General features: G+C 43.6%; 9 protein-coding genes across 11 annotated transcripts; 6 read left to right on the top strand and 3 right to left on the bottom strand.

The window, feature by feature from the left end:
* The first annotated feature begins 6,043 nt into the window (after nt 1–6,043).
* On the top strand, nt 6,044–20,385 carry LOC135884328 (acyl-coenzyme A synthetase ACSM4, mitochondrial-like). Its single transcript, XM_065411632.1, has 13 exons — nt 6,044–6,244; nt 7,021–7,231; nt 8,526–8,733; nt 10,445–10,588; nt 12,020–12,176; nt 12,958–13,037; nt 14,258–14,381; nt 15,219–15,299; nt 15,444–15,545; nt 16,979–17,106; nt 17,232–17,331; nt 19,603–19,722; nt 20,299–20,385. The coding sequence occupies exons 1-13, from the start codon at nt 6,044–6,046 to the stop codon at nt 20,383–20,385; spliced, it is 1,743 nt and encodes a 580-aa protein (XP_065267704.1).
* An 11,389-nt stretch (nt 20,386–31,774) lies between these two features.
* LOC135884567 (acyl-coenzyme A synthetase ACSM4, mitochondrial-like) lies at nt 31,775–46,451 on the top strand. The gene is made up of 13 exons (XM_065411991.1): nt 31,775–31,975; nt 36,206–36,416; nt 36,659–36,866; nt 37,896–38,039; nt 38,800–38,956; nt 40,773–40,852; nt 41,766–41,889; nt 42,411–42,491; nt 42,567–42,668; nt 43,529–43,656; nt 44,115–44,214; nt 45,270–45,389; nt 46,347–46,451. The coding sequence occupies exons 1-13, from the start codon at nt 31,775–31,777 to the stop codon at nt 46,449–46,451; spliced, it is 1,761 nt and encodes a 586-aa protein (XP_065268063.1).
* Nucleotides 46,452–86,437: 39,986 nt separating this feature from the next.
* LOC135884329 (acyl-coenzyme A synthetase ACSM3, mitochondrial-like) lies at nt 86,438–109,458 on the top strand. Its single transcript, XM_065411633.1, has 13 exons — nt 86,438–86,635; nt 91,305–91,518; nt 98,012–98,219; nt 98,847–98,990; nt 99,994–100,150; nt 102,754–102,833; nt 103,086–103,209; nt 104,952–105,032; nt 105,179–105,280; nt 106,903–107,030; nt 107,117–107,216; nt 108,148–108,267; nt 109,372–109,458. Exons 1-13 carry the CDS (start codon nt 86,438–86,440, stop codon nt 109,456–109,458), a joined length of 1,743 nt encoding a protein of 580 aa, XP_065267705.1.
* A 22,593-nt stretch (nt 109,459–132,051) lies between these two features.
* THUMPD1 (THUMP domain containing 1) lies at nt 132,052–144,805 on the bottom strand. The gene is made up of 5 exons (XM_065411989.1): nt 144,777–144,805; nt 137,386–137,755; nt 135,888–136,062; nt 134,980–135,228; nt 132,052–133,685 (listed from the first exon to the last, which is right to left on the bottom strand). Exons 1-5 carry the CDS (start codon nt 144,803–144,805, stop codon nt 133,366–133,368), a joined length of 1,143 nt encoding a protein of 380 aa, XP_065268061.1. The 3' UTR covers nt 132,052–133,365.
* LOC135884300 (acyl-coenzyme A synthetase ACSM3, mitochondrial-like) lies at nt 142,597–164,379 on the top strand. The gene is made up of 14 exons (XM_065411585.1): nt 142,597–142,667; nt 145,386–145,661; nt 147,528–147,738; nt 149,995–150,202; nt 151,643–151,786; nt 152,676–152,832; nt 155,135–155,214; nt 156,663–156,786; nt 157,333–157,413; nt 158,525–158,626; nt 159,914–160,041; nt 160,180–160,279; nt 160,852–160,971; nt 164,293–164,379. The coding sequence occupies exons 2-14, from the start codon at nt 145,440–145,442 to the stop codon at nt 164,377–164,379; spliced, it is 1,764 nt and encodes a 587-aa protein (XP_065267657.1). The 5' UTR covers nt 142,597–142,667; nt 145,386–145,439.
* Nucleotides 164,380–166,246: 1,867 nt separating this feature from the next.
* Nucleotides 166,247–173,464, bottom strand: ERI2 (ERI1 exoribonuclease family member 2). Its single transcript, XM_065412529.1, has 9 exons — nt 173,442–173,464; nt 172,398–172,468; nt 172,228–172,311; nt 171,486–171,613; nt 171,130–171,286; nt 169,510–169,610; nt 168,629–168,710; nt 167,917–168,005; nt 166,247–167,703 (listed from the first exon to the last, which is right to left on the bottom strand). The coding sequence occupies exons 1-9, from the start codon at nt 173,462–173,464 to the stop codon at nt 166,342–166,344; spliced, it is 2,097 nt and encodes a 698-aa protein (XP_065268601.1). The 3' UTR covers nt 166,247–166,341.
* A 213-nt stretch (nt 173,465–173,677) lies between these two features.
* REXO5 (RNA exonuclease 5) lies at nt 173,678–202,910 on the top strand. The gene is made up of 21 exons (XM_065412575.1): nt 173,678–173,742; nt 175,542–175,648; nt 180,555–180,720; nt 184,077–184,198; nt 184,632–184,758; nt 186,659–186,746; nt 188,504–188,653; nt 188,860–188,948; nt 190,057–190,172; nt 190,821–190,959; nt 191,743–191,837; nt 193,441–193,543; nt 194,207–194,343; nt 194,737–194,845; nt 195,243–195,353; nt 195,465–195,602; nt 196,124–196,216; nt 197,494–197,713; nt 198,373–198,575; nt 199,387–199,496; nt 202,841–202,910. Exons 3-21 carry the CDS (start codon nt 180,574–180,576, stop codon nt 202,908–202,910), a joined length of 2,367 nt encoding a protein of 788 aa, XP_065268647.1. The 5' UTR covers nt 173,678–173,742; nt 175,542–175,648; nt 180,555–180,573.
* A 9,792-nt stretch (nt 202,911–212,702) lies between these two features.
* DCUN1D3 (defective in cullin neddylation 1 domain containing 3) lies at nt 212,703–240,167 on the bottom strand. Its single transcript, XM_065412504.1, has 4 exons — nt 240,110–240,167; nt 223,375–223,447; nt 216,999–217,531; nt 212,703–213,587 (listed from the first exon to the last, which is right to left on the bottom strand). Exons 3-4 carry the CDS (start codon nt 217,427–217,429, stop codon nt 213,104–213,106), a joined length of 915 nt encoding a protein of 304 aa, XP_065268576.1. The 5' UTR covers nt 217,430–217,531; nt 223,375–223,447; nt 240,110–240,167; the 3' UTR covers nt 212,703–213,103.
* A 52-nt stretch (nt 240,168–240,219) lies between these two features.
* LYRM1 (LYR motif containing 1) lies at nt 240,220–256,464 on the top strand. Of its 3 annotated transcripts, none has more exons than XM_065412376.1 (4): nt 240,220–240,279; nt 250,479–250,637; nt 253,175–253,267; nt 256,125–256,464. In XM_065412376.1, the coding sequence occupies exons 2-4, from the start codon at nt 250,479–250,481 to the stop codon at nt 256,239–256,241; spliced, it is 369 nt and encodes a 122-aa protein (XP_065268448.1). In that variant the 5' UTR covers nt 240,220–240,279; the 3' UTR covers nt 256,242–256,464. The 3 variants fall into 3 exon arrangements, with proteins under 3 accessions (XP_065268448.1, XP_065268449.1, XP_065268450.1); XM_065412377.1 differs by having other exon boundaries at nt 240,226–240,369; XM_065412378.1 differs by lacking the exon at nt 240,220–240,279 and adding an exon at nt 241,225–241,297.
* Nucleotides 256,465–257,242: the final 778 nt, after the last annotated feature.

Below are 257,242 nucleotides of genomic sequence, written 5' to 3'. Positions count from 1 at the left end.
TTCTCATCTCTCCCACCTATTTTAATCTTGTTTCTAAATTGTGTGCAGTATAGACTAAGCTTAAGTTGTCTCCCTAGTTGTATTTTGGAAACATTGTAACTCTGCGCTGACATTTTCTAAACAATTTAAAAAAAAATTGTTTGCATTAATACAGTATTAAAATACCATTGACGTGATAGCAAGTAGTTCACAGCCACAGAAATGAAAGGCATGGACAGTCAAAGAAAAATTGGAAGCTTTGGACAGACTGAAATCAGGAATGAGCCAAGCGAAGGTCTCAAAAAAACTAGGAGTGGGGGAAATCAACATTAAGAGGGTGGATCAAAGATGAGGAAAAATTATGATCAGTGCTAGTTGAACTGGATGCAAGTGAAGGCCTGGAAAGGAAGTGCCTAAAAACTGCCCAGGATAACCAACTAAATAGAGCAGTATTTACGTGGTTTACCCAAGAACGCTCCGAAGGCATGCCAATTTCCGGTGACATTATAAGGAAACAAGCGGAGAAATTGAAGAAGGATCTCGATTTTAGACACTCGGGCGAGGACACTTCTGCACATCAAGGTAACGAATTTAAAGCTAGCAGTGGATGGCTTAATCGTTTTTAAAAATGTCATGGCATTCGGCAAGTTACAATTTCAGGAGAGATGCGCTCCGCAGATATAAAAGCTTGCGACGAATACCCGCTAAAGTTATAAGAGATCATCATCGAGGGTGGCTATGCTCCGGAGCAAATCTATAATGCTGATGAAACCGGCTTATGTTACCGTATGCTGACGAATAGAACACTTGCTTCTAGGACTGAAGAACAAAAGGCCGAAGGTTTTAAGGTGATAAAAGAGAGAGTGACAATACTTTTCTGCGTGAATAAAACCGGTTCACATAAACTTAAACCTCTGTGCATAGGCAAATCCAGGTCACCTAGGGCTTTCCACCATAAGAACATGGATTCGCAGACAAAACCTAGAGCCAAAGGCCTTGCTCCTACTTGACAACTGTCCCACCCACCCCCCAGTTGAGACCTTCACCAGCAAAGACGGGAAGATAAAGATGAGCTACCTTCTTAAGAACACGACGTCCAAAATACAGCCCCTCGATCAAGGCATTATAGCCACATTTTAAATGTGGCTATCGTAAAGCCTTAGTAAAGAAAATTGTTGAGGACAACTGTAGCATAACGGATGTAATCAAGAAATTGAATTTGCTGGATGTATTTAACTTAGGCGAGACAGCCTGGCTAGGAATCACTCCATCAGTGATAGAGAAATGTTGGCATCGTGGTCTCAAAAGTGCTTTTGTCATTGAAAGCAACGACAACCAAGATGAGGAAGAAGACAAAAATGAGAACAACTTTGAAGGTTTTACAGAAGAAGAGGCCATGGAGGCAGAATGAGTCTACAGGGAACTTATGGCTCAAAGTGGGATAGCTGATGTTCAAGAGTGGATGGAGATAGATGCTATGTGTCCAACCTATGAACGACTTACAGATGTAGATATAATTCATAATGTTGCCCCTCAACCACCTGGTGCCTCAGAAAATGTGTCTAACCCTGAGGATAGTGACAAAGAACCCTCGCAGCCACTGCCCAAAGCTGCTGATGTGGTAGTAGGGTTAGAGATTGGTCTTAAGTGGCTAGAAAGCCAGGATGTGGATAGACTGCAAATACTTTAAATAAATTAAAAATAAATAAATTAAATTAATGGAGATATCCTATCTCCTAGAGCTGGAAGGGACCTTGAAAGGTCATTGAGTCCAGCCCCCTGCCTTCACTATCAGGACCAAGTACTGATTTTGCCCCAGATCCCTAAGTGGCCCCCTCAAGGATTGAACTCACAACCCTGGGTTTAGCTGGCCAATGCTCAAACCACTGAGCTATCCCTCCCCCCCCAATTAAATTTTTAAATTAAAAAAATTTTAAATTTTCCTAAGCATTACACACAGACCAAATAATTGATGTATGATGAAACCTAGCTCACATGATTGCATTTAGCAGTGTTTAGTACCTGTGTTGTTAATATACTGTATCTTTTAAGTAAGCTTATAAAATAATTGTTGTAATTAAAGAAAGGAGATACAATTTAACCACTGTAGAATTTATTTACTGCATACACCGTGTTAGTTCTAACAAAAATGATTTGCTGACTATTAATAATGGAAATGCTCCAGGCCAAGCAAGTTCGATATAACGCGGTTTCACCTATAACGCGGTAAGATTTTTTGGCTCCCGAGGACAACGTTATATTGGGGTAGAAGTGTATGTATATTTATGCCTGTATCTGTAATTTTCACTCCATGCATCTGAAGAAGGGTGGTTTTTTTTACCCACGAAAGCTTATGCTCAAATAAATCTGTTAGTCTTTAAGGTGCTACAGGACTTCTCGTTGTTTTTGTGGCTACAGACTAACACGGCTACCCCTCTGATACTTGACACCTGGAGATATAGGGATGAAAAACACTGTATAAAGGGGTGTTACTTGTTCAAAGCACAAACCAAAACTGTTAATTACAAGCTATTAATTACCAGTTGTCATAAATATACACAGGGCAGCTGTACTGAATTGCCTAACCTGTAAGGGGTTAATCAGTTCAGTTAACCTAGTTGGCACCTGACCAGAAGGACCAATGGGGAAAGAAGATACTTTAAAATCTGGTTGGGGAGGTTTTTGTTTGGGCTCTCTTTGTTTGTTTTCCCTCCGACAGAGAGAGAGAGACCAGGGCAGGAAAAAACATCTGCTAAAATCATACCTGAAATGAGCATCTAAGATTACAAAAATTGTAAGTAAAGCAAAGAAATGCATTAGATTATCTTTTGTTTTAGCTTGTGAATTTTCCCTATGCTAAAAGGTAATTTTATTCCTGTTTTGTAACTAGGAAGCAGAGTCAGAGTGGAATCCTCTGTGTTTTAAATCTTTTTATTTACCCTGTAAAGTTACCTTCCATCCTGATTTTGCAGGTGTGATTCTTTTACTTTTTTTAAAATAAAATTCTTCTTTTAAAAACCTGATTGATTTTCAGTGTCCTAAAAACTAGGGGTTTGGTCTGTGCTCACATTGTAACCAATTGTTAGTATATTATTCTCAAGCCTCCCCAGAAAAGGAGGCTTGGGGGGATATTTTGGGGGGACAGGGCTCCAAGTGGCCCCTCCCTGAATGTTTTTTTAAAACACTTGGTGGTGGCAGCAATACCGTCCAAGGACAAGGAAAGGAATTTGTGCGTTGGGGAAGTTTTTAACCTAAGCAGGTGGAATGTAAGCTTAGGGGGTCTTTCATGTGGCTGCCCACATCTGTACCCCAGAGTTCAGAGTGGGGAGGGAACCCTGATACCTGTCTACAAAGAAAGGTGATAGTGTGCCTGTAAATGGTGATACAGATGTTAGTAACTTATTCAGATCAATAACAATATAAAATAAAAGTTCTTGAGGAACTAGTTCGAATTTTTTTAAATCCTGCCTGAGATTATATCCGCCATTTTAGCAAATGATAAAATAGAAATGATAGATTATGCTGTAGCTGTATTTTCTCTTTCAGGCATTGTTGTAGTAGGGCCTGATTCTAAGCCACTGAAGTCTGTGGAGAGATTCCATTGACTTCAGTGGGCTTTGGATCAGGCTCATAATGCGGCTGGAACCATATTCTCTTATCATGCACATAGGACTCGTAATGAAGTAACTGGGAGCTGTGTACATAACTTGAGGGCAAGATATGACCCTATATAAACACTGTTGCTAAATCAACAAATGCAAAAGGATTTTGTAAGAACAACTGACAAAAACTAAAAAGAGATTGATTTGACTTTGGTTGTATTTTTTCCATAATCCACTCTTTTCAAAGTTCTTTTATAAGTGACATCCAGGGAATGAAAAAGTATCTAAGAATGTGAAGCGGCCTGCATGGGCTATCTCAGATGAACATCCTTTCAGTAGTTATCTCAGAACACAGCCTAAGCCTCCTAAGTAATAAACCTACAATGACAAGGGCATTTGTTCAAGTGGTTACTTTTCACTGTCTGCCACTGAAACAAGTAATAAGTAACCTAAATCCTTCATGAAGACCCCTTATCAGTGAATACCCAGTATATTGGGAAAGGTTGTTGACCTCAAAGTGATGGAAAGAGGTTAGAGGGAAGCAGGGTAGTTTAGGAAGCAGGCCTGCTGGGGCCAGTTGGCAGTGGGGAAGAGAATCTGTTTGCTGAATTGTGCAGAAAATTGAAAATTCAAGGGTGTAAAAATCATTCACAACAAAATAGCAAAAATGGTCAGTACTTTTGCACAGCCCTGGTTATAGGAAATAGTGCTTTATGTCTTTAGAGAGCTGTGGAAATAGTAAATGCTGCAGAACTGGAATGTTAGCTGACAATTAATGTTATATGCAGTGTTGTAGCCATGTCAGTTGGGTGAGGTAAAATAAAAAGTTAATGTTATATACATATACTTCTTGGTAAGCGTTCTTTTTAAATGGCCGTTCACATTAAAATGTGATACCCTTATTGGGATATGAGTCAAATGCAACATGCAGACATTTGGGCCCCATCTGTATCCACCTGCCTCCATTGCCCCATATATTTTGATATTTTAAAAATTCCTTTGAAACCAAATTCAAATAAAGAGGTTTTAAAGTGATTTAATGTATTTTATTATTATTACTCTTATTGATACTTTTGGTAAACACTTTGCCCTGAGTTATCACCTTCCATCTAAGGCTTGCAACACACGTACAAACATCAGTTTATTTAGCCTCACGGTAGTTTTGTGAGGTAGATAAATATTATTACCCATTTTATCAAGTCCAACTCCATTAAAATCAATGGGAAGGTTCCCACTGACTTCAATGGAGTTGAGTCAGTCCCTAAGCGATTTGCCCACGTTCAGAAAGGAAGTCTGTGGCAAAGCCATGACTAGAACCTGGGTGTCTTGACATCTGAAGCTGAGTTTTAATAACCTCATCATCATTCTCTCTGTACTATATGTTCTTATGCATTATTCAGATCAGAGGACAGGGAGGGTGATGTAGAGTTAAAAATTGTTTTGTTTAAATATAAAATACACCTTACAACTTGTATCTCTGCAAAGTTATCCTCCCAATCTGAACTCAAAGGAGTGCAGATGTCTTTAAAATCCCATCTTCAGCCTCCTTCTGTTACTTCAGCAGAGATGGGTACAGCATGGATTCATTGTGTCTCTTAACTGTGAAAAATAAAGACATCTGAAGAAGTTGTTCAAAGAAATAATGGGCAAACTTTAAAAGAGCAATATAAAACCTTTTAAAATGTGTCATGCAGTCCTCTCTAAAATGGAAAGATGTATTAACTTCCCACCCTCTACAGAAAATAGACCTGGAAAGAAAGTACAATATACAAATATAAAAAGGTTTGTCAGCATGGTGTTCAGTGTGGCGAATCGCCATCTAGTGTATGTTGGGGGGAATAACAAAGTCATATAGGCTACTTTTAGTGTGATGGTGTAATTAGAATGTAGAGCTATGGTAAGGACTTGTGGCTCCCACAATGTCACTGTCCAAGTGCTATGAGCTCAACACACTTTCCAACTGATGGCACTGTACAGTTTTGTTAGCACTTTTCCATAAGCAGCTAAATCTCATCCAAGATTGACAAGATTAGGTCTGTTTTGCCTCTTTCACCAGTGTAAATCAGGAGTCACTCCACTGAAGTCAATGGAATTCCACTGGTATAAAACTGATGTGAATGCAGAATCAGGCCAGAAAAAATGGACTAGAAAGTGAAGTGTTTGTTGTACTCCCCCACTTGATAATGCTGATGATAAATATGCTAATGAAAAATGTTACTGTAATTATTTACAAGCTCACAATAATAATTAAGGTAGAAAATTTCAGTTTAAAATAACAAAGTCCAGTGTGGGCACAGATTATCCACAGTTTGTATTCTGTTTGCATTAACTTATCCAACTGTGCTTATTAGACAGCTTTCAGGATGTGGCTGTTGGTTTTTGTTATTTGTTTTTCCATTGCAGGTGAATGATCCACCACGAATATTCATTGACTTTTTCACATAGTTGGATAAGTCAGCATCATGAAGACTTTATTTAAATTACGAATTCTCCAGTCCGTGTGGACTCCCCAGTCACCTTCTAGATTATTCCACAAAGATAACAAGCGTCTTGTGTCTCAGATGGTTTCACACTATGAATCTATAAACCGGTGTGAACAGGAACTGCCAGAACACTTCAACTTTGCAAGTGATGTCCTAGACAAATGGTCTCAGCTGGAAAAGGTAGCAGTTCTTTTACATCACAGATATTGGGCCAGATCTTCAGGTGGTGTAAATCAACTATAGAAGAGATATGCTGATTTACACCTGCTGAAGAACTGATCCTTTATTTTCTTTTCTGTCTAAGAAATCTTTGTATCTTTAAGGCATCAGCTACAAAAGATAATTCACCTTTTAATGTTAGATACACCGTGATCTCGCTATCTCTCTGTAACAATAAGGGATCAGCCCACTAGTTATGTGTGGTCCTTGTTCTTGTGCTTTCTTAGTGTCAGACTAAATAATCCTAATGGTCCCTTCTGGCCTTAAAATGGATGAATCTATGTAGGGTGACACTAGGGGCCAGACGCTGGGTCTGGCTGAAATGCACAAAGTACAGGCTGGGGTGGGTACAAAGGTGGTGTAAAGCTCATCCTTAGATTCTCCTGATTTTTGTGCCATTCTGGGCAGCTCTGGTCTCCTGCTCTGAGTCAGAACAGCACAAGTGAATGCAGACTGGCTGCCTGATGCCACTGGTGTTGTCTAGCAGTTGTACCTTCCATTGGCTATTACATGAGTATGGAAGCAAACCCATCTGAGACTAAAATGATGCCATATTAGTTATAAAGATTATGGAACAGAAAACTGTGTGTGACATATACACGAGGGGTTAGACTGGATCTCCATAGTGAACTCCCAGATATACATGAAATGATCAGAATTGAACCTTTGGGTTATAACATTACATTAAACCATTTCATATTTCGTTGCTTATTTTAACTTCTTGAGTTTTCTGCTAGGATGGGAAAAGACCTGCGACTGCAGCTTTCTGGTGGATAAATGATAAGGGAGATGAGGTGAAGTGGAGCTTTGAGGAGCTGGGATTTCTGTCCAGAAAAGCAGCCAATGTGCTCTCTGACCCATGTGGATTGCAAAGAGGAGACCGAGTAATAGTGATTCTACCTCGGATACCAGAGTGGTGGATACTGAATGTGGCTTGTATGCGAACAGGTTAGTAAAAATATTTGGATATTACTGAATGTGGTGGAGAATCTGAAAATCACCAAGTTAATTTGAAGTGTATGTAAATTAATGAATTGCTAAGCCAATGTGCCTAATTAGTAGTAGTAGTATTGTTCCTTTGTACTGCAGTAGTGCCTCAGAACCTCAGCCATAGACCAAGACCCCACTGTGATAGAAGCTGTACAAATATGGAGCCCTCTGTTACAACCATGCCACCCCCAGTGGCTTCAATTAAAGGCCAGGTTTGGCCAATCGTATTATAACTGAAAGCAGAATATATTAATTTGATATAACCAAACAGTTAAACAATTTGGGCTAACACGTTGCTGTTATAATTTTGCAAATTTTTTGTCATCTGCAAATTTTATAAGCATGCTGTCCACTCCATCATCCAATTCATTAATGAATGTATTGAATGGTACCAGTCTGTCCTGGGTCCAGTACTCGTCAATAGTTTCATTAATGATTTGGATAATGGAGTGGACAGTATGCTTATCAAATTTGTGGATGACACCAAGCTGAGAGGGGTTGCAAGCACTTTGGACGACAAGATTAGAATTCAAAAGGACTTTGATAAATTGAGAATGGGTTTGAATCAACAAGATGAAATTCAGAAAAGACAAGAGCAAAGGTAGGGAAAAACCAAATGCATAAATACAAAATGGGGAATCACTGGCTAGGCAGTAGTACTGCTGAAAAAGATCTGGGCATTATGGTGGATCACAAATGAGTCAACAATGTGATTCAGTTGAACAAAGGCTGATATAATTCTGGAGTGTATGAACAGGACTGTTGTATGTAATACAGAGGAGGTAATCTTTTAAATCTTTGCCAGAAGCTGGGAATGAGTAACAGGGAATAGATCACTTGCTGATTACCTAGTCATTCCCTCTGGGGCACCTGGCATTGGCCACTGTCGGAAGACAGGATACTGGGCTAGATGGACCTTTGGTCTGACCCAGTATGGCCGTTCTTATGTTCTTAAATGGGCTGCATCAAACCCCAGCTCTAATCATTTTCAACTTTGGTGTATTCAAGATCTTGACTGAGAGTTGGTAACTTGGGCCATCTCTACTCATGATCTAAAATAATTGCTTGTTCATTCTTAACGTGGACTTTGCCATCATATAATAAATATGACCTTCATGTGTGTTCTTTACGGGGTGGGCTCTTTATAAGTGACTCCATTTCTCTGCGGCTGGTGTGCCTACTGTCACCTCACTAAAAACATTTTAAAAATTCATCCCCAATTTAGAAAAATAACATTGTTGCTCTTTTCTAGGAATTGTCTTTATTCCAGGAACATCCCAATTAAGGGCCAAAGACATTTTCTATAGACTCCAGGCTTCGAAGGCCAAGTGCATCATTACCAATGACACACTGGCACCTGCAGTGGATTCTGTCTTGCCTGACTGCCAGTTTCTGAAAAGCAAGCTAGTTGTTTCTGAAGGCAGCAAGGATGGGTGGCTGAACTTCCAAGAGCTACTCAAGTAGGTATCAGCTGTTTTAGCAATGTCACTTTGAGATTAAACAAAAGCAAGGTGTATCAGTTAGATACTGATGAGGAATCCATTTCTAGCATAGACTCATAGACTTTAAGGTCAGAAGGGACTATCATGATCATCTAGTCCAGCAGTTCTCGAACTGTGGGTCGGGACCCAAAGTGGGTCCCGACCCCATTTTAATGGGGTCACCAGGGCCAGCATTAGGCTTGCTGGGACGCAGAAGCTGAAGCCCAAGCTCCACCCTCACCCAGGGCAGCGGAGCTTGGGCTGCAGCCTCCTCTTCCTCCCCCACACACCCCGGGGCAGCAGGGCTCAGGCTCCGCCGGGCCCCCCCCCTCCCCCCGGTCATGTAGTCATTTTATTGTCAGAAGTGGGTTGTGGTGCAATGAAGTTTGAGAACCCCTGATCTAGTCTGACCTCCTGCACATTGCAGGCCACAGAACCTCACCCACCCCCTCCCGTAATAGACCCCTAACCTCTGGCTGAATTACTGAAGTCCTCAAATCATGATTTAAAGACTTCAAGATACAGAGAATCCACCATTTACCACTAGTTTAAACCCGCAAATGACCCATGCGCCATGCTGCAGAGGAAGGTGAAAAACCTCCAGGGTCTCAGCCAATCTGACCCCGGGGGAAAATTTCCTCCCAACCCCAAATATGGTGATCAGTTAGACCCCGAGCATGTGGGCAAGCCCCACCAGCCAACACCTGGGAAAGAATTCTCTGTAGTAACTCGGAGCCCTCCCCATCTAGCATCCCATCACCAGCCATTGGAGATATTGCTTCTAGCAGTCACAGATCAGCTACATGCCATTGTAGGCAGTCTCATCAGACCATCCCCTCCATAAACTTACCAAGCTCAGTCTTGAGTTAGGTTTTTTGCCCCCGCTGCTCCCCTTGGAAGATTTGAATGAAAAGCTTTGCCATCCCTCCACTCACTCACTCTAGTTACTGTATTAACTTTAATTTCTCCTCCTTGCCCTCAGGGCCCTGAAGAGCTCTCTCCTGGCCTGTGCCTTAGAGCTTCTGTCTTTGCATTTTCCCCCAGGCTCCATTCTGTCAATACCACCAGCCACAAAGCCCCAATCATTTCCCTCTCCCATTCCACACCTTTGTCCCGGTTGCCTCATGTGTGTGCAGCAACTTACCCACCTTCTTGTCAGACCATCGCCTTCTCACAGCTTGCTACTGTTTCTACAATGCCCACAGAAGAGCAATTTACAACCCCGAAGCCTCCCTTTGCAACTTATCTTTTCTGTGCCTGTCTTTTAGAGCCCAATCCAAAGCCCACTGAAGTCAGTGGAAAAATCCCCTTGACTTCACTGGACTTTGGACTTCACTGTGAGTTCTGTGGGGCTGTGACTGTTTTTCCTTGTGAGTTCTGTTCAGCTTTGAGCCCCTGGACCTCTCTGAGTAAGTAATTATAGAAAAAGCCACTAGAATATGCCGTTGGTTCTCATATCTTAGATTGCATGAGCTCACACATGGAAGCACGGTGTCTGTGAATAGCAGAATCCCTGGAGTTAGTCTGTATTGCTGTATTCTACAGAGTCATACCTGGTGCAGCTGGTTATTTTGTAAGACTAGTAACCGAGCCCAGCATTGCTCTGTTACTGTCTGAACTGTAGCAGATATTGTGAGCTCTTGTAGAAAAGAGTGCATATAGTCACTGTTAGGAATTATGTGTTCCACAGGGTGGCACCGGCTGACCATAACTGCGTCAAGACAAAGAGTCGAGACCCAATGCTCATCTATTTTACCAGTGGAAGCACAGGACCTCCAAAAATGGTTGAACATTCCCACAGTAGTTACGGCATAGGATTTACAGTCAGTGGCAGGTATAACCCCTAACTGCTCCCAAGAGTCTGACTTAGTGACAAGATCCCTTGTTGAAGGGAAAGGAGGCAGTGACAGTAAAAGCCTTATAAAATTAGATATTTCAGTAGCAAAGAAACTTGCTTTCCCCTCCCCCTTAAAACCACAATGAAAAGCTTTTTGCAGCAAAATATTGCAATTCAGATCATCAGCAATAATCATTTGTCACCCAAGGGAGAGGGTAAGTGGGCTATTCCACTTGCAGAAAAACAGGATAAAGCTCAATTTTTTAATAGCACATGAGCATTTCCTTAAAACTAAAGTTTCCTGGGCCAGATCCTCAACTGGTATAAATCGTCATAGCTTGGTTGAAACCAATGGCTCTGTGCCGATTTACACCAACTAAGGATCTTGCCTCTTGATTTTTGCTTCCTGGGGAGGGTGAAATTTCATGAAAATTTTAAAAAATCTCTCAAATCGCAGGCAAAATGTCACCCCAAATTATCCACCTCTTGAGTGAAGAAGAGATATTGGCCCGTTTCTTTCTTTCTTCTGTTTATATCTGTATTACCTTTATTTCTAGCTATTGTGCATTATTGGAATATTCTTTTAATTGAAATAAGAAGTGACACACATGTCAGACAATACAAGAAGAAAACATGGTCCTGTGCAGAGGTCTTCAAAAGTGTGGAGTGCTCAGGTCCTAATGATGTCATTGAGAGCACCTCTGGAAATCAGGCTATATCTGTTACCCAAAAGAACGTTGGTGCTGAACGTCAAGTATGGGGAATACTAGAGTCACTGTGCAAAACACTGGGGTTGAGTCTCAAATACACTTGGGATCAGCCATGTTTGGAGTGTAACCTGTACTTGAGAAGCTTGAATGAAAACTTCTTATGTGCTCTGGTCCTGATCCAAAGGTGAAACACTCCTATGAACTTCAGTGAGCTTTGAAGCAGCCCTGCCTGGTTATCTATCATTCTGAGGCTTCCCATTGTATTTTGAGTTTCAACCTTATTGATAACCATGTGACTGAGAGAGTCATTAGAAGCCATTTCCTTCAGGTTCGTAGAGAAAGAGCCTGTGGTTTAGCTGCTCTCTCTGATCTGAGGGCGGGGGGAATCTCCAAATGGAGCTGGATGCAGGCTTTGTGGCTCGAGCCCACTGCTGTAAATAACACATTCTAGAAGAAAACAGTAAATCTGAAACATGAAAAGAGAGATAGAAAGAAAAGAGGAGGGAGCCCAAGAGAGGAGGGGGGAAGGATCTTTACGATCACATTTCATTTCTTATGAACTTTGTGCTGTTCGGTGAACATGGCTTGCTGACACCACATCTTCTAAATGAGGCCTCCAGCCCCTTTTCCTTATTATCTTGTAACCTGTATTCCACTCTCTCGTGCTGCACGCAACAGCCTCTGACAGTAGATAAATTCTTTCCTTCTGCATTATCAGGTACTGGCTGAATCTGACTCCCTCAGATATATTCTGGAACACGTCAGACACAGGCTGGGTCAAGTCAGTCTGGAGCAGCGTTTTTTCTCCCTGGAGTAGCGGATCATGTGTCTTTATACACAACATGCCACAGTTTGAACCAGCAACTGTCGCGAATGTAAGAATAACAGTTCACACTGCGGATTTTATTTCTATTTTGCATAAGTGAAGCAGACCCAGATAATTCAGAATCAAGTACACACTGACCCTCATAAATACCACTCTCCCCCTCCTCCCCCCAACAGCACCAGGCTCCCTTATTTTTAGTGCCTTCTGAGGAAAGGGGCAGGCAATGTCCTATATGTACTCTCTCTCACCCTGGATTTTCAAACAGTGGCTGATGGGCCCACTTCTCCCTGTTGTGTGTCAAGGAGCCAGCCACAGAGCCCACTCCCCTCCACATCAGCATCTTCTGTACACTAGACAGCCTGTTTTGCCAAGTACATGGCTGGGAAAGGCTCATCCAGTGATCAGGGCTTTTCCTTGAATCTGGAACATAGTAGTCCTGGGTAGTAGTTAGCAGCCCTGACATTAGAAACACCAGCTATTCAGTGTGATCATTAACCTCCTCGTGACTGTCTGAGGGTGAATACTTTTAACTGCTACAGCAACAGGACTGAATGATACAGACCCTGAGACATCACTGGCTTTCCTTACTGAAGTTGAGGGCCAAATTCTTCCCCACTGTGAATTTGGCCACTACATTTAGAATTTTAGGCACTCCAGTTCCACAGTGGTAGGTGCGGTATAGGAACCTGAATGGAACAGAATAAATCAGAATAGGATGGTGTTTTCTAGGACACTCATAGCCCCATTAGCCACTCACATATTTGCAGGATCAGGCCCCAATCCATCCTTTCTGTTCAGTATGGTAACTTTCCAATTTTTAATTTTTCCAGACTCTCTCAAGGTATCCCATAACCACTTTCTGCACAGCACCAACTGCCTACTGCATGCTTGTGCAGCATGGGCTTACCAGGTACCATACATCTGCTTACTGGTAATGGTAAATAGAAAGAGACACATTTTTAGTGATAGGACAGGGCTCGTTGTTTGGTTCACTACATTGTTTTTGTTTTATTTTCTGCTTTAAATGGCACCTTGTTATGGGGTCATTCTAACAAGAGAAAATGTTGTGCTGGAATCCTAGAGCCAATAAAAACCCTATGAATTCAGTTCCTGTGCAATATGGGAGCAAATCTTTGGAAAGACAATAAGGATGAACCAAGCCAGTTTGGGCAAGTGCAGCTACCTTCAAACATGAGATTGTTTTAAGGCCCAGAGGTAGCTTGAGGCAAGATATGGCCAACTTTTAGGCAAGACTGGATGAGAGTTATACCTGTGTATGGCAGAATTTGTCCCATACATTTGAAAGTAAAATGAGCAGTTAAATTGGCCACTCACAAATTGATATTTATTTGGAAGTTGTATCCAGTGATATGCTATTCTCTAGAAATATTCAGCTCAAATGGATGTGGTACATACGTGTTCCTAGCAGTTGTTACACACTGGATAATATATGCAGTTTGTTCAGAGATGATCCTGGCCTTCTGGGGTCTTGTAGCCAGAAGAGCAGGACTTGCATATATGTTTTAGTCCTGCCACAGTTGACTCTTGTCTTGCAAGTGAATCGAAGTTCTGCGCTGCCAACAGCAGTCTCTTCAAACTTCCCTTTGTTTTTAGGAAATCAATATTGTTGGCACTTCTTTGGCCACCAGCATGTAGAACAAACCACACAATGGTGTGAGAGATCTTGGTACCAGCAGGTTACTTTTCTGAACACAGCCATACAAACCCTCTGCTCTTCTCCACTGTCGTAGTATGCTTGTTCAGTGGCATAAGTTAGCTGAGATCTCCTGTGTTTTCTTGAATTAGCTCTTCCAAGAAACAGCTGCTCTTTCTTTTCTGTTGACCTCCATAAACGTTTCATTTGCAAGGGTTCCCCATCCTGGTACCATTGAAGCAAATGGAAGCTTTGCATTGACTTCATTGGAAACTGGATCAGGACCTAAGATGATCTAAGAGTCAAAGTACAACCTTCTACGGCATGATAATTATTTAAATTTTCCACAATGGCACTTGAGGTTGGAGGCATGTGTCAACAGTTTAAAGTTGAGGGAGGTTGGCCAGCTAAAACCATTTGCAGTGCTTTGAAAACTGTAGGGTTATTGATTCTTATTGTTTTCTGTTCCTCTCGAGTTACAAATTCATGAGTCTGCGTTACTGTGTGACTGGAGGGGAGCCGCTCAATCCAGAAGTGATGAAGCAATGGAAAACCCAAACAGGTCTGGATATCTATGAAGGCTATGGCCAGACGGAAACAGTACGTCTGCACTAATTATCACATGGTAACCTCTAACAATGTAACTTTACGTGGGCACAATGCATCTGGAAAGGGCAGGAATTTACTTAGTTCAAGGTTGTTAAGGAAGCTATAGGTGAATTAGGTATTGAGTTTTATATAATCAACATAACAATTAGACTTATAGATTTTAAAGCCTGAATGATCCATTATGATTATCACATCTGACCCCTTGCATAACACAGGCCACAGAATTTCACCTAATGAACAGGAGCAACACTTTGAGAAAGAGAAACTAGAAGTAATTAGCTACAAAAATTCACATGCCATGTTTTGAATTGCAATAGAAAACAGAAAACCAACTTCATAGCAAGATTTGTGTATATAGAAATTTAGTGTCTGAACATAACAAAAATACCTAGGGCCAAATTCAGCCCTTCTTTAATTTTATCTTCAAAGTTGACACACAGTAATGCTGCAAGACCAGGGTCCCTTTACATCCCTTTTCTGGAAAGTTGAGGTGTGTCCACAGAACCACCCACACAGCTAGCCAGGTACACAAGCAATCTCAGCAGGGGAGATGCATAGTGGAGGTGGGAAACATGCACTGAAATGTGTGGACGATGCCTCTTGACAGCGACACTGCGCCATCAACTGGTTTCTCTTGCTGGGAGTGGGTTTGTGGAAACAGAAAAGTTGTGTGCCACTTGGCAATTTTGTCTTCTCCTCATACAAATACTCAGAAGCGGTGACATGGAGTTGGCCCTCAAAAGTTATCACATGTGAACATTGTCGGCTAGATTAAAATCACTAAGAACCCTACTATGTTGCACAAATAAAAAACCATGTATTATACAGGTAACAATATGTGCCAACGTGAAAGGAATGAAAATTAAACCAGGCTCTATGGGAAAGGCATCTCCACCTTACGATGTTCAGGTATGTTGATACATTTTCCTGGCTGAACTCTATCTAAAATATGAGAGGAAAATAGTTCTCATCCTTGTCTCCCCCTATTATAGTTGTGGATTGTAAAGAAATTACATTGGGCCGGTCAAAACAATCATGTTTTTCTTCCTGCAGGTTGTAGATGACCAGGGTGATATTTTGCCTCGAGGAGAAGAAGGAAACATTGCCATCCGAATCAAACCTACAAGGCCATTTTGTCTTTTCTCTCAGTATTTAGTAAGGAGACTTTTTATTGTATTCAGAAAAGTTTCATGCCACTTGCCAGACATATTGAGAAGTCGATAGGTAAAATCTTGGCTCTATTGAAATCAATGGCAAAATTTCCTTTGACTTGAATGGGGCCAGGATTTCACCCCAAAAGTTCACAAGGTTTCTTAGGGTATGTCTATGCTGCAATTAAACACCCACAGCTGGCCCTTGTCAGCTGACTCAGGTTCCCTGAGCCCAGGGAACAGGGCTGTTTAATTGTGGTGTAGATGCCTAGGCTCTGGGACCCTGCAAGGGGGAAGGGTCCCAGAGCCCAGGCTCCAACCTGACCCCAAACATCTACACTGTAATTTTATAGCCCCATAGTCTGAGCCCTACATGACATGAGCCAGTTGCAGGTGTTTTATTGCAGTGTAGACATACCCCAAGAGTCCCAGTCTGCCTCAGTTTCCTCCTTGCTATGAGGTGGGGCAGGCAGTACGCTATTCTAGATCTCTGTCTAGCACAGCATACATCCCCTGACACCCCAACATAGCTTTGTTGGTCTGTATGCTCAGTGCTCCACCAATTCCCACTCCTTCCATTCGCCTGCAGGGGTGGAGAATGATGTAGCAGCCCTGCAGAAGCTGCTCTGCCTCCCACACAGCTACCCAGGGACATTAAGAGATGTCATATTCCCCTGCACCTATGCAAGCCATCCAAGATTTTGGCCCTTTGAGTCTACGTTCTGCTGAAGAATATAGCGCACATGTTCCGGCTATATCCTGCATGTGTGGTCTTTTTGTCCTGCTCTCTGTTGGAGACATCATCACACCTGATGAAGCGTGTGTGATCTTAGCTAAATATTAGTATACAAACCACAGTACTGAAATCTCAAAGCGTGGGTGATCATTTTGTTTTTTAAATAGTGATGGCATATACACCCTAACATGACTACACAAATGGAAATGTTTCATAGGTTAGTGCTAGTGTAACAGGCTTGTAAAGTGTGTGTCCTGTTGTCTTCCTCAGTGGATAGTCCTCATGGATGGTAACTACTCCTGTAGCTGGTGGACGTACTCCTTGAGATAAAGTGGTAGAGAGGTGTGTTTTGCTACTGAAACTCTAAGCTCAAAACCTCCCCATACCCCTTGCTGGGGGTCATTGCACTAGTAAATAATAATTTCTCTCTTGAGAAGGAAGGTTGTATATTTGAATAATTCGTTCTGCTGAGGGGAATTTCTGACGGAACACATCTTTCCCTTCTCCCTCTAATGCACAGTGCTAATCAGTGTGGCTATATTTTTAAATTCAGATCATAATATTATGTGGAATACTCTGGACTTGGAAATATATGATACTGTCCTGAGCATGTTTTATTTTTGTGCACTGTAGCAAGATGGATGGATTACACTGCACTAAAGATAGTTAAGGTGTGTGAAATGTTGTTTGATTGTTGTCAGGATAACCCAGAAAAAACTGCCTCCACAGAGCATGGGAATTTTTATATCACTGGGGACAGAGGGATTATGGATGAAGAAGGATACTTTTGGTTTGTTGGAAGGTCTGACGATATCATTAATTCTTCAGGGTAGGTCCATTACTATTGGGTTTGCAGGTTTCTCTTACAATGTTGCTTCGTAGTATCACAAAATACAATTAAAAAAACCTTTTTCATGAAAAGATCAATAGTTTCATGCCAATGCTCTCTCTTAGATATCGTATCGGACCATTTGAAGTAGAAAGTGCCTTGATACAGCACCCAGCAGTCGCAGAATCAGCTGTTGCCAGCAGCCCAGATCCTATCAGAGGAGAGGTAAAAGGGCTGATATAGAAAGACGTACTCTTTCAGTGAAATGTAGAGTTCCTGCTGTACACTGTATACTTGCTTGGAATGAGTTGCAGATGCTGGAAAAAAACCCTTGGAATATAGTTTTAGGTGTCATTATTAGAAAAGATCAAACAATTTTATGAAGAAATTTGGAATTTCAACTTTGTTTCCATATTGCAGAATTTGACATGGAACAATATTTTGTTTGGTCAAAAAAAATGTGAAATATTTTTTTCAACAAAATTGATTTTTTAAATTGTCTGTTTATCCTTTTCTCCCTTTTTTGTCACAGAGAGCAGTAAAATTAATTAAATCCAATGGCTTTCTTTTTTTTCTGCTTCCTGCTCTGTAACTTTTCAAAATGTTCCCATCTTTAGGAAAGTGTCAGAGTTACAGTTTCTTTTTGCAACTGTCACTTTTCAAAACTTCCTCCACTTTGGAAAAGTTAGAGTGGGGGAAAAAAAGAAAGAAAAAGTAAAATAAAGAACCATCCTGGACATGATTAATTCTGTTGCATTCAGTGGCAAACAGGAAAAGCGAGGGAGAAAAAGGAAAAATAAAATTCTAAATTTTGAAATTCTCCATTTTGATTAAACACTGGATTTTAAAAAAACTGAAATTTTTCCGTTTAAAAATATATCACTTTTCATTTTAAAGTTTCAGATGAAAATTTTTGACTGGCTCTAGACGTTATCTAGTTTTCTTTTTTTAAGTGAATGAGCATGTGAAAAAGTATTGTAGAAATAGTGCCTCTCACAATGTAGTATATAGAGAGACAAGGTGGGTGAGGTAATATCTTTAATTGGACGAGCCTCTGTTGATGAAAGAGACAAGCTTTTGAGCTACATAGAGCTCTTCTTCAGGTCTGTGTAGCTTGAAAGCATGGCTTTTTCACCAACAGAAATTGGTCCAATAAAAGGTATTATCTCCCCCTCCTTGTCTCTCTAATATCCTGGGACCAACAACGCTGTAAACAAAATATAACGTATAGACTAATAAAGAGATACTATAGGTAAGGATCAGAGCCTTAGCTGTTGCAAAGTGGCATAGCACTCCTGAAGTCATAATCTATTGATTTCAATGTAGCTATACTACTTTATCTCAAATCAAGATCTGGCCCAGGGATTTTAGCGTCTCAGTATGATTGCTAAATTGCACCAGGCTTTTTTAGTCTTATGGAACTAGATTATCTGACATTTGAAAGGCCCCAAAAGGCCTCAAAGGAAGTGAAATGTGGTTGTATTGGTATTGTACAATATGGTTGTATTGTCCAGTAGAGATTCTGACAGGCCATGGAGAGTTGCACTGCACTCTCTGCAGCATTAGAAGGGGCAGCGTGGGTGCGGGATGGGAGCTAGGCAGGCCATTCATCCAGTTTTAACCAGACAGGCAGGCTTTTCTGAGGTTCGTCCCCCATCCAGTACTGAGAGAAAACTGGACATGGTTTTGTCCAGTATCGGATGGGGGACACCATTTTGAAGTGTGTGCCGCTCCACCCCTGCTGCCGTGACCTCGCACGCACAGTGCATATAAGGTCCCACTAGCAGGGACAGGGTCATGCAGTGTGGGGGTGGACCCACACCGTTCTCAGAAGTACCGGAAGATCCAGTGTTCCAAGAATGCATGAGTGGCCACTCTAGGGGAAGCATGGCCAGTACGTCCATTCCTATGTGGATCCATAGGCCCAACCACGCAAAGCAGGTGCGCAGTGGGCTATAATCACTGCTGCAGCCCAGAAGCTGCCATTGTAGCTATGCAGGCAATCCACACTTTGCCCTTTGGCTAAGAACGGGGAGGATTTTATCCCTGCACCTCTCTGCCACATAGATCTGCTTAAATCATGCTTATTTTTATGATGCTCCAGTCAGCTACATAGCTGTCATCCTCCACCCCAGAAGTGGCTGCACTTCACGCTGGGGTGCTGTTTGTAAAGCATTTTTGGATACTTTGGAATGAAAGACACTATGTAAAAGTAAGATTATTATTCCACCAACTGATATTCAAACTCACACCTTAGGCAAAGATTTTCAAAATTGGGTACTCAAAATCTGAATTAATCGAAACCACTGGCAACACTGAACCTTAGAAAATCAGGGCACTTATTTAAGTGCTATAGTATGGAATAAGGTGTCTAATTTCATACCCAAATTACAGTCTTTTGGATTTGGGCTTTTTCATGCTCGCATTTTTCAGCCTTGATTGTTTGTTGAAGACTAAACACACCCATTTATTTTCATTGTAACTGTTATTGCACAGGTGGTAAAAGCTTTTGTTGTCCTGGCTCCTGCTTTTCTATCACATGACCCAGAAAAATTAGCTCTGGAGCTGCAGGAGCATGTGAAAAAGGTTACTGCTCCCTACAAATATCCCAGAAAGGCAAGTACCCACCCCCTGCTAAATAAAAGGGGTATATTCGAAGCACAGCTTTTCTAAGTGTTTCAGAAATCAAGCCATGTTTATGACAAAGTACACCGATTCCTTTACAGTCTATTAAAAGCATTGTCTGTATCGTGCTCTGAACGCAATTCATTATGATGGAGTCACTCAACAGAAGCGGTGTGCACACACACGCTCACTCACACCCTGAATAAAACTCAAGTAAACTGGGCAATGCTGCAAGGATTGAGAAGAAATGGAACCCATCCCTCACTACAAAAACATGATCTCGTAACTCCCTCCCACAGCTTTAGCCCACTAAACACCAACCTGTTCAGGATTGTAGTAAAAACCCCTTCTGCACTGCCCTGTGCACAAGTGTGAGTAAGGGGTTCACAGTCAAGCTCAAAGCTGTACCAACAGTACTGACTCCCAGTCTCCTGTCCTAACCACTGGGCAGCAGTTTATTTTGCACATTTATTTGGGGGTTCTTTGTTCTTCCCGAGGGCTCACAAGGAACTACATCCCCAAATCAGAAAGGACCTGCCCTAAATGTGCTATTTTTTCCCCACACAGGTGGAGTTTGTTCAAGAGCTGCCAAAAACAGTTGCTGGGAAAATCCAAAGGAAGGTATTAAGGAACAAAGAGTGGGGAAGAGCATAGCGTCGTGTGGACAGTCGAGAACAAAGCGTCTTTCACTTCCACAATCATATGTCTCATGTTTTCACTTTTCTCTATTGGTCCGGTGGTCTAATATTGTGAACAAAGAGCATTAGCAGCATGGATGGGACTATTAACTACAAAAAGAAGAGGAGATAAACTTTCTTATAGAGTGCATAATCGTTCCCACAAGATTTTAAAATAGAGATCATTTATTTAGGGCCAGGAGCTCTCATTGTTTTAAAAGGCTTTGAATCAGGCCATTTAGGAAAAGAGTGGATATGACTAACAAAAGAGAAGGAGGATGCCGGAATGCAAAAGGAAGATATGAGAATTTGGGAATCTATAGGGGAGGATGGGATGGGAAACAACTTTCTTATCCCTGGAAAATTTTCAAGATTTCAAAAATATTTCCCATCCCACATCAGGACAAAAAGTCAAAATATCAAAAAATTTCACAGACAATCCAAAAAATTTTTGTCTGGGTCAGTGGAAACATTTTGTTTCAACATTTTCTAAATGTTTCATTTTGATTTTGCCTTTTTTTTACAATAATTAATTTAAATTTCAAAATGAAAAGTCATTTAGAACCAAAAAATTGAATTTTTCATTTCAAAAATGTCCCATTTTGACAATTTCAAAATGTCTTTTTCCCAATATTTTTTTTTCTAAACAAGAAATTTGTCAAAACTGATGCTAACAGTTTTGGTTTTAATGAATTAGCATTTTCCAATGGAAAAATGTTTAGTCAAAATATTCACAACTAGCACTACTTGTGGATGTATTATCAGCTGGAAGAATTAGATTTTGGAAGCTTTCTAGCCCTGCTATTTTATTTGTCTTGTTGAGTTCATTAGATAGTTAACTCTTTAAAATGGGGAAAGAAGGGAAGAGACAAAGTGCTCTGGGTTAAGGGACAAATCAGATATACTTTACAGCAATGTCTAGATATAGGCAATTCATTTCTTGTCCCTTCTCCAGAATAACACAAAATACACCTGCAGAGTGCCGACTAGAACCTGCTTCCCACAGCTCCAACACACACAAACTGTTATAAAAACCTGTGTTGGTGGGAGCTGTTGGGTACTCAGCAGCTTTGAAAATCAGGTGACTTAAGTGACTTTACAGCAATGTAAATGATTACAAGATAACTATCACTGCACAGGAGATAAACATCAAATTGCCTGCTCTGTTATACATTATGCACTGTTTGCATCTCTTCAGTAAATGAGAACTGTAAAAATAAAGATGGCATCAGACTAAACACTGTTGATTAAGAGGGTTTGTGTCCTGGGTATGTGTATCCAAATAAAAACTAATATCTACAGTGCCTCTTCTGGAGAGGGACACATACCCTGACAGCTGAAAGAACCAGTGGAGAAGGTTTACCTCGTTCAGCTTTCTTAGTGTTCCCGTGTCCAGCCTGTCACTTTACCACATCGAACAGGTCAGTAGAATGTGTTGGTTTGCCTGTGTCTTCAACTTCACTAGATTTATACAACTCTTCAAAGGACCCAACACTATTGGGTGAGATTTTTCTTTTCCCTTATTTAATTTCTTGAATTCATTTTCTGCTGTAACTGAACTGGAGAAAGTGTCAGAATCTGCTGTAATTTCTTTTATGGAGAAAGATTTTTGCTCATCTGGAAAATCCCAATTTGGAAAAGTTTTCCCTTAACGTTTTGACATATAATTTTAAAAGAATAAGGCAAATGCTTCTTAGCATCTTCTGTTCTCTTTAGTAGTTTGCTTGTAATTTTCACCATTACAACACACTGTTGAAGAAATTTTAAAAATCAATTTATGGAAAGGAGTTGCTACCATACAGCCAGAGCCAGTCAAAAAACAGAAAAATAATTGGGAAAACATTCAAAATTTTGAAATTGGTTCTGTTTTTCAGGGGTAAAAATGAACCCATTTTTCACCTTTTGTGGAATTTTCCATGATATTTTTGATTGAAATCATCACTGACACTGTTGAAGAAATTTTTCATTTACTCAAAACCGTCAATTTTTTACTACAAACTGCGTCTTCAATAAATTACTTTTTTTTAAATGAAAATAATGTCCATTTTGGGTGGGAAAATTTTTTTTGGGGACGGGGGACGGGGGACGGACGGATTAAGTTCATTTTTCACCAATAAAACTTAATTTGAAAAATTTCAACCAGATCTCTGGATAAGGGATACTTACAATTGCAAATGTCAGGTTCAATTTAAATCCTTCATTTTATAACGTATAAATCCAAATTCTGGAGTGGACTGGAGTGATTTCTGATCGCTCTGCATTCTCCTGTCCCCTACAAAGCAGGCCCGGCTGCAATCTGAATTGATATCTTGTGGTTCAGTAATTTCTGAGCAAGACCATCCTTATCAATAGTTGCTAAGGGGCCTAACCCTCTTTCTCAAAGGGTATGTCTACACTACGAGAGTAGTTCGATTTTAGTTAAATCGAATATGTGGAATCGATATTACAAAGTCGAACGTGTGTGTCCACACTAAGGACAGTAATTCGACTTTGTCAGTCCACACTAACGGGGCAAGCGTCGACATTGGAAGCGGTGCACTGTGGGCAGCTATCCCACAGTTCCCGCAGTCCCCGCTGCCCATTGGAATTCTGGGTCGAGCCGCCATTGCCTTCTGGGTAAAAAAATTTGTCGAGGGTGCTTCTGGGTAACTGTCCTCATCCGTCCGTCACTACCGCCCTCCCTCCCTCCCTGAAAGCGCCGGCGGGAAATCAGTTCGCGCACTTTTCTGGTCAGTGACAGCGCGGACGCCACAGCACTGCAAGCATGGATCCCGCTGCGACCATCGCTGCAGTTGTGGCCGTTGTCAACGCATCGCAGCTCATCATCGACCTTTCACTGAGGCAGATAGAGAGAAATCAGGCGAGGAGGCTACGGCAGCGGGGTGAGGACCTGAACTCCGAGAGTAGCACACGCCTGTCTGAAACCACGACACCCAGTGTCGAGGACATCACGGTGGCAATGGGGCATATGGATGTTGTTGAACGGCGATTCTGGGCCCGTGAAACAAGCACGGACTGGTGGGACCGCATAGTGCTTCAGGTCTGGGATGAATCCCAGTGGCTGCGAAACTTTCGCATGCGGAAGGGGACTTTCCTCGAACTTTGTGAGTTGCTGTCCCCTGCCCTGAAGCGCAAGGACACCCGGATGCGAGCAGCCCTGACTGTCCAGAAGCGAGTGGCCATAGCCCTCTGGAAGCTTGCAACGCCGGACAGCTACCGGTCAGTCGCGAACCAGTTTGGCGTGGGCAAATCTACCGTGGGGGTTGTTGTCATGCAAGAAGCCAAGGCAATCATGAAGGTACTGCTGTCAAAGGTAGTGACCCTGGGAAACGCGCAGGCCATCGTAGATGGCTTCGCCGCGATGGGATTCCCAAACTGCGGTGGGGCTATAGATGGGACTCACATCCCTATCCTGGGACCGGACCACCAGGCCAGCCAGTACATCAAGCGAAAGGGCTACTTTTCAATGGTGCTGCAAGCACTGGTGGACCATAAGGGACGTTTTACTAACATCAACGTTGGATAGCCGGGCAAGGTTCATGACGCTCGCGTGTTCAGGAACTCTGGTCTGTTTAGATGGCTGCAGGAAGGTATTTACTTCCCGGACCACAAAATAACTCTTGGGGATGTGGAGATGCCTACAGTGATCCTCGGGGACCCAGCATACCCGCTAATGCCCTGGCTCATGAAGCCCTATACTGGCGCCCTGGACACAGAAAAAGAACTGTTCAACTACCGGCTGAGCAAGTGCAGAATGGTGGTGGAGTGTGCTTTTGGCCGTCTCAAGGGGAGATGGAGAAGCTTACTGACTCGCTGTGATCTCAGCGAAACCAATATCCCCATTGTTATAGCAGCTTGCTGTGTGCTCCACAATCTCTGTGAGAGCAAGGGGGAGACCTTTATGGCGGGGTGGGAGGTTGAGGCAAATCGCCTGGCTGCTGATTACTCCCAGCCAGACAGCCGGGAGATTAGAAGAGCCCAGCGGGACGCACTGTGCATCCGGGAGGCTTTGAAAGACAGTTTCCAGACTGAGCAGGGTCACCAGTGATTTTTAAGTTTGTGGACACAGAAGCTGAACTTGCCACCGTTTCTTTACCCAGTTACCGTTGACTATCCTCTCCAGTTACATACCCCCTTCACCCCCTTCCCAAAAAATAAAATCTGTTCTGTTTTGTTAATGAACACCGTTGTCTTTATTACTGTTTTCGCGGGAATGTTTTAAACCTGGGACGCAGACTGTGGCGGGGTGCGGGTTTAGTGTTGTGATGCAAATGATGCTTCTAAACTCCAGGAATGACAGGCTCCGCAGTGGTGGACTGGTTGTTTCAACAGAGCCTGCCAGCCCTCCTGGGCGGGACAGCGTGTATGTGTCGGCTATGTGACTGTCTGGCAGGGGGAGGAGGGTTACAGCTCCCCTGCTGCACGGCTCTGTGATGCATTAGATCTGTAACTGCCCTCCCCCGCCACAAAGTCACAGAGCAACCCCCCCCCCCCAGAACATGAAAACCACCTCCCAGATTGACCAGGATCACTAGTCACTGCACTGGGTATGTGTCCTGATGCTGGACCTGACCCCGCCTCTGTACCCTGCTAAAGGTGACTGTCCTGTCCAATTACCAAGCCCCTTCCCCTCCTTCAGACAGACTCTCCTCCAAAAGAAAATCATGGAAACAGTAATTAACAGAAACGAATATTTTATTATGAACCACACATGAAACGTGGGGGTTGAAACTTGCACGGGGGCTTCTGTGAGGTGTGTAGGAAAGGACTTTTAAAATTTTGGGGAATGAGAGCCTTCTAGTGCTAGAGCAGTCTGCAGGGGTTGACTGAAAGTTTTAACGGCCCTTGCCGCCCCTCCTTCTTTGTACTTTGGGTGAGGGGGGTGTGGGACTTGGTGGCGGGGGAGGGCGGTTAGAGAGAGACTGCAGCGGGGCTCTGTCCTCCTGCCTCCGGTCTTGCAGAACATCCACAAGGCGCCGGAGCGTGTCCGTTTGCTCCCTCATTAGTCCAAGCAGCTTTTCAGTAGCCTGCTGGTCCTCCTGACGCCACCTCTCCTCCCGTTCCATGACTGCTCGGTGCATTTGTGACAAGTTCTCCCTCCACTGTGTCTGCTGGGCTGCCTGGGCTCGGGAGCAGCTCATTAGTTCTGAGAACATGTCCTCCCGCGTCTTCTTCTTCCTCCGCCTAATCTGCGCTAGCCTCTGGGAGTGTGCTGACAGGCTGGGTTGGGAGACAGTCGCAGATGTGTCTGTGTGAATGGGAAAAATGGAGTGAATTCCTGAGACAGATAAATGAAGTTGTGTACAAAGAACCTAGTCTTTCTCTGTGAACAAGACCATGCACTGCACCTCTCACATGCGCACTCAGGACAAGGTCGAATTTTTGGCCCTCGCCTTCAGTGCCTGGGGTCTTGCAGTGGTCTTGCAGTTATCTGAGAAGCGTGGCAGGACACCTGAACTTCTGTAGCGTGCAATCATGGTAAGCCGTAGACTTCTGGCTGCTTAAAACTGTACTAGTAGCACTGGCCTCCTTTCACATTGAAAGCAATGCCAGTCTCTGCTGCCAGCAATCAGGACAGCATGAACTATGCCCCTGTCCCACCCCCTCGCGGCTGTCCCAGGGAAAGATCCCTGTATGCTGCCCCTCTCCCTCCACCGCGTGGCTGTAAAGCAGTCCCAATACTAACATTCCCCTCCCTAATTCAAAGCAGGGCGTCATGAGCGACATCACCCTGCTGAGGATCTCGGAGTCCCAGAGGGAAAGGATGCTTCGAGAAAGCCTTCAGAAACCAGGGCCGTTTGCCGCCATGCTCTGCAGGGCAATGATACCAGAGTACCTGATGGTGTCGTGGCGCGGAAACGTGTCCTACCACGGAGGGCCCAATAAGATCGCCCTACCCAGGAACCTGATGAACAGGCTGGAAATGTACCTTCATGAGACCTACGAGGAGTTCTCCTATGAGGATTTCGCCTCTATCCCCGGCCATATTGACCGGATTTTCGCGTAGGTGCACTGGGACTAAAGAGTGGAGCGTCTTGGGCAGCAGAATCATGACTTACCGGACATTGTAAAAAAAAATTTAAATACTTGGGACTAAATTGTGAAGAGCCTAAGGCAGACAAATCATGAAAAACCCTTTGTTACTATTGTAAATATTCCAGTTTTTTTGCAGATAATTGTTTACATGTTTAAGCACTTTAGGAAAAAGCCATTGTTAATATTATAAATATTTCAGTTCTTGTAAAAATAAATGTTTAGATATTTAAAGCACTTACTGCTTGATCCTTCCCCTGATTCTGTCTCCGGGGTAAGGGATGGGGACGGTTGGTAGGGGATCTCGGTAAGGGTGATGAAGAGCTCCTGGCTGTCGGGGAAATCAGCGGTGCCAGCGCTGTCGACTGCCTCGTCCTCCTCATCTCCTTCTTCATCTTCCCCGTCCGCTACCATGTCCGACGAGGAACCTGCCGCGGACAATATCCCATCCTCAGAGTCCACGGTCAGTGGTGGGGTAGTGGTGGCGGACGCACCTAGGATGGAATGCAGTGCCTCGTAGAAACGGGATGTGTGGGGATGGGATCCGGAGCGTCCGTTTGCCTCTTTGGTTTTTTGGTAGCCTTGTCTCAGCTCCTTGATTTTCACGCGGCACTGCGTTGCATCCCGGCTGTATCCTCTCTCTGCCATGGCTTTAGAGATCTTCTCGTAGATCTTTGCATTCCGTCTTTTGGAGCGCAGCTCTGAAAGCACGGACTCATCGCCCCACACAGCGATAAGATCCAAGACTTCCCTATCAGTCCATGCTGGGGCCCTCCTTCTATTAGATTGCACGGCCATCTCTGCTGGAGAGCTCTGCATCGTTGCCAGTGCTGCTGAGCTCGCCACGATGTCCAAACAGGAACTGAGATTCAAACTGCCCAGACAGGAAAAGGAATTCAAATTTTCCCGGGGCTTTTCCTGTGTGGCTGGTCAGAGCATCCGAGCGCGGACTGCTGTCCAGAGCGTCAACAGAGTGGTGCACTTTGGGATAGCTCCCGGAGCTATTACCGTCGATTTCCATCCACACCTAGCCTAATTCGATATGGCCATTTTGAATTTAGCGCTACTCCTCTCGTTGGGGAGGAGTACAGAAGTCGAATTTAAGAGAGCTCTATGTCGAACTAAATAGCTTCGTGGTGTGGACGGGTGCAGGGTTAATTCGATGTAACGGCGCTAAATTCGACATAAAAGCCTAGTGTAGACCAGGCCAAAGAAACAAATCCTGCTCCTTTCTGAGTGTGGTTCCATTGATTTCAATGGGGCTGCTCTCACAAATGAGGTATGATTTAGTCCTATTTCATTATAGAAAAAGAGAAACAAATCAAACCAATTGCTCACTTTTTAGAGCTCAGGGCTACCATTCTTGCTCACTGGGCTCAGTGGGAGTATTGCCCAAGTAAGAACGACTGGATCAGCAATATCATTTTAAACACAGTTAGTTACAGTTTGCCTATTGACAGCCCTTCAAATCAATGGGGTCTGAAAAGTGGGATTGAGGGCGGGAGGGTGAAACAACTGGGGAAAGTCAAAATCCAAGTTTATAATAATGAGAAGCTAGGTACAACCTTAACTATGTAACAGGTTTCAGAGTAGCAGCCGTGTTAGTCTGTATCCACAAAAAGAAGAGGAGTACTTGTGGCACCTTAGAGACTAACAAATTTATTTGAGCATAAGTGGATTGCCATACCAATTCTATTAATAGCTCATCTTAATTAATTAGCTCTTAGAATTGGTATGGCAACTTCCACCTTTTCATGTTCTCTGTTTGTATGTATATCTTCTTAATATATGTTCCATTCTATGCATCTGATGAAGTGGGCTGTAGCCCACGAAAGCTTATGCTCAAATAAATTTGTTAGTCTCTAAGGTGCCACAAGTACTCCTTAACTATGTAGTGACACTAATAGCATCATTATCCAGACACTGGGTCAGGTATATAAACCAGATTGATCATGTCACACTTTTAATTAGCAGGAATTAGACTCGGTAAACAATATGACTGACTCTGTTAATTTTAAGTTAGTTTAACAAAAAATAAGGTCTAACTTAATACTCTTAAACAGTAATCAGTGAACGATTTAACTTAAGCAGTGAAATATTTGTAAAATGGTAACAAATTTTGCTTTGGGTTTTTATTTAACTTTACATACCAGCAAGATATGAGAACAGCATAAAACGTACTAGTAAGGTAACTTTATCTAGACGTCGTAATACAGAATCTACTATAGCTGTCTGTAGTCTCAGGGATGTTTCAAACTTGAGAAGAATAAGGTAAAAATACAACTTTCAGTGTACCAACAGATCTAAAATTTAGTAACCCTAGTGCTAAGCACTCTACACATCATTCATAAAGCAAAAAGTGTCAGTAATAAACACAGCAAAAAATATCTCTAGGCCAATTAACCATCACACAAGGAAAATATATCGATATTTCTTCTGGGTATTTCCTGCACTAATACTTCCTGATGATGATGATGATTATTGTATTCATCTGGGGGGTCCCAGCGTTACTGTAATACAATCAGGACTGGAACCCCACTGTGCTAGGTTTTGTGCAAATACAAAGTAAAAAATGACCCCCTCCATGAAGAATGTCCAATAATTAGCATTTTTTTATTGCGAATGATACAAATACCTCTTACTAGGTTTCAATGCCTCTACACAGGTCATTAAATCTCACAGGATAAATGTCAATCCAGTGTCAGGCCCACAAAATTTCCTTTGATGCAGTCACACATCACTGGAAAGATCAGTGTGTTAGAGGTTCATTTGGTACCTTCTCCTGATACACAGGTTAAACATTGGTGAGTCAGCTCCTGCTGAGGAACAAGGAAAAGAGTCCAGCTGTTAAATAGTTATTTTGCCTTTGGGAATAAAGGTCTGAACAAACCCGAGATCAATTTTTCAGTGGGAGCTACAGCAAATAGTGTGCGGGAAGCAAAACTGGTTCTAAAAAGAATAGATGCTGTGAAAAGGAGACCAAGCATAGGGTCTAGGAAACACACATCCGTGAGTTTTAAAAGACTTGATCAAGGAAATCCATGAACCCTGACTAACAGTTTCATTAGGGTGAGATTCCTAAAGACTGCAAGGTTGGAAATAAAGTGTTGAAGGACTCAAGGGACAAACTAGAAACTACAAAGCAGTGAATTAAACTGCATTAACGAAGGGAACCCTTGGAAAGTATCTTGAGGGATGTGGTTGGAGAAGACCTTGTTTTGCTGAACAGTAGCTAACATGGAGTCATGCAGGAAGGGGGCCAAACTCACCTAACTTGCTGATGTGCTTTGATGATACTACTGCTATGGTAGGGGATATTCTGAGGATAAATAGTACTAGGATAGTCTATGAGCTTTTGAGAAAGTTCCATATCAGATTAGAGAAAGAGTTAAGCTAAGGTTAGAAACTGGAGGTGGAGTAAATATGGCGCTGAATAGAAAACCGGGACAAAGGGAAAAACTCACTCAGTGGGACTTCATATAGTTACACATGGAATGAACTTGTTCCAGAGCATAACTATAAATGATTTTTTTTTCTATTTAATTCATAGATTTTTAAGGCCATAAGGGACCATTCGTTCATCTTGTCTGATCTTCTGAGTAACACAGGCCATAGAACTTCACCCAGTTACTTTTGTACTGAGTCTAATAACTTACGTTTCATTAAAGCGTATCTTCCAGAAACTTGAAAAGCGTTAATGAATGGGACGGGTGGGGAGACAGAAAACAATTTTCATACCTTGATAGGCCTTTAGGTCACCACTGGTAAATGTTCTGACTGCAAGCTCTGCAGGGCAGGGACTGTGTTTTATTCCAGGACATGGAATGCTCCAGGTACACTTGCAGCACTCGCTAAGAGTACATCTACGCTGCAGGTAGGAACCTGCTTCCCAGCTTAGGTAGACAAACACATGCTAGCTCTGCTTGAGCTAGCATGCTAAAAATAGCAGTCTAGCCAGGGATAGCTCTGGCTAGCCACCCAAGGATATACGCAGAGTGTCTGGGTGGGGTTGCACTCAGGTGGCTATCCCAAGCTGGTGCCTTTACTCCCCCCAGCTACACTGCTATTTGTAGTGTGCTAACTTGAGCAGAGCTAGTATGTGTCCATCTACCCGAGCTGGGAGCACGTAAATGTATCCCGAATGTTCACTATGTGCATACAATTTGGCAAAAGGACTGAAGCCGAGATCTCTACGTTTGTGATAATACTAAAGAGAGAAAGATAGAAGGCACAGATATCAAGGAAGAATGTAAATGGACTCCAAAGCGTTTGGGATCATTACTGTGTATTCAGATGGGAGATGTAAGACAAATGTAGACCTATCTTGTAGCAAAGAACCAAATTGGGGAATGTGGCTCTAATCTAGCAAAGTGTTTAAGCATGTGTTTACTTTAAGAACCTGAGTAGTCCTGTTGAAATCAACAGTAATACACATGCTTAATGTTATGTACATGCTTATGTGCTTTGCTGGATTGGGATCTATGTGATGAATGAGGTAGTCTTCTAGCACATTGACAGGGCCGGCTCCAGGCACCAGCTAAGGAAGCAGGTGCTTTGGGCGGGAATTCGGCGGCCGGTCCCTCAGTCCCTCTCTTCCTCTTTGAGCTGCTGCCGAAGTGCCACCAAAGAGGAAGAGATGGAGTGAAGGACCTACCGCCGAACTGCCACCGAAGAGAGTGGCTTCCGTGGCTTTTTTTTCTTTTCTTTTTTCACTGTTTGGGGTGGCAGAGAACCTGGAGCCGACCCTGCACATTGATCAGGGAAAGTCTGTGAGGATTGTTGTGGAAACCTCTTGGAAAACATCAGCTAAGTACATGCTACACACAGGAAAGTTAAAGAAATCAGGGTAGTTTTAGCAGATGGAGACTACAAAGTGTCACCATTCTTGGATACGGACATCAGTGTGTGTTAAATGACACTGATTGACTTCAATAAGAATTGTGAGTGATTAGCACCTCTAAGGAGCAGTACACTAGTCAGCCATGAAGCTGCAAATAAGATCCAAGATTAATGCTGCAGACAGCTAAATTCTTAAGGACTTGGTGGTGCAAGTTATAAATAAGCCAAATAAATGGATGGTTTTTCCAAACAGTGTGATCCACTTTACTGACATTATATTAAAAACTACAGATTGACCATGCTTATTATAAAAGATTTGTACTGATTAATACACCAAACCAGAATTAGACCCTCTATCTTTGCTTGTTTGTCAGACAACATTCAGGATGATGATAACTGTTGTTTTTGTCTTTTCTTTTGTTTCAGGATCCACAACAACTATTTTATTTATTTTCTTACATGGTCTAAAACAACCTGACAAATCCTCTGCTACCATGAAGACTTTGCTTAAATTACAGATTCTCAAATCCTTGTGGATTTCCAAATCAAGTTGTAGGCTTTTCCATAAACAGCCCAGGCTGCTTGCCCCAGAGCTATTTTCACATGACGAATCTATCAGGCAGGGTGAACAGCAAGTGCCCGAATACTTTAACTTTGCAAGTGATGTGCTGGACAAATGGTCTCAGATGGAAAAGGTAAAATCTCTGTCATTGGGCAGATTAGAGATTTTATTTCTTTTTGAATAACTATTTTTGTCATTTATTTAAAGGACAAATCAGTTTCTGAAGATAATTTGCATTTGAAATTATCATGCTTCTCGTGCTTTATCATTAGACGGGCTGGGTTCCTTGGGCTAAATCTTGTTCACTTTTCTCCCATCAAAGTCCTATTGGGACTCCTTGCATAGGTACAGCAGAAAGGTTAAGCAGGGCCGGCCCACAACATTTTGGCACCTGAGGCGGGGAGCTCAAATGATGCCCCCATACCCCCTCACTTGGGCCAAAACTTTGAAAGGTCTCAATTCTGCCTTCTTCCTGTTCTATTCCTCTCATGGTACTGCTCTGCTACCTACCCCAATAAAGGAGAACTTAACAACTTAAAATACCTTGTTCAAAAATTTTAAGTAACACTTAACTTTCAAATGCCTGAACAGCAAATGTAACTTTTCTTATCTGCATAGTAAACACTGGAATTTTTATCTGTTTGAATAATCAAAGTGGTGCTTTCCGTGCCTTCTTGGTTGCATAGATTTGAACTGCTTCCTGCTGAAGGTCCACAGTCTGGGCCAGCTCATGCTCTATTGAGATGGTTGCAAGGCCGACCAGCCTCTCCTGTGTCATTGTGGAGCGTAGATGTGGTTTTATTAACTTCAGCTTGGAGAAGCTCCACTGGCAACTGTTACAGGAAGTGTTAGAAGTATGCGCAGAGCAACAAAAGCATTTGAAAAGAGGGTGGTCAACTTATTTGTGCACATATATTCCAGAACAGCCTTTGGAGTTGACCCCGCTGAAATGTATCTTGAAAGGGCTTTCAGTTCATCACCTAAATCACTCGCATCAATATTGCGCATGTCATCATGTGTCAACACTACCTCTAGTGCCCTGCATTGCTGGTGTAGGTCTTCTTTAGATATAGTGAGGAGTTTTGGAATATCATACAACATCCCAAATAAACTGCTGTGTTCCTTGAGCTGCATGAAACGTTCAACTGACTGTATTGCACAATCTAGCACCTGGTTAAAGAATTCAACTTTGAATTGTTGTTTGGGGTCTCTTATGGGATTATCCCGTGCCTCGTAAACAAAATGTCGTCTTCTTCGGTGACGCTTGTATTCTTGAATGGGTGGCAAAATAGCTTTAGTGTGAAGGAAGGATTCCTCTACCAACTTCTGTGCACTCTTCAGAACATTTTGAAATCCCTCATCTGACCGGTAAGACTGTAGGTATGACTTTGCTTTGTCCAGTTGTTCCATTGCTCCAGATATATCAAGATCAACACCTTGGAGTCTCTTGCTTACAACATTTATTTCAAACAGTATGTCATGCCACAACACTAAGCCACACAGAAATTTGAAGTTATGAATGTTTCTGGTGATTCCAATTCCCTCTGCCACTGTTCTCCCACGAACAGTTCCTGTCATAGCATTATCCTCCATAATGGCAACTATGGCATCATCTATCTTCCCAATTTGGTGTTTGATAGGCTTTATCGCCTCCACTCAACTTTCCCATCGTGTGGCACTCAGTGGTTTCAGCGTCAGAGAGGATGTTCCTTCAAAATTTGCCATCGATGAGTTGATGCAGAGAAAAATACATAGATGCTTTGAATTACGTTAAAAAATTCAGCAGCCTCACTAGAAGCTGATGCTGCATCACTGACCACCAAGTTCAATGAATGAGAACTGCATGGGACAAAAAAAAGCTCGAGGGTTTAACTCTCGGATCCGTGTCTGCACTCCTCTGTTCTTTCCTCTCATGTTGGCACCATTATCATAGCCCTGACTTCTCATGTCAGCTATCGCAATTCCCGTATCTTCCAGCTTTTTAAGAAGCACATTTGTCATACCAGCTCCTGTAGTATCATCAATGTCAATAAATTCTAGAAAATGGCTCTCTGACAGTCACCATTGCAGTGACATTTTCATTAGGTTTTGTTGTTGTTACAAAACGCACCATTAATGTCATTTGTTCCATATGGCTGAAGTCAGGTGTGCAGTCCAGAATAACAGAGTAATATCTTGCTGTCTTCATATCTGCCACAATCTTCTGTTTGACTTTTGTTGCCAGTAACGGTATGATCTCATTTTGAATTGTTTTTCCAAGGTAGTGGTGTGTGTACATTTCTTGGGTGGTGACTCTTCTTAGATGCTCCTGGAGTACAGCATCAAACTCAGCCATCAGCGCCACAATTTTAAGGAAGTTTCCATTGTTCGGCACATACAGCTGATCTGAAGTGCCATGCAGTGCTAGGTTTTGGGTAGCAACATTCTCACAATGGCAATGAGCCTTTTCAGAACATTTTGCCAATAAAGAGACTCTGATGCAATCTTCTCTTGATGCTGATCATCTATGGTGGCCTTTAACCTTAGTCTCATCCACCTGTGGAATGCTCTCTGGTGATGCCAGATTTCTAGCCAGATTTTTTCAGTCCTTTGTTCCTGTAGAACCTAAGGTGGCTGGAACGTTAGACTGGAAGAGTTTGCAACAAAAACTGTATGCAGCATTCTGGGTTTTTGAGTACCTAAGCTATCGCCTCTCCACTTTGTCACCATTGGGGATTTCACGCCAGTAATGTGTTGGGTGGAAACTTCTATTTTCATTGTCTTTGGGGAACATGAAGTTTTTCACTTGCTGTGGCCCATGCTGTACAAGGAAGTCCCTCAGGCTACTGCTCAAGTGGGTCCACAGTCCTGGATCATCTAGACTTAAGGAACTAAACTCAGCAGCAACTGTTTCTTGTGCCTCCACCACTCTCTTCTCTGATCTACACTTTTTTTCCGGAATGTGCATGGTTACATCCATTTGAGATGGAGATATGGATGCTGCAGTAGCTGTCAGGTCACCTGCACTCTGTCTGACTAACTGGAAGATCAGGCATCTCCTCACCACTAACATCCTCCCTGGGGCTGGAAGGCTCACCGTGAACATTTGTGTCTATGTATCTCAGGAGAGCTTCTTCCTGCTTAGATATAAAAGCTTCCTTTGCTTGCTTGCTTTTTCTGAATGCTGCCCCAGAGGGGCGTTTTCTTCTTTCACTCATGACTGCTGTTCTGTGCCAGCTATAGTGGCTCTCAACACTCAATTGAAGGGGACAAATAAGCAGGCTGGTAGCAGGGCCTGAGTGAGGGAAGATATCAGTGGCTTAAGGGCCTAACTGGCTCCTACTACTTCAGTTGACTGCCTGTTCTCCTCAACTGGGTTCAGAGAAGCAGCAGGAAACAGGAAGCTCCCTGAGAAGTTGGTGTTAATGAGTCCAGGCTCCTGGGGGTGTTAGAGAGGTACATAAGAGGCTCCTCCTCCTCCTCTCTCTCCCTGCAGCTCCTGCTGCTTTCTGTTATTCCCTCTCATCTTTTCTCCTGCCTGCCTGTTATGTCTCTTGTGCCCTCCTTCCTCCAGCACAGCACTCCACCATCTCTGTCCATCTAGAGCAGAGAGAATACATATGCACCAGCCGCGGACACAATTTTCTACACTCTGGGTCTTAGTGGCGCCTTTCCCCCCCCCAAGTCTGGCACCTGAGGCGGCCGCCTCAGTTCGCCTCATGGTAAGGCCAGCCCTGAGTTAAACCCTTTATTTACATAAAGTGAAATAATAAAGTCAAGGTGCTGTACAAAGTGACCGCACTTGACTGAGGGGAAATCTTTCCCCAAGGCACAGCTATCTCTCTCCAGAATAGATTCTAATACTGCACAGATCATCATGAGGAAATCCTTATCATCAATCAGCTCCATTGCTCCTTTTTGTTCTGAGTCCATCATGCAGGAGACAGAATTGTTCCTCAGCATTCTCATGTCATTTCATTTCACCCTGTCGGTGTTACCATCATTTAATAGATTCCCCTGACTCTGTGCCCAGAAAAGGAGGCGTAACAGGTGAAGCGTTTCATATCATCTGATATCTCATACGAGTGTTAATGCTGAGCATTAGAGACTTCAGGTGAAAGTCCGGACAGGCCTTCAGACTAGAGACAGTTGATCTGTTAAACTCTGAGGGCTCAGAAAAAGTAAAACATTACTGGAAATAATTGGGGCTGATGCAAAGCTATGTGAGGTCAACAAGAGTTTTTCCAATGACTTCAATTGGCTTTGGATGATTCCCAATGTGCACGCCATGGGATATACAGATCCACAGCAATAAATGCGCATCACAAGTTTGATTGGCATTTGAAATGATCCTTTTTCTTTTAACCCTTGTGCTGTTTTGTAGGATGGAAAGAGATCATCAAACCCAGCCTTCTGGTGGGTAAATGGAAGAGGAAATGAAGTGAGGTGGAGCTTTGAGGAGCTGGGATTCCACTCCAGAAAAGTGGCCAATGTCCTCTCTGATATATGTGGTCTGCAGAAGGGAGACAGAGTTATGCTGATTCTGCCCCGGATACCGGAATGGTGGCTGGTGAATGTGGCTTGTATGAGAACAGGTCAGTTTCAGATTGCTGAACTTGATAGATAGCTGAAAAATGTTAAGAACAGAAGTTTTAGTTTTTTTTCATAAAGAAGAAAACTATATACATTAATTAACTACTAAACAGTTTTTGCCAACCAATATAGATCCAAATTCATTTTTGGTATAAGTTGGGGAATAATTTTTGGGTATGTTCCCACACAGAAAATGATCAAATTAAAAATGTCCTCTTAAAAAGTAACCTTATTGCTCTTCCAGGAATCGTCCTCATGGTAGGGACCTCCCAATTAACAGCGAAAGACATTTTGTATAGACTCCAGGCTTCTAAGGCCAAGTGTATCATTACCAATGATATGGTGGCATCCACAGTGGACGCAGTTGCATCTGATTGCCAGTTTCTGAAAACCAAGTTAATTGTATCCGAAGGCAGAAGAGCTGGGTGGCTGAACTTTAATGAACTATACAAGTAAGTAGGCATTAGCAGTGCTACAATAACAGGATAGAAAATGAGGGTTTCTCAAAAGTACATTGTATCCATTAGACACAGAGTCAGGCATTAATGGAGTTTTTTGCAACAGCCTTGCTGATGTTTCCAAATCAGAGTTGCTTTTCTAACAGCAGTCTCTTTCCAGGTGGGTCCCATCCTATCCTTACTTAATGGGCGTTCTGTACATGAAATAGGGGCAGGAACTAGACCTAAGTTGTTTTTATCTAATTTGGTCAAACATGTCTATGGAATGATTGGCCCTTGGTGCTCATGTGGACATCTCCAAATCTCTTCCTTTTGAAAACTAGACTGGAAGTCTCACTGCAGAATTTATTGAGTATTCCTGTCCTTCCAAATTCTAGCCTGGTCAGCTAGATCACAAGAATAACATTTCTAATAGTTCTTTGGAATCTCTGCTCCGATGTGGACCCAGGAAATAGACGCAATGTGATATTTTCTTTAAAGTTAATCCATTTTTTAAAATCTCAACATGTTTGGATTCAGTTTAGATCACATTTTGAACTTTTTTTTCTGAATGTGTTCTTCCATAGGTAGCTGCCTGATTTATACCCCAATTCCTCACCTCCTTCTTAGCTTTCTCAGATCCACTGAAGTGCAAGTGATGATGTGGTATCCACATCTCCCTTCTTGATTGTCCCACCAATATATCAATTTTTGCTTCCTACATGAAGCTTCCCTGGTGTCTTCCTTCTCTTTCTCCTTTAAGAAGAATCTACCATGCTGATTTCTCACTAACTTTTCTGTTTAATTATATTAACTGGATAGGATTTAATGCTGGATGAGAAATGAGACTAGAGTAAGGCAGGCTATCTGAAAGAAAGTCAGTGCTCTCATCCAGGGAGATGTAATATCCAAAGGACACAAGAGGAGCTTAATCTGGGATGGGAAAGAGGGCAGTTGCAACACCTAATCCACATTTGCATGCCAAAACCTCAGTAGATTGCACCTGTATCCACTTTAGCCACCATTATATTCTATATTTTAAAGAGCACAACCTGCTGATCACATCTGCGTTAAAACAAAGATTCAAGACCCAATGGTTATCTACTTTACCAGTGGAACCACAGGTTCTCCAAAGATGGTTGAACACTCCCAGGGCAGTCTTGGTTTCAGACCTGTCATAAGTGAAAGGTAAGGACTGTAGCTCTGGTAGTTTTATAACATGGATCCAAACTGAGTGTGAAGTGGAAAGCATGAGTCTGGTTGACCAAGATAACTGAGATACTCCAAAGGTCTGATTAAGAAGCATTGGGTAAGAAATATGCAATGTGTGGCTTCAATCCTGCTCCCTAATAATGTCACTGGCAAAACTCCCCCTGTCTACAAGGGAAGTGAGATCAGACCTCATCTTTCCATTTTGAATTAAGGAATGACTCCCAGCATTTCTTGAGAGGGATTCAGGTGACAACCTACAACTGGAGATAACTCCAGAAGCACAGCTCCTATAGATACCATGTGCTTGGGGCTGCAGAGCATCTTGGGATTGGACAGCTGTGCAAAAGCAAGAGAACTCCATGACACAGATCACCTTTGCCCCCAGCACAACCACTGAGATCCATGAATTTAAAGAGTGGAATTCCCAGCCTCCTCCATAGAATCCTCCACTTCTTCCTCTACCACCTTACTTCTCCCCCCCCCCCCCCCCGCCAATGCAACAATGGAAGAACACAAAGGAAATTCACCCTGATTACATTCAGAGTCTCCACCTCCCCAGCTCTCCCAGATGGGTTATTCCTGCAAAGAGAATGGAGCCCACAAGCTCGTCATGAGGCAATACCACTGTTAATGCTTATTGTGTATACACCTAGTTAAAGTTCTTGATTTCTAGTTCCATTGTCTATTTAAAAAAAAAAAAAACTTTTCCGTAACCACTCTTTTCTCTTCATATCAGATACTGGCTGGATTTGACTCCTGAAGACATGATGTGGTGCTTATCAGATACAGGCTGGATAATAGCTTCGCTGGGGTCTGTTCTTGATCCATGGGTTTTCGGGTCATGTGTCTTTGTACACAGCCTTCCACGGGTTGAATCAACAACTCTCCTAAATGTAAGAAAAAAGTCATCCTGTAGGTTTGCTGAAGTTTCCCCATGTGCAAGGTAGACCTCAAAACAAATCTTGAATTAACTGAGCAGCTCCTATTAGGTTTTTTCACTTCAGGTCAATCAAAATGTTTTGTTTAAATTTTGACCTTTCCTCAACTTCTTTTTTAAGTCAGGAAATTCATCGAATGCGACACAGGTTCAGTTTAGACAAATCAGTATTTTTGACAAAATAATGATTAGTTGAAAAACTAACTCTAATCCTGAGGTCATTACTTACTCTTTATTCATAGCATTCCAGAACATGAATGTAAAGTAACACTCAACAGCTGTAGTAACTAGTGACATTTCAGGGGGGAAACACAAAAGAGAGCCAGAATGTTGGTACAGTTGATGTAGAGATAGTTTTTGATAATATCAGTGTGTGACGTTGTGCAGTCTATATGGTTTTATAAAAACATGATAATAAGTGAATATAATGTAACTGGGATAGTTTTATAAAAATTTGATAATAAGTGACTATAATGCAAATGGGATATGCTTCGTGCAAAAGGTCTCTTGTAAGGTATTATTACAAAGCTCATAATCTCATCCTATTTGTAGAAATGTACCACTCTTGTATCTAAAACTAGAAATATAAAACATAACTCTGAGGGCCTATTGTAATTATGTAAAGTGTGGGCCATTAATGATGGTTTGGAATCTTGATGACTCCCATTAACAGGACCATTATCCGCAGATGACTGTGTTTACCTGTGAGTCTTCCTGTATATGTGTGTGCTGGCAAGTGAGTAATGAAGTCTTGCAGTGACATGTGATCATGTCACCTGAACTGGAATCCATCTTTAACCTGGTGCTTTTCCAGTGAGGGGGGGGTGGAAACCGAGAGGGACAAAGGGTTCCCGCCTTATGCAAAAGATATATAAAGGGGTGGAAGAGAACAGAGGGGGAGAGGAGCCATCATGAAGAATCCCCTAGCTATCACCTGAGCTGCAACAAGAGCTGTACCAGGGGAAAGAATTGTGCCCAGGCCTGGAAGGTGTCCAGTCTGAGAAAAAGCTTACTGAAGCATCTCTGAGGGTGAGATTACCTGTATTCAGTTTGATTAGGCATAGATTTGCGCATTTTATTTTATTTTGCTTGTGACTTACTTTGTTCTGTCTGTTACTACTTGGAACCACTTAAATCCTACTGTCTGTATTTAATAAAATCACTTTTTATTTAGTAATTTACTCAGAGTATGTATTAATACCTGGGGGAGCAAACAACTGTGCATATCTCTCTATCAGTGTTATAGGGGGCGAACAATTTATGAGTTTGCCCTGCATATGCTTTATGCAGGGTAAAACGGATTTATTTGGGTTTAGACCCCATTGGGAGTTGGGCATCTGAGTGCTAAAGACAAGCACACTACTGTGAGCTGTTTTCAGGTAAACTTGCAGCTTTGGGACAAGTGATCCAGACCCTGGGTCCGTGTTAGAGCAGACTGGAGTGTCTGGCTCAACAAGACAGGGTGCTGGAGTCTTGAGCTGGCAGGGAAAACAGGAGCAGAAGTAGTCTTGGTACATTGGGTGGCAGCTCCCAAGGGGGTTTCTGTGATCCAACCCGTCACACAGTGATTACAGTTGTTTGAAACTGGAAAAGGAGCTCTCTCTACACTGGCTAAGGAGGAGGGTGAGATTGGGGAGTGGACTTCCCCTCTGTTTTTAGCAGAGAAGGGGGAACTTTCTCCCCCACACACTCTCCCGTACTCCCTTAGCTAATGTAATCTTTGCTGCAGTTCACACATAAACTTTGTTCATCTTGTTGTTTTATTTCACTAGACTATCTCCAGATTTCCCATCACCACTATCTTTGGTGCTCCGACTTTGTTCCGCATGCTGGTGCAGCATGATCTTACCAGGTACTTCAGGAGAGAGATGACTTACTAACAATACTCACCTGAATAAATTTTAATGAAATCACAGCTCTAGGTGCTTGGCACAATATATTGAGTTTCATCAGTATAACCAGCATCTTCTGAAAAGATAGTTATGAGAAATGCATGGGGTTTGCATAATTTCATTATGAAAGATGGAGGAAACACAGCATTTTCAACTGTTTCTCTCCAAAATTTGGGGGGGTCACTCAAAGCTGACATTCTTAGCAAAACTCGAAGGGGCTGAAGCCAAGTGCATCAAACCCAGAAACAATGTTCTCATGAACCCATGTAGAGGTGCTCCGATTCCATGGTGATGGGTGACCTTCTGAAAACTTAAGTAGACCTAGCTGGTGTGTCAAGTTTTACACGGTGTCAGAAACACTAGTTAGTGCGATGACTTCAGTGCTGGAAATACAACCCTCCAAAGATGGTCCTTCTGCACATGACGTAGTTTAATCATGAGGTGGCAGGACTCACAAGAAATCTTTTGTACTGAATTTTGCTGAATACTAGCAAAATTCTCTACCATAAATTTCAGTTACCAAAGGATTTTGTTTTTCATACCTTAGCGATGTGTTTTTCATAATGGCCCATTCATGTGACTGTAACTGAGTAGAAATGTGAGCTGACTTCAGTGGGACTACTGTACAAAGTTTAGCATAGGCATATGTCCTTGCAGAATCAGGAGCTAAAGTAGCTGAAATCTCTTCCTCTGATTTCTGTACTCGAGTGAAGATAACTCTTTCAACTAAGAGCTTTCCATTATTGTTTGTTGACATTTGCAAGCCCTTTAGCTGCTGTGCTTATCACCAATAGCCACTGGAATCCAGCGACAGGCCCCTTTGCCCTCAATGGCCTTTCAGTGACTCTCATGATTTTTTAAATCCCTATTAAGTTACAAGTTCATGAGTCTGCAGCACTGTGTGAGTGGAGGGGAGCAACTCAACCCAGAAGTGATCGAGCAGTGGAAAAGGAAGACTGGCCTGACTATCTATGAAATATATGGACAAACAGAAACAGTATGTTCAAATGGGTTAATAATGTGTTAATTAGTTTTAATTTCTTTTGCTTTTTTGAGTTGCATGGTTAAAAAAGCCAAAAGGAAACCATTTGTTACTTACTTGAAATGTCAAGGAAGAGTCCATTAAAATACAGTAACTTATAAATTTATGTTGATTTGGAAACATGGCTATCTTGTAGAGCTCAGGGAAAAGGTGGAGTTTTTTGTGCTTTCATTTTTCCATAAAGATTTCTGAGAAAATCCTGAGTGAAGTGATAGGGAAGAAGGAGGATGTTGTTGCTAAGATATAGGACTTGGGGTCAAGATACCTGGACTCTTTTACAGGTTGTTTCACAGACTTGCTGTGTGACCTCATGCAAGTTACTCCACTGTCCCAGTCTTTAAAATACTTGCCTAGCCCACAGGGTTTTTGTAACACTTAATTCATAGCAGTTTGGAATTGAAGTGGAAAATTAATGAATGTAGAACCTGACTGAATCTATGTAATATTTCTGCAGAAATAAAACTCTCTTTTTACAGGGACTAGTTTGTTCCGTTTTCAAAGGGATGAAGATTAAACCCGGATCAATGGGAAAGGCAGTTCCCCTTTATGATGTTCAGGTTTGTTAATACAACTTCCTGTCTTATATCAGTTTAAGTTATTTGCTTTACTGAAGTATGTTTTTCTTCTTCTAGATCATCGATGAGAATGCTAATGTTCTGCCTCCTGGACAAGAAGGGGAAATTGCCATCAGAATCAAACCTAAAAGGCCACTTGGTCTTTTCTCTAAGTACATAGTAAGGAACCTGTTTTACCACCATAGGAAATCCCTATAATTCCATACTAGATACAAAGACCCAGATTTTCATCAGATTTTATGCCTACTCACCAATCTCAAGATCATGCACTGTACTAACAGACCTCCCAACTAAGGAGACTCTGAAGGAACTCTCTTCAAAGTAGAGATGGGACCCAAGATAAAAGAATCTAGATCCAGATTTCAATCATCTCAACATTTTGAGGTGTTTGGATCCAGGGTTTTGGTTCATTACCTTTTAAAACTGGGCTCTGAAAGTCAAGCTGAAGTTCCATCTAGCACATCCTCACCAATGACCCTGACTGCACTGAGTATTATATGTGTAATGTGCATTATTTGTGCACTTATAATGCACCTCCTTGTGGATATAAATCTAAAGTTTTGAGCAGGTGATGAGGACATCTAGAAACCTAGACTTCCTTTCCTGACTGTGCCACCACCTTGCTGTGTGACCTAGATAAATAAAAATATGTAAATAAAGGCTGTAGCAGAGCATGCCTCCCTATGTGTCCTGGAGAATTCAAGGAGGAATTTGGAAGCAGAATGCCCCCTGGGTCTCCTCCTTTACTATGGACTATATCTATATCTAATTCTGAACCTCTGTCTGAACCTTTCCCCGTCAAAGAGGTGGAGTTTAGAATACCCACTTTTGTACAACTCTTTGAGATTCTGTTACCAAAGGTGCTATTTAAAGACAAAGGATTATTATTTATTTGTCTTTCATTGCTATACATTAATATGCTATACAGGGCTGATCCCTTTACAGTTGTGTGTAAAACAGCAGAATTTATGATTAAACTACGCTAAAGATTTTAATTGTCATTTGTGAAATGTTATCAGGATAACCCTGAGAAAACCGCTTCATCAGAACGTGGAAATTTTTTTGTCACGGGGGACAGAGCGACTATGGATGAAGAAGGATATTTCTGGTTTCTTGGAAGATCTGATGATGTCATCAATTCTTCAGGGTTAGTTTGTTTTACTGGTTTTGCAAGCTTTCTGTATAGTTCTATCATCATATAACATTTATAAGAGAGGAACTGGTGATGAGTTTCTTGGCAGGAAGGAACTTACAAGGGGACTTACAAATGAATCAGACATAGTCTTATTCCGGTAGCATGGTTCAGTGACTAGTGCATTGGACTAGGACTCAGGAGAGCTGGATTCTATCCTTGGCTCTGCCGCTGCCCTGCTGTGTAACCTTGGTGAAGTCAGTTCCTGCCTCTGTTTCTCCTGCCACCCTTTGTCTGTCTGTTTAGATTGTAAGCTCTTGGAGGAGGGAGTTTTTGCAGCACGCCTAGCACAACGTGGGTCTGATTTTGGTTGGGGCCTTAGGCAATAATCAGTTCTTTCTTACCCCAGTACTGGTTAAAAGACATATTCACACCAGATCAGTATAATTAAATACCTCATTTTCCTCTCCTAGGTATCGTATTGGACCATTTGAAGTAGAGAATGCCTTGATAGAGCACCCCGCTGTAGTAGAATCTGCTGCTGTCAGCAGCCCAGACCCCCTCAGAGGCGAGGTAATGAGGTTGAGAGTGATGAGGAAAATATTTCAAGGAGGCAAAACGGTTTGTGATTCACTGTACAAAGTGCAGCTGTTGCACAGCATCACGTCAGTGTGACTAGTCCTTTACCAGGGTGATAAACAGAACCCTATGTACATTCCTTTGCTCTATTTATTCATCTCCACAGTCTCTCCCCAAGAGATAATTATGATGACAGACACTTTCCCATCAATAGACCTTCCTGCTGTTAAGGACTTGTCAACACACACAAGTTGTAACTTTTTACAGTACTGGTATAGTTAGAACAGTACAGCACCCTTTGTGTGGATGCAGTTACTGGTAGAAATGTGCTGATATCGGTACAGCTATTCCCATACTGGAAGGGGAATAAGCTATACTGGTACAGGGCAAATTTATATTGGTATAATTGTATCCATACTAGTGGTTACATTGGGGGAAAAAAATCACACCCCGCATCAGCATAGTTATACCAGGACAAAAACTGTGTGCAGACAAGGCGTAAGAGTGCCTTGAAAGCACAGTCCTGCCATTGTGGAGTGGAACTGTACTGCCTCAGTGTGAGTTGTGTGACCAATGCATGCTCAGTGCTTCAGAAAAATCAAAGCTTCCTGAAGCTCCCGCAGAGCACAGTCACTGCAATCCCCCTTCCATGTGCTCCTTCCTAAGCCCGACCAGCTCTCCTGCTTAGTGTGTGTGATGGGGGAAGCGAGGCCATGGCCATGCTTCCTACCTGGCGTGGCCAGCTTTGGAGACGGTGGGAGCATGAGCCAGGAGCAACCATTGTGATTGTGAGAACTACAATTGCATGTGAACCCTGCACTGCTGTGAAGGGCAGAGGGGACAGTCCTTGCACCCCTCCTCTCACTTACCTGCCTACACACACGCTGATCACAGGCTGGCACTCAATTTTAGAGACAGATTGGCTTCTTCACACATCTCTTAACTCTCTCGTGGTCTGGGAGGGATATTGCTAACTGGGAACTAAATCTAACAATATTTATTTATAAATTGCTGGTGTCAGTTTGGTACTATTGATTTTTACCCTGTAGGTGGTGAAAGCTTTTGTGGTCTTGTCACCTGCCTTTTCCTCGTGTGACCTGGAAAAATTAACGCTTGAGTTGCAGGAGCATGTCAAGAAAGTTACCGCTCCATACAAATATCCCAGAAAGGCAAGTACTCCCAAGGGGTGATTTTTAACATGGGACATGTCTCCTTCTTAAGTCTCTCCAGAATGAACCATTCTGGGTTTACTTAGAACGACAGAAATTCCTTCACTCATCTAAAAGAGAGAGATCAAGATTTAGAGAGACCATTTGGTTCAGGGAAACTTTTCTAAATCTCATTTATTTTCTCTTTCATAAGTTTTTAATAAAATTGTTTGTTAATAAATGTACCCCTGTACCTTTAAAAATATTCCTGGGCCAGGTAGAATGTCCTAGTTAGATACTCCCCATATTCCAAACCAGGGGTAAAATCATCGGCTTTTTACTTAGCTTTTACTTACTCCTTACTCAGGAACACTCCAGTGATGTCAGTGGAAATTTGCCTGATTGAAAATTGATGAACGATTTGTCCCTTTGGCTTTGGAGTAAACATATTAGCGACAGCCCCAGAAGTATCCATCTTAGGTTTCTTACGAAACCCAGTGCATCTTGGGAAACTGTACATGCAATCAATTAGGGTACCTCTACATGTACAAAACTGCAGCGGCACAGCTGTACCTATGCAGGCAGCTGTGCCACTGCAGCGCATTAAGTGAAGACGCTCTATGCTGACAGGAAAGAGCTCTCCCATCGGCATAATAAAAACACCTCCATGAATGGCAGAAGCTATGTCGGTGGGAAGAGCTCTCCTGCCAACATAACGCTGTGCACACGAGCGCTTGTCGGTTTAACTTATGTCACTCAGGAGGTGGTTTATTCACACCTCTGAGTGACATAAGTTATGCCGACAAGCTGTAGTGTAGACATAGTCTTAGTTAGTGCCTGATTCTGGAAACTGTCAGGCAAGTAGCCCTGACTCATGTGAGTCCTCCCATTCTTCCACATGGGGTCAGAGCCACCATTGCAAAAAAATCCCAAAACATCACTGGGAAGCATACTAAGTTGTTTTGTGTTTTTTATTAGATGGAATTTGTCCAACAGCTACCGAAGACAATCACCGGGAAAATCAAGAGGAACGAGTTAAGGAACAAAGAATGGGGAAAAAATGTAACATTGTTGGGAGTTTAACATAGCTTCTTTCACTCCAGTGATGCCATGCAAGCTGTAACAGTTCTCAGAGTGCCCCGAACTGTGTTACCTTGTTCTCCCCCTCTTCCCCGCCCCCATACCGCCAGCGAGAGAGAGACTTGCTGGTGCTTAACCAGTTTTAGTCACCCAAACAATCTCCTCAAGGCAATGCAGATTAACAATAGGTGCACCCTAGTCCCCGAACCACCTTTGAAGTGTTCCCCTGTGATAGCCAGGCTGACCGCAATGGTCTCTAGATAATACTTAGTGCTGCCACGCGTGCAAGGGACTGGATTAGATGACCTCTCAAGGTCCCTTCTAGTGTTACGATTTTATGATTCTGAGCTGCTGTTACAGAAATAGTGAACCATTTGCTAGTTGGCATTGAGAGGTTCTTAGGGTGTCACAAGCGTCTCTGTGTTATAATTGCCTTTTTTCTGTTGGATTTTTCCAATATCATGAGCACCTAGATTACCTGGAAAATTGAACAGAAGGACCCAGGCTGCAAAATTGAATCCTATGATGAACCCAAGCTGCAAAGTTCAGATCTGGTTGCAAAACTAAACTTTCCCAAATGTGGTTTCAATTTCAAGCATTTTATTGATAGGGGCCAGCAGCAGAGTTCTGATCTAAACCTGAACTTTCCCAAAATCAATTGTGTTCAGATCCAGGATTTGGCTGTGTTGCATCTATGTTCTGGAAAGTATCTGAGATCAGTGAGACAGTGTTGCAAGTTGCAGAAAGATACAGAGATGTCCATTAGAAGTTAAAATGATTTACCTTATCCAAACTATAGACCAGGGCCGAGGGATGTACGGGCCACTGTTTCCAGCAGCGCCCATTGGCTTGGAGCAGCGAAACACGGCCAGTGGGAGCCGCGATCGGCCGAACCTGCAGACACAGCAGGTAAACAAACCAGCCCGGCCCACCAGGGGCTTTCCCTACACAAGCGGCTTCCCAAGTTTGGGAAACACTGCTATAGACCAATACATCCAGCCATGTGAAAACAGAAAGGCCTTCGACTGATAACACCTCCAGACACCACACTTTAATATACGCACAACTGACAATGGGGGCCATCTGATACCATGGCCACGCTTTATCAACAAGCACTACCCAATACAGAGGCAATCAGCCTAGGTTTGGCTTCCCAGCCTCACTTCTAATTTTGGTCAGGAGTAGAGAAAATACTTGTATCACCTCTGCAAGTCACTGAGAAAGAGGTCTGAACTGCTTGTTGTTGGACAAGTGAAACCCAGTCAGGTTGAACAAACCCAGGTTCTCTGCCATTTTACCTACATGTGGCAGGACAAGCCCACCCCTGGGCTCTTTAATGTAATAGTCATCTAGATCATATTACTGGTCAATGACCAGACTTTCTGAATGTCCTACATGGCTTACTATGTGGGATTATGTCTCCCTTTAGCACCTAGCCCCATGGTCCTATAATGTTGTGGCTGTGGGCATATGGTCACAGTTTGTTACAGTAGCATGTGCTGTAGAGTGCTGAGTTCTAAGTACGTACCAATTCTTAACTCTTCATCACCAAGTGTTGCACTTTGCCCACTCAAGAAAGCTTAATTTTCTGGCATGTGATCTTTCTGTAGAGCTCAAAACGTCTTTGACAGTCAGCTGTCCTCCTCCATTCACTAAACAGCAAGACATTTTTAGAGAGCAGCACCTTCTTGGGGGCTGAGAGAAAAGCTTTTACACTCAGCATCCCTAGAAGTGTGTGTGTCACCCCTCTGCAGCTGGATTTTTATTGTGATTATAAAACAAGATTTGGAATGGACTATTTAGAGCAATGAAAAACATTTATTTGCTAGGAATAAACACTTGTCTGTGCCAATGAAATAATTTCTGTGCTAAAGACTGCTGCAATGAATGCAAGAGAAGTTCAATAAACACAATATTTACTTTGCCCCCCGTTTTTGGTGATGGTTTATTTTTTAAATGTATATCAGTGTGTCAAAGATTTTAAAATACTTTTCAGTTATCTTCCTCCAATAGCATTTCAGATACATATGTTACAGCCAGTCAAACTAATCATTCCTCAACTACCCAGTTGTCTTCCTTTTCTTTTTCTCCAGGTGCCTTGAATGCCTCAAACTCCCTTCTCTACTCCCAGCTGAATCCCCTTGAATCTAGCTTCTGAGGCTTGCGTACTCCCAGAACATCTTTAACCGAGGTCACCTTCTCCTGGCCAAGTCCAAGGACTCCTCCTTGATCTCTCTGCCACTTTCAACACAACTGATCACTCCCTCCTGAATTCTAGCTTCTCTTTCTCTCCTTACTGATGCAAAGCCTCCTTCAGCATTTTCAATGGTTCCACCTCCTTCCCTCTGTTTGACATCTTGCAAATCTCTCCACTCAGTTCTCTTCTCCTTTTCTCTGACACTATCTCTGGGTGACATCATCTGCACTCATGCTTGATGACTCCCAAACCTACCTCTCAATACTCCTTTCCTCCTCTGTGCAATCTCTCATCTATCTCCATTTGACTTTCCAGCAGGTCAGCCTGGCTGTCAGAGTTGCAGTTCAAACTAAGGCTAGATCTACATAGCAGCTGAGAGAGTGCTTCCCAGAGCATGTAGACAAGACATGCACTAGCTCTGCTCGAGCTAGAATGCTAAAAATAGCAGCATGGCAGTGGCAGCAGCTCAAGCTAGCTGCCCTAGTATGTACCTACAGGGTCAGGCAAGATTGTACTTGAGGGAGGCTAGCTCAAACCACCGCCCGTGCCACTGTGGCCAATGCTATTTTTAGTGCACTAACTCAGTCAGAGCTATCAGATGTCTGTCTATGAGTGCGGGGAAGCACCCTCCCAGCTAGTATGTAGATATACCCTCTACCTGCCAAAATCAATCTCCCCATCTTCCCCTTCAAACTGGCTCCTCTCCTTCCAGTCTCCATTACCACAATAAACTCCACCAGTCTCCTCCTCAGTTTTTATCTTTGGTGCTGCAGTCAGGAGGGGTCACTCTCTCTCAATTCCAGGGATATTCTAGGAGCCAGCCCCTTGTACCCCACAATATGTGCACGCACACAGAGCGGTAGGAGTAGGAAACATTCTCTTTCCCATTGCAATGGCTCTGCACTAAGCTGCAATGAGCTATTGTGCTAGGCCCCATGAGGCCCTGCTCAACATGCCTGCTGACAACACAATGGCTTCTCTTCTCCCCTCCTCCCCCAATCCCATGGGTCTTCTGGGAGCACCAGCTGGCTGTTCTCCTCCATTTTGTTCTGTCAGGGGGCATGCTGAGACAGGCTACTACCCTCTCCAATATCAAGGGCAGGAATTCTGAACACTTGAGTTCTATTCATGGCTCTGCCATTCAGCTGTTATATGGCAAAGTAACTCAAGCCACATTTTCAAAATTTGGCACAAAATTCAGCACCTGCATCCAGATTCGGGCTCCTAAATAAGATTAAGATAGGAACTTGACAGAGTTAGGGTGAAATTCTGCCCCACTGACATCAATGGGAGTTTTGCAGTCAACTTCAGTGGAGCCAGGATTCATTTAGTTTGCTGATTATCCAGACTCTAATCCAGTCTGTTAAATATAAAGAGCTATCATTTTATTTTTTGCAAGCTTGAACTATGGAACTGCCCCCACTGTTACCCTGCAAGAGTGCAGACTCAACCCTGCAGCACCTCCTGCTGGTCATCCATGGGAATTAGCTCTGCCAGCCTTGGAGCACCCTCTGCAGGCCGGTGATCCGCCTCACCACTTAGCCCCCCCATGTCCCTCCCAGACCCGGTGCCCCTTTATCTGGGGGCTACCCCCTGGCAGTAACCCCTTTCTCTTGGGGTCTCCCCTCCCCAGGGAACCCCCACCCACTAACCCCACCTTGCCTCAGTGTAAGGCTACTGCCAGTCACCATCTAGCCCCACTCCCCGGGGCAGACTGCAGTATAAGCCGCTCATCGTAGGCAAGGTTGGGTCTAGACCTGCTGCCCCTCTCTCTGGAACCCAGTGCCTCTCTGGCCCCTTGGACAAGGCCCTGCAGCCTGGGGAGTTGCCAGCCTGGAGCTCCCCAGCCCTGCCTCACTCTAGGCACCCTGAGCTTCCCAGCAGCCAGGCCCTTCTCTCTATGAAGGCAGAGAGACTGCTGAGCTCCTGGCTCACTGCCTCTTATAGGGGCCTGATTGGGGCTTGGCCACAGCTGAGCCTACCTTCCCTAATCAGCCCAGGCTTCTTGCCCCAGTCACAGCCCTCCCCTAGGCTGTTTTAAGCCCCGAAGGGCAGGAGCAGGGTAACCACCCCGCTACATACCCCACCTCAAGAACCCCTCCACCAGGGATGGGGGTGTTCTACCAGCCCAGCTTTCTCCTCAGCTGGGCCTGCAGGGAATCCCTCTCTGCTTGCAGGCTCTCCATCTTCTGGAGCCACCCACATCCCACTTCTAGGGTCTGGGTTCCCATCATAGACCGCTCTGGTCCTATGTGGGTTCCCCCTTCAGTTTGGGTCCCCACATTGGCCCTCCTGGCTCTCTTGTGGGCTCCCAGGTTTGTCTGGGGCCTCCGTGCCCCTGACAATCCCCTCTTTTGGGCCCTGGTCATCACTACCCCCTCCTTCGGGACAGTCTCAGACCTGGCCTGGTCCTCCGGCCTCCCCGTCCTTCTCTGGGAGCCAGGCCGCTTTTCCTGGCGCCCCTTGTGGCAGGGGAGGCACAGCCAGTGCCCACCCCTGACCACCTCAGGGCTAGCCTGGGCCCTGCGAGTCCACCAAGGGCACTCCCTCTTCCTGTGCCCCAGTTCCCTACAGGCTCAACACATTTGGAGCCCCACTGTTAGCTTCACAGGGGCACTCTAGTCTGTCCACCATTTATCCCTGGCGTAGCCTTTCCTTCAGGGCTCATCTGGGCCCTGCGAGTTCCATGGGGGCACTCCCTCGTCATGTGTCCTGGTTCCCCACAGGCCCAACAGTTCCTCAGCCTTGGCACCGGCCTCCTGCCCAAGGTGCCTGGCCCCCAATGAGATCCATGTGCCTTCCCCCATAGCAGCTGAAGCAGCCCCGCTTGCTGCTCTATTATCTATTATCGACCACCTGACCAGGACAGTAATAGTGATGAAATGCTAAGGGAAATTAGAGAGGCTATCAAAATTAAGAACCCAATAATAGTGGGGGATTTCAATTATCCCCATATTGACTGGGAACATTTCACTTCAGGACGAAATGCAGAGATAAAATTTCTCGATACTTTAAATGACTGCTTCATGGAGCAGCTGGTACGGGAACCCACAAGGGGAGAGGCGACTCTAGATTTAATCCTGAGTGGAGCGCAGGAGCTGGTCCAAGAGGTAACTATAGCGGGACCGCTTGGAAATAGTGACCATAATACAATAGCATTCAACATCCCTGTGGTGGGAAGAACACCTCAACTGCCCAACACTGTGGCCTTTAATTTCAAAAGGGGGAACTATACAAAAATGAGGGGGTTAGTTAGACAAAAGTTAAAAGGTACAGTGACTAAAGTGAAATCCCTGCAAGTTGCGTGGGCCCTTTTTAAAGACACCATAATAGAGGCTCAACTTCAATGTATACCCCAAATTAAGAAAAACAGTAAAAGAACTAAAAAAGAGCCACCGTGGCTTAACAACCATGTAAAAGAAGCAGTGAGAGATAAAAAGACTTCCTTTAAAAAGTGGAAGTCAAATCCTAGTGAGGCAAATAGAAAGGAGCACAAACACTGCCAACTTAAGTGCAAGAGTGTAATAAGAAAAGCCAAAGAGGAGTTTGAAGAACGGCTAGCCAAAAACTCCAAAGGTAATAACAAAATGTTTTTTAAGTACATCAGAAGCAGGAAGCCTACTAAACAACCAGTGGGGCCCCTTGACGATGAAAATACAAAAGGAGCGCTTAAAGATGATAAAGTCATTGCGGAGAAACTAAATGGATTCTTCGCTTCAGTCTTCACGGCTGAGGATGTTAGGGAGATTCCCAAACCTGAGCTGGCTTTTGTAGGTGACAAATCTGAGGAACTGTCACAGATTGAAGTATCACTAGAGGAGGTTTTGGAATTAATTGATAAACTCAACATTAACAAGTCACCGGGACCAGATGGCATTCACCCAAGAGTTCTGAAAGAACTCAAATGTGAAGTTGCGGAACTATTAACTAAGGTTTGTAACCTGTCCTTTAAATCGGCTTCGGTACCCAATGACTGGAAGTTAGCTAATGTAACACCAATATTTAAAAAGGGCTCTAGGGGTGATCCCGGCAATTACAGACCGGTAAGTCTAACGTCGGTACCGGGCAAATTAGTTGAAACAATAGTAAAGAACAAAATTGTCAGACACATAGAAAAACAAACTCTTGAGCAATAGTCAACATGGTTTCTGTAAAGGGAAATCGTGTCTTACTAATCTATTAGAGTTCTTTGAAGGGGTCAACAAACAAGTGGACAAGGGGGATCCGGTGGACATAGTGTACTTAGATTTCCAGAAAGCCTTTGACAAGGTCCCTCACCAAAGGCTCTTACGTAAATTAAGCTGTCATGGGATAAAAGGGAAGGTCCTTTCATGGATTGAGAACTGGTTAAAGGACAGGGAACAAAGGGTAGGAATTAATGGTAAATTCTCAGAATGGAGAGGGGTAACTAGTGGTGTTCCCCAAGGGTCAGTCCTAGGACCTATCCTATTCAATTTATTCATAAATGATCTGGAGAAAGGGGTAAACAGTGAGGTGGCAAAGTTTGCAGATGATACTAAACTACTCAAGATAGTTAAGACCAAAGCAGATTGTGAAGAACTTCAAAAAGATCTCACAAAACTAAGTGATTGGGCAACAAAATGGCAAATGAAATTTAATGTGGATAAATGTAAAGTAATGCACATTGGAAAAAATAACCCCAACTATACATACAACATGATGGGGGCTAATTTAGCTACAACGAGTCAGGAAAAAGATCTTGGCGTCATCGTGGATAGTTCTCTAAAGATGTCCACGCAGTGTGCAGAGGCGGTCAAAAAAGCAAACAGGATGTTAGGAATCATTAAAAAGGGGATAGAGAATAAGACTGAGAATATATTATTGCCCTTATATAAATCCATGGTTCGCCCACATCTCGAATACTGTGTACAGATGTGGTCTCCTCACCTCAAAAAAGATATTCTAGCACTAGAAAAGGTTCAGAAAAGAGCAACTAAAATGATTAAGGGTTTAGAGAGGGTCCCATATGAGGAAAGATTAAAGAGGCTAGGACTCTTCAGTTTGGAAAAGAGAAGACTAAGGGGGGGACATGATAGAGGTATATAAAATCATGAGTGATGTTGAGAAAGTGGATAAGGAAAAGTTATTTACTTATTCCCATAATACAAGAACTAGGGGTCACCAAATGAAATTAATAGGCAGCAGGTTTAAAACAAATAAAAGGAAGTTCTTCTTCACGCAGCGCACAGTCAACTTGTGGAACTCCTTACCTGAGGAGGTTGTGAAGGCTAGGACTATAACAATGTTTAAAAGGGGACTGGATAAATTCATGGTGGCTAAGTCCATAAATGGCTATTAGCCAGGATGGGTAAGAATGGTGTCCCTAGCCTCTGTTCGTCAGAGGATGGAGATGGATGGCAGGAGAGAGATCACTTGATCATTGCCTGTTAGGTTCACTCCCTCTGGGGCACCTGGCATTGGCCACTGTCGGTAGACAGATACTGGGCTAGATGGACCTTTGGTCTGACCCAGTACGGCCTTTCTTATGTTCTTATGCTCGGTAAGCTGGGCCACACAGGCTCTCCCATAATAGTCCTTCATTTCTCCACCTTCTGTTTGCTCAAGTCACGGGTTCGGGCAACAGTCCATGCCCTGCCCCTCGTATCAGGGGTGGACCGCTTGTGCCTGCATTCTCCACCACTATGTAAGAGTGCGGACTCACCCCTGTGGCGCCTCCTGCTGGTCATCTATGGGAATTAGCTCTGCCAGCCTTAGAGCACCCTCTGCAGGCCAGTGATCCACCTCACCACTTGGTCCCCATGTCCCTCCCAGACCCGGTGCCCCTTTATCTGGGGGCTGCCCCCTAGCAGTATCCCCTTTCTCTTTGGGTCCCCCCTCCCCAGGGAACCCCCACCCACTAACCCCACCTTGCCTCAGTGTAAGGCTACTGCCAGTCACCATCTAGCCCCACTCCCTGGGGCAGACTGCAGTATAAACCACTCATCATAGGCAAGGTTGGGTCTGGACTGCTGTCCCCCTCTCTCTGGATCCCAGTGCCTCTCTGGGGCCTTGGACAAGGCCCTGGAGCTCCCCAGCCCCTCTGGCCTTGCCCCAGCCCTGCCTCACTCTAGGCACCCTGAGCTTCCCAGCAGCCAGGCCCTTCTCTCTCTGAAGGCAGAAAGAGACTGCTGAGCTCCTGGCTCACTGCCTCTTATAGGGGCCAGCTGGGCCTGACTGGGGCTTGGCCACAGCTGAGCCTACCTTCCCTAATCAGCCCAGGCTTCTTGCCCCAGCCACAGCCCTCCTCTGGGGCAAGAAGCCTGGGCTGATTAGGGAAGGTAGGCTCAGCTGTGGCCAAGCCCCAGTCAGGCTTCTTGCCCCAACCACCTCACTACATACCCCTCGTCAAACTAGCCACAGAAGATGCACCACGTGATTTTCCCTTTAGCTCCTGCTCTTTGTACCTTCAGCCAACTCAGCTGAAAAAGTGGGTAAAAGTCAAGAGACCTGTCCCCATGATTCATTCTACATCAGAACACAGGATCATTCTCCTTGCTCACTGTCCTTGTGTGGAATCCTGCATTAGACTACACCATCTCCTTAATGTTATTGTTTACAACAAACTCGTGCCTAATGTTCAAGATGGATGACTCATTAATTCAAAACTGTAAATTCTTCCCCTCTCCCCAAGTTCAAAGTATTGATGATGATTGCTGTCCGCTCCATTTGGAATCATTTCTGAAATACACAGTAGCACCTACAAGTATTTGGAAGCAAAATATGATCCTCAAGCTCAACTTTCTTTCTGAGCAATAAAGATGAAACTTGGTTAAATGTAACCCTATCATAAAAAACAAAAAGCATCATTTTGAATACAATAACCTTGAGTTCCCCTTTCCCCCCATCTGGCCCCAAAGTCATTTTAATATTATTCTCAGAGGCAACAGGAAATCAATTATGGTAATAGATAGAAATGTTTATATCAAAGGTAATTTAAAAAAAAAAATGTTTCCTGTGAACGTAAGGTTTGACCTGAAGCCAGTGCAGTTTCATTTGCTGTTCTCCTGTGTGTGAGAAACAGAGAGAGATTTTTCTAAAATAATGGACCATTATTACATTGGGGGTTGCAAAAGTAGTAAAACCTTGCAGATGTCAATTGTGTTAAGGAAAACATGTAGCTGCACTAACCTTTCTACAAAAACTGCATTCTGCCCTCCCCATATTTGTGAGGCATTAATGCTTGCAGGGCTTTGTATAAATGGAAAGGAGCAAGAGGAGGCTGGGTGGAGGGAGATGGTCCTCACAGACCTCTATAGCTAGTACTGGGTTTACAATGGCACCAGTGGGGCTGTGGCGCTGTACCCACACTGGGAAGGGGCTCATTATGGATCCGGCTAACCCATCCACACAGCCAGGTCTGGCCTCTAGCCCAGGCAGTCCAGCACCCAGGCCTTGCTGTGTGAGTGGTTCCCAGCCAGCAGGTCCCACTCGCCTGTAGGGGGCTCGCTGCCCTACAGCTGGGCTCTGCCATGTGAGCTGGGCTGGGTTGCTGGCCATGGTGTTATACTTATAAGAAGCACACAGGATCTTTATAGGGGAGAAGGCAAAAAACGCCGCATTTATTGAGAATACAGCAGTTAGCGTATGCATTTTAGTTACACACACATACACACACACCATGCACCCAGTCCTGCCAGTTGATGTTTATAGTTATGTAAGGGGACTGTTGCCCCCTTACTAACATTCAGTGGGGGTGTTTTGGTTGGCTAGCTCCCAGCACTAAAAGGGGAAGGGTCGATGGCAAATCAGGAGCCTGAGACTGACAGTCCCCAGGAACAATGGGGAGAGGCCAATGCTCCAGGTCAGCCTGATTGACAGGGCGGGCAGGCTAATCAGAGAATCAGGAGGCCGGGGGTCCTGTCCTCCGTGTGAGCTGGAATTGCCTGGGTCAGACAGAGTGGGGCCCAGCTAAGCTGCTGGAAGCAGAGCTGCAGCCCCAAAGCCAGAGCACAGCCCAGAGAGAGCAGACCTGCCCTGGGAGGAGAGCTGCGGCCACCAGAGCCAGAGAAGCAGCCCAGGGAGCTGAAGGCAGAGCAGCAGCAGCAGCCGTGCTGAGGCAGAGTGGAGCCGGGGCTGGAGCCGGGGCTGGAGCAGTCTGGAGCTGGGTGCGGTGAGCAGCTGGGGAGAGGAGGGGGACCCTGGGCAGCGGGCCCAGCGCAGGGAGACGCCTCAGCCAAGAGGCTCTGCAGGCCAGACTTGGAGGGGGATCATAACCCCGATCGGGCAGGGGCGATGCTGGAAAAAAGGGTCCTGAGAAGGCCACCTAGAGCCTGAGAGCGTGTGGCCACCGCCAGAGCAAGTGTCCAACCCACAGCGTCTCTGCAGCACAGCCAGGGCCTGAGAAGGAGCCTGGGACCTACAAGGAACAGACTGTGAACTGCCCTGACGTTCCAGAGACACTGTTTGTAATGTTCCCTGCCACAGAGCGGGGTGATGTGTTTTCCTTTAACCTTTCCCATTTTTCCTTATTCTTTTTTAAAATTAATTGTTAATTAAACAACTTGTATTTGCTTTAAATTGTATGAAATGATCAGTGGGTCAGGGAAGTGCCCAGTGCAAAGAGAGTAACCCGGAGTGGGGACACCCTAGCCCCTGTCCTGGGTGACCACAGCAGGGTTGGGGGTCGAGCCCCCCAGGAATCCTGGGCCCAGCGAGGACTCTGCCAGACAGGAGAGTGGAAGGGGAGTCCTCAAGGGCAGGGAGGCCTCTGGGTAAAGGAAGTGGGAGTGAGGACTCAGATCCTTTCGCTAGCCCACTTCACCGGGGTAGTGCAGAAGCCAGGAAAGTTCCCCACAATAGCGGGACCATTCCCCCGCTTACAGTTACCAGTCCAGAGTCTGGAACAATCTAGTGGCCAGCCAGATTGGTTGCAGAGAGGAGCCAGGCTCTGTCGGTCGCGATCCGATGCTCCTGGAATGTGGCAAGACGAACCCAAAGTCCCATGGCAAAGCACCCTGTTCTTATAGTCTTTTTTTGTTGCTGAAGTTTATGGATTTTGCTGTGTTAGTCTCTGTTATCTTCTGATGTAAATATTCCACTACACCTCCGAGACGGTCATCCTGTTCTGGTTTTGATTCAGTTAATTTGTTTAGTCCTTAGGGGTGCCAGCCTTACCTCAGGGTCATCAATCTGCCCTTCCTTCATTGTGGATGCGCGTTGATGATTGGTGTTGTTAAGTCCCTTCTTCCTTGACCATTTGGCTATAACAATGGCCTTCACACCTTATCTTTTCCTGATGCATACATTCCTCATTTACACAAACAATTTTTTACAGAGACCATTAAAGGTATACAGCAGTTTTTATGTTGAGCAAGAAAAGGCATTGTAAATTAAGCCTTCCTAAATCTTATAATCAAAACAATTTACATTGGGGCCCAGGCCTTCAACATTCCTCTAATCTCCTTAACATAGACACAATACAAGATCCTGTCTTTTACTTTCTAAACCTTAAAACAAAGAAATGTATATTTAATTAGAGTGCCTAATTTGTAATACATGTAGGAAACCATAGTAGACATTATAACTTATCCTAAAACAAAAGGGTGACCATAATCAGTCATAAGGATTGTTCTGGTCTGTCATTCCTTTCTGCTATTCAAAAAGGGTAGCTGGCAGGATGAAATCAAATCATACATTAATTCTCATAGTACAATTATAAAATCCTGCTCCTACACGGGGCTGCCCCCGCTGCCATGTTTGAGGGAGGGATAGCTCAGTGGTTTGAGCATTGGCCTCCTAAACCCAGGGTTGTGAGTTCAATCCTTGAGGGGGCCATTTAGGGATCTGTCTGGGGATTGGTCCTGGTTTAAGCAGGGGGTTGGACTAGATGACCTCCTGAGGTCCCTTCCAACCCTGGTATTCTATGATTGCCCACGGCCAGCCCCTTGCTCTGGGAATCTCCCCCTGCACCATGCCCCATTGCTCCCATGGGGACCCATAAAAAGTTAATCTGGTCCTGTCTATAGCCTTGCTACCTGGGCATCAGCAAGTAATTAGCTCATTGTCTCTGTGTTGTATAAAACAGGTGGCAGCTGCCCTGAACATTTTCCTCAAGGAACTTGCCTGAGGAAATTGGACAGTTTCAATAGCTGTAGTGCTCTTGTGGGGTATTTGAATGTATTAAGAAGTAAACCCTAATATCAGAATTAATCATTAGAAAAGACCATAATATTTAGAGGTGTGTGGGGCTGTTGGCCCCTTACTGAAGCTTAGTAGGGGCAGGGGGTTGGTTGACCCTCTCCCAGGACCAGGAAAAAATGAGATGGGCCACAGAGGATCCTGAGACTGATAGGTCCCCAGGGCCAATGGGGAGAGGCCAACACACCATTCAGCCAGATTGACAGGCAGGCAGACCAATGAGAGAGTCAAGAACCCAGGGCCCATCCTCCGTGTGAGCTGGGGCTGCCAGGGCAGAGTATGGGCAGCAGGTGAAGCTGAACTGGGGTGAGAGTAGCAGCAGGCCGGAACCAGAGCAGGAGCCGGGAGCTGGAACAGCGGAGACCAGACAGGCTGACAGTGAACCAGGGCTGAGCTACAGGGGGCGCCACAGGGTCAGAGCCGGGATAGTGGATGGTAGCCAGGCCTCAAGTAGTACTGGAACCAAGAGAGACGGGGGAGAGCAAGGGGCCTGGGCGGAGAGCGCCCAGCAGAGGGAGCCATTGCCAGAGAAGAGGGCCTCGTAGGCCGGACTCTGAGGGGTGGACATGACCCCAACGGGAGGCCTGATGCTGGGAAGAAGGGTCCTGCCAGACAGCCTGAGGGTATGAAGCCACCACCAGAGTGAGCGTCTTTCCTGCAGTATCACTGCAGCAAAGCCAGGGCCTGGGAAGGATGCCTAGGCAGTGTAAGGAATAGACTGTGAATTTTCTTGAGTCCCAGAGACTGTTGTTTGTGGTGTCCCTGTGCCCATCGGGCGGGATTCCTGGATCCTTTAACTTTTTCCATTTTCCCCTTATTTGTGTACAGTTGTCATTTAATAAATTGCATGTGGTTGTAGCAATCAGTGGGTCAGGGAAGTGGCCGGTGAGACGAGAGTATGTCGGAGTGGGGACATTCTAGCCCCTGTCCCCAGTGACCCACAATAAGACTGGGGGTTAAGCCCCCAGGGATCCTGGGACCAGTCTTATCAGGGTTACTAGGACTCTGCTGCAGGGGAGAGTGGAAGCGAAGTCCTCAAGGTCAGGCAGGCATCTAGGTAAAAGGAGTTGTGGCAGGGACTTAGATCCTTTCACCAGTCAATTCCACCAGGGTAGTATAGAAGCCAGGAAAATTTCTCACAGTAGCGGGACCATTTCCCCACATACAGAGGCATTACAAAGTGAGAAAAAACATAAAAGGAACAAAAACATTCTTACATTTTAACTTTAACTTGCATTTTACAATTTACAATTTTTCAGGGCTTCTTCAGACAGTAGACTAATAACCGGCACCACCTTCATCTGGTCATCTGGGTACAAGGATGGCCTCATCAGGAACAGCAAGCGGCACTGATTGATAAACCCTCAGAACTTGTGGCAGTCTGCATCAAACCGTTCTGGCAAGGTGATTTCTGGACCACATTCCTGCTATTGGAGGGAGGCATTCTCTAGCTGCAGTTGGACAATTTGGTTCTGGAGGGTCTAGTACAGGGACTCTGTCTCGGGGAGGAAGAGGGGTGTGCAGCACTCAAGTGCTCCATCAAGGCCCTGCGGTACAGTACAGTGGAGTCTATGCAAACTGTCAGGCGCTGACTCCCAATAGTTAGGCCTGGTGGTTGGAGTGGAGATCAAAGTCAGATGTAGGATCAGGATTGGGCTGAGGGTATGCTGGAACCAAGATCCGGGGACAGGCTTGGGTCAGAACTGAGATCAGAGTCTGTAAACAAGCCAAAAGCAGTACTGTAGCTAGAATCCAAGTGCAGGCCAAAGGTCAAATCTTCATGGTCAGAGTCTGAGGAGGGCAGGAGGCAGAGGCAAGACTGATGCACGGTTCATTAACAACATTGGAGCAAAGTCAGACTAGGGCAAGGACAAGACTGGAACAGGTCTCAGGCAAGGCTGGGGAAGGAACAGGCACTAGATCAGGAGCAGCTTGGGAGTCTATAAAGTCTAATACACTGCGAGGCAGCAGGAGGTTTCCTGGTTGGGTAATGCTGTTGCACAGGCTGATCTACATCTCTGGTGGGGTGGGGGAAATACCTGACCCTGGGGATCATCTAATCCAGGGATAGGCTACTGCTGCATGCCGGAAGGCTGAGTCATTGCAGCCTCTGAGAAAAGGGTAAATACGTGCAGTGAGATGTTGCTGCAAGCCTGAGTGGTGATTCACAGTGGCTCTGTAAGAGGGGCAGCTGAGAGAGTAGCCCTGGTTTGGCTGCAGGTTTGTCTCACATATATCAAGAAAGCCACCAAAACCAAAGCAGTATTGATGGAGGCAGTTGCTGGGTTTGGCTACAAATGTCGGCATTGCTTTAGTCTTGTCATGCCCATAATAGGTGCAACTGACCAAGACAACGAGAATCAAAACCATTAATCCACCACCTTTCAGCCTTCCTCAGCACCCACATTTCACTGTTTTGAATGCATGTTGCTAATCCTCCAAGGAGTCCCAAGCAGGGAAATTCCCAAAACAAAGTCAAGAAGAAAAATGATTTTTTAAAATTGTGAGGCAGTTTTGTACATTATAAAGGAAAAGTAAAGTACACAAACAAAATATTTACTTGCTGGTATTTGTCAGATGAAATCCAGAGGATTAAGTCAAACTCATAACATTCATATTTATTCAACAATATAGATAAACACACAGGACCAGGTTTTCTGTTGGTGCAATCCAGTTAAAGTGAATGGAGTGAGAGCAGCAGTTAATTTGGCTCAAAAAAGCTCTAAATGAGATCTAAACACAAAATGATATTCAAGATCCTAATCTGTATTATCAGCAATATTTCCTCTGTCTGCTCCCACATAAGGTGAGAGAAAAATATATGTAAAGAACTTTTTTATCTGCTTTAGAACACTGAGAAATGCCCTGTTTACCTATTTAAAAACAGCATTTAGAACAAACTTTATTTTAGCAAATAAAGTCTGTGTGTTTCAGAGTGAAAGTTAATATTTACAGTAGACTAATAACCGGCACCACCTTCATCTGGTCATCTGGGTACAAGGATGGCCTCATCAGGAACAGCAAGCGGCACTGATTGATAAACCCTCAGAACTTGTGGCAGTCTGCATCAAACCGTTCTGGCAAGGTGATATCATGCCCATAATAGGTGCAACTGACCAAGACAACGAGAATCAAAACCATTAATCCACCACCTTTCAGCCTTCCTCAGCACCCACATTTCACTGTTTTGAATGCATGTTGCTAATCCTCCAAGGAGTCCCAAGCAGGGAAATTCCCAAAACAAAGTCAAGAAGAAAAATGATTTTTTAAAATTGTGAGGCAGTTTTGTACATTATAAAGGAAAAGTAAAGTACACAAACAAAATATTTACTTGCTGGTATTTGTCAGATGAAATCCAGAGGATTAAGTCAAACTCATAACGTTCATATTTATTAAACACTATTCAACAATATAGGTAAACACACAGGACCAGGTTTTCTGTTGGTGCAATCCAGTTAAAGTGAATGGAGTGAGAGCAGCAGTTAATTTGGCTCAAAAAAGCTCTAAATGAGATCTAAACACAAAATGATATTCAAGATCCTAATCTGTATTATCAGCAATATTTCCTCTGTCTGCTCCCACATAAGGTGAGAGAAAAATATATGTAAAGAACTTTTTTATCTGCTTTAGAACACTGAGAAATGCCCTGTTTACCTATTTAAAAACAGCATTTAGAACAAACTTTATTTTAGCAAATAAAGTCTGTGTGTTTCAGAGTGAAAGTTAATATTTACTTCTATGTTCTGAAATCCTTAAGAGGTCCTGCAAGGAGCTCTCCGTGACTTTCTGTTCTCCCCAGTGTGTTACAGTTCAGCCTGTGGAATGTGAGTAGCTGGCAATTGACCTGCAAATTCAACATCTTTCCTAAATTCCAGAAAATCTGAAAAAAGATATTACAAAACTGGAGTCACCATTAGGTGAGTTTTTGGTTGCTTGCTCAGTTGGTTGCTTTTTTTTTATTTGTTTATAAAACTTTTAAAATCATTGAACCTAAACACTGGACATAAAATAGATAGACTACTATGCTGATATCTAAATTGAGCCTAATTCGTTCACCCAGGGCCGGCTCCAGGCACCAGACAAGAAAGCACATGCCTGGGGCGGCACATTGTAAGGGGCGGCATTCCGGCCAATCTTGGGGCGGCCAGCCCAGCCCTGAAGGGGCACGGACCCCAACCGGGGGGGCAGGAACTAGTGATCCCCGCTGCTCATCGTGCCGCCGGGCTCCCCGGGACGCGCCACTCCCTGCCGCCTGCACCGGCCTCCGCCTCCCGCGCCGCTCTGAGCCCGGCCCGGCCGAGCCGCCTTTAAAGGAGCGGCTGAGCCAGCACCTCCTGCAGCCCCCGGGCACTGGAAGGAGGGAGAGTTCTGCGGAGGCAGGGACGGTTCTGCGGTGGCCCGGCGGGCAGCGGAGGGGCGGGCCCCACTGATCCCGGCGCCGTTTGCACTGTGCCGAGCCCCGCTGCAATGCCGGCCCCACGCGGAGGTCGCAGACCCCAGCCAGCGCTGCCTGTGTCGGCCCCCTTGGAGCCTGCCCGGCCGGGAGAGGCACCCCAAGGCCGGAGGGGGGAGCCCCTCTCACCTGGCTGCAAGCGGACTGCAGCGCCTGGCAGCCCACGGGCGGAGGGAGTGGGCGGGTGCCGCCCTTCACCCCCCTGCAAGCCGCCTTGACCGCCCTCCACGCGCTCCCTGCGGCTGCCGTTTGTTTTTTTGCTTTGGCAGTCTGGCCGCCTTTTTTTTTTTTTTTTTTTGCCTGGGGCAGCAAAAAAGCTAGAGCCAGCCCTGCGTTCACCTATAAAATAAGTTTTTAAAAAAGACAATTCAATCTTACAAAACAGGAAAGCTATAAGTAAACCCATGTTAGAAGGGTTTCATTATTGAGATGATCAGTTGGAGAAGAGACAGATGGGGATGGGAGAACCTGGTTTGCCAAATTTAGACCTCACTTGTAGCTTGTGGGTCCTAGATTTAGAACAGGGGTAGGCAACCTATGGCACACGTGCCGAAGGCGGCACACAAGCTGATTTTCAGTGGCACTCACACTGCCCGGGTCCTGGCCACCGGTCCGGGGGGCTCTGCATTTTAATTTAATTTTAAATGAAGCTTCTTAAACATTTTAAAAACCTTATTTACTTTACATACAACAATAGTTTACCGTATATACTCGTCCATAGGCCGAATATTTTTAGTAAAAAAGGGAAGCACCAGAGACGGGGGTCGGCTTATGAACGGGTATAGAGAGGGAGAGGTGGGACACAGCCCCTCCCCCCAACAGAGGGAGCAAGGAGAGGCACCACAGCCAGAAGGGACGAGGCGGGGCCAGAGTCTCTCCGCTTCTGGCCACTCTGCTCTCCCCCCAGCCTCCGAAGCAGCTGCAGCTCCGGGGCTGGCAGGCTGCAGCTGTGCCGCTCACAGGGCCAGCTCCAGGCACCAGCTTAGCAAGCAGGTGCTGGGGGCGGCCACTCCAGAGGGGGGCGGTATGTCCAGCTATTCGGCGGCAATTCGGCGGAGGGTCCCTCACTCCCGCTCGGAGTGAAGGACCTCCCGCCGAATTGCCGCCGAAGTGCCACAGATCGCGATCGCAGCTTTTTTTTTGGGGGGGGGGGGGGGCACTGCTTGGGGCGGCAAAAACCCTGGAGCCAGCCCTGGCCGCTCGGCCCTGCCCCCCAGAGCAGGCTGTGGCCACACCGCCGGAGCACGCTGCGGCCGTGCCACCTGGCCCAGCCTGCTGGAACATGCTGCGGCCATGCCGCCTGGGCTGGCCCACCGGAGCAGGCTGCGGCCACGCTGCCCAGCCTGCCGGAGCAGCTCCAGCCAGGTCAGAGTCATCCTCCCCTGGCCTTCCCCAGATAAGGTGGGAAGGGATGGGATGGGGAGAGTGTAGGGGTCCCAGGCTAGGGATGGGGTCATGTGGGGGGTGGTCACAGGGGTTACTCCCCTGACTCCCAGCTTCTCCCCCCCAAAAAAATTTCCCCACCAGTTGCTGTCCCGGCCCGTCAGGGTAAGCAGCTGGTGCGCCCGAACACTTTGTTTACTTAGGTTTACCTCTGTGCCTGCGGACCCTCGAGCTAAACAAACCATCTCGGCCTGCCAGCGGCTTATCCTGATGGCCCGGGAGCCAAAGTTTGCTGCCCCTGAATTATAAGGTCGGCTCATGAACGGGTTATAAAAATTTTCCATTTTTACTTATCCATATTGGGGGGGTTGGCTTATAAACAAACCGGCTTATGATCGAGTATATGCATAGTTATATATTATAAACATATAGAAAGAGACCTTCTAAAAACGTTAAAATGTATTACTGGCACGCGAAACCAAATTAGAGTGCATAAATGAAGACTCGGCACACCACTTCTGAAAGGTTGCCGACCCCTGATTTAGAACAAAAGTTGAAACTCTAGCATCTTAGTTTCTTTTGGCACCAGCAGAACAAATTCCAAGCTTCTGAATATTTTTTCTTTGATTCTGCTATTGTCCTAGATCAGGGGTGAGCAAACTTTTTGGCCCAATGGCCACATCTGAGTGTAGAAATTGTATGGCAGGCCATGAATGCTCACGAAATTGGGGTTAGGGTGCGGGAGGGGGTGAGAGCTCTGGCTGGGGGTTCGGGCTCTGGAGTGGGGCCAGAAATGAGGAGTTCAGGGTGTGGAAGTGGGCTCCGGCTGGGGGTGCAGGCTCGGGTGGGGCTGAGGATGAGGGGTTTGGGGTGCAGGAGGGTGCTCCAGGCTGGGACCGAGGGGTTCGGAGGGCAGGAGGGGGATCAGGGCTGGGGCAGGAGGTTGGGGCACGGGGGGGTGGCTCAGGGGTGCAGGCTCCTATGAGGAGGCGTGGCCAATGGGAGCTGTGGGGGCGGTGCTTGGGGTGGGGAAGTATGCGGATCGGAGCCCCCTTGCTGCCCCACACGTAGGAGCCGGAGGGGGGACATGCCGCTGCTTCTGGGAGAGGCGTGGCGCAGTTCCCAACCCTGATCCCGCTCCCCAGCAGGGCGAGCCCCAGATCCTGCTCCCCAGCAGGAGCTTGAGGGCCGGATTAAAACAGCTGGCGGGCCGGATGCAGCCCGCGGGACATAGTTTGCCCACCCCTGTTATAGATGGAGAGAGAGAATAACCTTCAAAGAAGAAGAGTAGCTGATTATATATCACAGACATCCTGTTAGTTAGAATGCCATTTCTTCGAAATCTAAATGCCCCATATGAGCAAGGAGAATTAACATGACTGTTATCCATAATACTTGTGTTATCAAAAAGCTTCTTTGGGGCAAATCCTTCCTCTGCCTTATAGGTGTTCTGCAGAGGAACTTGTGCAGTTCCAAGGTATAGGGTGAGGAATGGGGGATTTGGAGAGCCCACAAAGGGGCGCTTAGCCCCCGTGCACTGTGGTTTCCTGTTTTGCAAGGTCTCATTGATTGGTGTTGTTAAGTCCCTTCTTCCTTGACCATTTGGCTATAACAATGGCCTTCACACCTTATCTTTTCCTGATGCATACATTCCTCATTTACACAAACAATTTTTTACAGAGACCATTAAAGGTATACAGCAGTTTTTATGTTGAGCAAGAAAAGGCATTGTAAATTAAGCCTTCCTAAATCTTATAATCAAAACAATTTACATTGGGGCCCAGGCCTTCAACATTCCTCTAATCTCCTTAACATAGACACAATACAAGATCCTGTCTTTTACTTTCTAAACCTAAAAACAAAGAAATGTATATTTAATTAGAGTGCCTAATTTGTAATACATGTAGGAAACCATAGTAGACATTATAACTTATCCTAAAACAAAAGGGTGACCATAATCAGTCATAAGGATTGTTCTGGTCTGTCATTCCTTTCTGCTATTCAAAAAGGGTAGCTGGCAGGATGAAATCAAATCATACATTAATTCTCATAGTACAATTATAAAATCCTGCTCCTACACGGGGCTGCCCCCGCTGCCATGTTGAGGGAGGGATAGCTCAGTGGTTTGAGCATTGGCCTCCTAAACCCAGGGTTGTGAGTTCAATCCTTGAGGGGGCCATTTAGGGATCTGTCTGGGGATTGGTCCTGGTTTAAGCAGGGGGTTGGACTAGATGACCTCCTGAGGTCCCTTCCAACCCTGGTATTCTATGATTGCCCACGGCCAGCCCCTTGCTCTGGGAATCTCCCCCTGCACCATGCCCCATTGCTCCCATGGGGACCCATAAAAAGTTAATATGGTCCTGTCTATAGCCTTGCTACCTGGGCATCAGCAAGTAATTAGCTCATTGTCTCTGTGTTGTATAAAACAGGTGGCAGCTGCCCTGAATATTTTCCTCAAGGAACTTGCCTGAGCAAATTGGACAGTTTCAATAGCTGTAGTGCTCTTGTGGGATATTTGAATGTATTAAGAAGTAAAACCCTAATATCAGAATTAATCATTAGAAAAGACCATTATATTTAGAGGTGTGTGGGGCTGTTGGCCCCTTACTGAAGCTTAGTAGGGGCGGGGGGTTGGTTGACCCCCTCCCAGGACCAGGAAAAAATGAGATGGGCCACAGAGGATCCTGAGACTGATAGGTCCCCAGGGCCAATGGGGAGAGGCCAACACACCATTCAGCCAGATTGACAGGCAGGCAGACCAATGAGAGAGTCAAGAACCCAGGGCCCATCCTCCGTGTGAGCTGGGGCTGCCAGGGCAGAGTATGGGCAGCAGGTGAAGCTGAACTGGGGTGAGAGTAGCAGCAGGCCGGAACCAGAGCAGGAGCCGGGAGCTGGAACAGCAGAGACCAGACAGGCTGACAGTGAACCAGGGCTGAGCTACAGGGGGCGCCACAGGGTCAGAGCCGGGATAGTGGATGGTAGCCAGGCCTCAAGTAGTACTGGAACCAAGAGAGACGGGGGAGAGCAAGGGGCCTGGGCGGAGAGCGCCCAGCAGAGGGAGCCATTGCCAGAGAAGAGGGCCTCGTAGGCCGGACTCTGGGGGGTGGACATGACCCCAACGGGAGGCTTGATGCTGGGAAGAAGGGTCCTGCCAGACAGCCTGAGGGTATGAAGCCACCACCAGAGTGAGCGTCTTTCCTGCAGTATCACTGCAGCAAAGCCAGGGCCTGGGAAGGATGCCTAGGCAGTGTAAGGAATAGACTGTGAATTTTCTTGAGTCCCAGAGACTGTTGTTTGTGGTGTCCCTGTGCCCATCGGGCGGGATTCCTGGATCCTTTAACTTTTTCCATTTTCCCCTTATTTGTGTACAGTTGTCATTTAATAAATTGCATGTGGTTGTAGCAATCAGTGGGTCAGGGAAGTGGCCGGTGAGACGAGAGTATGTCGGAGTGGGGACATTCTAGCCCCTGTCCCCAGTGACCCACAATAAGACTGGGGGTTAAGCCCCCAGCGATCCTGGGACCAGTCTTATCAGGGTTACTAGGACTCTGCTGCAGGGGAGAGTGGAAGCGAAGTCCTCAAGGTCAGGCAGGCATCTAGGTAAAAGGAGTTGTGGCAGGGACTTAGATCCTTTCACCAGTCAATTCCACCAGGGTAGTATAGAAGCCAGGAAAATTTCTCACAGTAGCGGGACCATTTCCCCACATACAGAGGCATTACAAAGTGAGAAAAAACATAAAAGGAACAAAAAAATTCTTACATTTTAACTTTAACTTGCATTTTACAATTTACAATTTTTCAGGGCTTCTTCAGACAGTAGACTTAATAACCAGCACCACCTTCATCTGGTCATCTGGGTACAAGGATGGCCTCATCAGGAACAGCAAGCGGCACTGATTGGTAAACCCTCAGAACTTGTGGCAGTCTGCATCAAACCGTTCTGGCAAGGTGATTTCTGGACCACATTCCTGCTATTGGAGGGAGGCATTCTCTAGCTGCAGTTGGACAATTTGGTTCTGGAGGGTCTAGTACAGGGACTCTGTCTCGGGGAGGAAGAGGGGTGTGCAGCACTCAAGTGCTCCATCAAGGCCCTGCGGTACAGTACAGTGGAGTCTATGCAAACTGTCAGGCGCTGACTCCCAATAGTTAGGCCTGGTGGTTGGAGTGGAGATCAAAGTCAGATGTAGGATCAGGATTGGGCTGAGGGTATGCTGGAACCAAGATCCGGGGACAGGCTTGGGTCAGAACTGAGATCAGAGTCTGTAAACAAGCCAAAAGCAGTACTGTAGCTAGAATCCAAGTGCAGGCCAAAGGTCAAATCTTCATGGTCAGAGTCTGAGGAGGGCAGGAGGCAGAGGCAAGACTGATGCACGGTTCATTAACAACATTGGAGCAAAGTCAGACTAGGGCAAGGACAAGACTGGAACAGGTCTCAGGCAAGGCTGGGGAAGGAACAGGCACTAGATCAGGAGCAGCTTGGGAGTCTATAAAGTCTAATACACTGCGAGGCAGCAGGAGGTTTCCTGGTTGGGTAATGCTGTTGCACAGGCTGATCTACATCTCTGGTGGGGTGGGGGAAATACCTGACCCTGGGGATCATCTAATCCAGGGATAGGCTACTGCTGCATGCCGGAAGGCTGAGTCATTGCAGCCTCTGAGAAAAGGGTAAATATGTGCAGTGAGATGTTGCTGCAAGCCTGAGTGGTGATTCACAGTGGCTCTGTAAGAGGGGCAGCTGAGAGAGTAGCCCTGGTTTGGCTGCAGGTTTGTCTCACATATATCAAGAAAGCCACCAAAACCAAAGCAGTATTGATGGAGGCAGTTGCTGGGTTTGGCTACAAATGTCGGCATTGCTTTAGTCTTGTCATGCCCATAATAGGTGCAACTGACCAAGACAACGAGAATCAAAACCATTAATCCACCACCTTTCAGCCTTCCTCAGCACCCACATTTCACTGTTTTGAATGCATGTTGCTAATCCTCCAAGGAGTCCCAAGCAGGGAAATTCCCAAAACAAAGTCAAGAAGAAAAATGATTTTTTAAAATTGTGAGGCAGTTTTGTACATTATAAAGGAAAAGTAAAGTACACAAACAAAATATTTACTTGCTGGTATTTGTCAGATGAAATCCAGAGGATTAAGTCAAACTCATAACGTTCATATTTATTAAACACTATTCAACAATATAGGTAAACACACAGGACCAGGTTTTCTGTTGGTGCAATCCAGTTAAAGTGAATGGAGTGAGAGCAGCAGTTAATTTGGCTCAAAAAAGCTCTAAATGAGATCTAAACACAAAATGATATTCAAGATCCTAATCTGTATTATCAGCAATATTTCCTCTGTCTGCTCCCACATAAGGTGAGAGAAAAATATATGTAAAGAACTTTTTTATCTGCTTTAGAACACTGAGAAATGCCCTGTTTACCTATTTAAAAACAGCATTTAGAACAAACTTTATTTTAGCAAATAAAGTCTGTGTGTTTCAGAGTGAAAGTTAATATTTACTTCTATGTTCTGAAATCCTTAAGAGGTCCTGCAAGGAGCTCTCCGTGACTTTCTGTTCTCCCCAGTGTGTTACAGTTCAGCCTGTGGAATGTGAGTAGCTGGCAATTGACCTGCAAATTCAACATCTTTCCTAAATTCCAGAAAATCTGAAAAAAGATATTACAAAACTGGAGTCACCATTAGGTGAGTTTTTGGTTGCTTGCTCAGTTGGTTGCTTTTTTTTTATTTGTTTATAAAACTTTTAAAATCATTGAACCTAAACACTGGACATAAAATAGATAGACTACTATGCTGATATCTAAATTGAGCCTAATTCGTTCACCCAGGGCCGGCTCCAGGCACCAGACAAGAAAGCACATGCCTGGGGCGGCACATTGTAAGGGGCGGCATTCCGGCCAATCTTGGGGCGGCCAGCCCAGCCCTGAAGGGGCACGGACCCCAACCGGGGGGGCAGGAACTAGTGATCCCCGCTGCTCATCGTGCCGCCGGGCTCCCCGGGACGCGCCACTCCCTGCCGCCTGCACCGGCCTCCGCCTCCCGCGCCGCTCTGAGCCCGGCCCGGCCGAGCCGCCTTTAAAGGAGCGGCTGAGCCAGCACCTCCTGCAGCCCCCGGGCACTGGAAGGAGGGAGAGTTCTGCGGAGGCAGGGACGGTTCTGCGGTGGCCCGGCGGGCAGCGGAGGGGCGGGCCCCACTGATCCCGGCGCCGTTTGCACTGTGCCGAGCCCCGCTGCAATGCCGGCCCCACGCGGAGGTCGCAGACCCCAGCCAGCGCTGCCTGTGTCGGCCCCCTTGGAGCCTGCCCGGCCGGGAGAGGCACCCCAAGGCCGGAGGGGGGAGCCCCTCTCACCTGGCTGCAAGCGGACTGCAGCGCCTGGCAGCCCACGGGCGGAGGGAGTGGGCGGGTGCCGCCCTTCACCCCCCTGCAAGCCGCCTTGACCGCCCTCCACGCGCTCCCTGCGGCTGCCGTTTGTTTTTTTGCTTTGGCAGTCTGGCCGCCTTTTTTTTTTTTTTTTTTTGCCTGGGGCAGCAAAAAAGCTAGAGCCAGCCCTGCGTTCACCTATAAAATAAGTTTTTAAAAAAGACAATTCAATCTTACAAAACAGGAAAGCTATAAGTAAACCCATGTTAGAAGGGTTTCATTATTGAGATGATCAGTTGGAGAAGAGACAGATGGGGATGGGAGAACCTGGTTTGCCAAATTTAGACCTCACTTGTAGCTTGTGGGTCCTAGATTTAGAACAGGGGTAGGCAACCTATGGCACACGTGCCGAAGGCGGCACACAAGCTGATTTTCAGTGGCACTCACACTGCCCGGGTCCTGGCCACCGGTCCGGGGGGCTCTGCATTTTAATTTAATTTTAAATGAAGCTTCTTAAACATTTTAAAAACCTTATTTACTTTACATACAACAATAGTTTACCGTATATACTCGTCCATAGGCCGAATATTTTTAGTAAAAAAGGGAAGCACCAGAGACGGGGGTCGGCTTATGAACGGGTATAGAGAGGGAGAGGTGGGACACAGCCCCTCCCCCCAACAGAGGGAGCAAGGAGAGGCACCACAGCCAGCAGAGACAGAAGGGACGAGGCGGGGCCAGAGTCTCTCCGCTTCTGGCCACGCTGCTCTCCCCCCAGCCTCCGAAGCAGCTGCAGCTCCGGGGCTGGCAGGCTGCAGCTGTGCCGCTCACAGGGCCAGCTCCAGGCACCAGCTTAGCAAGCAGGTGCTTGGGGCGGCCACTCCAGAGAGGGGCGGCATGTCCAGCTATTCGGCGGCAATTCGGCGGAGGGTCCCTCACTCCCGCTCGGAGTGAAGGACCTCCCGCCGAATTGCCGTCGAAGTGCCACAGATCGCGATCGCAGCTTTTGGGGGGAGGAGGGGCACTGCTTGGGGCGGCAAAAACCCTGGAGCCAGCCCTGGCCGCTCGGCCCTGCCCCCCAGAGCAGGCTGTGGCCACGCCGCCGGAGCACGCTGCGGCTGTGCCACCTGGCCCAGCCTGCTGGAACATGCTGCGGCCATGCCGCCTGGGCTGGCCCACCGGAGCAGGCTGCGGCCACGCTGCCCAGCCTGCCGGAGCAGCTCCAGCCAGGTCAGAGTCATCCTCCCCTGGCCTTCCCCAGATAAGGTGGGAAGGGATGGGATGGGGAGAGTGTGGGGGTCCCAGGCTAGGGGTGGGGTCATGTGGGGGGTGGTCACAGGGGTTACTCCCCTGACTCCCAGCTTCTCCCCCCCAAAAAAATTTCCCCACCAGTTGCTGTCCCGGCCCGTCAGGGTAAGCAGCTGGTGCGCCCGAACACTTTGTTTACTTAGGTTTACCTCTGTGCCTGCGGACCCTCGAGCTAAACAAACCATCTCGGCCTGCCAGCGGCTTATCCTGATGGCCCGGGAGCCAAAGTTTGCTGCCCCTGAATTATAAGGTCGGCTCATGAACGGGTTATAAAAATTTTCCATTTTTACTTATCCATATTGGGGGGGTTGGCTTATAAACAAACCGGCTTATGATCGAGTATATGCATAGTTATATATTATAAACGTATAGAAAGAGACCTTCTAAAAACGTTAAAGTGTATTACTGGCACGCGAAACCAAATTAGAGTGCATAAATGAAGACTCGGCACACCACTTCTGAAAGGTTGCCGACCCCTGATTTAGAACAAAAGTTGAAACTCTAGCATCTTAGTTTCTTTTGGCACCAGCAGAACAAATTCCAAGCTTCTGAATATTTTTTCTCTGATTCTGCTATTGTCCTAGATCAGGGGTGAGCAAACTTTTTGGCCCAATGGCCACATCTGAGTGTAGAAATTGTATGGCAGGCCATGAATGCTCACGAAATTGGGGTTAGGGTGCGGGAGGGGGTGAGAGCTCTGGCTGGGGGTTCGGGCTCTGGAGTGGGGCCAGAAATGAGGAGTTCAGGGTGCGGAAGTGGGCTCCGGCTGGGGGTGCAGGCTCGGGTGGGGCTGAGGATGAGGGGTTTGGGGTGCAGGAGGGTGCTCCAGGCTGGGACCGAGGGGTTCGGAGGGCAGGAGGGGGATCAGGGCTGGGGCAGGAGGTTGGGGCACGGGGGGGGGTGGCTCAGGGGTGCAGGCTCCTATGAGGAGGCGTGGCCAATGGGAGCTGTGGGGGCGGTGCTTGGGGTGGGGAAGTATGCGGAGCGGAGCCCCCTTGCTGCCCCACACGTAGGAGCCGGAGGGGGGACATGCCGCTGCTTCTGGGAGAGGCGTGGCGCAGTTCCCAACCCTGATCCCTCTCCCCAGCAGGACGAGCCCCAGATCCTGCTCCCCAGCAGGAGCTTGAGGGCCGGATTAAAACAGCTGGCGGGCCGGATGCAGCCCGCGGGACATAGTTTGCCCACCCCGTTATAGATGGAGAGAGAGAATAACCTTCAAAGAAGAAGAGTAGCTGATTATATATCACAGACATCCTGTTAGTTAGAATGCCATTTCTTCGAAATCTAAATGCCCCATATGAGCAAGGAGAATTGTTTAACATGACTGTTATCCATAATACTTGTGTTATCAAAAAGCTTCTTTGGGGAAAATCCTTCCTCTGCATTATAGGTGTTCTGCAGAGGAACTTGTGCAGTTCCAAGGTATAGGGTGAGGAATGGGGGATTTGGAGAGCCCACAAAGGGGCGCTTAGCCCCCGTGCACTGTGGTTTCCTGTTTTGCAAGGTCTCATTGATTGGTGTTGTTAAGTCCCTTCTTCCTTGACCATTTGGCTATAACAATGGCCTTCACACCTTATCTTTTCCTGATGCATACATTCCTCATTTACACAAACAATTTTTTACAGAGACCATTAAAGGTATACAGCAGTTTTTATGTTGAGCAAGAAAAGGCATTGTAAATTAAGCCTTCCTAAATCTTATAATCAAAACAATTTACATTGGGGTCCAGGCCTTCAACATTCCTCTAATCTCCTTAACATAGACACAATACAAGATCCTGTCTTTTACTTTCTAAACCTTAAAACAAAGAAATGTATATTTAATTAGAGTGCCTAATTTGTAATACATATAGGAAACCATAGTAGACATTATAACTTATCCTAAAACAAAAGGGTGACCATAATCAGTCATAAGGATTGTTCTGGTCTGTCATTCCTTTCTGCTATTCAAAAAGGGTAGCTGGCAGGATGAAATCAAATCATACATTAATTCTCATAGTACAATTATAAAATCCTGCTCCTACACGGGGCTGCCCCCGCTGCCATGTTTGAGGGAGGGATAGCTCAGTGGTTTGAGCATTGGCCTCCTAAACCCAGGGTTGTGAGTTCAATCCTTGAGGGGGCCATTTAGGGATCTGTCTGGGGATTGGTCCTGGTTTAAGCAGGGGGTTGGACTAGATGACCTCCTGAGGTCCCTTCCAACCCTGGTATTCTATGGCTATGTCTACACTACAAAATTAGGTCGGATTTATAGAAGCCGGTTTTATAGAAACCGGTTGTATGCAGCCGATTGTGTGTGTCCCCACATAAAATGCTCTAAGTGCATGAAGTCGGCGGACCGCGTCCACAGTACCGAGGCTAGCGTCGACTTCCGGCGCATTGCACTATGGGTACCTATCCCACAGTTCCCGCAGTCTCCGGCGCCCATTGGAATTATGGGTTGAGATCGCAATGCCCGAATGATGCAAAACAGTGCCGTGGGGGGTTCTGGGTACATTGCGTCAGGCCCCTCCCCCGCCTTCACAGCAACGGCAGACAATAGATTCGCGCCTTTTTACCTGGGTTACCTGTGCAGACAACATACCACGCCAAGCATGGAGCCCGCTCAGCTCAGCTCACCGTCACCATATGTCTTCCGGGTGCCGGCAGACGTGGGACTGCATTGCTACACAGCAGCAGCAGATAACTGCCTTTTGGCAGTAGACGGTGCAGCATGAGTGGTAGCCTTCATCGGCGATCGGGATGCTGGTAGCTGTGGGGCTGGCAGCCGTAGGGCTGCATTGCACCAGCCCCTTGCCTTTTGGCAGTAGATGGTTTATTACGACTGGTAACCGTCCTCGTCGGACAATCATGGATATCAGTCATAGTATATTATTTTCTGCCAAGTATTGTCTGCTGAGCACCCAGAAGAGGCCGAGGGCGATCTGGGTGCTGGCAGACATATGGCTGGCACACGTGGGGCTACATTGCTACACAGCAGCAACCCCTTGCCTTTAACCGTCCTCGTTGGACAATGATGGCTACCAGTCATAGTATACTATTTTCTGCCAAGTATTGTCTGCTAAGCACCCAGAAAAGGCCGATGGCGATCTGGGTGCTGGCAGAGATGTGGCTGGCACACGTAGGGTTACATTGCTACACAGCAGCAACCCCTTGCCTTTTGGCAATAAATAGTATATTATGATTGGTATCCATCATCGTCATACTGGTACGCGCCCAGTATTTGCTGCCAAGCGCCCAGAAAATGCCGAGGGCTATCAGTCATGCTGCACTGTCGTCTTAAGATGTAAAAAATAGATTTGTTCTGTATTCATTTCCTTCCCCCCTCCCTCCGTCAAATCAACGGCCCGCTAAACCCAGACGTAGGAGTTCAATCTCTGGGGGGTGCATTCTGTGTGACAGTTGTTTGTATTTCTCCCTGATGCACAGCCACCTTTCTTGATTTTAATTCCCTGTACCTGTACGCCATGTCGTCACTCGCCCCTCCCTCCCTCCCTCCCTCCCTTCTTCCCCTGGTCTTTAGATACTAGTTTCGCGCCTTTTTTCAAACCAGACGCCATAGCTATCACTGGGATCATGGATCCCGCTCAGATCACCGCGGCAATTATGAGCACTATGAACACCACGCGCATTGTCCTGGAGTATATGCAGAGCCTGGACATGCCAAAGCAAAACCAGGACCAGCTGAGGAGGAGGCGCTTGCAGCGCGGCGACGATAGTGATGAGGAAATTGACATGGACCTCTCACAAGGCACAGGCCCCAGCAATGTGGAAATCATGGTGTTACTGGGGCAGGTTCATGCCGTGGAACGCCGATTCTGGGCCCGGGAAACAAGCACCGACTGGTGGGACCGCATCGTGTTGCAGGTCTGGGACGATGCCCAGTGGCTGCGAAACTTTCGCATGCGTAAGGGCACTTTCATGGAACTTTGTGACTTGCTTTCCCCTGCCCTGAAGCGCCAGAATACCAGGATGAGAGCAGCCCTCACAGTTGAGAAGCGAGTGGCGATAGCCCTGTGGAAGCTTGCAACGCCAGACAGCTACCGGTCAGTCGGGAATCAATTTGGAGTGGGCAAATCTACTGTGGGGGCTGCTGTGATCCAAGTTGCCAGGGCAATGAGAGACCTGGTGATATCAAGGGTAGTGACTCTGGGAAACGTGCAGGACATAGTGGATGGCTTTGCTGCAATGGGATTCCCAAACTGTGGTGGGGCGATAGACGGAACCCATATCCCTATCTTGGCACCGGCGCACCAAGCCACCGAGTACATAAACCGCAAGGGGTACTTTTCAATGCTGCTGCAAGCCCTGGTGGATCACAAGGGACGTTTCACCGACATCAACGTGGGCTGGCCGGGAAGGGTACATGATGCTCGCGTCTTCAGGCACTCTGTTCTGTTTCGAAAGCTGGAGGAAGGGACTTTCTTCCCGGACCAGAAAATAACCGTTGGGGATGTTGAAATGCCTATCGTGATCCTTGGGGACCCAGCCTACCCCTTAATGCCATGGCTCATGAAGCCGTACACAGGCAGCCTGGACAGGAGTCAGGACCTGTTCAACTACAGGCTGAGCAAGTGCCGAATGGTGGTGGAATGTGCATTTGGGCGTTTAAAAGCGCGCTGGCGCAGCTTACTGACTCGCTCAGACCTTAGCGAAAAGAATATCCCCATTGTTATTGCTGCTTGCTGTGCGCTCCACAATATCTGTGAGAGTAAGGGGGAGACATTTATGGCGGGGTGGGAGGTAGAGGCAAATCGCCTGGCCGCTGATTACGCGCAGCCAGACACCAGATCGGTTAGAGCAGCAGGGCGCGGTGCACATCAGAGAAGCTTTGAAAACTAGTTTTGTGACTGGCCAGGCTACGGTGTGAAACTTCTGTTTGTTTCTCCTTGATGAAATCGCCAACCCCTCACCCACCTGGTTAACTCTACTTCCCTGTAAACCAAGCACCCCACCCTCCCCTACCCTCCCCTCTTCAAGCACCACTTGCAGAGGCAATAAAGTCATTGTTACTTCACATTCATGCATTCTTTATTAATTCAGCACACAAGTAGGGGGATAATTGCAAAGGTAGCCCGGGATGGGTGGGGGAGGAGGGAAGGAAAAGGACACACTGCACTTTAAAACTTTAAAACTTATTGCTGTGGAAATCATCTAGGGTGGAGTGATTGGGTGGCCGGAGGCCCCCCCACCGTGTTCTTGGGCGTCTGGGTGAGGAGGCAATGGGACTTGGGGAGGAGGGCTGTTGGTTACAGAGGGGCTGTAGCGGCGGTCTCTGCTCCTGCTGCCTTTCCTGCAGCTCAACCATACGCAGGAGCATATCACTTTGATGCTCCAGCAGCCGGAGCATCGACTCTTGCTTTCTGAGTACAAGCTGACGCCACTTCTCCTCTTCAGCCCGCGTTTCAGCACGCAACCTCTCCTCTTCAGCCCGCGATTCAGCACGCCACCTCTCCTCTCGCTCATATTGGGCTTTTTTAAAATCAGTCATTGACTGCCTCCACGCATTCTGCTGTGCTCTGTCAGCGTGGGAGGCAGTCTGTAGTTCAGTGAACATTTCGTCACGCGTCCTTCGCTTCCTTCTTTGAATATTCACTAGCCTCTGTGAAGGTGAAACATTTGCAGCTGGTGGAGTAGAAGGGAGAGGTGGTTAAAAAAGATACATTTTAGAGAACAATGGGTACACTCTTTCACGTTAGATTTTCCTGTTCACATCACACAGCACATGTGCTTTCGTTACAAGGTCGCATTTTTCCTCTTATATTGAGGGCCTGCCGGTTTGGTGTGAGAGATCACTCACGCAGTGCCAGGCCACAGATTTCAGCTTGCAGGCAGCCATGGTAAGACACAGTCTTTTGGCTTTTTTAACCTTGTTAACAAGTGGGGATGGTTTAAAACAGTACTGCTCTCATTAACCATACCAAGCACCCGTTGGGTTGGCCATTTAAAATGGGTTTGCAATGTAAAAGGAGGGGCTGCGGTTTCAGGTTTAACATGCAGCACAAACCCAACTAACTCCCCTCCCCCACACACCCAATTCTCTGGGATGGTCACTTCACCCCTCCCCCCCCCCACCGCGTGGTTAACAGCGGGGAATATTTCTGTTCAGCAGAGCAGGAAGGGGCACCTCTGAATGTCCCCTTAATGAAATCGCCCCATTTCAACCAGGTGACCGCGAATGATATCACTCTCCTGAGGATAACAAAGAGCGATAAGGAATGGATGTTGTCTGCATGCCAGCAAACACCGGGACCATACGCTGCCATGCTTTGTTATGCAATGATTCCAGACTACGTGCTACTGGCCTGGCGTGGTAAAGTGTCCTACCATGGCGGACGGGATAAGGCAGCCCTCCCCAGAAACCTTTTGCAAAGGCTTTGGGAGTACATGAAGGAGAGCTTTCTGGAGATGTCCCTGGAGGATTTCCGCTCCATCCACATACATGTTAACAGACTTTTCCAGTAGCTGTACTGGCCGCGATTGCCAGGGCAAATTAATCATTAATCATTAAACACGCTTGTTTTTAAACCATGTGTAATATTTACAAAGGTACACTCACCAGAGGTCCCCTGTGTGCCCACAGGGTCTTGGGTGAGTTCGGGGGTTACTGGTTCCAGGTCCAGGGTGATAAACATATCCTGGCTGTTGGGGAAACCGGTTTCTCCGCTTCCTTGCTGCTGTGAGCTATCTATGTTACTCATAGACTCATAGACTTTAAGGTCAGAAGGGACCAATATGGTCATCTAGTCTGACCTCCCGCTTGATGCAGGCCACAAAAGCTGACCCACCCACAACAGAATCTTCCAGCCTGCGACTCCTGCCCTATGCTGCGGAGGAAGGCGAAAAACCTCCAGGGCCTCTGCCAATCTACCCTGGAGGAAAATTCCTTCCCGACCCCAAATATGGCGATCAGCAGTACCCCGAGCATACAGGCAAGATTCTACAGCCGGACCCTCATTTTACCCGCGATGGCACGTTAATGACTAATTGACTAAAATCACATAATCCCTTCAAACCATTCCCTCCATAAACTTATCAAGCCTAATCTTGAAGCCAGAAAGGTCTTTCGCCCCCACCGTTTCCCTCGGAAGGCTGTTCCAAAATTTCACCCCTCTGACGGTTAGAAACCTTCTTCTAATTTCAAGCCTAAACTTCCCCACGGCCAGTTTATATCCATTCGTTCTCGTGTCCACATTACTACTCAGCTGAAATAATTCCTCTCCCTCCTTGGTATTAATCCCTTTGATATATTTAAAGAGAGCAATCATATCCCCCCTCAGCCTTCTTTTGGTTAGGCTAAACAAACCGAGCTCCTCGAGTCTCCTTTCATAGGAAAGGTTTTCCATTCCTCGGATCATCCTAGTGGCCCTTCTCTGTACCCGTTCCAGTTTCAGTTCATCCTTTTTAAACATAGGAGACCAGAACTGCACACAGTACTCCAAATGAGGTCTCACCAGCGCCTTGTATAACGGAAGCAGCACCTCCCTGTCCCTACTAGAAATACCTCGCCTAACGCATCCCAAAATCGCATTAGCTTTTTTCACAGCCACGTCGCATTGCCGACTCATAGTCATCCTACGATCAACCAGGACTCCGAGGTCCTTCTCCTCCTCCGTCACTTCCAACCTATGCGTCCCTAACTTATAACTAAAATTCTTATTAGTCATCCCTAAATGCATCACCTTACACTTCTCACTATTAAATCTCATCCTATTATTTTTACTCCAATTTACAAGGTCATCCAAGTCTCCCTGCAGAATATCCCTATCCTTCTCCGAATTGGCAATACCTCCCAACTTTGTGTCATCCGCAAACTTTATCAGCCCACTCCTACATTCGGTTCCGAGGTCAGTAACGAATAGATTGAATAAAATCGGACCCAAAACCGAACCTTGAGGAACCCCACTGGTGACCTCCGTCCAACCCGACAGTTCACCTTTCAGTACTACCCGCTGCAGTCTCCCCTTTAACCAGTTTTCTATCCACCTCTGGAATTTAATATCGATCCCCATCTTTTCCAATTTAACCAATAATTCCTCGTGTGGGACAGTATCAAACGCTTTACTAAAATCAAGGTAAATTAGATCCACCGCATTTCCTTTATCTAGAAGGTCTGTTACTTTCTCAAAGAAGGAGATCAAGTTGGTTTGGCACGATCTGCCTTTCGTAAACCCATGTTGTAATTTGTCCCAATTGCCATTCACCTCAAGGTCCTTAACTACTTTTTCCTTCAAAATTTTTTCCAAGACCTTGCATACTACAGAAGTTAAACTAACAGGTCTGTAGTTACCCGGGTCACTTTTTTTCCCCTTCTTAAAAATAGGAACCACATTAGCTATTTTCCAGTCCATCGGTACCACCCCCGAGTTTACAGATTTATTAAAAATTATCGCCAAGGGGCTTGCAATTTCTCGCGCCAGCTCCTTCAATATTCTAGGATGGAGATCATCCGGTCCGCCCGATTTAGTCCCATTTAGCTGGTCAAGTTTGGCTTCCACCTCTGATACTGTAATGTCAATCGCCCCTCCTTTATTCCCCTCTATCCCGCTCCCTCTATTCCTAAGCCCTTCATTAGCCTTATTAAATACCGACGCAAAATATTCATTTAGATATTGTGCCATGCCTAGATTATCCTTAATCTCCACTCCATTTACATGCTTCAGCGGTCCCACTTCCTCTTTCTTTGTTTTCTTCCTATTTATATGGCTATAAAACCTCTTACTATTGGATTTAATTCCCCTCGCGAGGTCCAACTCTACACGGCTTTTGGCCTTTCTCACCGCATCCCTACATGCTCTGACCTCAATAAGGTAGGTTTCCTTACCGATCAGCCCCCTCTTCCATTCTTTGTACGCTTTCTGTTTTTTCTTAATCGCCCCTTTGAGACGCCCGCTCATCCAGCTGGGTCTAATTCTCCTGCCCACTAACCGTTTCCCCTTTCTCGGGATACAGGCCTCGGACAGCTCGTGCAACTTCAGCTTGAAATAATCCCAGGCCTCATCTGCCTTTAGCTCTCTAAGTATGTTAGCCCAATCTATTTCCCTAAGTAGTTGCCTTAATTTATTAAAGTTGGCCTTTTTGAAATCGTAGACCATAGTCACAGTTTTATTTCTGTTAATCCTTCCATTTAGTTTAAACCGAATTAGCTCATGGTCACTCGAGCCAAGGTTGTCCCCTACTATCATTTCCTCAACTAGGTCCTCACTACTCACCAGCACCAAATCTAAAATGGCATCCCCCCTCGTCGGTTCAGCTACTACTTGCTGAAGGAATTCATCTGCTAGCACGTCTAGGAACATCTGAGCCCTATTATTGTTACTAGCATTTGTTCCCCAATCTATGTCTGGGAAGTTAAAGTCCCCCATGATCACACAGCTCTTATTAGTTTTTACTTCCTTAAAAACATTAAATAGTTCTCTGTCCGCATCCAGGCTAGATCCCGGCGGTCTATAGCACACCCCAAGCAGTATCTCAGGGGAGGCTCTAGTAGTTCTTTTACCCAGTGTAATCATTGCCCAGACAGATGTTCTCTCCATCCTCATCTTCCTCGTCCGCCGAACCCGCTTCCCTGTGTCTTTCTCCAGTGAGGGACTCATAGCACACGCTTGGGGTAGTGGTGGCTGCACCCCCTAGAATGGCATGCAGCTCCGCGTAGAAGCGGCATGTTTGCGGCTCAGCCCCGGACCTTCCGTTTGCTTCTCTGGATTTGTGGTAGGCTTGCCTTAGCTCCTTAATTTTCACGCGGCACTGCTGTGCGTCCCTGTTATGGCCTCTGTCCTTCATGGCCTTGGAGACCTTTTCTAATATTTTGCCATTTCTTTTACTGCTTCGGAGTTGGGCCAGCACTGATTCCTCTCCCCAGATGGCGAGCAGATCCCGTACCTCCCGTTCGGTCCAGGCTGGAGCTCTTTTGCGATCCTGGGACTGGGACTGGGACTGGGACTCCATCACGGTTACCTGTGCTGATGAGCTCTGCATGGTCACCTGTGCTCTCCACGCTGAGCAAACAGGAAATGAAATTCAAACGTTCGCGGGGCTTTTCCTGTCTACCTGGCCAGTGCATCTGAGTTGAGAGTGCTGTCCAGAGCGGTCACAATGAAGCACTGTGGGATAGCTCCCGGAGGCCAATAAAGTCGAATTCCGTCCACACTAACCCAATTCCGACCCCCTAAGGCCGATTTTATCGCTAATCCCCTCATCAGAGGTGGTGTAAAGAAACCGGTTTAAAGGGCCCTTTAAGTCGAAAGAAAGGGCTTCGTTGTGTAAACGTGTCCAGGCTTAATTCGATTTAACGCGGCTAAAGTCGACCTAACCTCATAGTGTAGACCAGGCCTCAGATTGCCCACGGCCAGCCCCTTGCTCTGGGAATCTCCCCCTGCACCATGCCCCATTGCTCCCGTGGGGACCAGCTGTCTATAGCCTTGCTACCTGGGCATCAGCAAGTAATTAGCTCATTGTCTCTGTGTTGTATAAAACAGGTGGCAGCTGCCCTGAACATTTTCCTCAAGGAACTTGCCTGAGGAAATTGGACAGTTTCAATAGCTGTAGTGCTCTTGTGGGGTATTTGAATGTATTAAGAAGTAAACCCTAATATCAGAATTAATCATTAGAAAAGGCCATTATATTTAGAGGTGTGGGGGGCTGTTGGCCCCTTACTGAAGCTTAGTAGGGGCGGGGGGTTGGTTGACCCCCTCCCAGGACCAGGAAAAAATGAGATGGGCCACAGAGGATCCTGAGACTGATAGGTCCCCAGGGCCAATGGGGAGAGGCCAACACACCATTCAGCCAGATTGACAGGCAGGCAGACCAATGAGAGAGTCAAGAACCCAGGGCCCATCCTCCGTGTGAGCTGGGGCTGCCAGGGCAGAGTATGGGCAGCAGGTGAAGCTGAACTGGGGTGAGAGTAGCAGCAGGCCGGAACCAGAGCAGGAGCCGGGAGCTGGAACAGCGGAGACCAGACAGGCTGACAGTGAACCAGGGCTGAGCTACAGGGGGCGCCACAGGGTCAGAGCCGGGATAGTGGATGGTAGCCAGGCCTCAAGTAGTACTGGAACCAAGAGAGACGGGGAAGAGCAAGGGGCCTGGGCGGAGAGCGCCCAGCAGAGGGAGCCATTGCCAGAGAAGAGGGCCTCGTAGGCCGGACTCTGAGGGGTGGACATGACCCCAACGGGAGGCCTGATGCTGGGAAGAAGGGTCCTGCCAGACAGCCTGAGGGTATGAAGCCACCACCAGAGTGAGCGTCTTTCCTGCAGTATCACTGCAGCAAAGCCAGGGCCTGGGAAGGATGCCTAGGCAGTGTAAGGAATAGACTGTGAATTTTCTTGAGTCCCAGAGACTGTTGTTTGTGGTGTCCCTGTGCCCATCGGGCGGGATTCCTGGATCCTTTAACTTTTTCCATTTTCCCCTTATTTGTGTACAGTTGTCATTTAATAAATTGCATGTGGTTGTAGCAATCAGTGGGTCAGGGAAGTGGCCGGTGAGACGAGAGTATGTCGGAGTGGGGACATTCTAGCCCCTGTCCCCAGTGACCCACAATAAGACTGGGGGTTAAGCCCCCAGGGATCCTGGGACCAGTCTTATCAGGGTTACTAGGACTCTGCTGCAGGGGAGAGTGGAAGCGAAGTCCTCAAGGTCAGGCAGGCATCTAGGTAAAAGGAGTTGTGGCAGGGACTTAGATCCTTTCACCAGTCAATTCCACCAGGGTAGTATAGAAGCCAGGAAAATTTCTCACGGTAGCGGGACCATTTCCCCACATACAGAGGCATTACAAAGTGAGAAAAAACATAAAAGGAACAAAAAAATTCTTACATTTTAACTTTAACTTGCATTTTACAATTTACAATTTTTCAGGGCTTCTTCAGACAGTAGACTAATAACCGGCACCACCTTCATCTGGTCATCTGGGTACAAGGATGGCCTCATCAGGAACAGCAAGCGGCACTGATTGGTAAACCCTCAGAACTTGTGGCAGTCTGCATCAAACCGTTCTGGCAAGGTGATTTCTGGACCACATTCCTGCTATTGGAGGGAGGCATTCTCTAGCTGCAGTTGGACAATTTGGTTCTGGAGGGTCTAGTACAGGGACTCTGTCTCGGGGAGGAAGAGGGGTGTGCAGCACTCAAGTGCTCCATCAAGGCCCTGCAGTACAGTACAGTGGAGTCTATGCAAACTGTCAGGCGCTGACTCCCAATAGTTAGGCCTGGTGGTTGGAGTGGAGATCAAAGTCAGATGTAGGATCAGGATTGGGCTGAGGGTATGCTGGAACCAAGATCCGGGGACAGGCTTGGGTCAGAACTGAGATCAGAGTCTGTAAACAAGCCAAAAGCAGTACTGTAGCTAGAATCCAAGTGCAGGCCAAAGGTCAAATCTTCATGGTCAGAGTCTGAGGAGGGCAGGAGGCAGAGGCAAGACTGATGCACGGTTCATTAACAACATTGGAGCAAAGTCAGACTAGGGCAAGGACAAGACTGGAACAGGTCTCAGGCAAGGCTGGGGAAGGAACAGGCACTAGATCAGGAGCAGCTTGGGAGTCTATAAAGTCTAATACACTGCGAGGCAGCAGGAGGTTTCCTGGTTGGGTAATGCTGTTGCACAGGCTGATCTACATCTCTGGTGGGGTGGGGGAAATACCTGACCCTGGGGATCATCTAATCCAGGGATAGGCTACTGCTGCATGCCGGAAGGCTGAGTCATTGCAGCCTCTGAGAAAACGGTAAATACGTGCAGTGAGATGTTGCTGCAAGCCTGAGTGGTGATTCACAGTGGCTCTGTAAGAGGGGCAGCTGAGAGAGTAGCCCTGGTTTGGCTGCAGGTTTGTCTCACATATATCAAGAAAGCCACCAAAACCAAAGCAGTATTGATGGAGGCAGTTGCTGGGTTTGGCTACAAATGTCGGCATTGCTTTAGTCTTGTCATGCCCATAATAGGTGCAACTGACCAAGACAACGAGAATCAAAACCATTAATCCACCACCTTTCAGCCTTCCTCAGCACCCACATTTCACTGTTTTGAATGCATGTTGCTAATCCTCCAAGGAGTCCCAAGCAGGGAAATTCCCAAAACAAAGTCAAGAAGAAAAATGATTTTTTAAAATTGTGAGGCAGTTTTGTACATTATAAAGGAAAAGTAAAGTACACAAACAAAATATTTACTTGCTGGTATTTGTCAGATGAAATCCAGAGGATTAAGTCAGACTCATAACATTCATATTTATTAAACACTATTCAACAGTATAGATAAACACACAGGACCAGGTTTTCTGTTGGTGCAATCCAGTTAAAGTGAATGGAGTGAGAGCAGCAGTTAATTTGGCTCAAAAAAGCTCTAAATGAGATCTAAACACAAAATGATATTCAAGATCCTAATCTGTATTATCAGCAATATTTCCTCTGTCTGATACCCACATAAGGTGAGAGAAAAATATATGTAAAGAACTTTTTAATCTGCTTTAGAACACTGAGAAATGCCCTGTTTACCTATTTAAAAACAGCATTTAGAACAAACTTTAGTTTAGCAAATAAAGTCTGTGTGTGTTTCAGAGTGAAAGTTAATATTTACTTCTATGTTCTGAAATCTGAAATTTCCTGTTTTGCAAGGTCTCATTGTGCACTGATGCTGCAAAGTGGCTTTATAGGTGGGGCTGTGAATCTGCCCTTTTATAAATTTGTTAATATTCACATTGGGGTGGCATTGACATCATAGAGGATAGACCACCCCTGACTCTGGAGCAGTGACAAAGGGTTTTCCTGCTACTCCACCACTTGGGGATGGATACCTTCCTCCAACACCCTGAGGAAGTTCCCCAGTGCCCATCCTGGCTGCCCAGGCTTTCCTCTGGGGCCAGGATTTGGGTCTGTGGGAAACATCATGGTGTTAAGCACACTCCTCCTTCTTCTTTTGCCACGTACTCCAGTGAGATAAAGATCAGACCTTTGGCATAGATCGTGTAACTGATTTGTATTACTTTGGACCATTGTTTGTATTACTTTGGACCATTGTTTTTTCAGACAGCTCTCAGTATAAATTTTTATGTAAATAATTTCATTGCAGGTCAAAAGCCCTTCACAGAATATTCTTCTTCAATGTTTATATAATCTAAACCAAGAACTCTGACAAGGTTTTTTTGCCATGAAGTTTTTATTTAAACTCCAGATTTTTAACTCTGTTTGGACCCCGAAGTCACCTTGTAGATTCTTCAGCAAACATTGCCGAGGATTTGCCCCTCAAAATATCTCTGGCTATGAATCCCCGATCCTCTATAAAGAGTTGCCAGAGCACTTTAATTTTGCAAGTGACGTTTTGGACAAATGGAGTCAAATGGAAAAGGTAACATATTTTGTCTCCTTGGTTCCAATATTTTCTTTCATTTTTGTCTGGTGTTATATCATGTTATAGATACCAGTTCCAAAACATGTGATCTCTGTAATGATCCTTTCATAGTAGATGATAACTATTTTGCTGCTATAGGATACTTTCAAGGGTGTCACATAAATAACTGAACTGTTTGGAAAAACTTTTGTCCCAAGTTTTCCATCTGAAAAATGTGCTTTGATTAAACAAAAAAATTGCACAAAATCATATCAATTTTGATGAAATTCCCATTAAAATTAAAATAAAAAGTTTCATTTTGGAAAATTAAATTTTGATTTTATGCAGTCTAGTTGTAGCTGTGTCAGTCCCACAGCGTTAGAGAGGCAAGGTGGGTAAGGTAAGATCTTTTATTGGACCAGCTTCTGTTTGTGGGAGAGAAAGCTTGTCTCTCTCAAAAAATGAAGTTGGTCCAATAAAAGATCTTATCTCACCCACCTTGTCTCTCTTTGTTGTTTTTGTCATTTTATATGACATTTATTAATTTTACATTAATACACAGCATCTTATATTATGCACTACTACTGCTCACATGCTGTTATTCAGAATGAAAACAAATTACAAAATGTTGAAATGTACTATGAAATGGAAATTCCAAATTTCAACTAGCTCTAGTGAATAGTCAAAATGCCATTAAGAGTATTTGCTGCTTCACATGCCAACATATGATCATATTTAGGATCAGGGCATAAGTAGAAAAGACTGAGAAGGGAAATATTATTAGTCCCATTTTATTGATAGGGAACTAAGACACAGAGAGATTAAATGACTTGCCCAAGGTCACAACAGAAGTTTGTTGCAGAGCTGGGAAATAAACCTACATTATCTCCTTCATCCCAATCCTCTGATTTAACCACAAGCCTAGCCTTCTGCTCCTGGGCCCTGCTTCAGGAAAGCATCTCTATTCAGGAAAGCACTTACATCCCATTTAAGTCAAATGGCTGAAAATTAAGCATGTATTTAAGAGCTTTCCTGAATTCGTGCCTTACCCCCTGATTCTGCCAACATTGACATATGTGCTTAACTTTACACACGGTAGGTAGTGAAATCAGTGGGACTATCATGTTCTTAAAGTTATGCACATGCCTAAGTGTTTTTCAGGATCATGGTCAATAATTGGAATCAATTAAAGCATTCAGAAAATGTCTCAATTCAGTATTTTTATCAGGAGATAATATTTAAGAGAAGTAATATATTTAGCTATTTTGCATAAAAATAGATACACGGGGAACTTAGGTTTAAAAATGTCAAAAGAATAAATAATTGTATGTTTTCAATAAGATGGGATAAAACCATCATAATTTATGTTAGAAACTTTTTTTGTGCTCTCACAAAGCCTAATCCTGCAGTCATGGACAGTCTTATCTTCACAGGGAGTCCGTGATTGGGGCTGCTGTACATTTTCACCTGCGTATGTTACTTGTAATGGTACTTGTATGTTAAAGAATGGTTATGTTTCTCATTAACTTCTCAATGCAATTTTATATGATGATCATTTCTTGTTTACCAATAGGAGAACTATGGGCTCATCCCACCGCTGTGCTGAGTACAGTAGTTCTAAGCACTACTGTAATAGAAATAACAATCATCTTCATTATGTGTTCTGGACCATGTTTAAAGGAAGCAGGTTAAGGATCTTGTACACTTGGAGTTATACTAATAACATAAAGAGCTCGACAGTTCTTTTCCCATAACCATGATTGTAATCTATGGCAAAACATGTCCAGAGGTAAACCTTCCCACAGGCTGGCCTAAACCTGCACATTTCATATGGTAACAAGGCATCGTTTTGCATAGCTTGGGCAGCTCAGAAGATGAGAAGCAAATTCTCCAATGTACTTGATTAACAAGCACATATTAGATTTGGGATATAAGCCCACAAGCCTATAAATTCTTACACACATGCTTACCTTTAACCACAGGGTTAGTCCTGCTGAAGTCAAGGAGACTGCGCCTCTGCTTGAAGTTAAGCAATTGTGTGTTTGAAGCATTGGGTCTCCTCTTGATTGTTGCATTACACCTCTACCCCGATAAAACGCTGTCCTCGGGAGCCAAAAAATCTTACCACTTTATAGGTGAAACCACGTTATATCGAACTTGCTTTGATCTGCCGGAGTGCGCAGCCCCCCCCCTCCCCCCCCCGGAGCGCTGCTTTACCGCGTTATATCCAAAAACAACAAGGAGTCTGGTGGCACCTTAAAGACTAACAGATTTATTTGGGCATAAGCTTTCGTGGGTAAAAACCTCACTTCTTCGGATGCATAGAGTGAAAGTTACAGATGCAGGCATTATATACTGACACATGGAGAGCAGGGAGTTACTTCACAAGTGGAGAACCAGTGTTGACAGGGCCAATTCAATCAGGGTGGATGTAGTCCACTCCCAATAATAGGTGAGGAGGTGTCAATTCCAGGAGAGGAAAAGCTGCTTCTGTAATGAGCCAGCCACTCCCAGTCCCTATTCAAGCCCAGATTAATGGTGTTAAATTTGCAAATGAATGTTAGTTCTGCTGTTTCTCTTTGAAGTCTGTTTCTGAAGTTTCTTTGTTCAATGATAGTGACTTTTAAATCTGTAATAGAATGACCAGGGAGATTGAAGTGTTCACTTACTGGCTTATGTATGTTACCATTCCTGATGTCCGATTTGTGTCCATTTATTCTTTTGCGGAGGGACTGTCCGGTTTGGCCAATGTACATGGCAGAGGGGCATTGCTGGCACATGATGGCATATATAACATTAGTCGATGTGCAGGTGAATGAGCCCTTGATGGTGTGACTGATGTGGTTGGGTCCTCTGATGGTGTCGCCAGAGAAGATATGGGGACAGAGTAGGCAACGAGGTTTGCTACAGGGATTGGTTCCTGGGTTGGTGTTTCTGTGGTGTGGTGTGTAGTTGCTGGTGAGTATTTGCTTCAGGTTGGGGGGTTGTCTGTAAGCGAGGACTGGCCTGCCTCCCAAGGTCTGTGAGAATGAAGGATCATTTTCCAGGATAGGTTGTAGATCGTGGATAATGCGCTGGAGAGGTTTTAGCTGGGGGCTGTATGTGATAGCCAGTGGTGTTCTGTTATTGTCCTTGTTGGGCCTGTCCTGTAGTAGGTGATTTCTGGGTACCCGTCTTGCTCTGTCAATCTGTTTCCTCACTTCCCCAGGTGGGTATTGTAGTTTTACGAATGCTTGATAAAGATCTTGTAGGTGTTTGTCTCTGTCTGAGGGGTTGGAGCAAATTCGGTTGTATCTTAGGGCTTGGCTGTAGACAATGGATCGTGTGATGTGTCTTGGATGGAAGCTGGAGGCATGTAGGTACGTATAGCGGTCAGTAGGTTTCCGGTATAGGGTGGTGTTTATGTGACCATCGCTTATTTGCACTGTAGTGTCCAGGAAGTGGATCTCTTGTGTGGACTGGTCCAGGCTGAGGTTGATGGTGGGGTGGAAATTGTTGAAGTCCAGGTGGAATTCTTCAAAGGCCTCCTTTCCATGGGTCCATATGATGAAGATGTCATCAATGTAGCGCAAGTAGAGGAGCGGCACTAGGGGACGAGAGCTGAGGAAGCGTTGTTCTAAGTCAGCCATAAAAATGTTGGCATACTGTGGGGCCATGTGGGTACCCATAGCAGTGCCGCTGACTTGAAGGTATAAGTTGTCCCCAAATCTGAAGTGGTTGTGGGTGAGGACAAAGTCACAAAGCTCAGCCGCCAGGCGTGCTGTGGCCTCATCAGGGATACTGTTCCTGACAGCTTGTAGTCCATCCTCATGTGGAATATTGGTGTAAAGTGCTTCTACATCCATGGTGGCCAGGATGGTGTTTTCAGGAAGAACACCAATGCATTGTAGTTTCCTCAGGAAGTCGGTGGTGTCTCGAAGATAGCTGGGAGTGCTGGTAGCGTAGGGTCTGAGGAGAGAGTCCAAATAGCCAGATAATCCTGCTGTAAGAGTGCCAATGCCTGAGATGATGGGGCGTCCAGGGTTTCCGGGTTTATGGATCTTGGGTAGCAGATAGAATACCCCTGGTCGGGGTTCTGGGGGTGTGTCCATGTAGATTTGTTCCCGTACTGTAGCTGGGAATTTCTTGAGCAGATGGTGTAGTTTCTTTTGGTATTCCTCAGTGGGATCAGAGGATAGTGGCCTGTAGAATGTGGTCTTGGAGAGTTGCCTGGCAGCCTCCTGTTCATAATCTGACCTGTTCATTATGACTACAGCACCTCCTTTGTCAACCCCTTTGATGATAATGTCAGAGTTGTTTCTGAGGCTGTGGATGGCATTGCGTTCTGTACGGCTGAGGTTATGGGACAAGTGATGTTGTTTGTCCACAATTTCAGCCTGTGCACGTCTGCGGAAGCACTCTATGTAGAGGTCCAGTCTGTCATTTCGACCGTCAGGAGGAGTCCACGCAGAGTTCTTCTTCTTGTAGTGTTGGTAGGAGGGTTCCTGTGGGTCAGTGCACTGTTCAGTGGTGCGTTGAAAATATTCCTTGAGTCGGAGACGCCGAAAGTAGGCTTCCAGATCACCGCAGAACTGTATCGTGTTCGTGGGGATGGTTCGCGTTATATCCGAATTCATGTTATATCAGGTCGCGTTATATCGGGGTAGAGGTGTATTTACACATTTTCCTAATTTCTTGTCTTTGCCAGAATGGAGAGAGAGCCTCCTCAATCCCAGCCCTCTGGTGGGTAGGTGATCAAGGCAATGAAGTAAGGTGGGGTTTTGAGGAGTTGGGATTTCTAACCAGGAAAGCAGCCAATGTACTCTCTGATGCATGTGGTCTGAAAAAGGGAGACAGAGTTATAGTGATGCTACCCCGGATACCAGAATGGTGGTCGATAACAGTGGGCTGCATAAGAACAGGTCAGTACAAAGAATAATAAGTGACTGAATTTATTTGTATTTCAGTAATGCTTATAGACCCCAACTGAATTCCAGGCCCCATTAAACTAGGCACTGTACCAACAGAGCAGGCAACAGTCCCTGTCCTGAGGAGATTAGTCTAAGGCCCCAGTACTTCAAAGATTTCTGCGCTTAATTTTGCACACTGTGACCTGTCCCATTGAAGCCAAAGGGAATGCTTAGAGTGTGTAAAGTTGAGCATGTGAGTAAGATTTTGCTGGATCAGGGTCGGAGTAGAAAAGACTGACAAAGGAAATATTGCAGTGTTGTAGCAGGGTTGGTCCCAGGATATTAGAGAGACAAGGTGGGTGAATGTGACAGGGTACAATCTGGGCTGTTGAACTGCTGTGTCCCCTAAATTCTCTAGCCTGGGGTGTCTTTTACATTGCTTTGCTGTGAGAACATCCACTTCTGGCCTGTTCATACAGCCTTCAGCATCTAAAATCACTCCCAGCTAAGTTACATGAATGCTCTGGCCAGCCACTCATGAATTAAATACAGACAACATCCACAAATTCCCAGTCCCAGCCTTGTCCCCCAGAAATGTGCGTCTTGTACTGCTCAAACTGAACAATGCAAGCTCATATAAAGTCTGTCATTTCATCAATGGAAAATAATATGCACCATCTTTGTTATCCCAAATGGAGTTCCCACACACTTTAATCCAAGCACACAGTTAAGATAAAACAAGAAGATAAGTTTATTAACTACAGAAAGATAGATTTTAAGTAATTACAAGTAATAATGCATAAAAGTCATGATTGGTTACAAAAGAAATAAAGAAGTAAAATGCAAGCTAATACCTCACTTAACAAGCTAAGTGAACTTAAAAACAAAAAAGTTATGTCTCACCGTATGTTTATAGCAGTCTGTACTGGCTGATAAGCCCCCTTTCAGTCAGGAGCACCCCTCCCCCAGTTCAATGATGCTTTCTTTGACTTTCGAGCATTGTAGCTGCTGTGAGGAGAGATGGGGGTAGAGAGAAGTGAAATGTATTGTGCGTGTCCTCCATTCTTATACCTTTCTCCCCTCTTTGAGGATTATCTCCAGCGGGGGTTCAGGCAACAGTAGGGTTACCATACGTCCGGTTTTTCCCGGACATGTCCGGCTTTTCGGCAATCAAACCCCCGTCCGGGGGAAATTGCCAAAAAGCCGAATATGTCCGGGAAAAATACCGGCCGGGCACTTCCTCTCCCGCGGCTGCTCTGCTCCTCCCCTGACTCAGACTTCGGCTCTGTTTAAGAGCCAAGCTGCCCGAGCCAGCGCTACCGGCTTCGGGCAGCCCCCTTGCCTCCGGACCCCAGCCGCCGGAGCAGAGCAGCTGGAGCCGGGGAGGAGAAGTGCCCGGCCAGTGGCTGGGGTCCGGAGGCAAGGGGGCTGCCCGAAGCCGGTAGCGCTGGCTCGGGCAGCTTGGCTCTTAAACAGAGCCGAAGTCTGAGTCCGGGGAGGAGCAGAGCAGCTGGAGCCGGGGAGGAGAAGTGCCCGGCCGGGGGCGCAGGGTCCGGAGGCATAGGGGCTGCCCGAAGCCCGAGCGCTACCGGCTTCATGGTTTGCTGGGCAGCCTCCAGACCCTGCGCCCCCGGCTGGGCGCTTCCCCTCCCGGGCTCCAGCTGCGCTGGGGAAGCGCCGGCCGGAGGCGCAGGGTCTGGAGGCTGCCCGGCAAACCGTAAAGCCAGTAACGCTCGGGCAGCCCTTTTTGTGTGTCTGGGAGGGAGGAGGGGGAGTTAGGGCGGGGACTTTGGGGAAGGGGCGGGGAAAGGGCGGAGTTGGGGCGGGGCTGGGGGTGGGAAAGCGGCGGGGCTGGGGTGGGAAAGGGGCGGGGCCAGGGCCCGTGGAGTGTCCTCTTTTTTTATTTTTTAAATATGGTAACCCTAGGCAACAGCCAGTCTGTTTACATGGAAACTCCAGCCATTTTCATTGCCAATATGTAAAGTTCTCACTCACGCCCTTGTTCTTGCCAAAGAATAATCACTTAACTAAGTGATAGCCACTTGACTTTGTTGATAGCTGGCTGAGGTGACAGTATGTCTTTGTCTCTGAAAAACTGGTTTTGGCCTGCTTTTCTGACTCTGGAGCATGTTACAGCAATGCTATACAGTAGAATCTTATAACTTTATATACAATATTGATACACATATTTTACCGGGACAATAATGTTCAGCAGATTATGACATTTCAAATGATACCTCACAAGGCATACTTTGTACAAAATGTATCACAGTCTTGTAAAAGTGGTGACTATAATAGTATAGATCGTCACAGTGAGGTAATATCTTTTATTGAGCCATCTTCTGCTGGTGAGAGAGACAAGCTTTCAAGTTTACCCATAGCTGAAGAAGAGCTCTGTGTAAGCTCAGAAACTTGTCTCTTTTGCCAACAGAAGTTGATCCATACAAGATACTATCACACCCACCTTGTCACTCTAAAGGAAGTGTTATTATTTCCATTTTACAGATAGGGATCTAAGGCACAGAGAGATTAAGTGACTTGTCCAGGGTCACACTGGGAGTTTCTGGTAGAGCTGGGAATTGAACCTAGATCATCTCCTTTTCTTTTTGAAATGACTTTTCATTTAGAAATTTCCTTCAATTTTTTTAAATTAAAAACATAAAAAATGCTTGAAATCAAAACAAGAGTTTTGTTTTGAATTGAATTAAATGTTTCATTTGATGTGAAGCAATTTTTTTCCATCTTTATGATATACCGAAATTTTGAAAATTTTCGATTTTGGTTTGATCCTAAACAATCTTTTTCAGTTTTTCAAATTCTCAGCAAACTGAAAAATCCATTATTCACACAGCTCTGCTTTCCTGAATCTCTGCCTTAGCCCCTGATCCTGCAAACATTTACACACATTCTTAGTCAGTCCCAGTGAAATCAATGGGACTATTCACGTGCTTAAAGTTAAGCACAGCTTAAATGCTTTCAGGATCAGGGTCAATAACTGACATCAATTACACTGCTCTACAGCCAAAATGCTTCTGAAATAAATGTAGTCAAACTTTACTAATTCTGGGTCACTGAGAACGAAAATGATGCTTAAAATTGTTGATTGGCTCTATTTTCAAGATATGCTATTGGGTCAGTATATACGACCCTTGACTTGGGAATGGCGGAGGTTAAGTGAGTTATAAAGGGAAGGGATCTCAATTTAAACCAGAAATGACTAAAATACATCTTTGACTGGATCTATGAATAAATCTATGACTGGGTTTGGACAGTACTTGCTTTTTAGGCAAAACAATGAGTGATGCAATCTGAAGCTGGTATTGCGTCATACATGATATGAATTGCATCATGTTATTCCTAGAAGTCATGGATGATGCAATCATAACGAAGCTTACATCACTCTGCTGAACAAATTGCCCTATATCAGCTCTAGAAATCATACAGTGTCATGTTCTCTTATTTGTCAGTGTTTAATTTTGCAAAGGGACACATTTCTGTTTAGCCAAAGTGAGCAGAGATGCCTCGTACTTGTGTGAACAGTGCAGATAACTTCTGCTATGTTTGTGGTGAAGTGACTTTTGCATCACAAAAGCGCAGTAAAACCACTATGGTTAAGAAAACCTATCACCTTTATTTTGGCTGCAAAATTGGAGATCAGGACAAGAGGTGGGCCCCACACATATGCTGCAAGACTTGTGCAACAAATCTTCGCCAGTGGTTGAACAGGAAAAGGAAATCTATGCCTTTTGCAGTGCCAATGATTTGGAGAGAGCCAATAGATCATACCAGCAATTGTTACTTCTGCATGGTGCCTCCAGTTGGGAAAGGTGTGTCAAAGAAGAAAAAGTGGACTGTGCATTATCCAAATATTCCATCGGCTATACGCCCAGTACCCCACGGAGAAGGACTGCTGGTTCCTGATGCATCAGAAACATTCTCACTTGAGTCAGATGAGGAAGAGGAAGAGGATGAAACTTCTGGTCCTGAACCATCAATGTGACAGGACCCACATTTTCTCCCATCCTCCTCCTCTGAACCACACCTCATAACACAAGGTGAACTGAATGACCTTGTCAGGGATTTGGAACTACCCAAGAGTAAGGCAGAGCTGTTGGGCTCCAGACTACAGCAGTGGAATCTCCTGGCAGGTGATGTTAGGGTTTCCATGTTCCGTGACCGTCCAAAGGATCTTGTCCCATTCTTCTTCATGGAAGGTGATCTTGTAGCCTGCAACAACATCGATGGTGTGATGGCAGCCCTCAACATCGTTCACGATCCAGATGAGTGGAGACTGTTCATTGATTCATCGAAGACGAGTCTTAAAGCTGTTTTACTGCATAATGGCAATGTTTTGCCATCAATTCCAGTTGGTCATGCAGTCCATATGAAGGAAACCTATGACAACATGAAACAACTTTTGAGGTGCATAAACTATGACCAACATCAGTGGCAGCTTTGTGGCGATTTGAAGGTTGTTGCTCTCTTGCTTGGTCTGCAGACTGGATACACAAAGTACTGCTGTTTTCTCTGCGAATGGGATAGTCGTGCAAGAGATTCCCACTACATCAAGAAAGATTGGCCACTCCGACAGTCATTGGAGCCTGGGAGGAAAAGTGTTCAGCATCCACCACTTGTTGAATCAAGGAAGATTTTGTTACCACCCTTACACATCAAGCTGAGTCTGATGAAGAACTTTGTCAAGGCCATTGACAAAACACAAGCAGCTTTCAAGTACCTCCGTGGAAAATTTCCAAGGTTAAGTGAAGCTAAGATAAAGGAAGGTGTCTTTGTTGGTCCTCAGATTCGTGAACTTCTTCGAGATGATGCATTTGACCATGCACTGCGTGGCAAGGAAAAGACGGCATGGAAAGCCTTCCAGTTAGTGGCAATACATTTTCTTGGAAACAACAAGGCAGACAACTACAGGTTGTTGGTGGAAAACCTCCTCAAGGCATGCAAAAGCCTTGGTTGCAACATGTCACTAAAGATACATTTTTTTGCACTCTCATCTAGATTTTTTTCCACCGAACTGCGGAGCAGTGACCGACGAGCACAGCGAGTGATTTCACCAGGACATTGCAACAATGGAGAAACGCTATCAGGGCAAATGGAGCCCATCAATGCTTGCAGACTTTTGCTGGACAGTGACAAGAGATGCTCTATTTAATGAATACAAGAGACAAGCCAAGAAGCGCCGAGTAGACACTGAATAGGACTAAACTATGTACATAATAGTTTTTTGCCTTTTGTTTCATAATAAATTTTATTTATATAACCCTTTTGCTGATTTTTAAAGTGTTACATAAACAGGACAGGTGAAATATTATCATGTAAAGCAACCATAAACATATGAAAAGACCTAGGTTTACAATTTATGATTAAAACTCTACTATCTACACAATATACATAGACATAAAATGTAAAAACTTAAATATCTTAGAAACAGTAGCCAATCAGTTGTTTTAATTGTCATATTTGAATTCAGCACATCAAAATACATAATAAATAGCACATTTTATCTCTGAAGCAGACGACTTCTCAAAAATTGTAGACCAGTGTTGTTAAAGCATTCAAACAATTTCCAAACTCAGTATTTTTATCAGGAGATAATATTTCAGAGAAGTAGTATATTTAGCCATTTTGCATAAAAAGATGTTTTGACATTTAAATATTGTATTGATTGTATATTTTTTAAAGAAATTCATGACAAAATATTAATATAACAGAGCCCATTTTACAAAGGAGAAAGCTGAGGCACATAGTTTAAATGATGTGTGAGCCTCATGGGGCTACAGGAGGGGGCATCCCCCAGACAACGTGGCCTTAGTATTGGCAGCAAAATAACGTTCTCCCAGAAGATTCTTCTGCAAAGATAAAAAAGGAAGAACCTAGGGTGAAGGATTAGGTTGGGATTTCTGATTCACAATGATGCTCTACTTCAGTCTGATGTAGCTTAACTCTACTCCAGGTCATAGGCTACCACTAGGAATAAGTCTGAAGAGGCAATTGCATGGGAATTAATTCTCAAAGGCTATGGTAGATACAGGGCCGGCTCCAGGCACCAGCCAAGGAAGCCGGTGCTTGGGGCGGCCAATACAAAGGGGCGGCACGTCCGGGTCTTCGGTGGGAATTCGGCGGCGGGTCCCTCAGTCCCTCTCTTCCTCTTTGAGCTGCCGCCGAAGAGGAAGAGAGGGAGTGAAGGATCCGCCATGGAACTGCTGCCGAAGAATGGAGCGGCGCGATTGAGCTGCCGCAGAAGCGCCGCCAATCGTTCCCCCCCCCCCCCCCCCCCGCCACTTGGAGCGGCAGAAAACCTGGAGCCAGCCCTGGTAGATAACAGCAGCAGAAGGCATAGCACAGAAGGATAAGTACAAGGGGCCAGATGTCCAACTAATGTAAATTGGCACAGCTCTGTTGAAGCCAATGAACTTACACTGGCTAGAATCTGGCCCAAGTATTTTTAAATGTTCAGCTACTTTTAAACTTCCATTTATTGCACTTCTAGGAATTATCTATATTCCAGCAACAACCCAGCTGACAGCTAATGACATTTTCTATAGACTCCAGGCTTCTAAGGCCAAATGCATCATTACCAATGATACACTGGCACCTGCAGTGGACTCAGTTGTGTCCAAGTGCCAGTTTCTAAAAATCAGGCTAATGGTATCCGAAGGCAGGAGGGATGGATGGCTGGACTTCAAGGAACTACTCAAGTGAGTATGTCTTGCCTCAGTGAGCTAATCATCCAAATGGAAATTCAGGTGTTTCCCGCTTTGTACTGTACCCCTCCTTGTTTAAAAAGCAGTTTCAGAACTGAGATAACTCATATATTCCATGTGTTTGGGGGGAGCCAGCTCTTCCCTCATTTACCTGACAAGTCTGCATTCCAACACTAAATTAAATACAAGTATAAAAAGTTAACAGGGATGGGAGAGGAGATATGCAAATACATTTGGCTTTAAATATATAGAGGGCGAGGGAGAAGCATTAATGACAACAAAAACAGGGTCATTCTGCTGAAAAAGTGTGCTGAACTCTAGCTTCAGATACACACATAGGGCCATTGAAGTCAACAGAAGTCTTTCCATTGATTTCAATGAGCACTGGATCAGGCCCTTAGCTCTCATTGAATGCAAAGGGAGTTTTGTGTGTATTTCCAAGGCCAGAATTTGGCCTAATAAATCTTACTGGCCAGTGACCATTAAGAATGAGACCATAGGCAGTTTAATTTGGAAAGAGAAAAGAAATGCCTGCACTTAAGTTGTAAACTAGATAGGGATTGAAGTTTCCTTTGTTGGATAGCTTATCCACTCTGATGTACTCTTGTCTTTATTTTGAAGAGCTGCACGTGGTGATCATGACCCTGTTAAGACAAAGAGTCAAGAAGCAATGACTATCTACTTTACTAGTGGAACCACAGGTTACCCCAAAATGGTGGAACATTCTCACAGTAGTTTTGGTATTGGAATGACCTCGACTGGAAGGTATGTACTGAAAATACTTTGTTGCTCTGATAATCCATGGTCACAAAATGAATATGTAAAAAATACTGAATATATGATTATTTGTCTGAAAATTCATACCAGGGATGGATTGATCAATGGATTGTAGAGATGATCAAACCACAGAATTTCTGTTTTGTGGGAAATTCTGATATCTTGACATTTGTTTTCCTCCTAAATTGGATGAAAAGTCAAAATATCTAAACTTTTTGTGGGACAAAGTTCCAAAATAATTTGATTTGGCAATTTCTCAATGTTTCATTTTTTCACATTTTCAATTGAAAAAAATGTTTCAACATTCTCAAATCAATATATTTAATGTTGGAGGACATTAATCTCTCCATCTGCCTTCACCGCCAGAGTGCCACATGGGAATGTAGTTTCAGGTCTTTCATGTCCCCATTCTTCCCTAGATGAACTACACCTTCCATGATGCACCACAGCCCCTCCCTGTGGTTGAGGTGCTGCAGCATATCATGGGACTCCCAAATAAAAATATTTAATTTTGTTTTCCTGATGGAAAATTCAGCCAAAATAGATTCTGCCAAAATAGATCCCTACAGAAAATTTTTATTTTGATGAAACTCCTTTTTCTGATGAGAAATGTTTCTTTCAAAAAATGTTGACCAGCCTATTCACTATGTCTAGTTACTTTTTAAACAGGAGAATAAGAAATATCTGTTCTCCCATCAAGAAGCTGAAACAAAACCATGTGACTTAGGTGAGCAATCACACAAGTATAAAGAATAATGAATAGATTATTTGAACAGTTGGCAAACATCTCACAGGGATGTTAGCATTCAACTACTCACAGTATAATTCTGACTAATGAATCCACTCATAGGAATCAGGATTAGTTCATGAACAGAAAAAAGAGCCATGTTCATTCACAACGAATAATTCCATCCACTCCCCATTTGTACATTCACTTTTGTTTTTCTATTCAGTGTTTTTCCATTATGATTTTTTTTGTCATTACCACCAGGTTTTGGTTGGATTTAAATCCCTCTGACATATTGTGGGGCCTGTCTGACCCAGGCTGGGTAAAATTTGCCTATGGCTGTTTCTTTTCTCCATGGATTCTGGGAGCGTGTATCTTTACACACAGCATGCTGCAGTTTGAGGCAACAACCGTCCTGAATGTAAGAATAAAAACATCATGATGTGGTTTCAGCCATAACTGATATGTGCAAAACAGATGGTAAAAAAGGATAATATCTGAAGTAACTTTAAAATAACATAAAAATCATGAGACTATGAGGGGAGGCAATGTTGTCTAGTAGTGTCATCCCCGGTAGGCTGCCTCTTTTGTACACCCCTTTCAAGTGACAGGCCTGTGCCTCCACTCCTCTTTGGGAGTGGGACCCCACGATCCAACTAGTCTCTACTGGGTCGCTGGGTTACATCCCCCTGGATGTCAACCGAGATACATAGCAGGCCCAACAGGCTTGGCACCTGAAAGAGTTTCCCTTCAGGAGCCTGGGGTGGTAATAGTATGAAGCAGCTTCTTCAATATATAGTATAACTTATTTACCAAAAGGTGCACAGCACTCAGAAAAATTGATTTAAAATAACAGAGATCTATGCGCATACTGTCTTACCTACACTTAGGAGTCCGATGGCACCTTAAAGACTGACACATTTATTTGGGCATAAGCTTTCGTGGGTAAAAAACCACTGCTTCAGATGCATGGAGTGAAAATTACAGATGTAGGCATTCTATTATTGACACATGAAGAGAAGGGAGTTACCTCACAAGTGGAGAACCAGCGTTGACAGGGCCAATTCAATCAGGGTGGATGTAGTCCACTCCCAATAATTGATGAGCAGGTGTCAATTCCAGGAGAGACAAAGCGGCTTTTGTAGTGAGCCAGCCACTCCATCCCTATTCAAGCCCAAATTAATGGTGTTAAATTTGCAAATGAATTTTAGTTCTGCAGTTTCTCTTTGAAGTCTGTTTCTGAAGTTTTTTTGTTCAAGTACGGCTACTTTTAAATCTGTTAGAGAATGTCCAGGAAGATTGAAGTGTTCTCCTACTGGCTTTTGTATGTTATCATTACTGATGTCCGATTTGTGTCCATTTATTCTTTTATGTAGAGACTGTCCGGTTTGGCCAATGTACATGGCAGAGGGGCATTGCTGGCACATGATGTCATATATAACATTAATAGATGTGCGGGTGAATGAGTCCCTGATGATGTGGCTGATGTGGTTGGGTCCTCTGATGGTGTCGCTAGTGTAGATATGGGGACAGAGTAGGCAACGAGGGTTGTTACAGGGATTGGTTCCTGGGTTAGTGTTTCTGTGGTGTGGTAGCAAGTTACCCATCATAAACAAACATACAAAAGCATGCACCATATTCACTGTCATAACTATAAAGGGAAGGGTAACAGCCCTCCTGTGTACAATACTATAAAATCCCTCCCGGCCAGAGACTCCAAAATCCTTTTACCTGTAAAGGGTTAAGAAGCTCAGGTAACCTGGCTGACACCTGACCCAAAGGACCAATAAGGGGACAAGATACTTTCAAATCTTGGTGGGGGGAAGGCTTTTGTTTGTGCTCTTTGTTTTGGGGGGAGTTCGCTCTTGGGACTAAGAGGGACCAGACATCAATCCAAATCTTTCTGAACAAGTCTCTCATATTTCAAACTTGTAAGTACAGCCAGGCTAGGCGTGTTAGTTTTATCTTTGTTTTCTCAACTTGTAAATGTACCTTTTGCTAGGGTGTTTACCTCTGTTTGCTGTAACTTTGAACCTAAGGCTAGAGGGGGGTCCTCTGGGCTCTTTAAGTTTGATTACCCTGTAAAGTTATTTTCCATCCTGATTTTACAGAGATGATTTTTACCTTTTTCTTTAATTAAAAGCCTTTTTTAATAACCTGATTGATTTTTCCTTGTTTTTAGATCCAAGGGGGTTGGATCTGGATCCACCAGGAGTTGGTGGGAGAAAGGAGGGGGGATGGTTAATTTCTCCTTGTTTTAAGATCCAAGGGGTTGGATCTGTGTTCACCAGGGAGTTGGTGGAAGAGTCTCTCAAGGCTACCCAGGGAAGGGAGTTAGCCCATTGGGAGTGGTGGCAGCGGACCAGATCTAAGCTGGTAGTTAAGCTTAGAAGTTTTCATGCAGGCCCCCACATCTGTACCCTAAAGTTCAGAGTGGGGAAGGAGCCTTGACATTCACAAAAAGTAATACAGCTATTTCCCAGTTCTCTACATAAGGGCAGTGGACTGGGAGTCAGGAAACATAGTTCTGCTCTCAGCTCTATCACTGAGCTTCTGGGTGACCTCAAGCAAGTCACATCATCTTCCTATCCCACAGTTTCCCCATCTGCAAAGGGACGATAATCAAACTTTACCCTCTTTTGTAAAGTGTATTGAGATCTCTGAGTAGAAAGTGCTAAAGAAGTGTTAAGTATTTTTATTACTTTCTCTTCACTTGTGCCTATCACTGTGGGAGGAAAATGGTTAACTCCAAAACATAAGCAAGTTAACTTTCAAATAAATATAGATAAAAAAGAAAGGAACAAGAACTCTTAATAGCCGTGCCAGACCTAGCCCAAGACATCATTTTAGCCCTGTGCCTTTTTAGTATAATGTATTCACTTTATTTATTGTTTGTATTGTGATGGTGCCTAGGGCCCATATCATAGACCAGAGCCCAAATGTGCTTGGCACTGTACAACAACCAAAAGACTGTGCCCCAAGGAACTAACAATGTAAATAACTTTTCTTTTCTTTCATTCATAGTGTCTGTCCAGGTTTCCTATAACCTCTTTCTGTGGTACACCAACTGTTTATCGCATGCTGGTGCAGCATGATCTTACCAGGTACATCTAGATTGCTTACTAACCATCTCAACTAAACCATGTTCTAGCAGAATCACAGCCCTAGATTTTTCCTTTGCCAGGTTGTATTCTAACAAAATAACCATTTCAGAGGTTGAAATTCTAGTTGAACTTACTCTGTAAGTTCTTTACCAGTTACAGCTGCAGTGAATGAAGCCCAGAACCGAACCATGCCAAAGTCTCTATAGTAATGCGCTTTAGTCATCCTAATCATTGTTTTAAACACTTATTAAGCTACAAGTTCAAGAGCCTGAAGCACTGCCTAAGTGGGGGTGAGCCACTCAACCCTGAAGTGATGGAGAAATGGAAAAGCAAAACAGGGATGGATATCTATGAAGGATACGGCCAGACTGAAACAGTACGTTTGCATTCAATCACACACCGAATAAGCTTAATTCTAACTCAAGCTCATGAGGAAAGATATCAAATCCACATGGTAGGTTTCTTGCTTTATCCAGGAAAACAGGCCCCAAATTTTCAAATATAGGCAACTAACATCAGGCTACTAAATCCATATGTAGGCCCCTGAATAAAAGTAGTCTGATTTTCAAAGGTGTTAAGCACCTGCAGCCCCAATGACTTCATTTGGAGTTTTGGGTTCTCAGCATCTCTGAAAATCAGGCTATATTTATTCAGGAGCCTAAACATAGATTTAGGTGTCTAAGTTTGAACATTTTGGCCTAGGAATTTAATTAGGCAGCATGTTTTCCTTCAGCCAAACATCTCAGCAGCAGATTTTAAAGGGGCCATTAGCTATGCAATTAACTCATTAAATGTGTTCCAAAAACACAATAAGGGTGTATCTTGCCACTGAGTGCAGGGGACCCAAAGTGGCCAATCTGGCTGGAGGGAGGGGGCACTAAGGAGGGCATTCTGGCTACACAGCAACATTCCCTTCTTCCTCCAACCCTGTGCAAACTCAGCTGGGAGGGAACAAACCAGGCCAGGTCTGGGAGATAATCATTTTGTGTGACATCATTCCCTCTTAACTCTAGGGGGTTTCAGGTGTAGATAAATGCTGATCCTGACAGTGTTATGCTTCGTCCCTCACCTCACAGTGAACCCCACTCCACAGGTGGGGATGCAATGAGCCAGCCCTATGGGCTGGGCTGGGGCATGAGGAAACAGTACAGAGGCACACAGCTTCTGCACTGATGGTCCTGGCTTCAGGTGTGTATTCAGAGATCCATGAGTTTCCAGGGATGAGTCCCAGTCAGTTCTCTGTGGTAGATAATCCTATCTTCCTAATGGAACAACCGGCAGAAAGTTCCATGTGCCTAATTCTGACCTCACACCAGGTTGTTTTTTTTTACAGTTACTTAACTCTGTTGATATTAGTGGAGTCACTTCAGATCTACACAGGTTTAAGTGAGAGGACACCTAAGCCCCATGTGTCTAAACTTGTAGAATAGGGTGACCAGATGTCCCGATTTTATAGGGACAGTCCCGATTTTGGGGGCTTTGTCGTATATAGGCGCCTATTACCCCCCACCCTCTGTCCCGATTTTTCATACTTGCTGTCTGGTCAGCCTATTGTAGAATCACCAGCACCCTTGTAGGAAAAATCTGTGCAAGGGAAGATTTGGACATACAGGAATAAAGTCTCCAATTGTACATGTTGACAATCATTATAATGTAGCCAATAGTAAATATCAGCTGCTGGGCCAAATTCTTCTCTCAGGCTGATATTTCTTTGAAGTTAATGGATACTTCTCTCACACAGACATACTTCTTTGTAATTAATGGAGTTAAAGTGGTGTAAAACAAATGCAAATGCGAGGAGGTTGAGTTCCAAGGGATTTAATCTGGATTTTTTCACTAGTATAGTTGAGAGCAGACTTTATCCCACTGAGCCAGATCTTCAGTTGGTGTAAGTCAGGGTAACTCCATTGACTTCTTTGGAGCGATGTTGATTTACACCAACTGAAGATCAGGCCTATTGTGTTTAAAATCACAATTTTTCATTTTTCAAATGAACATTTCTACAAAAATTTTACTAGTAAAATAGATCATGCAAAATGTTTTCAGTTACAAATGTTCATATCTAAATAAAACATCAAGCACTGTATTTTGTTGCACACATACAATTTTATTTTACAGGTTTTGATATTATCAGTTTGCAAAGGGATGAAAATTAAACCTGGTGCTATGGGAAAGGCATCTCCTCCTTATGATGTTCAGGTATTTTGATACTCCTGGTCACTTTCAATCTGAAGTAAGATAAAGTTCCCACACAACACCAGAGTGTCTCAACATTTAATTCAGTACATCTCTCTGTTTAACAGAAAAACATTAAATCATTCAGGAGGGGTTTTCTCTCATTCTAGGTAATAGATGAAAATGCTAATATTCTGCCTCTTGGGGAAGAAGGAGATATTGCCATCAGAATCAAACCAACAAGGCCATTTTGTCTTTTCTCTCACTACGTGGTAAGGAAACTTTGTATGAAATTAATCAGACTTTGAGGCCACATCTTAAATACACTGATAACTTTTTAAAGTATCTTGCTGTGGGTGTCTATATCCTTCCAAAGACAATAGCTCATGTGTCTCATAAACAGGACTTCCACTGGTGCAACCAGAGGCAGAAAGTGTACTTGTGGGTTGAGACAGAAAGCCTCTGCAATATTCCCTCCCCTGGGGGACTAAGGATATGTCTCTACAGCAATCATCCAGTATGATTGTAGCCCAAGTATACATATCTGAGCTAGCTTTAATATAGCTATCTCGGGTCCCAGAGCAATGAAGCCGGGGCAGCATGAGCTTCAGCGCAGGTTGTACAAACCTGTCTGAAACCCTGGGTAATTACTTGAGGGTCTAGCCCATGCTGAAACCAGTGCTGACACAGCTTCACACTTCCAGGACCTGAGCGAACTAGATTAAAGCTAGCTTCGGTATGGTGGCTCGAGCTGCAGTCACACTCAGTGACTGCATTCTAGCCATACCCTAAGAAACAGGTGACTGTGGCCAGGGATGCATTGACCCAACTCAGCCTCAGCTGATAGGGCTCCTGTGGAACACCTGGCGGATTTTTAATACTCCCTCCCCCCTTGAGCTATCCTAGGGGAGGTCACACTGCAGGACTGCTGCCTGCCCTTCCTCCGGTGCATATCCTTGGAGGGGGGCGGGGCAGGCTGGCCCTGGAAAGTGTCACTAAAAGCGAGCGTGGCCCAGAGTTCAATGTTTTTAATGGTTCGTTGCAAGGAGGTGGTTTTAATGAAGAACACAGTTCTCTCATTCTTTGTCTCCTCCTCCACCCCAGTCTTCCAACTTGATTTTCTAATCATGCTATTAATGAAGGTGGATTTAAGGGCTAGCTTTTCAAAGGAGCAGACGGTGGGAGTGCCCACAAAAATATACATGGCCCTTTTGCACCTGCAAAAGCTGGCTAAAAGGGTAGGTAATGTGTAAAGATATATGCCAGATGTGTTTAACTGACTTTCTTGCACGCGTGACTTCCGCCTTCTGACTTGCCTCATGTAGCCTGTCCCAATGAACCAGGCTTGAAATGGAAAGAGACTATGAACAAGTGCCTGGACAAGCCTGTGGGCACCTAGCTGGAGCAAAAAGATATTTGCAAAATGCTTCTGTTAGCAAATGGCAAAGACACATCACTACTGGTTCACAGCCAGTTTAGACACATGTTAGGGCTGCGTGACAGTACTTCTGCAGCTCAAGTGTAATCATTCGCACAGCTCTAATACAAAGTCACTTGATCTCAGAAATACAGAATGTATTCATAGTAGATCAGATCATGCTAGACTTATATAGGCTACAGCAAGACTGAAAAGGTTCAAAATAAGAACAGTTATGAAAAGTTTTGTAAGTTTTAAAAAAACTTGTATAAAGATAAGTGAGTTCTCATGAAACCTTTCCTGACGGAGTAACTATGGCCTTCTTCTGTTCAGTAACAATTTATGGTAAAACACCACTGAGGTCCTGATCTGTCTCCCATTGAAGTCCATTGGGATTTTTTCCATTGACTTCAGTGGGAGTTGGATTGGATCCTAAGGGTTCATTACCATTTGTGAGATTTCCTTTGTTGTTGTCAGGATGAACCAGAGAAAACTGCTGCATCAGAACGTGGGGATTTTTATATCACAGGAGACAGGGGCATTATGGATGAAGATGGATACTTCTGGTTTGTTGGAAGAGCTGACGACGTCATTTTATCTTCTGGGTAAGTTTGTTTTTATGGGGTTTCCATACTAAGCCACGAGACATTGATACAGTTTGTAAATACCAAGCTCTTATTTCCTCTCCTAGGTATCGTATTGGACCATTTGAAGTAGAAAATGCCTTGATGGAGCACCCGGCAGTAGCAGAAGCAGCTGTTGTCAGCAGCCCAGATCCCATCAGAGGAGAGGTAATGAGGTTGATATTAGTGGTTATGCAAAAACACCTACTGTATATACTTGTTTAGAAATAAACTATAGCTGTCAAGGAAATCTAGGAATGCTAAAGGCCAGATTTTCAAATGTATTTAACCACTTAAAAATGCAGAGAGATGCCTAGTGGGATTTTCAAAGAGCCTAAGCAAGTTAGGTGCCTAACTCCCATTGATTTCAAAGGGAGTTAGGTGCCTACACAGATTAGGTGCTTTGAAAAAGCTGACCCTACGTTCTAGGGAAAACTGACTAGTGTTATTTTATTTGTTTTGCTGTTTAAAAATATATTGATTAATTCTACTCCTACATACAACCAAGCAACCACAGTGACTTCGGTGAATTCCAGTGGGTTCCACCGGTGAAACTGAGAGCAGACCCACTGACTTTAATGGGATATTTTACAAAACAGGCCCTTAGTTGAAAACTATGCTTGATGTTTATGCATAGGCATATACTTATATATAGATAGGGCTCAATCCTTAGGCATGCTGCAGGCTGCAGCACAACTAAAAGCAGCCACAGGGCTGCTCTAAGTTCCACTAACTTGAAACAGTGCCCTAGAGCTGTTGTGCTAGCCAGGAACCATTGAAGAGCAGTGTGCTCAAGCCACATCCCTCCTACCTCCACCTCCTGTGCTGCGTGTTAAGAAGAGGTGGTAAAAAGCTGGCATAGTTGACTGTATGCTAGTTGAGGATTCCCACACACTGGATGAATCCTCAGATGCCTACATGGGGCAGTTTAAAGGCCCTGAATGGCACAAAGAGCCTTACTTTATGCCAGCATCTGGCCCATAATCTTACACTCCTCTCTTGAAAGCAATTTTAATGTTGCAAATTATAGTTTTCAGTTTTCATCATTGTAAATGTGATTAAATATTAGATGTTGCCTACATCTGACTGTGTCTTGTAGGTGGTGAAAGCCTTTGTTATTCTGTCTCTTGACTTTGCATCACGTGATCCAGAAAAATTAACTAAGGAGCTGCAAGAGCATGTCAAAAAAGTTACTGCACCATACAAGTATCCCAGAAAGGCAAGTACCTCCAAGTGCTGAATGTAAGGGTAACTACTGACAATGCTCCCCAAAATTAAAACTGTTCTGATCAAAACTAGAGATCAGATTAGAAATGTAAACAGATTTTACTTTTTAGTAAACAAATATTTTCCTCTTTATACATACCAATACTAAGCTTGGTATGTATAAATTGCTTCCACCCACTGTTCACAGGGCTCTTAGTCCAAACACTGGGCCTGATTCACTACTGTGTTACTTGAGTTTAGACTTGTGTCATTACATTGATATCAGCTGTTAGACCTGCATAAAACTGGACAGCAGTGCATCAAGCTCACAGTTTATAACCGAAGGGCTTTACATTTCCATTTGGTGTTTGAGTGGGTACTCCAACATCGGGTGGCTCGTCAGTAGCACTTGGTTTAGCTGTTATAGCCATATAGACACCCACCGAAGGCAGGGCACAGGGTCGGCTCCATGCACCAGCTTGCCAAGCAGGTGCTTGGGGCGGCCACTCTGGAGAGGGGCGGCACGTCCAGCTATTCGGCGGCAATTCGGCGGACGGTCCCTCACTCCCACTTGGAGCGAAGGACCTTCCGCCGAATTGCCGCCGCAGATCGCGATCGCGGCTTTTTTTTTTTTTTTTTTCGCCGCTTGGGGCGGCAAAAACCCTGGAGCCGGCCCTGGCAGGGCAGAGTCTCATTGAAGTCCTAGTGGACGGAAAAGTCTGTACTATCAAATCCTGTTGCAGGATCAGGGCCGTAACTGGGAAATCTCTCTCTCTCTCAGATATTCGATTAGTATGTGCTCTGAAAAAGAAACCTCACTTCAGTGGATTACAGGTCCTGTCCTGCTCCCATTGAAGTTAATGGCAAAATTCCCTAGCTTTCAATGGAGCAGGACTGTTCCTGGAAAAGTTGAGGAATTACTGTGTGAGCAGCTGGCTGGTCCATTTCCCGAGCAAGAAGCTCGTTCTTTTATGAACGCTGGTGGACTTTCTCCATGGTTTATCCTGAAGGAATCCCTAACCTTTACAATAGAAGTTTTGTTCCAGAAAGCAAGACAGCACCAAACCACATTTAATTTGCTATTTTTCATTATTATTTTTATTTTTTTATAAATTAGGTGGAATTTGTTCAACAGCTACCAAAGACAATCTCTGGGAAAATCCGAAGGAAGGATTTAAGGAACAAAGAGTGGGGGAGAACTTAGCTTTGTTGTGGAATTAAGAGCATAAATTTTCATTTCTGCTATAATCATTCATTGCTTCTTCAGGCTATGACCTGTTCTCTGTTGACATCAGAAGGAGCTAGATAGTATTTGTGATGAGGAATAGACATTGTCACTGTTTGCTGTAATTTGCAATGTTCCGGGGCCTTGGGATGGTTATGAAACTCAGTGGATTTGATTCTCCTACCTTTTACACTGATGTAAATCAAGAGAAACTTCATTCAAGGCAATACTGTGAGAGGAGAATCAGACCCTAAACTCCTCTTTATCTTTCTGTTTGATTATTTTCCATCTATGCCTTATCATTCAATACTGACTGTTACACTGCTGGCAGGTATGTGTCAAATGTTGTTTTGTGAAAATATTGTGTAATTATTTTTAATGGTCAGATTAGCTTTATAGAATACTAGATAACTTTGAGGTGGTAATTATTGCTAAATTGTCTTCTATCAGCCACCATCCTTTTGTGCATGTTAGTTTAAAAAAAATAAAAGATTTCCTGGGTTGTGAAATTGTTAGGTCACAAAATGTTGCTGTGACAACCAAATTTTCCTCTCCAGTATTCAAGCAATGATCTACGTCAGTGTCTTCATTAGGCATTATTAGGAGTCTGGGCCCAGTGCTTGCAGCCATTAATATTATCCTACTGAGTTCCACGGTAGTAGGCACTATTCTTGTTCACAGCATCAGGTCTCACTGCTTCCCTGACATGGTACAAATAACCACCTTTGAGGTCAATGTTACTTGTGCTCTGTGGGGGGATACTCTGACTCCAGGATTGCACAGTACTGTATATTAAGAGTAAACCCACATGCTGAAGACACTGTGATATGCTTTTTATTACTCTTTTAAAAGAACATGAAAGACAACTGAGCTTTGTGACTAAAGCAGGTTACTTTTAGAGGTAATATAAAAACACTGGTAAACCAGTAAGTACAAGAAAAGTGTTATTTTATCTCAGAATCTCTGGTTCTGCTGTGAACTCGCTCTAATTAAGGCTCCATGTCTGTCACGGAGGTCACAGAAGTCACAGATTCCATGACTTTCTGTGACCTCTGTGACTTCTGCAGCGGCCGGTGTGGCTGGCTCCGGGGCTGCCCGAGCAGATCAGGCAGCCCTGCCTGGGCCAGTCGCAACGGCTGCTTCTGGGGCAGTTTAGGTGGGGGAAGGGGCTCAGGGCTGGGGGTTGGGGTGCAGGGCGGTGTTTACCTCGGGGGAGAGGGACTCCCTGAAAACAGCGGGCTCGTCCCTGCAGCTCCTAGGCAGAAGGGTCTGGGGGCTCTGCACACTACCCCTGCCTGGAGGCACCGCCCCGCAGCTCCCATTGGCTGCAGTTCTTGGCCAATGGAAGCTGTGCAGCCAATGGGATCTGCGGACCCAGAGTTCGAGCTCGTGGCGGGGGTAGCACGTGGAGTCCCCCTGGCCTTCCCCCCCCACCCCCCAGGAGCTACAGGGACATACCGGCTACTTCTGGGGAGCTGCGCGCAGCCCAGTAGGGAGCCTGCCAGCCCCACCAACTTTCCTCCTTCTCCCCCCCCCCCAGCACCAGCAGGGGTCCCAGGACACACACCGCCCCTCCCCGCCCCACCTCCCAGCACCAGAGGGGGTCCTGGACCACCCCCCACAGCACTTGCGGCACCTCTGGACCACCTCCCCAGAGCACCCGTGGCCCAGCCCAAGTTTTAGTCAGGGGTATATAGTACAAGTCATGCACAGGTCACAGGCCATGAATTTTTGTTTACTGCCCATGACCTGTCCATGACTTTTACTAAAAATACCCGTGACTAAAACGTAGCCTTAGCTATAATATGGCACTCATGAGCACATCTGTTGTAGTGCTGAGGGCCTGGGAAAATAGCAAATGTTTTATGTAAAGCTGTGGATTACCTTTCAGTAGAATTAATTCAGTTACTAATTGGCAAACAAACACAGGTCCCAGCAGAGTCTGTGCCAAGAGGTTTTCTGCAGGTGAATCCAACCACTTAAACATCCTCAGGCTTTCAAATGTATATTGCTTTGCTTTAAAACTACTCAGTACTTAATTACCACTGGTGGAATACAAAGGACTATTCTCCCCCTCACTATATCGGTGTAGATATACACTCTAATGAAGGCCCTGATGCTGCATGATTGAAGCCAATGAGAGTTTTAACATTAACTTCAATGGGAGCAAAATCAGACAGCACATGAAGACAGACTTGCAAAATATTTACATGCTGTAATCACTACATTTGTTACAGAAATGGGGGTGAAGCATTTCTGGCAGTGACTAACTGGCAAGGAAAGGGGGCTTTCTTTATTAATGAGTCCCTTGGGGTTGTTACATACTTCCCAGATAAGGTGTGTGCTGCCTAGCCTGCCACTTATCCAAAGACACTGTATTTTAAGTAAGCAACACAAATGACAGATTTGGAAGCTTCAGCTGCATGGGGATGAAACATGCACTCAATAGCAGCCTTGCAAAATCCTACTTACCAAGGTCAATAATTATGTTTCAGTGAGCAAATTAAAAAACTGTTTCATTATCACAATCATGTCAATAGAGTCTGTGCATGTGCCAGCAAATATTGATGGCAGTTTTACAAAGCTGATGTAGAACGCTCAGTCCAACACCAGGATCATGTTTTTGGTTTTAACTACAAACTCTTTGGAACAGTGACTGTCTCTTCCTATATGTGTCTGCAGCACATAGCACATTTTGCACCATTGTACTAGTCAGTGAATAAGCATTAATAATATTTCCAAAATGTCACAGCTGTGGTGTGTCTCTCAAAATTTACTTGTCCAATGAAGTGAGGGTCACACAGGGTCTGGTCAATGGACCTTCATGCAACCCCCTGAAAATTATTATAAATCTAACCTATGCCACTCTGGGGACGGAGGCAGGGCAAAGACATAGCTGCCTAAATCCATACACACTCATGATTTTCAAACACTCCAAGCTGGTTTTGATTCCTGATTTCCACACTATTGCATTTTTATATGTTTCAAGTGGCATGTGAGTATTTGTGTTACACAGCTCAGAATCCACTTAAAGCAGCCACTGGAAAGACCAACTGCAACACACAGTGTGTAGTCTGAAGCAAGTAGGGGACAGAAGAACACGAACATATGTTTACCCTTTTATGCGGGCATGCAATCCCAGGGGAAGTTTCTCTGCCACAAATCCCTACTTTATTGTATTGAGCTAGCCCCTTGAGATCAGCTCCATCTGGATCTCAGAGCACCCTCTCCTAATCCAGGCAGGAAACAGTCTTTGCATTTAAAGAGCTGCTGATCATACAATATATTCTTCCAGGCTTTAATTGAATCACCCGAGATCATCATCTAATATATTTTAATTTCTTTGATGTCTATGCCCAAGGTCCTCTAAGCACCTTAACCAAAGTGCTAAAACATAATTAACCTAACTAGGCATCTTGCCTGAATAATGTCAAGAGAGGAAGCAGAACCAATAAAATACACCAGTCAAGCCAACCAATGGGATAATTCACCTTTCCCTTATGCCAGTTTAACACCAATGTAACTCCAGTGATGCAGCAGAAGTGATTGTGATTTGCACCGGTTTAAGTGAGAGGAGAGTCAGATCTGATATCTTTAGATATGATGAGTCTATAGTTTACTGTAATATTGTATGTACTGAGTTCTCATAATAAGGGAATAGGTATGTCTCATTGGTACTGGCTTTGTGATGAGTTAAAGGGCGTAGGAAGAGTCCAGGCTTCCAGGAGTCATGCCTTACTTGTGCTGGTCCAAGTCACTTACCTCCTGACATTTTTCAGGTAACATTGTCAAAGGCTTTGATGCCCAAGTCACATTTTCAAGTGATTTAAGCACTTGGCTTACAAGGAAACTGAGGCTCCTACATGCCTACATCATGTTTAAAAATGAGACTTAGGCTCCTTAGGGGCTTTTCAGATTTTTTACCTAGGATCCTTTCAACTCACTTTTGAATGAGCCAGTCATCCAGTGTCTAGATGCTGGTTCTCACAAGAACTAGTTAATATATTTGGTTTTCCTAGGGAAATACAGCACTAACGGCAAATAGCAAGCGATTTCAGTGACTGCTAATCTTATTGTGAGCACAACTGCAGCTATGTGCCAGTCATACTGAGTGGCTAGAGCAACATTATCTTTACTCAGGTAGTTTACAGTGTAAGATAGACAATGCAAGATGTGGCTGTAAGAAAGTCAATCTTATGTCATGAGTCTTGCATTCTCAGTCAGCTCGTGTTAATATATCTGAAACTCAAAACTGATCAAACTCAAGGGGCTGGTTCTTGGGTAAGAATAATCACATTAATCTGTAAATCTCAGACATTTACTGCTACTACTGGAAGGATCATAATTATCTTGGTGCCTGCTTTTCAGGTGAGACAGATCCCCTTAAGAATTAACCAAAGCTTGTGCCTCATATTCACAAACTCCCTTAGAATTACAGTACAATGAGGCCGCCGGGCTCACCAGATTAGTCACTGAAAGGCTTTTGGTATCTTAAAACTGTACCTAAGTTGTCTTGATGAGTAGCATATTATTAAATTGTTGTTCTGTTGTAAAGTAAGATGTCCCTGACAAATAGCAACTTACAGTACACTGGCACCCATCATGGTATATCCGTACGAGAAAAGACACGCCCTCCGTTTGGCACCCATTTGCATAATCCTCAGAATCTGAATGCAGTCTCTTGCAAAGTAAACTGAATGCAAACAGGCTCCAGCTCTGCAAAGCATTTAAGCATATCCTTGAATTAAACATCTGCAAAAGTGCTATGTTGAGCTGGTTTGCTGACTCATGACCACAGAGAAGAAGTCAGAATATTAAATAATGGAGCAATATTTTTAAGGTTAATATACAAACAATAGGCCAGGTTCTGATCTCACTTCCACCAGTGTAAATCTCATGCTGCTGAGGCATATGCTGCCTACAGAAATCCCACACATCATGTGGCACATCCAACACCTCATTCAGGGCCTCTGTATGAATATAGGCCATTGATATCTTGTGTTGCTGTACCTATGTCCTCTAAATTCATATCCAGCTGATTCTTAACACCGGTCTGCAAATTTCTGTCCCTCCAACCTCTCCCCTGCCCCCAGGATCATTACACGATCGTGCCTTTCTCACTTACTATACTGAATGGGTTTATGGTTGCATCTACAATAAATTGCTCACTCACGTTCTACAAAACTTGGGTGATTTAATAGTTTTGTTTCTTATATTGTTTAAATTGCCTGTCGCCTTCATGTTGCCATCTTCCAGACCATGTATATCTTCTGGGATCAGATGCAGTACTAGGCCCCTGTGCATGTAAGATGGTGTACCAGTTGTGTCAACAGCAGTGGTTCTCTAGCTTGAGTTCTCATTACTCTCCTCAAGGCTGGGGAGTCAGGTTTGGTCATGTCTGAACTGTTTACATTTTCTCCTCCAAATAGAATAGGTGAGATTTATTTGCACTGTGATTCCTGACATTTTTAATTACATTTATCATGCTGTGTCTCATAGAGTGTTTGCCTTGAGGATCTGATAAACTCCTTCAACTCCACTCTTGTGGTACTACAGGATGAAATTATAGATTAAGGCATTGTGGATTATCTAGTCTCCTGAAGTAGTGAACCAGAAACAAGATAGTTCAGACAGTTCTCTTTCCATCTTCTCTCACCCTTCTTAAGTCGCCATACCTTTAATCGGCGAATAATTGGAGAAATGAAAACTGGCTTCCCATCAGGGACTAATCCTTACCACTGAACACAATACACAGTACTAATAAAGGGCAACAACTGCTTAAAAAGACAAGTTAAATTAAATTAAAGGAGATATCCTATCTCCTAGAACTGGAAGGGACCTTGAAAGGTCATTGAGTCCAACCCCCTGCCTTCACTAGCAGGACCAAGTACTGATTTTGCCCCAGATCCCTAAGTGGCCCCCTCAAGGATTGAACTCACAACCCTGGGTTTAGCAGGCCAATGCTCACCCCCCCCCCCAAAAAAAAAAATAAGTGAGAAGGGATAGCTGGGAAGAGGATGTTATTGATAATGATCATGCTAGACACATGTGGATGAGTTAAAAGAAGTCTTACCTGATGATAAAATATCATCTGCAGGTAAGGGCAACGTCTTTTATGATATACTTAAAACACCTAGAGAAATGAGCGCTTTTGGAATAATTGTTAGATTATTTAAGCTTCTCTGGAGTGAAAGAGCACTTCTTGCCTTCTGGTAACATACAAAAAATTACCCTATAGCAACCATCCCTATCGTTCCCCTTCCTTATGGTGACTTGGCACATTTATGAAGGATTTGGGGGTACGGGGGAGACGCTGTAGTTTTATGTTTGATGGACAATAGAACACAAGTGACTTCTCTACAGGTTAATCTATTCTATGATGTGATGCTCAGATCAATAGATGAGGTTAAAAAAATCAATTTTTAATGAGAATTTATGGTGTGGTCTGGACGTGAGTTTTGCTGCCTGACTTGTGTGGAACTGAAATAAGAAGCAATATGTTAAGCTGATCACACGATTACAAAAACAAAAAAAAATCTATCCTTTAACATCTAAGGCTGAATGCATAATGTCTCCCATGCTTTCCACTGCTCTAATTCAATTCATTCTTTGCAAACTGCTTTGAGGAGAACTTGTATATGAAAGATGACTTATGAAATCAAATTCACCTGTATATTTAGTGCTAAATGCAGATGTGGCAAAAGCACTAATTCCGTAAGCAAAGAGAAGAAATGGAAAAACACCCAAGAGTTATTCATGATACCTTGTCATTGGACTCATAAAATAAGGCAAGCATTCGAGGGTCACAGCCTTTTCTTCGGGCCGTGCAAAAACAGTGCCAGGGGAAAACATGAACTTCTAAATACATTCCCAATTATAACATAATTCAGCTTTATAAATGATGCCAGTAAGAATAATTATAATAAATATAATTTAAATGAATCTTATTATTTCTATTGCTGTAGTGCCCAAAGGCCCCCAGTCAGGCTCAGGGCTCTATTGTACAAAACACTGTACCAACACATAAGATCCAGTCCTTGTCCTGAAGAGTATGCCACCTAATTAAAGACAAGAGACAATAAAGTAAGTGTAACAAACAATGGGAGGAGATGGGGTCTGGGAGGCGTGGGAACAGTAACAAGACTATGGGGTTTCTCAGGCTAGCTAAGGCCTGGTCTACACCTAAAACTTAGGCTGACCTAGCTACATTGCCCAGGGCAATGAATAATTCTGCACCTTGTGTGATGTGATTAGGTCGACCTAACCACCACTGTAGAGACAGCTTGGTCACTAGAAGAAATCTTGCCTCGACCCACCTATGGCCTCGCGGAGAGGTGGATTACCTATGTCAATGGGAAAACTCCTTCCCTCAATGTGGGATGTGTCTACACTACGGTGCTATGGTGGCACCGCTGCAGTGCTGTAGCCGTGCCACTGTAGCTGCTGTAATGTAGACAGCCCCTAAGTTCACAGCTAGATGGTTCCAGATCAATTGAACATTTTTTTCCTCTTATGAATAAACAAATAGTTTGGGGGCAGTGACCATTTTTTGTTCTCTCTTGGTACAGCACCTAGCACACTGAGGGCCAGTCCATGACTGGGGCTCCTAGGTGCTACCACAATACAAATAATAAATACTAAATTAATAACAAAACGATACCAGCTCTTCTCACTGATGCTCAATCTAGCTGCAGTTGGCTGGCTACTTTTTTTGCAGCCATTACAAAAGCAGTGGGCTAGGTGGAGACATTTGAAGCAAGAGAGGGCAGTATCTGTACAGATGAGCTCAGAGAAGGCATTCATGCCTAAGGGGCAGCATGAGAGGAAGCACTGGAACATTTGTGGAGGAAGCAGACAGATGTGAAAGCATTGTACAAACACTAGTAATTATCTTCACAACCCTTCTGGGAAGCAGGTAAATATTATTATCTGTATTTTACAAATGGGGAAACTGAGACAGATTAATTGCCCTGATCTTGTGCATGTGCTTAATTTTATGCATGTGATGTCAGGGGGCCCACTCACATGTAAAATTAACATTTCAATGCGTGTTTGTGCACTCAGGGCCTAAGCGAAATGTTCGAGTCAGTTAACAGAGGCAGGTCTGGGACGCTGAACTCTGGGCTCTCAATCCTGTGTCTTTAACACAATTGCCTCCTTCCTCCTCTCAAATCTTTGGAGGGACAGTCCTTGTGGAAGCAGATTGCTCTAAGAATCTTAAAAATAACAGGAGTACTTGTGGCACCTTAGAGACTAACAAATTTTTTCATGAAGTTGATGGATTTCCACTCCATACGGCTAAATGCAGTGCCTTGCATAATGACAGGTTTCAGAGTAGCAGCCGTGTTCTCTAAGGTGCCACAAGTACTCCTGTTATTTTTGCGGATACAGACTAACACGGCTGCTACTCTGAAACCTAAGAATCTTAGTTTTCTGTGCAGGGATTTGAAGCATTACTGCCCATAACAAATTAAGTTTCGTCAGCTTGAAGTGAAAAGTTGCAGCCCTCGAATGTGCTGAGCTGTATTGTACTTCATAGGGGTGCCTGCAATTTAAACGAGGGATAATGGCAATTTTGCCAATGCATGTCATCCTCCTTTTGTGGGAAGTGAATACTGTACAAAGTTTTCAGGAGAAGTTTATTACCTAGTTGGACTGCAAATCTTTCATTTAAATCTCCTCCTTATTTATAACCTGAAAGCAAATAATAATGAACAGCTGGACTTGTCTCTAAGCTGCAGGCTTAGCTATTGGAATAACTGTTTTGTTAAACCTCAAAGAGGGAGGAAAGAAAAGTTCATGCTTTATTGATGTGTTGTTCCTTCTGTTTTGGACTTAGTGGTTTGGTACCAATCTTCTATACAAAGATTGATTATTTAGTAGTACTAGGAAGAGTGAAGTGGTTCCTTTATTAAAAACCCGTCCTGCAAACACTTACATACCTGCTTTACTTTATGCACTATGAGTAGTTCAAGGGGATTACTCACATGCTTAAAGTTAAGCACATTTGAAATCTTTGCAATAGCAGTATTTTGACAGCTGCATCGTGTTAAGGCCTTGATCCTGCAATCCTAACTGATCACAAATATCATACAGCTCATCTGGTTCTTCTGACAAGGGATGGCCTTTATTTTATACCCAAACGTACCTGTACCATAGAGAGAGTCTATTTTTCCTCTCTGTAAATGTAAATTATTAATGTTTTAAGTGATTAATTAGGAAAATAAGGATACATTCCAAACCAAGAGCCTGATTCTGCAATCCTTACATTCAGTAGTATGGGCTATTTGTAAGTGCCTTTAAAATATGGACTGTACAATGGGGCACAATTAGGAATCTTTCCATTTACTTCAATGGGCTTTGAATCAGGCCCCAAGTTAGCTTCTCTTTATATTCTGCAATTCATTAACTCAAATTCTGGACCTTTAATTCTGAGAGCCAAAGTTCTACAAAAGCATAAAACAACAAGGAAGAAGGAGAGTATAAGGGTTATGGATGGGACTGCTCAAAGTGATTGAAAATATTCCCTGAGAAAAATCTAAGAGTTTCTTTCAGAGTAATTTCAACTAAAAGACCATAACATGTTTAATAGAAAATACATGCAGTCAATGTGGTACGTGGAGTTTCTGTTCTCATTATCTGTAGGAGCATTCACAGAAATCAGAGGATCTAAGGGGCTGACAGGCCGATTGGAACAGAACTGTATTTAAGTTTAAATTGTTAACTCTTGCCCTTAACCCATGGAACTGGGATTTCTCAACACGGACAGAAAATTAGAGGTGCAAACAACAGAAATCCAAAGCATAAACCCAATCCAAAACCACCAACTCTTATTTAATAGCCATAGAAATATTCATCGTTTTACCTAATCCTGTCTTTTTATGCTTCATTCTGTCTCGGGTAGCCAAGTTATTGAGACTTTTGCACCAATTCTCAGTTTTCTGTATAAGGGAAGATTGCCACTTCTGGGCTATCCTTGTATGAGTAAGGGGAGCAGCTTTGGCCATTTATTATCTGATCTTTTTTAAATAGGAAAATTTAACACACAACCTGTGGAACTCATTGCCACAAGGTATCATTGAATTTCGTAGGATTCAACAAGGAATTACCCATTTATATGGATAATAAGGACATACATTAGATCATTACATAGAACTTAAACCATTTTTCCCTTAAGAAATTATTTATAATCCTTTACACTTCAGGGCATAAATCTATCACTACCAGGTGTATATTAGGAAAAAGTTTCCCTATGGGCAAGTTATTTCATAATTGTCCGTGACTTTATTTCTTCCACCTTTCTCTGAAGCATCAGAGACAGGACACTGGTCTGATCTGGGGTTGGCTGCTCCTGTGTTGCTATTAGTGCTGTGGGTACTTTGGTGTTTTTGTTTTTTCACTTTTCAACTGCTGTTAGTACAGATTCCAACAGACTTTCAGGATGAGCTGTATAGAATTGAAAGGTCATTGGGGAATCAGAACACTTGTATTTCAATGGCTGTGTACAAATTGGCCTTAAAGCTTAACCATATATTAGGACAACTTTCTTAAGATTTTTAATGCACGTCTGAATCATACGATCAGTTTTCTTCATGTGTAGCTCTCTTTTAGAACAGTCTCCATCTGCTATTACATTGTATCGTAAAACAAGACATCAAAAGTAGCTCTAGAAATTAAAACTTTGTCTCTTGAGTACCTGACTCGAACCCTGCTGCATACCATCATAACCTTTAAAGTGTGCCCACTCACTATCAGCAGTTACCAGTCGCCCATGCGTGTGAATGAGTGCTGTAAGAGAAGAGAAAAGGGCCAGTAGGAGCGAGGAATAAGATGGAAGAAGATCAACAGAAGTGCTGAGATGTATCTGGGTAATGAGTTGAAGGATGCCATGTGGGAGAAGAAAAAAATACAGAGGAAGTATAGGTACAGCGAAGAAGAGGAAGATGCAAGAAGTAAAAGTCTTTGCAAATCATAGGCACCAACTCCATGGGTGCTCCAGGGGGAAAAAATGGTAGGTGCTCAGCATCCACCGGAAGCCCAGCAGATCAGTGCCTTCCCCTCCCCCCACTGCCCAGCAGCCCTGCCAATCAGCTCCTCCCTCTCCCTCCCAGCACCTCCAGCCCACCGCAGATCTGCTGTTTAGCAGCGTGCAGGAGGCGCTGGTGGGGAGGGGGAGGAGCAAGGGCAGGGCGCATGCGGGGGAGGGGGTGGAACTGGGAAAAGGCAGGGCAGGGGCTTGTGGGAAGGGGTGGAGTGGGGGTGGGGCCTGGGGCGGAGCGGAGGGTTGAGTACCCCCCCGGGAGTGCAGGAACTTGGCGCCTATGTTGCAAATAATGTAGATTTGTAGAACAAATACAGAGCAAAATCTTAGGAAGTGAGGTTTAATCAGAAGTTTTAGGTGATAAGGACCAAGAAAAAGATGGGATGGAGAAAATGGATAACGATGAAAAGCTTATGTGAATTATCAGAATACAATGTAGAGTTGACATAGTGACCACTTGACTGCCATGAGTTTATCCTTGAAACAGCAAAAAAGTAGCAAAATTCAAATGCACAGGTGCAAAGTTTATTAACATTCTTAACTTCAAAAATCTAAACTAACATTCTTTAAACTCTAGCTTGTGTTCGTAAGTCTCAGTGTAATCTACAAAACAAGCCAAATTTGAATCTACTAGTTCAAGTTATTTTTGAATAATCCAACTGCAATATTACCAATCAAAATATTTGTGAAGTGCCCTTGTTTGGTGAAGGTGGTTTTCAGTGTGTGAAGATGTACAGCCCAGACTTTCTCCTCAGAGCATAGATATCCAGGGCTTAAATTCTCAAAGAGTATTTCCTGGAGCTGTTGGATTTGGAGCTTCAACCCTACGGGGAGCGCCAGGGCCCAGGGCTTCTTCCCCACGGGTTTGAAAATATTTACTGGAGTTCTGGTCCAGACCGTTCAGGCTGAATTTAAGCCCTGATGATATCTGAGCGTCTAGCTGTAGCTAACAAATATCTTGGTGTGTTTGGGGTGGTTACTGGATTAAGGTAGGTGTAGTGATCTGTGGATTTCTTGTATACAACTATATATATATATATATATAGTGATGGGGCAAGGCCAGATGGCTACAGTAAAGTAGTGAGGAACAGGTATGTTAGCCCCAGGCTATGTACCATGGTAACCAAATGGCAGTTGCTCCAGGTTAATCAAGACACCTGGGGCCAATTAAGATCCTTCTAGAAGGCAGTGGAGATAGCTAGATTGATTGGGACACCTGAAGCCAATCAAGGACTGGCTGGAACTAGTTAAAAGCCTCCCAGTTAGTCAGTGAGGGGTGGGTGTCAGGAGCTATAGGAGGGAGCTGTGCTGTGCTGTTGGAGGAATGAAGCAGTACAAATCTATATCAGGTGTAAGGAAGGAGGCCCTGAGGTAATTGTGAAGAAGATATTGAGTGGGGGCTGCTGTGGGGAAGTGGCCCAGGGAATTGTACATGTCCTATTTCCAAAAAGTCAGCTTCCATAGCTGCTAATTTTAGGGTCCCTGGGCTGGATCCTGGAGTAGAGGGTGGGCCCGGGCTCCCCTGTCCCCTCCCTGATTAATCACTGATACTGGGAGACAACAGAGACTGTGCGAGGGAGGGTTGCTTCTCCTCACCTCCCTTGCTGGCTTATGATGAAAATGGCTCAGTAGACTGTGACCCTTGCCTCTAGAGAGAGAAGGGCTATGTGGAGAGTCACAGTGAGCCTCTGACGCTAGCAAAATCCGTCAGGAAACGCAGGACCCACGGAGTCAAGGACAGAACTTTGTCACAACTGGTGTCAATAGTGGGATCATCATTCACAGCGTGGTGGAAGAAAGTGGTTAAAAAAAAGTGCACTGGGGTTTTGGATTTTTGTTTTTGTTTTTTTGGTTTGCTTTGTATCACAATGGAGGAGGTGGTAAGAGCTCTAGTACAAGCCACTGCAGCCCAGCAGGAGGCCACCGGGTTCAGGCAATGGTGCAACAGGAGTCTATGCGGCTACAGCAAGAAACCAATCAATTATTAATGGGCCAGGCAACCCAAGATCGTGCCCTCTTGTGAGAGGTAGTGGACCAGCTGAAGATCCTCACCACCCAGGCCCGGGGGTCAGATGGGACACGAACCCTGAGGGCCACTGGTCGTCTGCCAAAGATGATGTCAGAAGATGACGTAGAGGCATAGCTCCTCTCATTCGAAAGGACTGCTCAGCGTGAGACGTGGCCCCAGGAGCAGTGGGCCAGCATTCTCGCCCCTTTTTTGTGCGGAGAGGCCCAGAAGGCCTACTTTGACTTGCCTGCCACGGACGCCACTGACTATACCCGACTGAAGGCAGAGATCCTAGCACGATCAGGGGTGACGGCAGCGGTACGGGCCCAGAGGTTCATGGAGTGGAAGTATCAGGAGAACAAACCCCTAAGGTCCCAGCTATTCGACCTCATACATCTCGCGCGGAAGTGGTTACAGCCCAAGGTGTGCAGCCCGGAGGAGGTTTTGGAAACCCTGGTCATGGACCATTACATGCGAGGACATGCAAGAGGAAAAACACTACTTTATGAATGGCTGAAAGCAGCTCTGTGATGGGCCACTAAGTTTCTATTACATAGTTTTGCCGGATCTCTAATTTCACCTCCCCTTTAGAGTTTTAATTTTTGGCTTGTTTTTAATTGGTACACCAAGGGCTAAGTCCACAAAGGGACTTAAGCATAGCAATGCTTAACTGTTAGTCACCCTGCTGCCTATTGGAATTCACAGTCCAAACTTTCCTATACAACAGGGAGAGTTAGGTCCCTAAGAATGAGATTCTCAAAAGCCAGCAAGCTGCGCAGAGAGTCGCCTACACTGGCCAGTAGGAAATACTTGGGAGAGGGTCAGGGCCTTAGCCAGATCAGCCGGTTGTCATGAAAAAACAGAGAGAAAGCCCACTAACTCCATTATAGCCAATAGCTCAGCCGTTAGGAAACTTATCACCTGGGATGTGGGCCGCCGGTTTTCAAATCCCTGCTCTGCGTCCTTTGGAGCCAGGACTTGAAGCCAGGTCTCCTAACTCCCAGGTGAGTGCCATAACTACTGGACTACTGGGGGACATCGCCCCCAAAATGCTCACCTCCTGCTGTCTTTTGTGTGAGTTAGGCATGCCTACTGGAACGGGCATGAGAGAGGTGGGGAATGCCCAGTTGGCAGATCCTGCCAGGGCTTAGGTGTGAGCTAAGCAGCTCAGCATCATCAGGACTTGGGCAATTTTGTGCATGTCCACTGGCAGAAACGTACATGCCGAAGGAATTTAGCACCGACAGTGTTAGGTTCAGCTGAGCAGGGGTGTGAGCATCTCACTGGCATGTTGGACTTATGTGCCTAAATTGGCAGCTAGGCCCCTAAGGCCCTTTGTGGAACTAGCCCTAAGTGCTTGACCTTGCAAGCATGTACATGGAACACAGCAGGGCGCACAAGGATTTTGTACCCGAGCACAAGAGTGAGCCGATATTACCTATCGGTACAAGCAGGGTGAAGAGATAGCCATAGTTCTTCTCCGCCCTACCTGGAAGTAAATCCTCACTTCCTAATTTGCTAGTGGACTGGGTAAAAGATGGATGGGAAAAGGCTGGAGAATGGGCACACATAAGAAAACACAAGCTCGGCTGAGATCCTTATTTTGCTTATGAGGAACTGAACTGTGCACTCCCTTCTGTAGCTTTACTAGACAGCTACAGAGCAGCGCACTCAGTAATATAGGACCAGGTTCCTTACACTCGCTGTTCTGCTCATCACCTAGTGCTCACGTACATCCAACACTCTGCTCTCCTGGTGCAGTAGCAAGCCCTTAATAGATATAATTGAGAGAATTGCAGGTATTTCTGTGGAGGCATTCAGAATGTATGTAATAACAATCCATATAGGACCAAAGAAAATATTGACTTAAGCAAGGTGTTAGCCAGTCAATGACAATAAAGCTCTGCATTCAATTAACATGAAGTTATTACAGCTTAAATTTTCAAAAGCAGCCTCTAATTTTGGGTATCTCCATTTTTGGGTGCCCAGTTTTAGTTTTCTGTGGTAAAATTCTGGCCCCACAAAAGTCAATAACAAAACTCCAATTGACTTAAATACGGCCAGGATTTCATCTCTGGAGACTGACTTCATGTGTCAGTGAATGTCATGACATATTGGCTCTTGTCTGACTGACATTTCACTAGTCAGTGTATTACCTCTTGTGCTAATGTGCCCAGTAATTCAATGATCTCCGTTACCCCACTGAAAATTTAACATAACATAACTATAATAACTTCACTACAGGTACCTCAATCCTATTGACTGTATGAACAAAATTCTACTTCCATAAAAGTGCCCAGACAGATGTTTTGCTCATTAGTAATGAGCTCTACCAATGACACCATATTGCAAGTTTAGACCACTGCAATGGGAAACAATGTGCTGGAAGAAGTGAACCATGAAAATGCGCAGCACATTCAGTTAATAGTCAGCAGGGTGTAACAAAGCGAGTGCAAATTCCACCCTGGTTACTGCCTGCTGCTCTGCAGCTGAGAGTGACTTTTGACCTGAAACATTAAAAAGGACAGTAAACAACGAGGGGAAAATTCTCTTAGCTTTGTAGGGCTCCCACTGATGTAAGTGGGTCAGGTGTTTTTGATAAAATTGGAACTGATCGGAATCCCTACTGAAAAATTCAACCAGGACCTGAACCGAACCCTTGGTAATGTATCAAAATGTTTGGTTAACGTTTTTAAGTCATTTTCACTTTAGCAATTGGCTGCAGCTTTGGATGTGCTGAGACATAGCAGAGAAGGCAGTTCTTGTAGTATTACCAGGCCGAACCCAAGCAGGAAGCACTGAGGACGTGGGTTCATTAGACTAATGTCCCTTTACAGCATGCTGGCAATGTAAAGGGCTCTTAGTGTAACTGCAAATGAGGCTCTAGGGAAAAAGCCATATCTCAAGAGTTCAACCATTTTGCAAAACTAAGAAATTTGCACGATCAAAAAGTCCTCCAGAATCAGGGCCGTCCCTAGGGGGGTGCGAGGCCTGGGACAAATCAGCCTGTATGGGGCCCCCTTAACATTTTTTATAAAGGTGAAATCTGGTGTGGGGAGGGGACACCAGTGCTGGAGGGCGAGGGATGATGGAGAATCACAAGGTGGCACCTGTGCTAGGGGCGAGGGGGTGCCCTGTGCTGGGGGGTCCTGGAAAAGAAAGGGGTCCGGGGTGGAAGGGCAATGGATGGGGTCAGCCTGGCACTGGCGTGTTCCAGCGGCACTAGGACACTGGCGACCGGTGTGACGGCAGACGAGCAAGAAAAAGAAATACAACGCACGCTTCCCGCTGGTGAGAGCAGGCCTGACCACCACTGCTGGCGCCAGGTCCCCCACTAACCCCCCAGGCCAGCCTGGCCCCCCAAACCACTAACTCCACCCCCCCCCCGGGCCAGCCTGGCCACCCAGGCACCCCTAACCCCACCTGCCCTGGGCCAGCCTAGCGCCCCCCGCATGACACATGCACACTGAAGCATGGGGGGCCCCCAAAGCACAGGGCCTAGAGCAGTCACCCCGATTCGCCATACCCAAGGGACGACTCTGTCCAGACTGTTAGGTGCATATCTGAACTGAGCTGTTTGGGTCCATCCCTCTTTAGTAAATGTGAGCAGAAAAAAAACTCTGCACTCACCTCCCCTGCTTTTGTTGGCTCCTCGGAGATGTCTTCCAAAAAGCAGTTCCACTCTTCTTCCTTGGTATGGATGTAATATGAGAATGCAGGGGCCAAATTCTGCACATAGTCCCAGTGATGTCAATGGGCTTGTTATACAAGTGCAACTCTCCCGGACTTTACTGACTTTACGTGTGTATGCCGTGGCAGGGCTTTGAAGTGCAAGTGTGGTCGCGCATGAGAGAGCTCTCCCAGCGCTCCTGGTAATCCATCTCCACGAGGGGATTAGCGCCCAGTGCTCGGAGCCCGTCTACACTAGCGCTTTAAAGCGCTCAGACTTGCTGCGCTCAGGGGGGTGATTTTTCACCCCCCTGAGCCAGCAAGTTAGAGCGCTATAAAATGTAAGTGTAAACAAGCCCCTAGATTGCAATTTTGTTTAATTTCCTAGGTAACCTGCTTTGATCTGTTTTCTATCACTTAAAATGTAGCGGCCTGTAGTTAATAAACTTGTTTTATGTTTGATCTTAACCAGTGTGTTATTGAGTGACACGTTAGAGAATCTTAGCTCTGGTAACAAAGGCTGTTGTATGTCTTCCCCACATCGAGGGGGGAGCAGACTATTGAACGAGCTTGAAGCATACAGACCCCCGTGCAGTGCCCGGTGGTATAATTCTGGGTTTATACTCCAGTAGGGGTGCAAGGCTGAGGAGCTGGGAAATTGGCTGGTGTCGGTGTCGCTACTGTTGGTCCATGAGTGATTGAGGTAAAGCACCTAGGCGACTCAGTTGGGTATGTGGCGGCACCTGCTGTTGGAGGCTGGCTGTGAGATGCCATCAGAGCAGTGTGTGAGAGGCAGGGCCGGCTCTAACTTTTTTGCCGCCTCAGGCAAAAAAGAAGAGCTTCACCCCGCCGTAACACCACCCCCCCCAGTGCTGCGCCGTCGACACCCCCCCACCCCCAGCGCCGCGCCGCCCAAACCCTTCTCCCCCTCCCCCCAGCGCCGCGCTGCGCTGCCCAAATCCCTGGAGCGCCGCGCCGGGCCGCCCACACCCCCGCCCCCCCGGAAAGCCGCGCCAGGCCGGCCAAACCCCCCCCCCCACGCCACGCCGAAGCCCCCGCCCCCCCAGCACCGTGCCGCCGAAACACCCCCGCGCTGCCCGGCCGAAACAAAAACAAAAAAAAACCCTCGAGCGCCCGCCCGCCACCCCAAGATTGGCCGTCCCTTCTGAGGTGCCGCCCCAAGCACGTGCTTGGTCGGCTGGTGCCTAGAGCCGGCCCTGGTGAGAGGCCAGCCCAGCTGAAGGGTTTGGGGCAGTGGTTCCCAAACTGGGGTTCACGAAATGTTACAGTGGGTTCTTGGGAAAAAATTCCCTAATTGCAGACAGAGCTGTCCCTAGGGACCGCGGGCAGCACGAGGCCAGCAGCCTGGAGCCCCTGGACTTCCAAGAGATAAGCAGATCAAAGCAAGATATCAAGCACACTGAGGAGATTTAAACTTCAAGAAATATAAGAAATGGAAAAGGAGGTGGATTTTTTTGCTGTTTTTAAAATTAAATAGGCAGTTAGTATTGTTTTTAAAATTATTATGAACAAGAAGTTTAAGCTTTGTTGTAACGTGCGTTGTTTGCCTGGACTGCTCAAGACCTGAATGCTTGTATAGGAGGAACTCTTTGAGTTGGCTTCTTAAATACCTTCATGCTGTTTCACATCTGATGCTCCTTGATGAAACATGGGAGCCTTGTCTTATAACAAGCTTATTCAAAGCGATACAAGCTACGAACGTGAGATCTTGGAAGAGTATTGCTGTTTTCATAATGTAATAAAAATACTGTAATGATAAATAATTATTAATAATAGTGTGTAATAAGCATGTCATAAAAACAAATTTCCAAGATCATTGCTTTTATAATTTATATTCAGGTAAGGAGAAAATCCCTGGAAATATTCATTTTTAGGAGGGGGTTTGTGAGGCTTGATATTTTAGTGAAAGGGGTTCACAGGTTGTTAAAGTTTGGGAACCACTGGTTTGGGGGCACAGCGGTTCCAATGGCTTCCAGGCTTCACTCCGGGGGTGACAACCTGTCACAATCTGCATGGATCATTTGCTGGCTTAATCTAGTGTAAATGGTGGTTTCTCTGTAACCTGAAGTCTTTAAATCATGATTTGAGGACTTCAGTAACTCTGCTAGAGGTTATGGATCTATTACAGAAGTGGGTGGGGAGGTTCTGGTGCTTGCCATGCCCAAGTGGTCGGATTAGATGCTCACAATGGTCCCTTCTGGCCTTAAAATTAATGCGTCTAAGATAATGAAGCAGCTGATACAGGATTCAGTTAAAGGAGTGTAATATAATTAATTCTAATCAACATGGATTTCTGCAAAATATATCCTGTCAAACTAATTTGATTTTTTTAATAAGATTACAAATTTGGTTGATAAAGGTAATCTCGTTGATATAATATACTTTGACTTTGTACTATGACATTTTGATTAAAAAAACTAGAATATATAATCAACGTGGCACACATTTAAGTGGATTAAAAACTGGCTAACTGATAGGTATCATATTGTAAATGTCAACAGTGAATGAGTGTCAAGTGGGTGTGTTTCTAGCGAGGGTCCCACAGGGATCCCTTCTTAGCCCTATGCTATTCAACAGTTTTATCAATGACCTGGAAGGAAACAAAATCATTACTAATAAAGTTCACAGCTGACACAAAAACTGGGGAAGTGGTAAAGAAGAGGGAGAAGTTACTAATACAGAGCCATCTGGATCACTTGGTAAACTGAGTGTAAGCAATGTGTATTTTAGTACAGTTAAATGTATATTTATAGTAACAAAGCATGTAGAGCAGGCTAACAGGATGGAGGGGGAGGCTCTATTCTGGAAAGCAGCAATTCTAGAAAAAGACTTTGGGGTGGAGGGGACGACACATAGATAATCAGCCTAACATGAGCTCCCAGTGGGAAACTGTGGTCAAAAGGACTAATGTGATCCATATATGCATAAATTGGGGAATCTTAAGTAGGAGGGGAGAGGTTATTTTACCTCTCTATTTGGTAGATACAGAGGTAAAATAACTGCTGTAACTGCTGCTGGAATACTGTGTCCCATTCTGGTGTCATAGAATATCACGGTTGGAAGGGACCTCAGGAGGTCATCTAGTCCAATCCCCAACTAAATCATCCCAGCCAGGGCTTTGTCAAGCTTGACCTTAAAAACCTCTAAGGAGATTCCACCACGTCCCTAGGTAACCCATTCCAGTGCTTCACCACCCTCCTAGTGAAAAAGTTTTCCCTAATATCCAACCTAAACCTCCCCCACTGCAACTTGAGACCATTACTCCTTGTTCTGTCATCTGCTACCACTGAGAACAGTCTAGATCCATCTTCTTTGGAACCCCCTTTCAGGTAGTTGAAAGCAGCTATCAAATCCCCCCTCATTCTTCTCTTCTGCAGACTAAATAATCCCAGTTCCCTCAGCCTCTCCTCATAAGTCATGTGCTCCAGCCCCCTAATGATTTTTGTTGCCCTCTGCAACAAGGTCTGGGAGCTGACCTTGTTTGTGAAGACAGAGGCAAAAAAAGCATTGAATACATTAGCTTTCTCCACATCCTCTGTCACTAGGTTGCCTCCCCCATTCAGTAAGGGGCCCACTTTCCTTGACCACCTTCTTGTTGCTAACATACCTGAAGAAACCCTTCTTGTTACTCTTAACATCCCTTGCTAGCTGCAACTCCAAGTGTGATTTGGCCTTCCTAATTTCAGTCCTGCATGCCTGAGCAATGTTTTTATACTCCTCCCTGGTCATTTGTCCAATCTTCCACTTCTTGTAAGCTTCTTTTTTGTGTTTAAGATCAGCAAGGATTTCACTGTTAAGCCAAGCTGGTCGCCTGCCATATTTACTATTCTTTCTACACATTGGGATGGTTTGTTCCTGCAACCTCAATAAGGATTAAGAACATAAGAACAGCCATACTGGGTCAGACCAAAGGTCCATCCAGCCCAGTATCCTGTCTGCCGACAGTTGCCAATGCCAGGTGCCCCAGAGGGAGTGATGATCAAGTGATCAAGTGATGATCAAGATGATCACAGGTAATGATCAAGTGATCTCTCTCCTGTCATCCATCTCCACCCTCTGACAAACAGAGGCTACCCATCCTTACCAATAGCCATTAATGGACTTAACCTCCATGAATTTATCTAGTTCTCTTTTAAACCCTGTTATAGTTCTAGCCTTCACAACCTCCTCAAGCAAGGAGTTCCACAGGTTGACTGTGCGCTGTATGAAGAACTTCCTTTTATTTGTTTTAAACCTGCTGCCCATTAATTTCATTTGGTGGCCCCTAGTTCTTATATTATAGGAACAAGTAAATAACTTTTCCTTATTCACTTTCTCCACACCACTCATGATTTTATATACCTCTATCATGTCCCCCCCCCCTCCTCTTTTCCAAGCTGAAAAGTCCTAGCCTCTTTAATCTCCCCTCATATGGGACCCGTTTCAAACCCCTAATCATTTTAGCTGCTCTTCTCTGAACCTTTTCAGATTTCTTTAAAATACAGCCAGCTCTCCTGGACTCCTTTCCCCCTCATGTTATTCTCTCAGGGGATCCTGCCCATCAGTTCTCTGAGCGAGTCAGTCTGCTTTTCTGAAGTCCAGGGTCCGTATTCTGCTGTTCTCCTTTCTTCCTTGTGTCAGGATCCTGAACTTGACCATCTCATGGTCACTGCCTCCCAGGTTCCCATCCACTTGTGCTTCCCCTACTAATTCTTCCCTGTTTGTGAGCAGAAGGTCAAGAGCTCTGCCCCTAGTTGGTTCCTCCAGCACTTGCACCAGGAAATTGTCCCCTACACTTTCCAAAAACTTCCTGGATTGTCTGTGCCCTGCTGTATTGCTCGCCTAGCAGATATCGGGGTGATTGAAGTCCCCCATGAGAACCAGGGCCTGTGATCTAGTAACTTCTGTTAGTTGCCTGAAGAAAGCCTCGTCTACCTCATCCCCCTGGTCTGGTGGTCTGTAGCAGACTCCCACCACGACATCACCCTTGTTGCTCACACTTCTAAACTTAATCCAGAGAGACACAGGTTTTTCTGCAGTTTTTATGCACTAAGTCATACTGGAGCTCTGAGCAGTCATACTGCTCTCTTACAATGCAACTCCCCCACCTGCCTGTCCTTCCTGAAGAGTTTATATCCATCCATGACAGTACTCCAGTCATGTGAGTTATCCCACCAAGTCTCTGTTATTCCAATCACATCATAATTCCTTGACTGTCCAGGACTTCCAGTTCTCCCTGCTTGTTTCCCAGGCTTCTTGCATCTGTCCACAATTCAAGAAGGATTTTGATAAACTGGAGAGAGTTGTGCCACAAAAATGATTGAAGGTTTAGAAAACATGCCTTGTAGTGATAGACTCAAGGAGCTCACTCTACGTAGCAAAGAAAAGATTAAGGGGTGACTTGACTGAAGTCTCTAAGTATCTAAATTGGGAACAAATATTTAATAATGGGCCTCCCACAATAAAACAATCCCCATTCAATCCATCAAAGAAAGGTATAACACAATTCAATGGCTAGAAGTTGAAGCTAAACAGATTCAGACTGGAAATAAGGCATACAATTTGCAAAGTGAGAGCAATTAACCACTGGAACAATTTACCAAGAGTTATGGTAGGTTCTCCACCATGTTAAATTTTTAAATCAAGATTGGATGTTTCTCTAAAAGATTTGCTCTAGGAATTATTTTGGGGAAGTTCTATGGCCTGTTATACAGGACGTCAGACTGGATGATCACAATGGTCCCTTCAGGCCTTGGAATCTATATTCACATATCAGAAGAACAGCACTGGCTGTAAGAAAGCAGAGCTTAAGTCAGTCAGGATGAGGGGGGGGAAAGAAACACAGGCGTAGGGAAGGATTTTTTTTAATTTTCAAACTTAAAACAGTTTTACAAACACCAGAGATCATAAAACAAAACTCGTAAGAGGCTCAACCATGTCCTTTTCATTAAATCACGATCAAGCCAGCTGGTGTTATTTGGAGCAAATGCTTTTCGATTAGTGACACCAATAGGTTTAAGTTGTAAGTGTATCACAAAACACCTAAGCCATACACTTGTACAAAAAGTGTACAGCAACAATACTATTGGAAAACAAGCTATAGCCGCACTATATTAAAATAGGTTCTCTTTTTAATCTGGGTTTCTAGTCTTTGTAAAAATGACACTGTAACTTATCAATGATAAGTTAAATGTTATAGGAAGAGGAAAAATTCAGATGCTATTTTCAAACTGAGGCAAAACACTCATTTTGTAAAACTGAAACCACACAAAGTTAAACTTTTTCTACTAGATGCTGTGTAATACAGAGAGCTGCTTTCACATCAAGAAGTTTAAAGAAGGAGGTTTAACTCAAACATGAGCACAGCTAGTAGAAAAATAAAACCAATGAATGAGACTATTTAATAAAAACATCAAACTTAAATAAAGGAGTGCCACTGGCATCTGTCTGTTCTAGAAAATTACAGGAATTTGAGGGAGAGGTTTGCTCATAATACGGAGTTATTTTGATGGTGGCAATTCCTCTTCTCCACCCAACATATTTCAAAGACATGTTAATGTGTTCTAAACTAGTCTTTGTAGACATCTGAACAACATACAGAAAGTCAGGTGCTTATGGCTCGTTCTGTATTTAATAAGACGAGGTTTACATAGTATGCAAAGTCATGTCACCAAAACAAAATGGCACTGTATTTTCAAATAAATCCCCTTGCAAGATCCTGTCCTTTTCCAGACCTCTCAATCCTGCCTCTGCCACTGGCTTCTCAGAATGTCTAGAAGCAAAGGGGTTGAGTCAGCCCGGCACCCTATGGTAGTTATTTACATGTGGTAAGTGGGTGTAAAATGCTACCAGATCAAACTGGTAACAATTTACATACACATTGCACAGATATATGACCACACAAGATGGAAGGTGTTGGAGAATCAGGCTGAAGAGTGTAAGTGATAAATATCACCCTTCTCTGACACGGTGTGCTGCAACATTGGCTCCAATAGCAAAGACAGGATGGAGCATGACTTTTTTTTTTTTTTTTTTAAATACTTGGATATTTTAAAAAGCAAATTTAAAATAAAAAATTAAGCTCCCCTTTAAATGTCCATTTCAAAACTCTAAGCCAATCTATTTTACAGTGATCTTTAGTGTTTGTCTTCCCCTTCCATCACATTCTCTATGCCTGCTGACTGTCGCTCTCATTGGGCTTAGATTCCTCTTCACTCTGACCTTTGTCTTCTGGTTTCACTTCTTTAGAGTCCTCTTCTGCCAGTTTTATTTCTTTCAACTTCTCCTCTTGTGAAGCACTCAACAGGTTTTGCTGCACCGGTTCCTCCTTGTTGCTCTTCACCACCTCTTGTAGATTATATTTTCTGAACAAAACATAGTCTTTCACCACGCTCAAGCAACAGACGTTTTTTATTATTTCTACCACAATGGTATACTGGGGGTTATTAAGATCCACTTTGTTTTCTGGATTTAGGCTGCCCACTATTCCTACAAAATAAAAGGAAACGGTCTTAGAATCAGTGGGGAAACCGGAGGAATGTTTTTCATAGAGAAGAGTGTAAATGAGGTGTTATGTTCATCAGTTGAGCCCTCACTTAAAGTGCGAGGACTTTTAATCAGACTAGTTCTAAAAAAAAACCAGACAGAGGGGATAAACTTACTGCCAAACAACGAGAGAAACCTGCTGTTGTAGCAACAAGCCAAAATAAGCACCAATTTCACAAGAAAACGGTTTCCACAGATATTCTGAACACTGGGTTCTGGAACTAAAATCTCAGAGCACAAACTGCACCACAAAGCTGGGGAAAACAAGGCACCTCACTTTAGCTATGGCACCTGCAATCAAGAATTTTCAGTCACTGAATTGGTCAAAATAGCAGGACAGATTGGGACTCTTAGAAACACTCTCTCGAACCAAAGAACTATTCCACAGCAACTATCAAGGAGAAAGCTGCCAAGTGAATTTAGCTGCCTTAGTTATTTCATTAAGGCCACGTCTACACTACAACATTAAGTTGACCTGATTTACGTTGGCATACAGCTGCCACCGTAATTACATCTCTTGTACATGTCTACACTTCGCTCCTTGTTTTGGTGGCACGTGTCCTTAACAGGTGTGCTTGTATCGATTGTACTGTCAGTTTGAGGCATTGTAGGACACCTCCTGAAAGCCAGTAACAGTCAACATAAGCAAAGCAGTGTCTACACTGACACTGCGTCCACCTAACTACATCAACCTTGACTCTGCATTGCTTATGGAGGTGCAGTTATTATGTCAGTGTAGTGGGGCAGTTACCTTAACAGGAGTGAAATTCAAGTGTAGGCATTTCCATAGTTAGGCAGACTTAAGCAGTCTTGCGTTGACCTAACTGTAGTGTAGACCAGACCTAAGTCATAGTCTAGGGAAACATCGACAAGCCATTTCCCAATATAATGTTCAGTATTCAAAGAATTTTTAATACAATCCTGGACGTTTGCAGGAATGGTATTGTCAAGTGAGTTATATCCAACAAAGCTGGACCGCACACCCTTCTGGTTTATGATTTGTTAAGATGAAAACCTCTGATATCAAAAAGGAGTGTTGTTAATGTCAGGTTACTTTCACAGAGCTTAAGGAAAAAAACGTGAAAGACTTTCCTAATTCAATATGCTTGAGTTTGCTATAACGCAACATTTATGTCTACTAAAAAATTTTTGCTTGAATAATTTGACCTGTTACACATGCAGTCTTAGGTAGCTTATACACTTGTCTACAATCATGCTATGTCAGATAAGTACATACCTGCCAATTCTTTGATTACTTCTTCTCTACTCATGTGACTGTTATTACGAGCTTTGTAAACAATCTGAAAAGTACCCTTATTAGGGGCTTTAAACCAAGGCTCAAAGAAGGTCTCTGAATACTTTTTCATATCTTCCACAAAAGCCTTGCAGGTTCCAGAAATGGGCAACATGCGCAGAATAACTCTTGTTTTCTTCTTTTTAGTAGTGTGCAAGTCCTTTAATATATGATGCACGAGCTTCTCGGGTTCTACAAGAGAAGACAACAGAGTAAGAGCAACAAATGGAAAGGATTTCCTTTTAAAAAGCAATACAGCATCAAATCTTACTTGCTTACAAGTACAAAGAAACAATCATCAAATTCTACAGCACCCTACTAAATTCGATAGGGTTCTTACAAAAGGGTAGGGAGTTTGAAAGTATGGAGAGATTATTTCCACAATTCTGGCTTGTGAAGCACAAGAGAGAGTACCCAACAAGGTGCAACACTGGAGGACTACTTCTGCAGTTTTTTACTCAGGCAACAGTTTTACCTGAGCAAGGACTGAAAGATCAGACCATACACATGTCTATTGGATTGTCAATACACTGGCTGTTCTTCCAGCTTGTATTTGTTATTTCACAACAAGGCTGAGGATCTGGGAACATCAGCCTTTTTGCATGCTTTCTGGGTTCAGCAAAATATCAAGCCCTTTTATGTTTACAAGGGTCAGATAGTTATTTTGCCCAAGCAGAACCAATCTGGCTGTAGTCACTAGAGTGTTCAATGGTAAAGCAAAAGGGAAAGAGGAAGGCTGCACGAACATTCAGCATGCTTCACTTCTTTGGCAGTCACACCATGAAACAGTCTAATAAACTGCAAAGCAGCTTGTGTGTGTTGCGAAATGCAGCAGTTATTTCACTACACACCTACACCCAGCGTTCTAATAAAGACCACATTGTTAGCTCCACTCTCCACTGACTGGAATCTTCTCAGCTTCTGTTCAGTCGAAGTGCGAATCTGATCAACTTCTTTCTTTAAGGCAGCTTCAACATCATCTTCCTCCTCTTCACTTCCTGACAACCTGCCATCTTGATCTGTAAACTGTTGAAACAAGAGGATGCATCTTAAATGAGATGTTAGCGAAGGGTTAAGAAATCACATCTAATGCTCAATGAAAGTCACAACCACCACTATACCCATGGCCTAAAAAAGCCAGAATTCAAGCAGTGATACTGTAGACCGTTAATAAGCAGTGAGACATTTTAGGAGTAGGCACACTGGGTTAAGACAAGCACCAGAAGTTATTGCAGCGGGAATCATCATTTCATTTTCTCTATCTCTGTGGTGATTTAATCTTAAAGCACGTTACATAAAATTTGTCTCTTGCACCATTAGGTAACAGGTGGATGATCAATCATCTTTAAAAAAAACAACAACCCCAAACTCATCACCAGTTTGGAAAGCAAACTTTTCAAGATTATTACCCGTAGCAATTTATAAATGGGAGCTGCGAGTAATAGGCAAATCTTAGGCCTGGTCTATACTAGGAAATTAGGTTGGTATAACTACATCACTCAGGGGTCAAACTGACCTAAACCCCAGTGTAGACAGCTCTAAGTCAATGGGAAAATTCTCCCATCAACCCATCTACCACCTCTCAAGGAGGTGGAGTACCTACACCAACAGGAGAAGCTCTCCTGTTGGCATAGGTAGCATCTTCAGTGAAGCATTAAGTGTAGACAAGCCCTTAGTCTGTAGGCAAAAACTTAGAGAGATAAACAGGCCAGTTATGTTAACCAGAAGGAGTTATTAAACCAAGTGTGTATCCATCACTGCAAGAAACACTTATACTAATTTGTAGAGCGCTTTTAAAGAGAGTGTTCTCCTGTGGCACTTTAACAACAACAAAACATTTAGATGGCCTGTTTAACATTAATTCACTTCTTGCTCTAAAATATCCACACACCAGAACATTAACATGCTGCCTTTTTTTTGTTGCCTAACATTATTATTTTGGACAAAAGAGATGCCCAAATTATCCAGCACTGCCATTCTTGGGCATCCTTTAAAGACGCCAGATCTCAGCAGTGTCCGAGACGCCAGCAGAGCGCAGGAACCCCAGGCCTCTGCTGGTATGGGGTTCACTTTGGTGCTGCCACAAATAAACTGCTTACAGATGACTCTGCCACCACAGGAGACTGTAAGCTCCTCGGGGCAGGGACTAGCTTTTTGGTGTGTGCCCAGGTATCTAGGAGGGGGGTCCCGAAGTACCATGCTAATAATCTGGCCCCCTGATGCAGCAGCAGCACAAAAGCGCGACCCCAATGGAGGGGACCATGCGAGGCCCCCTGCAGAACGCACAGGGCAGCAGAGCCAGGCCAGCGGCACCCAGCCCCGCCAGAGGGCCTTGCTGGCCGCACGCACCTTCTCGGGCCCGTAGAGCAGGTCCCCGTACTCGTTGAGCAGGCTGTAGGCCTCCCCCACGCACTTGCGCTCGTTCATGTTGCAGGTGATGAGGATGCCCTGCATGCCGAGCTCCAGCTTCCGCGGCCCGCCGTCGCCCCGGGGCCGCTTGGCCTGCTGCCCCGGCACGTACTGCGCCTTGTGCCGCCGCTTCATCGCCGCAGTCGGCTGCTCCGAGGCGGCCATGGAGGCAGCTGAGCCACGAGTCTGGACTCCGCGCGGGCGCCAAAACCACGCGTTACCTCGCCGACGTGCGGCGCGAGGGGATGACGCCACAGCAGCGCGACGGAAAGGGGGCTCTTCCCAATAAGTCCTAAGGGCTTTCCGGGTCCTAAAGCCCGCCGAATACAGCGGCTCTCCCGGGTCCTAAAGTCACGCTCGTGCGCATGCTGCCTGTCCCCGTAGCACCGCGCTGCTCGTGAGCTCGTGCAACGAGCCAGCCAGCTTCGGGAGAGGCGCGACCCAGGAGCTGGGTGTGCTACCGCCTTGGCTCTCGCGGGCCGGGCCCTGCGTGCGTGGGACTGGGGCGAAATCCCAGTTTGTAGCCGATGCTCCAGTGTGTTGTAATGTTTGGCAAAGAACGGCCATTGGGGTAAAGAGAGAGCCGTGGAGTTAGCCACAGCCACACAGTGGTGAGCCAGAGCTGGCTGTGTTCCCACTAGTGTCTTTACCAGCCCTTATTTATCTGTTGTACTAAAACTTTACCCCCACCCAAGCAAAGCAGGTAGACGAGAGTGTCAGTTTGGTTTATCCTACAACTTTAGGTGACTTTGGGTCAGGGACTGTGCGTTTCATTATTATATAGAGGGATAATTGCCAACTCCCACTACATTCAGAAATCGTGTCAGGCCTCAAAAATCCTGAGAGTAATTCAAAAATCCTGATTCGCCCCCCCCCCCCCCAATAATATTTTTGGGGGAAGGGGTGCAATGCTCCCCAGGGTACACAGGCTTGTGAAGAACCGCATCACCATGTGGGGGGAGCAGCAGCAGCCGCCGCCGCCGCGGGGGAATCCGCCTGCAGCTCCCCCCCAGACACCTCAGCTCTGTGCAGCTGAAGAGCCAAGCTGCCCGAGCGCTACCGGCTTCACGGTTTGCCGGGCAGTCCCCAGACCTCCAGACCCTGCACCCCCGGCTGGGCGCTTCCCCTCCCGGGCTCCGGCTGCACTGGGGAAGCGCCCGGCCGGGGGCGCAGGGTCTGGAAGTCTGGGGGCTGCCCGGCAAACCGTGAAGCCGGTAGCGCTCAGGCAGCTGTTTCATGTGGCTGGGAGGGAGGAGGGGGAATGCGGGGTGCTCAGGGGAGGGGGCGGAGTTGGGGCGGGGACTTTGGGGAAGGGGCGGAGTTGGGGCAGGGAATGGGCGGGGCCAGGGCCCCGTGGAGTGTCCTCCTTTTTTAATGTTTAAATATGGTAACCCTACGCTATACCGGAAACCTACTGACCGCTATACTTACCTACATGCTTCCAGCTTTCATCCAGAACACACCACACGATCCATTGTCTATAGCCAAGCTCTAAGATACAACCACATTTGCTCCAATCCCTCAGACAGAGACTAATACCTACACGATCTCTATCAAGCGTTCTTAAAACTACAATACCCACCTGCTGAAGTGAAGAAACAGATTGACAGAGCCAGAAGAATACCCAGAAGTCACCTACTCCAGGACAGGCCCAGCAAAGAAAATAACAGAACGCCACTAGTCGTCACCTTCAGCCCCCAACTAAAACCTCTCCAGCGCATCATCAAGGATCTACAACCTATCCTGAAGGACAATCCCTCACTCTCATAGATCTTGGGAGACGGGCCAGTCCTCGCTTACAGACAGCCCCCCCAACCTGAAGCAAATACTCACCAGCAACCACACACCACACAACAAAACCACTAACCCAGGAACCTATCCTTGCAACAAAGCCCGTTGCCAACTCTGTCCACATATCTATTCAAGTGACATCATCATAGGACCTAATCACATCAGCCATGCCATCAGGGGCTCGTTCACCTGCACATCTACCAAAGTGATATATGCCATCATGTGCCAGCAATGCCCCTCTGCCATGTACATTGGCCAAACCGGACAGTCTTCGCAAAAGAATAAATGGACACAAATCAACGTCAAGAATTATAACATTCAAAAACCAGTCGGAGAACACTTCAACCTCCCTGGTCACTCAGTTACAGACCTAAAAGTTGCAATTCTTCAACAAAAAAACTTCAAAAACAGACTCCAACGAGAAACTGCAGAACTGGAATTAATTTGCAAACTGGACACCATTCAATTAGGCTTGAATAAAGACCGGGAGTGGATGGGTCATTACACAAAGTAAAAACTATTTCCCCATGCTAATTTTCCCCCTACTGTTACTCACACCTTCTTGTCAACTGTTTTGAAATGGGCCATCCTGATTATCACTACAAAAGGTTTTTTTAATCCTGCTGATAATAGCCCACCTTAATTGATTAGTCCCAGTAGAGTTGGTGTGGCAACACCCATTTTTTCATGTTCTCTGTGTATATATATATCTTCCTACTGTATTTTCCACTGCATGCATCCAATGAAGTGGGTTTTAGCCCACAAAAGTTTATGCCCAAATACATTTGTTAGTCTCTAAGGTGCCACAAGTACTCCTCGTTCTTTTTGCTGATACAGACTAACACGGCTACCACTCTGAAATCTTACAGAACAGTGAACCCTTTGGCAGTTGGTATCGAGGAGTTCTTAAGGTAACAGGAAGGATTTGCCTTCTGGTTTCTGAGCCTTTAGGGTGCATGCATGTCACATTTTCAAGCTTTTCTCTGCCACCATGGAGGCTAGAAACTTACTTTAAAAAAAAAAGCTGAGATTCTGACGTAATCACTAGACTACAAGAGCTAGGACTTTCAGAAAAATATTAAATATCAAGATGCTCACAATACATCTGTGGCAGTTGGTAATACTGCCTATCAGTAGCGTGTCTAGCACAATGAAGCCATGCTCCTTGACTGGAGCCTGTATACACTGTAGTAGCACAAATAGTAAATAACAATAATAATTAATAATAGACCTGGCTTCTCTAGGCTTTAGGCTAAACTTATACACCTCTATCCCGATATAACGCGGCCCAATATAACATGAATTTGGATATAACGCGGTAAAGCAGCGCTCCGGGGGGGCGGGGCTGCGCACTCCAGTGGATCAAAGCAAGTTAGATATAACGCGGTTTCACCTATAACGCGGTAAGATTTTTTGGCTCCCGAGGACAGCATTATATCGAGGTAGAGGTGTATACACAAGCAAGCATCTGTTGTAAAAAAAACCAAGAACCTTTCTCTTATTGATATGGAAAGTATTAGGAGAGAAATTGGTCTTTAAAATAGTGATTGATCCAAACTGTTAATAGCTCGGTCTGAATGTAAAATACTTTATCCTGCTACGGTGATCTGAACACAAAGTGAATTGGAGTTTTGATAGATTAGAATCTTGTTGATTTATGCTTTTGTAGAACTTTGGCTCTCAGAATTAAAGGTCCAGAATTTGAGTTAATGAATTGCAGAATATAAAGAGAAGCTAACTTGGGGCCTGATCCAAAGCCCATTGAAGTAAATGGAAAGATTCCTAATTGTGCCCCATTGTACGGTCCGTATTTTAAAGGCACTTACAAATAGCCCCAGACTACTCAATGTAAGGATTGCAGAATCAGCTCTTGGTTTGGAATGTATCCTTATTTTCCTAATTAATCACTTAAAACATTAATAATTTACATTTACAGAGAGGAAAAATAGACTCTCTCTATGGTACAGGTACTTTTATAAATAGACTCTTTATGGTACAGGTATAAAATAAAGGCCATCCCTTGTCAGAAGAACCAGATGAGCTGTATGATATTTCTGATCGGTTAGGATTGCAGGATCAAGGCCTTAACATGATGCAGCTGTCAAAATACTGCTATTGCAAAGATTTCAAATGTGCTTAACTTTAAGCATGTGAGTAATCCCCTTGAAGGCAACCAGACTACTCATAGTGCATAAAGTAAAGCAGGTATGTAAGTGTTTGCAGGACGGGTTTTTAATAAAGGAACCACTTCACTCTGTATCGAAATGCAGCAGCCTCTGGAGAGAATGATGATAGATGTCTTCTTAGAGCACATAGTAACATTACAAAACAATTGAAAAACACGAAGCAAAGAGTAATTTCTCCAGATGATGCTGCTTGGTGAGTTTTAGGTAGGCAGAATTTAATTAGCCAATCTGAATTTAACTAGGACACTGGGATTCAGGGCCCTACTCTTGTGAAAAGTGCCATGAGATTTCTAAATGACAACATGTAGCCCGGAAACCAGCTTTATGCCTCATCTAAAAGAATGATGCACAGAAACAATTTGAAAGAGATTAGGTTGTCACGGAGAGTATCATTTTATTCCTGAACCATAAAAGCTTCTCATCCAAGTGTTCTCAGCACATTTGCTGACCATGTTGTCAAAAAAACAAAAAAGAGTTTCTCCATCATTTTCTATTAACTTTCATGCATCCTTTGTGGCAATTTAATCTTTCATTTGAGGCTTCCTTAGGACGAAACTTCTATGCCTCCTCTGTTGAAGGATTTTTCCGGGTATATTTCAAAGAAACATTTAAAATCTCACTCATGCAGACCTGCTGCATGTCTCACTAACTGTTAGGGAGAGAGCAACTCCCTTATTTGGGGGAATCTTTCTAGAGCCGTTTCTTTTAGACACTGTGGAGGTTTCCCTGCGACAGTTAACATCTATTCTCCCCTGATGCAGGTAGCCCCAGTCTGGCATGGTCAAAAAGCTCCCAACAGGGCAGCCGATAGTTCTTGTAGAGAAAGCACACGACATAAATGCTAAAATGCATAATAGCGGCGACATCGGTTTCTTTCCGTGTATCCTGCAACCACAGAATCAGACGATCCAAATATTTCTGATGAGTGTTTCTTCAAATTCCCTGCTGGCCCCAGAGCCACCGCTTGGGGGCTGAGGGTTGATCGTCCAGCAGCAGCAGCAGCAGGAGGAGTTTACAAACACTGTATACTTCCTGGGGCTGGAGCGAGAGGCTGTGAGTGCTCCAAGCAGATCAGAGAGGGTGTGCCTTGGCTCTTAGCTGTGCTTTATCAGTGCACAGCCGGAGTCCCTCGGGAGTTGTTGGGTGGGAGGGAACAGGATATCCTGCACTTTCCACCTCGCTTCGGAGTTGTGCAGAAAAACATCAGCTTCTTTCCTGTGTGTGCAGGATTTGGCAGCCCTTCGTGTGAGTCTGGAGCATTCGTGCCACGTTAAGTGTTAGCAGCGCGCAGTTATCTGTGTGTCTCTGAGGGACATGGTGCGTAGCAGGGACCCCAAACAAGGGGCACTAGGCACAGTAACACAGTAGGACACTGTGTGGGATGTTGTGGGAGTCATTACTTTAGCACAGTCAATGTGGTCTATTACATTAAATCTAGTTAAGGGCTGATATGGTCTAGTTAAGGTTTCTGATGGAGATCAGCTAGGACAACTCTGAGAGGCCCCTCCAACTGTGCGAGGCAGTGGGGCATTTGGGTCTGAAACGACAGGTATCTCTTATAATGAGGATGATTGAAAGAGGTGCAGATCAGGTTTGGTTCTGGGGATGGCAAAGGGGGACTGAACCCCGGGGAGCTGCCAGGGATATTTTTGGTGTAGTGCCAGTATTAGTTTTCCTCTCATCTGTGTTTCTCTGCCTTGTTCATGTCGGTCCTCTTTCTCTTGCTTTCCCACTCTTTTACATAGGTGAGTCTCTCCTGTGTCTCTTTGTAGCTCATGTGCAGATTGAACGGCACAGATCAGTTTTGTCCCAAACCGCCTCCTTTTCCTTAGTTGGTGCTTGTTTATTCAGTACAAACATCATTGAACAAACTTGGCATTGCATACTGTGTTTAACCGTTGGGTAAATATTTATCCAAGTAGAAGCTTCCAACGTTTCTAGATTTATTGCTAGGTTTTGCTCTTTGGATATTGGCAAGTCCTTCACTTTGGATCGATTATCAGGAAGTTTTTAAAACTTCTCCCTCTTGTGAGGATGAATTTTGCTGCATGTGTTTCAAGGAGATGTTTAAAATCTCGTTGCTTGACATCTCTGCTGGCCTCATTGAGGAGTTGTGTCCATCAGAAGCATGGCCAAAGGTTATTATGCTGCGCCTGGCAAACGGGACAATGCTGCTCCTTGCAGAATACAGTCAAGTTACTAAACATATTGCTGTACCAGGTAATGTTCTGGCTAGGCGTTAACTCACACAAGACTGTTGTTGCACTCTGTAGAACAATGTGTTCCCTGCTGTTTTTCAATCTCTTACATTCTGGCTTTGCATTGTCTATTGTTTATTCAGATTACACTCAACCAAAAGGCACGGTTAATGTGACTGGACTGTAAAGTATGTTCATGTATTTGCAAGAGCATAACAATAGCAGTGCCTCCCAATTATACATTGCAATTGAAATATTAGCAGCTGGAGTATGTTTTTTTAAATGTGAATATTAATACCCATGAATGGTGCGACATTGACAGCTCTGGAGACTAGAGTTTCAGTGCTCAAGGGATGCAGAATCAGGTCCTCAACTGCAAATTCACCAATGAGTATAAATGACTCCTAGACAGTTTTGTATCCAAGGTTTAAACACGTGGTTGTTTCAGATTTTTCATGCTGATATTTTCCTTCTGTCTCTGTATACTGGTCTTTATTGGTCTCTCTGTGATGGTGCCCCCTGGGTCCAGGATTTACAAGGCACTGCTGTAGCAATCCCAAGGGTGGAGCATGACTATCTCCAGGCTGTCCAGCAGACATAAATGCATTAAAAAGTGCATCCTCTGTGGCTAGCCCCCTCTCCCCATTCTAATTCCTTCCTTCTACCCGGTGGTAGAATCGTTTTCATGTGCACGTTGAATCCCCTAATCTATTGCTAGGCATTTTTATTGTGGTTTTCAATTCTAAAGCAGAACCAGAGTCTGCTCTTATCACCACTTTTCATTCCAAGTGCAGGGCTTCAAATATATAGACACCTAGCACAGTCTAGGGGCAGAGAGAAAGAATGACCACAGGTGACAGAGGGTAGTAACGTTGCTTACTGCAATACTGGAAGGTGCACTTAGCTACTACAGTGATGAGGGCAGTATATGAACCTGTTTAGAATTGATTTGTTACTTAGTTCTGCTTTCCATGAATAGCTACTTCAGCTTGAGAAATACTAAAAAGAACAATCATTATAGCAAGTATGCATTGATCTTTTTGAGTCATTCCACCTCTAGACACAGGCTGGGGACTGAACACTGATCACATTTACCCTGGAAAGAAGATAGTATTCCAAAATCTTCCCCACTCTGCCTGATTTTGTGCTCACTTACATGAGTTTTCCAACAGTGCAGTTACTCATGTACCCTGGTGTGAGATGAAACAGTCCCTCTGTTGCTAAAACCTCTTACAAGTGCCATCTTTGCTTGAGGTGCCGCTGCCTATACATCTGGGGTTTTGCCATAACCATATATTCTTCTTGACTCTGAAATACCTATGAATACATGGTTCATTGAGGGGCTACAGGGGTTGTTTTATACAGGTGGCAATGGTTTAATCCCTGCTTTGGTGACTAATGCAGAATGCTAGTTTATGAGTCTTCTCCTGCTAAACACTGACACACTTTTTAAGCAAAACCAGTGAGGTAGGGGGTGGCAGTTATCAGGGACAGCTGGAGCCTGTGATAGGTGCTCTTCAGTCCTACTTGTTTTCTGGTTGGAGTGAAGCAGAACAATTGCAGTAAGAGACCCTCATAGCACAACCAGCTTATACATTTGTCACAATATTTTAACAGTTCAAAGTGAGGGGCACATGCTAATCCAGGGGGTTTTTTTATTAAGAAAGTGCATTATAATGTTCAATTATTTCATAGTTGACCTATAAGGACATTTTAATTCTATTTTGAAACCACATGGCAATTGTTTATTTTGTGTGTCTTTCAGATAGATGGTCCACAAAGACTCTCCTGAATACAGAATAACCTGAAAGGACCCATTATGGCTTGTGCTGTCGTGCAGTTTTTACTGAAAACCCAAAGCTTTAGGTTCCGGTGGACTCCCTTGACCGCATCCTTCCGATTCTCTAAAAAAGGCTACAGGGTATTGGCCCCTCAGAATTTTTTAAACTATGAATCCTTAAAACAACAGTACAAACCAGAGGTGCCAGAGTACTTCAATTTTGCAACCGATGTGCTGGACAAATGGACTGAAATGGAAAAGGTAACATTCCTTTAACTTCCTTATGCTAAGATTTTCGTGTTAGGTATCAGAGGAAAAACATAGTTGCAGAAGCAAGTGATATTACTTCCTGGCTACAGATTGGTAACCCTCTCAGTTCAGAGAGGCAATGCCGTTGGAGTATAGGACTAACAGCCAGGAATTCCCAAGTTATAGATGCTCCACTGCTTTTGGGCTCACTCTTATAGCTCTTGCTTACTTGAATAGCCTCCCTGAGTGCAATGAGACTGTGAGCATGAGTAACAGAGGAAAGAGGGTCTTGTGATTGAGACGCTGCCCTGAGACTCAGAAGATCTGAGCTCTGCCACTGTCTTCCTGTGTGAGTTTGAGTAAATCACAGAGGGCTTGTCGACACTTACAGTTCTGCGCCAGGGCAGCTGCACCGCGGTAGCACTTAGTGAAGATGCTACCTACACCGATGGGATTGCTTCTCCTGTTGGCGTAGGCACTCCACCTCCCTGAGAGGCGGTAGCTATGTCGACGGGAGAAGACCTCCTGTCAACATAGTGCTGTCCACATCATGGGATAGGTCGGTATAACTGCATCGCTCAGGAATCCACACCCCTGAGCGACATAGTTATACTAATATAAGTTGGTAGTGTAGACCAAGCCCTAACCTTTCTGTGCCTCAATTCCCTTCTGCAAATTTCACTTGCTACCCTTCATCTGTCGTATCTACTTAGAATGTAAACTCTTCAAGTCAGGAATTAGCTCTGTGTGTATGTACAAATCCTAGCACACAAGGACCTCAGTCTGGATTGGGGACATGACTATAATATAAATACTAGTAATAGGTAGAAGAGATGCCGGATTAGACCCATAGACAAATCACAAATTCTCTGTGTCTCAGTCTTTCTGTCGGAAAAATGGGGATGATAAAATTTATGGGGGTGAATCATCACTATTGCATAATATGAGGTTATCATTCTTGGGAAGTAAAGACAACTTTTCACAGGAAGCAAGCAAAATTTTTCAAGAATCAACATCTGAAGAAAAGGTCTGTGGCCAAGGAAGGAGGTGCAGGATTTCTCCTTAAAATGCACAAATAAAAATCTACTCACCTTGTACCAATGCCTGACAATTACACATTATATTACTTTAAATGGAACTTGTTCTTAGTATGTACAGATCTCTGCCACACCAGTGAAGATCTCAGCTAGCACGCTAGGCATTACCTATACTCTATTCATACATAACACTTGGTCCCTCGATAGCAAGTTTTAGCCAAGGATTTCAATGCACCTTACAAGCATCAGTTAATTTATCCACACAACACCGCAACACACACAGTAACCTCTGCTGACAAATGGAGAATCAGACTCAGAGAGGTTTAGATCTGCATTTTCAAAAGGAGTTTATGATTTTGGGTGTTTAGATTTTTGGACCTTTGGTCTAATTTAAAGAAGTGCTGAGCACCCCCCACTGCAGTTGAAGTCAGTATGAGCTGTGGGTATTCCACCCGTCTGAAACCCAGGCTGTAGGTATCTATCTGGGTACAACCCCCCAAACATTGAGGCATCCAAAATTACAGGCCACTTTGGAAAATATAGGCATGGCCAGAGCTAAAGTGACCCTCCGTTTTCTGCGCTAGCCATTGTGCAGCATTTTCTCATTAGCTAATGTGTTAGCTTCAGGAAAGGAACTTGACATCTATAGACTATTCTAAATCTGGGGTGAAATCCCAGCTCCATTGAAGTCAATGGCAAAACTCTACAGATTTCAGTGGGGTGAGGATTTCTGCCTTTGTGTATAAGAAATGAACATTCCTCTGTCTTGGAAAGTTGGACTTGAGGGACGGTTACATGCATATCAAGCTAAGCACTTACAACATGCCGTGTCGTTCATTAGGAAGGAAAGAGGCCTACAAGGCTAGCCCTGTGGTGGGTAAACGATAAAGGCGATGAGGTGAGGTGGAGCTTTGAGGAGCTTGGATTCCGCTCCAGAAAAGTGGCCAATGTCCTCTCTGAGGTATGTGGTCTGCAGAAGAGAGACAGAGTTATGCTGATTCTACCCCGGATACCAGAATGGTGGCTAGTAAATGTGGCTTGTATGCGAACAGGTTAGTAAAAATAATAGGAGTTATGAATGAAATCATCAATAATCAGTAATTAATGAGGTCAAAACTACAAACACATCCATGATGAGAAACACCAATGTTGTACGGCTAAAAAATGCTTGTAACATCAAGATCTGTCTTCATTTGTACTATTGGATTTTCAGGCATACTTTACTTCTCCCATTAACAAAAACTTACTATCCTATGTGCCTGTATCACTGTCCTCCTCCACTGCTCATGACAAACTGCAAATGTACCCGTCATCTGCTCGCAAGAGCAATAGCACACATTTATATTTGTTTGTCTGGCCAAGTTTTTGCCGCAGGATTTGTTAAATATTTAGGCTTTTCTAAGTCTGAATATTTAATAAAACCCAAAGTATCTCAGTGCCACATGGACATTAATAACTTATCCTCACAACACCCCTGTGAGGCAGAGGAGTATTATCCATATTTTACAGATGGGGAAGTGAGACACAGAGAGTTTAATTATTTCAGCGGGAGGCATGGGTGCTCAGAAAATCAGGCCCTAAGTGACTTGCCTAAGGTCACAGAGGAAATCTGTGCTAGAACTGAGGCCTTGTCTACACTACAGGGGAAATTCAATTTAAGTTACGCAATTTGAGTTATGTGAATAGTGTAACTTCGTCTGCAGTTGATTTAGCAGGTCTTCACTAGACCCGCTAAATCAACCGCCGATGCATTGATTGCCACTCGTTGATCCCCCGGTAAGTGTAGACAAGCCCGTCGGCTCTCCTGAGTCCAAGCCCAGACCATTATCCACAAGTCCGTCCTCCCTCTCTAGTATAACCAATCATATATCTAATAATCTGTATATATATATATGTGCATATAGACACAGGCTGCTGGTAGAATAGGGTCTTTTATATAGGGCTTTTCTCTATGTTGCTAATTGGCTCCCATAGTAAAACATATGAGATATATGATGAAGAGTAGGAATGGAAGGAAGATACTGTTTGAAGGAAGAAGGTGAAGCTATCAAAATCCTAAGAGACATTAACCCATCGACTCTTATTAATAAATATTCAACCCATCCAGGGGTGAAAGTAACTTAAAGGACTTACCGGTACTCTGGAGTCCTGAGCAGGGGGCATGGCCTCAACCGGAAGAGACGTGGCCTCAACCAGAAGAGGCGGGGCCTTTAAATTCCCGGGGCCCTTTAAATCAAGATTTAAAGACTCCGGGGCTCCGGCTGCAGCTGAGTCTTTAAATCACCCCCGGAGCTCCCAGATGCAGAGGCGGCTGGCAGCCCCGGGGCTCAGGGGTGATTTAAAGGGCCCGGGGCTCCTGCCACTACCACAGGGTAGCTCCGGGCCCTTTAAATCACCATGGGAACCCTGCCGTCACTACCCCAGGGCTCCGGCAGCGGGGCTCGGGCGGTGCTTTAAAGGGCCCAGGGTTCCTCGCAGGGGCTGGAGCCCCTGGCCCTTTAAATCACCGCCTGAGCCGTGGCGCCGCTATCCCGGGGCTCCGGCAACGGGGCTCGGGCGGTGCTTTAAAGGGCCTGGGGCTCCGCCGCTGCAGGGAGCCCCAGGCCCTTTAAAGCGCTGCCCGAGTCCTGCTGCCAGAGCTCCGGGGTAGCAGTGGCAGGGCTCGGGCGGTGATTTGAAGGGCCTGGGCTCCCCGCAGCGGCAGAACCCCTGGCCCTTTAGGGTGCCGCCCGAGCCCCGCTGCGCCACCAAGGCTCCTGCGATGATTTAAAGGGCCCAGGGCTCCCCGCAGCGGCCGGAGCCCTGGGCCCTTTAAATCACCGCTGTAGCCCTGCCACCGCTACCCCAGGGCTCTGGCAGCGGGGCTCAGGAGGCAATTTAAAGGGCCCAGAGCTCCAGCCGCTGCTGGGAGCCCTGGGCCCTTTAAATCACCAGCCGGTCTGGTCCGGCACTGCGTACTGGCTCTTGCCGGTACGCCGTACCGGGCCGTACCAGCTTACTTTCACCTCTGAACCCATCATTCTTACAAGTATATCACTTCCATAGGAGGGAAATCTTTCTATTACTAGTTTCTCTTATCCCACTACGCTAAAGACATTTTGTGTGATAGTACTTGCTAATTTATATTGATCCTAATTTATAATTCAGTCTGTGAAAAAGCAATATATGTACAAACACAGAACCAAATCCTATTCACAGACATAACTTCTGAAGCTAGTGGATCTATTAGTAAGAGTGAGGTGGGAAGAATTTAGTTAATAGATTTGTACAATCCTATTATTAAATTTTAAAGCTGGCTCCTCCTTTAGGAACTATCCTTATTCCTGGGACAACACAGTTGACAGCAAAAGATATTCTCCATAGAGTACAAACATCAAAGGCAAAGTGTATTATCACTGATGATGTTTTGGCACCAGCTGTAGATTGCATTGTGTCCGAATGCCAGTCTTTGAAATTCAAGCTAATTGTGTCAGAGGACCAGAGGGAAGGATGGCTGAACTTTAAAGACCTATTTACGTGAGTAGCTGCCACTGTCAAAGTGCTGCAGTAACATGAAAGAAAAGCCTGGTGGCTGGTTTGTTAATGTTGAATATGGTGAAATATTTTCATCTCTTTAGAAGGAGGAGAAATGAACTTTGGAAAAAAATACCAATGAGCATGTAATTCTATTGACTGTTAGGAACCTGAAATAGGCCAGTGCCCGTTTTGTTTGTATTTAGTGTGTACGAACTAGTATTTAACCACAAAATACATGTTCAGGCAGCATTTCCCCAGGGGTGGAGCACCCCCCATGGAGGATGCAAGGGACTAGCTGGGGGTTGTTGGCAAAGAACATTGGCAATGCTAGTTTTCCCCATGCTGCCCTGCTAACATAGTGGGGCTAAAATGGGGGCACGATTGGTTCTATTTTCCTAAAAGCAGGAGCACCGCCAGCTTTTTTGCCGCCCTAGGCGGTGGAAGGTCCCGCCCCCGAAATGCCGCCCCCGACAGAGGCAGCGGAAGGTCCCGCCCCCGAAATACCGCCAACGACTGGGGCGGCCGAAGATCCGGCCGCCGCGGTCACTGCCCCCCAAATGTTAGCGCCCTAGGCAACCGCCTAGGTCGCCTAATGGGTTGCACTGGCCCTGCCTAAAAGGGTGGGGATCAGTTATTAAAGGCTTGGGACATGCTGTATTCAGATAATAACATTGATTCCATGGTCCCAGTTCACAAAGGTGTGAACATACTGATCAAAGGCTCACACTCAGTTCTTCATAATTAGGCTAACGCTTTCCCTGGTATAACTCACTGCCCCAGCTCAGCTGTGCTTACTGGTGTTGTGGGTGGGTGGAGCCAAGGTACTCTCCCACTTATTTCCTTGGCATATGGCCAGGCTCACTACTGGGTGTGTGATCCCCAGCTTGAGGACACATAATTGCGCTAGCTTTCATCAAGCTAGAGTGCTAAAAATAGAACGCAGCCACTGAGGCACAAGCGGTGAGATGGGCTAGCTATCCCAAATAAGTGCCCATCAGAAACCTTAGACACATACTCAGGGGCAGGGCAGCTAGCCTAAAATTCTATTTTTAATGCACAGAGCTGGGAATCACACCCCTAATTCCAAATGTAGACATCCCTTTTAGTTGATTACTATCACAAGATTTTCTTTTAATGTAAAATTTTAAATGCAGATGGTGAGAGAAAGAAAAAAAGGGGAAAATTGAAATGTAAAGTTTGCAGTTTTTTAAGCCAGATCTCATGCCATCTGACCTGTTAATAGGCCGCCAAGTTCTGCGCATTATCCTTGATATGTAGTCACACTTCTCTAAAGATAAACCTGGGAAAAAGCTACTCCCTTCAGTGCAGATAAGCACCATCTCTTGTAACTCTGCAAGAGTTGTTTTATTTGAACATCATCTGGGATCCATAAGTTATATTTTTTTACTTACTTTATTCACCATCTTGTATTTTTTAAAGAAACGCTAATGCTGATCATAGCTGTGTGACCACGAAGAATCAAGATCCAATGACCATCTTTTTTACCAGTGGAACAACAGGGTCTCCAAAAATGACTGAACATTCCCACAGTAGTTATGGCATTGGACTGACTGTAAATGGAAGGTATGGATCATAACTGCTTTAAACCACATGGGTATTTCTTCAAAATGGTCACACGGTAGAAGTGAAGGAAGCATAGCACTTCACTAATATCTCTCTGTTTCAATAGCTTAGAAAATATCAAAGTTCCATTTAATTCATGACAAGATTATTGTTCCAGGAGACAAGAATTAATTTGAGTAATTCCACTAGCCAGTTATGGTTACCTTGAATCAGAGCACTGGTATGTAGTTGCTTTTCTTATCTTAAAAAAAAAAATCCAACACTATCTATTAAGAAGGGAACCAACCTCTCCTACTGGATCTTCAAAGAAGATCAGGTGATTTATAAACCATCTGCAAGGACCTTTATAAAGAGAGAAAGTTTGTGGTTTTATAAGGTTTATAAAGGCATGGGTTTATCACAGCATATGAGAAATGCACTGAACATCTCCCACAAAAACAAAATAACTTTATGAAAGCTCAGATTTGCAAATGGGATATTTTACCTTGGAAAATAACATTGATACTGTAGTACATTCCACTATGACTGGCAAGTAATCATAGATAAGAGAACACCAAATAAAAGTAAAGTAAAATGAGAAACTCTTACCCCCTGAAAAACAAACTGAACAAAATCCCCTACAAATTCACAAATATGCATTCAAGATGCTCTGTTTTGAGACATCATAAGCCTTTGTACTGGTGCAATATTTTAATGAAAAAATGCAAAGCTAATCTATAATAATGACACAGTGGCCATGTTTGGTGTCTTACTTTTGTTTGGGGTTTCAGCTGTTCGCTAATCTCAATTAAGACAAGATAGTGACTGTTTGTCCCAGTAACATTTTTGCTGTTATCATTTTTATATTTATTCTGTTTAAAAAAATTGTTCACAGATTTTTCTTTACCAGGTACTGGCTGGATTTAACCTCCTCCGACATACTCTGGAATACATCAGACACAGGCTGGGCAAAGTCAGCTTGGAGTAGCATTTTTGCACCATGGATTCAGGGGGCATGTGTGTTTGTACATAGCATGCCACGTTTTGACCCAACCACTGTCCTAGATGTAAGTTACAAGAACAATGGCATTTTCCTAACAGCATGGTTTTCCTCCCTTGCTGCTCTTGCCCAGATGTTCACCTCTCCCACTGCACAGCAGACAACATGCTCCTTGGCTACAGCTCTTCACCGAAGAGGTCACCAATCACATTTTAGAAGTGATATATATTTATATAGGTCCTGATTCAACAAATTGCTTAAGCACCCGTTTACCTTCAATTAGGTGCTTGAATCACATTGGCATCAAAGGTAAGCATGTGCGTAAGTGCTTTGCTGAGCAGACCTTATAGTTAGGGCTTCTGATTTGAGGTTTTCACCAATAAACAGATAAAACACCCCCAATTTAAAAATAAAAGAAAGAACAAGATATCAGTGTTTATCCAGTAAACACCAGAAAAACCCTGGAAATGCTTACTTGTAACTAAGCGCTTATCTAATTGGAGCAGTCATGTGACAATGGGGATGTGATTTCTAAAGCACGCCAACATATTGTGCAAACACCTGTCACGGATGGTCTAGATAATACTTAGTCCTGCCTTGAGTGCAGGAGACTGGACTAGATGACCTCTCGAGGTCCCTTCCAATTCTATGATTCTATGATTAATTGGTCTGTATAGACCCTGCTGGTGCACACTAAAGGTTCCTTAGTGCATGTTAATGTAGTGCCGTTTGAAACAGTACTATGTTAAAGTGCATTAGGGAACATTACAAAGAGATTACTCATTACGGTCTATACCGCTATACTGAGCAGAGCCCATGACATTATTTTAATTTTTTTATCATTTTTTGTTTTATTTTTGGGGGATTTTATTTTCTTTTGTTTGATTATGGGAGGCCTGGGAGGGGTGGGGGGCTGGGTCCTCCCTCTGGGATGGGAGGTCCAGGCGGTGTCAGATCTTTCCCCCAGGGGGTCGGAGGCTGTGAGGGGTGTTGCAGAGAGAACTCACCCTGCAGTAGGAGCCTCTCTCCCACAGGCCTGGGCCCAGCTCCCTGCTCTGTGCATTGCAAGCTGGTGCACAGAGGGTTACAGCCCCACTCAGGTTTGGCTCAGACACCTCTTTGTCATGACAGGGAGACTGCCAGCCAAATTTGAGAAAGGGGTGCTGCAATCCAACATGCCAGGTCACAATGCCACTTACTCAAATTTGGCCTGTCTCCCCCATGTCATGTTGGAAGGGCAAATGGGCCAAACCTGAGTGGTGCTGTGACCCTGTGCTCCAGGTTGCAATGCTCAAAGCAGGGAGCTAGGCCCAGCCCCATGGACAGAAGTCGCAGGAGTAAGTACAGTATGCTGTTTTTAAAAATTTTGTTATTTTACATTTGAAAAAATATGGGGCTCTAACACTGAGTAATGTACATAACATACATTACTCATTACAATATATACAAAGAGAAAGCCTCAAGACCCCTGATTTTTGAATATCTACAGAAAACTCAAAAATTGCTAAAAATAAACCCTGAAAAATGAAATAAATAATCCCCCAAAACAAAACCCTAGTTACAGTGCATGATTCTGCAAACATTTACTGTTCGTCATAAAGTGAAGCTTACACACACAAGCATTTGCAGGACTGGAACCATAGTTTGTAAAGCACTTTAGGATCCTCTGCAGTTTTATTATTACACAGTGAACAACAGTAGTGGATACATGAGCATCTTGTATGGCATTTCAATCATGAACTGTAAATATTTCAACACTGAAGAGTGGAGATGATACAAGACTGAGTTTTTTAACCTTATAAATTGGCATTGGTATTATATTTTATAATATCCTTCACATACAACTTTGGATGCTATGAGAAACAGCCAAGCATCATTCACTTCATGTGGGATATTCCACATCCCTACTACTATGGTCTCCTTACTGAAGCTACACTTATAAGGTAGTGTCCTTAACATTGCATATCCTTTTGTTAATCTGATTGCTGGAAAACACTAGCTAGTGTCAGAATATTTGGGGAATGTTTTACAGATGATACTTTTGGTTCCAACTGTTTTCTGAGTAATAAGAGCTGTAACTGTAAGGAAATGCTTTGAGAATGCAAACCCTTCTGTGACAAGACACTGGGAATGTGATGCTAACTATAAAAGCTATTTAAAGATGAAAAAGTATTTATGACTTCAACACTTGCTGTATTTTCAAGGCTAGTCAACATAATGTTCATGTGTTTCATAAATTGGTTGGAGCTATTACATTCATAAATGCATAAATATCTTACATTTAGGTTTCCTTGGGAGTAAAATAACTGTGGGAAGCATTGTTATTTTTGGTTGCAACATTTAGACAGTTTTTATTTTAAATTCTTTAGACTCTGTCCAGATTTCCCATCACAACCTTCTGTTCTGCTCCAACTGCTTATCGACTGCTTGTGCAGCATAATCTGACTAGGTAAACAATGATCAAAATATTTTATCATATTAGATCATCGTATTTTACCAAAACAGTAGCCAAATTCTGCTTTTAGTTTGGTTAAGTTACTCAAGGTTTACAATGGTACAACAGAAATTGTGCTGTGTATTTCTCGATGTCTTGAATTTTATGTATTAGAAATAAAGTCAGAGTACCATAATATGAGACATGGGGATAAATATAACTCCCACAAATTTAGCAAGTTACAGTGAAATGGAGTAAGACTTTGAAAAGCAGTTTAGCAGCACTGACAGTACTTTGAGTTTTAGTATTGGAAATATACTTTTATAATCAGATCTTAAGCTTTGTTTTATAGTCCGAGTTTACAGGAAGACCACTTTGATAGGGCAATCAAAATATTTTCCCCCATTACTGGTGTTCCTGGAATACAATAACTACAAGGGTATGTTTGTATCAAATTGGTTTGACTGAAATGTACAAGGATTGGTGATTATGACAATGCTACTATGGCATGAAGAAGCTTTTGATAAAATCATTAGGGCTCAGTGCCAATACTCTTCTGTATTTTAAGATCCTACTGAAAGCTTAGAGTAAGAGACTATTTTACCTTTAACATCTTGTAAAATATGGAACTTGCAGTTTTACGTGCATTCTTTCACAATGTGCCAAATTTATCTTCAGTTTAACTTCATGCAATTACATTAAAATGAACTGGGCTCAATAAATATTTTATGTATATTCTGTAGGAAGGAGACATGATAAAGGGATACAATAGTGAATGGACAAAGAAGGTAGATCAGCCAATTCTAGTCACTCTTTCTAGAAATACAAGATCAAGAAGCCATTTCATGAAATTGGAAGGCAGCAAATTGAGATTCTGATCATGTCGGTGATTCCACACAGGTGCTGCACCGACATGGAGCCCTACTGACTTCAGAAGAGCTGTGTGTGGGTACAGGGGTCTGCGTACACAGAGCTCCAGTGAAGTCAGTGTGGCTCTGCATAGGCATAGGAGTCTGCTCATGTGGAGTCACTTGCAGGTCTGGACCATTAAAACTAACAACAGGAACTACTTTTCATGCAGTGAACAATTAGCCTGTGGAACTCATTGCCACAAGGTATCATTGAGGCCAAGCGATGAAAAAAAGACTTTATATTGCTATGGATATGAGAGGCTCCACAGCTACAGTAGTGAGGATTTAAAACACACACACAAACAAAAAGCAAGAGTTCTGGAAGGATATAAACCCTCATGCTTCAGGGCATAAGCCAACTCAGCAACTCATGTCATTTAAGATCTGATTATCCACCCCCCTTAATTCCTCTACAGAATCAACTTCTTTTGACACATTTCTACTAAAAGAAGACACACAAAGAATCTAATCTGCCTTTTATATGTATTTCCTTACTGTGGCAGTTTTAACCCCTTTAAAACTCTGATAATCCTTTTTCTCTTTCATACAAAGCTATAAATTCAAGAGCCTGCAGCACTGTGTGAGTGCAGGGGAGCCAATCAACCCGGAAGTGATGGAGCAGTGGAAAAGGCAAACCGGGCTGGATATCTATGAAGGTTATGGCCAGACAGAAACGGTACAGTCAGATGCTTTAAAAAAAACAGAAGTAAATTCCATTCAGACTGCTAAGAAAATACGTTTGAAAAAATAATATACAGTCATGTCATCTTTCAGAGGGAAAAATCAATTGTAATATTAAATGATGATGGAAAAATCTAGTTTTAATAAGTCACCCAGAAAATTAAGGCCTTTATCAGAAGCCCAGTTAAGTCAGTGGAAGAACTCCCACTCCAGTGGGCTTTCGATTGGGACTTAATACTTCTGTGTTTTTTAAAGCATATTCCTCTTTATCACAGGTGAAATTCTGCCTTTGTTAAAGATTTACATTCACAACTCACATTCACTTCAATTGGAGCTATAAGCACAATTCTGAGGGCAGAATTTGGTCCCTAGAAGTTTACTCAGTGAATGTATGATTATAATGAAGCATTCATTGTTGTTTCTCAGAGAGGTTGCTATATACTGTAACTTTATTTGCCAGACTAGTTGAGTATATTAAATATAAATTAAAAACTGAATACATGAGATTGCAGAGTTTACTTTTAAAAACCTTTTGGTGTAGGTGCTGGTTTGCGGAACTTTCAAGGGAATGAAAATTAAACCAGGTTCAATGGGAATGCCATCTCCAGCATATGACGTTAAGGTATTGTGCAGCAGATCTGTAAGCCCTAGGGACCTTTTTCTCCAAGCAAGAAGGTACTGATTTCTCCTCAGGGAGGCTCAAGCAAGTTTAGGGTAGACAAAGAGAGGATTTCCCCCCCGCTGAATCATTTTCAGTTTAGCTCTCCAGAAAGTCAGATTCCTCTTATGTTATACAAATTTTCATTAGATAGTTTGTGAAATTTCTTGCTGGGTCCCAGGTAGAGATAAGCCAATCAGTAGGGGAAACAAAAACAAGCCCAAGCTGCATTCAGTAGTTACACCATAGGGAAGGATGATATGACAATGAATGAGAAACTCTCTAGAAAAATGCATATGATGATACATTGAACTATATATATATGTTATCTGAGTGATTGCACTACATCCATACACCAGTGGTTCTCAACTAGGGGTATGCACCCCTGGAGGTACGCAGAGGTCTTCTAGTGGATACATCAACTCATCTAGATATTTGCCTAGTTTTACAACAGGCTACATAAAGGCACTAGCAAGGTTAGTACAAACTAAAGTTTCATACAATGACTTGTTTATACTGCTCTATATACTACACACTGAAATGTAAGTACAATATTTATATTCCAGTTGATTTATTTTATAGTTATATGGTAGAAATGAGAAAGTAAGGAATTTTTCAGTAAACAAAAGAAAAATCAGACTCCTGAAAGGGGACTACACCAGTAGTCTGGAAAGGTTGAGAGTCACTGCCCTACACCAGTCTCAGTGGAAGAGTTAGTTAGAGGATATTGGAAATCAGTATTGTCTACTCCTGACTTGCTAATGCAGGCAAATCTTTGGGCAACTTTTTGCACTTCAATTTTCCCGACCGCTCAATTGCTATATACCTTTTTGCTCAGTTGGGTGTTACTAAGCTTAATTAATGTTTGTATAGTGCTTTGGAATCTTCAGGTGAAAATTTATTTTTCTGTTTCATTTAGGAGGGGAAGCTTCTCTTGCTGGTTACAGTCACTTCTATTTTTGACTTTTTAAACTCAGTATTTCCAAATAAATATGCAGGTTTTATTAGTTTAATGAAAATTATGGCTTAAATTAAACGCCAAGATAACACCACTGTGTATTTTGTTGGGGTTTAGATTATAGATGAACACGGCAATGCTCTGCCTCCTGGAGAAGAAGGAGATATCGCCATCAAAGCAAAACCTACGAGACCTTTTTGTCTTTTCACTCAATATATAGTAAGGAACTTCACAAATTTAAATTTCACACTTGTTAAATTCCTTATTTTTATATATGTGTAAAACACACAAAAATTATAAAATTCATTTACTATTCAGCCACTGAAACTAAACATTATTATTTGTATTGTGGTAACACCTAGAGATTCCATCCCCATTATGCATGGTGCTGTAATAACACATAACAGAACGATGATCCCCACCTCAAGGAGTTTACAATCTAAGTGTCTGCAAAGTCTCTTTAGCACAGACTATACCCCACAAGTTTACAAAGCTAGATACAACTAAATGGATAAATAATAGCAAAAGATGGAAACTAAGATGAATTGGCAAGGGAGATTTGTTTTCAGACCAGATTTTCACTAACGTGAAAAGTTACAGAAAGGCTGTTACAGATGGCAGGTGCTGCAAAGGTGAAGGCTGTCACACTAACAGAGCCCGCTCTCTAGAAAAAGTGAATATGATACATTACATGGTTGAAAGGAAAGTAATACTAGATAAGAAGCAATGTACATGTACTTCCTCTTTACTACTATTGCAGACTAAATTAAAGCTAACAAGACTTTTCATTTATTAAAACCAACTGTGACCATGCCATCCCAACAGTGCAATGAGGGAGGGACAGGAAATATCAATGTTTAAATTACCCCCTCTAACCAATCCAGGAGTCAGTTTAGTTAGCTTTAGAGGGAGCTACATACACCCCCTTTCTTAGCTAGGATTGGTCAACCTAAAACACATTTTTTTTGACAACTAGGGGGTGGAGGGAAAGGGAGGAGCAGAGACAAAAAGGAAAATAAGAGCTGGGAAATCTTCCCCCAAATAAACTTAATACTACATAACAGACATCTCAGCCCATAATCCTCAAAGGTTCCTAATATGGTGGGCCAAGATGCATATTTTGGGTAGTTCATTATGATTAAAAACACAAGTCTAAAACCTAGTCAAAGACATAACCCACAACAATTATATATTAACTCCACATCTGTTGAGTTTTGCTCTGTTTATGTCATACATTATAGGCTTTGTATTCAATCCACAATTATGAATATGAACAATGTTTGAAAAATGTTTTCCATTCATGTTGTTCATATCTGCTGGTATTTTAATACGTATCACTATGATATGGACTACTCAGCAAGGCTGAATTTTTGCATGCTAAATTATGTTGTAATATAAATTAAATGCTGGAATAAAATGAGATCAGTTTCTTGCATACATTAGAGTATAATTTCTTTTATTTGCAGAAAGGTTAATGTTTGTCAAATATAATTTAATGTTTACTAGGATGATCCAGAGAGAACTGACTCAACATTACAAGGGAATTTCTATATCACTGGGGACAGGGGGATTGTAGATGAAGATGGATACTTCTGGTTTGTTGGAAGAGATGATGATGTCATCAATTCTGCTGGGTAAGAATTCGTGTGTGCATTCATTACAATGTTAGGACTCAAATAATGCAGATGATGCCAACACACAGTTGTTTTATATGCAAACTTCACCAACTAATAAATGTATATAACAATAAAAGACTTTTCTTCATTTTAAAGATATCGTATTGGACCATTTGAAGTAGAAAGTGCACTGATAGAGCACCCAGCAGTAGTAGAATCAGCTGTTGTCAGCAGCCCAGATCCCATCAGAGGAGAGGTAAAGGACTTAAGATATCTTATGTGCTTGGATTTTTTATAGAAATATGTATTTTTAAAAAAGCCTTAAACAGAATCCTGAGGCAGCTGGCTACTCCAAACAATTGTTGAAACGTTTCATTCACATCAAAGCCCTCAGCAAATTCTTAATGTTCATCTAGACATAGGGGTGGCTGAAGTGGGGCCATCGCTGCATTGCAAAGTAACTGCAATCTTCGCTACAATGAATATAGAGGTGCAGCCCACAGAAGCCCCACATTCCAACATGCCATATCTTCATTTGAGCAGCCATATTGCTTATATAGTTTCTCATACTGGGACTTGTAGTCCCTATAGGTTGAAATTGCAAATTAAAGATAAGGATGGCTGCAATTTATTCCACTTCCTGCATATTACACATATAAGCAGCTGCTGGACTCAAATTGTTAATGGGGCATTCACCTTGGTAAAGTTTTTTGTACCTGCACTGTAAATTAGTTACTTTGTAATGTGTCAGCAAGTGAATTTTGTTAAACATTAAGACCTTGTACTGTATTATGTGCATTTTGTTTCATCAACATTTAATCTTTTAAGGTGGTGAAAGCCTTTGTTGTTTTGGCATCTGACTATGTTTCACATGAGCCAGAAAAACTGATTGAAGAGCTACAGAACCACGTTAAAAAGGTCACTGCTCCATACAAGTATCCTAGAAAGGTAAGTGCTTAACCAGAAGTATTTTAGATAATTACATTACATTTAGTCAACAAGTGGCATAAGAGAACTTCCATGTACAAAAGCTTTATTATACCCCCCCTCCTCCATACAAATCATAAGCAGGCTTGACAGGTTTAGATTTCTATCAGTAAATGTCAGTAAACATTGATTTTACCGTATACATAAACCAAACAAAAAACATTTCCATTGAAAATAATCTAAATTTAAAGACCGGCAAAGAAAGAAAAATGCTGCTTGAGAACGAGTTTGATTTAAGCATATTTACTTTGTATATTTTGACATGTGGTGTTGACAGTTTGTTTTTAACAGTTATAAAGCTTTAACTTTTTGAATCTCAACATCTACTGTCATTAAATATTGTCCAACCCCCCCATAATTTCCCACAGCTGTGAAAAATGTAAAAATAAAAATAAAAAGTTTAAAATCGATACTCTTCTGCCCTGTGAAAACTGAAATTGATAAACATTGAAAAAATGCTTAAAACTAAGCATTGATATATCAAAATGATAAAAATCACAAATCAAATTCTGCCATGATTAATCATAAGAATCTAACAGAGGACAGGTGAGTAAATATAATTATTCTAACATCTCCCATTTTCAATGTTTATTTTTAGCAAACATATGATATACCCTTTGTAGATGTTCATATACCAGAGTGACAAGGATAGTATAGAAATCCAGAAAAATGGATAGGAGAAAAGGGGAATTGAGAGCAGTAGGACACACAATCTGGAAAAAAATACACACTTACTTGGGAGCTGTGGTTCTAGTGTTGCCTGAGAATGGATTCCTATCTTAAATAGGTTCTCTTAAAATTATCCTTTCGTCTTCTCCAGACTCACAGGATTTCATTTTAGCTCTACTGTAAGGGCCAATGGATATTTGAAATAGAAATCCTCGCTCTTTGCCCTCTCTGCTACATTTAATAGCAGGTCAACAGCAAATATGTTTGTTTGAATTTCATAACTCTACCTATCTCCACTTTATATTAAAGAATTTATAGCAATGCTAAATTTGATTCTATGGTATAGAAATAGTGCAGAGAAACCCTGTGCTGCAGACTCTAGAGTGTCTATAATAGGCTCTGGGGGAATATTTGCCATTCATATTAATCCTCTAATCCAGGGGTCGGCAACCTTTCAGAAGTGGTGTGCCGAGTCTTCATTTATTCACTCTGATTTAAAGTTTTGCATGTAGGGTGACCAGATGACAAAGATGAAATATCGGAATGCGGGGGGGAGGGGGGGGAGCAAAAAAAAAAAAAAAAGCTGGTGTGCCCCCCCCCGCCAGGCGGCAGTGGCACAGCCCCGTCTCCACCCAACTCTCGGCTCCGACCCCCGATACACCCCCAGCTCCCCCATCCCCTCGCTCCCGGGCCCAGCCTGGGCTCCGAGCTGTGCAGCCAAGCCGCGCTCCGGGCCCCTCCTGCAGCTCCCGGCTCAGCCACTCCCAGGCTCCATCGCCCCGGCCCCACAGGAGAGGCTGCTCCGCTCCGCCCCACCTGGGACACTCGCCCCCGCAGCCCCTCTCCGGCCGCGGGAAGCTTGGGGACCCACCCGGGCAGGGGCGAACCAGGCAGCCGGGCCTGGCCCCTCCCGGCAGGAGCGTGTCCTTCCCACGCATGTCTCCCCCCCCTGCCCGGGCCCTGCCCGTCCCGCGCTGCCCCCGGACCCACCGCGCTGCCCAGGGGGCTGCAGGGCAGGAGCAGCCTCCGCACTGCACTCCCGGCCCCAGCCCGTGTGCAAGCCTGGGAGGGAGGAGAAATGCCGCATGGTTGGGGAAAGAGGCGGGGCCAGGGCGGGGATTTGAGGAGGGATCCAATGGGGGAAGGAGGGGGTGGGGCTGGGCATTTGGGGAGGGATCCAATGGAGGAAGGAGGGGGCGGAGTCAGGGGGGGGGCGAGAGCCCCTCCGGGCTCCACCTGTGAGCCGGAGCGGAGGGCAAAATTGCTTGTTTGTCCTGTGTCCCGACCGAACATCAGTCGGGACGCGGGACAAACAAGCAAATATCGGGACAGTCCCGATAAAATCGGGACGTCTGGTCACCCTATTCGTGTGCCAGTCATACATTTTAACGTTTTTAGAAGGTCTCTTTCTAGAAGTCTATAATATATAATTAAACTATTGTTGCATGTAAAGTAAATAAGGTTTTAAAAATGTTTAAGAAGCTTCATTTAAAATTGAATTAAAATGCAGAGCCCCCCGGACCGGTGGCTAGGACCCGGGCAGTGTGAGTGCCACTGAAAATCAGCTCGCGTGCTGCCTTCGGCACGCGTGCCATAGTTTGCCTACCTCTGCTCTAATCCATTTAGCCCACATGCATGTATTTTGATGTTTGCACTGAACGAATCTTACTTTTCCTGCAGGGTGCATAAGGCTCATCCTTTAGCGTTTCTGTTGCATGGCAGGGGCAGAACACTGAAAGCCAACATAGATTTGCAAAGATTCCTGGGTGGTGGCATTGCGTGATCTGTCATAATACAGACTCCCCAACCACAGATCACCCTCAGGATAAGGAGGGCAGAAAAGCTGCAGAGGTTACTGAAACCTGAGGCTGAAAAGCAGCTACAGAATGACCACACTAACACTCAGTGACTTGCAGTGGCTAGAAGGAGATCCTGTCCCAAAGAGCTTCCCAACACAAGGTTTAGTTATTCTGGCTGGGTACAAGGAACAAAAGTTGCTCCTCAAAGAGCAAATTACTAAACAAGGAACATTTATAGTAACAGTGTCAGAAAGATGCATAAACTAATTATTTCAAGATGCATTGAAATATAACCGGTTGATGTTTTATAAATATAAAGTCTACCACCTGTTAATCCAGTTTTGGAATTTCTTCAAAATTTTACGCAAACTATACATTTTATTATGGTGGAGAACCATCTAGGAAAATGTTTCCAGCATAAAGAATATGACATTGAGAAACTGAGGAACAGAATCTTTAAGAGTTTGACACTAAAGTTTCAGTACATCATGAACATCAGTTTATTTCTCATAGTGATGGGCCTACAACAGATTTTTAAAAGATAAAGTCAAAGATTTTTAATAATCCAAAAATAATCTATTATTTATCCAAAAAGAATCTATTTTTCCTTTGCTAAACTTTCTGTTGCTGATACTTTTATCCATTTAAACTCCTTACAATAGATCTCATGGAAAATGTCTTCCTTTTCCATAACTGGATCGATTTAATGTCTTCCATGTCTGTACAAGAGAGCAAATATTGTACACACATAGAGCAGATTATTTATCTCTTACTATATATTGTATTAGTTGTAATTTCTTCTCTTTTCCAATAGGTGGAGTTTGTTCAACAGTTGCCAAAGACAGTCAGTGGGAAGATCAGAAGAAATGAATTGCGCAAGCAGGAGTGGGGAAAAGCTTAGAATTATCTAGTGTTTATTTTCCATAATTTGTTCTTCCAAAAATATGATATATTGCAATTTTTTGTTCTCTTGACCTATTATACATATTACAAATTTAGAGCATCATCGTGCATTGTATGCACAACTAAAACTTCACTGACTGTAGTGAAAATTTTGTCTATGCAAGCAATGCAGGGTTAGATCCTTGGTGAGCATTCTTTCCCATTTGTTCTAGGCAGAAAAAGCCTAAAAGCACTTTGTCTCAGTTAAAAAAACTTAGTTTTGTTATTCTCACTCCAGTTGTCTAGTTATAAAAGCACACAGGAAAACAGTGTACATAGTAGTAAGCCCCAAACCCATGTTTCCAAAACTCAAACCGTAGCACTACTATGAAGTAGCTATTAACTAGAAAAGCATGCTGGGAAATAGACATGCAAACAAAACCACCACTTTTTATTTCTATAGCATCTTCCAACTCAAAGTGCTTATTAAACACTGAAACTTGCTATTCAAGATAGTCCACATTTCCAGGCCAGGTCACTAAACATGCTGTTAAGTTCTGACAGGATACCAGGATCCATGATTGCATGTCTGGCCTAAATCCTACTCCTGTTTAAAAATTACTATCTGTGGTAGTGGCTGGATATAAGAATTTAATAGCAAAGTTTGTGTGTTCTTGTGCATTTCAATATCCAAGATGCTCTTCCAGCTCAGTTATTCAACAGCGTTCATGTCCAAGCTCCTGGAGCAAACAAATTTGAGTGTACTTGCCTGCATTCAGTTCCTCCTGTGTTCTGGGCAATCAAGTTGCAAGGCTTTCCTCAGTTTAAGTGTTAATATATTTATTAAAACAAAAATTTGTAAAGACGATTAACCCGCATAAGCAGTTTTCCATATCTGTTAGTTTTAAATAATACACATGCAATAAGCATCTGTACTCACTGCTTGCATACTCCTGGTTCACAGCTCTCAGATATTTTTGGTTAATCCTTTCTACTACAACCGTTTCTCGTTCTATCATACATTTTTAATGCACCCATAAACCTGGTAAATTGGTAATCTAGGGCTTACGCATAAATTTTCAAGTCAATGACTATGCTTTTGCTTCTCAGCATTCATATTTATGTTCACAGTAAGCTGTGGTTGGAACTGATATATAAAAATATTTTCCCTAAAATTTCCTTTTAGGGTAGGAAAATCTTCCCAAAATTGAGTTTTCACTTATGATAATCCTGGAATTTAAGTATTCATTTAGTGAAAGTGGGTGGATTTACAAGGTAGTCTCTGTTATTAAGTAAAGTACAGGTATCTAAATATCTGCCTTGACACAACATTTGACTGTCCCAGACACTGTGTAACGAGCATGGTGTGAGAATAGAGATAGACTGATAGAAAAATAAATGTTACATCAACTGAAGGGTTAACATTTTTGCTATGGTACTTTTAAGTTTATTTTCTCAAAATGTCACAGGAATTTACGTTTATCTTTATTTCATTTCAGTAATAAAGACTATATAAAATAATTTTAAAACCATCATTACTGCTTCAAGTATCATTTCTTAGACAGAAAGAGTTAAAGATATATGCATACATTGTAAAGAGTTATTTATATACAGATGTATTTTTAGGAAAATGTAGTCACAAACAAAATTTGTATCACTAACACTAATATTTAAGGATTGGGCTGGTAAAAAAAATCTAAAATACCTGATAAGAGAATAAAAATATTAAAACTTGGGATACCAACTGCTTATACTTTCATGTTAGTCACGCTAACCTCCTCAAATTTTCTCAAGTTATTAATGTTTGACTGTCTCCACTTATGCTTCACGAGTTCCATTTTGATCTGAAGTAAGCCCAGCAATGTCACTTATGCCCAATCCTCATAAAATTGAAATCTGTGGCATCATTTGCTTTTTTTTTTTTTGTAGTATGAGTGAACACTTAGCATATGTTAAGATTTGGACAAAAATTAATTAACATTCAAGTTCTCATAGAAGGTCTGAGACCTGGATATTTCCTGTGAGAATTTCCTGAAGAATCTGAGTTTATGCCAGGAGATATTAAACCAGCTGCAGTGGGGGAAAGAGTAGAAATAGCATTAGTGGATTTTTCCTTTAGAAGTACATGCTCCCACTTGAAATATCCACAGCCTCTCTTCTTCCCTTCCTGTTTTCCAACAGGACAACTGTAGAATACTTTGCCATGATTTGGACCAGCACTGGACACATTTAGTCTTTTAGCCCTTCGACCACAGTTACATAAGGGTGGAGTCAGTTTGTCACTTTTTACAGCTTTTAAAGATTGGTTCAGGCGGATTGTGGAGTTTAAGAGAACAGTAGGCACTTTGTATGAACTTGAATTTCTCAAAGATAGGGGCTGATCAGAAGATGCAGCTTCATCTTCATGTACAGTGAATGACTGTTTTTTTGATGGAGGTAAAGTTTTCGGACTAGATGGTTTCCTTTTAGGAGTCTGAGAGAAAGGGGTGGAATGATTTCCAGTTAATACTGTACCTGATAAAGTAGCATTTACCTTCGCAGATGGTAACTTAAAAGCAGAACAATTTAAGGCTTGCCTTTGGGCTAATCCTACATCATAGATAGTAGTATTAGGACTTTTGTACACAATAGACTTAGAAGCCTCCAAATGTTCATTACTTTGCCCCAAACATTCAAAGTCTGAATTCTTCATAGCTGGTTCTTTCAAAACCATCCCTTCACCAGAGACTGATGAAGTCTTTGCATCTGGGTCATCTTTAAGCTTCACAGAGTCTGTATTTTCTTCATGCTGTGATTCTGGTATTAAAGCTACATCTTCCCAATCAGCCAACATAGATAAACAATCAGAACTAGTACTTATATCTACATTAGAGATATTAACAGAGGAAATAGTAGTGGAGACAAGCACTAGCCCTGAACCAAGTACTGAAGAGCTATACTTGGAAGTAGAAATAAGATGTCCATTATTTAATCCATTCTGGATGCCCGTCAGTAAATTACAATGAGAAGCCTGTAGTTGTCCAAAGGGAACAGGAAGTCTGCCAATATGTGGAGGTAAGCAGCTTTGGGTTTGACCACATCCATCAATCTTTGTACTGATTCTAGATCCAACATGGACATTTGCAGAGGAACTTGTAGAACTGGACTCTTGCTGGTCTTTTCCCTTTACATTGGAGTTTATAACCATTTTATCAACTTTATTATGTTCATTCTCAGCTAGACAACTGCTGTTGCAAATTCTATCTTTAGCTGAAGTTTCAGCACCATCATCACTTCCCAGTGGATTCTCTTCAGTGGGGTTCACATTCAAAGATCTGGACACTGAATTCTTCTTTGGATGTACCTAGGGATTCCATAAGCAAATCCAAGATTTTGAAAATTGGATGTCAACAGGTTTCAGAAATCAATGTATGAGACAAATGAGAGAGTCTGCGAAGGATGCTTTAACTCAAATTCAAGTTTAAAGTGTTTGTTTTGTTTTTTCAGTGAACTCACCTTTTGTCTGCACTCTGGGACTTGAGGCAAGAAGAAAGGAAGATATGAAGAAGTCACTAACCTTATCCAAAGATTTAGTAATTTTCATCACACATCCATCACAGATCATCCTCCAAGCAAGACGGGCAGTATTCCGAGAATCATCCAACCCTTCAGAAGACATGTTATCATAAACTCTGTTATTTTAATGTACTACTGGCAATAGTAATGATAAGTAGCCTAATGACTTACTTAGGGGAGAGTTAAGAGAATGTAGTGCTTGTTAAAAGGGATACAGACAACAATGAAAAATATTCATCCACAGTACAGGTACAGGATGGGCTGTAGCAGTTCAAGCTCCTCTACGTGACACTATGAGAGTTACAATCTGTGTGGGTGGAAACTTCCATGATTATTCAAATCTTTGGGGATCTCTCCATTTATCATGATCATCAAACAATGCTAATAGTTTTTGTGATGTGTATTAACTGCTACCAGATGGCACCAACTTTTGGTCCTTTTTTGCACTAGTAACTTAGAGCCCAATCTTACAAGTCCTCTACACAAAGCACTGCGATTGACTTCAGTGAAAGTTCTGTGCCTGGAGACCTTGCAGAATCAGATCTTAGAAATGAAAAGCCCAGTGTCCTGAATCATCCAGTCCCTCTTATTCAGATTTTTTTTTTGTAATGCAGAACATTACATAACATGGAAATAATTAGGGTTATAATTGCTGTATTTTGATCAGCTTCATGAAACAGATTCTCTAACAAGAACTGTCATGTTGTTCTCACCAGAATGTTCCCGTCCTGCAAATTCTATCCCCAGATCCTGTAAAGCACCATTTAGTCCTTTTGGCTTTCTAGTGTAGAAGAGCTAAGAAAAAGAAAAACATTTCTAAAATGTTATACTATATTAACCAATTCACTGTTGCTGCCTTACCCTGTCAAATTCTTCAGTTACATATGTACAGTTTGCATCTAAGACAGAAGTAACTGAATAGCCTATTGGGAATACAACTATAAATTGCATCAGTCTGTTCATTTAAATTGTAGTATGTGGTGTAAATTCCTTTTAAATGGAACACAGAGAAAGTATTCCAAGAAACACCTAATATTTCTTGTTTGCTGAGAAGCACAGAATATGCATTTTGCTATGGTAAATGAAAAGTGACTCTATTCAAATAATTTTAGACCAGTCAAGAGTATTTTATTGTCATTCATTTTTACAATACCAGTCGTGCTATTTAGAATGCACTAACTGGGAAAACCCCAATTCTTGTGCTAAATTCAGAAGTGCTATCTAAGCAGAAGAAGCTTACTGTGTTTTAGCCAAGGAGGGAAAGCAGTAATGGAAACATGACAGACCAGAAAGGGAAGAAAGCAGGAAGAGCAAGAGATGGCAGGAAAGTCAAAACAGCTGGAAAATTTCTCATAGGCCTACTGACAGTATAACAAGTGATACAGATTTTGTCTGTAAAATCAAGCCTTCTAGAATTAACATGTGTATAGTTCTGAAGGATACATTGTTCTTTTCTATTGATCAATAAAATGTGTGTGCATGCATACAAGGAACAAATAGGTAACCCTAGTTACTTGTACCTTCACTATCTATTCTTAATCCTTTGAGGTGGAGGTGAAACATTTTTACCCATATAATCTATTGATTCTCTCACCTTGTATGTTGCTCTGAGATCAATCCAAGAGTTTAAAATATCAGGTTTTCGCAGCTGCTTCCTTTTGCACTCATACTGCAAACAAACCCCCAGATCCCAGTCTGCACGAGAGAAAAACAACAAACTTTTCACTCTTTATTTTCATGATTACTAAGTATGTGTATTGATCAAATCTGAATAAACTAGAATTTGATAAAAACACTTAATAGATCAGCAAAATAAACTAACCACAATGGTTTACAAAATAACCACTGCAGGCAGAATGCTTCGCTTTCCTTATACGGGGAACTGATTGGCCAAGTAATTGAAGGCACTAAATCAGGGGTGAGCAACCTTTTTGGCCCAAGGGCCACATCTGGGAATAGAAATTGTATGGAGGGCCATGAATGTTCACAAAATTGGGGTTGGGGTACAGGAGGGGGCGAGGGCTCTGGTTGGGAGTGTGGGCTCTGGGGTGGGTCCAGAAATGAGGAGTTCAGGGAGCGGGACGGGGCTCCGGGCTGTGGGATGAGGCTGGGGATGAGGAGTTTGGGGTGTAGGAGGGTGCTCCAGGCTGGGACCGAGGGGTTCGGAGGGTGGGAGGGGTATCAGGGCTGGGGCAGGGGGTTGGAGTGCAGGGGGAAGCTCAGGGATACTGGCTCCAGGCAGCGCTTACCTCAAGCGGCTCCCGGAAGCAGCGTCATGTCCCTTCTCTGGCTCCTACGTGGAGGCGCAGCCAGGCGGCTCTGCATGCTGCCCCGTCCGCAGGCACTGCCCCTGCAGCTCCGATTAGCCGCAGTTCCCGGCCAATGGGAGCTGCGGGGGTGGCACTTGGGGCGGGAGCAGCATGCAGAGCGGAGTCCCCTGGCTGCCCCTACACATAGGAGCCGGAGAGGGGGCCATGCTGCTGCTTCCGGGAGCCATGTGGAGCGGCCCCCAACCCTAGTCCCAGGCCGTAGTTTGCCTACCCCTACACTAAATATATCTGTCGAGAACTCGCTTCAAAGTTGGCTTAAATCATATGTAAATAGGACAGAACACTGGCCTGTTAGTAGTGTCCAGCAGTCCCATGAAAGAAATACAAACTAAATTGTTAATCTGTAGTCTTGTTTTTAGTCCAAAGTATTAGGATTGCTGCAACTTGGCATCAGAGAAAACAAGTGATGTATGTCACTTCACAATGACCTGATTAAAGAATCATGTTGGATAGGTTCTGAAGGACCTCCCAGCCAGTTGTCTTAACCTAGAAGTATGGTGACATGCCATGGTGACTATAAAGCAAAGGAAATGTGGAATGAACCTCAGAGCCTGGAAACAAAGACACAGGGAGCATCTCAGGATAAATAATCACAAATTAAATGTATTTTTTTGGTCTAGTCCCAATATATATTGTCATCATAGACACACATCAACGGGGTACAGATCAGAAATATATGCTCCCAGAGACTGTATAGAGACAGCAGGGATGATGTAGGACTGAGGCCTGAAGTTAGGACTGTGACACACTGCAGAGCTGTGGTACAAAAGTTTGCATTTACACCTGCCTATACTATGCCAGAGTCTAACCCACACCATCAGTGTTTCACTTTTATGAACACTAAATTCGAGCAAAAAAACAAACAAAGAAAAACTGTTCTTTACCTGACCAAGTAACAAAGGTACTTGATTTTGCTTCAGAAACAGAATGGCTTGAAACATCTGAATTGAAAATAATTTTCTTCTCCCTTTGTATCTTTTGAATCCACTTAGAAAATTGTGATAAGCAAATATTAAGAGGAACCCCTTCATCAACTTGATTCTTGATAGGATAGAACAAAAGGCACATATAAACATCTGTTAGTGTGCTCATCTCATGTTTAAACAATATATGCACTTTTAGACTGTCAGAAAAAATATCTTTCTGCACAGCTGTAAACAGGACTGTTTCCAAAATTAAGATCCTAAAATTTTTTAACTAAATTATAAGCCTCCTGTAATGTATAGTATAAAGACTTTACCTGCTTTATGCCAGTTAGTTCAGTACAAAATTCAGAAAGAATTGGATGTTCCTCAGGCTGGACGTACATGTGGAATTCAGATTCAATCTCTCCAGTTGAAGTGTTTAACAAAACTGCTGGAAATTCAACTAGATTTAAAAAAAGGTTATTTGTATAAATGATTCAAGTTGCTTTATATTAGGATTTAAATTAAATGACTGTTAAGCAAACGTAGATACCATACATAAGGCAGAATGTGCCCCCAGATAGTGATTTTATATTAATGGAAAATTTCTCCATTTCGTATGTATCATAATATATACAATTCTGAATAATACTTATTTCAATATATCAGAGCACGAATGTTATTTCAGAGCAAACAAAGTGTATTCTAGCAGAGTGTTAAATTAAACTATTATATCAAAGAACGCTTACTTATAGAAACATAAGATTAAATTATTTAATTTGCAAACTAATATCAGTGCAATTGATGGCCCTATCTAATTTTAATGCAACTGGCTATATATATATATAGCATTACATGATATAGCATGACATTTAATAATCTATATTTCAAGTTGCAAAAGGCTGATAGTTTGGATATACAGTTTCTGACACTTCATAAAGTGAATGACACTTCTTTCCTGTTTTCCTTTTAAAAGAAAAACTCTGCACTTAAATTATTCCTATTTTACTTTTAACTAAATAAGCCAAACTTTTTTTAGATGCAACTGCTATCAGACATTATTACATTTCCACTTACTTATTTCCTGGCTGTAATGACGTTTACCATCTTTCCAACATGTAGACTCAAAGTCAATAATAATTAAATAGTCAAACGACTGCCCTGCAACACATAAAAGCACCTTGTAAATCTGTATCACTGTTTATAAAATTAAAAGATTTACATTAAGAAGGAAACATACCACTTACTTGACTTGGTTCTAGTCTGATTCTTGCCATTTGAGGAAGTTATGGAACTTTTTCTAATTAATCCAAGTTGCCTTAAAAACAAAGAGAATCATGAATAAATTAGCTATTACAATTGAATCCAACAATGTACAAGATCAACTGTTTCAACTGATGAACTATCCATCAGTTGGTGGGACTGGAATCTCTAATCACACTGGAGTACAAAGAGTTTTTCTTTTAAGGGCTGATCTCCTTGGGATTTCTCTCCCTGTCAAGGTACACCAAAATGTATGTATTAGAGTAACAAAAACATGCACCCATTTACTTAAGCTTCTGGGTACATTTGCAAACCAAAACCACAAAAACTAACTGTATTGGCAGCCTCAATTAATCTCTATGTTGGCTGCATCTCAAAAATCTTTAGGGACAGTCTCAAGAATGCATTTCCATTGTAATCTTAGCTGTATACTGTTACTACATTTATTTCCTCACTCACCCCCCTCCCCGACCGCTTCCAGGTGGCAGGCTGACAGGGGGTATTAGTGGTTTAGCTCAGTTACCAAGAATATAACATCTTGCATTGTTTACATGTTTTTGTTTTATATGTATTTTGTTAACAGCTTTGGGGACACAAAACAATGAAGTCATAGTGGTGAATGTACCATTTTCAGTTACAGTCTAATCGGCGTACGGAACAATTTGCCCCAATCAAACCATGGCAAATCATAATGAGCTTCTCAAACAGAAGCGTTTAAAAATTGGGCTCAATAAAGTGGACCCCTCTCTGCCCCCTTACCTATCCACACCCCTCCACACACAGTCCCCCTCATTTCCCTTCACACATAGGTGCTGGGGGGGCTGCCGCACCCCCTGGCTTCCATCATACACAGGGTTTACAGTTTGGTTCAATGGCTCTCAGCACCCCCACTATACACATTGTTCCAGCACCCCTGCCCTGCCCCCCTCAACCCCCTCCATTCCTCCCCCAACCGCCCTCCATTCCGTCCCCAGCGCCTTCCTCGTCCCCCGTTTCTCTACCCACCTCCCCCCACCATTGGTCCGCACCGGGCCAGCTGCTTGGTCGCCATCTCCGCCCTCAGCACCTGGGCGGAAGGAGCCGCCTACCCCGGCCGCTCCGGGGCGCGGAGCAGCCCGAGCGCTTCCGGCCATTTCAAACCTCCCTCCGCCTCCCAAGAAGAGCCGTTACCGCCCCCATTGATGCTATCGGCGAATCTACTGCTCCGGTCTGGCTCCGAAGTCGCAGTTGCCCACCCCTGGGGAGCCGGGCCGTTCCGCTAGGGCCCAGGAAGAACGAGTCGATAGCCGAGGAAACGGTTGAGGGAGCAGCCGACACCGGCTGAACTGGGTGAGACCTTGGGGCAGCTGTGGGAGGCCTCCTTCCTCCCCGGCGGCCACGGAGGGGGCATCCTGGGGAACTCCCCCCCCCTCCGCCAGTGGGGCACTGTGGGGGCATCCTGGGGAACCCTCTCCAGTGGGGGCCGGGGGGAATCCCTCCCCTCCCGTGGGGCACATGGGCGGGCATCGTGGGGAATCCTCCCCTCCAGCATGGCATCCCCTCGAGAAAGGCCATGTTTTTACCCATTATGGTTGCCAAGGTGTAAACCTGTTCTCTTTTCCTGAGTCTGCAGCCAGATGGTACCAGTGCCTCTGCTGCTGCTCAGGGCTTTGCCACACTGTATCTGAGTAAAATTAACACAACCTCAGTTTCGCAACTGCTCTTCATAACCTTATTGGCAGCAGTGAGAGTGCCAAAAATAATCCCATTTTCATTCTGCTGCTGCTTGGGAAGCAGCTGTAACTATTACAGGAGAAGGGAATTTAACAAAACAAAGTATGAGGTTGGAGTAGTGGAAACACCCCCATGTCCTCCAGCAGGCAGGAGGCTGTGATGGAATCCTCCCTTAAAAACCAGGAGGCTTTGCTGTGGAAGCTTCAAAGAAAGAAGCCAGATACAGATGGTGAGAGAGAAGGCTTCATGTTTTTCTGACTCACTGGCTGATAGAAAAGATGGAGCCTCTGAGTGGAGTCTAAGCAGGGCCGGCTCTAGGTTTTTTGCCACCCCAAGCTCCAAGAGTGCAACTGCCCAAGCAAAAAAAAAAAAAAAAAAAGACCGGTATGCCACCCCTGGAATTGTGCCACCCCAAGCACATGCTTGGTTTGCTGGTGCCTAGAGCCGGTCCTGAGTCTTAAGAACAAAGCTGTAGAAGAAATTCCACAAACTGAAGCAGGCTGGTATGGGTGGCCCATATCACACAGACCAGGGCCTCCCCAAACAACCCAGCATGGTCCCGCCCACACTCCACCCCCAGACCGCCTCCTGCCTGTTTCCAATTCCCACTCTTCCCCCATGGCCTGGGCTGGGGCTGGCAGGCCTGCAGCTGGAACTTGGGGCAGCTGTGGCCGGTGCTCACTTCTGCCCAGCATTCCGGTGCTGAGGTCACCTGCCTGGTGCTCCAGCGGAGGAGAGGGGGCGGAAAGGGTGGAGGATTGGCAGGGTCTCAGGCAGAAGGGGGGTGGGTGGGATTGGCCTCCCCCCAGCAGGAGGTTCATGTGCCGCCCATGGGCTGGCATTTCACCAGACTGTTGCCCTCTGACCTCACTCATCTTTTGATCTCTGGGCAGTAGTAGTCTGGTAAAGTTTCCAAGCCTGGAGGTAATCCTGCACTGGGAGGAGGAGGGTGGACTAGATCAGTGGTTCTCAACCAGGGGTACATGTAGTCCTGGGGGTACGCAGAGGTCTTCCAGCGGGTACATCAACTCGTCTAGATATTTGCCTAGTTTTACAACAGGCTTACATAAAAAGCACTAGTGAAGTCAGTATAAACTAAAATTTCATACAATGACTTGCTTATACTGCTCTATATACTATACATTAAAATGTAAATATAATATTTATATTCCAGTTGATTTATAATTATCTGGTAAAAATGAGAAAGTAAGCAATTTTTTAGTAACAGTGTTCTGTGACACTTCTGTATTTTTATGTCTGATTTTGTAAGCAAGTCGTTTTTAAGTGAGGTGAAACTTGGGGGTACTCAAGACAAATCAGACTCCTGAAAGGTGTAGTAGTCTGGAAAGGTTGAAAGCTACTGGACTAGATGGTATAGCAAAGTTATTGTTTTTTATATATTCTAATTTTTGCAGTTCACCTCTTCTGTGCAATAGCTGGAGGAAAATCACTAAACAAGAGCAGCAGGGTTATGTGACTGGAGTACTGACAGGCAAAGTTTAGTACCATCACCAGTTAAAAGGTAAGGAACAAGCTCCTGCACCCTGAGATGCTGTGTGAGGTTGTGACGGGATCCCCGGGGTGCAGCCTATTACACTGGGCAACATCTAGATTAAGCAGTTTTTCTCACCCCACTGGATATTGCAGTTCTTAATGTACAGGTTTGTCCCTTAAACTGGGCCAGTCCCCTCTGTTGGGGTCTTCAGTCTTCTGAGTGTTTTTGTTGCTTGCAGCATAGGTGGGGGCAGGAGAAAGTGGCCACATGCTGGGCCTGTGTTCTGTTTTATACCCTTGGCCTTAGTCCATGTCTGGTGGGCATTACTGAGTCCCTAGGCAAGGTTGAGCAATTCCCCTGGTGTGGCCTTATGCAGGTGAGTCATTGAATTGTAGCTCCCTTGCTGGACAATGGCTGTTAATGGTGGTTTGACACCCGCCCGGACATTAGTTACTTTCCTTGGCATTGTCTCTGGAGAGCTAGTATTTGGGCGCTTCCCAAACCCACAGCATATTTTAGTGACAACCATACAACACAATTCTTATAACTTCATATGCATTAATGATATGCATATTTCGATAGAACAGTGACTTTCAGCAGATCATAACCTTTCTCCTGATACCTCACATGGCCTGCTTTATCACAATTATATATAAATGAGGAATATGGGGGTTACCGGGTGCTCCCCCAAGGTATAGAATGTCACAGAGGTCAGTACAGGAGTTTAAATAGAAGTTAGGGTTTTCAGAAAGGTGGAATAAGAAACCATTTCTGTTTGACAGCTTTCAGAGTAGCAGCCGTGTTAGTCTGTATCCGCAAAAAGAACAGGAGTACTTGTGGCACCTTAGAGACTAACAAATTTCTGTTTGAGTTCATCATCATAGCTTGTCCATCCAAAATTGCAGGCAAGACCTGGTGTTGTCACTTACCTTTAATAGTTCCTCAGGAGTACAGGATGTGTTTGCCTATGCTCTCAACAATCACATTTGGGTTCATTCTTCAGCTTCCACTTGGTCACATTGTCACCAGTCTTTGCCACTCTAGCTCTCTCTCCATTTAGAGCACATCAGTATTGTCATTTGAGGCCAGTGCCTGGGGGAGTTGTTCTGAAGAAACCGGATTCTCCAAGATCATCGGCATTTCCTGCCATTTTGTTACACTATAGCCTTCCACAGTAGTATTTTGAAGTAAGGGACTTTGAGAGGCAAAGCTCTTTCTGGACTTCAGCCTCTTGCATGGTGGAATGTGTCCATGCAGTATATGTCTCGGGGAGACAACCAGGTGCATGATTCTTTTTACTGAAGGCATCCCACTTCACAGATGGTGGTGCAGTCCCTGCAAGATAGTATAGCGACAGTGTGGGAGTTGGTTTCAAAGTTCCTGTGTTAATCCTACAGGATTAATTGAGTTGAGTATCAATTTGGTGTGCATGGTTTGAGTGTAACTAGACTGGGGCACAGTACTCTGCATTTGAGTAACAGAGGGTGAAACAGATTGCTCGGAGTGTGTTGTGATCAGCTCCCCATTTTATGTTGGCTAGTTTCTGGAGAATACAATTTCGGGAGTTCACTTTCTTTTTCTTGATGTGCTCTTTGAATGTCAGCATTTGGTCTAAGGCAGTGGTTCTCAGCCCATGGGCTGCTTGCAGCCCAATCAGCACACAACTGCAGCCTATGTGACAACCTCAGGGCCATATAGGGAGTATATACATTGTGTGAATGCAGCCCACATAACACAGAGAGAGCTCCATATGTGGCCACAATGGTAAATAGGTTGAGAACCACTGGTCTAATGTGACCCCAAGATACACCGGATGTTCATAGTGCTCAAGGATTGTACCATCCCACAATATCTGGAGTTTTTGTTCGGCTTGATGGTGTTTCGGGTGAAAGGTGCACAATTGTGTCTTGCTAGGGTTGGCATTCAAGAACCATGTGCAATAGTATTTTTCAGTGGAGGCAATTAGAATGAGTTCAGTGTCCTCAAATCTTTCCATTTGGGTAGCGATACAAAGATCATCTGCATAAGTAAATCTTTGCATGTTGGGGAATTCTAGCTGGTCATTTGTGTAGACATTTAACAGCAAGAATGATAGCACTGAACCTTGGGGCAATCCATTCCGTTGAGTACACCATCGACTTTTCTGCCATCCATCTTGACAAGAACATCAGTTCGAGAGTAAGGAGGAGATGACTATACTATCTTGTTATTTCTCAGAATTCTTGCCAATTCAGTAGAAGTGCATAACGGTTCCTAGTGTCATAAGCAGGTGATAGCTCAACAAACACAGCCCCTGTAATTTTGCAGATTTTGAAGCCATTTTAGAAGTATTGAATTAGGTTTGCCACTTGGCCGCAGCATGAACGTCCTGGGTAGAAACTGGCTTAGTCTTCAGTCAGTTACCCTTCCACTATTGGTGCTATTCTACCCATCATCATCAGCTCCTATAGCTTGTAGGTTGAGCAGAGTAAGGATATTGGGAGGTAACTCTTTGCAGAGCTAGGGTCTTTATGTAGTTTAAGTAGTGCAACCACTTTGGCCTGTCTCCACACCCTGTGTATATGCATTATCTCCATCCAAGAGTTAAACTGAAGCAGCCATTTCTGTACTCTCGTCCTGAGGTGCATGTAGTAATAATAGTTCATTAGCTATACCATCGAGTCCAGCTCTCTTTCTACATTTCAGGGTTTTCATGACTATTGTCAGCTCCTCAGTGTTGAGCTGCTCATTGTGGACTTTGCTGTCTCCAAGGAGCAAGCAAAGTTCCTGCTTAACTTGTTTCATTCTGCACTTTACTTTGTGGCCTGGTGTGCCACTTAGCTGGGAGAGACTGTGGCGATGTGCTTTGCTTGTTGTCCATCAGGGTTCAGCTAGCAAATGGTGGCCTATGCTTTTTAGCTATTATGTCACAGGTTTGTTATTTCACTCCGTTCCCTCCAGCGGTTGCGTCGCTTCTCTCTAATCTCGCTCGTAAGCATTTCCCCAAGCCCAGGGGTTTCTTCACCATTCTGAATATTTCTTATATTGTTGACTTGTCTTTATATGTACCTGGGCTTTCAGAAATGTCCAACGTCCCCTAGGGGTGTGCCTTTGGGCAGTCTTCCGCATCAGGGGGACAAATTTTCCATGGTGCTCGTGTGCTGGAGTAACATTACAGATGGCTTCATCCAATTCAGAGAGAAAACCTTCCCAGTCAGCCTTTCTGAAGTTGAATCTCGGCAGATACTCTGTTCAAGTTGAAGAAGCAAGAGTCACGATGGACTGGACAAAACCTCTCCATTAGTAGCAGCAGTGCAATGAAATTGAGTTTTGAAAATCAGGCTGCTGTACAGTTGACTCCTTGCTGATCCAATCCATTGTTGTGCTTAACCCAAGAAATATCAATGTTTAAATGGGAACCAAGGCGTGCTGAAAACAGTGCTATACTTTGTGACGGTTTTTGGGGTATCCAGAACTGTGAGTTACCTTTTTCCCCCCGCCCCCTGTGTGAGGGGAACTTGCTTGTGCTTAGTTGAGTGTCAGCTCCCTGCATCCAGCAGCCTGTTAGCCACCCAAGCATTCGCCTCTGGGCAATGCTAGCCCTTATTTTGCTTTGCAGGTTAATAATAGTTACTCCCCAGTCCTTGAGTCCCTTTGGGCTGGTCTACACTGGGGGGGGATTGATCTAAGATCTGCAACTTCAGCTACATGAATAGCGTAGCTGAAGTCGAAGTATCTTAGATCAATTTACCTAGGGTCCACACGGCGCGGGATCGACGGCCTCGGCTCCCCCGTCGACTCCGCTACCGCCGCTCGCTCCGGTGGAGTTCCGGAGTTGACGGGGAGCGCGTTCGGGGATCAATATATTGCCTCTTAATGAGACGCGATATATTGATTCCCGATAAATCGATCGCTACCCGCCGATACGCTGGGTAGTCTGGACGTACCCTTTGAAGCATTCCCCTGTAGTGCCCAGCCCCTTATCCACTGAACACGCACAGAAATACCAGATCTGCTGTCCCCAAAGGAACAGTGTATGCACCAGCTTGTATGATTCAGCTCAGGATTAGTACCTAACTTAATACTACAGCACTGAGATAAAGTGAAACCAAGGATAAGTTTATTACCAAAGATTCAAGGGGTAGTTAATAAGAATATTGGAAACAAATGGGTACATATAAAACAAAATCATAACACGCTTTCTAGAGGCTAAATTTAGCTAACAGTTTAACGTCCTGTCTAAAGAAATTTATCTCACCCTGAAGTCCTCGGCAGCACTTCAAGCAAGGTTGGCTGAGATTTCATATTCATGCATGTAAACACACTGCCTGTTTAATTCTTAGGTACTGAATAAGGGGATGTCTTCTTTGCCTTTTACTTATACTCCCCAAAGTTCATTGTCTGAACTCACAGAAAGGATAACCACCCGTGGCTTATTTTTCCTGCGTGCTGCTTCCCTATTGACTACACCTCTCTTTTTTGACCTTTGTATATACATAGGTTTCCACTGTGTTAGCTTACAATGCTTAATTTACATCCTGACAGAGAGACAAGTGAATAAATGTCTCTTGTCTGACACAAACCTGTTTTGTTCACCTCTGCTGGTGTCTCATACTTTGATACAGACACGAAGAACATATTATCAGTATATATATATACATAACTCCCTACCTAGTAGCTACACATACATTGCACAATGATTTTAATGACCATTGTGATCCTGGCTTTCATTTAAAAACCTTATTGAACAGCTGTATTATAGCTGTTCACACGATGTTCTTTGGTGAACCAGAATGTATGTACCAGAATCAGGACATTCCAGCTGGCATTAACAAGTTCTTGGGTCACACAGCTAAATTCACATCATATTACAAATGAAATTATGACTGGACTTGTTTTTAAATGTAAAACCCATTACCAAGAGTATGACTGATTTCTAGTGTTTTAAATGTAGGTACAGTCTGTTCTAAGCAATGTTTGCAAATGAAATGGCTGAGGCAACCTGCATAATTGGACACAAAAGGCCCCATGAATGTAATGAAGAAGTGGAAGAAGCCCAGAAAACTAAAAAGAAAAGGAAAGTAGATGAAGACACTTGCCAAAACCAGCACCAACGTAAGGTAATCAGTGTAGTCAATAATTTGTTATATTACACATGTATGTAGGTGGAGATCCATCATAGTTATATCTATTAGCTCATTTTCAATTCATGATCACGTCCTTCTGAAGAGGTATTTTTGCTCTTATTCCTCATGAATGGTGTGGCAAAAGTCAAACTCCCTGCTATTATATATTCCATTTTATATATGACTCTGTACAGACTTTTTTTACAATTACTAGTCCAGCATGTATAATTCCTCTCTACTTTCCTGCTCATGGTTTCTCTCAGGATGAGCCTGCAGATGAGACCTTTGAAAGTGTAGGGGGAGGAGGGATAAGAAGATTTAAGGATTTAGGAGAAAAAAGCACCCAGCTCTCTAGGGCCGGCTCCAGGGTTTTTGCCGCCCAAGCGGCGCAAAAACAAACAAACAAACAAAAAAAAGGCCGCGATCGTGATCTGTGGCGGCAATTCGACGGGAGGTCCTTCGCTCCGAGCGGGAGTGAGGGACCATCCGCCAAATTGCCGCCGAATAGCTGGACATGCCGCCCCACTCTGGAGTGGCCGCCCCAAGCACCTGCTTGGCAAGCTGGTGCCTGGAGCCGGCCCTGCAGCTCTCCTCCCCCCTTAAAAAAACCTATCCTGTTTTCTTTTCAAGAGTCACATCCATTTTCTCCTAAGATGTTGCATGTTCTTTTCCCTTCTCACCCAGCTGCTTTAGGTGGCCTGATCTGCAGGCTCAGGCCTTGGCTACACTGGCGCTGTACAGCGCTGCAACTTGCTGCGCTCAGGGGTGTGAAAAAACACCCCCCTGAGCGCAGCGAGTACAGCGCTGTAAAGCGCCAGTATAATCAGTGCCTGCAGCGCTGCACGCTCACTCGCAACGCTGCAAGCTACTCCCCTCGGAGAGGTGGAGTACATACAGCGCTGCGAGAGCTCTCTTGCAGCGCTGGCAGCGCGACTACACTCGCGCTTCACAGCACTGCCGCGGCAGCGCTGTGAAGTCCCAAGTGTAGCCAAGGCCTCAGTTTGAGAGAACCCAGGAGTAGGCCAGGTGGCTCTAGCCAAGGCCTCAACCCAGCCAAAACTCATATCTCCGTGTCAGTCAGTCAGTCACATCTGCATCTCTCAGCCTTTTCTCAGCACATGCACAATATATGCTGAACTCATGGAAAGTTTGAATTCCACATTTTTCAGGGAGATTTGTAATTTTTCACATCTGTGCCAGCTGTGAAATAACACAGCTGTTCAAAAGTTATGAGTTTTTGAAGAGGGTTGAGGGTTTGTTTTGTAGAATGATGATATGATAGATGTAGGCGGCTGGCTGTTTGAAATGATTATTTTAATGCTGCTGAGATTTTATTGTATTACTAATTTCTTGTTAGGGCACCTCGAGCCTTGTATAGGTATTTTAGTAGTAGTAAGAATTAACTATAATAATAATAAAGTATGTGTTGTATATTATTAGTTGTAGATGTAATAATAAATTTTGTTCCTGCTGCAAAAACTTGAAACCTTGAATCTCCACTTTAAAATCTTCTGCTAGAAAATACTAATGTTTTTAAGAAAGTTTCATAAAAATAAACATGATCCACACCGAACAACTACATGCTTTTTAAAGAAAAGTACATCTTTGAGCAGCGTTGCATCAGATTACATCAGTAAATCTACATCTGATGGAACATAGCACAAGGTCATATGACACAAGTCAGCCCAAAGCAATTATTGCACAATACATTAGATACCTGAGTTAAAATTAGTGTGGTATCTACTCTGGGGAAATTATAAGCATATCAAACATGTGAACTGAGTCTTATTTGCACCTGATTAGAGACTGAAGTGTCTAGATACCTGCTAGTTGCCAGGTAGACTTTGTTAATGGAAACTGCTGCTGGACTATTTTGTAGCTCTTTCATTAGGGTTCATTAAAAGTGTCGTTACATATTTGTTCAACCTAGCATGATAGATGAGAAACTATTATTATGAGCCATTGTGTTTAAGAATTACCTTAGTAAAAATACTTGGACCTAACAAAATTGGGACCTTGTTTTAGACTTTTCTTATCTGATTTTATGACTTCAATATGTGCACTAGCTCAATTTTATATTAGCAGATTATTAAATACAATTTAACAAAGGGCATGCTAATGTAATGAGAGAACCCTTAACGGTACCTGCTAGGTACCCTTAACGGTACCTACATTTTACCACATGGCATTTTGTGTCATGACTATCAATCAGAATGTATCAGAATCGCATCCACAATATATGGTAGGGGAAATATTTTCAGTGTGTGGAATAACGCTATATATGATGAAAAAAGGTCCCATCCTGCAAGGTGCTGATCTCTCCCTCAACTCCCACTGAAGTGAGTGGGAGTTGAGGGCACTCAGCACCTTGCAGGAGTCTCACAGTGCCTCCTATATTTGGATCCATATGCTCTTTCTATTTTCCTTGTCCTGTGTGCTTGTGTGGCAGAGTTCTCCATACTTTCAGTAGGCATTCAAGGCATGATTATTGCTCACCACACTCTATTCCATAGCTACTTTTCTCCTCTATATAGTACAGTTCCACAGCCTCCCTTTCATTTTAGCAACTGCAGCCATGGCACCTTTCCCCTACCTGCGTATAATGTAGAAATATCTTATAAAATTGCAATGGATCGTACAATCTCCATTGGAACTGGTTTTATTGCCTATGAAGGTCCCCAAAACTTTTTTTTTGCTCCCTTCTAGCAAAGTAAGAGACACCTGCAGGCTCCATAAACTGCTAAACTGAATTTTGTATGTTGAGTTCTTCATTTCGACTCTAATAAAGTGATCTCTGTGACTTTTCCTGCTGCTGTTTTCCTTTGATTGTGCTGATTTTTCTGCAAGTGGACAGCAAACCCATCTGCCCAGAACAGATAGGATAGTGTAAACTGAGTAGAAAGGTTTAAACAAGTAAACCTGCATGAAAGGGACACAGATTTAGCCCTGGTTTAAATGGGCACAACTCTACTGATGGCAATGGGAGGTGTGTACGGAGGGCAGAATACCACAGCTGAGTTAACCTAGATTGTGAGCTCTATAGAGCAGTGAAAGTTTCTTTATTGTATATTTGTCCAGCGCTAGACAGCAGAGTCCCTGACTGGGCACCTAAGCTACTGTAACTAGTAATTATTAATAATACCATGTGATCGGAAAGGAGAATGTTGCCTAATGATTGAGGGAAACCTAGCAATAGGAAATAGTGTTTTAAATGTTCTTGGTCCTATCACACCAATAGCATTAAGATGCCCTTTTGCAATACAATCCCCTTCATTTTTTCCACTGAACCCCTACATTATTTACTTAGTTGGGCATGTAAATGGTTCTTTGCTTGCACTCACTTTTTGTAGGAGAAGAAATCCCGCTTGTCAGCTGAGTTGTTTGGTGAGGATTGTGAAATCAGCCATGAACAGGTATATGAGTTCCTAAAGTACGCAGCTTTGGGAAAACGTCACAATGCAGCGCAACCCAGGTATAGTATATGTTTATATTCTAGACACAATCACATCCCATGCCACTGTACATATGCTAACCTACCTAAAGGCACATAAGTACTGTTTTTAAATATCCTCTGATTATTTTTGCAACATTGTCACCATATCGGCCATCTATTATATAGATGAGTCATAGCTAGATTTTGATTGTGTACTCATTTTGATGAACATGTACATGAGGCAAGTTATGGGGATGAATACTACAGTAAAGCTCAGAGCTCTGTCTTCCCCATGTACGTTGTTTACATGATGATGTGCTTGTATGGACCAATATGTAAGATAAAGGGCTAGATTCTGTTCTTACTGAAGTCAGTGAGAGCTTTGCCAGTGACTTACATGAGAACAGAACTGGTCCTATGTTTGTTTAATTTTAAAGTATTGATAACTGTATTGCTTTGATTTCTAATGCAGCTGGTGCCGTATTTATCACCAAAGACACCTGGCTAAGGTTGTGGTTATTGTTCTTCAGGAAGTCAGCCAGCTCTATTTCTACAGGTTCTATTTGCAGTTCAAACATCTCAGAAGGGCATTTCAACATGTAAGTTCCCAAACTGTGTTTCTATCAAGTAAGCTTTTTCAGCCAACAATGCCCAAGTGGTTTAACTGCTACAGTGAAATTATTCTCCTCCCACTGGGAAGTGGACATCTCTGAATCCCAAGGGGCAATATGAGAGAATCCCCCTCCCTTCCTACCTGCTGTTAGCCCAGGACAAAGGATCAAGCTCTGATATTAGCCCAGGACAAAGGATCAAGCTCTGATATTAGAAGCAGAGTGATTAAAGATTTGTAGTTTTTGAAGTCATAAAATGTTAAATAAAATACATCAACAGTTCCACACTACATGTATAATATTTTCTGCATCTTCAAGAGGGTGAGGATATTCTAAATATATCTCAGTAGACTTAGGACTTGTTTTCAGTGGGTATAAATTGGGAGAGGTTCACCAGCTGAGGATCTGTCCCATAGTGTTTGCAGACCATGCTGTGTTTTATGGTAACAATTCCTCCTGTTCCTTGAAGAGATTATTGCTGAGGCAGGATGTAGTAAAGTTCTTTTAATTTGCCCAGCTACATTTAATCCCCTTTATATGTCTTATTTATTTTAACAGTGTGCTTTGAATCAGTAAAATCTTAGGAAATTCTCCCTTAGCTGCAGCAAACATATGTTTCTAATTTAGAGCAGTTTCCTAACTTTCCAGGAACAAGGAACCATCAGTTCTGCTTCTGCCAATGAGATGCTGCACTGAGCCTGATTGCCTCTGGAAAGCCAAGGCTATAATATGATAATTGAGTAGCTACAAAAGAGTCCTGTATTATTCAGCTAAATCATTGTGATGTTCCCTTGAAAATGTATTGTTCTTTATAAATGATGGGCGAAGCCCAGAAATAAGTGAATAATGAGACAGCAGTATTTCTCGGCAGTAGAGGGAAAGGGGTGGTCCATCTGGAACAGAGGTGGAAGCTTGTGACAGGAAGATGGGGGGGACCAGGCAGCTGCAAAGCTAATTATGATTATATTTTTTTAATAAAGGTCACTTTAGTTTTCACTGCTGCTTGTTCCTTAACTCTTACCGCTGTAACAATTAACAGCATTTTACTTAAGAATATGGTGTGCAGATTGTGGATTTATGGAGCATCATGTCATGAGCAAAAACAACAAGGAGTCTTTGTAGCACCTTAGAGACTAACAAATTTCTCTAAGGTGCCACATGGACTAACACGGCTACCCCTCTGAAACATGTCATGAGCAGTTTCTCAAGAAGTTAGTTGCAAATCATACTCACTTAAACACAAAAAATTGCACTGAACCACTGAGGACATCTGTCTCTAACTTAAGTTAGTCTTGTATACAGGGCCGGCTCTAACTTTTTTGCTGCCCCAAGCAGCAAAAAAAAGCGCCGAACCCCCCGCCGAGCGCCGCGCCGCCGGACACCCCCCCGCCCCGCCGAGCACCACACCGCGCCGCCGGAACCCCCCCCCCAGCGCCGCGACCCGCGCCGCCCCCCCGCCGAGTGCCGCGCCACCGGATTCCCCCCCCCCCCGAGCACCGCGCCCCGCGCCGCCCCCCCCGCCGAGCGCCGTGCCGCCGGAGCCCGCCACCCCCCGCCGAGCGCCGCGCCGCCGGAGCGCCCCCCCCCCACGGAATGCCGCGCCGTGCTGCCACCCGCCACCCCAAGATTGGCCGCCCCTTACCAGGTGCCGCCCCAAGCATGTGCTTGGTTGCCTGGTGCCTGGAGCCGGCCCTGCTTGTATACTTACCCTTCTTTGACCTCAGTGGAATTACACTAGTGGCAAATTTGGCATGGGGAAAGATAAAGTGTCAGAATTTCCATAGTAGTAAGAGTACTGTTCCTTACTTGTTAATTTAATTTTGAAATATTTTACTTTTGTTTGTGCAGCAAAGTCCTTTAACATGTTTTCTTTTTTGTTCGATAACAGAGATTCAGTTTACCGCCTACTTCAGCTAATTTTATAGCTAGTGTGTGTGGAGAAGGAATAAGTATGAAACATCAGAACAGCATACAAGGTACCTCGCTTTGCACTGTCAGTTTCAACAATTGTTTACCCATTTCAGAGGATGTTTTGAATCTGTTTGTATCCTATGCAATCAATTTTAAACTAAATATAGTTTATGCAGGATTACAAAATACAACTGGTTTAACTCTGAAATAAATATCTCTAGCTAATTTCTATTAGTCTGTTTTGCTTATTACCAAAAGTAAATGTGAAGGAAGTTTACAACAACAAAATTGTAAAAGGGATATTAAAGCTGCAAATTTTTCTCTTATGAAGCTGTTGTAAGTATTTACACTATCATTCTAAAATGTATTTTATAAGAGAAAGATCTCTGAAATAGATTCAGGCTTGTTAGGTATTCATTTCTTGACTTCTGCATTAGTCTCAGTAATAATTCTTTGTTATGCTGAACAGTGAACTAGGTAAACTACAGTGTGGTGACAGCTGGCTTCTCATTATTTATATTCCTTGTGATCCTAACTGTAATTTTAGGGATCGGTCTTACACTCTTTGCACACTCAAAACTCCACTTAAAGTCAGTGGAAATTCTCAGTGCAAAGAATACTGAATCGGGCCCTGAACGGATGAATTAGCAAGTTTTACTTTGTAATGTTTTCATAGATAAAGTTTTCTAAAATCTGGACAATAAGCTACAGTCACAGATTGGAGTTTCAGATAAGTTTTTCCTGAAGTTATGCTTCTTTATGTGACTTCAAACATAACGGTAGAAAGGCTTGTTTAGTCTGGTGATCTGGGGACTGGACGGGGCGTCAGGAGACCTAGGTTTAGTTCCTAATTTACAGGCTTCCTCTGTGACCTTGGGTAAGTCATTTAACCTACCCTGTACCTCCATTCCCCTTTAAAAGGGGGCAAATACCGCCTTATTTCCCAAGGGGATTGTGTGGATAAAATCCATTCTGTTTGTCACGTACTATGACAATGGTTAAAAAATAACTTGGATAGTTCAATAAACACTGTAACAAACACCTTTGCTAGAACTTGTATTTTCCTAGTGTAACACATATCCTTAGTATCACCTAGTGGAGTGATCCCCAAACTGGGGTGCAGAGGAACTTTGGGGGAAGGGGGAGAGGTGGCAGGGCCGGGGCCAGCCCCCTCAGGGGTGGGAAGGGACCACCACGTTTCCAGCCTCAGTCCTCCCCAAAACCTGTTCATCCTCCCAGTCCTGCTCTGCCCTCACTCCTTCTCCGCCCCCCAGACCAGCTCCGGTCCCAGTTGCAGCTCCACTCTACCCCTTGCCTGGCTCCGCCCTCATTCCTTCTCTATCTCTAGCCCCAGTTCCACCTTCAGCACAAGCTCCGCTGCTGAGGAAGCCTTGGCTGTGCACTAATGGAGGAGCAAGGGCAACTGAAACAGTTTGAGCACCACTGACTTAGTGGAAAGATCTCTCTTTCTGCTTGCTTTGAGGAGTTAATAGCAACAACAGATAAGATGAAATTTTAAATAATTATAATACTTAGCATGTATCAAAGCAGGGCAGTATCATTATCCCTATGTTAGAGATGGTAAACTGATGCAGAGATAGATGAAGCGACTTGCCTAAGGTTACCTAGCAAGTCAGTGGCAGAGCCATGAATAGAACCCAGGTCATCTGAGTCCAGTCCATTGCTCTGTCTGCTAGTCAACTCTGCCACCACTCAAAGTGAAATGCGATAATGTGCATGTTAAGTACAGTAGTTTATCCACTCTTAAGAAATACTGTATGAACTTGTTGGCAGCTTTTAAAAGTGTAATTTCTTATTATAGGTTCAGCTTCTGCCTCTAGTGGACGTATTTCTAAGAACTCAGACCTGCAAAAAGACCCGATCATTGAGAAATACGGCAAGGAAAAGCATGGTCTGACCAGCTATATTCTAACCTTGGAAGAGATGAGAAAATACGATTATCCTTTAGAAGGTCAGGCCATATACATTTTGGTAAAAATCCCAGCCTAATATATTTAAATAAATCCCATTGGTTTTCACTGGGAGTTTTAGTTGCACAAGGAGTGCAGGCTCTTTAGCAAAGTCATCTCAGGCTTTCATTCTCCTCATCTATACCTGATGAGTTACATGAGACAGATTTCTTCTTCTTGTTCTCAGATCTCTTATTTTTCTTTCTAGGATCCCCTGGGTGTGAGAATTATGTCCACACACAGTGCGAGAGCCCGAGGACAGACAGCAGCCCCCTCTTTGGGCTGGATTGTGAAATGGTATAAAAATACTTCTTGTCTTAAAGAATGATAAGAAATTAGTTGTACAACCTCCGCTGGCTCCAAAAATAAAGTCAGCCATCCTCTGCGTGTTCTAGAGCATTTCTACCAAAAAAACACAGTTGTAAAGACACTATCTGCCCATCTGCACCAGCAATTCTTCTGTCAGTAGCACGAGGGCAGCCTCCCCAGTGAGAGAGTTCTCAAAAAAAAAAATGCAGCATAGCCAAGACGTATGCGTTAATGCTCCCACCATAACACTCAGCTCCACAGTGGTTCCCCACATACCATGCAGGAGGCAGGACAGACAGATCCACTGCTATGCAGACTGTCCCTCTCTCTGCAGAATGGACATGAGGAGGATCATGGGGGCTGTTGCAGCCTTTGCACACTAGAGATGGGGAAGTGGGAGAATTCCTTCTCCTTATGCATTTCCCCAGCGCCAACACAGTTGTTCAGGCTCTGTGCTGCGCTGAGGATTGCCCCTTCATGCACTTTGGTCCTGGAAGAAGAGCCTTGTTTTGGCATCACCTGCGCCCTTTTTAAATAGGTGGGCCCATCTCTTGCTTTAGCACTTCTTGGCAGAGCAGTTGCAAAATTCAATCAGTTGTGGCACTCTGGGTGTAAAGTATGAAGTTATTCTGTGATCAGTTCTTCCTCTTAAAGAGTAACTGCGTGTTACAATTTCATGTGCACCTGCTACATTTGTAATGGGCGTCAAAGATTAATCAGAACTGTTTGCACTATTGAAAACTAGTACACCGCTACCTCGATATAACGCCACCCGATATAAGACGAATTTGGATATAACGCGGTAAAGCAGTGCTCTGGGGAGGCGGGGCTGCGCACTCCGGTGGATCAAAGCAAGTTCAATAGAACACGGTTTCACCTATAACGCGGTAAGATTTTTTTGGCTCCCAAGGACAGCGTTATATCGAGGTAGAGGTGTAATAGAAGGTAAATCTTCCAGGTTAGTAACTTTTTTAGTGGTGATAGCAATTATTGCAATCAAAGCAGATTTTAATCTGCTGGTATTCTTGAGACAACTGATTGGCAATAAACCCAGTGCTGATTTCTGATCTGACTTTTTTCTTTTTATTTCTGCTAGTGCCTCACTGAGAAGGGGAATGAAGTAACTCGAGTCTCACTGGTGGATGCAGAGGGTCGGTGCATCATGGATGAGCTTATAAAACCTGAAACCCAGATACTGAACTACCTCACCAGGTATCCGGTATATAAACTTCCTCCGTGCTTCTCCTGTAAAAGTGAGAGCCAGTCAGACTGAGTCTGGTCCATGTGGCCTTTCAAGAATGTCTGATGCACTTAGCTTTCTGCACTGTTCCAAGAAAAGCCTGGATTACAGGTTAATGATTCAGCACAGATTACTCTTTTACTATCCAGTACAGGTTACTCTTTTACTGCTAGTTATAGCAGACATGGTAGAGCATGAGATAGCAATCCAGGCCTGTGCTCTATAAAATGAGTATATTATTTCACTAACTTTCAGAGGTACCAAGAGCTGAGCTGTGTGGAACTTTCATAATGAAACCAGGCAAAATTCAAGCTACATTTCATCCCCAAAATTTTAAGATTGGGCCTAATTTCACGCTTTTGCACATCTGGAAAATCCCTTCTGCTACTTTCAGCAGCCTTCCTTCACCCAACAGGCCCCAAAACATTTCCTTACCAGTTTAATAAATCCCCCTGTGCTATGTCCTCGTCACACTAGAATAATTTATACAGGAAGCCACAGTTATAAATCTGACATGGTCACATTTGTAATCTATGTATTTTATGTGTCTTGCTTGAAATAATCTCTAGTAAATGAAGTTGCTAATACGTTGGTTTATATTTGCCATTTTTGTTTTGAAGATACTCAGGAATCACAAGAAAGATTCTTCTTCCAGTGAAAACAAAACTGCCAGAGATTCATGACAAACTAAAGAAATTGCTTCCCCGTGATGCGGTATTAGTGGGTCACTCTTTAAATGTTGACCTCCACGCTTTACAAGTGAGCAAGCTCTTACGAGGATTTCCCCCAGCCCTGTTGGACCTGTTTTGTCTGGTGCTTTTCATACTTGAACCAAAATAATTCTGGTTTAGAGCTGTAATCACTTATTTACCAGGCTTTTGTTAAGATGGCCTACGGGTGTAAAAATGTATAAGTTTAAAACATGAGGACTTCTAAAAAACACAGAAGTCAAGAAGTAAGAAAGCTGTAAAAGTCTTCACCAGCAGCCTTAGCTCTATATCCTCGTTTCCCTTCAGTCATTGCTAGATACACCTAATTGTATTGTGGTAAAGACAAATCTTTCGTATGGTAAATTTAAATGACCATAATATATCATCCTACAACTGAAGAGCATAATCTGTGCCCATTTTGCCAGTTTATATATTAAGTAGAGGGGGATTTCAGACCCCGTCTTGTGGTAATGTGTAGGGTATTTTGTTGGGCACCTATGGCCTGTATGTACATGATGAACATGCAAAAAGTTGACCTCTTTTTATGTCTGGAATCTGGGCCAATAGTCAGAGGGTCTGTGGGAAACAATTGGGGAACCCAGCCCATAGGAGGACTTATCTCTGCATTTGCAACCTCTTCTCCTTGTATTTCACCACATGGAATTCTGTCAATTCTTCCTTATCCCCCAGGGAACATAAGAGGCTATCACAAGGTTAAGAATGGGCTTATAATGGAAAGCCCGTCACAGTGTTAACTGTGGAGTTACTACCACAATTCCATAATACTGATGTTCTTTTACTCATATTGTTGGTGACATTCTCTCTTCTCCAGATGATACACCCCAGTGTTATTGACACCTCATTGCTTTTTGTCAGACACAAAGGTCGACGGTTCAAGCTAAAATTCTTAGCAAAAGCTGTTTTAGGGTACGTTTTTTTACTGTGTTGTCATAGTTTATGCCAACGGATAACCAGTATTACTATGTAATATTTTACCAATCACAATTATTACACCAGGTGCATGAGTGTTTATCTAAAACTTAATATGTTTAGAAAAATCAGATTATATAATGTACATGAAATAACACATGTAATGTGAATTATACTAGTACACTTCTACCCCGATATACATGTAATGTGAATTATACTAGTACACTTCTACCCCGATGTAACGCGACCCGATATAACACGAATTCGGATATAACGCGGTAAAGCAGTGCTCCGGGGGGGTAGGGCTGCACACTCCGGCGGATCAAAGCAAGTTCAATATAACGTGGTTTCACCTATAACACGGTAAGATTTTTTGGCTCCCGAGGACAGCATTATATCGGGGTAGAGGTGTAGTAGGCGATGTATGTATTCACAGTAAAGGTATGTCTACACTGCACACTCCTTATGGCAGTGTGTTGAGTACAGACATTACAAGCCCCCCAAGCACAGGTATAGATAGCAGTGTAGATGGTGAGGCACTGCTTAGGCGAGTCGAGCATATCGTACCCTATATGGCTCTCTACACACCCAAGCAGCGCCTGCTGCTATTTTAGCAGTGTAGTGACCCACTGCCTCCCTGCTGCTGGAGCCTCTCTCTGGTGTGGAGAAAGGCTCTGGCAGAGGGGAGGCAGTGGGGAAAGACTCCACATACCCTCCATGTTGCTGCCAGTGAGTGTACAGTGTAGACTTACCTTAAGAGTCCTGCCCTGAACATTAAACAGTTGAAGTGGACATGGCAAAGAAAGGATTACTATCTCCATGTTACAGGTAGGAAATGGAGGTAGAGAGGTTAAGTGACTTGCCTAAATCATACAGTGACTATGTAGGAGAGCTAGAATTGAACCGAGATCTCCTAACTCCCAGTCCAGTGCCTCAACTACAAGACCATGCTTCCTCTAATTCTGTTAATTGTGAGCTGCTGAATCTTACATCTAAGAGGCCAGGATACTCTTTTTCAACACTTTGGCTTGAATGTGTCTAATTCACACACATGACTAGGAGACTCATTTCAAATTAGCAAGAAAGTGAATACAGCAAGCAAGGGTAATGTTTCAGGAATTGTGCTTTGACAAGTTTATTTTGAGTTTTTAATGATATTCCATAGCGTGCCAGCAAACATTCTATAGTATGTTTTGTAGACATAATGTATTCTTTAGTAGTAATGGTTTGGTGAGATGAGAGGAGAGACTGCTGTACTACATGCAAATTATGAGATGGGGAAACTAGCAGAGTGTAGCTGGTTGAAGATAAAGATAGCTAAGGTCTGTCAAAGCACAATATAGTCCAAGGCATCTATGAAATCTTTAACAGTGGTAAGCAATATTGAACATTGCAAAAATTCTTTATATATTTCAATGGCTTTTGGAACATTTCAGAAGAACACGGTTTCAAAGATAATTGAAATACAACAGTCTTTGAGCACAGGAATAAATATACCACCTGAAAAGAACAAGCTATGGGCTTCTGAAAAACTAAATACTATATCATTTAGGGTGTGAAAACTGCTAACCTTTCTGTATGTTTTACTTTGACATTTTAGGAAGGAAATTCAATGTGAAAATAAAGTTGGTCACGATCCAACAGAAGATGCTGAAGCTGCACTTGAATTGCTTCAATACTTTATTGACCAGGGACCCAGAAAGGTATGTAACTTTGTAGGATATTAAAAAATAACTTTAAAAGCTCAATAGATATAGTTTGTAGCCCTCCTAAAGAAAAAGAAAAAGTTGATTGTTTCATGGTTTCTTTTTGTTAGGATAATTGTGCACTTGGACCCTGATCCAGGAAGATAATTATGCTTTAAACATGCAAGCATCCTATTGACTTTAGTGGGACCATTGATGTGCTTAGAGTCAGGCACATGTTAACGTGCTTTGCTGAATCAGGACTGCTATCATCATCTCTGGGAGCAGCATTCCCCACTTGTGGAATGTACAGGGACACTCTATCAGTCTTGGTAGAAATTGGCTGATCTTCAGGAATGCTCCAAAATATATCCTGGTTTTTTTTTTTTAAATCCCTCTAGTCTCTCCATTATGCTCATGTTATTGGTCTTTTCCCTGTTTTCAATATTACCCATTTTGGTTCCAGTTCTTTTTCCATGTCTTTTGCTAATTTAAGGCACTTGTACACTTTCACAGTTGCAAGGGATTGGCTGTTATGCACAACTCTATCTCCCAAATCCTTGGCTTCCAATTCTAAATCAGAGATGACTTTATGGAGACACATTGCTGGATTGATGCCCGTGAATGCTGTGTGCTTGAAAAGTACCTTGAAAAGGAATTAGTGTGTTTTTGTCTTTCTAGGTAGTAGAACTAAATTTGGAGACAGTGCTGTCAGCCCCAAATCTGATGGAGTCGTCACAGCAAAAATCTGCATTACAACTGCAACAGAATGGAGTCCAGAAGCAGTCAAGTGAACCTCCAGGCATACTCAAACCATGGTAGTAGGACTTCCAATGCATACACAGCCAGTTCATTGGCGTCAGTTCTTTGTGAAATCATATTAATACATTGTTTTACCTCAAAATGATATTACTCTCTTCCTCTCAAAATATATTACTTGCTATTGAGTTACACTAATCTAACCATTTTTAAAAATTAAAAGGCTTAGATTACTTCATAACAGTGAATTTTATGTGATTCTCATTTTTTTAATATATTCAGGACACAAGATGATTATTTTCAGGCAGTGGGAAGTTTAAGTTAGTTTTAAAAATTCTCTTTCAAGGAGAACTAGCATTTTTTTTAACAAATACTTTCTCAAAGGTTTCTAATTCAGTCTAAACTAAGAGTTAGTTTTAAAGATGAGTTGATATTTACCATGACTCTGTTAGTTTTTTAGACCATTTGAATGCTACTGGCCAAAAAACTCTCCTTTTGAGCAGAAAGGAACTAGCCTCTTCTGGCTTGTGTCAGAACAGTCTGAGCACTTTGAATAAACAGGTAAGTGAACTTAGAACAGATTGTTCTAAATATGTATCTAAGAAATAGAAGTTCTACACATTCTTGTGTTTTTTGGGTTTTTTTTTTTTTTGCATTTAAAAAAGTTGAGTAACCTAAAATGGTAAATGTCAGCAACAGTCTTAATGCTTCCTTGGGTGAATCAATTTTGTCATCTTTGAAAATACATTTTGATCCTGTATTGTCCTGAAATATGCCCATTTTATGGGCAAGTAAATAGGAACTACAAATAGGTGAAGTGACTTGCCCAAGGTCACCTACAGAACGAGAGGCAAAGTTGGGAATTAGAAGCTAAAAGTTCTCATTTGCAGGCCCCTGCTTTAATCACTTGACTGCATACCCTGACCATCATTACTGTGTGAATTTTTTCCCCCTGTAGATACTTAAAAGAGCTATACAAGAAGTTCCTCTGTCCTCATTCAGTGTCATTCAGTTCGCTTTGCGTTCAGAGCATGTTGCACCAGACCTTGTTGCTGAAGTTTGTGAAAAGGTAACAAAGCTATATCTTAGAATATTCTTTAAAGCTGAGCTTGGAGAGGGACCCAGCACTTTTCAGATTCTTTGTTTTGTAAAATCCCTGCATTAACTTGTATTCCTATAGATGAGAATCCAGCTAGCTGACATGCTGACTGTCTATGCGGGTCCATTTGATAAAGACTTTTGCCTGAAGTCTTTAAGGAGAGAATTTAAGAAGTGTGGTCCTATCCAATCACTTACTGTGCTCACTGAAACACACCAGGTGAATAACAGAGAGAATCCTTTTAACTATGTTAACTTGCTGACATACAAAGTCACTGTTTAGTTTTACTAAGAGATGTGGCTCAGTGGAGGGGTGGAGATGGTACAACTTAAACACTGATTGGTCTGCTTGTTTGGCAGTGTGGTCAGCACCACCAAGAACTCATTGTGGAAAAGCTATTGTAAACAGCCAGTATGGTTTAACTCCACCTTTGTTGTGCTACTAGCTCAAACAGTGGTCTTTCAAAGAAACTGTAGCATAAGAGTCCAGGATACTGGGGCGATGGAAATTTTCTCTCCTTAGTGGAGGGAAGAGCATTAAGGCCCTTAATGGCAAAACAATGGGTTGTGAGTTAAGTTAAAGCAATGAAAAATCCTATTTAATGCTGTGTCTTTAATGTATTACATATAGAATATAAAAGGCTTCTTAGGATATCTTCCAACAACCTGTTAAACACTTATTTGTGAAAGGAGAGGGATACTGTAATTGAAGACTCAGCGTAATATTCTTCCTTTTAAAAGCCCCACATCTGTATCCAGTATGAAGTATTAGAAGCTGCTCAACTTGCTATGGAAAGTCTGAATGGAGCTGATGTTGCAGGGTCCTATATTAAGGTATATAAGCATGTGCTAAAAGCCTGAATTATATTCAACGTAGGACTACATTAAAATATGGACATGAAGTATTTTTATAGCCTCTTTCATCAGAGGATCTCAAAGAACATTACCAGCATTAATGAACTAGGCCTCACAACACCTGTAAAGTTTACAGAAGTAATTAAAACCATTTTACAGATGAAGAGATTTGGTTACAGAAAGGTTGTGACTTCCCCCAGATCGTACAGCAAGTCAATGTAAGAACCAGGAATCCTGGCTCCCAGTCTTATGTTCTGAATGTAAACCCTCCTTAGGGTTCAAGTTGCTAGATGTCCTCAATGACTGTATTAGTTAAGGTTGCCATGGCACCCTGGTCTCAATCTTGCTATGTCTCGATCTGATCATCTATCAAAATGGTATATAGTCAGTAATTCTTTGTACTAGATTCTTACCATCTAATTATAAGTGATGTATTTAAGATTATCTGCCCATCATGGGGTCCACTCACTGCTAAGGATGACGCCTCCTGGCTGCTCTGGGGGATTAGCTCCTTCCAGATGCTATGTGCTGCTTTGGTGGTCGCTCAACCTGTCTCTGCAACATTAGCTGCTCCTTCTTCATAATGTGGACCTCTGGCAAGATCACTATGCATGTTTCCCCCTTCTGGGGTATCAAAATCTTCAGCACAAACTGTTCCAGGCAGTCTGCTCTCCACTGCCTGGTCTGTGCCACTTCCCCAGTGACTGGTAGGGGGACCTAGGCCCGCTCTCTACTCTGGATTCCAGTCCCAGGGCCCTCTCAGCAGCAGCCAAGATCTGCCCTAACCTATAGCCTTTCCTACCTTTCTATGGCTCTCTCCCCTTCTCCAGCCCAAACTCCCTCCTCCCAGGGAGTAACTGTGCACTACCCTCTATAGTGCCAAACACCCCCTCCCCCCCTTCTCCCAGGGGTTGACTGTATTCTACTTCTCTGCAGCTCTTGAGCTTTGTACAGGCCTTTCTGTTCCCATCCAGCTGAGCCTCATCTAATTAATCCCTGCTACCTGGCTGCTCCTCCAGGTGCAGCCTGGGGAGTTAATTGGCTCAGCTAGCCACCTTAACCCCTCCAGGCGGATGTACATAACCCAAGGAATGTTTAGAGAGCTGCAGACACACTCATTTTCTTTAGACAAACTTGTTTGTCAGACTTCTGGGGAAAAATGTAATTTGTAAATAGAAGGTAGAATTCCTGAGACCCATAGTCCCTAAAACAGCTCAGACTGGCACGTTACATGTATTTCCATTTGATACGCCCAGGTTCAGAGACCCGTCACTGTGATGATGCTAGACTGTGACATGCTGATAAAAGAGCTAGAAATGGATATTGAAAACGAAGGTGTGATTTATGTGACGGGGCTGAAGAAAACCCTAACTGAGACAGACTTGCAAGAGAAATTCAGTCATTTGAAAGACCTGCAAGCTCTTTTCTGGCCTAGGGATCTCAAAAGTGGGAAGCACAGAAATTACTGTTTCCTGAGTAAGTAAATGTCACACACAACACCCAATAGGCCTAATTTTGCAGACACTCCTCACCTGGGCCTCCCATTGAAGTTAGTGGAGACTATACTCCCTGTAGCTCAGAGTAAGGTGACACTATGCATTGCCATTGGATCATTTCTAGCCAGCTGCCTAATCCCTGTCACCCATGTAGCTACATTTTGCTTTAAACTTACAGGAGTTTTTAAAAAATTAATACTACTTTAGATATTAATAGCTCCTGCATCTAGGGGAGTTCCGAAGTGCTTCACAAACTATATACCCACTCCAGCACTGAAATTCCTCGGGGGGGGGAAGATGGCTGCCATGCAGCTTGCAATCTGACAAGTGCCATGGCTTGTTTGTCAGGAACTCGGTTTATGGTCTTATCTAAAAAGACATCCAGCCAGTAAGCTGTGTAGAATTCAGCTGACCTACCCAGGGATGGCTGAAACGCTGAACAAACTCCACTGGAATTTGGATCTGTGGCTCTACAGAGTCCGATGCTTAGACTGAAGCAGAAGACGATGCTCCCCTTGTGAGACTGTGCTACAACAGTGACTCTAGGCCTAGTCTCCCATAGGCCACAGCTTTGCCCTCTGGGTGCTGAGAACTACGACTACTGACCTAGGGTACTTGTGTTTTGTTTTTTCTTTTAAGAGTTTCAAACCTCAGAAAGTGCCCTAGAGGCTCTTCAAGATATAAACGGGCAAGGAGCTGAAGGCAGCCGACTGCAAAGTAGGAAAGCTCTCACTCCTAGCCACCTCCACAGATGGATTTGTCATATGGACCATAATGATGGGAAGCCTAGTCAGCTGGCACATCACATCCTACATGTGAAAAAGGAACAACTATCTACCTCTGTGAGTTAAATACCTTTGTCATAGTAAATCATAAGGCAAGGTAGAGTGGAATGAATACAGCTCTGGGAGCTGGGAAACCAGACTTTCCAATCATAGGTCAGACACTGACCTTCTATGGCTTTGGATAAAATTTTTAACTTCAGCTTCCTGTCTATAGAATGGGTTTACCTTATTCTGGGGGCAGAGGGGTGTTTAAGAATGAATTAATATTTGTAAAGCAGCTTGAAGATGTAATGTGTTACATATTTTAGTGTAGAATCTGTTAGACAATTTCAAAAGACCAGTGCAACTGGTTTCAGTAGAATACAATGCTACACAGGAATCCGAGACCTACATTTTTCAAAAGCAAAAAGACCCGGTGTTAAAATAAAATATATGGGGAGAAACATGAAAAAGAGGGGGTCATATGCAATGGGGATGGCTGTTAATAAAGAGTATAGATTGATGGGGATCTCCATGGTTGAGTACCTCAAAGGAAAGAACAAATAATCTTTACTGGCTAAAATTGCAAATCAGTTTGCAACAGTCCTGTGATTCCCTGCAGCTCCCCAGTCACCATGCTTCAACTCCAGCCTGGAGAGACCACCTAGGAATGACAAGATAAGGTACCAACCATCTATCCATGGCCATTCAGACCCTGGTCACAGAGACTGCCAACAAAAGATTGCTAGTCTTCATGTTGTACATTCACATCCAGTAGGAACTGTAGTGAGTCCAACTGCTTTTAAGGCAGCAGTCAAACTTGGATTGCTGATGAAACCTAGGACAATAGGATCTAATACTAATACCATTTTGTTCCTGTTCTACCCAGGAGCAAGACCTAAGGAAAAAGCTGAAGAAGTTAGACCGCAGTATCAAAAAGCTTTATAGAAGTCTGGAGAATAATACACTTTGTGTCGTTCTGTTGCCAGGTGTGAACAGGTAATATTTACAAATAGTTTTCAAAGTGGCCAGAGAACAACGTATTGCCAAGCAAGTTAGTATTTCCTGCATTACAATGAAATTTAACACTGGAAATGGGGGGTGAAAGGGATTCTTCATAGAATCATAGCTTGTAAGGCCAGAAGGGACTATGAGGATCATCTAGTTTGACTTCTTGCATAACATGCATGCTAAATAAAATTTTATCCAGTAAATACTGCATCAGGCCTATAACTTCTAGTTGAGCCAGAGCATTGAAATCAATTGTGATATGATGGAGGCTCAGATTAGGCCTCCATACCTCAATTTGCTAAACTGCCAAGGAAATTCTTCTCATTTCAGTTGTCACCCTTCACTTGCCTTCCTGTCTTTGATAAAGGTTTCTTCCCACACCCCCTCCTATTTTAAATGAATGTAGTTTCATGCCCTCCGGTCTTGCTAGTAATGAGTTTCAAGCACTCACATAAAGGGGCAGGTTGGCACCTCTGGAAACTGTAGTCCTGAATTTATACATATAACAGCTACAGACCAGGCAGCAGGTGTGCGCACTTCCTTACACAGTCCTTACTTATATGCTTCATCTTTGACTTGGGACCACATCTAGTGAGAAGAGGAGGGTGATAAATTGTTCTCCTTAACCACTATGGATAGGACAAGAAGCAACTTAAATTGCAGCAAGGAAGATTTAGGTCAGAGTAGACATTAGGAAAAACATACTAATTAAGCACTGGAACAAATTACCTATGGAGGCTGTGGAATCTCCATCACTGGAGACTTTTAAGAACAGGTTAGACAAACTCCTGTCAGGGATGGTTTAGATAAAATGTCCCTGCCTCAGAGAAGGGGACTGCACTAGATGACATAAGGTCCCTTCCAGTACATTTCTATGATTTTATAACCAGTGTATTCTTCCTAAGCCATTGAATACCCATCGAGTGGTAACGGGACTTACTGGACTTGAAAGGCTCCATGTGTTCTCAAAGCCAGTTTTTTGGATGCTGTTAGATGATGGATTTTTCAGTATTCTAAACAGGCTATGTAATTTCAAACTACTTAGAATGGTAACTTGATATTATGAATTAGAAAAATTCAAGTGCATTCAAACTTCACTTTTGTTAGCCAGAGACCTTGTCCTTGGCTATGTACTTATTTCAGTTAAATCTTCCCTCTACTCCAGAGCTAATTCAGCATCCCCCTATTCCATTCAGATAGAGATTGGACCATTTTGTTCAGTTATATTCTTGGCTTTCGTTCATCTTCAATAGAAAAGGCATGATTATTTCATGGAGATGCAGAGAACATTTACTATTTACCTTTCTTGTATACGAAAAAAGGGCATACTGTGAAATTAAATGGGTCAGAGGCTTCTCTGAATGAGCTCTTGCCTGTTTGACCATGCGTGCTCTTTACCATCTGTGAAAGGGGTTTTGAAAGTAAAGAGATCGGTGTGCTGTCAATGAGGTGTTTGCACCATCTTCCATACCAAACAGAGCTGTCCCTGAAGGTTATTCTCTGCCAGAGCGAGACTGGGACAAATACATACTTGGGTTTAACTTGGACTTCAGATGAATGAATTTAGATCAGGGCTGCACATAGTTGCAGCCTAAGGTACTTTTATGGCCCCCATCACCACAGTATCTGAGTGACAATCTTTATCTTCACATCACCACTGGGAGGATTATCTCCATTTTACAGATAGAGAGGCCAAGTGACTTGCCTGAGGTCCCACAGGAACTCTGGGGGAGCAAGGAGTTGAACCCCTTGTCTCCCAAATTCTAAGATAGTGCTCTAACCCCTGAATATCCTCACTTGCCTGAGCATCTTATGCAGCTTATGGATTGCAGTTCTGCTGGTGTTTGCTGGCTCCACTGACACTTAATGCAGGGTAAAAGAGAACATATTACAACAGTATCAAAAAGTTACTCTTGCTTCTGTTGACTCTGGTTACTTGAGTCAGGACGGATCACATGGGTCCTGTTGACATTGCTGCTCTATCTCGAGTAATCTGTTGATTCTAATCAGGTTCTTAACCAGAAGCACAGATGCAATTTACTTCAGTCCATCCAAATTTGGTATGGCCCTTTGCTCAAGTCAGGACTAGGTGGGCATTAAGCTAAGTGGCTTATCCTGTCATATAAATTGACTAATAATATATTGGTTGTTCATTCAGCTACATGGTAACAGTAAGGAGGCTGGCTAGCGCCAATTATACCTTCTTTTAGTTTAGAAGCTCGGTTTATTGCGTGCAGATATCCTGCATCACCTTGCTGTAACATCAGGAGTTATTTTTCAATTGCTTATCAGCCACTTTGTGTACTAAATAGACTGGTTTGGCTGTTCAGAGCTCCAGCAAGGGATTCACAGTGCAGTCTTTCTTTCAACCTGCTACAGCAGTTGGTATATGCAGTCTAGTGCAAGTGTATTTTTTGCTAAGCTCCACCTGGAAGACTGCCTTACCTAATCAGCCCTGGGGGAAGCCTGAACTCTGGGATAAGCTGCTGTAGGCTTTTTTGAATTCTCTTCTCTGTCCTTTGAACATAAGCCCTGGGTGTAGAATCATGTTTGAAGGGGGTTTTATGGGTATATGCATTTTGCTGCAGATAAGCCTGAGATTGTAGAGAGCAGCTGTGAATTAATTGCTGTATTTTCCCCTACATGTGATTTGCCAATGAAGACCTCATCTTTTTTCCCTAATTACTCATCAGAGCTCAAGTGGAAGAGTGTAGAAAAGGGCTCTTTGTGCATGGCCCCCCTGAGAAACCCACTATAGAGTCCAGACTCGAGGTTGGATTCACTCTCCCCGTCACATTTCCCCTCGTAATCCTGCACATAACAGTAATCTCACCACTTCCAAACTGTTAGTTCCTGCTGGGTCCCATGCACAGCGAAGGGGGAGGCAACCAGTGGACCTGAACAAGGGTGCCTGCTGCAAGGATCAGACCAATTGGCAGAACAGTCTGTGGGAGGTAGCTGCACCAGCAGGGACCGCATGGCAGCCTTAGACCATGACTGTCAGCGTATCCCCTGGCTCAGGAGAATGGAGTCACTGTCCCGTCTTGGGAGAAGTTTCCTCTCATACCAAGAAACAAGGAGTATTGACCCTCCTGTGGCTTTCCCACCTAAGGGAGAAGCTAGTCCCAGATACATTTTATTGTTATAATGAATACACTCTAGTCTTTCTTGGGTAAATCCGCCTACCTCCCTACAAGACCATAGCCTAGTTCTTCAGCCTCTTGAAGCTGGATGGTGTCACCATGATGAATGTTGATTAGCTGCTAACTTACTGCAACTGACCATTTGCTCGGAAGAATGGAAGTAACAGATTTCTCTTCTTTATGTTGCAGTGTTTATGGATCATTCTCTGGCCTTGGTCTGATGGGAATAAAGGAAGAAAGCAGGAGTAGTGCCTGTTAGACTGCCAGGTTTTAGAAAAGTCTTTTAAGATTTTTTTTAAAAATTAATTCTATACCCCAAGAACAAGAGGCTCTGCCAGTGTACTTTAACATTTAAAAATAAAAACAATTCAAAACTGTTAATGCAGCAACCCCTTCTTCTATTAACACTTCTAGCTTTGGTGCTTTTGGCTGGCTAGTAGCCAGCTCAGTGCTTAGGGAGCTGTGTGTGTGCAGATACTGCCAAGGCAAAACCAGTAAGCTAGGATGGTCAATTTTTCTAGAAGCTGAATGGTCCCTATCTCGAGGGGGTTTAAGTCTGTCAGCTGGGCTGTTTTCACTTGGCCGATCCTCGACAGACACACTATGCAAAATTAACGGACATCTGTCCCCCAAAAAAGCTGCTTTGAGGTTGCAGGAGCTCTACACCAGTGTTGTGGAGCCTGCTGGAAATTGGGCCTCAATTAACATTTCATGTAAAGTCTATTATAGATGGTGTGTTATGCTTTTCAGTGTAGCTGTGCACTTCATAGAAAAGCACTTTACTTTGCCCTGGGGAAGATGGAATTGTGATTCACATCTTGGGCCATTTCCACTTTTTTTCCTCATAAGAGGAAAAATTACAACTCAAGCTGCAGCAAGAGCAAAGAAAAAGTACCTAACAGGTGAAATTCACATAGGCATAATGATGAGGTTGCACTGGGCATAAGATAGGAAACCAGGACCCCACACCTACTTAAAGAGCAGCAGACTTCCCTAGGCAGGAGGAGCAGCATTGTAACCTTTTGGGTTAGGCCTAGTTTTGGAGGTAGGTTTCACAGCCGAGAGCAGAGGATGGTGGTGTCTTTAGCAGGATACAAATAATTTGCCTCATCCCCTGCCCCCCATCAGGGCTTGCTTTATGTCCTCACAGGTTAACTAGTTGCTGCTAACTGTTAGTAAATCAGGACCCCCAAAAAACTAAACAAGCTCTCATTTGATAGTGAGACAGTAATGCTCCAGTTGAGAAAGAGGAACATTTTTTCCTGTAAGAGAAAGCAGTTCTAGAAAGAGGAGAATTAATCAGACTGAATTATCTCGCAGTCCTGAGAAGAGGCATTCAGTTGTAAAGCAATGATTAAGGACAGGCCAAAATAATCAGTGGAGATATTAGAACACCCCCCACCACATCCCACTGACCATTTTCCCACAGGGATAAAGGAATTAAAGTTACTCATCTGGTGAGTTACACTCTGCCTTGATCCATCCAAGGAAGTTCCCAACAAAAACAACGAATGGAGCCATTGTCTGTGCTAAGAGGGATAAAAAAAAGCAAGATTCCTACTGTCCATTAAGCAGCTTAGTCCCCTTCTGGATATGCAGTGCTTTTACTGGTGGAACTCCTGTGGGTCAGCAGAAAGCATTCATACCTTAGAACTATAAATGAAGATACCTGGGACGTCAGACATACAGACAGTATTTGTTGAAGGAAGGAAAGAAAGAGCAGTGGCCTAAAGGGGAAGCAATACTGAATGTGACAAAGGTATCAAATAAACAGCAACAAGTTTAATTACGACATAAAGACTGTACTGTCCTCAGTCTCTATTGCAAAGCTCTCACTAATGTCAGTGGGAGATCTGTGGATTGAAGGGACTATGAACTCCTGAAATATATCCCAGCCCAAGGACCATAACTGAACATGGAACGCATCCCTCCCCTCCAAATGAGTTGGAGCCCCAGGCTGCCAACACACAGAGTTACACCAGGGCAGCGGCAGCATGAGAATCAGATGGCTGGAACTGGCTCCATGCCTGGGATCCCATCCCCCACTCCAAGCAGACCTTGGCCCAGCTTCTCTGCTGCATCATATTTTAATATAGGAGGGGAAGAAGATGCTAGGTGACTAATTTATGAACGACTGATCCAGCTCCCACTGAGGTCAATAGCAAGATTCTGACTTCAACGGGAGTTGGACTGAACTCTTTGGAAGTGGAGGCCCCACTGATGGCTGGCTGTACCCAGCACACCTCCTTGCTTTGGTGTATGTCGACGCTGCAGCTAGGATAGTGCTTCCTAGCACAGGTAGACATATACACATTAGCTCTCCTCCAGCCGGTGCACTAAAAATAGTGTGGCCACAGTGAACGAGCAGCAGCTCAGACTAGCTGCCCGAGTACAAACCGGCCCAACCCATTGGGTACGTACTCTGGCAGCTAGCCTGAGCCCCTATCGGTCCCACTGAGGTTTTAGCTCTGCTCGAGCTAGCATGCTAATGCATGGTCTTGCTGCTTGCGCTGGAAAGTGCCCCCCCAGCTGCAGTGTGGACATAGCCTTTGATTCCTGCACTGCAAAGTAAAAGGCTTGTTTCCCCATCATGCGATTAAGTGAAGCAGTCACTGCATTGCAAGCAGTGAAGACCATGTTTAGTTGGTAAACATACAGGATCCTGTTTGAAAAGTTATGGAGATGACAAATAATGCTGGCAACAATCCTATTTATAATCATTAAAAAAATAATTAAAGTTTCCCCTTTTAATTGAAAATGTATGTAAAAAGGACTTCAGCTTTAAATAAGACATTTGTACAAAGCTTTAACACAAAACAGTGAACACCAACCAAAATGTGCATTATGTAAACACCAAAATGTTCTTCATTTGTTCAGTAATGCACAGAACAATGCTGCAAATTCCCTTTCCAGTGGATTGAATTTCTGTAGCTATCCCCCCCACAAATCTTACTGGAATACAGGAAATCCAGAAGCTTTGAAACATTTACAGAGCTACAGTAGTCAAAATACATTGTGACGAAAGGATTTTTTAAGGGATAGTTTAAATACAGAAATATTTTTACAATCTCACAGGTAAATGAAAGGCAGATCAGATTAGAAAAAAGCACCAAAATATTTAATATACATCTGGCACAAAGTCTACAAGAAGTCGGTAATGGACAAACCAATCCCTTGCTTTTTAGAGAAAGGAAAAACCAGACTGCATTTAATACTCTTATTTAGTAAGGGACACAGCTTAAAAAACAAACAAATCACACCCAAGACTACTATAACCAAATAGAATCTCTTAGTTTGTTTGCTTTGTGCTTTTGACAGCACTTCGAAGAGCACATTCACTGTTTCCACTCTGTGGGACTTTCACACAGTAACAACTGGTGAGAAAAAGTGTAACCGTAAAACCACAAATATTGGCAAGGGGACTCAAAGCAGCAGGTATAGTACCTGGAACTAATATTATAAAAAGTTTCAAATTGGCTCTATCCCTTTAAAAAAAAAAAAAGGGGAACAGGATGCACCCCAACCAATTTCAAGCATTGAAATTGCAGAGCACATCTGATACTGTTACATATATAAGAGAAAGCATGGCCCTGTAGACACCCGACACATTAGTATTTTCCAACACTGAAGACTGTTGGATGAGGTATTGGGCATCTTTTAGGTAAATCCAAAAGGCAAAACATGAATCCTATGACTATTCCCAGCTATGCAACTATGTTGGAGTGTTCTCCTCTGACAAGGTTTTTCTCTCTCCCTGCCCCCAGCTGGTTTTAAGCAGGAATGCCTCTTAAGAGAATCAAGTGCACTGACTTGTTACATAGATACTGGACAATATTAAACCAATTGTGTTCACATATGATTGAGTGAAAGCCACATGAAGTTGTCCAAAGCTGAACAGATCTAGGTTAGCTTTAGTTATTTCTCTGGGGATATATAAGCTATATAAAAATGATTCCTCCTGTCATGGGCAAATTGAGGCTAGGTCTACACTACGGGGGGGTGGGAGGGGGTTGACCTAAGATACGCAACTTCAGCTACACGAATAGCGTAGCTGAAGTTGTGTATATTAGGTCGACTTACCTGGCTGTGAGGACGGCGGCGAGTCGACCGCTGCTGCTCCCCCGTCAACTCCGCTTCCGCCTCTCGCTGCGGTGGAGTTCCGGAGTCGACGGTAGAGCGATCAGGGATCGATTTTATCACAATAAATCGATCCCCGATCGATCGATCGCTACCTGCCGATCCGGCGGGTAGTGAAGATGTGCCCTAAGACTAAGCCGGGCTCAGATCCATCCAAATATTAAGTGTTACAAGAACAAACCTTGCTCTCTTCAAACTATTTTACTCTCAGCAGTCCACTTCTAGACAATATTCCTTGATCTTGCCCTCACACTCAGTGACTCACTGCTGCTACAGCCCCTCACGCCAGCCATCATGGATCCCAAATATCCAGCCTTAGGAGTCAATCCTGCAAGCTGCAGCAACTTCTCCAGGACCTGAATCGCCAGCAACAAGCAGGATTAGGTCCTTAATCTGCTCCTGCCTCCCTTTTTCCCTTTCATTCATCATCTGATCTTTAAAATATCCTTTAAAGAGCAAACACGCTTTTCAGATCACTGTTTACAGACACGCTAGAAACTGTAGCCTTAAAATATTAAGCACTATGCTGTAAAGTCCTCTAATGCTAGTACTGTATTCCCGTAAGTGTAACAGCAGCCAGCCTTGAGCTCCGCTGGAATTTCATGCAGATCTGTCATTTCTGTCATGCATGACTTGTCCTGTTTAGTAAACCAGGGACAGCAAAACAAGTTTCACTGCTGGTTCTGCATAAATGGCAATATTCAAGTAAACATGTATTCCACAGCAGGTAACCTTCAGCTCCAAAAGTATAATTTAAGGAAAAATAAAGTTATAGCATAAACAAAGACAAAATGCTTTTCTGCCGGTGTATAGAGCTATCTCCAAATATCCAGAGGGGGCTTATTTGAAGAGAGTACGACTATGCAAAGGTAGGAGCTTAAAAATTGTACAACCTCCAAAAAACAGTTAGGCTTATATAAAACTAAGACAGAGAGGTTGATTACTATACCAGAGAGGAACTGCTATAAATTCCATAGATCATTTAAGGCAAGCTGTTTGCAGAACTAGTCTGTTCAAGCCTGTTGCTTCACAAATTCCCAATTTTGTATTTTATTTTGCTTCTGCACAGATAGTGCAGGAGGTCAAATGAATGACATACTCACTAGCGGGAAAAAACACACAACAGCTCTGAGTTTGGAAGAATGGTCTTACAGCTGCACTGGCTGCTGTGTAGCATATACATCAGGCTTAGACAGACAGTAATTTTGCTGTGCATTTTGAATGGGAGGGAAGAAGTGGCACGTGAAGACAACACCCAAACGGATTAAAAGAAAGCAAGAGTTAAACTAGCATGCCATCATCTCTAACAATTTAAGAACTTCTTAGCTTTTCTTGAACATAAAGTTACACGTTGATCTTGAGAGGCAGGAGAGAATGGACACAGCTACTGAAGCTGAATTGGTCCAAACAAATGGAAGGTACAAAACTGATTAAAATGCTACAGTTACAGCCTAACATGGAAGGAGGGCAATGAAACATACAAACATTTCTCATGGTACTTACTGCATTGGGTGGGTTCTTAATACATTCTAAGAAACAAATTGAATAGGCCACCCTGTTCACAATTAAGGAATGGCTTTTTGATCTCCAAGGGAAGGTCTGTTTGTTACTGATATACTCTAGCCCAAATGGAGGGGGGGCGGGGAGGAGAAGAGGAACCCCCAACACCACAAGAGTGACTTTGTATTTCTCCTACATTGTAGGATGGCTAACATCCTGAATGACCTAAACTTGTTCAGCAGTTTGACATGGTTCTGGGTTTTTTAGATACATGGGAATGGCCCATTATAAGATTCAATGAAGCTGCATGCACATTATTAGCCGTACTTTGAAGACTGCAGTGAATTTAAGGAGACAGATAATATAATGAAGTAGATAGTTATCAAGATATAAAATCCTGGAAGGAGAGAATGGTGACACTTAACCACTCAGTAAATCTAAGAACAGATCAACAACCAGATATTACATGGTGAATGAATTAAAGCCTTCTTTCTTACAGTGTGATGTGTTTTATTGCGGTTATAGAGTGAAATTTGAATTCTGGATTTATATAGTCAATAGTTTGGAGAGAGAAAGATTATTACATACACGCATGTGTGTGCGCCTGACTATAACAAAATTAAGCAGACACCTAACTTTAAACATATACAGCAATTTAGAGTACATATTCTTCAGTATGTGTGTGTGTTTGGTCTTTTAATGAAATACTAAACTGAAGAATTTTTTTAAGACACTTTAGGTAGTATCTGAGATTCATTTTTAAACATGAAGGGCTAAATTCTGCCCTCAGACATGCACACCTTTCCATGAAACTCAGCCCAAGAGTAGAATCTGGTACCCAATTAATTAAGGCTGTCTGTGACATCATACTGTAGAACACACAGCTGCAAGACCTGGAAATTTACAAGGCTATGCCATGAATGAGGATATAATTTCAGCTGCCAACCATGATATCAGAGCTGAAGTTACTTTAATCACCAGAGACTAGAGATGGAGTTTCCTTATTCAACACTGTTTCATAAATTGTTTATAAACTAAGAGGTTAGTTTTATTTATATTATATAAATAAAATGAAAGGGATATTCATATTGAGACCGTCTCATGTCAATACCAAGGACTATTCTCTTGGGGTTATATCCATTTCCCAGAACGTGTGTGATAAGCTGAATTGTTGATAGTTTTATTTTCCTGTGGTTTGTGTAGTAGAATTGCACAATATTAAAGCTGTAATTTTCCATTTAGAATAGCACCTGCAGCAAATGGATTCACATATTCAACATCTAGTCTCATTTAATGTATTCTCAGTCACGTTTAACTACCATCCAATGTGCGTGATCCTGCAAAGGATCCTTGACTTGCGAGACTAGTCCTATTTGACCTCAATGGCAGTACTCACACGAATAAGGAGTTTGCAGGATGGAGCTCCAATTAATCTGGGATACTAAATTTTAAAAGTGTTGTGAGCCACAATACTACATAGCTGTCGAACACTCTGTGTTTTCACATGAGTCACATTCTTTAGGTGTAGAAAGGAAGGCAATAAAATGACACGAAGCTTGGATATCAGACCATTTTCCCAGTAGATGACAAACGGTTGCAATGCATTTCTACAGCTACTTACCCCAAGATGTAGCAGTTTCATTCACTACATCATCAAGTTTTAGCTATACTTCTTTAAAAATCAGCAACACAAAAAAATTCTGATGGTTTCAAGAATCTCATCAGCATCATGCCCATTTATAATCTCTTGATCTACACTTATATATAAAATCTTTAATTTATTAAAAATGTGAATATATTTGGCCTATTCTGTGGAAGTTCACAGTTCAACCATTAAATAAGGACTTCTCAGAGGCTCAGGGATTAATAAAGGTTTCCCAGAAACATGTACAAACTCCAAGCCCATGACCAATATAGTGAGCATTAAAAAGCAAGCTATATTTGATGTTTAGGATCATCAAAATATCAGGCAATCCAGAATAAGTACTGTGACTGTCTGCCACTCACATTGTTCTGAAAAGTTGCACAACTCAAGCAAAGAACAGATTGTTAGACTTTGTAGTCCCTGGTTTGTATCAATTTTAAAATCACAAACTTGACTTTTTGTATTGTTTCTCTTCTGTAATCCAAAAGTGACATTTAGTATAGAACAAAAATAAATGGCTTTTTTTCAAGATAGATTTGGCTAGCATTATAAGTGTTTGGTATCCAATAGGCTGGAATGATTCCTGCTAGAGTAAATAACGATAGAACAGGGCTTTCCTTTTGTTACAACAGCATGGCACCAAGCCACCCAGGTTTGCATTTTTTTCAACCGGAATTTCCCCTCTTTCACACAACTACCGCCACCATCCTGCCTTGGCAAACCACCCTGAATTACACCTAATGGCTAACCCTTTGTGCTGTAGAATTTTCCTCTGTACCCCAATCCATATTCAGATCAGACCTTAAAAACACTCTTCAGTTTCTAGGCCATAATCCTTTGTAGCCATTAAGTAATGACTGTACAATTTAGTACTTATGTGCATGCAATAAGTATACATAGAGCAACCAATTTTCAAACTTTGGGCATTTTAAATTCTTTTTAGGAGAAAGTGAAGTGATTTAACAAAACAAAACAAAAAATACAAGATACTAGAACATTACCAGAATACATATGTAGCCTTAAAGTTATAAATAAAGAGCCTCTCCATTTATGCTCTGGCCAAATCTACACTTAACGGTTTTGCTGGCATAGAAATGTTGGTTTGAGGTGCGATTTCTCACATCACCAGCCCCAACCATAGCGGTGTGTTACCAAAGGGCCTAATATAGATAACAGCTTTACTGTCAAAAAAAGTACTCTTGCTTAATTTGCTTACCAAACCAGAATGCTTATACCAGCAAAAGCACCTGTTTACTGGTATAACTGTCTACACTAAGATGGTTTTGCCAGTATACAGACAAAATGTACACAAAGCTTCAGCATATATTTAATTACCAGGAACCAAGTCCTAAATTTTGTGTTTCTCCTGCAAGTTGACAACCTTTTTTATACTTGAAACGGGAGCAACATTAGTTTTCCATAATTTTTACACATCCCTAATGCACGCAGAACATTGACCTCTCATCATGGTGAGAAGATGTAATTTGAGAACATCTTCTTAAACAGATACGTACTTTAGTTTAATTACACAAGCATTGTTAATGATTCAGGATCTCAAAACTCAGATCTTGGCGTTGGATTTGCTAGCATGCAGTGACCATTGTGAGAGTCCGCCGGGGCATCTGCCTGGCCACTGGGATGCAAGGTAGCAATTTACAATTTGCTTTAAAGAGTCCTACCGCACAAGAACCATTGGCCAATAGGAACTAATTGCTCACCAGTTTCATTTTTAAATTTAAGCCATTTTATGATCCTGAATTACAACTCGGAAAATAAAGTTGTATAATAGAAATGTATCAAATATGGAGCCAATGCTTAGCTTAATAGAAAGCCTCAACAGTTATCCCTTTTACCAAGAAGTATAAAAAAGCTGATATACTAAAATTAAAAAAGGTAGCATCAATAACCAAAAAAATTTCAACCAGTGTTAATAAAACTCCCTTTTTAGGTCACAACAGGCAAATAATCCCAGTACAGGTAATTTAAAACAATAAAATGAGTCCTATTTAAACATTATTAAATCAGCCTAAAAATGAATCGTCTACAGTGTTGTCATTAAGAACACATTGAAGAACGCACTTTTTCATTGGGTGCCAATGTTGTTGCTGCCCCAGAAAATTTGGAGGGATGTAACTATGCTTTAGCAATTAAGTATAGGTTAAAAAATTGGTTTGTCAACATTAATGCAAGAGATCATCCCTACACAGGTGTACTGCACTTGCCAGACAAATAAGTTGATAATACTTAAGAACAGATCAAGTGTAAATTAAAGCAGATTTACATACCCCAGTTTCCCTCGAAAGCAGCTTTTTTGCTTCTGTTAATGTTTACCAGCCATAAGATGCAGAACCTTTGGCTCCAAAGTATTTTCACGTAGCCATAAAAATATGAATGACTTCTTCAGCAGAAAGGAAAATTAATCAAGGAAGTCTACTTCCAGTAAAACTGAGGTAGCACTGCTCTTTTGCATGTGATGCTTAAGTAATTTAGATACAAAGTGTTAACTACAATTCAGTTGACTGACAGGTACAGTATGTTTTCATAAATAAAAACCAACATTTAGTTCAACACTCCAAAAAAAGAATGACCTGAACTCATGTTTTTTGAGAGTTAGCTTAAAATGGGATTTAGCCATATTACAAAAAGCAGTCGCTTACATTGTTTTTAGAGGGAATTAATGCATTTGTAGTTAGCAGTTAACACTGCTATTCATATTGGTATAAAACCTTAAAATTAATATAACCTAAAATTTCAACAATGTAAACAGCACTACACACAGTACAGACCTGCCCCGATAGGTGTAGGATACAAAACTTGAATCTGGCACTGTATAATTTAGCAATGTTAATTTAAACCTAACAAAAAGATCTACATTGTGCAAGAAATGTCAGATTTATACTAATCTGAAATCTTTTAAAAAAAAAAAAAAAAAACAATAACTGTTTTTAACTTGTAGCCAGGGTCAAATATTTCAGGGCAAGAGTTGAAGGTATAACCAAAATTAAGAAAGTGCCTAAACCATGATACAGCATTTTAGAGCCCTTTCAAATACAAGGCAGAGAAAGGTGTAAAGTAGAAAAATCTGGAGCCTCAGTAATTTCCAGAAAGGTCCAGAGTTTACATTTAATGAAGGGCAACAGGTTATTTCTGTCTCTGCTGCTTAAATGCTGTTAAGTCTGTTCTTCTATACACGGACCTTCTGTGTCTGAACATGTAATACATTTGGTTTCCTCTTCTTTTTTCCTTCGTTCCATTTCCCATTCCACAAAGGTATCAAAGAGACTAGGCCAGGCCTCATCTTCACTGTAGTTGCTAAGGTCTGGTCCAATCACCTGAGTAAAATTTAGAAACATGTTCCATGTGTCCCGGGAGATTCCCTTAATTCCTGAGGGGTTCTCAATTAGGAAGTTTAACCACTCGTCCAATATAGGGGGGTTATTTTGGGTGAAAACTAACTTCCAAAGGGCAATGGCTATTTCCCGATGTAGAGACCTCTGTCCTTCTTCAGAGTCCAGGCCAAACTGAAAGGTGAAACGATAGAGATCCTTGAATTTATCTTCTTGTTTGGCTTCATTTAAGAGGCTGGGGAACCTAGAACAAATGCCATCAATGCTGTCCGCATTTATTGCTTTGCAGCCCTCAAAGAACTCCTTCCTATTAGCAAAAGAAAAACCATCTGTTAGTACCTTCACACACAAACTATAAAACCCTATCTGAATATAGCCACTTAGAGCCAAAAATGTACCTCCTTTGATAAGACTAGTAAGGCCAAGTACTGCAAAAATCAGCACACCCTCCCCTTTCATCTGAAGTATTTACATGTCAGCTGTGAGAGCTGCTAAGTAGCCTATTCAGGATGAAATCTGAATTTTAAAAGTTTGTAATTACTTTTGAATCCAAGTTTGCAGCACTGTTAAATTACACTACTGGGGTGCCATTAACATTTGAAAGGGATTATTCTGTGTGGCCTGAATGGGCAATGCTTCGTGTTCCTCTTATCTTTACTTTTAAGTGAATTTAACACTGGAGAGATGCCAGATTGGCAGGCTTGAAGGCTCCCTCTTTTTTCCCCCACCAAAGCATAGTACAGGTAACATCAATGCAAGCTACCCTGGGTGCCTGTCCCAAATAATGCTTTGGAGACAGGGTTCTGGTTGTGATAGTCAATGATCAGGCACCTGCTCACCAGACACTGATCAGAGATCACCAACTCAATTTACATAGGCTACTGAACAGTTATATACAAATGGTCTTTAGTTCCTACAATCTAGGGACATTTTTAACCTGACAATCTACAGGTAGAAAGCTCTGTTCTACTACTAGCTCCATGGCCCATCCAGTTCCCATGGTTAGATTTCATATGATAATAAGCACATTGTGGACTTTTCTCTGTTTAGAGAAAAAATAGAAGTTGTACTTTGAGAAACAATCTGTCCAATGCAAGCCAGACTGCCTGAAACCTACTGCTACATATGATAGCTATTCTACTGGTGAAAGGATGTCACTCTGACAGTCTGCAGCAGGAAGAGCATTATATTGGTGCTGAATGGAGCCAGTCTAATAGTTGGGCAGTACCATGCACAAGACTTGATATACCAACTCCTTTATTTCCCAGCGGACATGGCTAGTAGGCATGAGGCAACCGCACAGAAACAGAAAAGTTAATAAAAATTGGGCATTGGAACTTCCTAGGACAAAGTGCAATAATCCTGGAGACTCTTGTTGGTAGTATAGTACTGGAAAGCCCAACCTCCAGCATCTAATGTGAGGCCACCCATTAGTGTGCTATGCAAATAGTTTTCTTAAATCTTTTGAAATTATGGCCACTAGCTATTTGATTAGAGCTACTACAAATCTAAATATTCGGAAGAGAGGATCTGTCTTCTTTGACTGGGCATTGAAAAACTCAGGATTTTGGTTGGCTTGGTTTTTGTTAAGTATACTTGTGGGGAAATTCTGCACCACTGCATGGGCACAGAATTCACATCTGTAGATTTCTTTGCTTCCCCACAGAAAAATGACTTTTTCCCTAAGCAAAGGGAAGTTGCAAGAGTGGTCATGTGCCCCACCCCCAGCAGTGCTTGTGCATGGTTTTGGGTGCCCAGAGCAGCGGGCGCAGAGGTAAATCAAAGGGGGGAGGGAGCTGGGGATGCCCTAGCCTGTGCCGGTCAGACCCACCCCACATCCGCCCAACCCCCATGCATCCAGACACCTTATACCCAGACCCCCCCCCATACTCAGACCCCCCCACTGAGCCTCACCCCTCTCACTCCCAGAATCCCCCATACCCCCAAAATGCCCCTGCCAAGCTCCCCCAGCCCCACCTGGGGCTGGAGACGCCCCAGCTTGTGGCTCCTACCCTGCGCCGGGCTCACCTGCTGCTCCCGGCTGGGCTGAGGGTTGGGTGGGAGAGGAGCACACTTCCCCCACATAGAGTGGCCAGGGCCAGGTCTGACCCACCCCCAGAAACCTTCCCCGGCTCCACACCCTGCCCCACTTCCTGCACCCATCGCTCCTCAGCCGTGGGGGGAGAGGTCGCCCATCAGCCCAACCCCATGCATCCAGACTCCCCCACACCCAGACCCCCCTGCTGAGCTCCCCCACTCCACCACCCAGAACCCCCCCAAACTCCCACCCCACCGAGCACCAGTCCCCCACCTATGGGGCCCTGATGAGCCCCTCCCTCCTACATCTGTACCCTCACTCCTGCACTGAGACCATCACCCACAGAGCAACCCACACTCGAACCCCCACCCCGAGCCCCACCCCTTATGCGCCTTGACCACCCCACTGAGCTCCCTGCACCTGGACCCCCACCCCACCAAGCCCCAACCAGCTGCACCTGGACCCCCACCCCACCAAGCCCCATTCCCCCCGGCTGACCCCCAACCACTTTCACCTGGACCCTCCTGCAAAGCCCCATTTCCCTCCCCCCCACGAGCCCCTGTGCATCCAGATCCCCCCCCCACACACACACACACACCCCCACCCCCAACTGAGCCACCCGCACCCAGATTGCCTCACACAGAACCCTCTCACACCACACCTCGGTCCCCCCAAACGAAGCCCCTCCACATTTGGATCCTGCTGAGCTGAGTTGCCTGCCCACACCTGGTGCAGAGAGGCAGGGCCCCAGGGTGTTTCTGGGGCAAGCCTGCCCCTTGCACTGCGTCAGGTTTGGGTGCAGCCTCAATGCCGAGTCTGTGTCCGGGCCGGGGGGAAGGGGTGAGGGAGAGGAGACTGCAGGGTGATCTTCCACCTCTGTGCAGCCAGCCTCCACATTTTACTGACAAATAAAATTTGCAGAATTTTAAAATATTGTGCACAGAATTTTTTTTGGTGCAGAATTCCCTCAGGAGTATAATTAGGAGTTTCCCTTCTCCCCAGTACTGTGAAATGTGCTAAAAGGCAACTGGTTGCCACCCTCCACCTCAGAGAAAGCTACATTTCAGTGGTGCTGTAAATATATAGTGTTTAAAAGCATTGCTGCTGACCAGTGTGAAAGACACTATACAAAAATGTAAAAACAAGGAAAAACATTTTGGCCTCTAGTTCCTAGAATGCACAAATGCCACGTCCAACACTGGCAGTCTGGGAACCTTGTACAGGAGATGAATTTTCTTAGTAGGCTGTTTTATCAGAATGGTAATGGAAAGTAAGTGCAGTGGATTACACAGATATTAGTAGCTAACTTTACGTTACATTTCTCTTATTTGCATTAAAGTAGAAATCAGTTTCAGCAGTATCTAACATTACTATCAAGTTGGTACTCGAGAGGATAAGACTGACTATGATATGTCAGCGTTATACTGAAGTTCAGAGATTGCTAATGCACTTTTCACCATAGGCAGTATAATTTCTGAAGTGTGCCTTCAAGCGCAGAAGACTGATGTGTTGCAGAAAATGAACGGTGTTTCCTTTCATAACTAATTTTTTTTGCTGAAGTTCAATCAAATTATATGAAAAAGGAATGAGCATGCAAAGTTAACAGGGCTTCTCACCGGCGTATAGAAGATAGAATATATTCGAACATATAAAATATTTACAAGTGCTGTAGGAACTAACCTTGTAAATTTGCACATGGTAGCTGCCTGGAATTTCCAAGCCAAGACTAGCACTTTAAATTCAGTGGGGTCAACACAGAGGTCATTACAAAAACGTTCCATGCCTTCTTCCAGTATGGCATCTTCTCGTTCGTCCTTGTATCTCCTAAACAATTCCCCAATCCTTTGAAGTGACGATTCCTCGGTGCCGGAAACAGGCTCTTTCTTTGCATCCCCAGAGAAAGTTGGAGGTTGACTAGAATCTAAAGCAGTATCCGTTTTCTTTGTCCCATTGACAAGTATGTCGCCAGAGGATTTTGCACATACTGAGGTATGTTCTTCTTTGTGAACTGCACTTCTTTTGCCATGAGACTTGCTGCTAGGTTCTCTATCTCCATTTTTGCTGCCAAGGGTGGAAGAAGGATTCTTGCACTTAGTGACACACTGGCCCATGTTGTTGCAAGCCCAGCTTTTAGAGCAGTCCCCTTCTGATCCGACGCCCTCTCAGCTGCTGTTCAATGAACTTCAACATGCCATCAGTGGGAGTCGACTAACCTGGAAATAAGGTTTAAAATCAAATCACTGTTTTCCCACGGAGACCATATTAAGTAGTTAAGTAACATTCACAGAAAAATAAACAAGAGACTAACTTCAGGAGTTTAAGCTTTGCTTACTGAAGAGGAATAATGTACAGAAAGCTAGTGTATGCCATAAATACAGGCAATTTCAACTAAGGTCTGTTGCTTTACCTAGAAATCAATGCAGCTCACTCAGCAGCTGCAGTATACTAACGGGTCCTAATAAAGGAAATTCCTAAAATTCTTACTGTAACATAGGTTACAAAGAGGTTGATTCATGTGCAGAATTCATCAAGGCAGACTACTCCAACCCAGAAATATTTTAGAGGAAATCATTTAAAAAACCATGATACACTTAACATATAGAATACAAGACTGTGAAACAAAGCAACATAAGCCAAGGACACTATGTTCTGTCAGAAACCCCAGCATTAACTTTGGCTTTTTGTTGGCTTTGGTCAGTTTCTGACCAACATCTGAAATCTAGTTTTTTGTTTTCATGTATGTATGCATGCTGCATGTTTACAGAGGGGGGAGGTGGTTAAAAAGGGACACGCATCTTTCCTGGAAGATTATAATATGTATTTAATAGAAGGGCTATTCATGGTTTCAAGTACCTATCCCAGTCCCTTGGGAGAGAAGGAGTATGAGGGGCTGCAGGGGGATTTTCCAATGAAAGTTTCACACACACATACTAAGGAGTTAATACTCCCAATTTCAGTTTATAAATTTAAACCAAAAACCATAATTTCTTTTGTAGCCATTTCATTCTAATCAAATTATGAAAGTTATACGCTCTATAAAAAAGTTGTTTTACCCATGCAAAAAGATTCAGATTAAAAACTAAAAGAAATCCTTTGACAACTATCATGCCAAGGGGCAGCAGTTTTAGGGCTTAAACGTTTAGGAAAATCAGAGTAACTCAAAGTACAAATTTGTATATCTTATTTCTCCTCCTCAAGTCCACCAGTCATAACTATTGGCTTGTATCTTGCCTCTGTCAATTAAGCAACAGCCTCCAATGAGAAACTGGACTTTTAGTGCCTTTTCATTACAGCTTCCCTGTTACTTTACTTCCACAACCTGGAACCAGTGAGAGATGAGAAAAGGAAGAGTAAGTAACCAAGGTAAAATACAAAAAAGGCAAATAGATAAAGATGCGTTATTCCTTCCTGCCCTTTGTCTGTTCAGGTTGTAAGTGCTTCAGGACTTGGATCTGTAATTCAAGGCAGTTGCCAGTTACCATTACCAGAAGTGGTACCAAGGGCAAATGATTGCTTCAGAAACTAAGGGTATGTTTACTCTGCAATCAGAGGTGTGACTGCAGCACATTAGTTATACTGGAGCTAGCTTTAGTCTAGCTAGCACAGGTACCAATAGCAGTGACGCACAAACGGCAGTGCTTGCTAGCTGCCCAAATACATACCCAGCGTATCAGGCAGGCTTGTACAGCCTGGACAGAAGCCTGTGCTGCTGCTGCTGCTTCATTGTTCTAGGTACCGGCACTAACTAGATTAAAGCTAGCTAGGGTATGTCTACATGTACTGCAATCAATCACACACACCCTGTCCCCCCAATGCAGTGGAGGCATACCCTTAGATCCTCTTCCTCTAGGAGTCTTTAATAGTGAATGAATATAAAAAATTCCAGAAAACTAATTCAACAGAGGTGGCCATTTTGAGTCCTCAAGTAAGCAACAGCAATTTAATCAATATATTTTCTCTCATCCCACAAGCAATAAATTCATATATGTTTATCTTGTTTTGACCATTTGTTCCGATGGTGGTAGGTAAGGCTGTTAGTTTCACAGTTCACACAATATACTGTAACTCAGCCATTATGGCTCTGTTTTTCCCCCCTCTAAAAACCAAAACAACTTTTTCCTCATTATCCCATTCAGTTTGCTAGAATCTAGAGATGGAAGAGACTTCTTAGAGAATTTTTTCACTTCAAGGTCCCTGAAACAAAGGCAAGGTTTTCATCTCGAGGCCAAAAGACCAAAACATCAAGACACTTGATCACGGCCTTGGATAGACCAAGAGACTACCTACACTTGACCAGAGCTCATGACACCAAATCCTTGACATCTTTTAGGTAATCTGCATCGTTTGACATACCATTTGTATATGGGGGCAAGTATTCATTTAATGTTTGTAAAGCTCTGATTTAACAGTGCTATCTATATTAGTTTATATTTTAAGGGTTCGCTTAATTGTTTTTATTTCCCCCCAATTATTATAAAAAGGGCTGCTTGTTTAAAAAGCCAAATGCTACTTGACATGACTGTTATAGCTCTTTGATAATTAAATATGCAATCTGCCTGCAGGTCCACTTTGCCACTTTCCCCAGCAGTTTGCATCACAGTAATTTCACTCTACTGAAAGTCAATCAATTGTGAATGGAACACTACTGTATTGAATGCAAATTCCAGGATACCAACTCCCTCCTGGATTTACTTAAATTGATCTGAGTCTGAATCCCAATTGACTTGTGAATGGATGGCTAATAGCTCTATCACCTTCCAGAAGTAATACGCAGTACTTAGGTAACTGAATAATGTAGCTACCACAGATTAAGTTTTTGTTTTTAAGTAAAGCATGCAAGAGAAACTGAGTAAAATGAAAATCCAGCGTTATAGCAAATATTTTTTAGAAAGGTAGGCATCTGGCAGGGTATAAACCATCATGCATATGGGTGTAAGAAAACCTCTAGCTGTTGGGGGTTAGGAAAACTTTCCCTCTGGGCAGGATATCCCATAACTGCCTACTAGTGCAGGATTTAGTGCAGGTACTGGCCCAAGCCAGAGGCAGGATACTGGATGGATCACTACATGGGTCACTGATCTTATCCAATATGGCAATTCTTATGTTCCTATATATCTAGAAAGAAGAGAAGAAAGTTCACATTGCATGATTGTGATTTACATAATCAAGCTTCAGAGTAGCAGCCGTGTTAGTCTGTATCCGCAAAAAGAACAGGAGTACTTGTGGCACCTTAGAGACTAACAAATTTATTTGAGCATAAGCTTTCGTGGGCTACAGCCCACTTCATCGGATGCATGTAGTGGAAAATACAGCAGGAAGATATATATATACACACACACACACACACACACACACACAGAGAACATGAAACAATGGGTGTTACCATATACACTATAAGGAGAGTGATCAGTTAAGGTGAGCTTTTATCAGCAGGAGAGAAAAAGCTGTACGTGTGATTTTTGTTCTCCTGCTTCCTAAGTAACGATTGGTTTCACCACAGAAAAAGATTTCTGATATTTTTAAGTCTGGTCATGTCATTTTTTACAATATGACAATGTTGATCTCATTACTACTTTTCCTAATGACAGTGATTATATTACATAGCATGAAAGTCTCAGTCAGTCAATGTTATCAACAGACGCTGTAGGTGAGAAGATCTTATCGTCATGGTAGTTTCAGAAAATGCTGTCAGAAGTTAGTTTTAGGTTAACCTATATTGTGCAACTTAACCAAGTCTATTGTTTCAAATAAATGCCTGCCCACGCACCTCTCCCCTTCAGAAAAGATTTTCCTATATTCCAATCCATCTGTCTTTTATTATGAGACTAGCTGTCTGTTAGCAGTGCTTTACTAATAATAGCACAACACCCACACCAGCAGAGCCCAGACAGTGTCAGCTATTTGTCCAGAAATGGAACATCTCCCTTCCCTCTACTGAGTAGCTGTTCCAAAACGTAATCCTACCTACTACAAGCAGACATCAAAAGAGATTTAAAGTACCACTGTTGTAATTGCTCACTTCTCTTGTAGTATAGGAAACCTGAGGCAACGTTCCAATTCTTTTAAGTACTCTTGCTCCAAAAATAGCAAAACCAGCTAAAACAAAAACAAAAACAAAAAAAAGTGTCCAGCTACCTCCACAGTCAATTTCTCCACATACCTTGTTCTGCAACTTTCTGGTTGTTTTCCAGTGTTGCTTCAGTGTGGGAATGCTGTTCTCACACTGCTGGATCCACTCCGCTTGCTTGCTAGTCTTTTTTGCTTCCCATTCCACTAGTGTTTCAAAAGTGAGAGATGCAACAGCATGGGATGGAGAAAAGAAAATTGTGCACATGGGGAATTATATTTCTTATTGGGAGAGATGGGGGAGAAGAGATCCAATTGCAGCATCAGGAGCTATGGTGAGAGTTCAGACTTTAGAGGGGATCAGAAAAAAAACTGCTTCTGATTATAAAATGAGTATAGGAAATAAGCAACATGATCTCGATCATCTAGTATGACCAAGCAAGCACAACTGAAACTTGAGGAGATGATTCTCAGTTAGAATGTTAATATGAATGGGTAAGTTCAGATGTATCCAAATATTAAGATCTTTGTATTAGAAGGCAGTGTAATTGCCAGAAGCCGTAAGGACAGAGTAAAAAAATATACACTAAACATATTTATAAATAAGTGAGTTGCAATTTGATAAAAACATCAGGACAAGTAAATAATGATAAAAACTAGAGGAAAAAGCTGCAGGTACCACTAGTTAGACTCTACTACTGCTAGAGAATAAAATCTGGGACCAAAATCTGAGGAAATCAAAGCCACAGGATACTGTACTCCTGAAGGATTTTGACTACTCAGCCAGCTGTTGAGCAAAAATGTACAGCTAAGCATGAATCATCTAGAGATGTCTATGTTATGTGGAAGACAGGCTCATGAACCAGAAAGTGGAGAATCCAGAGCACCATTGTGAATCTACTTTTTCCAACCAGAAGGAAGCAACTGAGAACCCAGCAGCTAGTAGTCACCACCACTAAGAATAAGATTTGCAGACCTCAATATTACACATGAAATAAAATTAAAGAGGTAGAAACCATTAGGAAGATCTTATTAATACAGCCATTAATTTTAAAACGTGGGTAAGAAAGTAATTGGGGGGAAAAAGTGGGTAAGAAAGTAACTGAAGGGAATAAAACTGACTCCTTCATAGCAATTATTTTTGAAGTCAAAGAAATAGGAACATTCCATAAGAATGGCAAAAAGCCAGCAGGTTTGGGGTTTTTGTTGGGGGTTGGAGGGTTCAGTTAGGCAATACCTTAAGTTTAACTGCAACCAGTAATATAATGGAACCAAGAGTGAGACAAGAATCCGTTAATACCTGAAGAATAATGAAGTCATAAGCAATAAACAGCATGTGGTTTATAGAAGAAAAATAGCACCAGAATTTTTTAAATTAAAACTTACAAAATTGAAAGGAGAGCAATAGGACAAAATGTCAGGAGGTGTCGGGGGAAACCCAAAACAGATCTCCCTTCGTTGCATGACAGAAACGAAAAGTTTAGGGATTTCCACTACAAATGGAAGTTCCGCCACGCTAATTAGTATACCCCCTTCCATCGTAACCCAGGGAGCATACTCCATGGTGACAGCATGGCTGAAGTTCTGCAGGATATCCTCACTGTCTCAGCATCTCCCAGCAAATCCATACAAAGTTTCCAACAGAAATTAATCCAGACTCCTACAGAATCCTGGATGTATGGCATGACAACATAGTATCCAGAGGAGCAGAGGCTGAGGAGAGGCTATTGGGAGTAGCATGGATGTTCCAGCTCTGTTCAGATGCTCCAGAATGCGTAGTATTTCTTAGGATACATGTAAGAGGGTATTACACTGCTACCTCTTCAGGCTCTTTCACTTTTCCTCCTATCCATCCAAGATTTCCACCTTGGAAACTTTACAGATGTCAACTCTAGTTATCTTACTCTGAGAGGGGAACGGTCAGGCTGCTCTAATAGCAGTTTTACCTTCTCAAATGTCTATTAAGCGTCACAAAAAGTTTAATACTTACATAATCTCAAATCCACGGGGGATCATTTCTTTTTTTAAGTTTCCTTCAGACTTCCAGGTCTCCACATGGAATGCTGTAAAACAAGAGGACTACTCAGAAATCTTTACACTTTAAAAGCAGACTGCAATAACTGTAAAATGCATCTTTAAAAATACAACCAACTACTACTATACATGAGAACACCTGATGAATTTGCAATTTTTTTACACAACTGAAATCTATTTGTTGTAATAGTAACATTCTACAAACTATGTAGCCTTTCAATTAGTCAGTGATTAGAGCGATATTAGCCAGCATTAGCTCAGTTTCAGAGATAATTAGCATCAGATTACTACATTGTTATTTGTACCCAGAATATAATTAAGGTATTGGATACAGCAACACTATTTTATCTCAATGGAAGTTTCAACTTACAGCCATTTCAGTAGACTGTGCTTTTATGACTTTTAGCAAGGTGCTTCATTTCTTGCATTCAAGACAAGTTAGAGTGCATACTCTAGTATCAAGTATCAGGGGGTAGCCGTGTTAGTCTGTATCTACAAAAACAACAAGGAAAATGATCCCTTACTCTCACAGACCTTGGGAGGCAGGCCAGTCCTCGCTTACAGACAACCCCCCAACCCGAAGCAAATACTCACCAGCAACTACACACCACACCACAGAAACACCAACCCAGAAACCAATCCTGGTAGCAAACCTCGTTGCCTACTCTGTCCCCATATCTACTCTGGTGACACCATCAGAGGACCCAACCACATTAGCCACACCATCAAGGGCTCATTCACCTGCACATCCACTAATGTTATATATGCCATCATGTGCCAGCAATGCCCCTCTGCCATGTACATTGGCCAAACCGGACAGTCCCTCCGCAAAAGAATAAATGGACACAAATCGGACATCAGGAATGGTAACATACATAAGCCAGTAAATGAACACTTCAATCTCCCTGGTCATTCTATTACAGATTTAAAAGTCACTATAATTGAACAAAAAAAACTTCAGAAACAGACTTCAAAGAGAAACAGCAGAACTAAAATTCATTTGCAAATTTAACACCATTAATCTGGGCTTGAATAGGGACTGGGAGTGGCTGGCTCATTACAGAAGCAGCTTTTCCTCTCCTGGAATTGACACCTCCTCATCTATTATTGGGAGTGGACTACATCCACCCTGATTGAATTGGCCCTGTCAACACTGGTTCTCCACTTGCGAAGTAACTCCCTGCTCTCCATGTGTCAGTATATAATGCCTGCATCTGTAACTTTCACTCTATGCATCTGAAGAAGTGAGGTTTTTACCCACGAAAGCTTATGCCCAAATAAATCTGTTAGTCTTTAAGGTGCCACCAGACCCCTTGTTGTTTTTATACTCTAGTATATGCACCAACCAGCAATTAGTAGCGAGTAAGGGGACATCCAATCCCTAGGAGAACCAAATAAATACCACTTTCAGTGTAGCTCTACTCTGAAAAGGGACCGCCCCCCCACCCCCAAAAAAGAGCATTGTAAGGTTCCACGTTTATTGTGCCTCATGGACGTCCAGATAAAACACAGGCAGGGTATGTCTAGACTAGAGCTGAAAAGTGTGAATTGCTGCTGGAAGCAACATACACACACTAGTTCAGAGTTAAAATAGAAAATACAAAAAACACAAAAATAGAAGTATAGCCGCAACAGTGCAAGCGGCAGGAGGCACTAGAAGATGATGCCCTGAGTAAGATCCTGTCCAAGACCACAGGTACTTACTCGGTGTGGTTAGCCTCTCCCGCCAGTCGCGCTGCCACAGTTACACTCACGCTGCCATTTTTGGTGCATTAGTTCTGATCAAGCTTGTGCAGGTATGTCTCCCTGAGCTGGAATTTACACCTTCCAGCTCTAGTGCAGACATAACTATCTTTCTTGGCAAACAGAGGGCTTCTTAACTCCCAGCCCTGCAAATTCAACCCCAAATCTGAAAAACAGGCTGGGTTCTCTCCGGCTTATGCAACAGAAGTTCTGATTGCAGAACCTACTCAACAACTGTGTTCATGCACAAGTTAGAAAAGAATCTCAGCTCACTCTTCTGGAGCTGCATTGGCTCTGCAGTACTAATAAGAGTAGTAAAGAAGCACATATGGCTCAATACATTCAAGGAGCAGAATCAGTTGATTGAGAGGTGCCACTTCTTTGCTCACTGTTTAAATTGGAACGGCTTGTTAAGAAGCAAGCTGGAGACTTGCTCATACCCATAGAGCTTTTCCAATGGAAAGCAGTAGGGAGTGGATGGGGAATGACAGTCCATGTTTCCTTGAACTGCTTTTGACCCCCATATCCATGCTGCTCCAAGTACACCAAAAAGAACCAGTTCAGGGTAAAGCAGCTTCAAATGACAGTGTGAGTTCAAGGAATTGGGCATCTGGGAGCATCTAAAAAAAAAAAAAAATCTCTGAAGTTGTCAGGAAGTGCTTTTACCCATCCTCGGGGAAAAACAGCACAGAGACAACATTTTAACAGATTTTATATATTCCACGTTTATGACAAACTATGCTTTAAGCAATTTGATGGGGGAGGGGGAAGACTGCTTTTTCAGGGAAGGGCTACACCGTTCAATACTTATCTGAAAATATCATGAGTCTGGACCATCAAATCTGTGTCTCCAGTTAATTACAGTACAAAATGCAAAGAGTAAATTTAGTTCTGGAGATACCAAAGACTGACATAATTCAGGCCTAGCTAGTGAAAGCCAAACGTTTTCCAGGGTATCGTGAAGTAGTTTCCACCTTGGCTGACCTGTGGATACGTACTATATAGTGCCAGATGCCAGCAATTTTAACATCTGTTAAAACAGTCAGCTCCAACCTTTCCCTAGTTATTTTTAATTCAGTTGTGTTGCACATTGCTGGGTTCAAACTGTACAGTAAGTACCCTGACGCTTGTATCAATCTCTAAATAGCTCCAAACATCAAGAGATAGTTGGTTTCAAAGCTGGTATTTTTTTAACGTAAGTTCTTACCACTGGTTTGCTAAACTTGTAAGGTTAGACTTACCCACACCTCACAACATGTGGGATTCAAAATAAAGAATAAGTTTGAGCTAGCAGTTAGGGAAGTCCTAGCTACTCAAGTATATATTTAAAGGTCCTCCAGAAGATCAGAGGGGAGGGCCAACGTACACTTTAATTAGGTCCCCGGGTCATGGCTACAAAGTTATCGTGGCCATGTGCTACTGTCAGTTCATAACGTCTTCCTCACTGGTGTCAACAGAAATTTTTGGTGTCAAGGCAATTTAGAAGATGGCCCTTAACTTTTTAGTTGTTTAGTACTCTGTGGAAAAAAGATTATGCAAAAAGTCATCAAGAGCACCATATCTTCCCTCACTTTTCCTCCCCTTCTGCTGGATATCATGCAGTGGTTTTAAGACTTTTTGGCATCTCCTTCTGGCTTCCTATGCTTCCCCATTTTGGTGCTTTGGCACTCTTGATCTCTGCAAGAAAGGCATCGTTTTAATATGGAAAGGCTGTAAAGGCAGAATAACTAGTGTTCTAGTCGCTTTCCTTCCAGGTGTAAGAGCTTCTGCAGTTGAGAAGGAAACAGTTATCTTTGCGAGGAAAACAACAGTAGTATGATCATACTCTTTTTGCCCTCTTCAGCAGGCTTTATATACAAACAGAGGGAGGTGGATAGAAATGGACTTGGGCCACGTTTCCACTTGGAAGGCTTTGCCAGTACAGGTATACTGGCAAAGTACTGTGGACAAAGCTTATACTTGCAAAGCTTATACTTGCAAAGGTGCACTTTTGTCAGCATAGCGTATCCAGCCCCAGTCCTCCTCTCTCCTCCCATGAAGCGAAATAAGCTAAACTGGCAGTATAATGCATCTATACTAGGGGCTTTTGCCAGCTCAGCTATATTGGTCAGGGATCACACGTCTTCACATCCCTGCCGGACATAGCTATGCCTAAAAAAGTTTGTTGTGTACAACTGGCTTTAGTCCCATCCACTGCAGAAGTAAATCTGTGTGAAATATTTCACAAGGAAGCCTGAAAAAAAAAGGAAAGGTTTTCCAGGTTTTGTGGTAATTGAGGAGCTCTAATCAGGTATGCTGAGGTTCAAGAACCTTTCAGTGAACCCGAGAAGTTTTATAAATATGAGTGAAACCACTCAAGTTCTGGTTTTGCACAAATTCAAACCAAACAAAATGAAGCAAAATTCTAATGTCAGATGAATTTTGCTTTGCTTTGAGTTTTGGGTCCAAACCCAAGGGATGTGAACTCAGATGAATCAAAACTGGAAAAAGTTTGCACAAACTTCTGCAAACAGAATATTTTATTTTAGGGTGCGGGATTAATACACACATCCTGTGCATGAGACCTATTAAAAGAGAAAAGTGATTAGGATCACACAAACCTCCCTAGTTTGTCTTTGCAGCCAGCTCTGTATGAAAGTGACGGAGTACAATTTTGGCTGCTGCTACTTGTGGGCGAAATTATAGTGAAATCAAGCGATGGAAGAGCTGAACACCACATTGCTCAATCAGCAGGCGAGTTGGAATTTTGAAGCCTACAAACTGTTAGGATCCGCTGATGTGAAGCTCTCTCTCAAGGGAATCCTTAATTTAAGTAAGAAAAGTCAGTTTAAAGTTGAGCTAGATAGGGAAAGGAAGTGTGGAATCAGGGGACAAACCCCCCACCTTTGAAATGTCATCCTATATTTCTAGAAGCCAGTTTACAGCAGATCCAGAAACTCACTACAACTGCAGCCAATGTTTTTGGGCCAATTAGCTATGCCAAGAATCAGAATTGCAGACACTTCGTAGTAGCATGAACTGCGACCGTCTTCCAACATCCATAGCTACCCTGCAACGAGTCCCATAATAGCTGGGAAGTAGTTAAGAATTTGTTAAACGATCATGTCTAGACATTGTGTTAGCAAAAGTAGTAGTCTAGGAATGTACCATTAAAGTAAGTTTTCCTTCCATGCACTCTGCACAGAAGACACCTATTCTGCTATGTTCTTTATCCAAATGCATACTATGAAAGGGAAAGAGCAATAGTATAAAACGTCAAATGCTTCCAAATTGCAATAAATACAGTCTAAAAAAATTACAAGTAGGTGTTTCAGCCCATCATGCTGTGTTAATTTTAGAACAAGGCTAGCTGAAGAAAATAGACTGAAGAACAAAGTGAAAGATGATAGGAGAAGTCATATCTAAAAGACTGACACATTCTGTACCTTGGGGGAGCATCCTGTAACCCCTGATATTCCTCATCTGTATATAATTGTGATATTACATATAAAGCATGCCTTATAAGGTATCAGGGGAAAGTTTAGGATCTGCTGAAAGTGATTTCTCTATCCATATATGTATATCATTAATGCATAGGAAGTTATGAGAATTGTGTTGTATGGTTGTCACTAAAACATGCTGTAAGTTGGGGAATCAGCCACATATTAGCTCCCCAGAGGCAACAGCAAGGAAAGTAACCAAAACCTGGGCGGGGTGTCAAACAACCCATCAACAGCCATTGTCCAGCAAGGGAGCTACAATTCAATGACTCACCTGCATGAGACCACACCAGGGGAATTGCTCAACCTTGTCTGGAGACTCAGCAATGCCCCCAGACATGCCTGGACTTGTACTCCCCAAGCACATGGGACTGAGGATATAAAACAGACACAGTGGCCACATGCTGGGCCTTTCTCCTTCACCCACCTATGCTGCAAGTAACAAGGACACTCTGAAACTCTAACTGAGGGGACTGGCCCAGATTTCAAGGATGAAATCTGTTACTATGAACTGCAATATCCAGTGGGGTGAGAAAAACTACTTACTCTAGTTCAGGGGTCGGCAATGTTTGGCACACGGCTCACCAGGGTAAGCACCCTAGCGGGCCGGGCCAGTTTATTTACCTGCTGACGTGGCAGGTTTAGCCGATCGCGGCCCCCACTGGCCGCAGTTTACCGTCCCGGGCCAATGGGGGCGGCAGGAAGCCGCAGCCAGCACATCCCTCACCCGCGCCGCTTCCCGCCGCCCCTACTGGCCCGGGACAGCGAACCACGGCCAGTGCGGGCCGTGATCGGCCGAACCTGCCGCGTCAGCAGGTAAATAAACTGGCCCGGCCCGCTAGGGTGCTTACCCTGGCGAGCCGCATGCCAAACGTTGCCGACCCCTGGTCTAGTTGTTGCCCAGTCTAATCGGGTTGAGAGTTTAGACTACATGTTTATATTTTATTTTTTTTGGTAACTAACTAACTTTTTCCTATCACTTAATATCACTTAAAATCTATCTTTTGTAGTCAATAAATTTGTTTTACTGTTTATCTTCATCAGTGAGTTTGCCTGAAATGTGTGGTAAATCTGCTCAGGTTTTGCAAAGGCTGGTATATACCCACTTTCCATTGATGAAGGGGTGAACCAATTAATAAATCTGCATTGCTCATCTTGAGCAGTGCGAGACGGTATATTCCTGAGGTTTACGGCTGGGAGCGGGGGGAATTTGGGCTCCGGTGCCTTTCTCTGTGAGATTCATGAGTGGCTCTGGGAGCATTCATGCAATATAGCTGGGTGTGGGGTCTCCACATGCGGTCGTGCTGAGTGATAACAGCACCTGGAGGGGTTTGCTGCTGGTCACTAGCAAGGCATTGTGAGAGCCAGCCCAGGCTGGAGAGAGTTCAGGGGGCACAGCGGTCCCACAGTCCCAGGCTGCATCCTGGGGATCCCGTCACAGGTACTCACAACTAGTTTTGTTCTTTAGAAGACCCATTGCTTGAAGTTGCTTTTGGATCCCTTTGCTTTTTCAGCAAAGGTAGCCCGTCACACTGTCCTTGCATTGTTTCTTGGATGTTTTCCTTCTTCCAAACCTCTATCTTTTATGGCCAGAACCACAAAGTAACCGCAGAGTTTGTTACTTTTCATTTTCTATTTCTATTGAACATCATTTTTTAAAAGTTTATAAATCCTTTAGACACAGGTACAATATCATGGGCTATATCCTGCACTTGTAGATGGTGAGCTGATGATTTCTTTGGTCTTCTCCATACAAGCTATAATCCTAAGAAGCCCGTCATGCAAACCCAGAAGCCTGCTTAGCACACTAGCTTTTCTTATTATGTATACTACAGTTGCCCCCAGAGGCTCCATCTGAGACTGCTAGGCTCAGTACAATCACATAGTGTGAAACAGACTGTGCTTTGAAGAGTTTATGGACAATGGGTGGAGGGGAACCAAGCCACAGCCAGATGAAGTGACCACTCAAAGGTATGGAGTCAGTTAGTGGCAAAGCGTGAACCAGAACCCGAGTCTCCTGCCTCCCAGTCCAGTTCCTATCCTCTAGATACTTTTAAATGACAACATTTTAACAAGTAAATGAATATTTCTTTCACTGCATGATACTCAGATTTGTTCCTCTTTGCTTCAGAAGCAAAGATGTTTTTACTGATAGCACTAGTCATCTCCAGCTATTTAAAGATTAAAGGTCTAATTTTCATAATTCCTTATTGACTTCACTGGCAACTCTGGATCCTTAGCCACTCTGAAAAGTCAAGCCGTAAGCTTACTGATTTTTTAAAGGCTAAAATACTAATAGCCAAGCATGTTATTTCCAGAGTTCATTATAGGCTTTAGCATAACTTCATTGTTACTTGAGGTTTCTAATACAGAAGTTATGAATAACCAAAGTAGCACACCAGCACAACCACTAGCAAAATTAGCAAGTATGCTAAGCTGTGATGCCATCATATTGCACAAGCTAAGGGCAATAAGGCTGCAGGGTAAATGACAAATGTAAGGTATGATAGTAAAGTTTTTGACACTGATGTGCAGAATCCTAGATTCATAGATTCTAAGGCCAGAAGGTACCACTCTGATCATCTAGTCTGACCTCCTGTATAAAAAAAGGCCAGGGAACTTCCCCCAAAAAATTCCTACAGGAGATTTTAGAAAAACATTATTGTAATTTAAAAATCTCCAGTGATGGAAGATCCACACATTTTGGTAACTAGTTCCAATGGTTAATAACCCTCACTTGAAAATTTTTTACCCCTATTTCCAGTCTGAATTTGTCCTGCTTCAACTTCCAGCCGATGTGTTTGGAAGTAGCTGGCCTGCAAGCACTTATCTAGGGTTACCATTCGTCCGGATTCTGCCGGACATGTCCGGCTTTTTTGAGTTAAAAATAGCGTCCGGGGGGAATTTGTAAATGTCCGGATTTCCCCCCAATGCAGAGAGCTTGTGGCTGACAGGGCAGCCGGCCGGATCCTGCCACTCACACGGGGCTTTGACAGCCAGAGCCCCTTCTCCACTTCCCCCTCCTCTCCCCTGCAACTTGAGACCACTCCCCTCCTCTCTCTCCCTCCCTCCCACTCCCTGCATTCGCAGATCACCGGCCGGCCGTTCGCCTCGGGCCTCCGGCAGTCTGGAGCTCCTCCCCCTGCTCCCCCCTCCCCTGCTGCCGAGCGTGCTGCTCTGCAGCACTCTCTTCTGAGCGGCACGGTAAGGGGGCCAGGGGGCCGGAGAAGGGGCAGGGAGGTTCTGGGGGGGGGGGTAGTTAAGAGACAGGGAGCAGGGTTGGATGGGTCGGGAGTTCGGGGGGGGCTGTCTGGGGTTTGGGGGTGTAAGGTTTTGGGCAGTCAGGGTACAGGTAGGGGGTAGGGTCCTGGGGGGCAGTTAGGGTGGGGGATCTCAGGAGGGGGCAGTCAGGGGACAGGGAGCAGAGGGGTTTAGATGGGTCGGGAGTTCTGGGGGGGGCTGTCAGGGGGTGGGGAGTGGTTGGATGGGGCGTGGGAGTCCCTGGTGTCTGTCTGGGGGTGGGGGTGTGATAAGGGTTGGGGCAGTCAGGGGACAGGTAGGGGGTAGGGTCCTAGGGGGCCAGTTAGGATGGGGGGAAGGTCTCAGGAGGGGGCAGTCAGGGGACAAGGAGCAGGGAGGCTTAGGTAGGGGGTGGAGTCCTGGGGGGCAGTTAGGGGCAGGGGTCCCAGGAGGGGGCAGTCAGGGGAGAAGGAGTGGGGGGGAGGGTTGGGGGTTCTGAGGAGGGCGGGAAGTGGGAGGGAGTGGAAGGGGCAGGGGCGGGGCTAGGGCAGGACGGGGGCGGGGCTCCTCCTGTCCTCTTTTTTGATCGTTGAAATATGGTAACCCTAACTTATCTCATTGAACATTATCGATTTGCTCAGGACAAAATAGAATCTGTAGAAAACTCTGCCCAGACTACAGTCAAATCAGCTTGAGTAGGAGACATCAACTCCCTCACTCCCAGCAATAAGCAAATGTAGTTGTAAGACTAATGTTTTAGAGTGCAGTATGAATTAAACATGTTTGTGGGACTTAACCTGTCTTACTTTCCTTAAGAATTCTTAGAAGTTGTGAGACTGCTTCCATTTTATAAGAAAATTAAATCTAGTTTTGGTCAAAGCCAAGTAGGTCTGTCAATGTAAATATACTTAATTGATTCCTATATGTAGAAAATAAGAGTACTGGAAAGCAAACAACTGCCGAGTAATGTATAAAATTGAACTTTTCTCCCCAAAAGCAGATTCCCTGCTTCAGATGATTAATGGTGTTATGACACAGGTTCAGTGCATGGTGGGACATTTTGGCATGAGTGGGAAAGACCCAAACTGTAGGTAGTAACTTTGGCAACTTGTTGGACAAGTTGTAAAAGTCTAAAAAGAGGAAGATGCCAAAATACCTAATGAAGTCAGGTTTTAGAATTCAGATGCTCATAGAAAGTTTACAAAAACTTTGCTATCCACCTTAATATTTTCATTATTATATTGTAATTTACATGTTAGCGCCACACAAGAATTATTTGTTCTGAGCACAGTCAACTCCCAAGGAAATTCCTTCACTGGCCTGGGGGCAGTATTTAATTTCTGTATTTAAATAAAATCTTAAGGTAAATGGACGTGATTAAGAATAAAAATGTAACAAGAATATATTTGGACTTCTATACAGTTTGTTTATTTTTAAAACAGAACCTAAGAACCGCCATACTGGGTCAGACCAAAGGTCCATCTAGCCCAGTATCCTGTCTTCCGACAGTGGCCAATGCCAGATGCCCCAGAGGGAATGAACAGAACAGGTAAGCATCAAGTGATCCATCCGCTGTCGCCCATTCCCAGCTTCTGGCAAACAGAGGCTAGGGATACCCTCCCTGCCCATCCCAGCTAATAGCCATTGATGGACCTATCCTCCATGAATTTATCTAGTTCTGTTTTGGTAAGTAAAGGAGAAGCTAATATTAAACTACCTGCAAAGGCCTGATTTCCAAGTTCTGCTTTCTGTATTACTGTTAGCAGCATAAGGAATGCAACCTCTGATTCGGTTTAGAAGTTAGCAAAATCACCATCAATAGCTACACCAGAAATATAGAACCCTTGAGTGCTTGAACTCAGGTTATAACCAATAACAAAGCCTTTTAGTTCTCCTTTAGAAGGTTTTGTTTGGTTGGTTGTTTTTTGTGTGTTTTTTAATAGCTTGAGCCAACACACGCATTCTGATAATAGCTTGGCACTTAAAAAAAAATAAAGGCAGCTTTCACTTCACCTTTGAATTCATTAGATGATTGTTCACTTTTTAAAAATTAAAATGTACCAACCATAATAGCTACAGTTTTTATTAATGCACAGAAGGCATAACATACAACTTCAGATACAGAGAGTTATATATGAAGCTTGGATACTTTATGCACTTTATCTTCAGCATTTCTGAAGTGTCTATTACATTGGTATCTAAATATTGAACAAGCGTACCGTGAGGCCTTCCTATATTGAAAATTCTGTAATGCAAACATTTAATATTCAGCTTGGGAATAGTACCACTGCCCCATATACAGATACCCACAAACTAAAGGAGGTTTGGATTCAAACTTGTTTGCTTGAACCCATCTCTAGAAGACAAACACACACTCTTGATTTTTTTATAGTAATCTCTAATGTTTGTCTGAAGAGACTGGCCTTTTCCCCTCCCCATAAGGCTAACAAAGGGTCAGACTGAGGCTTAGATACATGAAAGCAAAAAGAAATTAGATTGTAAAAGCTAGGAAATCCAGAGTAAAAATTGCTGCTCATCCACTTTTGTGCACAAATAAAAGAACAGAATCTGTGTATCACACACTCTTGTTGAGATCTGTTTAATATTTATGCCCAATGACACATTAACAGCAGCATGACAGCCTTGGCTATCAATTTGCTCACTTTTTCAGCTTAACTTTTCGGCTATAATGGAAAAACTGACAGAAGTTCAATAGTAGCACTACTGGTTACTAAAAAGTTTGCCTGCTCTAAAGCACATATTACAGAAGTAATGGTGCTATTTAGAACTATTCTGTGAAATGTCGGTAAAGTATCATAGCTAGGGCCCTACCAAATTCAGGGTCCATTTTGGTCAATTTCACAGTCATAGAATTTTAAAAATAGTAAATGTCATGATTTCACCTATTTAAATCTGAAATTTCACGGTGTTGTAATTGTAGGGGTCCTGAGCCAAAAAAGGAGCTGTGAGGGGGTCACAAGGTTATTGTAGGGGGGCTGCGGTACTGGTACCCTTACTTCTTCCCTGCTGCTGGAGAGCAGTGGCTGCTGGCTGGGAGCCCATCTCTGAAGGCAGAGCTGCCCCCAGAAGCAGCACAGAAGTAAGGATGGCATGGTATGATATTGCCACCCTTACTTCTGCGCTGCTGCCTGCAGAGCTGGGCCCTCAGTCAGCAGCTACCACTCTAGGGCTCCCTAGCTCTGAAGGCAGCAGCGCAGAAGTAAGGATGGCATGGTATGGTATTGACACCTTACTTCTGCACTGCTACTGGCGGAGCACTTCCTTCAAAGCTGGGCACCCAGCCAACAGACGCCGCTTTCTGACCACCCAGCTCTGAAGGCAGCGCAGAAGTAAGAGTGGCAATACTATGACCCCCCCCTGTGACTCCCTTTTGGGTTAGGACCCCCAATTTGAGAAACACTGGTTTCCCTTGTGAAATCTGTATAGTATAGGGTAAAAGCACACAAAAGACCAGATTTCACGGTCCATTATGCCACCGTCATGGCCTTGAATTTGGTAGGGCTCTAATCATAGTCCATGCTTTAATCTAGTCTGACCTCCCTACATTTTGTTCAGTTCTCTGCAGTATTCCTACAAATGACCAAAGAGTTCTTGACTATATCGGAGCAATAGTGCCTCAAGCACCATTCTTCCACTGCCCAAATGCTCCCATTAAAGAACACTTTTCTAATATCTACCCTAATTTTTTCCTTCAAGGTATCAGTTCTTCTTCCATCACTTCCACAAATTATTAAATAAATCTCTAAATAATTCCCATTCGTATATCTATCTTGAAGGTATTTATAGACAACATGAGTATGTTGGATTCTCTATTCTACAGAAGCGTAGCTCCCTCAGACTCTCTTCAGGTCTTAGCCTCCAGTTCTTGGATCACTTTTATTGCCCTGGTTTGTAATTCTTCTATCATATTTGAACTGTGAAGTTCAGAACCTCACACAGAATGTGAAGCGAGAGGTACATAAGGCTATACAACTACCTCACCTGTTCTACAGGTGATCCCCTTTATGTAGGTATAAACAACACATACTGATTATATTTGCCATGGCATCAGAGCTGCAATTTCATATTTGGTTTTCCAACTACCATCATCCCTAGGGCTCTCAGACTCTCTGAATAACAAAGTTGCCTCTGCTAAGCAGTTCCCAAGACGCTATGTCATGGCAGCATGAAGTTACAGTAGATGTCAGCTAAAGGATTATAGTTAGCACTCTTGGGTTTACTGACCTTAATTTGTAACTACTTAACATTCCAGCTTATAAATATTTGACTCTTATGAGACTTCTAGACAAGATAAGAAGACTCTTGCCTGCCAAGATAACTCAGTTGTATAGAAGGCTGCCTAGCATTTGTACACACTCTTCAAGAGAACTAGTATATTCAGTTTACTAGGATCTGTTTACAGAGGGTAAATTGCAGTTGGCTCTTTACCAGAAGACAACACATGCTAACGTAAGTTACTATGCAATTACCATTGTTTCAAGTTGAGTTACTATGTCATTACTGCAGAATAACCTACAGTCAAGTATACAATTAATCCATGTCACCAGTGAAGATAATCCACAAAACATTGAAGCCATTTAAGATAGTGTTTGAAAAAATTGCTAGACACCCAACAGCCAGAGAACAAAGCCTGCCAGTCGGGGCAAATAAAGATGAAGGAGACCGAAAGATAAGAGGCAACCCCTTAATGAGAAACCCAGCTGCATGGAAGAAGGCAGGTTTTGGGATTCCTAGCAGGGTTGCTACAGGGCTCCTTTGTATCCACTGGCTAGTAAGCCTCTAATATTTCTAAAGTGTATTCCGTCATCCCATCAGGATCCAGGATAGGAAAGATCTTTCCTCAGCCTTAGTTTTGGGAGTGGGAAGAATCTCCATTACTCTAACAATTCCCAGCATCCACTTTTGGTGTCCTTCCATCCCAGCCAACAAAAATGTACTTAAATATTTCTAGAATACTCATTACTACAGTACCAAAATGCCTAATGGAACAGCTCAATTGTTTCTGCTGTTTGTACCTTTTACAAACACAGCAGAATGAAAGTGTGTCAGTTTCACCACTACCCACAGGGTTTTCAATAATAGTAGTGACACTAACCAATACCTCCCACATCGACAACAGCGAAAACCACCAAGACTGCTGGAATGTGGGGCAACAGAGGCACTGACATTGTTTGCAGAGTCCAGAAGACAGCACTGGACCAGTTTATACTGGATTCACTTTTGGAATGTTATATTCACAGCTATAGAGGCTAAGATTCTTTTTTAAATGATAGCTCAGAATATTCCTTTCCCATCTATCCTCCCAGTCCATACACATATTCATGGAACACAAGGTACAGGATTCTATCTATCTCCTACATAGGGCTGCAAGGAAGAAGCAGGCAGAGTTCTCTTCATTACCCTCATTGACATATATAGAAAAGAGGTCAGAACGTGGTCCTTTGAATTTGAAGCCTGTCAGATAGTCTGGCAGCCTCTATCCTTTGGACAGTGCTCCTCCCAGTAATCTTTTTTTCCAGGCTTACAGAAGAAGCTGCCCTAGATTTTGTTGCCCAAATCACCCTTTCATCCCGTTATTATTGATACTGTTGCCCTTCTTCGTGTTAAATGCTTAAGATCATAGCACCAAAGTGCTATTACAAAAATTTATAAAACCCAGTGAGTTATAGAAACTACTGCTATGATCACAGACTGAACACATCAGACAAGTTTATCAGGAACAAGACAACACTTATCTAAGAGCTAAAGCAAATCACTGCATTCTGAAGGCCACCAAACCCCATTTCTGGGATCTAGTGGCAAATTAGCGATCATACAGGTTATCAAGTCTCAAGACTAAAGGAATCACAAGCGCATCAAGTTGAGCTGTCAAAGAGTATTACTGCTACAAGTACACCCTTAGTACCTCAGAAATCTTTAAACAAATTTATGAATGCTGAGCTCTAGCTCATCATTAGCTATTATGAAATAATTCGAATAAAAAAATACTGTATATCCCGAACTTTCCAACAAGTTTCTAACACCAGTTGCACTGGAATTAAATCTAGTTTATCAACACAAATCAAGTACTCTACGGCCTCTGCAGCTCTTTTCCTTCCACCTGTGCTAATACTGATACTTAGTTGCATACTGCATGTTGCCTTTCATCTGAGGAGCTATAGAAGCTCTTCACAGACCATTAATTAAGCCTTACAGCACACTTGTGAGGCAATTTTTTTTAACAAATAAGAAAACAGAGCCAAGAACAGATCTCATGACTCCCAGCCCTATGTTTTAGCCAAGAGACCATCCTTCTGCTCCTGATAAGTACCTGGAAAGTGAGTGATCAGAGACCCAGCAAAGTCTTTATTTGAGTTCAGGCACACTCAAGAAGCACAAATGTTCAACATTACTTCTTTCCACTGTTAGTCCAAGTCAAATATTAACAACAACTACTAGCCATGTATTATGTTTAACTAGATACTAGAAATTTGTATTTAGAAAAAGATATCTTCTGACCATTCTAGTCAACTGCTTCCCCAAATTTAGAGACAGAATAATTAGTTTACGCTGGAACAATCCTGAGTATTGGGAGCCTTCAGAAAATATAGTACTAGCTTAACCTGAAGTTCTTCCTTAAGAGCCAAATATCAAGTATTGGAATGTAGTACTCTCTAGCAATTGTGAGGTTAAAAAAAACAAAAAAACAAAAACAACAACAACAAAATTGTTGTTACAACCCATACCACAGCCTAAAGGGTGGAATAATTAATTTAGAAAAATGTTCTGAAAAACAGGCAAATTGCCACAGAAATCAAAAGGTATCCATGTATTTTATAAAACATAGCATCAATCGTTTTAGCTATGCTGAATAAAGAAATCCAAGTATTCCTTTCAATAATCGTAGTAGAAAAAAAATAGTCTTTCAAATTAATGTTTGCTTCAACATTGTTTACACAAGTTACTCCCAAATTGTTATTAATATTACTTATAATAATGTCTATATAACCTAAACAATAGAAGTGATTAGGGCACATTTGCAGCTTCCATGGTCAATATAAATACATACATGATGTATATGGAACTCTAAAAACCTGGCTGGGTAAGGTCAGCATTTTCAAATAATGGAAACAAGAATAACTTCACCCACACATACTTTCTGAAACATACTATGAACGTGTATATCTACACACACATCATTTAGCATTAGATTATTGCTAAATATTTTTAAAAGAATACCTTTGTGGAGTGTGTTTATGAGCCAGCTGGTGGCCACCCTTCACCCTAAAGGTGGTTGTATTTCAATAACGATGTTGATAATTTATAGAAAGACATTTTAGCATTCTTGTATATAGCACCACAAACAAAATATGATCATCACTTCAACAGATACTATGAGTTAATCACTAATCCCCTTGGGGCCAGGGAACTATACTTCTCTTAAGCTACTTAAATGGCCTTCAAGTAGGAAGATCATATAAATAAAAGAGGTGAAAAAAAAAAACACTGGACTGGAACGTTAGATCACAGCACCACATTTCCTAGGTATGGAACAAAACTAAATCCTCCCACCCTTTACTTAACATACATTAATACCGTGGGGTTTTCTCCATCACCCCTAGTCCTGATAACCTCCAATAGCTCCAGAGGAAGAATCTGTTTCTGTTTAAGGTCTAACCCTGAAACCGCTGTACCCTATACCTCTAAGAGGGGTACGTGGTGGGTAGAAGGAGATAGGCAGAGGAACTATTTGTTATCAGAGCGCTAACGTTCGTTATTGTTGCAGGGGCTTTCGGATACAAGACCCTAGAAACCGCCCCCATTCAGATGGCAAAGGGATGGACACAGACGCCCCCACCGCGGTCCATCGTTAAGAGATGCGGATACACCCCCCCCACACACACAACCCTGTAAGAGGAACAGAGAGCCCACAACTTCCCCCCACTCTCCCACTCGGGCGGCAGAGACCCCACAGCCCCCCCCCACCACCACCACCACGTTTGGGGACAGAGCAATGGGCAAAGACCCTCCCCCACACAGGGGGCTGGAGAGCCTGGTTCCTGAACTGGGGCACTTAGGGATGATTCCGGTGGATGATGCTTCTTCCCAGCCCTATTATCTCCTTCCCCCGACCCCATACATCCCACCTACCCCTCCCGGCCCCCACAGCCCAGCACAGGCAAAGCCTCCCTAAAACGGACGGGAAGAGATAGGGTCCAATTCACTCACCCTCGACAGCTCCCAGCCAGACTCAGCTTCGACCCCCTCCCTCCCCTGCATCACTTCCGGGGGTGAAGCGTCAGCTGGCTGCGTGCGGCGGCAACACGCAGCAGAGCGTCCTAACGCTGCACGTACAGTGAGGGAAAGAGAGCAAAAAACCTACTCCACCCCCGGCCGCGGTGAGTGGGGAACTCTATGCTGGAGCGAACCACTGCGTGAGGAAGGGGGGAATTGTGAGGAGGAGGGCTATAGGGCGTTTGGTCCTGAAGGTAAATAATGAAGGGACGATAGAGGGGAAAGAGACCGATGCTGGGATGAAGAGAAGGCCTAAATTGGTATTTTGTGAACAGGTGTTGCCAACTCCCCCCCAGCCTCTTACATTGGTACAGTCCAGCCTGAAGGCGCCTGGGGGAGTAACCAGTGGGGTGCTGCCCTGTACGTCTCGGGGCGCTGAGGGGGACCCGGGAACGGCTCCCTGCGGCCTGGGGGAGGGATTGGCGCAGAGCAGGAGAAGGGGGCTGGGGGACGTTGGGCGCTGCCTCTTTGCTAGTGTCACAGAAAGGGCCCGCTCTGGCCCTGCTGGGGCGGGTAAAGCAGTGGTGCTTAGCCAGGGGGCCGGGACCCCCTGAGGGGCTACCAGCAGGTTTCAGGGGGGCACCAAGCCGGGCCAGCGTTAGCCTCGCTGGGGCTCAGGGCAGAAAGCTGAAGCCCGGGTCCCTGAGCCCTGCCACCCGGGGCTGAAGCCAAAGCCTGAGCAACTTAGCTTTGTGGGGGCCCCTGTGGCATGGGGGCCCAGGCAATTGCCCTGCTTCTTACCCCGAATGCCGGCCCAGGCTTTTATATGCAGAAAACCAGTTGTTGTGGCACAGCTGGGCCATAGAGTTTTTATAGCATGTTGGGGGGAGGGGGGCTCATAACATAAGAAAGGCCGTACCGGGTCAGACCAAAGGTCCATCTAGCCCAGTATCCTGTCTACCGACAGTGGCCAATGCCAGGTGTCCCAGAAGGAGTGAACCTAACAGGCAATGATCAAGTGATCTCTCTCCTGCCATCCATCTCCATCCTCTGACAAACAGAGGCTAGGGACACCATTCCTTACCCATCCTGGCTAATAGCCATTAATGGACTTAACCACCATGAATTTATCCAGTTCTCTTTTAAACGCTGTTATAGTCCTATCCTTCACAACCTCCTCAGGTAAGGAGTTCCACAAGTTGTGACTGTGTGCTGCGTGAAGAACTACTTCCTTGTATTTGTTTTAAACCTGCTGCCTATTAATTTCATTTGATGACCCCCTAGTTCTTGTATTATGGGAATAAGTAAATAACTTTTCCTTATCCACATCACTCATGATTTTATATACCGCTATCATATCCCCCCTTAGTCTCCTCTTTTCCAAGCTGAAGAGTCCTAGCCTTTTTAATCTTTCCTCATATGGGACCCGTTCCAAACCCCTAATCATTTTAGTTGCCCTTCTCTGAACCTTTTCTAGTGCCAGTATATCTTTTTTGAGATGAGGAGACCACATCTGTATGCAGTATTCGAGATGAGGGCATACCATCAATTTATATAAAGGCAATAATATATTCTCTGTCTTATTCTCTATCCTCTTTTTAATGATTCCTAACATCCTGTTTGCTTTTTTGACCACCTCTGCACGCTGCGTGGACATCTTCAGAGAACTATCCACGATGACTCCAAGATTTTTTCCTGACTTGTAGCTAAATTAGCCCCCATCATATTGTATGTATAGTTGGGGTTATTTTTTCCAATGTGAATTACTTTACATTTATCCACATTAAATTTCATTTGCCATTTTGTTGCCCAATCACTTAGTTTACTCAGAAAGTAAAAGGTTAAGAGCCCCTGGTGTAAAGGCCCCCACGCTCTCCTGCACCCAGCGGCCTCTCTAGCTCCAGGCAAGCTGGGCAGCTTCCCAGGGTGGCCGCTTTGGCCCGACTTCCCCTCAGTCCTGGCAGAACTTGGGCCGGGCCAGCTCCAAGCAGTGCTGTGCCCATGTGCACCAGGTCCAATGCCACTCATTCAAATGTAGGGTTGCCAACCCTCCAGGATTGTCCTGGAGTCTCCAGGAATTAAAGATTGATTTTAAATTAAAGATGTCATGTGATGAAGTCTCCAGGAATTCATCCAACCAAAGTTGGCAACCCTAATCAAATTACCTCCTGTCATAGCAAAGTAGGCCCTCACCTGCCTACGGGTCTCCGTGCAGACAGGGTAATGGGTACCCCTGGTGCCTAGAGAGACTCCCATCATAGAGAAGCATCCAAGAACCGGCTTCCTGCAAACTTAAAAAATGGGGATTCCTCATCTTGTCCTGAGCCCAGGGGCTCATGGTTCGGCCCTGTGGACCTTGCTGCTTGCACTGGTGGAGGGTCCCTGTGCAGGGCCTCCTTTTCCTGTTTTCTCCAGGTTGGGGACCATAAGGCTAGCAGATTCCCGATTCCCTAGAAACAGAGGTTCTTGCAACCTCCCCGCGTGGATAAAATTACACCCACTTGAAGTCCTACTTCCACTGTGGGTCCCAAGAACTATTTCGTGGGCCAGCTCTGAAGAGTTCAGTATAAATGAAAGTGAGGACTTTTTTTTTTGGAAACATTAAAACTGAATGCATATATTTAAGCTTTTAAAACATTCTCTAGTGCTGTGGTTCTCTTATTGTGGCCCATGAGCCAACAGTAGTCTGCAGAGCACATCCTGGAAACATTTTGAGAACCAAGCACTGGGGGGATGAGAGGGGAGGTAGTGTATGAAAGAAGCTCACTTATTAAATGAGCCACAGAATAAAAAAGTCAGAATCATTACTCTATGGCAGGGGTCGGCAACCTTTCAGAAGTGGTGTGCCGAGACTTCATTTATTCACTCTAATTTAAGGTTTTGCGTGCCAGTAATACATTTTAACGTTTTTAGAAGGTCTCTTTCTATGAGTCTATAATATATAACTATTGTTGTATGTAAAGTAAATAAGGTTTTTAAAATGTTTAAGAAGCTCCATTTACAATTAAATTAAAATGCAGAGCCCCCCGGACTGGTGGCCAGGACCTGGGCAGTGTGAGTGCTACTGAAAATCAGCTTGCGTGCCGCCTTTGGCACGCATGCCATAGGTTGCCTACCCCTGCTCTATGGCATTAATATTTAAACCTATTCTTATGTTTGGGAACTGTTCCAGTGTTAGGAAATGTACTTATTTCTCTTCATGCATTCAGTTGCCTTCGGCTTAGAGCCAAGAAGCGAATAAGGTGCATAAATCTATACTTTACTTCATGTTCACATTCTCATATTTTATATGCCTCTATTATATAAGTAAGGTCATACAAGGATACTTAAGATTTTATTCCCTGGGCTAAATTTGCCACATAGCATTAAAACTCTCTTCTCTGATTGTGATAATTATTAAGAACCAAACAAACTAGGAGGGGGTGGGGAACGTTAAAAGCCAAGAAAACAAGCCCATGCCATTTTTGAATTGGTAGCAAAGTTAAATCGATATTGCCCTTGACTGCTTATGACCACTGTGTGTTTTCAGTGTCAGGAGAGGTTTAAAAATATTTGAAGCAATAAAATTCCTTCCCCTATAATAGCCTGAATAAGGATTTTTCTCTTCAGTGTTTCACTTTTATTAGAAAATACAGGGTAGGATGCAGGATCCACATGTGCTAGTTAGACTGGACAAACCATCAACAATTCTGAAGTGTCAAACTCAAAATTATTTGATTTTATAGGATCAGTCCTGGATTAGATCTTTTCCATTTATTCACATGTAGTGCTGCATCAGTGCTATATTATAGTGTGGCTACTGCTACATGTTGTGGAGAATCAATTCTTGGTTCTTTCCATTTGGGTGAACTTATATAGAAAGCCAGTGATAAAATCTAGGCCATTGATTTACTATTTGAGTTGCATTCTTCTTGCTTTCAGTGTTCCTTATGCTTTCTGGTCAAGGGATTATTCAATACTTAGTGAAAGTTTAAAGCAACCACAGTTTGATCTCAAAGGGCTCAATACTGCATGTGGCCCCTCTTCACTTCCCCTTTTAGAATTCCCACTAAAGTCAATGGGAGTTCCAAGTGCAGAGAAGTGTTGAGTAACACTTGGGTCACATCTGTTTTAAAGCTGAAACTTCTAAAACAGAATTCAAAACCAGGCGAAACTTCCCGTGTTCCAGTTTTCATTACAAACTGGTCACTTAGGCCATTTTCACAAAAAAAGTACACAAATTTATTATTGTAGATGGAAACAATGAGAAACTTTTGGGTCAAATTCATCCTTAGAGTAACCCCACTGAAGTCAACAGGGACCATTGATAAAGTCAATGGGGTTACACTAGGGGTGGATTTAGGCCTCTGGTTTTGTTTGGCTTTCACCCAGCACTAGGCAGAACTTGGTGGCTTTGAATTTTGCTATAAATTTGGAGACTGGCTGAAAACAAAAAAAATTGAAGGAGTGAGACCTTTCAAAAGTGAAAACCCATCTGAGTTGCCAGCTGAATGCATTGTTTTTACCCAGCTGATGCAGCCACTTACAGTGTAGCTATTCTACAATGTTTGTAATGCAAAAGATTAGATGGGAGAACCTAAATCAGTTTGATTTTTATGAGAAGAAAGATAGGAAGTGAATGCTGGATTTTGAGATTTTAATATTATTGGGGAATGCCATCTCCTCAGTCATCCCAAGAATCCTTGATCTCTCCTCTTCTCACAGACTCACAGGAGCTAACTGTTACAGCTGTTGTCCCTTTTGGAAATTATGAGCCCAATTCGACCCTTGTGTAAATCCAGGGGCTTTACTTCAATATGCTTACACCAGGGATTAATTTGTTTTAGTGACTTAGTTTCCATGGATAGCTGTGAAATGGAGTGAATGATTGCATGTCACATCTACCAGCTGGAGAGAAATTGTGGGTTGCCACTTAGCTAAGTGTTATCACTGAGCTCTAAAATAAAAAGCTTGATTCACAGTTCTTGCATTTTTTAAATGAACAATAGCCCAAGAGTAGTATTAAAAATACAATGGTACAAGAAGCCATCACGTTCAACCTGGATAGAAACAATGTTGTATAGGTTGTTGAAATAAATTATTTATTTCCATTATAGACATCTGATCAATTTTGATCCAATAGACTATCAAATAATTTGTCATCATATTCAGAACTTCTTGCCAGTAGCAAACACTCAAATAGCTGATGACGTGAAAGAGAAGCTATGCTGCTCTTAAATGTAAACATTATATTTGACAATATCAAAGCTGCTGTTTAAACTGTTTCCTATAGAGTTATACTTTTCCCCCAAATAAATATAGTGTCAGCACCAAATCAAGTGTTTGTGCAATATTAATGAGCATCCAGGTTAAAAGGATGTAGAAGAAGAGATCCATTGTTAAAGTTTCTATTTCCTCTTATTAAAATACTACTTAACACCTTTCCTTTCTTAAAATCCTAGGTACATGCGGATAGATTTGATACTTAAAGTCAGTGGATGATATTTGACTTGATAAGGATGGACAGAAGTAAACAGATTTACAGCTAAATTATGGCTGTCTTAACACAGGTGCATTGTGGGGAGTAGGAAGATGCAGAGCATCTTCTCCCTCCAAGCATGTTACCCAGGAGGCCTTTGTAATTTGGCTGCTTGCATTTGAGAGGCCTCGCTCATCACTGCACCTCTTCCCTAGCCCCTAGTGTGGCTCAGGCTCTTTGCAATAGGGGCAATACAAAGACAGGGTTTTTACATGTATTTATGTAAAACACTTCATCTAAATTCCATGGCATTCTACACATGGCAAAACATTGAAGGTTTCACTATGTTATTTAATGTTGGACCTTAGGGTCAACTGTACTAAACCCTCAAAGGAATCTGTATTTGTTTTTGAAAGATATATTCTTAGGTTTTAAGATCTACAAGATTATTTGTTTTAATTGTCAACAAAAAAGTTTACATTTTCAGCATCCAGTAATTCATTAACTACTCAAGGTTTCTTTGCAGTTTTGGTTTCAGAGTGGTAGCCGTGTTAGTCTGTATCAGCAAAAACAATGAGGAGTCCTTGTGGCACCTTAGAGACTAACAAATTTATTTGGGCATAAGCTTTCATGGGCTAAAACCCACTTCATCAGATGCATGGAGTGAAAAATACAGTAAGTAGTATGTGTGTATATATATATATACACACACACACACAGCACATGAAAAGATGGGAGTTGCAGTTTTGGATACAATGGACCATCTCATGCCCCTGATCTGCCCGCTGATAACAATGGAAGTTTGCATACTGATCAAAGGCATGATATGGCCCAATATCTCTGTCTTACAAGATTGTTTTCAAAACTGCTAGTCACAGCACCCAACAAACACTTTCTTGAAACTGCAGGCTGACACATTTAGTGCATCTCCAAAGACACAGAATAACACAGAATCAGATCAGGTCTGGCCTGCAACTCAACATTTCACTAGTGATTTTTATATACGTACATATATACACACCTTTGACCTTTTCCTGGTTCTTTTTTTGTGAACACCACCTGAGATTTGTATTGCTATTATAAAGTTCAGCCAAAACAATAAGGGGCCAAAAACTTTGAAAACACATGCCTGTAGTTAACCTTTATAGGCCACATTCTGCAAAGAAATAAATGGTGTGTAAGTTAAACAGTGGTTGTAACTATCCCAAAAGGTGTGTTAGTGGTACAGTGGTGTTACCTCCTTCCACTTGGCATACAGTGGGTGTGCAAAACACTTCTGACTTACACACCAAGGAGACAAGTAGCAGTTAAGTAGCAACTAACAAACAGGAAGTGTAAGATAAGGTAGGGTCCCCTTACCTCACCCACCTAGTCAGAGTAAGCTGTTACATGACCTTTTATTGGACCAACTTCTGTTGGTAAAAGAGACAAGCTCATGTTCAGCTATGTGTAGCTGGAAAGCTTGTCTCTTTTACCAACAGAAGTTGGTCCAATAAAAGATATTACCTCACCCACCTTGCCTCTCTAATATCCTGGAATCAACATGGTTATAACAACACTACAAACAATTATATTACACTCTCCTGTTAGTGGCAGAGGGTCCTGTGGCACCTTTAAGACTAACAGAAGTATTGGGAGCATAAGCTTTCGTGGGTAAGATGCAAGTAATGGAAATCTCCAGAGGCAGGTATAAATCAGTATGGAGATAACGAGATTAGTTCAATCAGGGAGGGTGAGGTGCTCTGCTAGCAGTTGAGGTGTGAACACCAAGGGAGGAGAAACTGCTTCTGTAGTTGGATAGCCATTCACAGTCTTTGTTTAATCCTGATCTGATGGTGTCAAATTTGCAAATGAACTGGAGCTCAGCAGTTTCTCTTTGGAGTCTGGTCCTGAAGTTTTTTTGCTGTAAAATGGCTACCTTTACATCTGCTATTGTGTGGCCAGGGAGGTTGAAGTGTTCTCCTATATGGACACAAGTCAGATATCAGGAATGGCAATATACAAAAACCTGTAGGAGAACACTTCAACCTCCCTGGCCACACAATAGCAGATGTAAAGAAGATGAAGATGTACCCTTAGTATAGTATCTACTTCCTCTTTTGTGCATCTCTGCAGGAGCTGGGTACAATCTGCCTGTTACTGTTAGAAACTGTTGCTTAAGATGAACAGTGGGAGCTGCTGGTTAATGACCATTTTTTAAAATCTGGCCAGTGACTTTTACAGGACACCCATATTACTACCTTCCTCTGCCTGCTTCGTTGCATATGTCAACACGCAGCCTACTTCTACTCCAACAATGCATAAACAAGGAAATCAGTAGAACAGTGTTAACTCCAACTCCATGGGAAACAGAAAGGAGAAAAAATTCAGTGTTTGTTAAATGAAAAAAGTTAGAATCAGTGGGAAGAGAAATTAGTTTGTAAACAGCTAAGAGATTTCCAAACTTGGGAGTACACTCCCAAGTGTACAATGTGCAAAAAAATAGCTGGCAGGGCCAGATTATAGCATATGTACTAAAGGTACATGCCTACGTCCCAGCTTCTGGAGTCACATGATGAAATTAGACAACTTCTCCCTCCTCCTCCCTGCCTCCACCCACCGCCCCTCCTCCCTCTCCTTCCCTCCAAAAAAGTACGTTTCTAGCCCTCATGCTAACAAAGATACACTCGGATCAGGTTGTCAGAGGTTATCTATTACAATGATAGGCCTCCACAGCCTGCCAATAGCTCTTGCATGGGTGCCCCCTGCAGCTACCTACAAGCAGAGATGAGGCCATGGGGCCACAGCACAGGGGCTCCCATCTAGGATGAGCCTGTGGCTCTGGATTGCCTTAATGCACTATGGGTAACTGGTCTTTTCATGTTCTATGTAAACTAATACAAACTACAGTACAAGAACGGCCATACTGGGTCAGACCAAAGGTCCATCTAGCCCAGTATCCTGTCTTCTGACAGTGGCCAGTGCCAGGTGCCCCAGAGGGAATGAACAGAACAGGTAATCAGCAAGTGATTCATCCCCTGTTGCCCATTTCCAGCTTCTGGCAAACAGAGGCTAGGGACACCGTCAGTGCTTCCATTAACTGAAATGGAACTATTTATGTGCATAAAGCTAAGCATGTATGCAAGTGTTTGCAGAATTGAGGCCTATATTCTCTGTGTTCTTGCGGATGTTTGTTTTCTAGAATCCGCATAAACACATATTTAGCGAGACCTTATATGAAAAACTTTTAGTTATGCACAAAGAATCATTTTTCTCTCTAACCAAAGAGAATGACTAGTTAAACATTTTACATCTGTTCCTTCCAAATAAATAAATACATAAAAAGTAGTATTATCTAGTAAGAGCAAGAACATTAGAAAGACTGCATTATGTCTGTATTCCTGAGACTCCCCGACGAGTCATGAAACAAAAAAGTTAGTCTTTAGTTCACAGAAATTGTTAGCATAAAAAGAAAGCACTGGGCAACAGTATCCGAGGGTGAAATTCTGCTTTCTGATTAATGTGTGCAGCTCCCATTGATTTCAGTGAGAGAGTGCTCAGTAAGTGCGTGTTTGAGGGCACAATTTGGCTGTACTGGAAAATTGTTGATAAAGGCTAGTTGACAGTGTAGCTAATATTCATGTGGAGAGCTCAACTACTTCAGATCTCATAGGCAAGTGAAAGTAATTCAGAATATCCTCATGCTCTCCAAAATACCAGTCATTGTCACACATGCTGGGAACATACTCACCAGAGTGTAGGTCTGTGACTTCAGGGTAGAGTCAGTCACAGAAACTAGAGCTACCTAGTCGTCAAATGTATCCCGAGATGCTAACAGTTAATGTCTCCCCACTGATAGTGGTTTTTCCATGTATTCATCAGAAGCCTTTGCTTTCACATACTAATTTCGTAGTGTTGCAGCATTTTACGTTTTTTGGACAGTAAAGTGTCTTTGACAGTTTTGCAACTCAGAGGTTTGGAATTCCTGAAGCTGCAGTCTTATTACTGAAGATCTGATCAGCAGTGGATTTGGCTCAGGGAGGTTAATGGCTTGGGGTGAAATGTTGGCCCTGTTCAAGTCAATGGCAAAACTCCCATTGACCTCAGCAGGGCTAGGAATTCAGCCCTGATTTCTAACAGTCCTGAACAGCTGCACATTCTATTCAGTTCAATGGGCAGCATGGCTGCTTAGCCATTTGAAAATCAGGTCATAATTGACTTGTCAGAGTCCACAGAGGGAGCTGTGGTAGAGCCAGGATTAAAACACAGAAGTTTCTAGCTTTTAGTCCAGTGCTCACGCCATGCTACCTCTGTTATCTTTAATTATTGCCACACTGTAATACATCATCAGAAATGGTGTTATGAACATGAGAAACATCTTGCCTTCCACAATATCAATACTTTTTCATGTGTAGCCTCAAGATGCTTTGCAAAGGTGGGTAAGCATTATTATACCCATTTTACAGAGAGGACTTGGATGAGAGTTTAAGTGACTTGTCCAAAGTAAGACGCAAGAATAGAACCCAGGTGTCCTGGATCCAAGACCCTGATTTAGCAAAGCACTTAGGCAAGTGCTTAACTTTAAGCACATGTATAAATTCTGTTGATGTCAATGAGAGTTAAGCATGTGCTTAAGCTCTTTGCTGAATAGGGATAGGCTTAAATACATATTTAAATGCTCTGCTGGATTGGGACCTTAGAGAGTAGGCATTTTTCCTTTCTTATGTAGCGTGTGAATGTTCCCAGGGGTTGGCAGGTAACCATTGTTTACAGCTATTCCACTTTATTTCACATTACTCAGCAGATCTCAGAGAGGAAATATTTGTAAAACTAATTAAAGATTGTGTGAAAAATGTACATATGTTTGGTGGCCTTTTATAAACCCAAATGTTTACGCATAGGTTTCTTTTCTGTTTTTTTCTTAAGATGACACCAGTTGCACGACAAGAAGTTCTTGGCCTTTACCGCAGGATATTCAGAATAGCCAAAAAATGGCAGTCTGCATCAGGACAGATGGAAGACACTATTAAAGAGAAACAGTACATTATAAATGAAGCCAAAACTGTATTTCAAAAAAACAAAGATGTAAGTGCATCTCTGTCTGGCTTTCAGAGTTAGTCCGTGATTCATTCTTTGCACCCTGTTTTGTTTCAATGGTTGGAAAAACGTTCACGAGAGAGTTGAGTTCCCAAAATTGTCTCCAGTTTGGAAATTTATAGAAATGTAGGGCTGGAAGGACTGTCGCAGATTTAGGGTTAACTGCACCTTTGACCCCTGCCCTGGTCCTCTTTAAGGACACCCAGTTAAGGTTTCAGGCTCCCAGCAGTCACCTCTCTCAGGCAGAGAGAACATATAAAAAACAAGCTCCTATACACATGCTAAAAGCTTACCAGAGGTCACCCATCAGTCTTATGGGGTCCTGATAAGTCCTTCCAACCCTTCTGTAAAGGTTGGGAACCCCCCTTGACACAGGGTCCTGTCCACTTACTGAATCAAAAGAAGGCCCAGTGACAATTTATACTCAGCCTTTTTATACAAAAAGGCCTTTCTTTGTCTGTCGGTCTCTGAAAACCCAGTCTGAACCAGTATGTGCAAGCCTCCCCAAGGGTGGTACCTCTGGAGGTATTTACAACCTGAGTGATGCACCTTAATCCTCCCACCCCCATTTTTATTTCTTGGAGGAGCTGTGGTAGCCTTCCCCCCAACAACTTAATACAATATGGTCCCCTAGATATTGCATGCAGTGTCAATATTCATCACAAGGACCTTCAGAGGTCATCTAATCGAGCCCCCTGCAGGACTAGATGCACACCTAGACCATCCCTGTCAGGTGTTTGTCTAACCTGTTCTTAAAAGCCTCCAGTGATGGGGATTCCACAACTCCCTTGATAATCTATTCCACTACTTAACTATCTATATAGTTAGAAAATGTTTCCTGATATCTAACCTAAATCCCTCCTGCTGTAGAGTAAGCCAGTTACTTCTTGTCCTTCAGTGGACATGCAGGTCAGTTCACTCTCCTCTTTATAACAGCCCCTAACATATTTGAAGAGAGTTATCAGGTCCCCCCACCCCAGTCTTCTATCAAGACTGAACATACCCAGGTTTTTTTAACCTTTCCTTGTAGATGAGGATTTCTAAACCTTTTAACCTTTTTGTAACTCTCCTCTGGACTCTCCAGTTTGTCCACATCTTTCCTAAAGTGTGGTACCCGAAACTCAACACCGTACTCCATCTGAGGTCACACCAGTGCCAAGCAGAACAATTACCTCCTATGTCTTACATATGGCACTCCAGTTAATACAACCCAGAATGATATTAGCCTTTTTTGCACTGTTGGCTTATATACAATTTGTGATCTTCTGTAACCCCCAGATCCTCTTTTGCAGTACTGCTGCATAGCCAGTATTCTCCATTTTGTAGCTGTGCATTTGATTTTGCCTTCCAAAGTGTAGTACTTTGCACTCGTCTTTGTTGAATTTCATCATGCAAGATCTTCAACTCCTTATCTGGATATAATGTAATTTAAACCTCCCCAAAGAAGAAATCTTGAATCTTGAATCCTTCTAGTTTTCTTCATTAGTTACTTTAGGAGGTTAGAAGGATCTAGAGACCTTATAAGAAATTGCCAAGGAGGAGGAAAAAAGTTAGCTGCAAATATACTGCCTGTGGAATTGTTGTCTGAAGCAGTTTTGGATCTTTACTGATGCTTTTGTCTAGCTTTCTGAACTGCTTTGATGGCATGTAGAATTCTGTAGCTCCTTCACCTGCTGATTTTGCTGATAATACAGTAATTTTTGGCACTTTCTTTAAAAGGTTTTTTTCTATAGAAAGTGTGCACAAAGTTTTTAAGCAATACAGTATTTAGAATTTAAAACCTCTCCTTCCTTGCACAGAGAGCACAAACATGCGGACTTCAGTGGTTAGCAATGATGCTTTTTTGCCTTCAACATATTAGAGTCCCATTTTTATATGGGAATTGATACCACTTGCATTCACTTTCTAGATCTTGTTTAGGACTATATTTTACTATTGAACTTTTTACACAACACCTTTATTGGCTTCAGAGGAAGTTGTACTCATGGAATGACGGCAGGCCATGGCCTAAATGTTTTATATTTTTCTCCAGCTCCTGTATAGATATATGTAAATGGCTCAATTTATTTTTGACCACTAGTGTTCTTTCCATAAGTGTATTAATTTACATGTGCCTCTTCTTTCTACAGATGATACTTAATTAACGTGTTAGAGTAAAAATCTCCTCAGATCCTCACAATAAATCTAAGCTCTGATATCTTGCTCTTCCTCAAGGCTCCTAGCTCTCAACAGTATGAGTTAAACTGCTGGATGGATCTGAGTGGAATTTTACCTTTAATGACTTCTCTGGACATGAAGATAAGTCAATGCACGCACTGGCTTTCCCAAATTGTTGGGATTGTCCCATGATCTCTGGGAATGGTATGACATGGCAATGAACTGGAGAATCATTCTAGCTATTTTGCTAGGGACAAGGAAATCCCTGTCCTACTTTTAAAAATAAAACAAAACAAAAAAGTAAATCATGTAGATGTGCATCATTTACACCTGAATTCACAAGTACTAATTTCTACACTTTCCCTTAGTTAACAGATCCAGAGCTGATTAAACAGTGTATAGAAGAATGCAAGGCAAGAGTAGAAATCGGACTTCACTATCACATTCCCTACCCAAGACCTGTGAGTGTGAATCCAGACACAATGTCTACAACAGTGTGTATTTAGTCCCTTATTCAGCAAGCAGTGGGTGTTTTAGTTAAGGCAATTTTAACTTCCAGATGAGTGTTCATAAAGCTGGTAATGACAACAAATCTAGTGTGTGCAGTGTAGTTGTAGCCATGTCAGCCCCAGGACATGAGAGACAAGGTGGGTGAGGTAATATATTTTATTGGAACCACAGAGGGCTCTTCTACATGTCTGGGAAAGGTACTCTGTGTGTCACAACTAAATGCAAGGAAAAGACAAGCCTGGGAGGTTACATTCATAACTCTGCTAGACACGAAAAATCGTGGACTGAATAGAGACACTGGATTTATGGCTTATTACAACAATCAGTAATCCACTAATCTCCTTTTGTCTTATGACTGCAGAGGTGTTAACGGGCCATTCTGCCTTGAATGGTCCCTTAGAATGTGCACTAAACAATCTGTTCCACCTTGTGACCCTCACAGTACCTTTCCTAGACTGGTGGAAGAGCTCTGTGTGGTTCAAAAGCTTGTCTCTCTCACTAACAGAAGTTGGTCCAATAAGAGATATTACCTCACCCATCTTGTCTGTCTAACAAATCTAGTGGTTCAAATTGTTTCCAGATGAGAGATTAGAAATAGTTGGCCTGTCAACTTTTGAGCAAATGCATAATCATCATCATAGGGTTTTTGTTTGTTTGTTTGTTTGTTTTTGTAGCCTACACTGTGAATCCTAGTTATATTAGATCAAGTCTGGTTTTGGGGAAGTGGGGGGGTGTATCTGTGGGTCCTTTTCCACTCCTCCCACTGTTCTGGAAATGATTAATTAATGAAAGTGACTTCTTTAAACATTGAGGTTGCTTGTTGACTTGCTTAAACATAGGCGTTGTAGCAGGGTCCTGTGTTTTGTTTCCCTGTCTAATGCTGTTTCATTTATTTCAGGTGTGCTGGCCTTCCTTCTTTCCTTTGTCATCCATAGAGACTTCCCCTCTATTCCTATTCATTACATTTCACCTACATAGGTCTCTTTCCTTTCAAGCAGATCCTAATAGAACCCTTTTTAGCTGAACCTTGGGAGGGTTTTGAAATTTATATTCTCTAGGGGATCAAACACCTTGCAGGATCCAGCACTAGAAAAGCTGATACATATAGATTAGTGGATCTTTAGAGTGTGTTTAAATTTTAAGAATATTGCTGCTTCACTGAGTGATTTTACTAGTATTTGCATTTTAATAGCTATCTTTAAATCTTTCATCCTCTGAGACAAGAATGTCTGGCTATTTACACCTACCTCTTCCAATCAATATGGGGGCAGGGGATTAGCTGTATGGTTCCCACTAACAATTTTATACTTACCTATGAGGTACAAAGACTTTCAAAACTAAAAGCTTGTCACCCATTTCTCTGTAGACTCAGGGACTAATTGGGCTTTTCATATGGTGCATATTATCACTATAGCCCGTATCAGCAATAAGGCAGTAAGTAGACTTTGAGTATGTACCGCTTGGGGTTGGTTTGTTGCTTGCTACGTGGTTAGTAACAAAACATAGCCACCTTTATTGTTTTTACTCAGGAATTTATGGTATATCTTACTTCCTTCTCTATTGGTTTGTGATCTTATACTTTGGTCCCAACTCTTCTGATAAAACTGTAAATCTGGATCCTGTAAAACCATTTTACTGGAATATCCTATTCAATACTATTTCAGCAAATGATGTATCATTATAGTTTGATGTTAAACTATAAAACACAATGCTACAAAAGGCTGTAATTTAAAGGACTGGGTTGGGTACACAGCTATTGTATACATAGGGTCCTACCAAATTCTCAGCCATGAAAAATGCATCATAGACAGTGAAATCGAGTCTCCCCTCCCCGTGAAACCTGGTCTTGTGTGTGCTTTTACCCTATGCCATATAGATTTAATGAGGGAGACCAGCACTTCTCAAATTAGGGGTCCTGACCCAAAAGGGAGTTGCAGGGGGATCGCAAGGTTATTTTAGGGGGGTTGTGGTATTGCCACCCTTACTTCTGCACTGCCTTCAGAGCTGGGTGGCCACTGAACGGCAGCTGTTGGCCAAGCACCCAGCTCTGAAGGGAGCACCCTGCCAGCAGCAGTGCAGAAGTAAGGGTGGCAATTCCATACCATACAACCCTTACTTCTACGCTGCTGGCGGCAGCTCTGTCTTCAGAGCTGGGGGGGGGGTCAGAGAGTGGCGGCTGCTGACTGAGGGCCCAACTCTGCAGGCAGCAATGCAGAAGTAAGGATGGCAATATCATCCCATGCCATCCTTACTTCTGCGCTGCTTCTGGTGATAGCTCTGCCTTCAGACTTGGGCTCCCGGCCTGCAGCAGGTGCCCAGCTCTGAAGGTAGCGCCGCCGCCAGCAGCAGCGCAGAAGGAAGGGTAGCAGTACCACAACCCCTCTTACAATAACTTTGCAACCCCCGCAACAACTCCTTTTTGGGTCAGGATCCCTACAATTACAACACCCTGAAATTTCAGAATTAAATAGCTGAAATCATGAAATTTATGATTTTTTAAAATCGTATGACCATGAAATTGACCAAAATAGACCGTGAAATGTGTAAGGCCCTATGTATACAATAAACACGTAGGGCTTGAAAGTTAAATGTAATTGTAATCAACTGGGAAATAGGCTCTTCAAATAGAAATATAAGTAAGTAACCTGGTGGGTAGGTATCTATTCTCTCCAACGTGGGAGGAAATGGTTTCCAAGTGTGAGTGAAAACATTGCAAGAGTCCCGCTATCAGAATGTCTCCTGATCTCTGAGTGGGGGTCAGTTTATCAGCCTGCACAAGAACTTTTAGCTTTATTTTTGTGTGTGTAGATTCATCTGCCTCCTCTGGGTCTCGCCCCACAACGTGGTCGTGCATTTCGAAACCAAGAAAAGCTGAGGAAGCTTTCCAAGCCGGCCTACTTGAGATCCTACGACGAAATTTCATAACACACTGTCAAAGTGTGGTGCATATTATCACGAACTGCAAGGCAGACGTGTCTTGTGTATGCAACTGTGAATGAAACTGTGTGCTTGATAGTCACTTACACTCTTCCTGACACCACAAGCCTAGCTGATTCAGCATGTACGGTCAATAGGGATGTATGGAAACTGTCTTGTATTTAAGATTCAACCACTGACATCAATAAAAATAACAGCTTTTAAGGAGTGAGATCCGACATGAAGATTACTTTGTGAAGTCAGGACGAAGCATGGCAGTTCTTAAATTGTATGTGAATTCGTAATGGGGTATAATGGAGATTGGCAGGCGGATTATAAATGCTTAGTTGCATTTTTAAATCACTACCCTGCACCAGGGTCATCCCAGGAGAATCAGGCAGGCACAATGTCTCTTGAATACAGAGGGAGCTTGGCCACCACACCATCCTGTGTTAGGATGCAGCATGCACTATTTCCAGCACCTGGCTAGGACTGGTGGATGGTCTGGCCCTGCTCTCCCCACCCCCTCCGGAGAGACTAGCGGCACAGTAGGTGCAAGCCTTATGCCATCCTTGCGCTCAAGCAGCCCAGGGCTTGTCATTGCATTGGGTTGCTACATCCTGGGGGAGGGGGGAGGAGGGGAAGAGACCTTTTGCCTTCTCCCCACCTTCCCTTTACAAAATGCACAGTAGCTGAACACCATATGGCCCATCACCTGGTTCATTATATCCTATTTCTGCAGTGACTGTGGGGCTGTCCAATGGCTGGCATTTACTCTGAGTTATGGAAAACATTCTAGTGTCTGTGCTTCCTGCTGAAATTAAATTGTTGCTTATAGAGGGGAAAAAACAAAACCACAGTTCTTTTTTTCCCCAGAGCCTCACTACAGGGGCAGAGTGAAGGTCGTTTGGGTTTAATTTAATTTTAATTTAATTGGGCATTTTCATGCTTTCAAACATTTGAGTCTCTTCCGTTTACTTTCATTCTACATTTCCTGGGCTGCTAATGCA

This window comes from Emys orbicularis, chromosome 10 (assembly GCF_028017835.1).
Source record: "Emys orbicularis isolate rEmyOrb1 chromosome 10, rEmyOrb1.hap1, whole genome shotgun sequence".
NCBI lineage: Eukaryota > Metazoa > Chordata > Testudines > Emydidae > Emys > Emys orbicularis.
Note: the sequence above shows the minus strand (reverse complement) of the source record. Positions and strands in the feature narration are given on the sequence as shown.

What these genes read in the sequence shown, in the direction of transcription:
- LOC135884328 (XM_065411632.1), top strand. Translation starts at nt 6,044, where the DNA reads ATGAAGACTTTATTTAAATTACGAATTCTCCAGTCCGTGTGGACTCCC. An exon ending in GTGCAGCATGGGCTTACCAG is followed by an intron (nt 13,038 to 14,257) that starts GTACCATACATC and finishes GTTCCTCTCGAG; the next exon opens with TTACAAATTCATGAGTCTGC. An exon ending in CAGATCCTATCAGAGGAGAG is followed by an intron (nt 17,332 to 19,602) that starts GTAAAAGGGCTG and finishes GTTATTGCACAG; the next exon opens with GTGGTAAAAGCTTTTGTTGT.
- LOC135884567 (XM_065411991.1), top strand. Translation starts at nt 31,775, where the DNA reads ATGAAGACTTTGCTTAAATTACAGATTCTCAAATCCTTGTGGATTTCC. An exon ending in GTGCAGCATGATCTTACCAG is followed by an intron (nt 40,853 to 41,765) that starts GTACTTCAGGAG and finishes ATCCCTATTAAG; the next exon opens with TTACAAGTTCATGAGTCTGC. An exon ending in CATACAAATATCCCAGAAAG is followed by an intron (nt 45,390 to 46,346) that starts GCAAGTACTCCC and finishes GTTTTTTATTAG; the next exon opens with ATGGAATTTGTCCAACAGCT.
- LOC135884329 (XM_065411633.1), top strand. Translation starts at nt 86,438, where the DNA reads ATGAAGTTTTTATTTAAACTCCAGATTTTTAACTCTGTTTGGACCCCG. An exon ending in GTGCAGCATGATCTTACCAG is followed by an intron (nt 102,834 to 103,085) that starts GTACATCTAGAT and finishes ACACTTATTAAG; the next exon opens with CTACAAGTTCAAGAGCCTGA. An exon ending in GACGTCATTTTATCTTCTGG is followed by an intron (nt 107,031 to 107,116) that starts GTAAGTTTGTTT and finishes TTCCTCTCCTAG; the next exon opens with GTATCGTATTGGACCATTTG.
- THUMPD1 (XM_065411989.1), bottom strand. Translation starts at nt 144,805, where the DNA reads ATGAGTAACTGCACTGTTGGAAAACTCAT. An exon ending in TGCACTGTTGGAAAACTCAT is followed by an intron (nt 137,756 to 144,776) that starts GTAAGTGAGCAC and finishes GGCGGGCTTTAG; the next exon opens with GACCCGGAAAGCCCTTAGGA. An exon ending in AGTAATCAAAGAATTGGCAG is followed by an intron (nt 133,686 to 134,979) that starts GTATGTACTTAT and finishes TTTATTTTGTAG; the next exon opens with GAATAGTGGGCAGCCTAAAT.
- LOC135884300 (XM_065411585.1), top strand. Translation starts at nt 145,440, where the DNA reads ATGGCTTGTGCTGTCGTGCAGTTTTTACTGAAAACCCAAAGCTTTAGG. An exon ending in AATGGACTGAAATGGAAAAG is followed by an intron (nt 145,662 to 147,527) that starts GTAACATTCCTT and finishes GTCGTTCATTAG; the next exon opens with GAAGGAAAGAGGCCTACAAG. An exon ending in GGACTGACTGTAAATGGAAG is followed by an intron (nt 151,787 to 152,675) that starts GTATGGATCATA and finishes TTTCTTTACCAG; the next exon opens with GTACTGGCTGGATTTAACCT.
- ERI2 (XM_065412529.1), bottom strand. Translation starts at nt 173,464, where the DNA reads ATGGCGACCAAGCAGCTGGCCCG. An exon ending in GCGACCAAGCAGCTGGCCCG is followed by an intron (nt 172,469 to 173,441) that starts GTGCGGACCAAT and finishes TTTGTTTTTAAG; the next exon opens with GCAACTTGGATTAATTAGAA. An exon ending in TGCAGGACGGGAACATTCTG is followed by an intron (nt 168,006 to 168,628) that starts GTGAGAACAACA and finishes TGTCTTCTGAAG; the next exon opens with GGTTGGATGATTCTCGGAAT.
- REXO5 (XM_065412575.1), top strand. Translation starts at nt 180,574, where the DNA reads ATGTTTGCAAATGAAATGGCTGAGGCAACCTGCATAATTGGACACAAA. An exon ending in CCAGGCATACTCAAACCATG is followed by an intron (nt 194,344 to 194,736) that starts GTAGTAGGACTT and finishes TGACTCTGTTAG; the next exon opens with TTTTTTAGACCATTTGAATG. An exon ending in TGAGCACTTTGAATAAACAG is followed by an intron (nt 194,846 to 195,242) that starts GTAAGTGAACTT and finishes TTCCCCCTGTAG; the next exon opens with ATACTTAAAAGAGCTATACA.
- DCUN1D3 (XM_065412504.1), bottom strand. Translation starts at nt 217,429, where the DNA reads ATGGGCCAGTGTGTCACTAAGTGCAAGAATCCTTCTTCCACCCTTGGC. An exon ending in ACCATGTGCAAATTTACAAG is followed by an intron (nt 213,588 to 216,998) that starts GTTAGTTCCTAC and finishes TTTTGCTAATAG; the next exon opens with GAAGGAGTTCTTTGAGGGCT.
- LYRM1 (XM_065412376.1), top strand. Translation starts at nt 250,479, where the DNA reads ATGACACCAGTTGCACGACAAGAAGTTCTTGGCCTTTACCGCAGGATA. An exon ending in TATTTCAAAAAAACAAAGAT is followed by an intron (nt 250,638 to 253,174) that starts GTAAGTGCATCT and finishes ACTTTCCCTTAG; the next exon opens with TTAACAGATCCAGAGCTGAT. An exon ending in ACATTCCCTACCCAAGACCT is followed by an intron (nt 253,268 to 256,124) that starts GTGAGTGTGAAT and finishes TTGTGTGTGTAG; the next exon opens with ATTCATCTGCCTCCTCTGGG.